Here is a 243,793-nt window from a genome sequence, read left to right as displayed (position 1 = left end):
CATAAAAGCTGTTCTGTTATTCAGTTTCTGGAGAGAGATAGAATGGAGAGACTCTGAAGTAACTGAATAATATGCATGATGAATGAATTTCTGTGGCCAAAGCAGTGCTAATCATGAAGCATATTATTTAGCTTGGTGCACTGTGGAATTCAGTTATGTTATTATTGTATCTATATAGAATCCAGCTTGAATTCTGGTGTTTTTGAGGACTGCATTTTTTCCTGAGGAAAAATCTTGAAGTTTTAAACAGCAAACACATAAATAAAGCCACATCAATATAAATGGAAAAGGAAAATTCATGTTTGTATAAAAATATTAACATTTGAGATAGATGGTAACATCTTATTAATATAAATGAAAAATTTTGAGTCAAGGCTACATACAAATTGGTATCATAGATGCTTTGGGTTTGAAACCAAATCACAGCATTTGATTTTAAATCAGCCTAAACGAGGAACTTTTAAAGAATTTCTATTAACTGGCAAGTTGCGTTATTCTTTCAGAGCTTAACTTCAAGCTTTTAAGGTCCATGATGTTGATGCTTTCCTCTATATGTGGATGTATATCATATAACTGAGAGATATTAATTGCTATAAAAATTTGTTGCATCTTTTATAATATATTGTGCTGTTTACTTAACACCAAGCTGGGCACATGGAGTTGCAGCAAAATATGACTTAAATTAGCATTGGCATTAGCATTGACATGATGCAAGAAAGCAAGTTTATATAGCATAAGCCGAAAAAAAACAAAAAAAAAAAAAAAAAAACTTTAATTTCACCCATCCACTCACTCCAAATGTTTGTCTAGTTCTACCTTGACAAACCTAGTTTCTACCTACATCTACTTGGTCCAAACAGTAATTTCTATCAATAGCTGTCAATAGAAGTGTTTTTCTTTGATTTCTCCCCTGAAAATTCCAAAAATTTCTGTTTGTTAGTTATCATGCAAACAGGACAAAAGGCAGCATCACGTTAAGCCTAATCAAGTTAATTATATACATACACTGGGTGGCATCTCTTGCCAATTTTTAAAACTGCATCTGCATCTAGAGTAAAAATTCTTCATGCAATCAGTTACTGGTTAACCATTGAGGTCACATGTTTTATTTCACAATGTGTAAAACATTTTGTAATAAAAACATGACTTCGATGAGTAAGTAAAATTAAATAAAAAAATTACCTATATAAAGCTAACTTTTTCTAAAAAAAGGATGCAGAGTAATGTCTCTAGATCTGGAATACAAAATTGTGAAAAACAATTTTATATTCCAGCCAAATTTACAATTTTGAAAGAGAAACACTGACTCTGAAGAAAAAAAAAAAACAAACAAATCTGAACTTGTGATAAAACAGGTAAAGAAAGAGGATGAACAACATATATTAGAAACTGTTGAACAATATAACTGAAAAATCTGCCATAACTCCTATAGTACAACTAAATTAACAGATCATATATTATCAGCATTGTGCTTGAAAAAAATCTAAACTTTAAATGTCATAAAAATCCCAGCACACAGCAAGGTTGGAGTTTTTGTAGCAGAATCTAAGATACCTCTTAGTATTAATATGTATGTATGCATGCATGCAGTTCTCTATGCATGCATGCATAGAGAACTATTTTTAAGTTGTACAGATTTCTATTATGGAAAAATAGTTTATTCTTCATAAAATGATAGTGGTTTCAACAAAACAGTGAAGTTAAATACAAGAAAGTAAACACTTTTTTTTTTTTTTTATAAGCACATAGATTAGAAAGTTCTAATCTATATGCTTATTTGTGCTAATTTGTATTAATCTATATGTTTAGAAGTACATAAAATTTAAGTATACAGGGTGTTTCAGTTAAACGTTTCAGAACTTCTAAGAGGGGTAGGGTACATCCTGACAACTCGAAATCATATAGCAATGTGGGGCCGGAAATGCTTTCCTGAAGCGGTGTTGTACACAGAAGCACCATAAAGAAAAGAGACCGAAAGTGAGAAATCGTTTTAATAATACATGAAAAGAAGCAAAAGGTACATGGATTAAAGTAAGTGTTCGAAGTTTCTTCCACGGGCTACAATGCACGCCTCACATCTCCGACGCATGGACATCCGAACATTCTGGAATACTCCAGGCAGCGTGTCCAGACACAGCAACCGGAGGATTATGCACCTCGTATTGCTTTTGCACAGTGGTACCTTGGAAAATGTGCTACAAATCCCCTTTTTCCTGCTGAAGTGTTGTTTTCCGATGAGGCATCCTTCACAAGGGAAGGAATTTTCAACACGCATAACGACCATATCTGGGCGGTCGAGAACCCGCATGCAATACGACGTCGTGCAGCACAGATTCGATTTTCGGTCAATGTATGGGCCGGTATTATGGGAGATCACCACATCGGACCTTACCTGTTACCGTGTCGTCTAACCGGACCTATCTACTTGATCTTTCTGCAGCAAGTATTGCCACAACTTTTGAGAGATGAACAGATTTCTGCATCGACGCAACAGACAATGTGGTTCCAACACGATGGAGCCCCTGCCCATTATAGCGGAGATGTTCGTAACTACCTGGATGTCACATTTGGTCAACAGTGGATCGGACGTGGTGGTCCCGTGCGTTGGCCTGCTCGGTCACCCGACCTATCATGTCTTGATTTTTATTTCTGGGGTCATATGAAATCGCTAGTTTATGACACCCCTGTTGACAATGCTGAGGAGCTGGTTGCAAGAATCGCAGTAGCTGCCGAAGAAATTCGAAATTCGCCTGGAGTATTCCAGAATGTTCGGATGTCCATGCGTCGGAGATGTGAGGCGTGCATTGTAGCCCGTGGAAAAAACTTCGAACACTTACTTTAATCCATGTACCTTTTGCTTCTTTTCATGTATTATTAAAACGATTTCTCACTTACGGTCTCTTTTCTTTATGGTGCTTCTGTGTACAACACCGCTTCAGGAAAGCATTTCTGACCCCACATTGCTATATGATTTCGAGTTGTCAGGATGTACCCTACCCCTCTTAGAAGTTCTGAAACGTTTAACTGAAACACCCTGTATAGTATATATAGTAAAACTTTGCTATGATGAACATTTGAGATTTTTTTCTCAGAGGAACATTTGAACTGATTTGTTATATACCAAAATTATGTTCTAATGCATATTATTCAAAACTTATTTTAAAAGAATCATTATTCAATTAAGCTCTAACAGAGAAGTAGTAATTTTCAGTTTATATTACTTAAGAAATTCACTTTAAAATCAGTAATAAATAACTGACACACACACACACACACATATATATATATATATATATATATATATATATATATCACAAACTTAAATATGTTTGTATACTAGAGATTATCATTTTGAAAGCATAATTTGTTCATAAGAAATATAGTAATGTAAAATTTTAATAAAACCATCCATCCAAAAAAATGGTATAGCAGATAAGTTATGAACCTATTAATTTTCATGTATTAATAAGCAAATTTTTGTTTTTAATGTTTAATGTTATTTTTTGCACATTAATACAAAAATTCCATTTTTGTGAAATCTACATGGATAATTTCAAATGCACTAATGTTGAATTAAATTACATATTCGAGCAATTCTTTTGAAACAAGCAGACCATTTTGGAGAGTGAATAACTTTAACATTCGCTACAACCTATATTTCAGAGAGTGTGTCCAATGTGCTGTAAGTTTTGGAATGTTGAAAAACATCAACATTCTGATATTCTCAGCATACTGAAAATTCATAAATAATGGTTTAAGAGTAAAAGTTTAGATTTTATAACTTAAAGCAAATACTTTACTGTAAATCATAAAAAAAAGAAAAACCCTTAAAATCACAATAAATCTTAAAATTTTATAAAAAGTTTATTCGTGTACATAAATTAACATTGACACAAGCAAAGAATAAAACTGTATGCCAAGTTTATATGCATTGCTACAAGTATTGAATGTACTAATATTGAGTAGTTGTTAATTTCATGCACCTTTACTTTTGCAATACTTTTTACTGATCACTTAAGAATGATTATTCATATAGGGCACACCACTTCCAGTGCTGTTTGACACATATGCATAAAGGCAGCAAATATGTTAAAATTATGACAATACGGGTTTTATCATAAACAGGCTTTCACTGTAGACCCATATCTGCTTTTCTTCAGTATAGTAAGATTTCACATAGATTTTCAAAGATGTACTTTGACAATAATTCAAGATACTGAATTTTTTTTGTGACAACTAATTTCACTCAAGTGAGATTTACAAAGTATTAATATTAAGAGAAATCACCTGTGACCTATAAGTATTTTTGTTGTAGTGAAATTCTGATTAATGGTATTCTCTGTAATGGGATTTTATTGCATATACTGTAATTTTTGTGCAACCAATGATTTGTTCTGAACACACACTCACAAAATTTCATTCAACAATGGCAAGCAAAATTTTGAAATGGGTGAGTAGAAACTGTCAGTGCTATTTTGCTAGAAAACAGAGATACATCTTAGCTCTAACAGTCATAGTCTGATAAACTAATGGACATAAGAAATCTCTCCCGGAAATAAAATTTTCACCTTAATGAAAGAAATTACAAAGACAGAATAGTAGGTTGAAAAAAAGTTATTAAAAACAATGGGAGGGAGAAAATTGGAATACAGAAATATTTAAATTCACAATATAACAATTTCCCTGGAAGGAATGGTTGAAAAAACTAGTTTTAAAACTCATTAACTTGTTTTTTATTTACATTTGGGAAGTTTTTTTTAAAAATCAGTATTTATTTTCTGATTATTACTATTTTGTAAATATGCAAAACACACCATATCCAAATTTCAGTTTTTTGTTTTTTTTTAATTTTTTTAATGAAGGTCACACAAGTGAATTATTATCGTGCAATGATATATGGTATTTTAACACTACACTCAATTAGAACAACTCTTTGTAAAAAAATTTTTCAAAAATCCTGAAAATGAATGACAAAGTTCAATGAGTTTTGTTTTGTCTCTAGATATTTAATTAACATTTTTAATATCTGGTAAGTCAAAATATAACTTTTGTAAGACTGGCATACATTAAAAAACGTCCTATAAAAAAAATAAAAAAGCTAAATAATTTTTTTCCCCCTATCAGTTTTGATACAGATTTGAAAAATATATATATATATATATATATATATATATATAGAATATTATTAGAAAAAGTAAATCAATCCAATAATAAGAATACCATCAAGGACTTAAGAAAACGCAAAAAAAAAAAAAAAAAAAAAAAAAAATTATTATCGCTTTTTACCGACAATCTAGATGACTTCAACTGGGGCCAACCACCCAGAATGAAGGCAAAAAATGACAAGAAGTTCTCTGTTTCTGTGATGATCAATATATGCTAAGTAATTTAAATTTAAACCAAATATAAACCAGTATAGGCCGAATATAAATAAATCGAATGAAGATAATTAATTAAGAAAAAATTTTGAAATATTAGAATCAAAGGTAAGAAATATAAGTAAAATATAAATGTAAGCATATATTAATCATCGTTGACCCGACAGAGAACGTAATTTAATGATTAAAATAAGAGTAAATATATAATACATACTACATTTGACCGTATCTAGGACATAATGTAATAGTCGTCAAAATAATATGTGGTGCCCCCTATGTGATGGATAGGGTAAAAATAAATAAATAATTAAATTAACGCAAAGAGAAACATGCAGATAGTAAGAAGAAAAACTAAAGGAGTAGGAAAAATAGAACCTGAACTCCACAAAGGCGAAAAATAGTGGTATAGATAAGAAATAGTTTCTCCTACGTCCTCGGATTGCCCTAATAATTTCGGAGAAATAAAAATAAAGAGTGTAGGACAGCTTAAAGGCATTACAAGATATAAGTTGTGGCTCGGGTATGCCCGGGATCGCAAACCCGTTCCTATAGTAGGACCCTGAGCTGAATTTGCATGTTATCTCAGCGTGAATTTAAATGAATTAAACTATATGTATTAAAAAAAAAAAAAAAAAAAAATGATACACTGTAATGACAGAGAACTTCTTGTCGTTTTTTGCCTTCATTCTGGGTGGTTGGCCCCAGTTGAAGTCATCTAGATTGTCGGTAAAAAGCGATAATAATTTTTTTTTTTTTTTTTTTTTTTTGCGTTTTCTTAAGTCCCTGATGGTATTCTTATTATTGGATTGATTTACTTTTTCTAATAATATTCTATAGACGTTATGGGTGTATTGCATGATTGCTTGCAACTGCATTAACCCATAAATATTAGTTATTGTCTTTTAACTTTCTTTCCTTTTATCACTAATAAAACTATTAATATATATATATATATGTATATATATATATAGTGGATATGGCAAATAGTTAACAGTTATAAACGTAAGATAATTAATTATAATGGTGATACAATCAGTGAAAACCTAAACAAAGAACCTGACAAGGGAGAGATTGGCTGTTTAATTCTATTACAATACCAGGTTCTCTTACTAGATGGGACGGGAAGTTACGCTCCCGGTATGTTCCGACGTAAATTTGCCTTACTACTATTCCTTCACTTTATCTATATGCTATCTTTTTCTACATTTCATACCTCAAGAACTATTAGAGCAATTCGAGGGGGATTGAGGTACTATTACTTTTCTATCACCTAATCTCCGTTCTCCTTATTTAGCAATAGCTGACTATCTTTTGTCATCCAATAACATGTTATATAGTATTATTGGTTCTTTACTATCACCATTATTTGCTTTTTACTTTGATTTCGTTGTCTGGGCTATCGGTCGGGCTAAAGTCATCTAGCTTGTTAACCACCTTAATTCGGTTACCTCCCTAACTAATTATCTTCTATCCACTACTATATTCTAGTTTAATCTTAACTTAACTTAGTTGTCACCTTACAGATATCCTTATGATATCTATTTACCATTCGTCAGGAATAACAGGCAGATGATGACAGAAACTGATAGCTCGCCAATTGTAGGAGGACACATTGTAAGGGTTAGCCCTCGATAAAGTCCTTTGCAATGTGTCCAACCTATCTTTACTACAATTGGCTTGACATAGTTATTTAGTAATTATCCTTATATATATATGTTTCATTTTTGCATATAACCATTATGTTTCCCTACCAGGTTATTACCATGGACCAGAGACAGCTATGACAGCTATCACAGCACTTAGTTACCACCTGCTCATTCACAATATGTTCATAGATATTAAGACTGATGTAATGTTTTATCTATACATTGATGGCATTAATCAGCTCTTCTCTCCCTTGTCAGGTTCTTTGTTTAGGTTTTCACTGATTGTATCACCATTATAATTAATTATCTTACGTTTATAACTGTTAACTATTTGCCATATCCACTATATATATATATATATATATATATATATAATATATATAATATCATATAATCAAATATATATATAGTCAATTTGTCAAAATATAACTTTTGTAAGACTGGCATACATTAAAAAATGTCCTATAAAAAAAATAAAAAAGCTAAATAATGTTTTTAATGAAGGTCACACAAGTGAATTATTATCATGAATTATTATTTAGAAACAGTAAAATGTAAAAAGAAAACATTCAAAAAATATAGGGCATTATTCTTAGCAAGAAAAAAGGGAAAGTTCCTTTTCCTGTGATCCTTGCAAAAATTTCCTTGGCACATCAAGATTTATATCAGTACAATGGAACAGATGGTAGCTATAAATTTATTATACCAGTTCAAATTTGGTGCAAGAATTTTCCAAGGTAAAAGGTTAAATATGAATAAATACCAAGTTTATAAGTGAAAAGGCCTAAGTGCTCTGGATTCATTATATATATATATATATATATATATATATATATATATATATTACTACATGGCACAGAGCAAAATGGAAAGAAAAGAAAATAACAAGCTGCAGATAAAATGTTATTTGCAACTTATTTTCTTTTCTTTCTGTTTTGCTCTTTGTCACGTAGTAATATATATATATATATATATATATATATATATATATATATTACCAATTTTAATTTTATGAATGACAGCAGCAACTGCCAGTAAAAAAAAAAAAAATGCCATAAAAAATTAAAAATAATAATAACAACAAGTGATGGAAGCAATATTTTGTGGATTCACTGAGAAATCAACAAACTTTCTGAGAAAGGTATTTTTGAGTATCTGGATGAATTATGAGTACCTGCAAATTTTTCCACTTCATGCTGTCTATTCCTGTACAGATGCTCAAAACATATGATAAGAATACAAGTTTACACAATCAATGTTTTGTATATAATTCTGAATATAAGAATTTGTGATATGTAAGCTTATTTTTAAGACAAATAAGCATTCAAATGAATAGGCATAAGGCATTTATGAAACAAACTTAGATATCACATAAACTACCAACTGACTTCAATCATTTTTCAATTATTAAAAAAATATTAACTACACAATGCAAATGTTCTTTATTTTACACTATATAATACTATATGTGAGGATGACAGACACCCAGCCATTTGCCACTAATTATAAGCTTTAAGAAACAGATTTTGGATATAAATACTGGTAGATAAAATAAATCAATGCACCACTATCAGTTCTTAGTGAGCCCCCTTCACATATCATACAATTGTATATCCTCATTTGTTTCTACAATTTTCATGCTTTCATTACTGCTAAATTAATACTATATAAATTTGCATGACATAATAATAACCTTGCTAAGCTGCCACCTAGTGGCTGATGATTAAAACAATTGATTGGCCAAAGACCCACTGTTAGGCATTTAATGTTATTACAATATGAAATTGTATCATGTGAATAAAATATAAAAGTGATACTGAAAGAACAAATTTTCCCCCAAAGTCATTAAAGGGCATAATTTTCATTTAAACTTAGTAAGTAAGTAAGATGTTACAACAATTCTAAACATATTTATCTATTTACAATTCATACAAATGAATGTAATTTAATTTCTTTCTCTCTTTTACTATTTCTCTTCCTTACCAAAAACCTTCAATTTTATCAAGTTTTGGTATTAAACTTATTTCATGGAAACTATGAATAATGGTTAACAAATAAAAAATTCTAAGAGTATAATAATTTTTCCAGGGTAAGTGCAATGAGAATTCTGTAAAGTAATACACACATTCCTGGATAACAATTCACATTATGGGCAGTGCTGAAAATCATCCTCAATGTGTACAGTTCTAAACTTAAAATCAATACTTTATATTATCACCTCTTATCTTTAATAATTATTAAAGATGAGAGGTGCTGGTATATGCCATTGTCCAAGGCACAAAAATATCTCAGGCTGGCAATGCATATTGTTGAAAAATAAAAAAAATATAATAATTATTATATTATTATTTTAAACAGTATCATTACTCTCCAGTGCTATTTCTGAACTAAATTTATGACTGTTTCAAACTGCACTATTATACAGCCATAATTAAAAATTTTATTTTTCTAAAAATCTTCACTACAACCAGAAAACATTAGTTGCATTGTTTAAGACATGGGAAAATGAAACATACAGATAAAAAAAAAATATATATATGGAAAAATTAAGTATCCAGATGAAGTGATTTACATTTGCTTTAATAAAAAATTAATCATATAAACATGAGGAACTATTTTAGAAGTTAAATATGCTCAAAGCTGGAAAAATATGATAAAACATTTTAATACTAGCTGCATTATGACTTTTTTTTTTGTATAAAATACAAAGTGAAAATAAATTTTCACTTAGTATTTTATATAAAGTGAAGTAGCTATTCACAACTAAATAAAATAGCTATTCACAACTGAATTGCATACACTAACTGTGGTCTCCTTCGCTATTTCTGCTATATTTATATTATGAAGTGGAACTTGATGAAGCAGTGACCTAGCTTATGAAAAGTCAGCCATGATTGGAATATTTACTTCAGCTTATGCAAAGTTCAGTTTGTCTTTGTTCGGGGAAATGTTTAATTTAATGTTTAATTATGATATGAAATCTACTATTCATATCATAATATAAATAAATAGTATCCAGATGCTAAACATTTAGGAGCAAGGCATCTGCAATTATATACAAGGGGCATTTGAGGTTTCTCGCTTTCCATATGCTTCATTATTTGAAAATAAAATAAAATATTTGAGTGAGCTCCCAGTTTAAGAACATCTGATTTTTGAACTTTCAATCTTTTGAACAAAAATTTTTGATACAAGACATTTGATTTATAAACTCATATCTCAACCTTACAAACTCTTCCATGATTTATAAACTCATATCTCAACCTTACAAACTCTTCCATTCCTTCATAAAGCATCACCTTTTGAAAGTAAAATGGACCAGAATGACATATTTTTTAACCTTCATATACTTCATTTAACAATTTAGCACATACTGTACATGCAGTATGTGCTAAATTGTTAAATAAAGTTTCCATTTTTATTTATTTATTGTACCAGGAATTCCCTGCCAAATTATGGCATCCCTGCTACATGCAGTTAAATACAGCACACTATTTAAAGTCAACTTTTGGTGAGGTGTATATTCTTTGCACTTTCAGCACATGCGATGAAAATACAAATTAAGAATAGCATCCCCTGCTAGGTAAAAGTGATTATTGTTTATAATAGTTTAGTTGGGTTCATTTCATGTTTTCCGTGATAATTCGGCAACTTTGTGATAATTTTATTGTAAGTGTATAAGGTGCAAAGAGTTTCCATTAGTAGAATCACACTGAAATATGATTTGTAGAGTGGGGGGGGACTGCGGATTAACTAATTTTAAGCATGAACTAAAAAAATTTTACTTCTGAAATTGTTGATTTCTATTTAAAATGCAAAGTAATAACCAATAACCATTCTCCATACGCAACTCCAGAGTCATTGTGCTAAACTGCAGTGCTACAGTGATTTTTTCTAATCAAAAATGTTATTGTGTAATCATATACTTCATCAAGGCCCTTTGGTACGGTGGTTCCCTAAATACAATCCACTTCTACTCTATAAAGCAAATAAAGTCTTATTGTTAAAATTTCAAACTTTTTTTAAAATTTATATTCTAAATTTTAAAAAAATATTTAAAGTTTTAAATTTTGCTGTTAGGACATATATCTTAGTTACCCCAGTCATCATGCATTTTATTTTATTTTATTTTTTGCAATATATCTTCTCATTATACCATTATAATGAGAGGAAAATTGCCCATAACTTACAAAATTTCACTTCAAAATTATTTTTTAGGATGCGTGGTGTTTGTTACTGTATTATTTTTATAAGTTTAAAAACCCATTGCCAATGAAATCAATAACTTCACAAAAGAAGAGAGTTGTAGAATAATGAAATATTTTTTAGGACTTCTGAGAATTATGATGAATTACACAATGATCATCATATAGTATTACTAAGAACAAGGTTGCTGAATTAGAGTCACAAAATCACCAATGATGAACCCAGGTCTGATTATCCATGGCTGTGTCAATCAGAGAAAAACAGTAATCATGTTCATGACTTGATTTTGAAATTGGATTGGGTTACAATACATAGCAAATTTTTGTATTAAGGTTACTGATGATGGGATCAACTGATGTTACTAACATTGAATTCTAAATGGGAAGCCTTTAGGGACTTAATTTTGGCGGCAACTAAGAAACACTGTTCAAGGTTTAGGCCTAAATGGATGCTAGATGAATTAATGAGGCTTGTGGCAGAGAAAAATAATGTATGGGATGCATATAAAGTAACAGGTGACACAGAAGCCTATGGCAGATATAAACTAGTCTGTAATCAAGTCACAAAGGAGGTTAGGCAGGCAAAGACAGATTATGAGAAATCGTTGGCAAAGGATGCAAAGAAAAACAGCAAAGAGTTCTTTACCTATGTAAACTCTAGAAGGAAGGGGATGAATCAGATTGGTCCACTGGATATCGATGGTTCAACTGTTGATGATCCTGCTCAGGTGGCTAACAAACTAAACGAGTATTTTGCTTCTACGTTCACACGTGAGGAGTTATTTAATGAGGGGGGGGGGGGAGTTTGACAGAAATTTATCAAACTAACAGGGAGTTAAGTGATTTTGTAACAACTGAGAGCAAAGTGGAGGAGAAATTGTTGAAATTAAACATAAAAAAGGCACCTGGGGTCGATGGGATCTATCCAGTTATATTAAAGGAGGCAGCAAAGGAAGTAAGCAAACCCTTAGCCATAATTATGCGAGCTTCCTTGGACTCTGGGAGATCCCCATGGACTGGAGGTGTGCAAATGTATCACCAATTCACAAAGGGGGTTCAAAAGGTGACACAAGTAACTATAGACCTGTTAGTTTAACTTGCGGGGGGAAAATAATGGAATCACTGGTTAAAGAAGCATTGCAGGATCATCTAGACAAGGCTGCAGTAATAGTTAAGACACAGAAGCATGGGTTTGTTAAAGGGAGGTCTTGTCTGACCAATTTGTTTGGATATTATGATATGGTCACAAAGGAACTGAATGCCAAAAATAAGTTTGATATCATATACTTGGATTTCAGGAAAGCTTTTGATATTGTTGCACATGGAAGACTGTTGTACAAATTGGAGAAGTATGGCATTAAGGGTAAGTTGCTATGATGGATAAAGGGATTGTTCAGTGGGAGATGACAGAGAGTGGTAATCAATGGACACTGCTCTTCATGGACAAATGTTATTAGTGGAGTTTCCCAGGGTTTGGTGTTGGGCCCATTGTTGTTTTGTATATTTATCAATGATACTGATGAAGGTATATCAGGTTTAATGTCAAAGTTTGCAGATGATACAAAGGTTGGCAGGGTTGTTAATGAAAGTAAAGACTATGCTACTACAAATGGATCTAGATAAGTTGGGCAAATAGGCTGAGAAGTGGCAACTGAAATTTAACACTGACAAATGCTAAGTACTGCATATGGGTAGCAATAACTGAAGAGAAACATACCAACTGTGTGGTACTACACTCAGGGAAGTGGAAAGTGAAAAACACCTATGGGTAATTGTGCAATAAAATATGAAGTTCCTGAGCAGTGCAGAAAGGCTGCCAGGGCAGGTCATGGAGTCTTGTCAATGATATATAGGAATTTTGCTAACAGGGACAGGAAAGTGATTATCCCGTTATACAAGGCAATGGTCAAGCCATTTAGAGTACTGTGTACCGTGTACAGGTCTGGAGGCCTCATTTTAGGAAGGATGTAGAGTTGCTAGAACGAGTACAACAAAGGGCAACAAGATTGGTGAGGGGAACAAATGGGTGCTCTTACCAAAAAAGGCTTAAGTTCTGCAAATTGCGGTGCCTGGAGAGTAGGCACCTCTGAGGTGTATAATGGGTTGAGCAAACTGAATGCTGATGGGATCCTTCCCCTTGCTCAGATTAAGAACCTGATGGGGCACAGTTTCAAATTGAAGAAAGACAGTTGTAGAATAGATGTTCAGAAATTTTCCTTTAGCCAGCAGGTAGTTGATTGGTGGAACAGACTTCCATCTTTTGTGGTGGAAGTTGAGAGCCTAAATAAATTTAAGGCTGAGCCGGACAGGCATTTGGAACGAATGGAGGGGTGAAATGGGAGGTTTTTTTTGGCTGATGCTGCATAAGCTTTCTTTCTTGCATCGTATGCCTCTACTAATGCTAATGCAAATGTTACAATACATAGCAAAGACAATAAACATATCTCATGAATGAGACCATCATGCTGTCTGCAAATAATCATGAAAAAAAATTCTATGAAATGGTTATCAAAAAATTTGAATACAGACCACAAAAGAGAGAGGATGAATTGTGCAAAAACAATTGTTGCAAGGTTTGCCCAAAATTCTAACTAGTTTGTCAGTCAATTAGTGACCATGAATGAAACTTGAATTCTATACTATAATCCAGAGAGCAAACAACAGTCCATAATGTGGCATCATGAAGAAAGTCACCTTTTTGAAGAGCACCATCACCTACAAAAGGCAATGGCATAAGTTTTCTGGGACAAGGGATTATATTTAATGATTACCTTTAAAAGAGTGAGTCCATTATGGACAAATATTATTCTTCCTTGCTATTGAATTTCATAGGCAGTTAAGGATAATGTTTTGTGTGAGAAACTCTCCAACATGATTGTGCTCCCAGTCACGTGACTTAGAAACCATGGAGATGATCAGAAATTCGGGTTATGAAATGTTGTTACACTCACCCTGTTTTTCAGATACTTCATTTTTTCACATATGTGGAAGGCCAGAAACCTTTCACACCCTTCCTGTAGTGGCAGGCAAACTGCAACACCTAACAAAACTTGAAAATGCTTATTTAGGTCTTTAAAAAAGAAACAGTTCTAATAAAATACATTTGGGTTATGAAAAAAATAATAATTCAATCTAATGCAGTGTTCCGCAACCGGTGTGCCACGAACTTTGCTGAAACTGTAATAACTCTGCTGTGCTGATATCTATAAATAATACTATATGTATTATGATTAGCAATTGACAACTAAGAATTTTTACCTATTATAAGAAATTAACTGTACATTATTTACTCCCAATTATAGTTTTTATATGTTTGTAATGCTACTCATTGTTATTTTTTAACAATACACCATTTTTACTGAACCACAATGTTGTATGCGTGAGACAGTAAATTATTTTATAAGACTATATTTTATAGCGATAGATGTGCTTTTCCCTCTGTTCGAAGAATATTGATCCCACATCTATTACTTTCAGTTTCCTCACAGCTGCGCTCTGAAATAGTCAGAAAACTGTGATCACGAGCCATAACATTGTTGATTTTCTTTTTTTAACAATGGACACGTTCCCGGTAAGGAGTATTCCACCCAAGAGTGCAAGTACTGAAAGTGTCGAGCCCGAAAAAAAGAAACAAAAATTAGTGTGCAGACAGTATAGAGATAATTATTTGTTTTTTGGATTTTTCAGGTGTGGTGATAAAACATGCCCAACCCCTGAGTGTCTCTTGCGTGGAGAAAAATTGAGTAATGCTGCTATGGTTCCCAGTAAACTGAAGTGGCTTTTCCCAAAAAAAATTCTTCTCTGGTGTGCAAAGATATCAATTATTTTTGACAGTTGTTGCAACAAAACAAAACAGGTAACTTTCATGACTTTGTCGGTACGTATTTCAGAAAAAGTACAGGAAGCTAGCTATAAAGCAGCCGAACATCGTAAAGGCCAAGAAGCCACAAACAATAGCCAAAAATTTGTTAATGCCGGCTTGTAAAGAGATGGTAAAAACAGTCCCGGAATTCAGAAGTTGCTAATGAAATTTTACTCTCAGCTGATACACAGAGTCAGTGATATGTCCAGTGACATTGAAGACATTACGGAGAATATCAACAGCAGTCAGAAGTTCTCACTTCAGATCAACAAGGCCACAGATGTTAGCAGTCATGCTCAACTTCTTGCAACATTCAGTTCATTGATGGAGATGTAATTGCAACAAATTTCTTTTTTTTGCAAAGTACAGTGGATTCCAGTTATTTGGGCCAAATAACTTTGGCCCAAAGTTAGTTTATTTGGGGCAAATCTTAAAAAACAGAAACCAATCGAGAAAATAGCCAGGGTTTACTTCACTTAATTGGGACAGCATGCGTTTAATCGGGGCAGAAGACCGCAGCACTGGAGATTACCTCACAATTGTCTCCGACGGTACCACGTGGTTTGGTCGAAATTCTAGAGGTCACAACCATAAAACAATAAAAACAATTAGCAGTCACCTGTTTATTGGGCTTTTCTGTTAGTGAAATCTATCATAAACGAATAGTAAACTCGATCTTACTGAATTTGCAATAATACCGACAGCTGGAATTCTGTGGGTTATTATGGTAAAATGTGTTTAGACTTCTATGGAATCTTCAATCATATAAAAAAATAATTTTTCAGATCTCTTCATTCGTATTTTTAAAGCTTTGTAACTCGTTACTCGGTTCTCACTTGCACGTATCGTGTTACTTGCAATTTGCGTGTGCCGTGTTCTTTGTTATTGATTGCTTATCTTTTTACTGTTTTAAATTTTAACCCCTACCCACAAATGTCAGTGAACAGAAATGTCAACTAGTTCGTATGTACTTATTACAGTACGTATTAATTATTCCGATTATCACATATCATTTAATTTTTTAATTGGTAAGGTAATAAAGGGTAAATTTGTGCTTAATATATCTTTGCTTTTATAGTCTGTGGATAATATTCCGCCTATTTTCACTAATTAGAATCGCTGTTTAATAGAATTAAAATTCAATTCACAAACGTGATCACAATGACCGGCGCTTACTGCACATCGTATAGTGAACGGTACTTTACTATGTTGAGTTCATCATAACGTGATTTGATTGTACAAAGTGTGAAGTGTTCATTGTCTAACGGCCCCAGGGGTTCCCACATCTCCGTGTTGCACACTCTGTTTGTGAAACACAGAACACTGTGAAGGCCAGAGATTTTAAAAACTGTAAGGTACATGTTTATGTTGTGTTGCTCCTCTGACCTTTTAGCCATTGGGCCCCTAGTGGGACCCCCCCCCCCAGTTGCCCACACTTAGCCCCGATGAGGCAGGTCAGGCATAGAGGGATCACATTAGAAGAACTCTGGCAGGCCCTGCCACCTAATTTCCTAAGATTTCAGTGGCAAGGGCCTAAAAAAATAAAAAATAATAAAATAAATAAATAAAAAAAATAGTAATAATTGAATTTGATTGTACAGTGAACTAATTGTGAAAAAAAAAAAAGGGGGGGTTACATTGTATTTTTTTAACAGGTCGAGTTAAAGGCTTTGCAGCTGAAGTGCACGAAGTGAATCTTGACATACGATGTGACCTTTATCTTATTCACCGTGAAGACATTGTTGCCAAGTCTTTGCCATCTGCTCTGAAAGTTGTGCTGGAAAAGTCGCTAACTTCATCAAATCGCGGCCCCTCAATTTGCAGCTTTTTTCCGTTTTGTGTCAGGAAATGGGATCTGAACACACCACACTCCTGCTACATACAGAAGTTTTTGTGGTTGTTGTTTGGTTTTTAGGAGCATTAGCAATTAAGGCCATATTGCTCCGGGGATATGCAGTGGTCATTCCCTGACCTTTCCGCATCCTCCGTATTTGGTAGTCATGGGCTCAAACACTGGTCTAATCAAGAAGCGTGTGCTACGCACTGCTGCTCCTGCCCACCTGGCTACGGAGGCACCACATACAGAAGTACAGTAATTGTCATGTAGTAAAGTGTTAACGTGCCTTTTTGAACTTAAGGAGGAGGTAAAGACATTTTTAACAGTTGAGGGGCATGAGCATGCAGAGTTGTTTGCAGATGATGAATGGGTGACTAAGTTGGCATATCTTTCGGATATTTTCGTTCACTTGAATGAGCTGAACCGAAAAATTCAAGGCCAGAACGAAAATCTTTTTATGAGTATGGATAAGAATAATAAGGCTTTCAGAATAAGCTGGATTTGTGGATAAAACGCATTGCAAATGGGTTGTTTGAGATGTTCCCAACTGTATGGCTGCTTGCTGTACGGTAATAAAGTGGTGATGGACTTCATTAAAGAACATTTAGACAACTTGCAGCAGAAGTTCAAGGATTATTTTGGAGAGAGAGCATTGAAGATTTCGACTGGATTCATGATCCATTTGTTAAAGATACAAAATCCCTTCTGATGAATGTACCAGAGAAACTAACAGAACATTGCTATTAAAACATCGTGAAGTGCAATTGGACACATTTTGGTTGTCAATAAAGAAAGAATACCCTACTAGCTCTGAGATGGCAATTAATATGTTATTACCATTTTCAACTACATATACGCGTGAATTGGGCTTTTCGACCTTGCCTGAAATTAAAACATCAAAGAGTTAGAAACTCTGATCCATTGATGAAGAAATGAGGCTTGCACTGTTAACAGTTCCACTACACATCAGCAGTCTGTGTTCAGCAAAGCAGGCACAATTATCACATTGAAGGTATGCATAGTTATTTGGCTTAATACTAATAGAATTATTATTTTTTTTTTTTGACGCTTTTGTACAGCGATTTAGGGTTCATATAATGTTAATATATGCAGGAGCCAATTTCCATTGGATTGTAGGAACAATAATAATTGATTCTATTGTGACTTATAGCATATTCATATTAACACTGCCATAAACTATGCTTTTGGGGGGGGGTTAAGATTTTGATGTGCCATGTAGTGTCATGGATAACTTAAGGTGTGCTGCAAAGAGAAAAAGGTTGTGGAACACTGATCTAGTGTACTAATCTGCATCTGAGCTTAGAATTTTTCAGTGTACAAATACCAATTATAACACATTGTTCTACAATAACAAATGAATAATATGTTTTGTGCAGTCATTTCTGCTGCTATAACAGTTGCATACTCTGCTGTCATCTGGATATTAAATCAAATATCACTGAGAGAGGGAGAAATGCAATACAAGTTGTCAAACACATGTAAATATTTCAAAAATTCTTCTGTCATAGCCCTAGTAATTTTTCTGCACAACCCATTTTCCCCAACTCATGCCTCATGCTTTTAATAGGCTTTCAACGAGAACTGTTAACAAGTCATTTTAAATCTCTAACATTATTCTGTGACAAATAATGTTTCGACCTAGACCAAATTTTATTTATACGATATCATTAGAAAATAACGGCAATGTCAGTTTTAAATGAATAAATTTTAAAAATTCTTAAATTCTTTCTTCACTAATATAATGTGGTCACCTTGAAATATGTATGTAGTCGTCTAGTTGATGAAACAGAACAGGCACAAACTGGCCAGAAGAGTTTACAGCTTCACTGCATCCACTTTTATGGCAGCTAATAAATCAATGTCAGCTTAAAATATGCTTTGCATTTTTTTTTTGTGGTGGCAGCACATAGATATAATCTTGCAACATGATATCAGTAATGACAGTGCATATTAGCCAGACTTCTATTATATAATTTTAGTAATTATATAATATCCCAAAACTTAGATATAAGTATCTGCATTCACTATGCAGATTCTTATATCTAATAAGAAAATAACACTGTCCTACAGATTGGTGATATATTCGCTGTCTCATTTTAACTGAGCACTTTTTTTTTAATAAAAAAGATTTTTTTTTTCTAAAGTCAGAGGCTTTCAGTGCTATTTCACACAATCTTCAAGCAAGCAATTCTAGTATTTTGAGAATATCTATACAAATAATGTTTCTGATTGGGAATGTAGGCTTATTTTCTTGCACATTATTCTTTCTCTAAAATTCATTTATTAACAGGAATTGTGGTGATTTCTATAATTCTGGAATGATCACTGTATTTTTGAGATAATTAGCCGTTGAGAATAATCCTTTATTAACAGAAATTACTACTTTTAATTGAAGATGTTTATCCCTAGCTAAAAGAAAACATAATAAGGCAGATTTACCAATTTTAACTGAAATATAAAATAAAGTTGGACAAAATTGCAGCCATTACTAAAGCTAGCATAAACCTGTGATACCGTTCAGATGATGCTATTATATATATACTGTATATTTTACATAATATTGTCTAGGATACTTGTTCATGATTATTTTTTATTTACACATTTTCAAAGTTTTGTTAGGCACTGTTCTTTCCCCCCCCAACCCAATGATATACTTTTAAAAGCAATAGCCCAAGACGGATATCTGATTTTCTCTCTGTATCTATCTCCCTAAGAATATTATGTGGCAAATGGGGTAATTATAAATGCTTGACCAACATGACAGAATTGCATTATATGATATGATATTAAGTACAGCTAACAAACATTTATTTACAGTTTCTATACACCTGTAATAAAAATAGTAGCTCCTTGTAGAAAAAATTGCATGAGGCTATTCAACGATATAGTAACATAAAGGTCAAACTATTCTTATGCTTATTAAATGAAGCTATTCTACATCCCCTCTTACCCACAATTTCCAAGCTGCAAATTTGAAACCAATTATGAGAAGCTTAAGCACAATTTGGCAATTTTTTTTGTGCAATCTGATTAAGAATCATTCCATTCATATATTACATTTTATGATAAAAATTAAAATCTTTACATGATTTAACGGTTCTTTATGAATAATGAATCACAAATCACAATTTCTTTGATTTAAGTTGCAGTTCATCCACTGAAAGGGAAATATGTCCATTTGCTGCAATATCTCCAGGATGGGGAGACTCCTTCTCTCTGGGACCACAGCATGTTTGTGTAGCACAATTATTAATAGTGGGACAATCAAGGACACAAATTTCTTTGTCATTATTCTGGAATATTAAGAGAAAAATTAATTTAGTATTACCTAATTGATGCAAGAAAGTCCAGACTTTTGCAGCACCAACCAAAAATACATAAATAAAAATAAAATAAATAAAATTAACTGTGTTTTCCTCCTCATGAGTGTACTTATCTAGCTGATCTCTGATTTTCTCTAAGCTGAGACCCCAACCATGGTTACAGGTGTAGTCCTCTCCAGGAGAACCAACACTGATCCTCTTCAGGAGAAGAGGATTGATGTGATTGGCATTGTTCTAGCAATGGATCAGCTCATACTGGCAGTTGTTAGTTTCACACGAGCAGATGTCTGTTTTAAATTTTTTTTTGCTTTGCACTTGCTCAACATCACCATTATTTCTTTCTTTTGTAGAGGTTGTTTATCATCTTTTTCTTTTCTTTAATATGGGGAGCAGCTTTCACACTGACAGAACTATTTTCAATAAAATTATAAAAAAACATTAATCACAGATATATTCAAATCTGTCTAAAATTCATTGTGATAATCTGGCCAACTCTGACATTTACTGCGTGCAAGGCCAGATTTAGACATGATGAGGCGCTAAGGTAAAGCATGTGAAGAGTCACTAAAATATGCAATTAAAAATGTTTATTCTCATAAAAGGAAACAGCTAAGCTTCCTTGGATAGCAAATCCCCCACTGGCTTATTTAGCTATGCCAAAATCTGGCACTGAAACCTTTTCACAACTGCTGTTAAGTAGACTTTTCTACTATTTTATTCTGTTAACTGTGCTAAGACTTACACCTGCAGCTGCCACAGCATGCCTTGAAGTCTGTTCAATCAGAATTTATAATTGCTTTTTCTAAACACTTCTTCACAAAATTAAATCAATTAAATTAATTGAATTGACAATTCGATAACTGTAGATTTCTTAAATTGTAGATTTGAATTGATTAACTAAAAGAGCTTGAGAATGATACTCAATGCTTGAAGAGGTTCAAAACATTTTTTATGAAGAAGTAGTAGTAGTAGAAGTTGTAAATGAGACTGTGGTTGGTCTGTACCTAGATCCAATATAGCTAGGGAAGGACGTTATGTGGTTGTTTCTCATTAAGGTTATTATTATATTAATACCACTCTTATACCACGTGAACTTAATAATATAGTTTATTAGGCTGTTCACCTACATTAAAGTGAATACCCATCAGCAGACCATGTCAATAGTATGGTCTGATGATGGGTATCGGTAAGATACCCGAAACGTAGTACTAAGTATACCTAAGTAACTAAGAGTGATATTAATATAATAATAACCTTAATGAAATGATTACAGCTTATGAAATACTGGAATAAAACATGCTTTAATGAATACCTAAGATTATAGGCAAGTGAAAGAAATGTACTTAAGTTAAATGCACTGAGTTCAATACAAGCAAAGAATTTCTTTGCTTGTATTGAACATCGGATACTGGGTTCAGAAAATTATTATTATCAAATTATTCAGTTAATATATCCCTGTAAACCAAAATTAATCCTAAGTTGAATTTAAATTCAAAGTAAAATTCATTTACACAATCATTACTATAAGTTTTGATTTAAGATCTCATTATAACTTTTCTTCCAAATTATTTTCTTTTAATTTTTTTTTATTTAACAGTTAAAACAAGAGTGGCAAGTACACATTATTTTGTTATATTCCTTTTAGACTTTTTCTCAAATCTCCACTGTTACCAAAACTAATGGTCTAGTCAAATTTCAGCTGCTGTATGGACTATTTGATTTGCTGAAAGACTCTGCCAAGACTGAACTTCTAAACTAGACTTCTCACAGTTTTTGTGGATTAAACTTTGCCAGAATGTTTAATTTGACCTTATTTTTACTGGACTTCTAGCTGGACTTACTTGGATCACTTTTGGAGTAACCTGAGTGTGGCTGTTTCTCCACTAGGAAGCAGATGTGTTCATGGTGCCAAACAACAGCTGCTCCACACCACCGACCCACAACTGGTAAAAAGATACATCGTATCAATCCTTTACCCGACAATACTGTATGCTTCAGAGATATGGGCCTCGGCCGCCGAATCCAACATTAAAAGAATATTCTCTGCCGAATTCTGGCTTCTAAAATGGGCCAACAGCAAACTCCACCTTCCCCCAGCTCTCAGATCAACGAAGTTAGCAGAAGCTCTTCAACTACGCAGGCTACGGTCCTACATCGTAGAAAGAAGGCTGCTGTTCACCATCAAGATGGCAACCGGTAAAATTACAGAGCCGAACTTCTGGGATCACTGCTCTTGGCGCATTCCTCCTCCCCCTTATCTCCGGTCTTCAGCACAGCTGCTAGCAAACCGTAACCGGCTAGTACTAACTGACAGATTCCTGCCAAAGCAAATGCTGCTCTCACTGCAAGCCATCGACGGGGACCTCCAAGAAGTGGTCAATAATAAAAAATGCAGGAAGGGTATCCTCGTCGAACTGAAAATGTAAAACTGTGCTTTGTTAATAATCTGATGTAACTTAAGTTTTTCTCATGTATCTTTTGTAAATATGTTTTGTAAACCCCTGGCACCACCATGCCGTGACGGGACTAATTGTATGTCTATCATTGCTGCAATTAAAGATTCTATTATTATTATTAAGTATACTCTATAGAGCAGTGGTCTCCAAACTTTTTTGGATGCATACCCTTATTTTATTTAAAAGGACTAGCGTGCACCCCGGAATAAAAATTAAAAAAATATATATTTTTATTTATAAATCATTCACATGGAAGGAATTATATTTAAAAATCACATATAATTTTAAAAGATCACAAATAAAAAAACACAAAACAAAATTAAATTGAAGTCCAAGCACAAAATAATATGAAATCATTAATGTAACACTATTTCTTTTATTTATAAATAATTAAATGGTATGCATTATATCTAGAATCACATATAATTTGAAAAGATCACAATCTAATTCAATACAAAACTACAAAACAAAATGAAGCTGAAATTAAAGTACAAAGTGGTATAAATCAAATCAACAACATTCTTTAGTGGGAACAATGTGCTGGAATATTTTTCATTATTGCTGTGTATCTTGGTTTCATATTTTGGAACACAGCAACCCGAAGATCTGGTCCAAATTTAAGTTTATTTCTAAATGTGATTTTAATAATAGTCATTGCAGAGAAAGTCACCTCATATAGGTACACTGATCCAAATGGAAGGATTGCATTGCTCGCTCTGCTTACCAAATCACCCCATGGATCATTTTGCACAACCCAGTTTGGAGACCACTGCTATAGAGTATACTTGGCATCATTCAAGAAAACATTGGGTTACTAACCCAATCTTTTCTTAATTGGATTATCAATATCGGGAATGGATTTTTCCCAAGAAAAATCTCGAAAAAAATCAGGCAGTTAAGTTAGTTAGCACAGGCATATGATGCAAGAAAGCAAGCTTATGCAGCATCAGCCAAAAAAAAAAAAAAAAAAAACAAACTTCCACTTCACCCCTCCGTTTGTTTGAAATACCTGTCCAGCTGAGCCTTAAATTTATTTAGGGCTTCCACGACAAGGGATGGAAGTCTCTTCCACTTCCACCAACCAACTACCCGCTGGCTAAAGGCAAATTTCCGCACGTCTATCCTACATCTGTCTTTCCTCAATTTGAATTTATGCCCTCTCAGGTGATTATTCTGAACAAGAGGAAGAATCCCATCAGCATTGAGCATGCTCAAACCATTCAAGGCTTTATACACCTCTATCAGATCACCTCGCAGGTGCTTAGTCTCCAGACACTGTAATTTGCAAAACTTAAGCCTTTCTTCGTAAGAGTACCCCTTTGTTCCATTCACTAATCTTGTTGCCCTTCTCTGTACTCATTCCAGCAGCTCTACATCCTTCTTGAAATGAGGCCTCCAGACCTGTATACAGTACTCTAGGTGTGGCCTGACCATTGCCTTATACAAGGGAATAATCACCTCCTTATCTCTGCTAGAAAAGTATATCATTGACAAGACACCATGAGCTACTCTTGCAGCCAGTCGGCACTGCTCAGAGAACTTCATATCTGCCTGCACAATTACCCCCAGGTCCTTTTCATTCTCTACCACTGTCAGTGTAGTACCACAGAGTTGATACATTGCTCTGGGGTTGCTGTTTCCCATATGTAGTACTTTACATTTGTCAATGTTAAACTTCATTTGCCACCTCTCAGCCCATCTGCTCAACCTTTCCAGATCCTGTTCCAGCCTCATAGTGTCAGTAGTGTCCTTGACAACCCTGCCAACCTTTGTACTGTCTGCAAACTTGGACATTAAGCTTGATATAACATCATCAATATCATTTATAAATACAGAAAACAATAATGGACAAGACACTGAACCCTGAGGGACTCCACTAATAACATTAGTCCACGATGAGCAGTGTCCATTGATTACCACTTTGTCTTCTCCCACTCAACTACCCATAGCAGCAATTTGCTTTATCCATAGCAGCAATACGCCTCCAATGCCACACTGCTCCAATTTGTGCAGTAACCTTCCATGTGCATATCAAAAGCCTTTCTAAGATCCAAGTATATAATATCAAAGTTATTCCCTGAATCCAGTTCTTTTGTGACTGCATCATAGTATCCAATCAAATTGGTCAGGCAAGACTTCCCCTTAACAAAACCATGCTGTATCCGAGTTATAACTGAAGTCTTGTCCAGATGATCCTGCAGTGCTTCTTTAACAAGTGCCTCCATTAATTTTCCTGGAACAGAAGTTAAACTCACAGGTCTATAATTATTTGTGTCTGCCTTTGATCCTCCTTTGTGAATTGGGGTCACATTTGCACATATCCAGTCTGTGGGTATGTCCCCTGAGTCCAAGGAAGCTCTCATAATTATGGCTAAGGGTTTGCTTACTTCCTTTGCTGCCTCCTGTAATATAACTGGATATATCCCATCCACCTGGAGTAGATGGGATCTATCCAGTTATATTAGGGTTTCTTGTGTTTATCTCCAACAATTTCTCCTTTACTTTACTCTCAGTTATTACAAGATTCTCTAGCTTACTGCCAGAGTTCAATACACCTCTGGCATTTCCCTTGCTGAATAACTCGTCGTGTGAATGTCGATGCAAAATATTCATTTAGTTTGTTAGCTACCTGAGCAGGATCATCAACAGTTGACCCATCGATATCAAGCAGACCAATCTGATTCATCCCCTTTCTTCTAGAGTTTACATAACTAAAGAACTCTTTGCTGTTTTTCTTTGCATCCCTCGCCAAAGATTTCTTGTAATCTGCCTTTGCCTGCCTAACCTCCTTTGTAACTTGGTTACAGATAAACTTGTATCTATCATAGGCTTCTGTGTCACGTGTTAATTTGTAAGTATCCCATGCATTTTTCTTCTCTGTCATGTGTCTCATTAGTTCATCTGACATCAATTTATGCCTAAACCTTGAACAATATTTCTTAGTTGGTATGTAAAGCCTAGTAACTTCCAAGATAAGTTCTTTGAATGCTTCCCATTTTGATTTTGCTGTTGGTAACATCTTCAGTTGGTTTCACTGTATAGAATTTAAATACTGTCTCAGACCATCGTAGTTGCCTCTACGAAAGCAATAACTCTTTCCTTTACCCCTGATGGTAGTTACCTCTTTAAGTAAATCCCACTTCAGCACACTGTGATCACTGCCACCTAGTGGTTCCTTTATCTGCAGATTCTTAATGCATGAAGAATCACTACTGATAATCAAATCAAGAGTATTATTCCCTCTAGTTGCCTTCCGAACATGCTGATATAGAAAACAATCATCCAATAAATCCACAAAAGCCTTGCTAGTGTGTGAGTGACTAACCCACAAATTCCATTCATTATCTGGGAAATTAAAATCCCCCATTATAAGACTCTCTGAAGTACTGGCCCACTCTATTTCTCTGTACAGTTTCTTATTATACTCATCAGAGTCATTAGGCCTATAGCACACTCCTACTCTCAATTTTGATCTCTCAATGCAGTGTCCAGCGATTTCGACTGGCTTCATTCACGTCCTTGGATTTTATGTGTTTCTTAACTAATAGCACAATCCCTCCTCCCTTCCTATCCTGTCTATCCTTTCTGTAGACGTTGTACTCCCCAAATTCCAGTTCTGCATTCCTTATATCTGTGTGACCCCACATCTCTGATATCCCAACAATATCCACCTTTGATGCTTTGAGCAATACCTCAAATTCATCAAATTTATTTACCAAACTCCTAGCATTGGTGTACACGCAAGTATACATGCACCTGTTTCTATTCTTAGCTACCCTAACACAACCCATGTGTTTACTTGTACCGCAATGACTCCCAGCAGTCTCTGAAATATCCTGCATCTTGTTTTTCAGGCTTCTGCTCATTGCAATTGAAGCAGTGCAAGAATCACTTTCACCTCTGCCAGTGGCTACTGTTAATCTATTAGTCTTTGTATCCCTCCAAGCTAGCAGTTTTCTGACCCACCTAAAACTGCCTTGATAGCATCAGCAAATATTCTTGCACCCTTTCTATTTAAGTGTATCCCATCCCTGTAGAAGCAGTCTCTCCTGTTAACAAGTACAGTCAAGGCTGAAAAAAATTCTACCCCTTGAGCCTTGCACAATCTTTCCAGGGCCTAATTGATGGACAAGGCTCTCACATCATATACTCCCTCCTATCGTGTCTGGGTAGAATTGCAGACACTTTCAAATTCAACCCTAATTCACGGCAGTTGCATTTGACTTACTCTTTCAGTACCTAATGGATGACCCCTCTCTCTCTCGTGGGATAGCCTTGCTATATCATCTACTTTCTCTCGTTATTTTCTTTCTTATAACTGTTTATTTTCCTATTTCCTTTTATTTGCTGATACTAGAGATTTTCTCATCACAGGAAAGAACAGCCCAATTATTGTGGAAAGAAAATGGGTTCAGTGTAAACAGGCCTGTAAATTTTATTACTTTAACTTTGCTGATTGTCTCTCTCTCTCTCTCTCTCTTTTTTTTTTTTTTTAAAGAAAATCCCAAACACAACAGGTATTAGAACCTATAGTACTTGGTACCATGCTTGTGTTGGAGGTTGAGAAGATGAAAGAAGATATTTGTTGACATTAGACCTGAACTTCTGTAGACTGTAATTTTCAGGAAATACGTACGAAGGAAGGTTGTTCCAGAAAACAGCAGCTGAATGAATAAACAAGGAAGATGAAAAGTTGGCTCTGTGAGTTTCAAGGTGGACAGTAAATGGATGCTGGCTGGTGGCAGCAATTTTTCGGACTGTATTGAAAGAGAGAGAGCGGGAACAATAGAAGCGAATTCAGAAAAACAGTGCCCATGGAAGATCTGTAGAAAAGGCATGCAGCAGAAACAGTATATCTATGAGACAGGGAGTGGAGAAACTCTGTTAGAGAGGAGTCAATAATTAACCTAACTGACCTCTTCTGAATAGAATATAGAAGCCTGAGAGAGGTTTTGGCAAATCCACTCTAGATGTGGGAACAATATTTCATGGTAGGGCAGATTTGCGATTTTTACAGAGTGAACAGCTGTTTGGAAGAAAAGTAACACCAAGATTGAAAGAGAAAACCAAGTTTTTTAGATGCAGAGGAAGCAATATTTGTAATTGTGTTTGTGCCAAGAGAGATTAGAAGTCAGGGTAATCCGCAAAAGACTTGCCTGGAAATTGGAGTGTCAGCAAAGATAAGCGTAGTGGCTAAAGAATATTTTTTGTGAGATATAAGACAAGACTGAGTTTTAGAAGAATTGAAATCAACTAAGTTGTCTTTGCCCCACTGGAGAATTACCTGGAGATCAGCATTTAAGGAACTGGTAGCAGATAATCGAGAAGTTGAAGCTGATTGAGCAGGGCAAGTTTTCTCAAAATGGACAGTGGAATGCAATGTGCTATCATCAGCAAAACTATGGATAGCATTTCCAGTCACTGTAAGAAGGTCATCAATATACAAGAGGAAAAGAGTGGAGGAAAGAACTGAACCTTGGGGGGGGGGGGAACCAGCATTAGTGGAGAAGTTAGAAGACAGAGAGCCATCTACCATCACCCTCAGTGAGCGATCAGAGAGAAAACTGGATAACCAATTACAAAAAACAGTTGGGAAACCATAAGACGGAAGCTTGTTTAGAAGATCTTTATGCCAAACACGATCAAAAGCCTTTGAGATGCCAAGAGCAACTGTTTGTGTTTCACCGAACTTTTCCATTGAATTAGTCCATAAATGGATAACATAAGCCAGAATATCACCAGTGGATTGACACTGACTGAATCCATACTGGCGATCGTTGATCAGATGGAAGGTTTCTAGGTAGTTTAAGAGTTGGCGGTTAATTGATTTCTCCATTACTTTAGAAAGAGTCGAAGTAATCACAATGGGATGATAACTGGATGGGAGGGATTTGTCACCTAGGAACTGGTTGGATATGAGCAAATTTCCAAGCAGAAGGAAAAACACCTTTGGAATAACAAAGTGAAAAGAGGTGTCAAAGAATAGGAGTAAGTTCAGGAGCACAGGTTTTGAGAACAAGTGGAGAAATACCATTGGGACCTGGAGCTTTCTTAGCATCAAGATTTGTCAAAATCCTTCTGACATCCTTTTGACGGAGGACCACAGGAGGCATTGAATGGAGTGTGTTGGGAATGGTGGGAAATGTTTTACCAAGATCATTAATTCATGAGTTGAAAGAAAAATGGGATGCTCTTCTTGGTTATCTCAGCTAACAGATCTCCAAATTGTAATTTCTTCAATTAGGGTGTCTTGCAATTGCTTCTATGCTTTTTTGAATAAAAAATGGATACAATTTGCCTAAAGCATGATTAGACAATGAATGCATCACAAGAAAGGCAAGTACGTTAGTCATGGAAGAGAAAATTCGACTCTTTTGGTTTGTGATCCTACCTGGTTGTCATTTTCTATTATCATGGAACCTATAATACCATAGTCAAAGGATTATTTGATTCCAGGGAAACTCCTTTGTGTCCTGGATGAGAACTTTTCATTAAGGACACAAAGGAGTAACTACTCCTTTATATAAATATATACAAAGGAGAGGTTACTCCTTTCTTCTCCAAAGTTTCTCTTGTAGTCTTATAAGAAAGATATGTTTAACAAAACGATTTTAATAAACTTCAAATTAAATTAGTACATTAATAAACTTGCTGAAGAAATGCAACAAAAAACACCCAGTCACCAATTTGAACCTGGACCCCAGGGGCTCACATCTGGTGAGTATGGGCTTGGCACACCCAGGGTCCTGAGCTGGATATCATCATTCTTTTTCTACCTTGGTGATTCCCTTTTTACTTCTCTCTCTCTCTCTCTCTCTCTCTCTCAGGTAGACTCAGAATTTTTTTTTTTTGGCTGGTGCAGCAAAAGCCTTATGTTTCCTTTCACCATATGGCCATTACTAATACTAATACTAAGTGTGGAACTTATTTGATACTGTAGACAGTTGGATATGCATAAATTGGATTAAATCATTCACACTCTTCTTCTATCAAGAAGGATGTTTATAGATAACAGGTTATAATGTGCATGCTGAATAAATGACAGGATCACAGTAGACATAATGCAGGAACTTTAACCTGTAATGTATAAAGTCATTACCTGGAAGCTATCATTAACAAGCCATTATCAGTTCTACCTTAATCTGTGAACTGCATCTAATGCTCAAAAGTTCACCAGCAAGATCTTGCAAGCTTCAACACAGTTTGATTTAAGTTGGTATATACTTATGGGCATCTTTTTGAAATGTGACATATTTCACAGATGATTGCATTCATTCAATATCTCATCAAAGTGCTATGCAACACAAAATAAACTATAAAATAAAATGGTGAAAATATCATGATAATCATGATGAATAATTAATTAAGGTAAACATAGATGTCTGTGTGCCTTTTACCTTGTTCCTCATATAACCATGAGATTGCACCACATGTACAATGGTTATTCAAAAAGTTATCTACCATGGAAATAACAAATCAACATAGCATAATTTTCTCTCTCTCAATATATATCTCCCCCCCCGAGTTCAATATATTCCTCCATATTGAGGGCACAGAGGAAATACATGAAAAACGTTTTTGTTCTTATCTCTAAAAAAAAAAAAAAAAAAAAAACCACATTTACAGCCTTCCTTGATATTGTTGAAAATAGCAATACAGGCACTTTCAGTGATTGTTTTCTCATGTGGCTTATAATCTATTAAAAGAATTCCTTCCACATCGCAAAAAATTTTGGTCATGATCTTCTTGGCAGAGGGCCGAATCCTCAATTTTTTGGGCAGTAACCCATGGAGTCCCATACAATGCAAACATTGTATGGGACTCCTGTTTTGTTTCCCGATTCCAGCAATGAATCCACGTTTCATCACCAGTTACAATTTTTGAAAGAAATCCTTGTAGACCAGCATCATGCATGTGTAAATGTTCCTCATAAACCTGAGCTGTTTCTGAAGAGATGTGGCATTCCTGAAACTTGCAAGAACTTATCTTTGACAAGGCCAAGTGTTCATGGAGGACAGTCAGGGCTAACCCCTGAGAAATATTACATTCTTTGGTATTCATAAATACTTTAATAATCTATCCAGAATTACTACATCTTCAATTTTCTAGCACATTTCTGGAGTTGTCACTTGTTGGGTTATCCCAAGCAGGGTTATCTTCTATGGATTCCTGACACATTAAAACTGATAAAATTTTTATCTGGTATTCAGAAAAGGCATCACCATATATTGCTTTCATGCATTTATTAATCCATTTTGATACATGCCCTTTTCTTGTCAAAAATTTGATGTTGGCCTGACACACTACTAACATTCACATTTTCCTTTGAGTTGACTATTTTAAATCTCTTTTTTTCTACTATACTTCATCGTATTGAGCTGGACTTGTGCAATAAGATAAAAGACATTTATGAGAGTATGATAAAACTACAGTATTACACACTAAGCATATTTATAGTCAATGCAAATAACTCACTGAATGCCCATTGTACATTATTATCACCATTGTACATCAATCATGGATGGCAGTATTATTGGAAACATTGCAAGATTAGAGTATGATTGGAAACATGGTCAGATACAGAGGTGCACAATGTGACCCAATTTCTGCATGTTAAGGGCATCAGACTAATGAAAATTCAGACAAACTGGTGGATACACATATAGAGAGTTTTGGTTTGGTGCAACGCTTTTGCTAATATCACATTGCCACCATTCCTGTGATTTATTACAGCATTATAACTGAGGCTCTAAACCACCAACCACTACACAGTTCTAATCTTAAACTAACTCATTTTCATCTCTTGAGACCCCCAAGGAAAGTCTCCTTGGCAACGGATTTGCAACTGAAAACTATATGCAGCATACTGCTATTTCTCAGCTACAGATGTTTGATGCTGATTTCTTCTCTCATGCTGGAATTCTGAAAAGTCTTCTGAGTCACACATGCATCTATAATAAAATCCTTCGCTTAAGTGTGCTTGTCACACATGCATCTATAATAAAATCCTTCGCTTAAGTGTGCTTGTCACACATGCATCGATAATAAAATCTTTCGCTTAAGTGTGCTTGTTACCTTATTTTTGTAAACATCTTCATACACAAGGTGTGATTAAAAAGTATAAGGAGTGAACTAATATTTGGGAAATGATGAAGCTTACCATCAAATTGAATGAATCTCCTTCAAAGTACAGCTGGCCCCCGTTATAACGCGGTTCGCTTTATGCTGATTCGCTATAACGCTGTTCATATATTATAACCCGTATCTGACTATAACGCTGTCACAGATCACTATAACGCTCTTTTACAGATTGCATTTTTGGCATATTTAACGAAATCGTTTCATTTGATGGAGTCAATAGCTTGAAAATGAATATAAAAAATACGGTTAAAACGTTTCCCACGCCGACTTGAGAAATATTCCCACGCTCAGTGAAATTCTCTCGCGCGCTAATTTAACTGCAGTACAGTGACATGTTACTTAGTTCTGAGATCAACATTTTAAAAAATGATCAAGTATATTGCTTATAATATTTGCGTTATATGCATTTATCTGAAGTCTAGTCATCACTCAGTACAGTATTAGACAACGTGCGTAAAGGACAGTTTACTCGAACATTGTATCGTAATTAATGCAACCAACGCAGTTCATTTTAAAAGAGAATGGCCGATAAGAATGAAAAAGCAACGTCTGAGCGCAGTACGAAGACTATACATGTGTTTTTTTTTTTTTTTTTTTTTTTTTAGTTAGTTGTTGGCGCATCGGCTTCTGGGGCCATAATGCATCTCCCAAGGTTTTTGCATTTTTACTCTGATCCAAGCCCAAGGCGGGATTCGAACCCACGACCTTTGGGTTGTTAAGCAGGCACTTTACCCACCTGGCTAGTCCGGTCAGCACTATAAATGTAAGAAATAGACTGAATTTGAAAATGAAATTAGACGTTTTGAAGCGAATCGATTTTGGTCAACAACAAGCGGATGTGTGCCATAATTTAGGACTTGCAAGTTTAACTGTAAGAACAATTATAAAAAAATAAAGAATTAATTTTAGCAGTGGGAAAGATAGCTGTTACACTGCAAGCAACTAGGACTGGGCCGGCTATTATTGAATTGAAGATAATTTTATTGAAGATAATATCCAATGCAGAATTCAGTTAAGTTTAAATATTATAAATAATAAAAAAAAAAAAAGAGAGAGAGATTAGCCTATATGACGATCAGAAGAAAACTCACCTAAAAAAAAAAAAAAAAAAAAAGGAACCATTTAAAACTATAAGGGCTGGTTGAATAGATTTAAAATCCAGGGATAAGTCGCAAGTGCAGATCAAGAAACCGAAACTTTCAAATAAGAACTTGTTAAAATTATTGAAGAGGGGTATTGTGTGTTATACTTCTCATCAAGTTTATAACATAGATGAAGCAGTACTTTTGTGGAAACGAATGCCTAAAAAGAAGTTTCATATTGAAAGAAGAAAAAAACATGCCAGGTTTTAAAGCAGCGAAGGATCGGTTGACTTTACTGTTGGGTGGTAATTAAACTGCGGGGGATTTAAAATTAATACCCCTTTTAGTTTATTTGGAAGAGGGTCAAAGTTCAACCCAAAATCGACACATTTTTCATAATTAAATTCGTCAATTAAATTAAATCAATTTAGATCAATTAAATTCATGATTTTAATTGGAATTTTAAGTTTAATTTTGATACGTAAGTAGTTACCACATAATTATATACGTATGTAATGCAGAATAAATATACAAATATTTGAATATTAAATATTTTGACCGACATTTGTGCATCTTTTCACTACCGTTTATTATTGATTAGGAAATATCCTATGGCACCGACCGCAACTCACAAATACATATGTTACCTTATGGGAATGAGGCGCTCGCTTAGCACGGATTCACTTAGCGCTCTGTCTTTCCAGAACGCTTTTTTATCAGCATTAAGCGGGGGGTCACCTGTAGTCTCTAGGTGCCTCCGTAGCCAGGTGGGAAGGAGCAACAGTGCGTAGCACACACTTCTTGATTAGACCGGGGTTCGAGCCCGTCACCACCAAATACGGAGGATGCGGAAAGGTCAGGGAATGACCACCGCATATCCCGGAGCAATATGGCCTTAGTTGCTAATGCTCCTAAAAAAAAAAACCAAAACCAAACCTGTAGTCTCTTTGACATTGTATATACCAATTCCAAAGCTTCTACAAATTTTGGAAGCATTTCTGATAGGCTTTGTTTGGAAATACTAATAGTACCTGTGTCTTGTGTTCTGAAAAATTTCCTCATTTGTTACAAATCTGACCTTTTTTGAGGGGCTTTAAGCTTGGAAACCAAAAAAAAAAAAAAAAAAATCATAGGGTGCTAAATCCAGTGAGTATGGTGGATGGGGGACCATAGTGATGGGGTGCTCACAAGAAATTTTTGAATAGAAAACACTGAGTGGGGTGAGGCATTGCCATGCAAGCATCCTGAGACCCACTTTTCCAGCTGTTTTCTCGAACAGCATTATGTAATCAACGTATAAATGTTTTGTAGTATTCCTGGTTCACTGTGGAGCAAAAATACAATAAGCATGATCTTTAAATTTCATTGAGATTGTTTTCTTTTTGGACCTTGGATAAGTCAAAAAAAAAGAGAAAAACTTACACCGAGAGGACTCAGCCATTGTTTCTAGGTCATGGCAATACACCCACGATTCATCAGCAATAAGGCTGGAAGAAACAAAGTGTGGGTCAGCAGTAGCACATTGATGAATATCCTCACATATGAGAACTCACCACTCTCCGTGATTGTCAGTGAAGATGCAAAGTACAACCTTGGCTGAAACACATCACATTTCTAAGTCTTGTGTTAAAATTGATTAACATGTCCCATAAGAAATATCAGTTTCACTAGCACCTTCATGGACCACTAAACATCAATCACTCCTGATCAGATCATGAATATGAATGATTCAATCACTGGTTTTTAAAGTCGAAGATTGGCCAGAGGGAGAATCATCTTTGAGAGAAGTGGTTCTCTTTAAACTCTGCAAACCACTGAAAAGCTTTTAACAACATATTCTTTTCCAAAAGATATTTTTAACACTTCATGAGTTTCCATTGCACTTTTCCATAATTTGAAATAAAATTTGATGCAATTCACTGTTCAGCAAAATCACTCATTTTAAAATGCAATGTGAAATACAAAACACTTTCTATTCAATGCACATTATTCAGACTGATTGCAGATTAATAGGTGATTCATGCATTGCTATGTCTAGATAAATTACTGAACACATTGCAGCAATTCACAACTCGCTACAACAGTGCAAAGCCAGTCCCTGACTGAACTTTTTGATCACACCTTGCACATGCATATTTATGTTGGAACAACTAATTTTAGTCTTTAAATTTACAAACATGTTTTTTTTTTTTAACTGGCTGAAAAAGTTACATTACTTTTAAAATCAAATGCCGAAAGTGAATCTAACTAGGTAAAATTTAATTGAAAGACTTAATTGAGATTTAACAGGTAAATTTAATTTACCTCAAGATCAACAAATTCAGGTTGTATTGTTGTAGAGTGTATTCCTTCATTATGGAAGAATTCTTTGACTTTTTCTGCAATCTGCATGTATTCATGCAAATTATGGCATCTGATGTGAGCAGATGCAATAATTCTGTCTCCAGCTAACTGCCACACGTGAAATTCATGAACTGCTAAGACACCTTCAACCTACACAAAAAATAATTAAAATAAAAAAAAATACATATAACACGCATATAAATAAACTATTTATATATTTGTGTGTAAACTATTGAGGTCTAAAGATAAAGCTATACTAGAATTATTTTTTGATTATAAACATGAAAATCATTATGAATTTACAGTCACACTCTTAAAAACATCATATAATATCTTTTGAAATTAAGGGTATAATTCTTTATGAATTTACAATCACACTGTTAAGACAATACACTCAGTAGGTGGTAGATGACTTTCATCAACCAGTGAAATACCACCACTTTGCTTATTGGAGGCTTGAAGTGGTGAAACCCATGTTTAGTCTCTAGAGCAAAGTTTCCGGCATCCCCCCCCCCATACTTCTCCTTCAACCCATGCATAGTACTCAGTACTATAGGTTTTGATACCTTTCGTGTTTGGGGTTTTCATAAAAAAAAAAAAAAATCATTAAGCACTGATGAGATGCAATAAGAGGGAACAGAGCTGATATGCGGACAAGGAAAATTTGGAAATTACTCCTTAATACCACACCTACTCGTGGCACGACAATTTCTGTATGTCCTTCCATAAGAGGGAACAGAGCTGATATGAGGACAAGGAAAATTTGGAAATTACTCCTTAATACCACACCTACTCATGGAACAACAATTTTTGTATGTCCTTCCAAACTCTCCATAAATGTCTTTCAATGTCCTCCTTATTAACCTGACCTTTTGGCATTTGATTATTTTTCCCCCAAAAACACTGAAGAATTCATTAAAAGGAAGACTTTTCCAGTAAAAGAGAAGTTATGGAAACTATGACAGTTTGCAAAAAGAACTTAACTTTTTGAAACCTTGCAAAAATGTGTAAATAGCCAGTCATTATTTTGAAAAATTCAGTGTATAATTATCTATTAATCTCATATTTGTTTAAATATAAGATTTACAGATAATTATACACTGAATTTTTCACTGGTCGATGACAGTCATTCAACCAGTGAATACCACCTAGTTAGATAACCATAAACTGGTGCAATACCACCACTTTGCTTATTGGAGGCTTGAAGTTGTGCAATCCATGTTTAGTCCCCAGAGTAAACCCTTCCCCATCTCTTCCATCACGCAATATGATTGATGTCTTGAGGTTATGATGAACATCAAGGCGAGATCCAACCTTCCTTACATTTCGAGGGTACAGCTCTAAAACGGTGTTCGCAGGCCGGCTGCTAGTTAGTACACCAGACTGAACTACTGGTAACTCTTTAGGAGGCTTCCGGATCACCCAGTGTATAATCTTGCTACTTCTACTCTGCCAGATAGTGAATGGAGAGAGACATAACGTGTATGCGGGATGCATTTTCGAGGCCATTATGTCAAGAATCTGGATATATTCTTACCAGGTGTATGCCATATCCAAAAATTTCATTACTTCATATAGCATGTTTCCTCCCCCCACCCAAACTTTTTCTTACTATTGAATATACCATGAATTGTCAAACTAATAGAGCAAACTTATCTGCAAAAAGATCAAATCTCCCAAACACTTCCTAGTTCATTTCACAAATATACGTGGTCTCAGTTCTAATCTAAATGATGTCCATTTCCACAGCCTGACAAACTCCATGTATTTTTCTGACAGAATCTCAGTTATCAGTTGATTCACTCACTGGTCATCTCAGTTGCCCAAATTATTCACTGTACGATTTCTTTCGCTCCGAAGGTGGTACTTGTCCATTCCAATATTCCCTGTCAGAGACTTGGTAATTTGGAATATTCTCTTTTCAATCTTCTCTGGCTTAAAATCTCCCTACTTCAATTCTGCAAAATTCATCTGTTGTTCCAACTCCACTAATCACTTGGAACTCTTTGACTTCCACTCTTTGCAATTTGACTTTCTCCAGTCCAACTTTCCTAACAGTGAGGTAATTTTCCTTGGTGATTTTAATATTCACAACTCCAGCTGGCTTCAGTTTTCTAGTGAAAACAGATCCAGCTGGTCATGATATTGAGGCTTTTGTAATTACTAATGACCTCGCACAGATTGTTAATTTACTTACCAGAATACCAAACAATCCTAACCATACAGCCAACATGCTTGATCTTTTTCTTCCAAACAACTATTGTAAGTACACAGTCGAAATGAGTGGTCCTTTAGGCACCTTAGATCACAATTTGATGATTGTCTCTTCTCCAATGGAGTCTTTATCTCATGGTTATTCCCGACCTCGTCTTGTTTGGCAGGCATTACAAGAATGCAAAATGGGATGATTTGCGAAATTTCTTTTCTTCTTTTCCTTGGTTGGATTACTGTTTCAAAACTTCTGATGTCAACATTTGCTTAGATTGTGTCAGTGAAATTATTCTTTTAGTAATGGAATCCTTCATTCCACACTCCACTTTAAAATCTCGTCCTTTATCTAAACCTTGGTTTTCTAATAAATATGATAAAGCTATTCAAGAGAAGAATGTTACATATCGTAATTGGCTTGTTTCCAATCCTTCAGTTTCATTTTCTGCCTACACCAAAGCATGCAACAATTGTAAAGCTGTTATTAATCAGTCCAAATTAGATTTTGAACAGTCTAAGAGTAGAAAACTTGCTCCTTGCCCTAATGGTACCAACCATTCTGGTCTCTTGCCAAAGGTATTGGCTGCAACATTTGCCCATTTCTGTTCCCGCCTCTGTCAAAACCAGATGATTCTATTGTCACTTCAGCCAAAGATAAAGCTGACCTGCTAGCATCCCATTTTTCTTTCAACTCATGTATCATTCCCAATATGCTCCATTCAATGCTTCCTGTGGTCTTCCGTCAAAAGGATGTCAGAAGGATTTTGTCAAATCTTGTTGCTAATAAACCCCCAGGACCTGATGGTATTTCTCCACTTGTTCTCAAAACCTGTGTCCTGAACTCACTCCTGTTCTTTGCCACCTTTTTTCATTTTCTTATGCCAAAGGTGTCTTTCCTTCTACTTGGAAATTTGCTCATATCCAGCCAGTTCCTAAAAAGGATGACAAATCACTCCCATTCAATTATTGTCCCACTGCAATTACTTCTACTCTTTCTAAAGTAATGGAAAATTCAATTAACCGCCAACTCTTAAACTACCTAGAAACCTTCCGTCTGATGAACGATTGCCAGTACAGATTCCATCACTGCCGATCCACCGGTGATATTCTGGCTTATGTTACTCATCTATGGACAAATTCAATGGAAAAGTTTGGTGAAACACAAGCGGTTGCTCTTGACATCTGAAAAGCTTCCGATTGTGTTTGGCATAAAGGTCTTCTAAACAAGCTTCCATCTTATGGTTTACCAAATGTCTTTTGTAATTGGTTATCCAGTTTTCTCTATGACCACTCACTGAGGGTGATGGTAAAGGGCTCTCTGTCTTTTAACTTCTCCACTAATGCTGGTGTCATGTCTTATATCTCACAAAAAGGATTCTTATGCTCCTATGCTTATATTTGGTGATACTCTGATTTCTAGGCAATATGATATCTCTTTTGGGATGACCCTGACTTCTAATCTCCCTCTTGGCACAAGCACATTACAAATATTGCTTTCTCTACATAAAAAAAAAAACTGTTTTCTCCCTCTCTGTCGGCATTACTTTTCTTCCAAACAGCTGTTCACTCTGTATTCTGAACTACCATGGAATATTGTTCCCACATGTGGGGCGGTGCCCCCAAAACCTCTCTCAGGCTTCTAGATTCCATTCAGAAGAGGGCAATTAGATTAATTAATGACTCATCTTTAACAGTATCTCTCCACTCTCTGTCTCATAGACTTACTGTTTCTGCTGCATGCCTTTTCTACAGATCCTTCCACGGGCACTGTTCTTCTATAATTCTAGCTCACTCTTTCAAAACAGTCCGAACAAGTGCCGCCACCAGCCAACATCCATTTACTGTCCAACTTCAAACTCACAGAACCAACTTTTCATCTTCCTCGTTTATTCATTCAACTGCAGTTTTCCGGAACAACCTTCCTTCATGTTTTTCCTGAAAATTAGAGTCTAGAGAAGTTCAAGTCTAATGTCAACAAATATCTTCTTCTGTCTTCTCAATTTCCAACTCGTGCACGGTACTACTAAGTACTATAGGTTCTAATACCTCTCGTGTTTGGGGTTTCCATAAAAAAAAATAAAATAATAATAAATAAATAAATTCGGAACTTTTTGATCCGCCTTTTTTTCTATCCATATTTACTCTATATCACACAATTTAGAAAACTCATTATTGCATACTACTGTAAGAGATCAAGAATGATGTGCTGAAAATTTATAAGCTGATAATTTTATCATATATTTTATCTTCCCAATATTAAAACTTTATATCAAATTGCTACACTAAATTCTATATACCAGTGCATTATCACAGCACTTAATTATCAATAAGGGAAATAAAGGAAATTAAGGAGTACCTTACCTCATTTAATAATTTTTTTTGAAGGGAATCTACTTCTATATGAGTTGGCACTGTCTGTAACAATATTAGTGCAGATTCTTTTACTATAAAAAAAAATTCTGTATAAATATATATACATTTATCTGATCAGAATATTTCACACAAAGGCATTTTGCTATTAAGATGGGAAAAAAGCTGAAAATTTTTATAAATATCACTTGCAAACTACTATAATGGAGAGATTTTAACCTTGATTAAAAGAAGAAAATAATAATAGGTAAAAAAAAAAGTAGTAATTAAACTGTCAATAATCGTTGTTCTGAGAAACGACAGAACTGAGAAAACAAGATACAGGTGACTCCCGCTTAACGCTGATAATTCGTTCCAGAAAAACAGAGCGCTAAGTGAATCTGCACTAAGTGAGAACTGCTTTCCCATAAGGTAACATATGTATTTGTGAGTTGCAGTTGGTGCCATAGGATATTTCCTAATCAATAATAAACGGTAGTGAAAAGATGCACAAATGTCGGTCAAAATATTTAATATTCAAATATTTGTACATATAAAATATTCTGCATTAAATACGTATATAATTATGTGGTAACCGCTTATGTATCAAAATTAAACCTAAAATTCCATTTAAAATCATGAATTTAATTGATCTAAATTAATTTAATTGAGGAATTTAATCATGAAAAATTTGTCGATTTTGGGCTGTACTTAGGCCCTCTTCCTGGTAAACTAAAAGGGGTTTTAATTTTAAATCCCACGAAGCGTTACCACCCAACAAAGTCAAACGATCCTTCACTGCTTTGAAACCTGGCATGTTTTTTTCTTCTTTCAATATGAAACTTCTTTTAGGCATTTGTTTCCAAAAGAGTCCTGCTTCATCTATGTTAAAAAACTTGTTGAGAAGTATAGCACATAATACGTCTCTTCAATAATTTTAACAAGTTCTTTTTTGAAAGTTTCTGCTCCTTGATCTCCACTTGAGGCTTCTCCCTGGATTTTAAGTCTATTAAAAGAGCTCTTACTAGTGTTATATTGTTCCACATTTTTTTTTAGGTGACTTTTCTTCAGATCATCATATAGGCTAATCTCACTCTCCCTCTCTCTTTTTTTTTTTTTTTTTTTTACAATATTTAACTTAACTGAATTCTGCATTGGATATTATCTTCAATTAAATTAGTTAGTCTCTCCATTTCAATCCTAATAGCCCGCCTAGCCCTAGTTGCTTGCAGTGGAACAGCTGTCTTTCCTGCTGCTAAAATTAATTCTTTATTTTTTATAATTGTTCTTACAGTTAAACTTGAAAATCCTAAATTATGGCACACATCCGCTTGTCGTTGAACGGAATATATTCGTCTAATAGATTCATCTATTAGACGAATTCGTCCATTATTCGTCTTCAAAACGTCTAATTTAATTTTCAAATTCAGTCTTTTTTTATATTTATAGTCTTCCACACGTTGCATTTTCATTCTTATCCACAATTATTAACTCTTTGAAACTGTAACTGCATTAATTTTTTTTTTATGTAAACCACAAACACGAGAGGTGCTAGAACCTATAGTACTTAGTACCGTGCTTGGGTTGGAGGTTGAGAAGACGAAAGAAGATATTTGTTCACATTGGACTTGAACTTCTGTAGATTAATTTTCAGGAAATACGTATGTAGAAAGATTGTTCCAGGAAACGGCAGTTGAATGAATAAACGAGGAAGATGAAAAGTTGGTTCTTTGAGTTTGAAGTTGGACAGTAAATGGATGTTGGCTGGTGGCGGCACATGTTCGGACTGTTTTGAAAGAGAGAGCAGGAATTATAGAAGCTAATTCAGAAGAACAGTGCCCATGGAAGTATCTGTAGAAGAGGCATGCAGCAGAAACAGTACGTCTATGAGACAACGAGTGCAGAGACTCTGTTAGAGATGAGTCATTAATTAACCTAACTGCGCTCTTCTGAATGGAATCAAGAAGACAGAGGTTTTGGGGGGCACCACCCCAAATGTGGGAACAATATTCCATGGCAAGGCGAATTTGCGATTTATACAGAGTGAGCAGCTGTTTGGAAGAAAAGTAACGCCGAGAGCGAAAGAGAAAACCAAGTTTTTTAGATGCAGAAGAAGCAATATTTGTAATGTGCTTGTGCCAAGAGAGATTAGAAGCCAGGGTAATCCCCAAAAGAGATATATCATTTTGCCTAGAAATCGGAGTGTCACTAAAGATAAGCATAGGAGGAGAAGAATCCTTTTTGCAAGATATAAGACAAGACTGAGTTTTAGAAGGGTTGAAATCAACTAAGTTGTCTTTGCCCCACTGGAGAATTACCTGAAGATCGGCATTTAAGGAATTGGTAGCAGATTTTCGAGAAGTTGAAGCTGATTGAGCAGGACAAGGTTTCTCAAAATGGAAAGTGGAATGCAATGTGCTATCATCGGCAAAACTATAGATAGGATTTCCAGTCAATAGAAGAAGGTCATTAATATACAAGAGGAAAAGAGTGGGGGAAAGAACTGAACCTTGAGGAGACACCGGCATTAGTGGAGAAGTCAGAAGACAGAGAGCCATCTACCATCACCCTCAGTGAGCGATCAGAGAAAACTGGATAACCAATTACTAAAAACAGTTGGCAAACCATAAGATGGAAGCTTGTTTAGAAGACCTTTATGCCAAAAACGATCTAAAGCCTTTGAGATGTCAAGAGGAACTACTTGCGTTTCACCGAAACTTTCCACTGAATTAGTCAATAAATGGGTAACATAAGCCAGAATATCAGTAGATCGACACTGACGGAATCTACTGGTGATCGTTGATCAGACGGAAGGTTTCTAGGTAGTTTAAAATTTGGCGGTTAATTGAAAGAGTAGAAGTAATTGCAATGGGACAATAATTGGATGGGAGGGATTTGTCACCCTTTTTAAGAACTGAGCAAATTTCCAAGCAGAAGGAAAAACACCTTTGGAATAAGAAAGTGAAAAAAGGCGGCAAAGAATAGGAGTAAGTTCAGGAGCACAGGTTTTGAGAACAAGTGGAGAAATACCGTTGGGACCTGGAGCTTTCTTAGCATCAAGATTTGTCAAAATCCTTCTGACATCCTTTTGATGGAAGACCACAGGAGGTATTGAATGGAGTGTGTTGGGAATAGTGGGAGGTGTTTTACCAAGATCGTTAATGCATGAGTTGAAAGAAAAATGGGATGCTAGTAGGTCAGCTTTATTCTTGGCTGAAGTGACAACAGAACCATCTGGTTTGGACAGAGGTGGGAGCAGAGATGGGCAAAAGTTGCAGCCAATAGCTTTGGCAAGAGACCAGAATGCTCGGCTACCATTAGGGCAAGAAGCAAGTTTTCTACTCTTAGCCTGTTCAAACGCTAGTTTGGACTGGTTAATAACTGCTTTACAATTGATGCAAGCTTTGGTGTAGGCAGAAAATGAAACTGAAGAATTAGAAACAAGCCAATTACGATATGCAACATTCTTCTCTTGAGCAGCCTTAGCACATTTATTGGAAAACCAAGGTTTAGATAAAGGATGAGATTTTAGAGTGGAGTGTGGGATAAAGGATTCCATTCCTGCAAGAATAATTTCACTGACACGATCTGAGCAAACGTTGACATCAGAACTTTTGAAACAGTGATACGACAAAGGAAAATAAGAAAAGTCTCGCAGGTCATCCCATTTTGCATTCTTGTAATGCCAAACAACATGAGATTAAAAATAGCCATGAGATAAAGGTTCTATTGGAGAAGAGACAATCACCAAGTTGTGATCTGAAGGGCCTAAAGGACCTCTCACTTCGACCATGTACTTAGAAGGGTTGTTAGTGAGAAAAAGATCAAGCATATTGGCTGTATGATTAGGATTGTCTGGTGTTCTTGTAGGTAAATGAACAATCTGTGCAAGATCATCAGTAATTCAAAAGTCTCAGCATCTCGACCTGCTGGGTCTGTGTGACTAGAAAATGGAAGCCAGCTGCAGTTGTGAACATTAAAATCACCAAGGAAAATTATCTCACTGTTAGGAAAGTTGGACTGGAGAAAGTCAAGTTGCAAAGAGAGAAAGTCAAAGAGCTCCAAGTGATTAGTGGAGTTGGGAGAATGGTCGAGACAACAGATGAATTTGGCACAATGAGGTAGAGAGATTTTAAGCCAGAGAAGATCAAAGAGAGGAGATTCCAAATTGCCAAGTCTCTGACAGGATCAGAACGGACATATGCACAAGTACCACCTTTGAGGTGAAAGGAATCATACAGCGAATAATTTGGGGATCTGAGATGAGCAGTAGTTGCATCAACCGATAACTAAAATTGTCAGAAAAAGTACATGGGGTTTGGCAGACTGCAAGTGGAAATGGACATCGTTGAGATTAGAATTGAGACCACGTATATTTGTGAAATGAATTAGGAAGTGTTTGGGAGGTTTAGATCTTTTCGCAGATAAGCTTGCTCTATTAGTTTGACAATTCATGGTGTATTCAATAGTAAGAAAAAGTGGGTGGGACATGCTGTATGAAGTAATGAAATTTTTGGATATGGCGTACACGTGGTAAGAATACACCCAGATCCTTGACATAACGTGGCCCCGACAATGCTCCCCACATACACACTTCTCGGACTCCCTCCAGTCACTATCTGGCAGAGTAGAGGTAGCAAGATTATACACTAGCTGATCCGGAAGCCTCCTAGAGAGTTACCAATAGGTTCGGTCCGGTGTACTAACTAGCAGCCGGCCTGCAAACACTGTTTTAGAGCTGTACCCTCGAAATGTAAGGAATATTGGATCTCGCTACGACGTTCATCATAACCTCAAAAGTCATCAATCATACTGCATGATGGAAGTGATGGATGGGGAAGGGGTGACCGGAACTTAGCTGTAGAGACTAAACATGGGTTCCACCACTTCAAGCCTCCAATAAGCAAAGTGGTGGAATTGCACCGGTTGATGAGAGTCACCTACCACCTAGTACTGCCTGGTAACATAGAGGGGCGGTGTTCCTCCATGTGGTGTGGGCGCCACACCTCAGACCTCTGCTTACGTTGGTTCACACCTGGATGGTCACCCACCATGTACTTGTGCATGGAGGTTATACCCAGGATTACTAACAGCCCCACCATCATGAAGGTGCAAGCAGAGGATTTGTCTGTCACAGATTGTCTGGACTTCGCCGAAATTGGGTTCACTTGACTTGAGTGTTACCCGAATATCAGTTCCATCAGCGTTTTAGACTCACAGGTAGCAAGTACAGCTTGTCTGGCATATCTGAGAGAATGCCTGTGACAACCTCAAGGACCAAATGATTCAATGACCAAATAATTATGATACAATGTTCGAGTAAACTGTCCGCTACACACGATGTCTAATACTGTACTGGGTGTTGAATAGACTTCGGATATATGCATATAACGCAAATATTACAAGCAATATACTTGATCATTTTTTAAAATGTAGATCTCGGAACTACGTAACTACAGTCACTCGTAGACCTCGGAATGTAGATCAAATGTAGATCTCGGAACTACAGTCACTGTACTGCAATTAAATTAGCGTGCGATAAAATTTCGCTGAGTGTGGGAAAATTTCTCAAGTCGGCATGGGAAATTTAATGCTGTTTTGCTATTCATTTTCAAGCTATCGACTCCATTAAATGAAACGATTTCGCTAAATAAGCCAAAAATGCAATCTGTAAAAGAGCGCTATAGTGATTTGTGACAGCATTATAGTCAGATATGGGTTATAATATAAGAACAGCATTATAGCGAATCAGAGTAAAGCGAACCGCGTTATACCGAGGGCCTGCTCTATCTCATTTCTTGCAGAAAGAATTTAAAGAAATCTACTAATTCCAATCTTAGCTTCAAAACTCAGATTTCCAAACAAAACCACATTAAAATAAGTATTATTGCATACTTTGTAATTGATTAAATAAACTAATTAAACTGATTAAATAAAACAAGTTTGTAATTAATCAAATATTCTATTTGTATTTAATCTATAAAAATTTTGCATATCGGACCCTTGGTGAGGAAAGTAATCCCTTATTATATCACTGTTTCTATGGAAAAATTGGTTTTGACTTGTGTCATTTTAACTTCTGGCATTATCATTAATGCCAGAACAAAACAGTTGTAAAGAAGTTCAATGTGCACAACTGTGTAATATACAAAATCAGTTTCAAAGATGCAGTATAGCTAAACTATCTGTTTTGTCCAAGTGTTGTCAACATATACTACCTCCCACCTGAGATACCATTTTTTTTTTTTATAAAAACCCCAAACACGAGAGGTATTAGAACCTATAGTACTTAGTATTGTGCTTGGGATGGAGGTTGAAAAGACAAAAGAAGATATTTGTTGACATTAGATTTGAACTTCTGGAGACTGTAATTTTCAGGAAATATGTATGAAGGAAGGTTGTTCCAGAAAGTAGCAGCTGAATGAACAAACGAGGAAGATGAAAAGTTGGTTCTGTGAGTTTGAAGTTGGACAGTAAACGGACATTGGCTGGTGGTGGCATGTGTTCAGACTGTTTTGAAAGAGAGAGAGAGCGGGAAATATAGAAGCCAATTCAGAAGAACAGTGCCTGTGTAAGAATCTGTAGAAAAAGGCATGCAGCAGAAACACATCTATGAGACAGCAAGTGGAGAGACTGTTAGAGATGAGTCATTAATTAACCCAACTGCCCTCTTCTGAATGGAATCTAGAAGCCTGAGGGAGGTTTTGGGGGCACCATCCCAGATGTGGGAACAATATTCCATGGTAGGACAGATTTGCGATTTGTACAGAGTGAACAGCTGTTTGGAAGAAAAGTAACGATGAGAACGAAAGAGTAAACCAAGTTTTTTTATTGCAGAGGAAGCAATATTTGTAATGTGCTTGTGCCAAGAGAGATTAGAAGTCAGGGTAATCCCCAAAAGAGATATATCATCTTGCCTAGAAATCGGAGTGTCACCAAAGATAAGCATAGTAGCTGAAGAATCCTTTTTTGTAAGATAAGACAAGACTGAGATTTAGAAGGATTGAAATCAACTAAGTTGTTTTTGCCCCAATGGAGAATTACCTAGAGATCGGCATTTTAGGAATTGGTAGTGGATATTTGAGCAATTGAAGCTGTTTGAGCAGGGCATGGTTTCTCAAACTGGAATGCAATGTGCTATCATCGGCAAAACTATGGATAGGATTTCCAGTCAAAGGGCAAAGGTCATTAATATACAAGAGGGAAAGAACTGAACTTGAGTGACACCAGCATTAGTGGAGAAGTCAGAAGAGAGAGAGCCATCTACCATCATCCTCAGTGTGCATTCAGAGAGAAAACTGGATAACCAATTACAAAAAACATTTGGCAAACCATAAGATGGAAGCTTGTTTAGAAGACCTTTATGGCAAAAACGATCGAAAGTCTTTAAGATGTCTGGAGCAACTTCTTTTGTTTCACCGAACTTTTCCATTGAATTTGTCCATAAATGGGTAATTTGCCAACTGTTTTTAGGAACTGGCTGGATATAAGCAAATTTCCAAGCAGAAGGAAAAACACCTTTGTAATAAGAAAGTGAAAAAGGGTGGCAAAGAACAGGAGGCACTGAATGGAATTTGTTAGAAATGGTGGAAGGTGTTTTACCAAAATCATTAATAGATGAGTTGGAAGAAAAATGGGATGCAACCAAGTCAGCTTTATCCTTGGCTGAAATGACAATTGAACCATCTGGTTTTGATAGTGGTTGGAGCAGAGATGGACAAAACTTGCTGCCGATAGCTTTGGCAAGAGACCAGAATGCTCAGCTACCATTAGGGCATGAAGCAAGTTTTCTACTCTTAGCCTGTTCAAAATCTAGTTTGGACTGATAACTGCTTTACAATTGTAGCGAGCTTTGGTGTAGGCAGAAAATGAAACAGAAGAATTGGAAACAAGCCAATTACGATATGCAACATTCTTCTCTTGAGCAGCCTTAGCACATTTATTGGAAAACCAAAGTTTAGATAAAGGATGAGATTTTAGAGTGGAGTGTGGAATTAAAGGATTCCATTGCAACAAGAATAATTTCACTGACAAGATCTGGGCAAATGTTGACATCAGAAGTTACAGGTCATCCCATTTTGCATCCTTGTAATGCCAAACAAGAGGTTGGGAATAGCCATGAGATAAAGGCTCCATTGGAGAAGAGACAATCACCAAGTTATGATCTGACGTGCCTAAAGGACCACTCGCTTTGACCGTTACTTAGAAGGGTTGTTTGTGAGAAAAAGATCAAGTGTGTTGGCTGTCTGGTTAGGACTGTCCGGTATTCTGGTAGGTAAATGAACAATCTGTGTGAAGTCATTAGTAATTGCAAAAGTCTCAGCATCTCAACCAGCTGGGTTGGGGTGACTAGAAAACAGAAGCCAGCTGGAGTTGTAAACATTAAAATCACCAAGGAAAATTACCTCACTGTGAGGAAAGTTGGACTGGAGAAAGTCAAATTGCAGAGAGAGGAAGCCAAAGAGCTCCAAGTGATTAGTGGAGTCGGGAGAATAGCAGAGACAACAGATGAATTTGACACAATAAGGAAGAGATTTTAAGCCAGAGAAGATCGAAGATTCCAAATTTCCAAGTCTCTGACAGGGAATATCGGAATGGACATATGCACAAGTTCCACCTTTGAGGCAAAAGGAATCATACAGCGAATAATTTGGGCAACTGAGATGAGCAGTAGTTGAATCAACCGATAACTGAGATTCTGTCAGAAAAAGTACATGGGGTTTGGCAGACTGCAAGTGTAAATGGACATCACTGAGACTACGTATATTTGTGAATTGAACTGTTCTTCTGGATTGGCTTGTATAATTTCCAATCTCTTTCAAAACAGTCTGAACACGTGCCACCTCTAGCCAACATCCATTTACTGTCTAACTTCAAACTCACAGAACCAACTTTTCATCTTCCTTGTTTATTCATTCAACTGCCGTTTTCTGGAACAACCTTCCTTCATACGTATATCCTGAAAATTACAGTCTACAGAAGTTCAAGTCTAATGTCAACAAATATCTTCTTTCGTCTTCTCAACCTCCAACTCAAGCACGGTACTATAGGCTCTAATACCTCTCGTGTTTGGGATTTTCATAAAAAATAAAAAAAAACCAGAGAGAGAGAGAGAGATTAGTCTATATGATGATCTGAAAACTCAGCTAAAAGAAAAAAATTGTGGAACCATTTAAAACTAGTAAGGGCTGGTTGAATAGATTTAAAATCCAGGGAGAATCCGCAAGTGCAGATGAAGGAGCCAAAACATTTAAAAAAGAAATTGTTAAAATTATTGAAGGGTGTGTTATACTTCTCAACAAGTTTTTAACATAGATGAAGCAGGACTTTTTTGGAAACAAATGCCTAAAAGAAGTTTCATATTGAAAGAAGGAAAAAACATGCCAGGTTTCAAAGCAGCAAAGGATCGTTTGGGTGGTAATGCTGTGGGGGATTTAAAATTAAAACCCCTTTTAGTTTACCAGGAAGAGGGCCAAAGTTCAACCCAAAATCGACACATTTTTCATGATTAAAACCATCAATTAAAATCAATTTAGATAAATTAAATTCATGATTTTAATTGGAATTTTTAGTTTAATTTTGATACGTAAGTAGTTACCACATAATTATATATGTATGTAATGCAGAATATTTTCTATGTACAAATATTTGAATATTAAATATTTTGACCGACATTTGTGCATCTTTTCACTACCGCTTATTACTGATTAGGAAATATCCTATGGCACCGACCACAACTCGCAAATACAGTGTTGTTAAAATTAAAGTATCCCTATGTAGAAATTTGGACAACAGGTGCAATAAAGAATGCGCTCACCACTTATTGGAAAAAAAAATCAGTTACAAAATTTGTCACTATGGCAATAGAAATCACCGACAACAGTTTCCATTCGAAGAACAGCATTTTCTACAGCAGAACGTAACATGTCAACTGGAATAGCCAGCACATTACATCGAATTCTGTCCATCAGATCTGCCAGAGTTTGCCATCCTTCCCGATAACCTGGTTCTTCAAAAAACTCCACAACCAGAATTCACATGGGGTGAAGTCCAGTGATTAGGGTGGCCAAGATGTCTGGAAACAACGGCTGTTGACCCATTTGTCAGTAAAGTGTTGCCTTACCTTAGCAATCTTTGGACACAATGGTGGATGTGGGGGTGGTGCATTATCTTGCATGAACATGGTATCCTGAAGGCACCCAAGTTGTTGCAGCTCTGGTATTGCAAAATTTGCCAACATTTCATAATATCGCTGTCCAGTGACGGAACAGGTGCGGGGTCCAGTCGGTGTTACCTGTTCAAAAAAATACGGCCCAATCATGAATGTGGCCGTAAATCCACACCACTGTCACTTTTGGAGAATGAGAAGGACCTCTAGGATAACTCAAGGGTTTTCTGTTGCCCAAATGCGACAGTTCTGCATATTCACTTGTCCATGTAAGCAGAAGTGGACTTCATCACTCCAAAGAAGGTTCCATGGCCAAGTGATATCCACTGTCATTAGTGCCAGAAACTGAAGTGCATATGTGAAACGAATATCAGCATCACCATGCGTTAGCTGCTGTATCATGAGCATCTTGTAATATCATTGACAAAACCCCATTACCTGCTCTTGCAGCCTGTCTGCATTGTTCAGAAAACTTCATATCTGACTGCACAATTACTCCCGGGTCTTTTTCATTTTCTATCATCCTAAGTGTATTACCACACAATTGGTATGTTCCTCTGGGGTTACTTTTTCCCATATGCAGTACTTTGCATTTGTCAATGTTAAACTTCAGTTGCCAATTCTCAGCCCATCTTCTCAAATTTTCTAGATCCTGTTGCAGTAGCATACTGCCATTACTGTCATTAACAACCCCACCAACCTTTGTATCATCTGCAAACTTCTACACTAAGCCTGATATACCTTCATCAATATTATTGATAAATATACAAAACAACAGTGGACACAACACTGGAATCTGTGGGACTCACTAATAACATTAGTCCATGAAGAGCAGCACCCATTGATTACCACCCTCTGTCTGCTCCTACTCAACCATCCTTTTATCCATTGTAGCAACTTACCCTTAATACCATTCTGCTGCAATTTGTACAGTAGTCTTCAATGTGCAACAGTGTCAAAAGTTTTCCTGAAATCCAAGTATATGATGTCAAAATTATTTTTTGCATCCAGTTCCTTTGTAACCACATCATAATATCCAATCAAATTTGTCAGACAAGACTTTCCCTTAACAAACCCATGCTGTGTCTGAATTATTGCTGCAGTCTTGCCTAGATAAACTTGCAATGCATCTTTAACCAGTTACTCCATTTTACCCAAAGCAGAAGTTAAACTAACTGGTCTGTAATTACCCGTGTCACTCTCCGATCCCTCTTTGTGAATAGGTCCACACCTTCTGATGCCAGAATTCTCTGATAGCCACAGCTGCATTGTTGCTGTTCTGACAGTACAGCTTCACTAATAGCACCTTTTCCTGCAAAGTTGTTGGCATTGCAGCTGTAGTGCAGGCAAACAGCTACTGTATGATTTTGAAGGGACTGGACTGCTTTGCTTTTATATAGTATAGCAGAGCTGAGTAGTGGCGCTGTGGCAATAAACTTACAATTATGCAAATAACTTACTTTATTTGCATAATCGTAACTAAGGTAGTTACGTGCCATAGAGTGACAAATTTTGTAACTAATTTTTTTCTCCAATAAATGGCGAGTGCATTCTTTATTGTACCTGTTGTCCAAATCTCTCTCTCTCTTCAGTATGAGCCTTAGAACTCGCTCAAGAGCCCTCTACATAGGGATACTTTAATTTTAACAACCCTGTACATATTTTACCTTATGGGAATGCGGCGCTCGCTTAGCGTGGATTCACTTAGCGCTCTGTTTTTCCGGAATGGATTATCAGCGTTAAGTGAGGGTCACCTGTATATATATACTGTGAACCCCTGCTCTACAATTGAATCGAAACCTGGGAACACCTCATGTATGACTGTCTGCAATACGAAGATCTCAGGTGCATCCTAATCACGAGTATAAGTTACCTCGCCAAAGGGCAAGAGTTTCACCTACTGGATTCAGAGGAGGAATACAGACCCCTAACCAACTTCATTCAAGAACTCTTCTCAAGAAGGTTGTTGTTGTTGTTGGTTGGTTTTTAGGAGCATTAGCAACTAAGGCCATATTGCTCCGGGAATATGCGGTGGTCATTCCCTGACCTTTCCGCATCCTCCGTATTTGGTGGTGGCGGGCTCGAATCCCGGTCTAATCAAGAAGCGTGCACTACGCACTGCTGCTCCTTCTCACCTGGCTACGGAGGTGCCTTCTCAAGAAGGAGAACGCTAAATGCAATACATCAGGAGTGAAAGAGGACCAGCCAGATAACATATAAAAACATCCTTTCGGACACACCCCGGAATGATAATCATGTGGAAGATACTAGCTGTTTTGCCTAGGAATAGTGACAGTGCACTTCCTACAATGATACGAACCAACACTGGAACCAAGTTGAACCAAAGACATTCAACTTGGATGGGACACTGTCCCATGAGAGACTACTACTGCACATGATCTTATATGACTACACTACAACAGCCTCGCTGCCATGTAGCCAAATGGCGAACTGTACCAGCTCCCTTTCCTGGTACCTTTTTTCCTCTCCCCGGCAGAGGGAGAAGGAGATGGCCTACCTGTCTCCTCCCTCCCCTGCCACCCCATATACTTTGCCTGGTGAGGCATGGGCATGCCTTACTGACCACCTGGGGTTGCCTTCCCTATCAACCCCATACTTCTGTCTTTCCTCCCAGTCTTCAGTCTCTCCCTCCTACTCTGACTAATATGCCAACATACACCCAATGCAACAAATCAAAATTAACAATTTCTAAATTAAAACCTGAACCACATTAAGCTCTCCTGGCTTTTTAAACTTAAGTGTCACCGTTTTTCTTTTTTTTTAGGTCCTAGCCACCAAAATCTCAGGAAATTAGGTGGAAGGACCTTCCAGATTATATACAGGGTGTTTCAGTTAAACGTTTCAGAACTTCTAAGAGGGGTAGGGTACATCCTGACAACTCGAAATCATATAGCAATGTGGGGTCGGAAATTCTTTCCTGAAGCGGTGTTGTACACAGAAGCACCATAAAGAAAAGAGACCGTAAGTGAGAAATCGTTTTAATAATACATCAAAAGAAGCAAAAGGTACATGGATTAAAGTAAGTGTTCGAAGTTTCTTCCACGGGCTACAATGCACGCCTCACATCTCCGACGCATGGACATCCGAACATTCTGGAATACTCCAGGCGAATTTCGAATTTCTTCGGCAGCTACTGCGAATCTTGCAACCAGCTCCTCAGCATTGTCAACAGGGGTGTCATAAACTAGCGATTTCATATGACCCCAGAAATAAAAATCAAGACATGATAGGTCGGGTGACCGAGCAGGCCAACGCACGGGACCACCACGTCCAATCCACTGTTGACCAAATGTGACATCCAGGTAGTTACGAACATCTCTGCTATAATGGGCAGGGGCTCCATTGTGTTGGAACCACATTGTCTGTTGCATCGATGCAGAAATCTGTTCATCTCTCAAAAGTTGTGGCAATACTTGCTGCAGAAAGATCAAGTAGATAGGTCCGGTTAGACGACACGGTAACAGGTAAGGTCCGATGAGGTGATCTCCCATAATACCGGCCCATACATTGACCGAAAATCGAATCTGTGCTGCACGACGACTTCTGTGTACAATACCGCTTCAGGAAAGCATTTCCGACCCCACATTGCTATATGATTTCGAGTTGTCAGGATGTACCCTACCCCTCTTAGAAGTTCTGAAACGTTTAACTGAAACACCCTGTATAAGCTACTGTGTTCCTGGTATGCCTCCACAGGGCATAAGTGGGGCAACATTTGGACGCAACAGGGGTCCAGCGGCTAAACGACCAGAAGAACAATGACCAACGACATTAAACAACTCAAGGGCCCACACACTTTTAAATCTAGAAACCCCTGACCCTAAACACACTTACACTCTACAATCTGAATCACCTGAATCACTGTATGATCAAATCACTTTAAGATGGACTCTCCATAATAAAATATCGTTCACTATATGATATGTACCCCGAGGGGCTCACATCCAATAAGTATGGACTTGGCACACCCTGGATCATGAGATGGATATCACCATTCTTCTCTGAATGGTGGATATCATTCTTCCGGATCTGTCTCTCTCTCTCTCTCTCTCTCTCTCTCGGTAACTTTTTTTTTTTTTAGCTGGTGCAGCATAAGCCTCAAGCTTCCTTGCAACATGTAGCTAATAATAATAATAATAATAATAATAGTAAGCACCGGCCATTGTGATCAAGTTTGCAAATTGAATTTTAATCCTATTAAATATAGATTCTAATAAGTGAAAATGGGAGGAATATTATCTGCAGTCTATAAAAGTAAAGATATAAAGCATAAATTTACACTTTTACACATACCAAATTAAAGGATATGTGAAAATTGGAAGAATATTTTCCACAAGTTAGCCAAATAAAAATAAATTTACACTTATGTACATAGCTTAATTAATACTGTATATACTAACTAATAAAGATATAAAAAAAAAAAAAACATTTTGGAATTCAAAAGTACATCACCAAGGGTGTTCAAGACTGCTACTCAGGATTTCTAAGAGGTATAAGCCAAAGGTTATAATGATTTATGCACCAACATCGAGCCATTATGATGAAGAGGTTGAAAAAATGTACAGCGAAACTGAGTCTTCTAGATGAACAGAAAACTCACTACACTATCATTATCGGGAACTAAAATGCTAAGGTTGGAAAGAGACAAAACAGCACAGAAAGGGGAACTACAGGAAAATTTGGAATTGGTGAAAGAAATGAAAGAGGTGAAAGACTTGTGGAATTTGCAGAATCTCGAGGAATGTCAGTAATGAACACTTTTTTCAAGAAAAGGGTGATCAAAAAGTAGACATGGAAGAGCCCAAATGGATTAACAAATAATGAAATCTACTTCATCCTCACTAACAGAAGATATATCGTGAATGATGTTACTGTCCTGAACAAGGTAAATGTTGGAAGCCATCACAAAATGGTAAGATGCACACTTGGGTTCTTCCATGTAGTGGTAGTGGCATGTGATGCAAGAAAGCAAATATATGCAGCTTAGGCAGCATCAGCCAAAAAAAAAAAAAAAAAAAATCACACCATTCCCTCCAAATGCCTGTCCAGTTCCTCAAATTTATTTAAACTACCAACTTGCACAATGACAGATGGAAGTTTGTTCCAGCAATTAACCACCCGCTAGCTAAAGGCAAATTTCCACACATCTATTCTACATCTGTCTTTTCTTAATTTGAATTTATGCCCCCTTAGGTTCGTAATCTGAACAAGTGGAAGGATCCCATTAGAATTTAGCGTGCTCAATCAAGGCCTTATACACCTCAATCAGATCACCACGCAGGTGCCTAGTCTCCAGCCACTGCAATTTGCAGCACTTAAGCCTCTCTTGGTAAGAGGATCCTTTCATTCCCTTCACCAATTTTGTTGCCCTTCTCTGTACACGCTCAAGCAAACCTACATCCTTCCTAAAATGAGGCCTCCTGACCTGTATGCAGTACTCAAGGCATAATCTGACCATTGCCTTATACAGAGGGACAATGACCTCCTTCTTCCTGCTAGCAAAATTCCTATATATCATTGACAAAACCCCATGACTACTAGCAAAATTCCTATATATCATTGACAAAACCCCATGACCTGGCCTAGCAGCCCGTCTGCATTGCTCAAAAAACTTCATATCTGACTGCACAATTACTCCCAGGTATTTTTCATTTTCTACCATCTTAGTGTAGTACCACACAGTTGGTATGTTTCCCTGGGGTTACTTCTACCCATATGCAGTACTTTGCATTGGTCAAAGTTAAACTTCAGTTGCCACTTCTTAGCCCATCTGCCCAAATTATCCAGATCCTGTTGCAGTAGCACTGCAACAGGATCATTAACTGTCATTAACAACCCTGCCAACTTTGTATCATCTGCAAACTTCGACACTAATCCTGATATACCTTGATCAATATCATTGATAAATATACAAAACAACAGTGGACCCAAAACCAAACCCTGTGGGGCGCCACTAATAACATTAATCCACGAAGAGCAGCACCCATTAATTACCACCCTCTGTCTTCTCCCACTCAACCATCCTTTTATCCATTGTAGCAACTTACCCTTAATACCATTCTGCTCCAATTTGTGCAATAGTCTTCCATGCGCCACAGTGTCTAAAGCTTTCCTGAAATCCAAATATATGATATCAAAATTAATTTTTCCATCCAGTTCCTTTGTAAGCACATCATAATATCCTATCAAATTTTGTCTAGATGATCCTGCAATGCATCTTTAACCAGTGACTCCATTACTTTACCCAGAACAGAAGTTAAACTAACTGGTCTGTAATTACTCATGTCACCCTTCGATCCCCCTTTGTGAATTGATACATTTGCACATCTCTAGACGAGAGCATCCTTGGACGCTCTCATAATTATGGTAAGGGTTTGCTTAGTTGCTATGCCACCTCGTTTAACATAACTGGATAGATCCCATAAATCAGATCACTGCGCAGGTGCCTAGTCTCAGCCACTGCAATTTGCAGAACGTAAGCCTCTCTTGTTAGAGGATCCCTTCATTCCCCTCGCCAATCTTGTTGCCCTTCTCTGTACACGCTCAAGCAAATCTACATCCTTTCTAAAATGAGGCCTCTAGACCTGTACGCAGTACTCAAGGCGTGGCCTGACCATTGCCTTATACAGAGGGACAATCACCTTTTCCCTGCTAGCAAAATTCCTATATATCATTGACAAATAATCCCCATGACCTGCCCTGGCAGCCTGTCTGCATTGCTCAGAAAACTTCATATCTGACTGCACAATTACTCCCAGGTCTTTTTCATTTTCTACCACTTTAAGTGTAGTACCACACAATTGGTACGTTTCTCTGGGGGTTACGTCTACCCATATGCAGTACTTTGAATTTGCCAAGGTTAAACTTCATTTGCCACTTCTTAGCCCATCTGCCCAAGTTATCTAGATCCTGTTGCAGTAACACACTGCCATTGCTGTCATTAACAACCCTGTAAACTTTGACATTAAGCCTGATATACCTTCATCAATATGTGGACATGGAAGAGCTCAACTAATGAAATCGACTTCATCCTCACTAACAGAAGATATATCGTGAATGATGTTAATGTCCTGAACAAGGTAAATGTTGGAAGCGATCACAAAATAGTAAGATGCACACTTGATATAGATGTAAGAAAAGAAAGGAAAAAAACTGACTCGAGTCAATAATACGAAGGTCTTTGAGATAACAGAAGAGGGGAAAAGGCAGTATGTATTAGTAATGGCCGCATGGTGCAAGAAAGCCTATGGCTTATGCTGCACAAGCAAAAAAAAAAAAAACCCCCAATAAAACAATGATAAAAAAAACCTAATAATTAATAAAAGAAAAGAAAATTAAAGCTATCATCCTATGCGTTTCCCTCGCCCAAAGGTACTATCCAGATGACATTTGAATTTCCCCAAGCTGTCAGCCTCTACTACCCATGTAGGCAACTTATTCCAGTAATTTATAACTCGCTGGCTAAAATAAAACTTCCTGCAGTCCAATCTAAACATCACCCCCCCCCATAACTTGAATTTATGTCCCCTAGTTCTAGCATCATTTATAATCTTGAAAATTTCATCCTCATTCATTTTACTGATGCCTCTCAGAGCCTTAAACACCTAATTCAAATCTCCTCTAAGGTGTCTAGTTTCCAAACTCTGCAACCCACATATTCGAAGTCTTTCTTCATAAGGACACCCTTTTGCCGATCTCACCAGGCAAGTTACCTGTCTTTGCACCCTTTGAAGAAGCCCGATGTCTTTCTTTAGGTGCGGTCTCCACACTTGAACAAAGTATTCCAAATGTGGTCTAACAAAAGCCTTATATAATGGGATTATCCCATCCCTATCTCTACTTGCAAAAGTTCAATAGGACAACATGAGCCTTCCTTGCAACCTGTTTACAATGCTCAGACAATTTCATGTCTGACCATATCGTAACACCCAAGTCCCTTTCCTCCAGTACTGGGTTTAGTTGAACTCCACCAAGTGAATAAGTTATTTTGGGGTTACTGTTTCCCAGGTGTAATACCTTAAACTTTGTTGGATTAAAGCATAGCTGCCATTTTTCTGACCATTCCTGAAGTCTATCTAGGTCTCTGAAGAAGCTCGGAGTTAATGAAGCTCAGTGAACATTAACTACTCTACCAATTTTAACATCATCTGCAAAATTAGACACCACGCCCTCGATCCTTTCATCAATGTCATTTATGAAAATTAAAAACATCAGTGGTCCTAATACTGATCCTTCGGGAACCCCACTTCTTACATCAACCCAATCTGAGGAATAACCATTTATCACAACCATCTACCTCCTGCCCTGAAGCCATCCTGATATCCATCTAAGGATTTTCCCAGATTCCAACCTGTTCCAGCTTATAAAGCAACCGCTCATGTGGGACTGAGTCAAAAGCTTTGCTGAAATCTAAATAAACAATGTCGAAATTATTCCCTAAATCCAGCTCATGAGACCCTTTCAAAATAGCGAACCAGATTTGTTAAACATGACTTTCCCTTTACAAAACCATGCTGAATATCCTTGAGAATTTCAATTCTATCCAAATGATCCTGAATTCCGCCCTTGATCATTGCCGCCATGATTTTCTCCACCACTGAAGTCAGACTGACAGGTCGACAATTTCCCGCTTCACTCTTAGAACCACCCTTATGTATGGGAGATACATTGGCACTTTTCCAATCCAACAGAATCTTCCCAGAGTCTAGTGATGCTCACATAATTAGCTTCAATGGTTCAATGCACTCACTTGCCGCCTCCCTTAAGATTGGTATATTCCATTAACTCCAGGAGCCTTACTGGCCTGTAGGCTCGAAAGTTTTTTCATTAAATAATCTTGCAAAATTTCAATATCATTAATTACATATTTTTCAACTTCGCTCCCACAATTTCCCTTTGCCACAAAAGGTTTTTCTTCTGTAAATATCAATGCAAAATAACTATTGAGTTCATCTGCAACGGCAGCTGGTGTATTTAATACTATCCCCTTTCCCTTATGTAAAGGTCCGATCTGGATTGTCCTTCTCTTCTTAGCATTTATATATGTGAAGAATTCCTTATCCCCCCCCCCTCTTTGCTCTGTTTGATAGCAATTTCTCGTAAACTGCCTTTGACTGTCGAACCTTTTCTGTGGCTCTATTACAGATCATCTTGTAGCTGCTATAGGCTTCAGTACTTTTTATTGCTCTGTAACTTTAGAGACCATATAGCACCTTAAGTAGGATGACCATATTTTTTTTAGAGAAACTAGGACATTTCCATTTTTAAAAAGAGAACAAAACTAGGCCATTTTAAACTTTTTTATTAACAAAAAATTATGAACGTTATATGATTTATTGATAAAATAGAAATTTCTTCTGATAAAATAAAACCAACATTGTTTTAAAAATACACTTAATATTTTTAAAAAAATTAATATTTTCTAAGATTTTTGGCTGTTTAGTTATTTGATCTTAAAATTCTTGGCATTTCTTTTTCATATTATGGGTAGTAAACAATAAGCCTTTATTTACTTCAAACTGTAATAGGTTTCTTCCCTTCTGTTCATTGAATGTTAATCAATGAAGACCGAATATAGAAGGAATAAATACTATAATTTTTAATAATTCAGAACTTAATTCTAAAGTTTGACAAAAAAACACATTCCTTATGCAGTTCATCAATTTCTCATTTTTTCCATGAATTTGATACCATGAAATTAATGAACAGCCTTGAAGAATGGATAGGGTGACTATATATTTTTTATGAAAACTAGGATAGCAGAGGAAGAAATTAATTTTAGGAAGAATACAAAAATAAGACTATAATTTTTTTTTATTGCAAAAGATAAACAGAAAATAGTGGCAAAATAAAATACATCTTGTTGACATAAAAATTAAATAGGTATTTTTTTAAAAAAAACATTTAATAATTCATTGAAATTAATATTTACTTGAAGATAAAATTTCTGCTAAAACTTTTGGTTCATTAATTATGTGGTTGTAAAATTCTTCACATGTCATTTGCATATTATATATAGTAAATAATATTCCTTTTACTGCTTCAATTTTTAATTGATTTCCTTCCTTTGTCCACTGACTATTTATCAATGAAAATACACGTTCAACATTTGCATTGTGGCCAAATACACAAAAGATGAATTGTAGAATTTTTAGTAACTCTGAAATTAATTCAGAAGTTTTACATTGTTTAAAAAAATCATCCATTTCTCATTTTCTTGTTGTGTTTCAAAAAATAACTTTAAATTATGCCATTGATCAAACAGTTTTACATCATCGACTGTGACTCTTTTCTCACAAAGATATTCTAAGCAGGAATGAACCTTGTCCCAAGAAGGAATTTCTGCCATATCGATCCATTATAAGATTTGAAACTCATCTAATGGTTTTAACCATGATTCAATATATTTTAAAGTATGGCCATACAAATTCTCGATTTGAACTCTAAACTGTGTGACTTCATTTTCCTTACTCTTCTCTGTTGCAATTTTAGTACTGAGCACACTTTTAATGGAAGAAATTTATTGGTTTTCCTCTCCTTGAGCAAATGAAAAACAAACAGTCTTAAGGATTTTCCACACTTCAATTATTGAAATACAGGCTCTTTCAATACATTTTATATTTTCTTGAAAAACTGACATGAATGAATGAATGAAAGGTATGCCTCATGCGTATCATCTTCAAAAAATGTTTGCAATATTGCTGTTGAATCTTCCAGTGACAGAAAATAGGATTTAAACCCTTTTTTTATGGCTGGAAAGAGAGATACCCATCGCGTTTTGGTACAGTATAAAGGTTGCTCTGTCTCTACAAAATTGCAAAAGTCCTTTAGTGATTCAACTCTCACAGTATAAATAGAGAAATGATTGTAGATTACCCTAACCAGCATTTCTATATTGACTGGTAGCCCATTAAAACTATAATGCACAGTATTATTTAAAACTGTGTGCTGGACAACCAATTCCAATTAATTTATCATTAAGTTTTTCTTTTAATTTAAAATACACATTATTTCTTCCAGCTCTTTTGACACCACCAAAGTTAGTATTACAGTTATCACCAGAAAAAGAGATACATTTAGTTATAATGTTCTTTTTGGTTAAAACATCAAAAATCATATTTGCAATTGTGTGTGATTGCTTATTAGGTTGATTAATTATATCTAATAATTTACATTTAGTTCCACAGATTTGATAGTCAAAGTATTGAATTAAAATTGGGAATATTTTCAGTGAACCACGATTGCTAGCATCTGTTGAAATGCTTATATATGGTATATAATCAAGTTTTCCTTTATTTGCAACAGAAATAACACTATTGCATATGATACAGAAAGGTAAAACTAAACATCATGTTTAGTTTTACCTTTCTTGATTGAAGGATGTTCTTGAAGCATTTCATTAGTTACTATGCACTTCCTTTTTCCCATGTTTTTGCAGAAATACTGCATGTCATACATTGCTTTCTTTTGAAAAACAGTAGCAACTACTTGCCAGGGACAAAAACACAAAACGATACCTTGATATTATCGATGTTTTTGCTGCGATAGTGTGTACTGTGGCACTTTTCTGTTATAGCCACCGTAACTTCTGCGCTATCTATTGGTGGCCACGTAAGCTATAATGCTCTCCATTGACGTAGATATGACAGCACGTGTGGTCTGTGATATTTAATGAAAACCTGACAATAGCGCAGTAGTCACGGTGGATATAACAGAAAAGTACCCATACTGTATGTACCATAATTTGTTTGGGTATCATTCACATTCTTATAAGTGATGCTTAAACAAATACAGAGAGTGTAAAAATTTAAAGTGAATGTAAATCTCAAGTTGTAAATAGAAAAACTAGGACAAACGAGGACAAATTTTAAAAACCCGCAAGGACGTCCGAGGACATGTCCTCGGAAACCCGGACATATGGTCACCCTAACCTTAAGGCATCGTAATTTCCTTTTCTGAAATTATAACCCATTCCTTTGCCTTTTACTACTGCTACCTCTCTCTTCATCATCCACCGTAGAACTCTGCGATCACTTCCTGCTACTGGTTCCTCTACTGTCAGCCCTGTTATGTCATCTGATTCATGGGTGATGATGAGGTCTAGGATATTCTTTTCTCTAGTACTTTCCCTGACATGTTGATACAAATAACAGTCGCCTAGTTGATTTAAAAATTTTGTTCCTCATGTCGAGTTTCCTTCCCATTTACTCCAATCAATTAGAGGCAAATTGAAATCACCCATAAGATATTGACGCTTACTTTGCCCATTCCATTTGCATGTAGAGGCTTTCGTCATAATCTTCACAATCACCTGGTCTGTAGATTACTCCTACTCGCATTATACCTTTGTTTCCAACTACCTCACACCATACAGATTCTATACTAGCACGTGAAACGTTTGAATCCGGGAAAGCTATCGTCGCACTCAGGCTGCTTCTGATAAGAAGCATTACCACACCACCCCTTCTATCTACCCTATCCTTCTTAAATACATTATACAAGCCATACTGAAACTTATCATCCCCTATTTCAGGTGGCACCACATTTCCGTAAGCCCTATTATGTCCACGTTACTTGTTTTAACCAGCAGTTCGAATTCGCTCATTTTATCGACTTAACCTTCTAACATTACTATATAAATAATTAAGACTTACTGTTCTTGTATAACCTTAACACAACCCTTGAAGTTTTTTAGGCTCTCTTCCCTGGCATTAGCTACCCGTTGATTACTGCTGCACTTGAGGAAGCTTTCAGAATATCAGAATGGTCCCAAAAAGGAGTCAATGTGAATGGAGAGTACCTAAACCATTTACGATTTGCAGATGACATTGTGGTCATAAGCCATGATCCGAAAGAATTAGAAAAAAATCTTAATCAGTTATGCAGAGTTAGTAAGGATTTTGGACTAAAGATGAATATGGCTAAAACAAAAGTAATAATGATCAAGTATGCCATGGAAAGGGATATAATGATTGAAGGAGCAGTAAAAGGTGGAGTCAGTTACTTATCTGGGACAAGTCATTAGCTGTAATAATGATAAATGGCTGGAAGTAAAGAGAAGAATAAATTTTGGATGGATAGCATTCAGGAAATATAGTCACATACTGAGGTGCAATATCCCAATTTGTCTGAAACGTAAAATAATGAACCAATGTATACTCCCCACCATGACTTATGGAAGTCAAACTTGGGCACTCACCAAAAGAATGGAAGAGAAACTGAGAACTACACAGCAAAGAATGGAACGAATTATATTGGGAATCAGACTGTTAGATAAGAAGAGAAACATGGATTAGACAGCAAACTCAAGTAAAGGACATTCTTATCAAAACTAAAGAACTAAAATGGTCTTGGGCAGGACACATAGCTCGAAGACATGATGACAGATGGACTAAGAAAATAACAGGATGGTATCCCAGAGGAGCTAGAAGAAAACCTTGAAGACAGTGATGGAGATGGACAGATGAAATTCACACGTTTGTGGGTAGTAAATGGATGGCCATTGCACAAAACAGAAGGAACTGGAAAGTTGCTGGAGAGGCCTTCATCCTGCAGTGGATTGAAAATGGCTGATGATGATACTAACTAATTATATTTCTGTTCACAGACTTTTTGGGGGGGGGGGGTTTGCAAAATTTAAAAAAGCAAAAAAGATAAGCAATCAATAACAAAGAACACAGCACGCACAACTGCAACCAACAAACAATACGCGCAAGTGAGATACGGAGTAACAAGTTTACGAAGCTTATAAAATAGGAATGAAGAGAAGATTCTGAAATTTTTTTTTTATATGATTGAAGATTTCATGGAAAGGAAAAACACGTTTCACCATAATAACGTAAAAACCCGCAGAATTACAGCTATCGGTATTATTGCAAATGCAATAATAATACTATCCTTTTATAAATTGGGTGCATTAACAGAAAATGCCCAATAACCCAGAAATTGCAAATTGTTTTTACTGTTTTATGGAAGTGATTTCAAGAAATGTGCTTCAGAAAAATATCACAAAGGCATTCAAAACTGATTTTTATAACTGAACATATGATAACAATGAAATTGTAGTGCATTTTAATTAATGATTTGAATTGGTTTTTTGAAATTTGATTTTATAAAAGGACTAATTCTACTAACCAGTGATCATGTTAACCAGCAATTGAACCAGAAAAGTGAACTTATTCCACTTTTCAACTGTCTCCAACCAGACCACGTGGTCCTTTCTTTCAGTCAATAGCAGTGTTTGTAAACATGTTGGCCACTTGTTTTATTTTTGAATTCTTTGGATGAAGTGATTTTTTTGAAGTGACATAAATTTACTGTATTGAATTGTACACACACAACATTGTATAAATTGATAATATGGCCCCTAAAGAGCGCAGTAAAAAGAAAATTTCAACTTCCAAGTTCTTGACACTAATTACAAAAAAAAAAAAACCATTATTGGGTTCACGTTGTGATATTTTCACGATATGATGACGTCTCTGGAATGGATTAAAATCATAAAGCAGGGGTCCACACTGTACTAATTTTGTTCAAAAATTATTACTTATGAACTTTTTCAACTTTCAAAACATAAGCGCACACACACACACACACACACACCAGTTTTATAATACATGTTTATATGTTCCACAGAATTCTGCAATCCATTAATTAAAAAAAGAAATTGTCTCTATTCATTTCATATAAGAAATAAAAATCTAAATAAATAAGCTATTAGAAAGCACAACAGATACTTACACAAAGTCCAGGTGGACTGTATAATAAGGCATACCATAAGAATACTGAAAAGAGATAAAAAAAAAACAAAATTATTTTATAGCAAAGATGTATTTAGGGCAATATTGTAAGATGCTGTTTGTTATGCGTCTTTTTCCAGAATCTATCCTCTATCCATATAGTCCCTTTAGCATTATTGTCTAGTACAAGTTTCAGCAACCTATTGCCAAAAGCAGCACCACAGACAATCCCAAATGGCATCACCAAACAATCACATATAACCTGGCAGTGATGGCCCTCTCCCCAGATTGTAACAAAAATGATGGGATCCTGTTGCTGGCACATCAAAAGTTTTTTTTTTAGTTTGTTTTGGTTGCTCCAGGTTTTAGAGAGACCGACCACATTTAACACGCTGAATGCCAACTACGAGTTAATTCGTACTTGGCGATCTCTACGAGTTAACTCCGACTGGTATGACTTGCCTTTCAAGTGCAGCTATGAGTATATTCGTAGCAAATATGTGCAATTGATGGACAGCTGGCTTCTGGGATAAGAATGAAAAATCAACCACGGCCTCAGAAAACAATTTATTCACAAAAAAAAAATATTTTCTTCATGCAAAGAGCTAGCTTCTCTTAGCACCCTGGACAGTAATAGCGTGTTCCGCAGCATTTTTTAATTTCTCGTACATACTCGACACGGCTTAGTCGGGCGTGGTTTTTTTTCAGTTGGTGGTATAGCCAACTGAAATTCTAAATAATGAATTTTACGTTCAGACCGTTACGTTCTTCTTGGAATGTTTGGAATTTTTTCTCCAATCAAAGATTCAATGTAACTTTTCTGTCAAGTTACGGGTTCCACCAAAAAATGTCCGAAATTCAGAGAAACCCATAACTTGACGGAAAAGGATGTATGTGTTATGCATATATCTTTCTATAATATGCAGTTTTTTCAGACATCTGATGGTTTTTCTTAGTGCTGAATAATACAAGAGTATTTGATCAGATCGATCTATGAACCAGAACTATACGACTCATCAAAAAAAAAAAAAAAAAAAACCTCTTCAAATTCTGAGTCATATTAGCATAGAGCTCAAGCTCGTCTTCAGTCAGTGGTCTCTTTTTATCCATGTTTTAGGTTTTTTTTTTACAAAAAAAAAACAAAAAAGAACGTAAGAAAGTACTAAACACAACATAAGCGACAAAGTCTGTGTCACTGCAGCAGATTTACGCACAGCACAGATTGATATAGAGACCTCTGCAAGTTACAACATGTCGAGTTATCTCTTAGTTGGCTGCCGCGAAGAATTTTCTATTACATACAGCAACTACGAGATAATTCCCGAGGCCTTTTTTTTTTTTTTTTACAACAATAAGCTTTTTTTTTTATGAGTTTTGGTGATGAATATATATTATAATTTGGGTTTTGAATAATTTAATATGCCTAACTCAAATTGGCGTCAGAGACCAGTTTACCCATATAAGCCTTGGCAGTCAACGTGTTAAGTATATTTTTAGTTCCCTGTCATTTATGATCACATGGACATTTGTGGTCAGTTCACTTTCAATAAGCAAATCATGGCAGAAAAGCACCCTCTGGGAATTCACAGTGGCAGGTGCCATCCAATGAAGTGGCCATTCTCCTCAAACTTTCTTTTGTTTAATATCATTTGTCTAATAGTGGGTGTCGGTATTTGCTAATGGGTTTGTGAATCGGTGTAGTAGTAGTTCAAACTGTAGGCCATTGTGCTTCTGTTACATTGGGTTTTATCTGAGCATCAGCATTATGCTGGGCTGGGCTTTAATATTCTGAATTACCCAAAATGCTTTGAATGCTGCCTAAATTACAGGAATGGTTTGGATGCTACAAAACCTTAATTAAAGCATGTCCCAGAAAAAATGGGCTTGGCAAACCCAGGGTCCTGAGCTGGATATCATCATTCTTCTCTTTCTTGGTGATGCCTTTCTACCTCTCTCTCTCTCTCTCTCTCTCTCTCTCACACACAGGGGGGTAACTCGGGAATTTTTTTTTTGGCTGGTGCAGCATAAGCCTCAGGCTTCCTTGTACCATATGGCTAATAATAATAATAATAATAATAATATTATAGTCAGAACTTGGAGTGCTGCAAATAAAATGTGCTATAGATAATGTGTAGCAAGAGAACAGGTAAGAGGCAAGGATGCTTAAACAAACATAATTTATTGTCATTACTACATCAGAAATATACATAAAATATACATGTGAGGATAGAACATCTCACACTAATATCACTAACATGAATAAGAAATATCTTATGTGTCTCTAGCTGGTGGTGTGGGTCTAGTGACATGTTTATGATCTTCATGTGGTCCTTTTATGGTATCTCACTCAACTCTGGTTTGCAATCCACATCTCACAGGAGTATACATGTATGTGTAGGCATTGTGCTAAAACCTTGAGTAACAATTGGGTATTGTGTAGTCACATTAATATTGATGTATCAACTGGACAAGATGGTAAATATACTAATGAGAAGGGATGCTTATAAAGAGGGCTAAAGTAAGTAAAACTTACCGGTATAATGAATGACTCAGACCAACTGTATCACTTTCGCCCTATTCAGTGCTACTGGAAACTTTGGCCAGGTGATCTTTGGGCAGAGAAGTTCCTAGGTAACGACAGTTTCATCTTCTTCAGTCTGGATGGGGTTTCTCTAGATTACTTGACAATTCTTCAAACAGTCTAGAACCTGGGCCAAAAGTGCCATAAGAGCGAGCAAAAGCTAGCAAGCCCAAAGCTTTCAAAACTGGCAAGAGGGACTCTAATCAAAAGCTCTGACAGCAAGAGTGTCCAAAAAAGTCTGTTCGAAAAAGAGAAGGCAATTCAACCACACCTCTCCTTTGTTATTATCTGAATATATATAGGTCCCTTCCCCCTTTTATACTTTTCATGCTCCCATTGGTCCGGAGCTCATTTTAGTGGGGAAACGAAATTTCCAGGGCTAATATATGGGAACAATGAACAGCAAAAAAAAAAAAGGAGTTACATCAATGTGAAAATGAAACTCATTTGTTTGGGGTGAGAGTTCCTTGTTCTCTGAACTTGGAAATCCAATTCCTGCAAAGGGAACTGCCTGACACAATCTACTCCGCAGTTATTAGATTCAGATTACCCCTTAAAGTCTTTACAATTGTCAACTTCTTTTTATCTGATAAAGATAATCAAGCACCTCTTTGTTATCTGCATTTTCCAACTACCATCATGGTCAGAAACTGATCAAGTAATGGCCTCCTGTTGTGCTGTGACCCCACAAATAAAGGTAGGATTGCATCACAATTACTGACCTTACTTAATGTGGTGCCAGCGAGGCATGCGCTCTAGCTGGGAAAAGAAGGAAAGGAGTCTAGGAAAATTGATCGCCAGCAATTGATCACTGCGTCAGTTTATCGCATAAACAATTTACCGCCGCGTCAGTTTATCGCGTTTTACCGTCTAGAAGCAATGAGATGTGTTTGGTCAAATCATAAAAAGTTATTTTTTATTTAAGTTTCTGCCTTAAGCTATGATTAGAATATTTTTGGAATTCTATGAACTGTGAGGGAATAGTACGGAAATAAAAAAAAAACACATGTATGGAAATACGTAATTTAATAGGTAGATTATATATTTTAATAGTTACATGTATCACAAAAATAGTCAAAAATTCCATTATTTGAACAATATAACAATTAGTTAATTTTAAACTAAACTAATTATAACATTAGGTATGTCATAGTACACTGCAAAAATTCAAAATGAATGTTTATGCAATCTTCAGAATCAGTTACGTTGGGATAATTAATTACTAAGAAACTGTAATATTTGCAACACAGTATGTAAATTATTAATAAGAAATATTATTGCGCTATACCTCTTAGATAATCAACAATATCACCCCGTTCATCATATGCACTAACAAGCCTTTTAATTTGTTCATCACAATCGCGATACTTCTTTTTTTTTTTGTTGTCCGTATCACTTCCACTTAAATATTGTTCAATGCGTATTTCGTTAATACTTTGTTCTTTTTTAAAGCCATCGATAAATTTGCAAATGTTGGGATGATAAGCAGCGACCTGTTCCTCAAATCCTCTATGCCACCCTTCAACAGAATTATTCATTCTTGGTAATCCTTCTAGAACAAGCTGGCGTACGTTCCACATTTCCTGGGAATATTTTGGTGGTCGACGAAGATGTCATCTGGTTGGGCATCCAATTCATGTATCCTCAAAATAATCAACAACTTCTTGCAATTCTGGAGGAAAAACACAATTTTCACACAATTGTTCAAAAACGACCATCACAATTGGAGTGGGCACAAATGCAATTGCTGCCAAAATTCGCATATTTAAAGCAAAATTAGCATCAGTTTCATAACATTGTTTCAATCCATTATTCTGAATGGAACGAAAAATACATTGTGAAAAGTGGAAAAAACAACCCCATTGTGAAACGTCAGGAAAAATCTTCTGCAAGCATTCATCATCGCCGTCTCAAAATCTATAGTTATTGATTGCGGGGACATAGACGGTTCCAATACTTTCAGCTGCTGTAGTAGAGATACATACGTTTCCTCAGACTTGTTAGGCAATAATGCATAAACTAATGGAAGCGATATTTTGTCCTTGAATCCATGTATCGTATACAGCTGATAAAAAAGTAAGGAAACAGTTTCGAAACTCCCATTGGCATACCAGTGTTCACTTTGCACTAACAACTGCAAATTTCTTTTCGTACTGAAAATTAACATACAATTGTCCTCAGGTCCAGAATCAAATTGTAGAAACAATTCTCCATTGCATGATGTTTTATATTCTTCTGTAAAAACTATGTCTCTACGATGCGTTGGAAGAACTGGGCCATCAAAATTTCGATTTCTTATATTTCGGATCGTTCGTTTCATTATATCTACACTTGGAAGCTTAGGGGCTGCTGCTTGGCTACAGATTCTCGAAACATTTGAAATAATACTATAAGGCATATTATTTGTTGTTTCTGCATAAGTTCGAATGGTATCAAGAAGTTGTGTTGCCTCAACTCCTGCTGCGTCTCCACAATGATTGTGCTCCGTCCATGTTTTAACGATGGTGTTATCTACCGTAGTAACTCGAGCGGCACATTTGGTTTTTCAGTAATTTTGACACTTCCAATGAATTTTTGTTTCATTTTGCCTGTCTTTATAAAACCCATGTCCACTAAAGCACAATTTCGGTTTTCCTTTTTCTGATTTCAAAAATTCCACCGACATGATGCGTTCACAAACTCAAAAGGATGAAAAATAAACTCAAAATAAGAAAATGTTGTGATTGTAAGAGATTATAAACATATAAGTACCTCGCTAATCAGCACGCCCTACCCCCACTCCCCTAAATCATGCTACTGAAGTTAAAGGGATTAAGTAGGTACCTACTTAATTCCAATTTTGGAACAGGCAATTAAATTAAAGCACCTGCAATGGTATATATTTCTAGGAAATGTATACCTAGCATATAACTTCCATTTTTAATTGCACTTAATTCTTAAATAACACCTATAGAAAAGCCTTATTTTCAATTTAAAATGACCAATAAATTAATATAAATTATATGTACTGCCTGGCGATAAATATGCTAGCCATCATTTTTAGGCTATAAATTGTTTATAAACTTAAATTTTCTTAAACTTTCAGCAATAAACTTTCCTAGACTTAGTCTAGCTCTTCTTGGCATTTGCTGTGCATGAGTGTTCACTGATCATCTCCCGTTGTACGGGAGATGATCAGCTGGAAACTGTAAAGGGAAGGGAACTGTAAGGGAAGTAAAAATATAAAATAATGAAAACAGTTATTAAGCAATGTTTAATCAAATTAAACACTATTATACCATGTGCAGAAACTGCTGTGATTGTAACAAGTTAAGCTTATGAGAAGCTGCTGCTTCCTCTATCTATGCAATTAATTTTCCGGACCCCAAAGGAAAGGTACACTGCTAAGAGCGGTGTACAAACTGTACGATTTGCAAACTGAATGAGTATTTTGCATCTACATTCACACATGAGGAATTATTAAGGTTTGAAAATGGCAGAAGGTTATCAAATTGTAGCAGGATACTTAATGATTTTGTAATAACTGAAAGCAAAGTGGAGGAGAAATTGTTGAAGTTAAACATAAGAAAAGCATCTGGGGTGGATGGGTTCTATCCAGTTATATTAAAGGAGGTGGCAAAGCAACTAAGCAAACCCTTAGCCATAATTATGAGAGCGTCCTTGGACTCAGGGGAGGTTCCCACGGACTGGAGATGTGCAAATGTATCCCCAATTCACAAAGGGGGATCGAAGGGTGACACGAGTAATTACAGACCAGTTAGTTTAACTTCTGTTCCGGGTAAAATAATGGAGTCACTGGTTAAAGATGCATTGCAGGATCATCTAGACAAGACTGCAGCAATAATTCAGACACAGCATGGGTTTGTTAAGGGAAAGTCTTGTCTGACAAATTTGATAGGATATTATGATGTGGTTACACATCATAATATGGATGCAAAAAATAATTTTGATATCATATATTTGGATTTCAGGAAAGCTTTTGACACTGTTGCACATGGAAGACTATTGTACAAATTGGAGCAGAAGGGTATTAAGGGTAAGTTGCTACAATGGATAAAAGGATGGTTAAATGGGAGAAGACAGAGGGTGGTAATCAATGGGTGCTGCTCTTCTTGGACTAATGTTATTAGTGGAGTCCCACAGGGTTCGGTGTTAGGTCCACTGTTCTGTATATTTATCAATGATATTGATAAAGGTATATCACACTTAGTGTCAAAGTTTGCAGATGATACAAAGGTTGGCAGGGTTGTTAATGGCAGTGTGCTACTGCAACAGGATCTAGATGATTTGGGCAGATGGGCTAAGAAGTGGCAACTGAAGTTTAACCTTGACAAATGCAAAGTACTGCATATAGGTAGAAGTAACCCCAGAGAAACCTCCAATTGTGTGGTACTACACATTAGGTGGTAGAAAATGAAAAAGACCTGGGAGTAATTGTGCAGATAGATATGAAGTTTTCTGAGCAATGCAGACAGGCTGCCAGGGCAGGTCATGGGGTTTTGTCAATGATATATAGGAATTTTGCTAGCAGGGAGAAGGTGATTTTCCCTCTGTATAAGGCAATGGTCAGGCCACTCCTTGAGTACTGCGTACAGGTCTGGAGGCCTCATTTTAGGAAGGATGTAGATTTGCTTGAGCGTGTACAGAGAAGGGCAACAAGATTGGTGAGGGGAATGAAGGGATCCTCTTACCAATAGAGGCTTAAGTTCTGCAAATTGCAGTGGCTGGAGACTAGGCACCTGCGCGGTGATCTGATTGAGGTATATAAGGCCTTGAATGGGTTGAGCACGCTGAATTCTGATGGGATCTTGTTCAGATTACAAACCCAAGGGGGCATAAATTCAAATTAAGAAAAGACAGATGTAGATTAGATGTGTGGAAATTTGCCTTTAGCCAGCGGGTGGTTAATTGCTGGAACAAACTTCCATCTGTCGTTGTGGAAGTTGATAGGTTGAATAAATTTAAAGAGGAACCGGACAGGCATTTGGAGGGAATGGTGTGATTTTTTTTTTTTTTTTGGCTGATGCTGCATAAGCTGATACACTTGCTTTCTTGCATCAAATGCTACTACTACTACTACATCATATGGCTAATTGCGCAAGATATATGGAAAAGTTTTATATAGCAGAAAAAGAGTTGCTTTCAACATCTTTGTCATGAACTTTGCCAAAAATTGATACTTTTGCTAATACACATTAATATCATTAATTATAAAACCCGTGTTGGCCACTTCTGGCATATGTTTTTATTTGTTATAATGAACATTGAGTGCCACTTCTCAAGGAATGATGTGCATTTTAGCAATGATAACTTGCTGTGTAGAACTGGTTTTGCACATTCTTCAGCAATTAGGCACAGTATTCATTGTTGTAATGTTTCTAAATTAATTTGCTAAGTTAGTGTGGTATTATTCTGAGTTCATCCTGTGTAAACTTTTGAAATAAAGGCAAGATTTCCTCCAGAGAGCTAAAATCATGAGGAAACCTTACCTCTGCAGGCCACCTGAAGAAGAAAGGCACTATAGTGTGATATTCAAAAATCATTTGGATGTAGTTAATATTAAATCTAAACTCATGTCTTTAGCATAAGGAATAAACGAGGGCATAGAGACTGTTTTTCTTTTTCTTGTTCAAAACTTATCTATCATGTGTTAAGTAAGTTCTGGTCTGTCAGTCTTCCACCATTTTCCTATTCCTTCTGGATTATCAGCCTCCCATTTACCATCTTCCTTTGTGCTTTCCTATTTCCTGTTAGATCTAACCCTCCTTCTAATATTTGTTTTACACCATCAGTCAGCTTCTGGGCCTATTACCATTCATTTTTCACTTCAAACTTCAGTTTAACTAATGTCCAATGTCCCATCCTTTCTGCTTACCTATTCCATCTTATGTATGTTCACTTACCTTTGACTGGATATTTGTTATTCCAAGACGTTTTCTGATTTCCTCATAATATGATCTTGCCATCGCTTCAAACTCTCAGAACTACAGATTAAAAATTATGAACAGCTAATTTTGTCTAATTTTTATTTCGGCTAATTTCTCTTTTGCTCCAAATGCTCAACTGGCATTCTACATTTCCTGATTTACTTATTCTATTGTTTATTCACATGACTTATTCTAATTTATTCCACATTAAATATATTATTTTTTTCACTGTTAGGCAACACAAGCCATCTTTGATTCTCTCAAGATAAAAGAACACTGTCATCATTTAAGAGTTTTTCCCATGTACTTTACTACTGTATTCTGCTTTACTTCATTCCAATTTGCATCCCAGTTTTAAACAGCACATTTTATGTTATAATTTTTAATACTGGCCACTGTATTTTCAGAATTGTCAAAAAAAAAAAAAAAAAACTCCCAATAGTTTGAGATTTTTCATTGAGAGCTGTGGTACTGGGAGGTAAGAAAAGGCACTTGATATTGCATTGTCCATAAAATATTATTGGAACTATGTGAAGGGGCATTATTTGACAATATAAAGTTTGCAGTGCAGACAGTCTGCAAGAGTAGCTCATGGTGTCTTGTCAATGATATACAGGAATTTTTCTAGTAGGGATAAGGAGGTGATTATCCCCTTGTATAAGGCAATGGTCAGGCCACACCTTGAGTACTGTATACAGGTCTGGAGGCCTCATTTTAAGAAGGATGTAGAGCTGTTGGAACGAGTTCAGAGAAGGGCAACAAGATTAGTGAACAGAACAAAGGGTTGCTCTTACGAAGAAAGACTTAAGTTTTGCAAATCCTAGTCTCCAGACACTGTAATTTATACAGTATCTGGAGCTTTATACACCTCAATCAGCCTTGAATGGTTTGAGCATGCTCAATGCTGATGGGATTCTTCCTCTTTGCTCAGAATAATTGCCTGAGAGGGTATAAATTCAAATTGAGGAAAGACGTTGTAGGATAGATGTGCGGAAGTTTGCCTTTAACCAGCGGGTGGTTGATTGGTGGAACAAACTTCCATCTGTCATTGTAGAAGTTGATAGCTTAAATAGATTCAAGGCAGAATTTGACAAACAATTTGGAGTGAGTGGATGGGTGAAATAAGAGTTTTTTTTTCATTTTCTTTTCTTTTTTTTTTTTGACTGATGCTATATAAGCTTGCTTTCTTGCATCATGTGCCTTTGCTAATGCTAATGTTTTTATTTGCAATTAATTTTTCCTTTTGAATAATTTTATATGGTTTACAAAATGATTCTGAAACCATAAGAAGCTTAGAACTGCATTATTAAATTCTTGTTTATGGAAAATACTGGGTAGTCAGTCCAAATTATAGAGGCAATGGTCTTGTCAATGATATACAGGAATTTTCAATGATATACAGGAAAAAGAATTTATTGTACTACTTCTAAAATAAATACCTCTCACTCTCTTCTGTTTTGACTTCACCATTGTCATTTTTGATTACTTTATGATTTTTCTTCCTGTTGTCCTGCTTTTTATATTTTTAACTAAACATCAGAATCTAGATAGGTTTTCTTAAGTCCAGAACCTTGCCAAGATTCTTCTTTAGCTTCTTTCACACATAGCCCTCTTGCATTTTTCTTTATATTCCAATAAGGACTTCCAGCTTTGGCTGGAAATCCAAAAAGTTGGGATGTTAAAAACCCTCTTTTTAACATCCCAACACTTTATAATGTCCTATGTGGTTGGTCCCAGCCAATTTCACATTAACCTAATGCTATTTTACATTCATTATAGCGATATTAAAAATAAAAGGATTTCTCTATAACAACCATAAACTTTTACCTCTTAATCTGAATTTTTACTTTTTTATTACAATATTTGCATTGAAAAATGACAGAATGCTTAAAATATATTGAAGTAATTGATGAGTTTGCAGCCTGACCACAAGATATCATTTGTTAAAATTTCCCATGCTCTTTTCTCGTAGTGCAGTAATGAAATGAACGCTAGTTACAAAAATTATTTCATTAGTTAGAGTGCATGCTTATTGGTATGGATCCAAGAAAGCAGATAGCTTTGCCAATCATAGATAAAATTTGGATTTTGCAAGCTATGTCAATAATGATCTGCGTTTTAAGACTGACATCATCAAACAGTTCAAGCATTCATAAGAGTACTCTGTTCACTATTCTGAAAGATTGCAAAAAAACTGAAAGTTTAGAGAAATCTGCTGCACCGGGTAGGATTCAATTTCATGAAGTAATCAAATTTTGAAAAGGTACTTTTGGAATGGCTAATGATGATGCATGCAAAGAAACATTCCCATAGATAATCTTTTAAAATCTAAGGCTGAATTGTTTGCACATTCAATGGATATTGACAAATTTAAAAGTTCAGATGGATGGTCGCAGAAATTTAAAAGTTCAGATGGATGGTCCCAGAAATTTAAGACTGTCATTCAAAAAAGTGGCCTTTAATTCAAAAAAGTGTGGTGAAAGTGCAGCCGTGGACATTGACACTACATAGGAATGGAAGGAAAATTTCTTAAAAATGTTTTTCTGACATATGACCATAATGACATCTTCAATGCTGATAAAAACTGGAGTTTTTTTAAATAATTACTACCAGATAAAACACTTACATTTAAAGGAGAAAAATGTAGTAGCAGAAAAAAAGGCCATACAACGAATTACTGTTCTCCTAGTTGCAAACATGTCTGGCACAGAGAAGCTTCCTCTTTTAATCATTGGGAAAGCCCAGAAGCATCAATGATTTAAATGTTTGAAGACATTAGCAACTATATATCGAGCAAACCAAAAGGCATGGATGACATCACAAATCTACAATGAATGGATAAGATCACAGGATGAGTGAGAAGAACAGAAAAATTTTGCTGTTTGTAGATAACTGCAACCCTCATTGTCAAGTATTATGTGTTAAGTACCTACGTGCAGTCACTGTCAGGTACAAAAGAAAAAAAAAAAAAAGATAAAAAAAGTAAACGGCAGCCATTATCAATCCAATGCAGGATGGAAGCCTCCTCAACGATTCATGTTAAGCAAAATGGACCATAACCTGCCACGCCGGTCTAGTGTGGGTTGGGAGTTTCAGTTTAATTTTGATTTTATTGGCGCAAAAACGGCTAAAGCGGGTTGGGAGTTCAGCTGTATTTAGCAGTCAGGGGCTTAAACCCCAGTCTACTCAAAGAGCGTGCGCTACTGCACTCCTGCTCTTGACCACTCGGCTACAGAGGCATTTGTCGAGTACCTACCACCATATATGACATCAGCTCTTCAGTCACTTAATCAAGGTGTAATCCAGTATTTTAAAAAAATACTACCGAAGAATGCTATTAAATAAAATTGTGCTGTCTTGAAAGTTCAATGTTTTTAAAATTCAATGCAAAGTTTACATCCTGCAGGCAGTGTATTTATGTTTTGCAGCATGGGACGAAGTTGATGAAAAAGTGATCACCAACTGCTTCAAACAAGCTGGATTTACCACCTTGAATGATGCAATGTGTGAAGTTTTGCATGCTGCTGCTTCTATTAATTGCGAAGAGCCGTCCAATAATAGGGAAGAAATATCTGAGTCATCATGTGCATCATCACCTAAACTTATAGGAAAACTTAAGCTTCAGAGATAACACAAAAGATTACACAAATGCATGAATGAAGAGGAACTCACTGCAGACATAATGGAATCTTCTGAAATTTGTAGATGAAAATGAGGAACCTACTGTGGTTGAACAAGAAGTTTCAGTGAAAGATGCTCATCAAGGAATAGAACTTTTACATCGAATTTTTCAAGTGCAGCCTAACTGCAAAAGTAAAATAACTGCTATCGTGCACCTTCATAATTCTCTTTTAAAACATGCTCTACCAGTGAAACAGCGTGTTTTATTTTAAAATATGAAACAATTCTCTTTGTAAAATTGTAAATTAAATTATAAATTTAATTTACAATTAAATATCACACATTACTACACTCTACGATGAATGCAAATTTACAATCATAATTTTCTTGTTTAATACTGTAGTATAAATTAGAAATAAGATTACACGAATACTTTGCATAGCGCCGTTAATTCGTGCCAAAAAAATTCCGCGCTATGTGAAACCGCGCTGATCGATTAGTATATATTTTAATGTAATGCGTTCCGACAATTTGATTATATGGGTCAAGTTGCAAAAATATATAGGTGTTTGTTTACTATAAGTTGATGCACACGAAGTTCTTGCAAAAAAAGAAATTAAAATGATAAAAATTCTAAATACTAGTAAGTACAGTAAAAAAGATTTTTATTGCAGTATGTACATACCAAAAGAATAATAAGTGAAGTATGTACTGTATTTTTATTTTGAAACAAAAAACTGATCAGCTTAGTTTGCACAGTTCTTTTCTTTTTATCTGCATACATCTCTCTATAACATCAAATGTCATTTTGCAACACCTGCCTTACTCTCATATCTCGTTTGATGTTTGGATCTAGAAGAATACTCAGTGCCATTACATTTCTTCTTTCCACTCATATTTGCATATAAAGGTGTAATGTTTTTAAAAAATAATCTTTAATAAAAATACACAGCGAAAAATATTTGTACAGCTTATCCACAGTGAACGACCTCAGAGCTCCGAATCTAGACTGTTTACTAATGTATGAATGCTAGCAGAGTACGTATATAATGGGAATTGCGACAACAGTCAGCGTGACCTTAAATCCATAACGCATTGGCCTACGTGCTGGCATTATAATACGTACATACATATCAAATGTATTGGTACGTAATGCAGTTAATTTTTTTTTCAATTTGTAAACCGCGCTATAGCGAAACCCGCACTGTTCAAAACCGCACTATGCGAAGTATTCCTGTATACTTTATTGTATTAGTAGCATTACATTAAAATTTCAAGCTTTCCTCATTCTCTTATGGGGTCATTATATAGAACTTTGACTATTAGTCTTATTTGCTAAAAAGTTTTAGAATATATTTTTTTTCTAACTGCACCTTTAATTTCTGGGGTCTAATACAGTGTTCTTAATTTTCTGACTATTTCCTTGCATACTCTTGCAGTATATGAGGAAACCTTTTTTGCCTTCCTTCATCTCAAGTTAATCATTTTAATCTATTTAACTTTTGAGTAAAAAGGTTTCAATTTTAATGGTCGCTTTTCAATCCGCAAATCTGCTTTTCAATTTTTCTTTGTTTTAACATTCCTTTTAAATCTCTTGTTTTTGGCATTAATTATCATATTTAATTTACTCAACAAAATTATGGTCACTTCCAATGTTAAATCATTTATATATTCTTTTATCTTCTAGTTGTTTAAGGTTCTTTTCCTATGATGATATAGTCACTTTATGCCTGTTTTGCTTCTGTCATGATCCCTCCACATAAACTTAATTGTCTTTATTCTGAAATACTGCATCTGAATCTTGAGGAAAATTCTAGTGGCATTTTTCATTACTTAAGTCTATCTTTCTCTGGAAATTTTCCTAAAACAATCTGTGGATGTAATTGCCATTTCCTACCCTCCTATTTAAATTTCCAACCATGCACTATTATTAGATATTTTTTCTGCTCAATCTAAGATATTAAAGAACTCATCTATTTCATTATTATTAATTTTTTTAATCTATATATTACATATTTTGAACTGGACAAACCTGATTTCTAAACTTTCCACTATAAATTCTGACCACTAACTCTACTTTTCACTGAATTTTCTTCCAAATTACCTCTGAAAGCAATTTCTGTATCTTACATTTTATTAATTATTTTTTCTTAAAAATCTTCTAAAAGTAATAAAACACTGGCCACCAGGAAAAAAAAAAAAAAAAAATCATATCTCTGGAGCAAAAGTGTAATTCTAAAGGAAATTGATCCACTGATTCCAAAAATATGTCTCTATCACACCTCCACTGAAAGATATACTGAAATTTTATCAACTTAATGAATGACCAAGTTGAAATATCGTTAGTTAGTTAGTTGAGTTTTATTGGCGCATCAGCAACTTAGGCTATAATGCGCCAAAACTTTGTCAGCAAAATTAGTAAAACATTCAGTGACCTAATGAATTAGGTCACTAAGTCAGAGTATAAAAACAAGTATAAACTGTAAAAGACAAATATCTGTAAACGAGTAACAATAGTAAACCTTAGAATAATAAGATTTTTTTTTTTTTTTAAATACGAGTAAAAAGGTTTACTGTTTTTAGGAAACTAAAAATAGCAGACACATGGTCATTGTCGGATAAAATCTGACTGAGTGTATACGGCTCAGTCAGATGGTTAAAAGCGGTATAACGAGCATTTCTAAAATTGGTACAGTCACATAAAATATGTTTGATGGATAAAATGGTGTCGCACTGCTCGCACATAGGAGGGTCATCAGCCCTCAGCAAAAAGGCGTGTGTTAGATGACAGTGTCCTATGCGGAGCCGAGCAAGAACAACTTCCTCTTTGCGATCCCTGCGTAAGCTGGACCGCCATGGATGGATCATAGGCTTAATTCGACATAGTTTGTTTGTAGTAATCAGTCGATGCCACGAATCTTGCCACTGAGATTGTAGGTTACTACGGATCACTTGCCTGTAGTCTGTATAGGGGACTAACAGGTCAAGATTATCCGTCAGGGCTGCCGATTTGGCTGCAGTGTCAGCCAAATCATTTCCTCTAATCCCGATGTGACTGGGAATCCAGCAGAATCGGATATCGAATCCACTTACAAAGAGGCTGTATATTATCTGCTGGATTCGGGACAGGGTTGGATGATTAGTGTGTGACATCGCTGATAAAGCCTGTAGTGCACTCATTGAGTCGGCATATATAATACTCCGTTGGTAACGGTGTTTTCTTATGTGATCTAGAGCTAACTCTATGGCATGCAGCTCTGCAGTGTAAATACTGCAGTCAAGGGGTATCTGCTCTGATACGGTATTATTTGGAAAGACAGCAGCAGATCCCACATACGATTCTGACTTCGAGCCGTCTGTGTAAACTGGCAAGAAGTCAGAATGTTCTGCACGGTGTTGTGAATAGAGCTGAAGGTAGACAGAGGCTGGAGTATTAGACTTCGTCGCAAGTTTGAGCGAGAAGTCACATGCTGGTGTTTGTGCATGCCAGGGTGGAAGGGGCTCCTTTGGTGATCGAGCGACCTTGTCTACCGAGATGTTAAGCTCATTGAGTAGCTCTTGAACACGAATGCCGAATGGGCGATTGGTGGTCCGCCGTGTGTTATAAAGATTTTCCCATCGTGGCTCGAAAACGGATGTCCACGTGGGATGGTCCGGCAGGGACTTCAGCTTGAAGGCATATTGTAGAGACAACTGCATTCGTCGAAGCGACAACGATGGTTCATTTGCTTCGACATACAGACTTTGGACAGGTGATGTTCGGAATGCACCAGTAGCGATTCGAATGGCTTGGTGATGGATGGGGTCAAGCCAACGAACGGCGCTATTTCTGGCAGATGCATACACCTGAGACCCATAATCTAATTTTGAGCGTACAAGTGCACGGTACAGACGTAGTAGAGTGCATCGGTCTGCACCCCAAGAGGTAGAAGAGAGAGAGCGGAGGATGTTAAGCCCTCTCGTACACTTCGTACGTAGCTGACGAATGTGTTGAACAAATGTCAACTTTTTGTCAAAAATGAGTCCCAGGAATTTGGCCTCTGATACGACTGGGATGGTGCTTTGTCCAAGTCGTAATTCAGGCTCAGGGTGGAGGTTACGTTTGCGACAAAAATGGACGCAAACGGTCTTCTCCGGTGAGAACCTGAAACCACTGGCCGTGGCCCAGATGTTAACACGGTCAATAGCTTGTTGCAGTTGTCTCTCAATAACCCTCATATTGCATGATTGAGAGAATATGCTGAAGTCATCGACATAGAGTGCACTGTTTACAGTTGGAGGAAGTTGTTCTGAAATAGAATTTATTTTAATGGCAAAAAGCGTAACACTTAAGACAGATCCTTGTGGTACCCCCTCCTCTTGGCAAAAAGGCCGCGAAAGGGAGGATCCTACACGAACTTGGAAATAACGGCAGGATAAAAAATTTTTAATAAAAATGGGAAGGTGGCCTCTCAGACCGAGATTGTATAGGTCTCTTAAAATACCAAATCTCCAAGTTGTGTCGTACGCTTTTTCCATGTCAAAGAACACCGACACCAAATGTTCTCTTTTTAGGAAAGCATCTCGGATAGATGTTTCCAGTCTAACTAAGTGGTCCAATGTGGACCTATTTCTTCGGAAGCCGCACTGAAAGCGGGAGAGAAGGTCATTCGACTCTAAATACCATAGGAGCCGAGCATTGACCATTCTCTCCAATATTTTGCACAGACAGCTGGTCAGAGCAATAGGACGATAGTTTTTTGGATATTTAGGATCCTTTCCTGGCTTAGCAAAAGCAAGAATAGTTGCCTTGCGCCAGGTTTCCGGAAAGTGCTCCTCGAGGAAGATTCTGTTGTACAGGAGGAGCAGACGGTCCATGGATTCTGGTGAAAGATGTTTGATCATTTCATAATGGATGTTATCTGGTCCAACAGCGGTAGCCTTGGTACGGGCGAGTGCTGTTTTCAGCTCATGGATATTAAATGGCCCATTGTATGGGTGGGATCCCTTCGATGTGAATTTAAGGGCCTGCTGTTCAGCGTTGCGCTTTAGGACCAGAAACTCTGGGGAGTAAGATGATGTTGCGGAGATTTTAGAAAAAGTTTCCCCAAGAGCATTCGCTATTGCAGTAAAGTCTGCAATAGTACATCCATTATATTCAAGGACCGATGAGGGGTGCGCTGTGTATTTTCCCTTCATTTTCCGGATTTTATCCCAGACTACCTTAGAGTTGGTAGACTGGTTAATAGATGATGTAAAACGGATCCACGATTCCTTTTGACTCTGACGACGGATGTAGCGTGCTTTGGCTCGTGCACGTTTAAAGGCTATAAGGTTGGTCGTGGTAGGATATCGGCGGAATATCCCCCACGCTTTGTTTTGAGCCTTTTTTGCTGCTGTGCATTGTGAATTCCACCAGGGTTTGGGAAATGGTGGAAACCGGGCAGATGTTTTTGGAACAGTATTCGCAGCTGCTTGGACAATATTTTCTGTGATGTACTTAACTGCATCATTGATAGGCTCTTGACTGACTGTACTAAGATCACAATTTGCCTGATGTTGGAAGGCAGTCCAGTCAGCCTGATCAAACTTCCACCGTGGTAACCCGAAGGGAAGACATGGTCTCCCACTGTGTAACAAGGTTATCACAGGGAAGTGATCACTTCCGTATGGGTTCTCCTCCACTTCCCAAGTGAGTGAAGGGAGCAGAGAAGGGGAGCAGATAGAGAGATCAATGGCAGAAAAGGTACGGGTAGGCATGTGGAAAAAGGTGTTTGTTCCAGTATTTAGAAGGGAAAGGTCATTGTCATTGAGCATGCGCTCTATGACTCGTCCCCTTCCGTTGATGTTAGCACTACCCCACAGGGTGTTATGTCCATTCATATCCCCGAGAAGTAAGAAAGGGGGAAGCAACTGCGTTAGAAGATCATCAAGGTCTGCCTGGGAGATGTCAATCCCAGGTGGCAAATAAATAGAGCATACAGTTAATAAGAATCCCACTGAAAGGCGAATTGCAACAGCCTCTATGCTGGTTGTAATTAGCAAGGGCTGCACTGGGGTATGGTTACCCACAAGGATAGCCACTCCCCCATGTACAGAGCCGTCCGCAATTCTATCCTTCCGAAAAACTGTGATGTTGCGCATGGTGGGATCATCATTTGCCTTTAGGTATGTCTCCTGCAAGCAGAAGCAAACTGGCTCGTGCTTTTGCAGGAGGGCCTTGATGTCATCTATATTTCGCCGGAATCCACGACAATTCCATTGTAGGAATTTAGCCATTATTTTGGCTTGGTGGGTCCATCAGGCGGCTTCCGAGGTGCTGAGGGCTTACTTTTATCAGTCTTGGATTTATCCTTTTTGGGGAAGAATGGACGCTGTCCCGTGTCCATTTCCTCCTCCGCAAAGAGTTCCAAGACTGACTCTTCGGGTACCTCCTTCTGCTCGACATCCATCTTTTCTTGGGTACTAGGTGGGACGTCCCCTTTCTTATTCTTTTCTTTCATAACTACTTTTGTAATTTGTGGAGCATTAGGAGGTACCGATATAGGAGTGGCAGCTGATTGGTCCTTTTGTGCAGGTTTTTGATAACTTAATAGATACCGCGCGATGGGAGTGAAAGACTCCTTTGGAGGAATGGTCATGTCCGTCTGAGTTCCGACGGAACATCTCCCTGCTACCTTCTGGGCGTAGGTAGGTTTGTTGATATTCAGGGGTTTGACCGATTTCCTTGCCTCCTGGTATGATATGTTAAGCTCTGCCTTCAGCCGTTGAATCTCTTTTTCTTCCTTCCACCTCTGGCATGCTCGTGAGTAGGCCGGATGTTCGCCCTCACAGTTAATACAGGTGGGTTTTGCGGCTGAACATGCTGTTGTTTCGTGGTCCTTTGCACCGCATCGAGCGCATGCAAGGACTCCACGGCAGGCCATTTGAGAATGTCCATACTTCTGGCACTTAAAGCACCGTAAAGGGTTCGGAACGTATGGACGCACTGAACAGTTGATGTATCCAGCTTTAATCTCATCAGGAGGTTTAGGAGTGTTAAAAGTCAGGATAACGCTCCTGGTTTTAACAATTTTACCATCCCTTCGCGCAGTGATTCTCTTGACGGCAATGACTCCCTGTGGTTTTAATTCGGAGCAGATTTCCTCCTCGTATACGTCGAGAAGGTCCCACTCCGAAATGACACCTCTAGATGAATTGAGTGTTCTGTGTGGTGTCACTGTTATAGGAATACCTCCGATTGATGTTGTTCGGAGTAGATGTTCGGATTGCCTGTCATTTTTAGTTTCAATTAAGAGGTCTCCAGAACGGAGCCTCTTAACTGATTTGGGAGAACCTGCTAACCCGTCTAACCCTTTCTGTATGAAGAAGGGCGACATTTTACCAATCGGTTTTTCACCGGTTGAGTGCATGATTAGGAACCTTGGGACTGGCCCTGATGGTAGTTCGGTTCGCTGCCTCTTATTAGCAATAATGCTATCTGGATCTTTGTCAATGGTTTCAGATAGGGACCGGGTTGGGGCCCCTGAAGAAGGTAGTTTATCAGGATTCATAGAGTTTTTTATATGGTTCAGTGCCCGGGCTCCCCACCCACCACGGAGCCCAAAGGGACGCCCACTACCCGGCATGCAATAAATGCGCTCGGGAGTGGGACGCCAGGGCTACCCAGACACTATACCCACACCGCCGCCAGCCTGAATCCTGTCCCTCGGACCATGAGGGTAGGGGCGTGGCATTGTCACGGTTGACCCTCGCAGGCGAGCCTACTAGCCGATTGATCCTAGCCGGGCCTTCCAGGACCACCCGTCTTGTCGAAGCAGGGGCCAAAGTGGTGTATTGAAGCTGGGCCCCTCAACCACCAGGATCCCCCTTTCCGAATTTCCACGGGTCGCAGCGCACGGCAAACACGCCGGATTCCATTGATGTAAGCCTGGAACCTGGGCTGTGGGCGTTGGATCCCAGTGATGCTAGTCTGGAAGTCCAGTAGCGTCACTGGGAGGTCCCCTCACCACGTACAGGTGCCCACGTCGAGGGGGTTGAAATATCAAATAATAACATAAGCTATCTTAAAAATTAATGTTACTCATTTTAAAATCAAACATATATTGTGCAATGTACATTCCATTTCCTTGGAAATGTTTGCTACTCAGTTTTTTTATACAGACCATTTTGTTTTCCCCCTGTAAGAAACCAAAAGTAATCTCCCAACTGCTTTAAGTGACTGCCAAACTACAAGTTTTGCAGCTTTGTTTCAACAAATTTTTTTTTTCAGTTTTACGTCTGTTAAATTTGGAAACTTCCCTTAGGTAGCATAGATGGAATAACATTTTGGTTCAACAAGTGAAACATATTTTGTATTATTTCTCCCTGGTAAAAATTTCTCTCTTTTCCCACCACTTCACAATATGCTTTTCTGTTGCATGAATATCCCACAAACATAGAATGCAACCTCTTTGTAGACCATAGAGTAATCCACATATCTTAAGATTACTACAGACATTCTAAGATTGTTTATTAATTAATTTTTCTTAAAAATCTTCTAAAAGTAATAAAACACTGGCCACCAGAAAAAAAAAAAAAAAAAAAAAACCATACTTGATTGCACTCAGAATTTTGGACATAATTTCATATGTTTCTTTCACGCCAACAGTACGAAGTAAAGCAACTGATGGGAATGCATTTCTATTGTGCAACAAAACTGCTTTTAAACTTCATTTTGAGGCATCAATAATTAACACCATTCAACAGGATTATGTTCAATGCTCAGTTCATTCAACTAATATCTTTACAGAAACACATACTATCTTCCATAATGAAATATTTTGAAAGCACTTTATGATGTTTTCGATATACTGTCATTTTAGCTACTGCTTCAAGTAGCTTCCACTGTTTTACTAGAACCAAAGAGCTCCTGCTTGCTCTTGATAAATTTAAATCACAAAACGAAGTCATTCAACTCTTCTTGCTTAATTAAGTGCAGCCATATCCATTGAAGTGAATGGTTCGGCCGCCTGGTAACAAAATAATCCTCAGTAACGAATGGGCCTGGAGTACTGGGGTCCATAGTTTATAATATACGTAAGTTAGTTATAATCCAGTTTAATACAAATATATACTAACAAAATCAGTAGCTTACTGATTTTGTTAGTATATGTTAGTATATATTTATATACTAACAAAATCAGTAGCTTACTGATTTTGTTAGTATATATTTGTATTAAACTGGATTATAACTAACTTACGTATATTATAAACTATGGACCCCAGTACTCCAGGCCCATTCGTTACTATTCAATCCCTTTATGGCCATAATACTTGCAACGATTGTGTGCAGTTACAAAAGTCCTTCCTTTCAATAGCCCGCAACAGGCAACATCTGCGCTTTGCACACAGATGCAAAAGCAATCGAATCATACCTAAAGGGTTCCGCTACAAAGCCCCATTCCACAACTCTTCCATGGATCGTGCCTGTTTTAACTTCAGTCTACGCATATTAAAATTGTGGATAACTCATCTCCACCGTGAAATCAAGAGCGCTGACTAAAACAAGTCCAGACTGTTACAACATCTACAAGGTAAGGTCTCGCCTATCGTATTTACGAACCTTATACATACCACCTGTCATCGGGCTAATCGGATCTCTGATACCTACCGTTTACACCAACAGCACAAATTCATAAACTTAAACATACTCCTTAAAGGCGAGCACACGTTCAAGTGATACAACTTCCTTCGTCTTGAATCTAAGCAGCAAACAACTATCCATCGAACAGCTGAATATTTTATCCAACGGCATGAAATTCGCCGTCATACCATCCAAACCTCCATTCACACAGCTAGCTATGGGTATAGAAGCCAGTATTACCAACCTTCCCGAAGAAACTGCCAACGAGATCCGTTTCAGGACTGCCGCAATCATCCGCAGCACTCGAAAAACTTACTCAAACCTTAACCATCGTCAACATGCCGCCCTATTATCTATAAGAAAAGACAACTCCATCGTCGTACTTCCTGCGGATAAAGGGCGCCGGACTGTTGTGTTGAACCGATCAACCTACCGAGAGAAAGCCCTGACCCTACTACTAGACCCAAATGTATATGCACCTCTATCTGATCCACCCATTAAGGTCTTGAAATGTCTAGAGACACATGTCAATAAACTCGTTCACACATGATTTAAAGATAAGAAGATCTCGACCACAACTCAGCGTCTTCTACGTGCTACTGGCTGCCAACTACCGCAATTCTATGGATTACCAAAGATCCACAAACCGGGTATTCCCCTCAGACCAATAGTGTCGTACTGCAGTGCCCCAACGTATGAACTGTCCAAACATATCGCGCGCCTCCTCTCACCTCTTATAGGTAATACCTCGCACACTGTTAAAAATAGCAGAGAATTCATCCACCTCATTAAGGACCTTTCAATCCCTGACAACACTGTCATGGCATCATTTGATGTGGTTTCTTTATTCACTTCAATTCCCGTCCAACAGGCCGTGCACTGTGCCAGAAGGCTCCTCGAGAACGACTTAAGCCTCCAATCCAGAACATCACTATCCACTGATGACATCTGTACCGCCCTCAACCTATGCTTATTAAGCAGCATCTTCACTTTTGAGGATTCACTCTACCAGCAGGTACATGGCATTGCTATGGGTGCCCCTGTCAGTTCCGTAGTAGCCAACATAGCCATGGAAGATCTGGAGGAGCAGATACACCAGAACCCACCTACACCTATTACAACATGGTGTAGATACGTTGACGATATTTTTACTGTAATACCACGTGGTTCTGAAACTGCACTGCTGGAATACCTCAACTCCCTATCTAATTTCATCAAGTTTACCATAGAATCAGAGGTGAACGGTACACTCCTGTTCCTGGACGTCCTAGTGCATCGCATAGGCCCACATCTAGAGACCTCAGTATACCGCAAGCCTATGTGGTGCGGTCAATTCACTAACTACAGATCTGGCCATGCACCAAGCCATCTCAATAGCACTGCCCGTACCCTATTCTCCAGGGCTTGGAGCCATTCCAGCACCGACACAATTAGGTGTAACGAGATCTCCCGTGTGAAAGCGGACCTAACCAAATGTGGTTATCCATCCCATGTACTAAGCAGATGCCTATTACAGGCAGAACTCACATCCAACCCAAGACCACCGAACCAAGTCGGTATATCGTCTGCCTACATTCCCTATTATCCAGGCGTGTCAGGATGGATCTCGAAGGTCCTTAGAAGTTACAACATCAAATGTGTGCAATTACCCTGCAGGAACCTACGTTCACTTGTCTCCAGCGTGAAGACCCCTGTCACACCCGTCTTACGCAGCAATGTGGTATATCGCATCACCTGCAGAGACTGTAACAGTTGCTACATAGGAGAAACATCAAGGCGTCTCCAGGATCGCCTCACAGAACACGACAGAGCAATCCGGCTTGCCGAAACTGACCAGTCCGCGGAACATTTTTGGGCCACCAACCATGATCTTGACCCCAAACGCAACTTTGAAATAGTAGACCACTCACGACACTTTCGCCACCGCCTATGGCTAGAGTCACTCAACATAGTAAACAATCCAAAGGCATTAAATCGCCAGAAAGGCATACGTCTACATCTCATCCTAGAGACAACCGTTTTATTGCTGGATGATCAGTGGTGTAGAAAGCAGCGCACGTCCGTGCAACAACAATGACGCATGATTAATGTGCCTCACTCAGCTCGTTGTATTTTGTATTTAATTTGTCAGTTGACAAAGCTACTGATTTTGTTAGTATATATTTGTATTAAACTGGATTATAACTAACTTAAGTATATTATAAAATAATCCTCACTATATTCATCATTGCTTCCTTTGCCCTTTATCCAATGACTTTGGGGGTTTGGTATTCATTATGTCTTCATTATATGGAACAGGCCTTATTGCAGATGATTATGGTAAAATATCTGATGTGCTTGATTTTTCTGGACATCTCTCATATTTTTGTCATTCAGAAATATCAATTGCCAATGTGGTTGTGCAGTTCTCATTACACCAGAACAACAGCACAAGGCAAATTTAAATTTTTATGAATAGTCACATCCTCAGATGAGTGGTATGTAATATAGCAATATGTGCAGTCCAAGTTTTGTCCTGATCATCAATCTTGCAAACCAAAGTACAAAGAATATGCACATTTTGCAATACTGTAGATTTACTTCCTCTGAAATTTCGTTGTAAACTATTCACATACATATAGCAGAAATAGTCAATGTGATTCAGACACATCCTTTGCTTCTACTTAAACATTAACAATACAATGCTAAGCAAAATACAGAAGAAACAAACAATATACAATAGATATGCAAATAAGAAGGATGCAGAGTTGGAATGAGTACAACAAGACTGGTGAGGGGAACAAGAAAGGGGTGCTCTTACCAAGAAAGGCTTAAGTTCTGTAAATTGCAGCATCTAGAGAGTAGGCACCTGCGAGGTTGTTGTTGTTGTTTGGTTTTTTTTTAAGGAGCATTAGCAACTAAGGCCATGTTGCTCCGGGTTATGTGGTGGTCATTCCCTGACCTTTCCGCATCCTCCGTATTTGGTGGTGATGGGCTCGAACCCCGGTTTAATCAAGAAGCGTGTGCTATGCACTGCTGCTCCTTCCCACCTGGCTACAGAGGCGCTCACCTGCGAGGTGATCTGACTGAGGTGTATAAAGCCTTGAATGGTTTCAGCATGCTCGATGCTGATGGGATTCTTTCTCTTGCTCAGAATAATCACCTGAGAGGGCATAAATTCAAATTGAGGAAAGACAGTTGTAGGATAGATGTGTGGAAGTTTGCCTTTAGCCAGCGGGTAGTTGATTGGTGGAACAGAATTCCATCTTTTGTTGTGGAAGTTGACAGCCTAAATAAATTTAAGGCTGAGCTGGACAGGTATGTGGAACAAACGGAGGGGTGAAATGGGAGCGGGTTTTTTTTTTTTTTTTTTTTTGGCTGATGCTGCATAAGCTTGCTTTCTTGCATCATATGCCAATGCTAATGCTAATAAACTGAACACACACTCTCACCACAACTGTCTTTCCATCACTGGAAAAGAGAGAGGTGGGAAGCAGACAGATAAGAATATGAAAACATTTGCCAACATCACTACCATCTACAGCCACATGTAAACATTATTATTTACAGGTAATACAACAGATCAGTATCATATCTACTTCCATAAACTGTTGCAAGATAAACATCTTGTAGTACAGGTGACCCCCCCGCTTAACGCTGATCATGCGTTCCGGAAAAACAGAGCACTAAGTGAATCCGCGCTAAGCGAGCGCCGAATTCCCAAGGTAATATATGTATTTGTGAGTTGCGGTCGGTGCCATAGGATATTTCCTAATCAACAATAAGCGGTAGTGAAAAGATACACAAATGTCGGTCAAAATATTTAATATTCAAATATTTGTACTTATAAAACATTCTACATTACCTATGTATATAATTATATGGTAACTACTTATGTATCAAAATTAAACTTAAAATTCCAATTAAAATCATGAATTTAATTGATCTAAATTGATTTAATTTAATTATGAAAAATGTGTCGATTTTGGGTTGAACTTGGGCCCTCTTCCAAATAAACTAAAAGGGGTATTAATTTTAAATCTCTCGCAGCGTTACCACCAACAATAAAGTCAATCGATCCTTCGCCGCTTTGAAACCTGGCATGTTTTATCTTCTTTCAATATGAAACTTCTTGTAGGCAATCGTTTCCCAAAAGTCCTGCTTCATCTATGTTAAAAACTTGTTGAGAAGTATAACACATAATACCCCTCTTCAATAATTTTAACAAGTTCTTTTTTGAAACTTTTGGCTCCTTGATCTGCAGTTGTGGCTTCTCCCTGGATTTTAAATCTATTCAACCAGCCCTTACTAGTTTTAAATGGTTCCACTTTTTTTTTTTTTTTTTTTTTTAGGTGAGTTTTCTTCAGATCATCATATAGGCTAATCTCTCTCTCTCTCTCTTTTATTATTTATAATATTTAACTTAACTGAATTCTGCATTGGATATTATCTTCAATAAAATTAGTTAAAGTCTTTCCATTTCAATCATAATAGCCGGCCTAGCCCTTGTTGCTTGCAGTGGAACAGCTATCTTTCCCACTGCTAAAATTAATTCTTTATTTTTTTTCCCAATTGTTCTTACAGTTAAACTTGCAAATCCTAAATTATGGCACACATCCGCTTGTCTTTGACTGGAATCGATTCGCTTCAAAACGTCTAATTTAATTTTCAAATTCAGTAGTATTTTTCTTACGTTTATAGTCTTCGTACTGCGCCCAGACGTTGCTTTTTTATTCTTATTGGCCATTATTAACTCTTTGAAAATGTAACTGCGTTGGTTGCATTAATTATGATACAATGTTCAAGTAAACTGTCCATTATGCACAATGTCTAATACTGTACTGAGTGATGACTAGACCTCGGATAAATGCATATAACGCAAATATTACAAGCAATATACTTGATCATTTTTTAAAATGTTGATCTCGAAACTACGTAACAAGTCACTGTACTGCAATTAAATTAGCGCTCGATAGAATTTCACTGAGCGTGGGAATATTTCTCAAGTTTGTGTGGGAAACGTTTTAACCGTATTTTTTATATTCATTTTCAAGCTATTGACTCCATCAAATGAAACGATTTCGTTAAATATGCCAAAAATGCAATCTGTAAAAGAGCGGTATAGTGATCTGTGACAGCATTATAGTCAGATAGTTATTATAATATAAGAACAGCGTTATAGCGAATCAGCGTAAAGCGAACCGCATTATAACGGGGGCCTGCTGTATATAGAAAACCTGTATATGTAGAAATTGTGATGTGATGTGAAATTTTAAGCATTATTTTTTAAATCTATGCATGCATTAAAATTGACTGCAAACAGCTAACATATTATTGAGTGTAAAAATAATGTTGGCCAGTGTAATTATTATTTAGCTGTAGTTTTCCTATATTTATTCTCTGCAATACACACTGTCTCCTTACTTAATATAATATCATATCAAACTGGCTCTTCTCTGCCATTCAACCTTCTAACACTTATCCATGAAGGAGTGTCAGAATACTCTTCATCATTATAGTGTAGAACAGTGGTTTTCAACCAGGGTGCTGCAACAACATTCTTGGGGTGCTATGTAATTTTGGCTTAAGTTACTTAAAGTTATTTTTATGAAATTTATACATTTATTTCATTATAAAAAGGTCTACGGTATCCATTGTACCGCATATTTTTAATTTGTGGTGATCTATAATTGATCTTTATTTAGTACCTATATATAAAGAATAAAAATTATTATATAGGTATATATTAAAAGGTCGAAAACCACTGTGTTAAGTATTTCTTTTGGCCTAGGGGCTGTCATGAAAAAATTACTGGGATACTAAGGAATGCCGTGAACCAAGAAAGTTAGGGAACCTCTGGTGTAGAGTGTAAATAGTTATTAGCATTAGCATTAGTAGAGGCATATGATGCAAGAAAGCAAGCTTATTCAGCATCAGCCAAAAAAAAAAAACAAAAAAACACACCACTCCCATTTCACCCCTCCGTTCGTTCGAAATACCTGTCCAGTTGAGTCTTAAATTTGTTTAGGCTATCAACTTCAACAACAAATGATGGAAGTCTGTTCCACCAACCAACCACCCGCTGGCCAAAGGCAAATTTCCGCACATCTACCAACATCCGTCCTTCCTCAATTTGAATTTATGCCCTCTGAGGTGATTATTCTGAGCAAGAGGAAGAATCCCATTGGCATTGAGCATGCTCAAACCATTCAAAGCCTTATACACCTCTATCAGATCACCTTGCCGGTGCCTAGTCTCCAGACTCTGTAATTTGCAAAACGTACGCCTTTCTTCGTAAGAGCAACCCTTTGTTCCATTCACTAATCTTGTTGCCCTTCTCTGTACCCGTTCCAGCAGCTCTATATCCTTCTTGAAATGAGGCTTCCAGACCTGTATACAGTACTCAAGATGTGGCCTAACCATTGCCTTATACAAGGGAATAATCACCTCCTTATCCCTGCTAGAAAAATTCCTGTATATCATTGACAAGACACCGTGAGCTACTCTTGCAGCTCGTCTGCACTGCTCAGAGAACTTCATATCTGCCTGCACAATTACCCCCAGGTCCTTTCCATTCTCCACCACTGTCAGTGTAGTACCGCAGAGTTGATACGTTGCTCTGGGGTTACTGTTTCCCATATGTAGTACTTTACATTTGTCAATGTTAAACTTCATTTGCCACCTCTCAGCCCATCTGTTCAACCTTTCCAGATCCTGTTGCAGCAGCATAGCGTCAGTAGTGTCCTTAACAACCCTGCCTACCTTTGTATCATCTGCAAACTTGGACATTAAACTTGATATACCATCATCAATATCATTCATAAACACCGAAAACAACAACGGACCCAACACCGAACCCTGAGGAACTCCACTAATAACATTAGTCCACGTTGAGCAGTGTCCATTGATTACCACTCTGTCTTCTGCCACTCAACCATCCCCTTATCCATAGCAGCAATTTGCCTCCAATGCCACACTGCTCCAATTTGTGCAGCAGTCTTCCATGTGCAACAGTATCAAAAGCCTTTCTAAGATCCAAATATATAATATCAAAGTTATTCCCTGCATCCAGTTCTTTTGTGACTACATCATAGTATCCAATCAAATTGGTCAGGCAAGACCTGCCCTTAACAAAACCATGCTGCGTCTGAGCTATAACTGAATTCTTGTCTAGATGATCCTGCAGTGCTTCTTTAACCAGTGCCCCCATTAATTTTCCTGGAACAGAAGTTAAACTAACAGGTCTATACTTGTGTAAGCCTTTGATCCTCCTTTGTGAATTGGGGTTACATTTGCACATCTCCAGTCTATGGGTATCTCCCCTGAGTACAAGGAAGCTCTCATAATTATGGCTAAGGGTTTGCTTACTTCCTTTGCTGCCTCCTTTAATATAACTGGATAGATCCCATCCACCCCAGGTTCCTTTTTTATGTTTATCCTCAACAATCTCTCCTCCACTTTCCTCTCAGTTATTACAAAATCATCTAGCTCACTGCCAATGTCTACTTTACCTACGTCATTCTCCTTCCTGAATAACTCCTCATGCATGAATGTAGATGCAAAATACTCGTTTAGATTGTTAGCCACCTGAGCAGGATTCTCAACTGTTGAACCATCAATATCCAGTGGACCAATCTGATTCATCCCTTTCCTTCTTGAGTTTAAATAGGTAAAGAACTCTTTTCTGTTTTTCTTTGCATCCTTTGCCAAAGATTTTTCGTAGTCTGCCTTTGCCTGCCTAATCTCCTTTGTGACTTGGTTACAGACCAACTTATATCTATCATAGGCTTCCATGTCGCCCATTAATTTGTATGTATTCCATGCATTTTTCTTCTCTGCCACATGTCTCATTAGTTCATCTGACAACCATTTAGGCCTAAACCTTGAACAATATTTCTTAGTTGGTATGTAAAGCCTGGTAGCTTCCAAGATTAGTTCCTTGAATGCTTCCCATTTTGAGTTTGCTGTTGGTAACATCATCAGTTGGTCCCACTGTATAGAATTTAAATACTGTCTCAGACCATCATAGTCGCCTTTACGAAAACAAAAACCCTTCCCTTTACCTCTGATGGTAGTTACCTCCTTGAGCAAATCCCACTTCAACACACTGTGATCACTGCCACCTAGTGGTTCATTTATCTGCAGATTCTTAATGCATGAAGAATCACTACTGATAATCAGATCAAGAGTATTGCTCCCTCTTGTTGCCTCACGAACATGCTGATGTAGAAAACAATCATCCAAGAAATCCACAAAAGCCTGGCTAGTGTGGGAGTGACCAACCCACAAATTCCAGTCAATATCTGTAAAATTAAAATCCCCCATTATAAGACTCTCTGATTTACTGGCCCACTCCATTTCCCTGTACAATATCTTATTATACTCATCCAAGTCATTAGGCCTATAGCACACTCCTACTCTCAATTTTGATTTCCCTATGCTTATGTCACAGCAAACTGACTCGACACTGCCCTGTCCATCGATGTCGACTGGCTTCACTTCCTTGGATTTTATGTGTTTCTTAACTAACAGCATAACCCCTCCTCCCCTGTCTATCCTTTCTATACACATTGTATTCCCCAAATTCCAGTTCCGCATTCCTTATATCTGTGTGACACCACGTCTCTGATATCCCAACAATATCTGCCTTTGATATTTTGATGAATTTGAGCAATACCTCAAATTCATCAAATTTATTTACCAAACTCCTAGCATTGGTGTACACGCAAGTATGCATGCACCTGTTTCTATTCTTAGCTACCCTAACACAACCCATGTGTTTACTTGTACCGCAATGACTACAAGCAGTCTCTGAAATATCCTGCATCTTGTTTTTCAGGCTTCTGCTCATTTCATTCAATAGAAGCAGTGCAAGAATCACTTCCACCTCTGCCAGTGGCTACTGTTAATCTATTAGTCCTTGTATCCACCCCAACTAACAGTTTTCCGACCCACCTAACACTGCCTCGACAGCATCAGCAAAAATTCTTGCACCCTTTCTATTTAAGTGTATCCCATCCCTGTAGAAGCAGTCTCTCCTGTTAACAAGTACAGACCAGGCTGAAAAAAATTCTACCCCTTGAGCCTTGCACAATCCCTCCAGGGCCGAATTGATCGACAAGGCTCTCATCATATACTCCCTGTCCACCCTGTCCTATCATGTTTGGGCAGTATTGCAGACACTTTCAAATTCAACCCTAATTCAAGGCTTTTTTTCAACAGTGACCTGTACTTGCTAAGTAATTCCGCCAGTCTCCTACTCTTAATATCATTAGTGCCAACGTGTACAACTATATCACCTTTTGTGCCCTTAAAAGATGATATCCGCTCTACAATGTCATCAACCTTTGCCCCTGGCAGACATACCCTGGTCCTATTCCACCTATCCTTTTTACAAAGCATGTTCCCCATTTCCCTGACAATAGAGTCACCAACAACTACTAGTTCCTGTGGGACCAGCGCATTCTGCCTAGGGGGCTGCCTCTATGTTGAATGATGACCAAGTGCAAGCTCTGGCGTTGTTGTGGGCAGCTGAGAGCTTGATGGGCCCCTCAATTTATTTCCTTCGAGGGCATCCACCCTGTCCTTCAAGCTCTCATAAAGGCCCATAACAACGCTGAGTTTTCGCCTGATTTCCTTGCACTCCTTACATCGTGCACACACACACAAAGACATCCCCCTTGGCAGTATCATGTCCCGTACCCGACTGCTCCGCAAACATCAAGCAAACAGTGCATTTTAAAAGACTGTGATTCAGAGGGCAACTGCCCCCCCCCCCTCAGTTCTCCCCTGAGCCACAGCACTCCCATTAGCTTGAGCCTTTTGCTTTGCTGCTCTGGTCTGAGTCATGATTCCGATTTAATTCAATAAAATTTCAATTTCAAAACAAAATTACATCCTTAAGTTATATCCCAAACAGTTATAACGCTATATTTATTTTTTCGGTATCGAGTGTTTTCTACGAGTTCCCTTTATACAACTTCCGTATCACGTGTACCACTATAGTTATGTATTAATTATTTGTTACGGTTAAGTCGTTATATATATATATATATAGAGTTAAAAGTACAATTTAATTGACAATAAAGTTTATCAAGATTTACTGATTAATTGACAATATTATATTATGCACTATGCTACACTAAGCTTATGCTATCATGTAAAAATGGCGGGAATTCACGAATGGTACTTCTACGGACTCGTAAGTATTGATTAGCTTCCAAATCTCGCTATCTCAATTTAGAATAAACTAAGGATCCTGACTAGGTCTATAATCTACTTATGTTTATTTACCCTGCACAGAGAGTTCTTGTCGTAGCTATGAATTCTCAGTGTTTGAGTTTCACTTCAACTTTGTTACATATTTAATCTAATCTATTAGCATATTCTGAAATATTAATATACCCTTCTAAAATGTAATGTTAAACAAATATTATTTATTTTAATTTATCTGGATTGGAATGGCCATATAATATTCAAAAATTTAAATAAGTGAATTCAGAAGGTTCAACTTTTGGTCTATTTCATCCATTCTTAGTTTTATCCAACATTTATCCCATTGAAAATAACTTCTCCTTGGACTTTTATTGGAAATATAAGTCCAAGAAGATGCAACCACTGTTTAAACATGAATGAATAAAAATAATAACTATTCAAGTTTCCTGCAGTTGGCTTTTGATATAGATATTTTGTTTAACCTATATCTAGTTAACTGTCTTATTCTATATCTTACTTTTATATAATGAAATCTTCACAATCATTTGGACTAAAATTATTTCAATTTTCATTTGTTTTAAATGGGGTGGAGGAAAACAAATTATTTAGAGCAGTACATAAACTATAGTATGTTTTCAGTCACGAAACTTACTCTTCTTGACATGCATTTCAAAAGCTGAACATTACACAAATAAATTACATAAAAAGATGAAACTAGAGGCAGGGTGATTAAAATTTAACTGATTTAAATTTTCAATTAATCAAATTTAGACCTCTGGTAATATAATGAATACATAAAATAAAAACTATAAATCTTCAAGGGAACTCACCTAAGTGCAGGATCAACATAGAAGCGATACTTCCATTTAGTTAGCCAAATAATCAGAGCACTAATAATAACAATAACTGATCCTAAGGCATCTGCTAGTACATGAAGAAATACTCCACGCATATTTAGCTGACTACTAGTAACTTAAAGAAAAAAAAAAAAAAAAAAATCCGGTTAGAAATAGAGTTAATTATGTTCAAAATTTCTTCTTATTATTATTATAATAATCAGAAATGATTATAAATTAATGAGAACAGATATGGTGTTGGAAACATTCGTGATCGTATTATAACATATTCATGAGCCATATAAAATTTTAAAAAAGCCACGTGTACTCTGTACGCACGAAAGATGTTTTATGTGAAAACGTCTTTGAAGAAAATCAGAACCATTATAAAATCGAACAGCTAGAACTGAAGTCATGAATGATGTAACATTTTATGTTCATGCCCACTACTTACTCTATATACTATAATCACCCAGTTGATTTTAGCCATTTGTTGAATAGTATAATTGCAACAATACAAGTATTTGTATTGTTGCAATCCACATTTGTTACATTCCATTGTTAGGTGCCGCTATAGATGTTTTCACATCAATAATTTTCTGAGCAGTGAAAGGGACTGAATGCAACACTGCTATAGCCGCTGTGTCCAATGATGCCGCAGTCAAATGCAGAGTGTTGTTGAGAGTACCAAGCAAGCCAACCTAACAAAATAAAGATGGATGTAGCAATGAGTGTTTTAGAATGACAAAGGCTATAGAGATTGTGTAAAAGACATACAGAAAATCAAGCATAGGATTTAACAGTGCCACTCCATCTAACAATAATGTACTCGAAGTGACTATTAATTATGTACAATGAAATATTCTCCAAATGCGGAGCAGTTGAGTTTAAAACCGAAGAAATAATTCTCGAACTGCAACATCAGAAGTGTCAATATTTACAATTCTTACTACAAATGCTATCTGTTCAGGGTGACTGGCATCTAGCGTGCAGTCGAGCATTACCTAAAAATATTTTGCTTTCTTTACAAATTCCTTGATTTTTGATTTTACGCCACTTGCTAAAACAGATATGATTTCATTTTGAAAAGCATGGCCTAAGTAATGAGGTATATATGACTTTTAGCAGGTTGAGATTTAGCAGGTTTATCACATGACATGCTGTGAGATAATGGGATCAAATTTTGCCAACGTTTATGTAGTCTTTAAAAAAATTCCATTATTTGTTTCATAAAATTTACCATTTTTACCTATGAAAGATAAACACTGTCCTGCTAAAAACTGTACAATTGCAATGATTCTTTCAATAATGGATCACCATCGTTTTTTCTCAGATTCAATGTTGTTCTTTGTCAATTGTACAATTGTTGTCAATGCATGTTTTCAATTCACACCACTTTTTACAATTTTGCATATGTTCTACGCTCGTTTCGTGCCTTGATAAATGAGTGGCTAAATGTGTCGCCAATCTGAAAACTCCTGACTATCTGTTACTTTGTTTTGCTTTAAAACAAACAACCTGCAACAAAAGCAAAACACACTACATGTATTCGATTTTGTAGAATAGATTAACCAATTTCTTTGAAAATTTTCACCATTAGGTAAAAATCTCATTTATTATGACGTAGAAAGTGATCTTCCATTGTAATCTTTAGGAAATTTCATATTTTGAGGCATTACAGGTCCCTTCCGAATTATGAGTTCTAATAACCGATTATTAATAATTGGTGGCCAGCTAAAAGGATCCCCTATATCATATTCGGCCATCAACTCAACACTATTATTTTCTAATTATCCTCACCACAGCTTGATTCAGGCACTGATATTTCTTGGCACAATTTCAAACGAACTTCAAACTTGTCATTTGATTTTTCACCTTCCATTAGCATTAGTAGAGGCATTTGATGCAAGCTCATGCAGCATCAGCCAAAAAAATAAAATAAATAAATAAATTTAGGCTGTCAACTTCGGCGACAAGGGATGGAAGTCTGTTCCACCAACCAACCACCCGCTGGCTAAAGGAAAATTTCCGCACGTCTATCCTACATCTGTCTTTCCTCAATTTGAATTTATGCCCTCTCAGGTGATTATTCTGAGCAAGAGGAAGAATCCCATCAGCATTGAGCATGCTCAAACCATTCAAGGCTTTATACACCTCTATCAGATGACCTCACTGGTGCCTAGTCTCCAGACTGTAATTTGCAAAACTTAAGCCTTTCTTCATAAAAGCACCTGTTTGTTCCATTCACTAATCTTGTTGCCCTTCTTTGTACTCGTTCCAGCAGCTTACATCCTACTTGAAATGAGGCCTCCAGGCCTGTATACAGTACTCTAGGTGTGGCCTGACCATTGCCTTATACAAGGGAATAATCACCTCCTTATCCCTGCTAGAAAAATTCCTCTTTATCATTGACAATACACCATGAGCTACTCTTGCAGCCCATCTGCACTGCTCAGAGAACTTCATATCTGCCTGCACAACCACCCCCAGGTCCCTTTTTTTCTCTACCACTGTCAGTGTAGTACCACAGAGTTCATACGTTGCTCTGGGGTTGCTGATTCCCATATGTAGTACTTTACATTTGTCAATGTTAAACTTCATTTGCCACCTCTCAGCCCATCTGCTCAACTTTTCAAGATCCTGTTGCAGAAGCATAGTGTCAGTAGTGTCCTTGACAACCCTGCCAACCTTCGTATAGTCTGCAAACTTGGACATTAAGCTTGATATACCATCATCAATATAAATACAGAAAATAATAATGGACCCAATACTGAACCCTGAGGGGCTCCACTAATAACATTAGTCCACGATGAGCAGTGTCCATTGATTACCACTCTATGTCTTCTCCCCCTCAACCACCCCTTTATCCATAGCAGCAATTTGCCTCCAATGCCACACGGCTCCAATTTGTGCAGCAGTCTTCGATGTGCAACAGTATCAAAAGCCTTTCTAAGATCCAAGTATATAGTATCAAAGTTATTCCCTGCATTCAGTTCTTTTGTGACTGCATCATAGTATCCAATTAAATTGGTCAGGCAAGACTTCCTCTTAACAAAACCATGCTGTGTCTGAGCTATAACTGAAGTCTTGTCTAGATGATCCTGCAGGGCTTCTTTAACCAGTGCCTCCATTAATTTTCCGGGAACAGAAGTTAAACTCACAGGTCTATAATTACTTGTGTCAGCCTTTGATCCTCCTTTGTGAATTGGGGTCACATTTGCACATCTCCAGTCCATGGGTACCTCCCCTGAATCCAAGGAAGCTCTCATAATTATGGTTAAGGGTTTGCTTACTTCCTTTGCTGCCTCCTTTAATAAAACTGGATAGATCCCATCCTCCCCAGTGCCTTTCTTGTGTTTATCTTCAACAATTTCTCCTCCACTTTACTCTCAGTTATTACAAGATTCTCTAGCTTACTACCAGACATACCTCTGGCATTCCCCTCACTGAATAACTCCTCATGTGTGAATGTCGATGCAAAATATTCATTTAGTTTGTTAGCTACCTGAGCAGGATCATCAACAGTTGACCCATCGATATCAAGTGGACCAATCTGATTCATCCCCTTCCTTCCTTCTGGAGTTTACATAAGTAAAGAACTCTTTACTGTTTTTCTTTGCATCCCTTTCCAAAGATTTCTCGTAATCTGCCTTCGCCTGCCTAACCTCCTTTGTAACTTGGTTACAGATCAATTTGTATCTATCATAGGCTTCTGTGTCACGTGTGTTAATTTGTATGTATCCCATGCATTTTTCTTCTCTGCCATATGTCTCATTAGTTCATCTGACATCCATTTAGGCCTAAACCTTGAACAATATTTCTTAGTTGGTATGTAAAGCCTAGTAGCTTCCAAGATAAGTTCTTTGAATGCTTCCCATTTTGAATTTGCTGTTGTTAACATCATCAGTCCCACTGCATAGAATTTAAATACTGTCTCAGTCCATCGTAGTCGCCTTTACGAAAGCAATAACCCTTCCCTTTACTCCTAATGGTAGTTACCTCTTTGAGTAAATCCCACTTCAGCACACTGTGATCACTGCCACCTAGTGGCTCATTTATCTGCAGATTCTTCATGCATGAAGAATCACTACTGATAATCAAATCAAGTAATCAAATGTAAATGCAAAATACTCATTTAGTTTGTTAGCCACCTGAGCAGGATCATCAACAGTTGAACCATCAATATCCAGTGGACCAATCTGATTCATCTCTTTCCTTCTAGAGTTTACATAGGTATAGAACTGTTTGCTGTTTTTCTTTGCATCCTTTGCCAAAGATTTCTCATAATCTGCCTTTGCCTGCTTAATCTCCTTTGTGACTTAGTTACAGATCACCCATTAATTTACATGTCTCATTAGTTCATCTGACATCCATTTAGGCCTAAACTTTGAGCAATATTTCTTAGTTGGTATGTAAAGTATAGTAGCTTCCAAAGTAAATTGCTTGAATGCTTCTCATTTTGAATTTGCTGTTGGTAACATCATCAGTAGGTCCCAACGAATTTAAATACTGTCTCAGACCACCATAGTCGCCTTTACGAAAACAAAAACCCTTCCCTTTAACGATGATAGTTACCTCTTCGAGCAAATCCCACTTCAGCACACTGTGATCACTGCCACCTAGTGGTTCCTTTATCTGCAGATTCTTGATGCATGAGGAATTACTACTGATAATCAGATGAAGGGTATTACTCCCTCTAGTTGCCTCCCAAACATGCTGATATAGAAAACAATCATCCAATAAATCCACAAAAGCCTTGCCAGTGTGTGAGTGACCAATCCACAAATTCCAGTCAATATCTGGGAAATTAAAATTTGCCCCATTATAAGACTCTCTGATTTAGTGGCCCACTCTATTTTCCTGTACAGTTCTTTATTATACTCATCGGAGTCATTAGGCATTATAACACACTCCTACTCGCAATTTTTATCTCCCAATGCTTATGTCACACCAAACTGACTCGACACTGCACTGTCCAGCAATGTCAACTGGCTTCACTTCCTTGGATTTTATGTGTTTCTTAACTAATAGCCTAACCCCCTCTTCCCTTCCTATCCTGTCTGTCCTTCCTGTACACGTTGTACTCCTCAAATTCCAGTTCTGCATACCTTATATCTGTGTGACACCACGTCTCTGATATCCCAACAATATCTGCATTTGATGTTTTGAGCAATACCCCAAATTCATCAAATTTATTTACCAAACTCCTAGCATTGGTGTATATTTGCATATAACTCTTAGCTACCCTAACACAATCCATGTGTTTACTTGTACTGCAATGACTCCCAGCAGTCTCTGAAATACCCTGCATCTTGTTTTCCAGGCTGCTGCTCATTCCAATTGAAGCAGTGCAAGAATCACTTTCACCTCTGGCAGTGTCTACTGTTAATCTATTAATCCTTGTATCCCTCCCCAAGCTAGCAGTTTTCTGACCCACCTAACACTGCGTCGATAGCATCAGCAATTATTCTTGCAATATTTAAGTAATTCCCATCTTTAAATAATTCCCATTCCTTCTGGTTGCGTCTCAAACATGCAGCTGTAGAAAGCAATCATCCAATAAATCCAAAAAAGTCTTGCCAGTGTGCGAAATACCAACCAACAAGTTCCAGTCAATATCTGAAAAGTTAAAATCCCCATTATAAGACATTCTGATTTACTGGCCCACACTATTTGTCTGCACAATTGCTCATTATGGATATCTAAAAAAAATTTTGTTTAATTAATAAGAAATATTAAGTTTAGTAGTATTTACAAAGAACTGTAGCCTATACACTGGAATATGCCAGCGAACATTATTGGATAGTATTCGAATAACATAACATTCAGATCTCCTAGCAAGGTTAATAGCACTACATAGAATCAAGCATTGAAACTGACAATTTAAGGACTTACTTTGCTTCCAAAACTTATTTCTTGGAACGTCACTCATAGCATGTGTATACAGTATACTATGCATACAAACTTATTAATACTGTATTTATTTATTTTATTTGCAAGAATGACTCACCGTTTAGCAGCAGACGAGGACACGAACATACACTTATAACATGGCAACAGTTACAAGCACGAACGACTGATTAGATCATGACCACTTCTCTCTTATGCATTCCTGTCCCGGTTCCCGGAAATGTTAACCTTAACCTTCGACTCAGTGAGTCAGCGTTTCCTGCACTTGCTTTTGACGACGTCAGTGGATTCTTTCGAGATGTTAAGTTTCGATTGTTAAGCTTTAATTCTTGCAGGAGAATTATAATACTTTTCTCCTGTTTTCTTGAGAAATGCCGGGAAGGAATTCCCGTATGGAAACACCCATACAGAGCATATCTTTGAAAGTAACTGTAACTGCTATGAGGTATACAGACAAAATCCTTGAACCCTATATAACACTTTAGGGATGGAGCAGTCTACCAATTCTTTTTCAACTAGGAGAATTAACTTTTCAACTAGTTAAAATTTTCTTTTGGTGTGGGGGTATTTCCTAAATGGAGCAGTCCTAGTGGTCCCCCTGACCTAAATCAAACTGAGGATAGATAGATAGGCAACTACACAACACGGTACATTATATATAACACAGTTTTGCTCTAACACGGTTTGAGAATTGCAGTAAATCTCGCATATCACAATTTTTTGAGCTTATTTGCTGGGGAAAACCCTGCTATTATGTTAGATGTAATTTTCAACGTTTCCCTGCAGTTGATTCTCTAGTTGTTATCACCTTCGTGATATAGTAGTACTGGCATGTGATGCAAGAAAGCAAGTGTATGAGCTTATGCAGCATCAGTCAAAAAAAAAAAAAAAAAAATCACACCATTCCCTCCAAATGCCTGTCCAGTTCCTCCTTAAATTTATTTAATCTCTCAACTTCCACAACGACAGATGGAAGTTTGTTCCAGCAATTAACCACCCGCTGGCTAAAGGCAAATTTCTGCACATCTATTCTACATCTGTCTTTTCTTAATTTGAATTTATGCCCCCTTAGGTTCATAATCTTGAACAAGTGGAAGGATCCCATCAGAATTCAGCGTGCTCAATCCATTCAAGGCCTTATAGGCCTCAATCATATCACCGTGCAGGTGCCTAGTCTTCAGCCCCTGCAATTTGCAGAACTTAAGGTTCTCTTGGTAAGAGGATCTCCCTTCATTCTCCTCACCAATCTTGTTGCCCTTCTCTGTACACGCTCAAGCAAATCTACATCCTTCCTAAAATGAGGCCTCTAGTCCCGGTACGCAGTACTCAAGGCATGGCCTGACCATGCCTTATACAGAGGGACAATCACCTCCTTTTCCCTGCTAGCAAAATTCCTATATATCATTGACAAAACCCCATGCCCTGCCCTGGCAGCCTGTCTTCATTGCTCAGAAAACTTCATATCTGACTGCCCAATTACTCCCAGGTCTTTTTCATTTTCTACCATCTTAAAGGTAGTAACCACACAGTTGGTACGTTTCTCTGGGGTTACTTCTACCCACATGCAGTACTTTGCATTTGTCAAGGTTAAACTACAGTTGCCACTTCTTAGCCCATCTGCCCAAATTATCTAGATCCTGTTGCAGTAACACACTGCCATTAACAACCCTGCCAACCTTTGTATCATCTGCAAACTTTGACACTAAGTCTGATATACCTTCATCAATATCATTGATAAATATACAAAACAACAGAGGACCCAACACCGAACCCTGTGGGACTCCACTAATAACATGAGTCCACAAAGAGCAGCACCCATTAATTACCACCCTCTGTCTTCTCCCACTCAACCATCCTTTTATCCACTGTAGCAACTTACCCTTAATACAATTCTGCTCCAATTTGTACAATAATCTTCCATGCACAACAGTGTCAAAAGCTTTCCTGAAATCCGAATATATGATATCAAAATTATTTTTTGCATCCAGTTCCTTTGTAACCACATAATAATATCCTATCAAATTTGTCAGACAAGACTTTCCCTTAACAAACCCATGCTGTGTCTGAATTATTACTGCAGTCTTGTCTAGATGATCCTGCAATGCATCTTTAACCAGTGACTCCATTATTTTACAGAGAACAGAAGTTAAACTAACTGGTTATATATTATTATTATTTGGTTTTTAGCAGCATTGGCAACTAAGGCCATATTGTTCCGGGAATATGTGGTGGTCATTCCCTGCCCTTTCCGCATCCTCCGTATTTGGTGGTGACGGGCTCAAACAACAGTCTAATCAAGAAGTGTGTGCTATGCACTGCAGCCCTTCCCACCTGGCTATGGAGGCGCCTAAACTAACTGGTCTGTAATTACTCGTGTCACCCTTCGATTACCCTTTGTGAATTGGGGATACATTTGCACATCTCCAGTCTGTGCGGACGTCCCCTGAGTCCAAGGATGCTCTCATAATTATGGCTAAGGGTTTGCTTAGTTGCTTTGCCACCTCCTTTAATGTAACTGGATAGATCCCATCCATCCCAGGTGCCTTTCTTAAGTTTAACTTCAACAATTTCTCCTCCACTTTGCTCTCAGTTATTACAAAATCATTAAGCACCCTGCTACAAGTTGATAACCTTCTGCCATTTTCAAACCTTAATAACTCCTCATGTGTGAATGTAGATGCAAAATACTCATTCAGTTTGTTTGCTATCTGAGCAGGATCATCAACAGCCGAACCATCGATATGCAGTGGACCAATCAGATTCATCCCCTTCCTTTTAGAGTTTATATAAGTAAAGAAATTCTTGCTGTTTTTCTTAGCATCTTTTGGTAAAGATTTCTCGGAATCTGCCTTCGCCTGCCTAACCTCCTTTGTGACCTGATTACAGACTAGCTTATATCTGCCATAGGCTTCTGAGTCGCTTGATAATTTATATGCATCCCATGCATTTTTCTTCTGTCACGAGACTCATTAGTTCGTTTGATAACCATTTAGGCCTAAACTTTGAACAATATTTCTTAATAGGTATGAAACTTTTAATAGCATCCACGATTAATTCCTTGAATGCTTCCCACTTAGAATTTACTGTTGGTAACATCGTCAGTTGATCCCACTGAACAGAATTTAAAACTGTCTGAGACCACTGTACTCACCTTTACGGAAGCAAAAATCCTTTCCTTTACCCCTGATGGTAATTAAATCTTTAAGTAAATCCCACATCAGTACACTGTGATCACTGCCACCTAGTGGTTCCTTTATCTGCAAATTCTTAATACACAAATGATCACTGCTGATAACCAGATCAAGAGTATTACTTTCTCTGGTTGCCTCTCGAACATGCTGCTGCAGAAAATAATCATCCAATAAATCCACAAAAGTCTTACTAGTGTGTGAGTGACCAACCCACGAGTTCCAGTTAATATCTGGGAAGTTAAAATCCCCCATTATAAGACATTCTGATTTACTAGCCCACTCTATTTCTCTGTACAATTGTTCATTGTACTCATTCGAGTCATTAGGCCTATAACACACTCCTACTTTTATTTTTGCTTTCGCAGTGCTTATGTCACACCAAACTGACTCAACAGCGCACTGTTGATCTATATCAACTGGATGCACTTCTTTTGATTTTGTTTTTCTTAATTAACAGCATAAAACCTCCTCCCTTCCTATCCTGTCTATCCTTTCTGTACACATTGTACTCCCCAAATTCCAGTTCTGCATTCCTTATATCTGTGTGACACCACGTCTCTGCTATCCCAACAATATCCGCCTTTGATGTCTTGACCAACACTTCAAATTTATACTTTTCCAAAGCACATTTCTGGAAGTCACTACTATAAAACAATAAAAACAAATTTGCAGTTTCTGGTTTATTGAGCTTTTCTGTTAGTAGTCAATTATAAACGGATAGTAAACTCGATCTTCTTGCATTTGGTATAGTTCTGATTGCTGGAATTCTGTGGGTTTTCACGTTATTATGGTGAAATGTGTTTCCCTTTCCATGAAATATTCAATCATAAAAAACATAAATAAATTTTCAGAAACTCATTACTCCATATCTCACTTGTGCATGTCACAAGTTCTTTGTTATTAATTGCTTATCATTTTTACTGTTTTAAATTAAACAGCACATTAATTAAGCTTTGTACGTAAGCATAAATTTATTTTTATTTTGCTAATTGGAAAATATTGTTCCAATTTTCACGTATCATTTAATTAATTAACTTAGTTAATTAGTAAGGTAATAAAGTTAAATTTGTGCTTTATAACTTTAACTTTAAAGCAATGGCTTAGAGGGGAACAGGCATTCTGTGTGTTATCAGACACTCAGTCTAAAACACTGATGGATCCACTATCTTTCTATTTCAGAAGAAGTCCGGTTGGCCTGTCTCCCTAAAATCCACTCATGCACACCTACTCGATGGTAAACTCTGTTACATCACTTAGGTGGCAACGAATGTGTAGAGTGGTTCTCTTCAAGACACCTGGTCAGCATGAAGAGGAAAAGAGCAAACCCTCGAGCACGACAATAAGACGAAACAAATGGCCCCAGTCCCCAGCAGCTTTCACTCCCCCTCTTATAGCAGTGAGAGGATCAGAGTGGAAGCAGAGGGTGCTAAGAATCTCTGGGTATGACCAGGCTGCCATGCACAGAAACTGAACTTGGCCTGTTACAACGGAAGATCGTTCATCAGTGAACACAGGATATTAGAGCTGGAAAAGAAATTAGAAAATGTGAATTGGAATATCATCGGTTCAGGTGAAACAAGAAGAAGAAATGAATCACTTATAAGTTTATCAAGTGGAAATCTGGTGAACACCAATGGAAACAATGAAAGGAGTGAAGTGGAGTTGGCTTTCTGGTTCATAAAGATATAAAAAACAACATTTTAGAATTCAAAAGTACATCACCAAGGGTGTCAAGACTACTACTCAGGATTTCTAAGAGGTATAAGCTGAAGGTTATAATGATTTATGCACCAACATCGAGCCATGAAGATGAAGAGGTTGAAGAAATGTACACCAAAATTGAGTCTTCTGGATGAATAGAAAACTCACTACACTATCATTATGGGGGACTTCAATGCTAAGGTTGGAAAGAGACAAAACAGCGTAGAAAGGTGAACTATAGGAAATTTTGAAATTGGTAAAAGAAATGAAAGAGGTGAAACACTTGTGGAATTTGCAGAATCTCGAGAGGCGCCTCCGTAGCCAGGTGGGAAGGAGCAGCAGCGCGTAACACACGCTTCTTGATTAGACCGGGGTTCGAGCCCGTCACCACCAAATATGGAGGATGCGGAAAGGTCAGGGAATGACCACCACATATCCCGGAGCAATATGGCCTTAGTTGCTAATGCTCCTAAAAACCAAATAACAAACAAACAAAGAATCTCGAGGAATGTTAAGTAATGAACACTTTTTTTCAAGAAAAGGGTGAACAGAAAGTGGACATGGAAGAGCCCAAATGGAATAACAACTAATGAAATAGACTTCATCCTCACTAGAGAGATATATCATGAATGATGTTACTGTCCTGAACAAGGTAAATGTTGGAAGTGATCACAGAATGGTAAGATGCACACTTGATATGGATGTTAGAAAAGAAAGGAAAAAACTGACTAGAGTAAATAATACAAAGGTCTTTGAGATAACAGAAGAGTAGAAAAAGCAGTATGTACTGGAACTTAAGAACAAGTTTGAGCTTCTACAGATGGCTCAGGACCAAAATATCAACGAGGAATATTACAACACTCTGAAAGTGATAAAGCCCAAGAAACCTATAGGTAAAAAGAAATCCAAAGAAGAAAAAATCATTCAAGAAAGACTTATCACAATGAACAGAAGACGACAAGTGAAGAGTAAGAAAAACACTGACAGGGAGAAAATTTAGTATACTGAGTTATGCAAAGCCATTAGAAAGAGACTCAGAGAAGACATAAGAAAATTTAACACAAGAAAAGTAGAACAAGCATTAAGGGAAAACAAAGGATTTGTTTTCCCTTAATGCTTGTTTCTGTATTACTGCTTAATGCTTGTTTCTGTGACTGCTAAATCAGCAGTCATGAGAAGTAATACAGGAAGACAAATGATACTGAAACTGAAGAATAGCGATGGTGTACTTATAAATAACAGAGAAGGCATAATTCAAGTAGCAGAAGACTACTATAAAGAGTTATATAAGGAGCAAGGGTTGGTTGGTGGTTGGTTTGGTTTGGTTTTAATGGCGCATTGGCAGCTAAGGCCATAATGCGTCAAGACAAATTTAAAATGTCATTAAACATTTTGGTAGCAAAGGCTACCACGTCAAACAATTAATTATTATGTTAAAAAGGTATAAAAGTAAAAGCATAAAACTTAGATCTTTGTATAAACATTAATAAATTGTAAAAAGTTAAAAACGTCAGACATTAGCATTAGTAGAGGCATTTGATGCAAGAAAGCAAGCTTATGCAGCATCAGCCAAAAAAAAAAAAAAAAAACACTTCCACTTCACCCCTCTGTTCGTTCAAAATACCTGTCCAGCTGAGCCTTAAACTTATTTAGGCTATCAACCTCCACCACAAGGGATGGAAGTCTGTTCCACCAACCAACCACCCGCTGGCTAAAGGCAAATTTCCGCACGTCTATCCTACATCTGTCTTTCCTCAATTTGAATTTATGCTCTCTCAGGTGATTTTTCTGAGCTAGAGGAAGAATCCCATCAGCATTGAGCATGCTTAAACCATTCAAGGATTTATACACCTCTATCAGATCACCTCGCTGGTGCCTAGTCTCCAGACACTGTAATTTGCAAAACTTAAGCCTTTCTTCGTAAGAGCACCCCTTTGTTCCATTCACTAATCTTGTTGCCCTTCTCTGTACTCGTTCCAGCAGCTCTACATCCTTCTTGAAATGAGGCCTCCAGACCTGTATGTGTGGCCTGACCATCGCCTTATACAATGGAATAATCACCTCCTTATCCCTGCTGGAAAAATTCCTGTATATCATTGACAATACTCCATGAGCTACTCTTGCAGCCCGTCTGCACTGCTCAGAGAACTTCATATCTGCCTGCACAACCACCCCCAAGTCCCTTTCATTCTCTACCACTGTCAGTGTAGTACCACAGAGTTGATACGTTGCTCTGGGGTTGCTGTTTCCCATGTGTAGTACTTTACATTTGTCAATGTTAAACTTCATTTGCCACCTCTCAGCCCATCTGCTCAACCTTTCCAGATCCTGTTGCAGCAGCATAGTGTCAGTAGTGTCCTTGACAACCCTGCCAACCTTTGTATCGTCTGCAAACTTGGACATTAAGCCCGATATACCATCATCAATATCATTTATAAATAAATTATTATTTATAAATATATATTTATAGAGACATATTGTCTCTGTCACATATTATATGACTGAGTGTAAATGGCTCAGTCAAATGATTAAAATCAGTAAAACACAAGCGTTGTGCTTCAATAAAAACAGGACATTCTACAAAAAGGTGACTGACGGTTAAAATAACATTACACATCTCGCACATAGGTGGGTCATCCGCCCTCAGCAAATAGGAATGTGTTAGATGACTATGACCTATGCGGAGCCGAGCAAGAACAACTTCCTCTCTTCGGACCCTGCGTAGACTGGACTGCCATTGCGCAATTACAGGCTTAATGCGATGTAATTTATTTGTGGCCTGTCCGTGCCAAGAATCTTGCCATTGGGAGAGTAATTTAGAACGTATTATTTGCCTGTAGTCTGTATAGGGGACTGACAGACAATGATTATCCAGGGAAATGGCTGATTTAGCAGCGGGATCAGCCGATTCATTTCCCCGGATCCCAATGTGGCTTGGGATCCAGCAAAAGCGAATATCATATTCCAATTCAATGAGAGAAAAAAAGAATCTGCCGGATCCTGGACAGGATCGGATGAGGGTTAAAACTCACCGATACCAGAGCCTGTAACACGCTCGATGAATCGCAATAAATCATATACCTCTGGTAATCGCGATTTTTAATGTGATCTAGGGCTGATTGTATTGCATGCAACTCTGCAGTATAAATGCTAGTTTCTTGTGGGATCTTATAGGATAATGTTTTGTGAGGGAACACAACAGCAGATCCCACATGACATTCTAACTTTGAGCCATCTGTATAGATTGGCAGAAAGTCAGAATACTGCTGTCTATGTGATGCAAAGAGTTGCTGGTAGACAGATGGCGGTGTAGTAACCTTCTCCCAGATCTTAAGGGAGAAGTCGCAAGTTGGAAAATGAGCATGCCAGGGTAGAAAGAATTGCCTTGTTGACTGGGCAACGTTGTCTACCGTCAAGTTCAGCTCATTCAGCAGCCCTTGAATGCGAATACCAAAAGGTTTGTTGGCAGTCCGACGGGTGTTGTAGAGGTTTTCCCAGCGCGGCTCAAAAACGGATGGCCACGTGGGATGATCGGGCAGGGATTTTAATTTGAAGGCGTACTGTAAGGACAACTGCTTACGTCGAAGAGACAGAGATGGTTCATTTGCTTCAACGTAAAGGCTTTGGACAGGAGATGTGCGAAATGCTCCAGTGGCTGTCCGGATGGCTTGATGGTAGATTGGATCTAACAACCGAAGTGCACTATCTCTAGCAGAACCATAGACCCATAGTCAAGTTTGGAACGGACAAGTGCCCGGTAGAGACGAAGAAGGGTAGCACGATCTGCGCCCCATGAGGTTGACGAAAGGGCACGAAGGATGTTAAGCCCTTTGACACATCTTGTCCTCAGCTGATGAATATGTTGTAAGAATGTCAGCTTTTTGTCGAAAATAAGTCCAAGGAATTTGAATTCTGCTACAACTGGGATGTTATTTTGCCCAAGCCTTAATTCTGGGTCAGGATGAAGATTACGTTTGCGACAGAAGTGTACACAAACAGCCTTCTGTGATGAAAATCTGAACCCATTAGCCAAAGACCAAGCTGTAAGATGGTCAATGGTTTTCTGCAGTTGCCTTTCAATGACCCTCATATTGCATGAATGACAAAATATAGCAAAGTCGTCAACATAGAGGGCATTGTTTACAGTGGGTGGAAGTTGTTCTGCAATAGAGTTTATTTTGATTGCGAAAAGCGTGACACTTAGAACGGATCCTTGTGGGACTCCCTCTTCCTGAGAGAAAACTCGAGAGAGGGTGGATCCTAAACGGACTTGAAATTGGCGATTCGAAAGAAAGTTTTTAATAAAAACAGGAAGGTTACCTCTAAGACCAAAGTTATAGAGGTCTTTTAAAATCCCAAATCGCCAGGCTGTGTCGTACGCTTTTTCAATATCAAAGAAAACTGCTCCCAAATGCTCGGATTTAATAAAAGCATCACGAATGGACGTTTCCAATCGGATTAAATGATCCAGAGTGGATCGATTTCTTCGGAAGCCGCACTGTGTCCTGGAAAGCAAACCATTTGTTTCTAAATACCATACGAGGCGTGCATTAACCATTCTTTCCAGGACTTTGCACAAACAGTTTGTCAGAGCAATAGGACGATAGTTACTTGGATTGCTAGGGTCTTTTCCTGGCTTTGGGAAAGCAAGGACGATAGCCCTTTGCCAGGAATCCGGAAATTGTTTGCGAATAAAAATTCTGTTAAACAGAATTAAAAGGTGATCCTTAGATTGTGGTGAGAGGTGTTTAAGCATTTCGTAGTGGATGTCATCAGGCCCCACGGCACTTGCATGTGTGAGAGAGAGTGCTGTATTTAACTCTTCCTGTAAAAAGGGCTTGTTATATGATTCAAGCCCTTTTGAAGAGAAGTTCGGTGGGTTTTTCTCACTTTTCTTTTTCAGGGCCAAAAACTCTGCGGGAAAAGATGTTATTGCAAATGTTTCACCTAAAGTATTTGCAACTGCAGTTCGATCTGCAATTGGACATCCGTTGTGCTTGAGGATCACTGAAGGGCATGGTGAATATTTTCCCTTCATTTTCCGGATCTTATCCCAGACTACTTTTGAGCTAGCAGCCTGAGTTATGGAAGATGTAAAACGAATCCAAGATTTCCTTTGGCTCTGACGTCGTACATAACGCGCTTTCGCACATGCACGTTTGAATGATATTAAATTTTCAGTTGTGGGATATCGGCGGAATATCCCCCACGCTTTGTTTTGTGCTTTTTTTGCTGCCGTGCATTCTGAATTCCACCAAGGTTTGGGAAATAGTGGGAACCGGCTGGATGATTTTGGGATTGCAATTGCAGCTGCTTGGACAATCGTTTCTGTGACATACATGATTGCTTCATTGATTGGCTCCTGACTGACTGTAGTGATGTCAAAGTTTGCCAGATATTGAAAGGCATTCCAGTCAGCCTGATCAATCTTCCACCGCGGTAAACTAAATGGCAGACAGGGTTCTACCACTAGTTAAGGTTGTTATCACGGGGAAGTGATCGCTTCCATATGGATTTTCTTCTACCTCCCAAGTAAGTGAAGGAAGGAGAGAAGGGGAGCAGATAGAAAGATCAATGGCAGAGAATGTACGGGTAGGCATGTGGAAGAAGGTGTTTGTTCCCACATTTAAGAGGGAGAGGTCATTGTCAGTGAGCATATGCTCTATGACTCGTCCCCTTCCATTGGTGTTAGTACTACCCCACAGAGTGTTATGTCCATTGAAATCCCCAAGAATTAAACATGGGGAAGGCAATTGCTTGATAACATCATTAAGGTCTGTCTGCGGGATGTCTCTCCCAGGTGGCAAATAACAGTTAATAAGAACCCCACTGAAAGGCGAATTGCTACAGCCTCAATGCTAGTTTTAAGCTGCAAAGGCTGAAATGGGATCTGGTTGCTGATGAGGATTGCGACTCCTCCGTGAGCAGGACCATCCACATTTCTATCCTTATTCTATCCTTACGAATGATGGTAATGTTATGCATAGTGGGGTCATCATTTGTCTTTAAATAAGTCTCCTGTATGCAAAAGCAAGCTGGTTTGTGCTTTTTGCAGGAGTGCCTTGATGTCATCAGTATTTTGCCGGAATCCACGACAGTTCCACTGTAGGAATTTAGCCATTGTTTTGGCTTGGTGGGTCCATCAGGCGGCTTCCGAGGTGCTGAGGGCTTACCTTTTTCAGTTCTGGCTTTCTCCTTCCTGGGGAAGTATGGACACTGTCCAGTGTCCATTTCCTCCTCAGCAAAGAGCTCCAAAACTGAGTCTTCTTGTACCTCCTTCTGCTCGACATCCATGTTTTCTTGGGTACTAGGTGGTATTTCACCTTTCTTATTCTTTTCTTTTCCTTTTGTTATTTGTGGAGCATTAGGAGGTACCGATATAGGAGTGGCAGCTGATTGGTCCTTCTGTGCAGGTTTTTGGGAGCTTAAAAGATAACGTGCGATGGGAGTAAATGATTCTTTTGGAGGGACGGACATGTCTGTCTGAGTCCAAATCGAACATCTCCCTGCTACCTTCTGGGCGTAGGTAGGTTTTTTGATGTTGAGAGGTTTCACTGCTTTCCTTGCCTCCTGGTACGATATGTTTAGCTCTGCCTTCAGCCGTTGAATTTCTTTTTCTTCTTTCCACCTCTGGCATGCTCGTGAGTAGGCCGGGTGTTCGCCTTCACAGTTAATGCAGGTGGGTTTCGTTGCTGAACATGCTGTTGTTTCGTGGTCCTTTGCACCACATCGAGCGCATGCAAGGACTCCATGGCAGGCCATTTGAGAATGTCCATATTTCTGGCATTTAAAACACCGTAAAGGGTTTGGAACATATGGACGCACTGGACAGTTGATGTAGCCAGCTTTAATCTCATCAGGAGGTTTGGGAGAGTTAAAAGTCAGGATAACACTCCTGGTTTTAACAATTTTTCCATCCCTTCGCGAAGTGATTCTCTTGACGGCAGTAACTCCCTGTAGTTTTAATTCGGAGCAGATTTCCTCCTCAGTGACGTCGAGAAGGTCCCACTCCGAAATGACACCTCTGTGTACCTGCTAATCCATCCAACCCTTTTTGTATAAAAAAAGGGTGACATTTTACCAATCGGTGTTTCGTTGGTGGAATGCATTATTAAGAACCTTGGGACAGGCCCTGATGGTAGTTTGGTTCGCTGCCTCTTTGTAGCAATAATGCTATCTGCCTCTCCGTCAATATTTTCAGATAGGGACCGGGTTGGGGACCCTGAAGGAATATGTTTATCAGGATTCATGAAGTTTTTTAAATTGTTCAGTGCCCGGGCTCCCCACCCACCACGGAGCCCAAAGGGACGCCCACTACCCGGCATGCAATAAATGCGCTCGGGAGAGGAACGCCAGGGCTACCCAGACACTATACCCGCACAGCCGCCAGCCTGAATCCTGTCCCTCGGACCATGAGGGTAGGGGCGTGGCATTGACACGGTTGACCCTCGCAGGCGAGCCTACTAGCCGGGCCTTCCAGGACCACCCATCTTGTCGAAGCAGGGGCCAAAGTGGTGTATTGAAGCTGGGCCCCTCAACCACCAGGATCCCCCTTTCCGAATTTCCACGGGTCGCAGCGCACGGCAAACACGCCGGATTCCATTGATGTAAGCCTGGAACCTGGGCTGTGGGCGTTGGATCCCAGTGATGCTAGTCTGGAAGTCCAGCAGCATCACTGGGAGGTCCCCTCACCACGTACAGGTGCCCACGTCGAGGGGAAGGAGCAAGGGAATGATGCCAGCAGTGGGGAAGATGGATCGCAAATTAGTAACACAAACAACATACCTGATATCCTTCCTGATGAGGCAGAACATGCGTTGAAGAAAATGAAGAATCAGAAAGCCCCGGGGGAAGATGAAGTTACTGTAGAGTTGTTAAAATTGGGAGGAAGAGACATGACACAAAAACTGGCAAGACTCTTCACAAAATGCATTAGAAAAGGTGTGACGCCTAAGCAGTGGAATAATGCAATCATAGTTTTGCTGCATAAGAAAGGAGATAAATCAGAAGTTGGAAATTATAGACCAATTAGCTTGTTATCCGACATCTACAAGTTGTTCACAAGGGTCATTACTAACAGATTAGAAAGAATATTTGATGAGAATCAACCGAAAGAGCAAGCTGGCTTTAGGGCAGGATTCTCAACTATGGATCACCTTCATGTAATATCACAGCTAATGGAGAAAGCAAATTAATATAAAACACCATTATGCCTGGCATTTGTGGATTATGAAAAGGCATTGAACTCCATACAGTATAAGGCAATGTTTCGGGCACTAGAAAGACAAGGAATAAATACCCCATATATTATGATTTTGAAGAAAATATATGAGAATGCTACCTTCTTTATTAGACTAGACAAAGAGAGTAGTAAATTTAAAATTGAGAAAGGAGTTCAACAAGGAGACACAATATCTCCGAAGTTCTTTACTGCTGCCCTTGAGGAAGCTTTCAGAAGATTAGACTGGTTGCAGAAAGGAGTCAATGTGAATGGAGAGTACCTAATCAATTTACGATTTGCAGATGACATTGTGGTCATAAGCCACGATCCCAAAGAATTAGAGGAAAATCTGAATCAGGATTTTGGACTAAATATGAATATGGCTAAAACAAAAGTAATGATGAACAAGTATGCCACAGAAAGGAATATAATGATTGAAGGAGCAGTAATTGAAAAGGTGGAGTCATATACTTATCTGGGACAAATTTATTACACATAATGTCCAGTAGATTGCTTCTGTCTTTTAAGAGTGAGCAAACCATAATATTTACACAAAACCATGTATGCTCTGTCATCATAATTAAGAAAATTTTGAAAGTGAGAAACCTTATAAATGATTTTTATATTTTTTCAAGAATTTTAATGTGACTCTTACAGATAGTCTTGAGTATGAATAAAGTAAAAATACACATAAGAAATATAACGCTTACCTATTTTAGATTTCTGTTTATCAGGAGATGAAGGAGACCTTTCTGATGTGCTATTTTCCCCAACATCACCATCACATATCACTTCTACATTAGCAAGGGTCTGTTGACTATCATGTCCCTGAGCACCATGACTGTGACCATGACCTGAGAGAAAATATAACTATTGTTTTTCAATATATCATGAAAATTGAAGAGTAAACTTGAATAATTAATTCTGAAATTTTAAATCAACGATAATTTAATTTAGTTAATTAATTAGTTAAATTTCTGTTTATACTCCCGCGTGACAACCAAGTCAGTAGAATTTACAATAAATCTTAAATACAAATATTTATTGTATTTAGTAGTCACGGGCTTGAACCCCAGTCCGCTCAAGGAACACGTGCTATGCACTCTTGCTCCTGACCACTGGGCTACGTTTACTTCTCACATAAATAAATTTACAGCATCCTACAGAGAAGGACAGCAAGAAATATCATTCAGTAGTTAATTTATTTAATCCATAAATTTAAGCATTCTCATTTATAGCTATTGTTCATATCAATAGAGTTTTTTTTTGTTACAAGAATCAAAAAATAGGAAGTGTATGAGGAGCAGTACGAAGGTAATACATCCTATTTTTCCTCAGAAAATTTAATTACAACTATGCCTTTTACATCAATTAATCCTCAATCATCAATACGTATACTTATTTTTCTACAAAGTCACTATCATTTTCTATGCACTTCCACCATCTGAGTCAGACACTATTCTAATCCTGTAAAAGCCCTTACTCTTACTCTGGAGGGCTTTGCAAACACTATGCTTGAGCTGGTCATCATCTACAAAATGGGTTCCATAGAGTGCATCCTTCAGCGGATCAAAGAGGCAATAGTCAGAAGGTGCAAGATCTGGGCTATGAGAGGGGGTGAGGAAGAACAGTGCACTTCAGTTTTGCAATGGCCTTCATTGTGCGCAGACTGGTGCTGGGTTGTGCATTGTCATGGAGAAGAACTTCATTAAGGTTTTTGTCCAGTCAAACTCTACATGTGATGATGTGAGATTAGGGCTTTCAACTTTTTCAATGTTTGCACATATCAATCTGAGTTGATTGTGGTGCCATGCTCCAAGAAGTCCACGAGCAAGACCCCATCTTTGTCCCAAAACACTGTCACCATGACTTTACCGACAGAAGGCAGTCTTTTAAGCTTCTTCTTGCATGGTGAATTTTGATGGTGCCATTCCATCAACTGTCTCTTTGTTTCAGGGTCTTAATGGTGGACCCAGGTTTCATCACCTGTGATTGTGCATGAAATAAAAAAAAAAAAAAAAAAATATCTCTCTCCTTCACTCTGGTAGTGCTGAAAAAGTTACATATAGATGACTTTCCAGGCTTTGTGCTCATGTGTCAGCATTTTTGGAACCCACCAGGAACAAACTTTGTTATACCCTAGTTCCTTTATGAAAGTTATCACAGCAGGTTTCCCTGTACCTACCGCATCGCACAATTTGTGTGTTGTGATGCAGTGGTCCTCTTTGATCAGTACATCAATCCAGCTCTTGTTGTCTACTGTCACTGACGTTACTGGCTGGTCAACAACGTCACTTTCCTCACTCTTACCCAACACCTAACTGTACTCACATCTACAGTTTTGTCACCATAAACATTTTTGAGACATGTATGGATTTCGATAGGTGAGACACCTTTTCTTCCTTGGAAAGAAGTTCAATCACCACTCTTTGCTTGATACATATATCTGTAACATCCACCATTTTGAACTATCAGTGTGCTGCACTCAAAAGACCGATCACAGAGCACTCGGTATGGTGAAACTAAAGACCTCTAGGGACCACTCTGACACGTGAAATGATCTACAGTGCCACATTTGAAAGCAAAAAATTAGGAGGCATTACTTTCGTACCAGTCCTCATATTATCAATTGTACTGTCCGCCATGCGACACCATGCTGCCCATTGCTAAACTGTCTATAATACCCTTATTGAGATCTACCATGCCACAACAGTACTTGGGGACAAAAAAAGATTAATCAATTATACAATTTCATAATTAAACTTAATTAGTATTAGAATAGACAAATGATGCTAGGAAGCACATTTCTTAAACTGCTTCTGAAATAATTTACAATCACTCCTACTTTTCTAATTACCAAAATGTGACATCAAATTTCACCTTGAACTTAACCAACTTTCCATTTCACTCATTTTGTAAAGTAATTTTTTTCCCAGTGATCTACAACATTTTGTCCAAATATAAATTTCATGAGAATGGACTATATTACTGCCTAAGGTTTTATATCTGTGTCTCTCAACAATCAGAGAGAGAGAGAATCTCCCTCAAATATTTTTCTCATACCTTCTGGGTCTTAATGACCTCAATCAGTCCTCCCCTATAGTGTCTAGTTATCAAACTTTACAGTCCACAAATCCTCTAAGCTAGTGGTGACCAACCACTTCAGCCAAATTTCAGAAAATATAATGTAAAAAATTGTACAACTCATTTGAAAAACTAGAAATGTTTTTGAAAAGTCAGTTGTTGTTGTTGTTATTTGGTTTTTAGGAGCATTAGCAACTAAGGCCATATTGCTCCGGGATATGCGGTGGTCATTCCCTGAAGGACCTTTCCGCATCCTCCGTATTTGGTGGTGACGGGCTCGAACCCCGGTCTAATCAAGAAGCGTGTGCTATGCACTGCTGCTCCTTCCCACCTGGCTACGGAGGCGCCGAAAAGTCAGTAACATGAAGCTTAACTCTCTTGTGTGTATACACTCATTATACATGTATCATGTGGGGGGGGGGGGGTATGCATATACATACACAATTTTCATGTGGACTCCCTGCAGTACATACATACAATGTGCTACCCAAATGTTCCCGAAATTTAAATGTTGCACAGGAACTACGTCTAGTACAGACTTATGGTGCTAGGTAACACTGCATGCATCCTTTGTGAATCAGTGTGCCACATGCCGTCGGGCTGGATAGTCATTGAATATTTATGTGCAGTTCTTTGGCAGTGTGTTTCGCATAGTTTGCAATTGTTGCGATGGCTGACGTGAGACGGCAAAGTGCTTGCATCAAGTTTGTTTCCTTCTTAATGATACAGCAGCAGAAACCCATAAAAAAATTGAAACAAGCTTTTGGTGACAATGTTTTAGGCCAAACGCAGACCTACTACTGGTTTAATTGTTTTAAAAATGGTCGAATGTCAGTTGATGACTACGATTGCTGTGGGCGTCCATCATTGAGCACCACCCAGGAATGTTGCAAAGTGCGGGTGGCGATCCATGAAGACCGCAAGCAGACCATCCACGACATTTGTGGCACTGTATTGTACAGCACGTGTCAGCAAATTTTGTCAGACGAGTTGAACTTGAGGACTGCAGACAAGTTCGTGTCATGGTTACTGGGTGAAAACCAAAGGCAGCATCACATGGAAGCAGACATATTCAATAATGGGCGAGGAGTGATCAAAACTTCCTTTCTATGGTCGTCACTGGTGGCGAGAGTTGGGTATATGGGTATGACCCAGAAACCAAGCAATAATCATCCCAGTGGAAGAGCCCAAATTTGCCCCAACCGAAGGGAGCCCGACAAGTGAAGAGCAATGTGAAGTCTATGCTGATCTGTTTTTTGGATATTGACAGGATTATACATAAAGAATTTGTCCCTCCTAGCCAGACCGTCAATGCAAATTTTTACTGTGATGTCTTGAGGCAGTTAAGGGAAGCCATCAGGAGGAAACGTCCAGCACACAAAGAATTGCACTACATTGAACAAATTAAATGTCTGAAACAGATTCAATTCTTCATTAAGGACAATTACTACATAAATGGAGGAATATATCAGAATGGACAATCAGTACCTGAGTAAGCCTATATGTTATTTTTATATTAAATTTCTTTTATAAAAATTATTTTTTTTATCATTCAAAATCTTATTTTAGTTATCTACTTAACTAACAAAAATATTATGCATTGCGTGGATTACTAATTTGAAAGTGAGTAAGCTGCAGAGCAAGACCTGTTTTTTTTTTTCCCCCTCTTTTCATCCAAATTATTCAATAATTCTCTTGAGTGGAAGTAATATAGCGCTGACACAATGTGAGAGAGCAGATAAATTTTTCAAAAACAAATTCATTTAACAAGCAATTTATCAAAAGACAACATTTTCAAATGAATTCATTGAACAAGCAATTGATTGAAAGATAATATATTGCTCACCCGTTGAATCAACTCCTGTGGCATTCATCTGCTCCCTAATATCCTGTCTATAAATTTTCCTGGAATTATTCATTAGAACAGGCAAGGATGGTCTCATAAGGACTCTATGCAGTTCGTAACAGTTTAAAATAAGTCTTGAGAAAGGAAGGGTAACGGCATTAAATTTCATGAAGAGTGAAAAATAAACTCCGTTTAAAGGGCATTTGTACTACAAAGAGATGTGTCTGAGGAAGAATTTACTGGAAGTGTGAGGGGTATTACAGGTTCAAGTGCAACAGTCCGTTGATAACTGAGAGAGAAAAATTAGTAAATGAGAAGAACCAACAATCAAGTAGGAGATGCAGTAAAAGTAAAGCAGAAGAAAAACTTGGGGCTATTCGTATCCAAGTGGTGAATACTTAAGAAATTCACCTCATCTGTGTCCAGATGAGGTGAATTTCACATCATCTATGTCCTTAAGGGTTTGCAAAAGTAGCACAATGCATAACCTAGAATGAATTTTAAGGTATACACGATCAAAAGAAATTGGAGGACCCACTGTTCCTTTTTCGACTGTATTTAGAGAGGAATACAGGAAAACAAGGGAGAAAAGTTTTTGCTTTTTGATTCCAGGCCCGAGGAAAACAAGTTAGTGATCTTTTCTACATAGAGAAGTTTAAATTCCTTGGTCATTCAGAGCATTCGTATGCTGGTGGAACTTTCAAAACAGTTATACACGATACACGAATTTTAGAGAAATATCGCTCCTTCCAGATAAAAATACAAACATGGACACAACACCAGACTTTTAAAAGACAAGTGAAGGAGTTGGAGTATGCATTCCAAAATCATTTCTCACAGATTTTAAAACACCAATGATTAAATCGATCATAGCTGAGTTTCCTTTAATAAAGCTTTTTTGCAGTTACGTTTTCATTTTTGCCAATCAACTTAATAAAGAATCCACACATATGGTTTAAAAGATCATTACAAAAAAAATCACACCAACTTTGTTCTGAATCTATGTTTGCTTCCCGCTATAGCATTTGTACTGAATGCCACGCAGAAGAGACAATCCACACAAATGGCTTAAAAGATCATTACAAAAAAAAAAAAAAAAAAAAAAAATCACACCAACTTTGTTCTAAATCTATGTTTGCTTCCCGTTATAGCATTTGTGCTGAAGTTGTAGCCACACAAAAGAGACATTTTCTCTGACAAAGTACAACCTGTATTTTGAAGACGTGGATAGGGTGACCAGATTGTAGAGGCCGCCATCTCCAACTTTTCGAACACAAAATGTTGAATTGTTTTGAAAGTGTTATTGGATCTCTCCAAAACCAATAACAATATTGAAGAATGGCACCGAAGGTTCCAGAACCAAATTTTTGTGATGCATCCCAGTATATGGAAATTCATTATGGGTATTCAAAGAGAGCAGATCGTAAATGAGTTGTGCAGTATATAAGTGGTGAAGATACATCAAAGAAAAGGAAAAAGTATTGTGATAATGAAGAAAAGTCAAAATGGATTGTTACTGGTGGGCACAAAAACAGATATATAATTAGCATAAAAGTATATCTGTGCTTGTCACAGTGTTGAAGATTTTTGGAATTAAAATTAATATCACAATAAATATATCTTTTGCATTCTCTTTCTCCTTCTATCCCATTCATGAAGTGATATTTCTTAAAGTATAAAATTAGACAATGACCAACTGCTGAGTTTTTTTTTTTTTTTTTTTTTTTTTTAATAAAACCCAATTTCATTTTAGATTTTTTGACAAAATCACAGCTGGTAGGTGACTCTCATCAACCGGTGCAATACCACCACTTTGCTTATTGGTGGCTTGAAGTGGTGAAACCCATGTTTAGTCTCTAGAGCAAAGTTTCCGGCTCCCCCCCCCCCATACTTCTCTTTCAACCCATGCACGGTACTAAGCACTATAGGTTTTTTTGATACCGTTCGTGTTTGGGGTTTTCATAAAAAAAAAAAAAAAAATACAAATCCAATTTAACCCCTTCATGGATTATCCAGAGATATCAATTTTTAGTTTTAAAAGTTATTTGGAACTACACAAGATATCGCAGGATAAAAGCAAACAATAATACCTCCAAATTTAGGACTGAAAGGTCTTGAAAAACAGCATAACCCCGCCTCCCTTTCTGTCCTGTCTATCCTTTCTGTACACATTGTACTCCCCAAATTCCAGTTCTGCACTGATTACGTCTGTGTGACACTATGTCTCTGATATCCCAACAATATCTGCCTTTGCTGCCTTGACTAGCAGTTCAAGCTCATCAAATTTATTAACTATACTCCTAGCATTGGTGTACATGCAAGTATACATGCACCTGCTTCTACTCTTAGTTACCCTAACACAACCCATGCATTTATTTGTTCCACTATGACTCCCAGCAGTCCTGGAAATCGCCATTGCCTCGCTTTCCAGGCTGTTGCTCAATTACATTTCAATAAAAGTAGTGCAAGAATCACTTTTACCTCTGCTAGCGGCTAATGTTAATCTATTAATCCGTGTATCCCCCCAAGCTAGCAGTTTTCCGACCCACCTAACTCTGCCTTGATAGCATCAGCAAATATTCTTGCACCCTTTCTATTTAAGTGTATCCCATCCCTGTAGAAGCAGTCTCTCCTGTTAACAAGCACAAACCAGGCTGACAAAAATTCTATCCCTTGAGCCTTGCACAATCTCCCCAGGGCCGAATTGATCGACAAGGCTCTCATTGTATACTCGCTCCTATAGTGTCTGGGCAGAATTGCATACACTTTCAAATTCAACTCTTAACTCATGGCTTTTTATCAGCATTAACTTGTACTTATTAAGTAATTCTGCTGGTCTCCTACTCTTAATATCATTAGTGCCAACGTGTACAACTATATCACTTTTTGTGCCCTTAAAATTAAAAATGATATCTGCTCTACAACGTCATCAACCTTTGCCCCTGGCAGACATGCCATGGTCCTGTTCCACCTATCCTTTTTACATACCATGTTCCCCGTTTCCATGACAATAGAGTAGTCGACAACTACTAGTTCCTGTGGAACCAGTGCATTCTGCCTTGGGGTTTGCTGCTGGGTTGCTTGATGTTCAAGTGCTAGCTTGGGGGGAATACAAGGATTAATAGATTAACAGTAGCCACTGCCAGAGGTGAAAGTGATTCTTGCACTGCTTCTATTGGAATGAGCAGTAGCCTGGAAAACAAGTTGCAGAGTATTTCACAGCCTGCTGGGAGTCATTGTGGTACAAGTAAACACATGGGTTGTGTTAGGGTAGCTAAGAATAGGAGCAGCTGAATGTATACTTGCATATACACCAATGCTATGAGTTTGGTAAATAAATTTGATGAATTTGAGGTATTGTTTAGAACACCAAAGGCAGATATTGTTGGGATGCCAGAGACGTGGTGTCACACATATATAAGGAATGCAGAACTGGAATTTGGGGAATACAATGTGCAGCTCCTCTACACATTGATAGAGAAGATAGGAAGGAAGGAGGGGTTATAGTTTTAGTTAAGAAACACATAAAATCCAAGGAAGTGAAGCCAGCCGACAACTCTGGACAGTGCAGTGTCAAGTCAGTTTGGTGTGACATAAGCATTGGGAGATCAAAATCGAGAATAGGAGTGTGTTATAGGCCTAATGACTCTGATGAGTATAATAAGGAACCGTGCAGGGAAATAGTGGGCCAGCAAAGCAGAGAGTCTTATAATAGGGATTTTAATTTCCCAGATATTGACTGCAATTTGTGGGTTGGTCACTCACACACTAGCAAGACTTTTGTGGATTTATTGGATGATTGTTTTCTACATCAGTATGTTCAGGAGGAAACTAGAGGTAGTAATACTCTTGATCTGATTATCAGTTGTGATTCTTCATGCTTTAAAAATTTGCAGATAAAGGAATCACTAAGTGGTAGTGATCACAGTGAGTTGAAGTGGGATTTACTCAAAGAGGTAACTACCATCACGGGTAAACGGAAGAGTTTTTGCTTTCGTAAAGGTGACTACAGTGGTCTGAGACAGTATTTAAATTCTATACGGTGGGACCAACTGATGATGTTACTAACAGCAAATTCAAAATGGGAAGTATTCAAAGAATTTATATTGGAATGCTACTAGGCTAGTATACCATACCCTAGTGGTCAGGCGCATGGGTGCATAAGTACACGTGCCTTCAGTGACCGGGGTTCAAGCCCATGACTGCTGAATACGGTGCTGTTTCTTGTATTCTGTCTATCTTGTGAACTCCTCTGACCGTTTGGTCGTCCCGGAGTATAAACAGAAAATTTATTTATTTATTTATACCAACTAAGAAATATTTTTCAAGGTTTAGGCCTAAATGGATGACAGATGAACTAATGAGACATGTGACAGAGAATAAAAATGCTTGGGATACATATAATCTGGTCTGTAACCAAGTCACAAAGCAGATTAGGCAGGCAAAGGCAGATTATGAGAAATCGTTGGCAAAGGATGCAAAGAAAAACAACAGAGTTCTTTACCTATGTAAACTCTAGAAGGAAAGGGATGAATCAGATTGGTCCACTGGATATTGATGGTTCAACTGTTGATGATCCTGCTCAGGTGGCTAACAATCTAAATGAGTATTTTGCATCTACATTCAGCCATGAGGAGTTATTCAGGGAGGGGAATGCCAGAGGTGAATTAAATTCTGGCAGTGAGCTGGATGATTTTGTAATAACTGAGAGGAAAGGGGAGGAGAAATTGTTGAAGATAAATATAAAAAAAGGCACCCGGGGTGGACAGGATCTATCCAGTTATATTAAAGGAGGCAGCAAAGGAAGATAGCAAACCCTTAGCGATAATTACGATAGCTTCTTTGGACTCAGGGAAGGTATCTATGGATTGCAGATGTGCAAATGTGACCCCAATTCACAAAGGAAGATCAAAGGGCAACACAAGTAATTATAGACCTGTTAGTTTAACTTCTGTTCCAGGAAAATTAATGGAGGCACTAGTTAAGGAAGCACTGCAGGATCATCTAGATAAGATTTCAGTTATAGCTTGGACACAGCATGGTTTTGTTAAGGGGAAAGTCTTGCCTGACCAATTTGATTGGATACTATGATGTGGTCACAAAGGAACTGGATGCAGGGAATAACTTGTATATCATATATTTGGATCTTACAAAGGCTTTTGATACTGTTGCACATGGAAGACTGCAGCACAAATTGGAGCAGTGTGGCACTGGTGGAAAATTGCTGCTATGGATAAAGGGATTGTTGAGTGGGAGAAGACAGAGTGGTAATATGGACACTGTTCATCATGGACTAATGTTATTAATGGAGTCCCTCAGGGTTCAATGTTGGGTCCATTGCTGTTTTCTGTATTTATAAATGATACTGATGATGGTATATCAAGCTTAATGTCCAAGTTTGTAGACGATACGAAGGTTGGCAGGTTGTTAAGGACACTAATTACAGTACGCTGCTGCAACGAGATATAGAAAAGTTGAGCAGATGGCAAATGAAGTTTAACATTCACAAACGTAAAGTACTACATATGGGAAGCAGCAACCCCAGAGTGACGTATCAACTCTGTGGTACTACACGGACAGTGACAGAGAACGAAAAGGTCCTGGTGGGTAATTGTGCAGGCAGATATGAAGTTTTCTGAGCAGTGTAGACTGTCTGCAAGAGTAGCTCATAGTGTCTTGTCAATGATATACAGGAATTTTTCTAGCAGGGATAAAAGGTGATTATCCCCTTATATAAGGCAATGGTTAGGGCACACCTTGAGTACTGTATACAGGTCTGGAGGCCTCATTTTAAGAAGGATGTAGAGCTGTTGGAACGAGTACAGAGATGGGCAACAAGATTAGTGAATGGAACAAAGGGTTGCTCTTACGAAGAAAGGCTTAAATTTTGCAAATTAGTGTCTGGATACTAGGCACCTGCGAGGTGATCTGATTGTGGTGTATAAAGCCTTGAATGGTTTGAGCATGCTCAATGCTGATGGAATTCTTCCTCTTGCTCAGAATAATCATTTGAGAGGGCATAAATTCCAAATTGAGGAAAGATAGATGTAGGATAGATGTGTGGAAGTTTGCTTTTAGCCAACGGGTGGTTGGTTGGTGGAACAGACTTCCATCCTTTGTTGTGGAAGTTGATAGCTTAAATAAATTTAAGGCTGAGCTGGACAGGCACTTGGAACGAATGGATGGTGAAATGGGAGAGTGTTTTTTTTTTTTTTTGGCTGAGGCTGCATAAGCTTGCTTTCTTGCATCATATGCCTCTACTAATGCTAATGTGCAAGCTCTGGCATTGATGTAGGCAGCTGAGAGCTTGATGAGCCCCTCAATTTAAATTATTCGAGGGTATCCACCCTGTCCTTCAAGCTCTTATATAAGCCCATAACAATGCTGAGTTGGCGCCTGATTTCCTCGCACTCCTTAACATCGCACACACACAAAATCATTCTCCTTGGCAATACATGTCCCGTTCCTGACTGCTCAACAGACATCAAAGCAGTGCATTTCAATAGACTGTGATTCAGTGGACAACTGCCCCCCTCCCCTCAGTTCTCCCCTGAGCCGCAGTACTTCCATTAGTTTGAGCCTTTTGCTTTGCTGCTCTGGTCTGAGTCATGATTTCTATTCAAGTTCAATAAAATTTGAATACAAAATATAACCTTAAATTATATCCCAATGCAGTTATAACACTATATATATATATATATATTCGATATCGAATGTTATCTCCGAGTTACGTTATATGACTTTCTTATCCCCTGTCAACTTATATGTATTAATTTATGATGTTACGTTTGTAAAAACTAAGTCGCTATATTTATTTAGTTAAAGTACAGTTCAATTTACAATGAAATTTAATAAGATTATAAATTTTATTCATTAATTGAGACTACTATACTCGCTATCTAGTTTTCCGTTAAACCTTATGCTATGTAGTTCGGTGCACACTTTGTATCGTATAACAATGGTGGCAAGTTACGAACGGTTAATCTACAGACATGAGGTATTATTTACTTTCCAAATCACGCTATCTAAATTCAAAATAAACAATGGAGCTTGACTAGGTCTATAAGTTACTTATAGAAAATTATTTAATCTAACAATTAAGTCAAAAGTAGCCAAGTATAATAAAAAACTGTGTTCGTAGGAGCTGCAAAACCTGTTCAACACAAATTCATGTGTACCAATACTAAGTAATAATCTACAAAACCTCTATCTAAATACAAATTAAACTAAAGTATTGTTACTAGGCATATAAAGCAACTCTAAAAAATAAATTAATATGCCAATTTAAGTCAATAAAAAAGCAAAACTTTTGCTGCAGCTCGTAAAAACTTCACCTGTTCACTTGTACTCTCCAATACCTATCAAATGATGATGTTACCAACAGTAAATTCAAAATGGAAAGACTGAAAGAACTAATCTTGGAAGCTACTACATACCAACTAAGAAATATTGTTCAAGGTTTAGGCCTAAATGGATGTCAGATGAACTAATGAGACATGTGGCGGAGAAGAAAAATGCATGGGATACATATAAATTAATGGGTGACATAGAGGCCTACAATAGATATAAGCTGATCTGTAACCAAGTCACAAAGGAAGTTAGGCAAGCAAAGGAAGGTTATGAGAAATGTTTGGCAAAGGATGCAAAGAAAAACAGAAAAGAGTTCTTTACCTATGTAAACTCTAGAAGTAAGGGGATGAATCAGATTGGTCCACTGGATATCGATGGTTCAACTGTTGATGATCCTGCTCAGGTGGCTAACAAACTAAATGAGTATTTTGCATTTACATTCACACGTGAGGAGTTATTCAAGGAGGAGAATGCCAGGTGAATTAAACCATGGCAGTGAGCTAGATGATTTTGTAATAACTGCGAGAAAAGTGGAGGCGAAAATGTTGAAGATAAACATAAAAAAGGCACCCGGGGTGGATGGGATCTATCCAGTTATATTAAAGGCGGCAGCAAAGGAAGTAAGCAAACCCTTACCCATAATTATGAGAGCTTCTTTGGACTCAGGGGAGGTACCCGTGGACTGGAGATGTGCAAATGTGACCCCAATTCACAAAGGAGGATCAAAGGGCAACACAAGTAATTATAGACCTGTTAGTTTAACTTCTGTTCCAGGGAAATTAATGGAGGTACTAGTTAAAGAAGCACTGCAGGATCATCTAGACAAGACTACAGTTATAGCTTGGACACAGCATAGGTTTGTTAAGAGGAAGTCTTGCCTGACTAATTTGATTGGATACTATGATGTGGCCACAAAGGAACTGGATGCAGGGAATAACTTTGATATCATATATCTGAATCTTAGAAAGGTTTTTGATACTGTTGCACATGGAAGACTGCTGCACAAATTGGAGCAGTGCGGCATTGGAGGCAAATTGCTGCTATGGATAAAGGGATGGCTGAGTGGGAGAAGACAGAGTGGTAATTAATGGACACTGCTCTTCGTGCAGTCCCTCAGGGTTCCGTGTTGGGTCCATTGTTGTTTTCTGTATTTATAAATGATATTGATGATGGTATATCAGGCTTAATGTCCAAGTTTGCAGACGATACGAAGGTTGGCAGAGTTGTTAATGACACTAATGACAGTGTGCTACTGCAACAGGATCTAGAAAAGTTGAGCAGATGGGCTGAGAGGTGGCAAATAAGAGGTGGTACTTTATATTGACAAATGTAAAGAACTACATATGGGAAGAAGTAACCCCAGAGTAACATACCAACTCTGTGGTACCACCCTGACCGCGGTAGAGAATGAAAAGGACTGGGGAGTAATTGTGCAGGCATATATGAAGTTTTCTGAGCAGTGCAGACGGTCAGCAAGAGTAGCTCACAGTGTCTTGTCAATGATATACAGGAATTTTTCTAGCAGGGATAAGGAGGTGATTATCCCCTTGTATAAGGCGATGGTCAGGCCACACCTTCAGTACTATATACAGGTCTCGGGGCCTCATTTTAAGAAGGACGTAGAGCTGTTGGAATGAGTACAGAGAAGGGCAACAAGATTAGTGAATGGAACTAAGGGTTTCTCTTAAGAAAGGCTTAAGTTTTGCAGATAACAGTGTTTGGAGACTAGGCACCTGAAAGGTGATCTGATTGAGGTGTATAAAGCCTTGAATGGTTTAGCATGCTCAATTCTGATGGATTCTTCCTCTTGCTCAGAATAATCACCTGAGAGGGCATAAATTCAAATTGAGGAAAGACAGTTGTAGGATAGATGTGCAGAAGTTTGCCTCTAGCTAGTGGGTAGTTGATTGGTGGAACAGACTTCCATCTTTTGTTGTGGAAGTTGATAGCCTAAATAAATTTAAGGCTGAGCTGGACAGGTATCTGGAACGAATGGAGGGGTGAAATCGGAAGTTGTTTTTTTTTTGGCTGATGCTGCATAAGCTTGCTTTCTTGCATCGTGTGTCTCTACTAATGCTAAGTCGTTTGGCCTGCAGCCCTTCCCTTGTTTCACTTTTCACTTAAAAAACTAATATAACCTAACCTAGCCTAATCTGTTCACAGTGCCTTCCAAAATTATTAAAACTCTATAATGAATTGCATAAAAATTACCTTACCCTCAAATTGAAAATTCTTGGATTTATAGCAAGTAGCTTGTATATTCTGACATATTTGTAGCTTGTATATTCTGAGAAAAGTGCTGTGAGTCTACCCACAGAAACAATGAGGTACGAGGAGTTTAATATTCTTGATGAAGAGTCTGATATCAAACTTTTTATGCATATGAATACCAAGAGCAATTTAATCATCTGCAATTGCACATGATTAAATTGAAAGAAGAAATTAACACCTTCATCATGATTGTGGCATCTGGACAGAAATTTTTCTCTTACGAAATCATTTGTATTTTTACACAATACAAATTTTTTTTGAACACAAAACAGATTAGAATCACATTTCACATCTGAAATTTGTTCACCAAATATTTCTCAACAAAAGATGGTCCAGACTTCTCAACTACTGAAAGGTAAAAATTACTTTCAAGCTATTAAAAATATTTTTAAAATGTAGGTCACTGCAGTACATGCTAGTTAAACTGCCATAAGAGTTTTGTTTGTTTGTTATTTGGTTTTTAGGAGCATTAGCAACTAAGGCCATATTGCTCCGGGATATGCGGTGGTCATTCCCTGACCTTTCCGCATCCTCCGTATTTGGTGGTGACGGGCTCGAACCCCGGTCTAATCAAGAAGCGTGTGCTATGCACTGCTGCTCCTTCCCACCTGGCTATGGAGGTGCCGCCATAAGAGTAACTACTAAAAATCACTAATGACATAAATGCAGATCGACATAAGTCAAGGACTGCCTATACCTTGTATATATTTTGCAAAATCATCAGTGGGATAAATCTTACGTTTTTAGGATTTTTCAGAGCACTAAGTAAATATATGTACACACATCTATTATTCTACAAAATAAACAAACAAAAATATATTAAAACTAATATTTAAAAAAAAAAACTGGAAGTGCAATAAAGCATAAGTAAGCTTACCATGAAAGAGACAGAGGCCAATAAGATTAACAAATAATCCAATGCTTCCTACGTAAAGGATAAGAAATGGATCATAAATTTCTTCAGGCTCATAAAATCTTTTCAATGCTTCTACAAAAATTGAAAAGCACAGTGCAACTAAAAATACAGCATTTATCAATGCTCCAAGAACTTCAGCCCTTGCCCATCCAAAAGTATTCTTAGACCATTTTTTAGGAGACATCTAAAGAGAAAAAAAATAAAATTAAATTAAAATGCTATTTTTATTATAAAAAAGGTAAATTTAATACTACACAATAAAATGACATAAACAACGGTACAAGCACAATCAAATCATACATTAAAACATTCAAAATGTGAAAGAGTTTCTTTCACATTTTGAAAGAAATCAAAACTCTTTAGTTCTGATTAGTTACTAATCCAATATTTTTAAGTATTTATACTTTAAAATATTAAAACAGGTCAGTTATATTATATACCAACAGACTACACAATGCAATGTTTTCAGCACCCACACAGAGGAATGCCTGACACTTAGAAACACTAGGTAATAGACACTTAATAACACTAGGTAATCTCATCATTTTGGAGTGTCACTATTTCACTTAAGTGGAATCACTTAAAATACATCATGCAGAGATGTACTCATCAAATGGAAATGGCCATCAGTGAGATTAGAAATGAGACTATGGATATTTTTGAAATAGGATTTTAGGAGGTTTAGTGGTGTTTCTTTTTTTTTTTTTTTTTTTTTTTTGAAAATAAGCTTACTTTGTTCAATTGATTTGATTATTGTAACTATTGACTTACTCACTATTATTTCTCATTCTTTACTTCGTTTTAATTTCAAACAATACTGCTTGATTATCAAGTGATATTTCACAGTTTAGGACATGGCTAGTATCTTCAGTGGCTGGAAATTTTTTTTATTATTTAATTGGCAAAATTTAAATCCTTGGTCATACTGGGCCTATTATTTTACATTTTAATTTTCTCACCTTGTTTGACCTTGGTTTTTTTTTGCATAATATTGTAGCATGATTATACCATTGAACATTCCAATAATATTTCACATATTTTTATAAGGGCTATTGCTTTAAAGCCATTAAAACTGATCCTTATTTGGCATTATAGTAATTTTGGGTTATTTATTTTTATAAATTTTATATGCCACATGTTTCACTTTATTCTATTTCATTTTGTCAACTGCATAGTGGTAGTAGTAGTACTGTTCTTATTCCTTGCCTTTCATTTGACATCCCCATTTTATGAGAATATTTTAACAATACTATCTCTGCTGTTTTGCACAAGCTACAGGTACATGCTAGTGTCTGCTTAGTATTACATTTCACTATAGTTTCCTAATTTCCGTAATTTTATATATTCCATTACATGTTTAATTTGTGTATATATATTTATATTTTAACAAACAGTACTGTTAGTAAAAAAGTACTCTGACACATTCCCACAGTCTCTGACTAAAGGAATCACCTACCTGAAGGCTAAGGACAACGAAACCACAAACCCAACAATCATCTGTCTCCCAACAATGGAAGATCTACAAAGACAACCCAATACCAAAGACAAATGAAAAATCCAAGGACTGCATCAAGCACATTCAGTCAAATGAAACTACCAGCTAAAGACCAGTGAAGATACTGAAGCCATTACAGAGGGAGAGGCCTACAAATATCCGGGGATGACGCAGGGCCGCCAGTTAGAATAAGGAGATCAAGGCCCACCTCATTGAGAACTACCATTAGAGAATGAGAAGTCTGGAAAAATCAAAGCCGAATGGAGAGAATGTGGTCACAGCCATAAACACTTATTCAGTCCCCGTACTAACGTATTCCTTCGGGATGATAGATTGGACCAACTGGAGAAGATTATGATTTTTCCATAATACCAGAATAACCAAGAGCCGCCAGCAACACCCAAAGTCAGCCATTGAGAGACTGACCATAGCCCGTAAAGAAGGGGACTGACTAACCTCATTGAATGGGGTCCCATCAAGCATTAGCATTAGTAGAGGCATTTGATGCAAGAAAGCAAGCTTATGCAGCATCAGCCATAAAAAAAAAACCCACCTCCACTTCACCCCTCTGTTCGTTCAAAATACCTGTCCAGCTGAGCCTTAAACTTATTTAGGCTATCAACCTCCACTACAAGGGATGGAAGTCTGTTCCACCAACCAACCACCCGCTGGCTAAAGGCAAATTTCCGCACGTCTATCTTACATCTGTCTTTCCTCAATTTGAATTTATGCCCTCTCAGGTGATTATTCTGAGCTAGAGGAAGAATCCCATCAGCATTGAGCATGCTCAAACCATTCAAGGCTTTATACACCTCTATCAGATCACCTCGCTGGTGCCTAGTCTCCAGACACTGTAATTTGCAAAACTTAAGCCTTTCTTCGTAAGAGCACCCCTTTGTTCCATTCACTAATCTTGTTGCCCTTCTCTGTACTCGTTCCAGCAGCTCTACATCCTTCTTGAAATGAGGCCTCCAGACCTGTATACAGTACTCTAGGTGTGGCCTGACCATTGCCTTATACAAGGGAATAATCACCTCCTTGTCCCTGCTGGAAAAATTCCTGTATATCATTGACAATACTCCATGAGCTACTCTTGCAGCCCGTCTGCACTGCTCAGAGAACTTCATATCTGCCTGCACAACCACCCCCAAGTCCCTTTCATTCTCTACCACTGTCAGTGTAGTACCACAGAGTTGATACGTTGCTCTGGGGTTGCTGTTTCCCATGTGTAGTACTTTACATTTGTCAATGTTAAACTTCATTTGCCACCTCTCAGCCCATCTGCTCAACCTTTCCAGATCCTGTTGCAGCAGCATAGTGTCAGTAGTGTCCTTGACAACCCTGCCAACCTTTGCATCGTCTGCAAACTTGGACATTAAGCTTGATATACCATCATCAATATCATTTATAAATACAGAAAACAATAATGGACCCAACACTGAGCCCTGAGGGATTCCACTAATAACATTAGTCCACGATGAGCAGTGTCCATTGATTATCGCTCTCTGCCTTCTCCCCCTCAACCACCCCTTTATCCATAGCAGCAATTTGCCTCCAAAGCTCTCAGCTGACCAACTCAATGCCAGAACTCACTCATGTGTAACAGGCAACACAGCAGCAATCTTCAAGGCAGAATGCACTGGTCCCACAGGAGCTAGTTACTTGGTGACAATTGTCAGGGAAATGGGAAATATATTGTGCAAAAAGGATAGGTGAAATAGGACTCGAGTATGTTCGCTAGGTGCAAAATTTGATGATGTAGAGCAAATATCTTTTAAGGGCACAAAAGGTGATATTGTAGTACTTACTTAAAAAGTGCAGGTCAATGTTGAAAAAAAAAAAAAAAAAAAAGTGAGTTAGGGTTAAAATTGAAAGTGTCTGCAATCCTGCCCAGATACAATGGGGTAGAACTTTTCTCAGCATAGTCTGATTGCTAACAATAGAGACTACTTCAACAGGGTTGGAATACACTTAAATACACAGTACTGCCATAAATACTGTCACATGTATTACTGCATGTAGCCACAAAATAAAAAGACACAGGAAAACTCTTTGGGTTTATTCTTGAACACCCAACAGATGAAGCAACACAACACTAATTAAATTCTTCCCACTTGTTTTTTTTGCACAAGACCTCAAACGTTCTGGCCATTCATCAATAAGAGTATGCACAACATCCAGCAGGAAATTGGAAACAGCATGCTCCAGTGATCTCTTCAGGCTCTCCAATGTGGCATGCCTTTTACCCTTCCAAAAAGCCCACAAACAGTAATCAAGTAGATTAAGATCTGGACTGGCAGGAAGCCATTCGTCATGCTTGATGAACTCAGGCACATTCTCTGTCAGCCATGTTTGGGTGATCTTTGCCATGTGGGCAGGTGCTGAGTCCTGTTGGAAGATCCAGTGCTGACCACTGAAGAGTCTGATTGAGGGGTCTCACATGTGGCTTCAGAATATCATTCAGGTACACCCATGCACTGGTTTTCACCCCCGAACACAAAAATGCATCTTTGTTAACCTCCTTCATAGAAGACTCCCCACCAAATCATCACTGATGGTTTGGTGGGGAGTTCAATCCTTTCAACGGCCTGACATGCCTCTGCAAAGCTATGGGCATACACCTTGTCATTTTGATGGTTGAAACTCTCCTCAATAGTAAAATTCTTTTCATCTGTAAAGAGTATCTGTTGATGCTGCAGTGCCTCTGATCTTTTTTGCCTTCGTTCCACCGGAGCTGGAGTTAGGAACTGTCCTGTTCTCCTGCGGTAGGCACTCATCCCTAGATCACTTTTGATTATGCATGACATCAATCTTGGTGATATTCTCATTTCTCTGGACATGATTTTCTGTTTTTGTAGTAGATTCCTACAAATTCTGTTCTCCACTGTCTTGATAGCTGAAGAGGTCCTCACAGTTCTTGAGCAGCCGGACCGGGGCCAGTCATCAATTCTCTGTTGTTCATTGTACCTATCAATTGTCCTGTAGACAAATCTTCGACTTATTTCAAGTGGTTGCAGAAGTTTGAGAATTGTAGGTGCATATGTCCTGCCTTAAAGACCTATGGCAGTAGTCCTCTTTTCTTTATCTCCCCATTCCATTTTCACTGGCTTCCTTTACTAGTTGATGATACCTGTTAAAGAAAACCATACTTTAGTACTACACATGATGCAAAACCCACAGCTCTGTGATATCATTTTCTATTTTTACTGGAGTCTTACTTTTGTGACAGTATTTATGGCAGAACTGTGTAGAAGGGGATGCAAGAATATTTGATGATGTTATCAAGGCAGTGTTAGGTGGGTCGGAAAATTGCTAGCTTTGGGGGAGGGGGGTTACACAGACTTACAGATTAACAGTAGCCACAGGTAGAGAAGAAAGCGATTCTTGCATAGCTTCTATCGAAATGAGCAGCAAACTAGGAAACTAAGTGCTAGGGATTTCAAGGACTGCTGGGAGTCCTTGAAACTAAGAGTAAGAACATGTGCATGTATACTTGCAGGAGCTGGTCAAGACATTAAATGTGGACATTTGGATAACAGAGACATGGTGTTACCCAGATCAAAGGAATGCAGAATTTGAATAAGGGGAGTACAATGTGTACAGAAAGGATAAAAAGGGTAGGGGGGAATTACACTCTTAGTTAAGAAGTACATCAAATCTAAGGCAGTGTATCCAGTTGATATGGATGGCCAGTGCAATGGTGAGTCAGTTAGCAAAGAATGAGAAAAGAAAAGAAAAGAAAGGAGAAAGCAAAAAATGACAGCAGGACTGTGTTAAAGTCCTAATGACTAATGAATACAACAAGAAGCTGTATAGAGAACAGAGTGGGCCAGTAAATCAAAATGTCTTATAACAGGAGATTTTAACTTTCCAGATACAGTGGATTCCAGTTATTTGGGCCACCAGTTAATCGGGGAAGCCGTTTATTTGGGGCAAATCTTAAAAAAAAGAAGCCAATCGAGAAAATAGCCAGGGTTTACTTCGCTTAATTGGGACAACATGCCATTTAATCGGGGCAGGAGACCGCAGCACTGGAGATTACCCTACTATTGTCTCCGACCTGACCACGTGGTTCGGTCGGATTTCTGGAGGTCACAACCATAAAACAATTAGCAGTCACCTGTTTATTGGGCTTTTCTGTTAGTAATATATCATAAATGGTAGTAAACTTGATCTTATTGAATTTGCGTTAATACCGACAGCTGGAATTCTGTGGGTTATTATGGTGAAATGTGTTTACACTTCCATGGAATCTTCAATCATATAAAAAAATTTATTTTCAGAATCTTCTCTTCATTCCTATTTTTAAAGCTTCGTAATTTGTTACTCCATTCTCACTTGCGCATAACACGTTACTTGCAATTTGTGTGTGCCGTGTTCTTTGTTATTGATTGCTTATCTTTTTACTGTTTTAAATTTTAACCCCCCACCCACAAATGTCAGTGAACAGAAATGTCAACTAGTCAGTATGTATTAATTATTATGATTTTCAGGTATCATTTAATTTTTTAATTGGTAAGGTAATAAAGGGTAAATTTGTGCTTAATACATCTTTACTTTTATAGCCTCTGGATAATATTCCTCCAATTTTTGCTAATTAGAATCGCTGTTTAATAGTTCACAAACATGATCACAATGACCGGCACTTACTACACATCGTACAGTGAAAGGTACTTTACCATGGTGACTCCATTGCAACATGATTTGATTGTACAGTGAACCAATTGTATAGCGGGGGTCCATTGAATTTTTAACTTTTTTTACGTGAAATTTGGCCCGATTAAGTGGCCAGCCACTTAATCGGGCCAAAATGCACTAGTCCCAATGTAGTAGTAGTGGTGGTGGCATGTGATGCAAGAAAGCAAGTGTATGAGCTTATGCAGCATCAGCCAAAAAAAAAAAAAATCACATCATTCCCTCCAAATGCCTGTCCATCATCATCATCAGCCATTTTCAATCCACTGCAGGATGAAGGCCTCTCCAGCAACTTTCCAGTTCCTTCTGTTTGGAGCACTGGCCATCAATTTACTACCAAAAAACTCATGAATTTCATCTATCCATCTCTGCCTTTGTCTTGTAGGTTTTCTTCTAGCTTCTCTTGGGTACCATTCTGTTATTTTCTTAGTCCATCTGTCATCATGTCTTCGAGCTATGTGTCCTGTCCAAGACCATTTTAGTTCTTTAGTTTTGATAAGAATGTCCTTTACTTGAGTTTGCTGCCTAATCCATGTGTTTCTCTTCTTATCTAACAGTCTGGTTCCCAATATAATTCGTTCCATTCTTTGCTGTGTAGTTCTCAGCTTCTCTTCCATTCTTTTGGTGAGTGCCCAAGTTTCACTTCCATAAGTCGCGGTGGAGAGTAATACATTGGTTCATTATTCTCCATTTCAGACAAACTGGGATATTGCTCTTCAGTATGTGACTATATCTCCTGAATGCTATCCATCCAAAATTTATTCTTCTCTTGACTTCCAGCCATTTATCATTATTACAGCTAATAACTTGTCCCAGTTAAGTATATGACTCCACCTTTTCAACTACTGTTCCTTCAATCATTATTTCCCTTTTTGTGGCATACTTGTTCATCATTACTTTTGTTTTAGCCATATTCATCTTTAGTCCAAAATCCTTACTAACTGTGCATAACTGATTAAGATTTTCCTTTAATTCTTTGGGATTGCGGCTTATGACCACAATGTCATCGCAAATTGTTTAGATACTCTCCTTTCACATTGACTCTCCATTCACATTCACTATTTTCTGCGACCAGTCTAATCTCCTGAAAGCTTCCTCAAGGGCAGCAGTAAACAGCTTCGGAGATATGTCTCCTTGTTGAACTCCTTTCTCGATTTTAAATTTCCTACTGTCTTTGTCTAGTCTAATAAAGGAGGTAGCACTCTCATATATTTTCTTCAAAATCATAATATATGGGGTATCTATGCCTTGTCTTTCCAGTGCCCGAAACATTGCCTTATGCTGTAGAGTCAAATGCCTTTTCATAATCCACAAATGCCAGGCATAATGGTGTTTTATATTCATTTGCTTTCTCCATTAGCTGTGATATTACGTGAAGGTGATCCATAGTTGAGAATCCTGTCCTAAAGCCAGCTTGCTCTTTCGGTCGATTCTCATCAAGTATTCTTTCTAATCTGTTAGTAATGACCCTTGTGAACAACTTGTAGATGTGGGATAACATGCTAATTCGTCTATAATTTCCAATTTCTAATTTATCTCCTTTCTTATGCAGCAAAACTATGATTCCACTGCTTAGGCGTCACACCTTTTCTAATGCACTTTGTGAAGAGTCTTGCCAGTTTTTGTGTTGTGTCTCTTCCTCTCAATTTTAACACCTCTACAGTAACTTCATCTTCCCCCGGGTATTTCTGATTGTTCATTTTCTTCAATGCATGTTCTACCTCATCAGGAAGAATATCGGGTATGTCGTATGTGTTGCTACTTTGCAATCCATCTTCTCCACTGCTAGCATCTTTCCCTCGCTCCTTGTATAATTCTCTATAGTAGTCCTCTGCTATTTGAATTATGCCTTTTCTGCTGTTTATAAGTACACCATCGCTATTCTTCAGTTTCAGTATCATTAGTCTTTCTGTATTACTGCTCATGGCTGCTGATTTAAATCCTTTGTTTTCCCTTAATGTTTGTTCTACTTTTCTTGTGTTAAATCTTCTTATGTCCTCTATGAGTCTCTTTCTAATGGCTTTTCATAACTCAGTATACTCAATTTTCTCCCTGTCAGTGTTTTTCTTGCTCTTCATTTGTCGTCTTCGGTTCATCATGACAAATGTTTCTTGACTAATTTTTTCTTCTTTGGATTTCTTTTTCCCTATAGGTTTCTTGGGCTTTATCACTTTCAGAAAGTTGTAGTATTCCTCATCGATATCTTGGTCCTGAGCAGTCTGCTGAAGCTCAAACTTGTTCTTAAGTTCCAGTACATACCGCTTTTTCTCCTCCTCTGTTATCTCAAAGACCTTTGTATTATTTACTCAAGTCAGTTTTTTCCTTTCCTACATCTATATCAAGTGTACATCTTACAATTCTGTGATCACTTCCAACATTTACCTTATTCAGGACGGTAACATCATTCACAATATATCTTCTGTTAGTGAAGATGAATCGATTCCATGTCAACCTTTTCTTGAAAAAAAGTGTTCATTACTGACAGTCCTTGAGATTCTGCAAATTCCACAAGTCTTTCTCCTCTTATTTCTTTCACCAATCCCAAAATTTCTTATAGTTCCTCTTTCTGCACTGTTTTGCCTTTTTCCAACCTTAGCATTGAAGTCCCCCATAATAATAGTGTAGTGGGTTTTCTGCTCATCTAGAAGACTCAATTTCGGTGTACATTTCTTCAACCTCTTCATCATCATGGCTCTATGTTGGTGCATAAATCATTATAATCTTTAGCTTGTACCTCTTAGAAATCTTGAGTATTAGTCTTGACACCCTTGGTGATGTACTTTTGAATTCCAAAATGTTGTTTTTAAAATCTTTATGGACCAGAAACCCAACTCCACCTTCCCTCCTTTCACTGTTTCCATTGGTGTACAGATTTCCACTTGATAAACTTATAAGTGATTCATTTTTTCTTCTTGTTTCAGCCAAACTGATGATATTCCAATTCACATTTTCTAATTCCTTTTCCAGATCTAATATCCTGTCTTCACCAATGAGTGATCTTACGTTATAACAGGCCAAGTTCAGTTTCCGTGCATGGCAGCCTGGTCGTACCCAGAGATTCTTAGCACCCTCTGCTTCCACTCTGATCCTCTCGCTGCCGTAAGAGGGAGAGTGAAAGCTGCTGGGGACTGAGGGCCATTTCTTTTGTTGTGCTGTCATATGCTGGAAGGTTTGGTCTTTTCCTCTTCACGCTGACCAGGCGTCTTGAAGAGAACCACTCTACACGTTCGTTGCCACCTAAGTGACGTAACAGGGCTTACCATCGAGGTGTGCATTAGTGGATTTCAGGGAGGCAGGCCAACCGGACTTCTCTTAAATCTTCTGTAATAGAGAGATATTGGATCCATCAGTGTTTTATGCTGAGTGTCTGACAACACACAGGATACCTGTTCCCCTCTAATGCCTGTCCAGTTCCTCCTTAAATTATTCAACCTATCAACTTCCCGACAGATGGAAGTTTGTTCTAGCAATTAACCATCCGTTGGCTAAAGGCAAATTTCCGCACATCTATTCTACATCTGTCCTTTCTTAATTTCAATTTATTCGCCCTTAGGTTCATAATCTGAACAAGTGGAAGGATCCCATCAGAATTCAGCATGCTCAACCCATTCAACGCCTTATACACCTCAATCAGGCCACCGCACAGGTGCCTAGTCTCCAGCCATTGCAATTTGCAGAACTTAAGGTTCTCTTGATAAGAGGATCCCTTCATTCCCCTCGCCAATCTTGTTGCCTTTCTCTGTACACGCTCAAGCAAATCTTCATCCTTCCTAAAATGAGGCCTCTAGACCTGTACGCAGTACTCAAGGCGTGGCCTGACAATTGCCTTATACAGAGGGATAATCACCTCCTTCTCCCTGCTAGCAAAATTCCTATATATCATTGACAAAACCCCATTACCTGCCCTGGCACACTGTCTGCATTGCTCAGAAAACTTCATATCTGACTGCACAATTACTTCCAGGTCTCTTTTTCATTTTCTACCACCTTAAGTATAGTACCACACAGTTGGTACGTTTCTCTGGGGTTACTTCTACCCATATGCAGTACTTTGCATTTGTCAAGGTTAAACTTCAGTTGCCACTTCTTAGCCCATCTGTCCATATTATCTAGATCCTGTTGCAGTAGCACATTGCCACTGCTGTCATTAACAACCCTGCCAACCTTTGTATCATCTGCAATTTCGATATTAAGCCTGATATACCTTCATCAATATCATTGATAAATATACAAAACAACAGTGGACCCAACACCGAACCCTGTGGGACTCCACTAATAACATTAGTCAACGATGAGCAGCACCCATTGATTACCACCCTCTGTCTTCTCCCACTTAACCATCCTTTTATCCATTGTAGCAACTTACTCTTAATACCATTCTGCTCCAATTTGTACAATAGTCTGCCATGCGCAAGTGTCAAAAGCTTTACTGAAATCCAAATATATGTTATCAAAATTATTTTTTGCATCCAGTTCCTTTGTAACCACATCATAATATCCTATAAAATTTGACAGACAAGACTTTCCCTTAACAAACCTAAGCTGTGTCTGAATTATTGCTGCAGTCTTGTCTAGATGATCCTGCAATGAATCTTTAACCAGTGACTCCATTATTTTACCCGGAACAGAAGTTAAACTAACTGGTCTGTAATTACTCGTGTCATCTTTCGATCCCCCTTTGTGAATTGGGGATACATTTGCACATCTCCAGTCCGTGGGAACCTCCCCTGAGTCCAAGGATGCTCTCATAATTATGGCCAAGGGTTTGCTTAGTTGCTTTTCCGCCTCCTTTAATATAAATGGACAGATCCCATCCATCCCAGGTGCTTTTCTTATGTTTAACTTCAACGATTTCTCCTCCACTTTCTGCTCTCAGTTATTAGCATTAGCATTAGTAGAGGCATATGATGCAAGAAAGCAAGCTTATTCAGCATAAGCCAAAAAAAAAAAAAAAAAACACACACACCACTCCCATTTCACCCCTCCGTTCGTTCGAAATACCTGTCCAGTTGAGCTTTAAATTTGTTTAGGCTATCAACTTCAACAACAAGTGATGGAAGTCTGTTCCAACAACCAACCACCTGCTGGCCAAAGGCAAATTTCCGCACATCTATCCGACATCCATCCTTCCTCAATTTGAATTTATGCCCTCTGAGCTGATTATTCTGAGCAAGATGAAGAATCCCATTGGCATTGAGCATGCTCAAACCATTCAAAGCCTTATACACCTCTATCAGATCACCTCGCCGGAGCCTAGTCTCCAGACTCTGTAATTTGCAAAACTTAAGCCTTTCTTCGTAAGAGCAACCCTTTGTTCCATTCACTCATCTTGTTGCCCTTCTCTGTACCCGTTCCAGCAGCTCTACATCCTTCTTGAAATGAGGCCTCCAGACCTGTATACAGTACTCAAGATGTGGCCTAACCATTGCCTTATACAAGGGAATAATCACCTCCTAATCCCTGCTGGAAAAATTCCTGTATATCATTGACAAGACACCATGAGCTACTCTTGCAGCTCGTCTGCACTGCTCAGAGAACTTCATATCTGCCTGCACAATTACCCCCAGGTCCTTTTCATTCTCCACCACTATCAGTGTAGTACTGCAGAGTTGATATGTTGCTCTGGGGTTACTGTTTCCCATATGTAGTACTTTACATTTGTCAATGTTAAACTTCATTTGCCACCTCTCAGCCCATCTGTTCAACCTTTACAGATCTTGTTGCAGCAGCATAGCGTCAGTAGTGTCCTTAACAACCCTGCCAACCTTTGTATCATCTGCAAACTTGGACATTAAACTTGATATCCCATCATCAATATCACTCATAAACACCGAAAACAACAACGGACCAAACACTGAACCCTGAGGAACTCCACTAATAACATTAGTCCACGTTGAGCAGTATCCATTGATTACCACTCTCTGTCTTCTGCCACTCAACCATCCCCTTATCCGTAGCAGCAATTTGCCTCCAATGCCACACTGCTCCAATTTGTGCAGCAGTCTTCCATGTGAAACAGTATCAAAAGCCTTTCTAAGATCCAGATATATAATATCAAAGTTATTCCCTGCATCCAGTTCTTTTGTGACTACATCATAGTATCCAATCAAATTGGTCAGGCAAGACCTGCCCTTAACAAAACCATGCTTTGTCTGAGCTATAACTGAATTCTTGTCTAGATGATCCTGCAGTGCTTCTTTAACCAGTGCCTCCATTAATTTACCTGGAACAGAAGTTAAACTAACAGGTCTATAATTACTTGTGTCAGCCTTTGATCCTCCTTTGTGAATTGGGGTTACATTTGCACATCTCCAGTCTATGGGTACCTCCCCTGAGTCCAAAGAAGCTCTCATAATTATGGCTAGGGGTTTGCTTTCTTCCTTTGCTGCCTCCTTTAATATAACTGGATAGGATCCCATCCACCCCAGGTGCCTTTTTTATGTTTATCCTCAACAATCTCTCCTCCACTTTCCTCTCAGTTATTACAAAATCATCCAGCTCACTGCCAATGTTTACTTTACCTACATCATTCTCCTTCCTGAATAACTCCTCATGCGTGAATGTAGAAGCAAAATACTCGTTTAGATTGTTAGCCACCTGTGCAGGATCCTCAACTGTTGAACCATCAATATCCAGTGGACCAATCTAATTCATCCCTTTCCTTCTTGAGTTTAAATAGGTAAAGAACTCTTTTCTGTTTTTCTTTGCATCCTTTGCCAAGGATTTTTCGTAGTCTGCCTTTGCCTGCCTAATCTCCTTTGTGACTTGGTTACAGACCAACTTATATCTATCATAGGCTTCCATGTTACCCATTAATTTGTATGTATCCCATGCATTTTTCTTCTCTGCCACATGTTTCATTAGTTCATCTGACAACCATTTAGGCCTAAACCTTGAACAATATTTCTTAGTTGGTATGTAAAGCCTGGTAGCCTCCAAGATTAGTTCCTTGAATGCTTCCCATTTTGATTTTGCTGTTGGTAACATCATCAGTTGGTCCCACTGTATAGAATTTAAATACTGTCTCAGACCATCATAGTCGCCTTTACGAAAACAAAAACCCTTCCCTTTACCTCTGATGGTAGTTACCTCCTTGAGTAAATCCCACTTCAACACACTGTGATCACTGCCACCTAGTGGTTCATTTATCTGCAGATTCTTAATGCATGAAGAATCACTACTGATAATCAGATCAAGAGTATTGCTCCCTCTTGTTGCCTCACGAACATGCTGATGTAGAAAACAATCATCCAATAAATCCACAAAAGCCTTGCTAGTGTGCGAGTGACCAACCCACAAATTCCAGTCAATATCTGGGAAATTAAAATCCCCCATTATAAGACTCTCTGATTTACTGGCCCACTCTATTTCCCTGTACAATATCTTATAATACTCATCAGAGTCATTAGGCCTATAGCACACTCCTACTCTCAATTTTGATTTCCCTATGCTTATGTCACACCAAACTGACTCGACACTGCCCTGTCCATCAATGTCGACTGGCTTCACTTCCTTGGACTTCATGTGTTTCTTAACTAATAGCATAACCCCTCCTCCCCTCCTGTCCTGTCTATCCTTTCTATACACATTGTATTCCCCAAATTCCAGTTCCGCATTACTTATATCTGTGTGACACCATGTCTCTGATATCCCAACAATATCTGCCTTTGATGTTTTGAGCAATACCTCAAATTCATCAAATTTATTTACCAAACTCCTAGCATTGGTGTACACGCAGGTATACATGCACCTGTTTCTATTCTTAGCTACCCTAACACAACCCACGTGTTTACTTGTACCGCAATGACTCCCAGCAGTCTCTGAAATATCCTGCATCTTGTTTTTCAGGCTTCTGCTCATTTCAATAGAAGCAGTGCAAGAATCACTTCCACCTCTGCCAGTGGCTACTATTAGTCCTTGTATCCCCCCACTAGCAGTTTTCCGACCCACCTAACACTGCCTCGACAGCATCAGCAAAAATTCTTGCACCCTTTCTATTTAAGTGCATCCCATCCCTGTAGAAGCAATCTCTCCTGTTAACAAGTACAGTCCAGGCTGAAAAAAATTCTACCCCTTGAGCCTTGCACAATCCCTCCAGGGCCGAATTGATCGACAAGGCTCTCATCATATACTCCCTCCTATCGCTGGGGAGAATTGCAGACACTTTCAAATTCAACCCTAATTCACGGCTTTTTTTTCAACAGTGACCTGTACTTGCTAAGTAATTCCGCCGGTCTCCTACTCTTAATATCATTAGTGCCAACGTGTACAACTATATCACCTTTTGTGCCCTTAAAAGATGATATCCGCTCTACAACGTCATCAACCTTTGCCCCTGGCAGACATACCCTGGTCCTATTCCACCTATCACAAAATTACCACTTATCACAAAATCCTTAAATATTCTGCTACAATTTGATAACCTTCTGCCATTTTCAAACCTTAATAATTCCTCATGTGTCCCAAATAACCGGAATATACTGTACTGATTGGAATTTGTGGGTTGGTCACTCACACAAAAGACTTGTAGATTTATTCGATGACTGTTTTCTGCAGCAGCATGTTAAAGAGGCAACATGAGAGAGAGAGAGAGAGAGAGAGAGAGAGAGAGAGAGCGCGCACACGCAATACTCCTGATCTGATTATCAGCAGTGCTTTTTCACATATTAAGATCCTGCAGATAAAAGAACTACTAGGTTGATCACAGTGTACTAATGTGGGATTTACTTAAAGATGTAACTACCATCAAGGGTAAAGGGAAGGGTTTTTGCTTTTGTAAAGATGACAACAGTGATCTCAGACAGTTTCTAAATTCTATACAGTGAGACCAACTGATTATGTTACCATCAACAAAATCTCAATGGGAAGCATTCAAAGAATTAATCATAGAAGCTACTAAGCATTTCAAACAAACCAAGAAATACTCTTCAAGGATGTAATGCCTAATGGATGTAGACCAATGAGACTTGTGGCAGAGAAGAAAAATACATGGGATGCATATAAATTATAACACAGAAGCCTATGGTAGATATAAACTAGTGTGTAATCAAGCCATAAAGGACATTAGTTAAGCAAAAGCAGATTATAAGAAATCATTGGCAAAGATGCAAAGAAAGACAGCAAACACTTCTTTACTTATGTAAACACTAGAAGGAAGGAGATGAATCACATTGGTCCCCTTGATATCGATGGTTCAACTAATGACTCTGCTCAGTTTTCTGACAAACTAAATGAGTATTTTGCATCTATATTCGCAAATGAAAAAAACTCTTCAGAGAAGTGGGGCAAAATGATTTTGCAATGACTTAGAGGATAGTGCAGGAGAAATTATTGAAGTTAAACATAAGAAAGACACCCGGAGTGGAGCAGTAGGGAAGGAAGTAAGGGGAAGTAAGGAGGCAGCAAAGAAGGTAAGCAAACCCTTAGCCATAATTATGAGGCATCCTTGGATTTAGTGAAAGTCCCTGCAGACTGGGGATGTGGAAATGTATCCCCAATTCACAAATGGGGATCAAACAGTGGCATGAGTAATTACAGATCTGTTAAGTTTAACTTATTTTACAGGGAAAATAATCTCCTGCTTGGATAAAAGCATGGTTCAGTGGGAGAAGACAGAGAATGGTTAGCAATGGACACTGCTCTTTGTGGACTAATCCTATTAGTGGAGCTCCCACCAGGGTTCAGTGCAGGGGCCATTGTTGTTTTCTATATCTATCAATGATATTGATGGAGGTATATCAGGCTTAATGTCCAAGGTTGCTGGTTAGCAGGTAATAACAGTATGCTAACTGGCAATAATGACTGTTTAACTATGATAAACAAGTAGCTAGAAGGTTATAAACACTTGCTGAGCATGTATCTTTTTTATGTTTAGCTAAGGATGTAACTAATTTAACATTGTGATCATTATAGTATAGCATAACATACATCTCAAACTTGATAAAGTATGGTGTAACGTAAAACCAGATGATGTAATATGTATCACTACATTCAGGAATCAATTAGCTTAGTGTAGTATTGTCAATTAATCAATTAAATTTATTAATCTTATTTAGTTTCATTGTTAATTAATTTGTATTTAAATGGAAATTATGTTTGTTTGTTTGTTTATTTGGAGCATTAGCAACTAAGGCCATATTGCTCTGGGGATATGAAGTGGTCATTCCCTGACCTTTCTGCATCCTCCGTATTTGGTGGTCACGAATAGAAATTATGACCCAGACTAGAGCAGCAAAGCAATGGGCACAAAGTAGCAGGAGTGCTATGGTTTGAGGGAGAATTGAAGGAACAATTCTCCAACATATCACAGCCTAAAAAAATGAGAACCTTGTGAAATGATTGCAAACTCTTTTGGAATAGAACACGATCTAGCCAAATAGGATGTCATTGTGGGTACTTTTTTTTTTTTTTTTTTTTTGTTAGCACATCAGCTTCTGTGGCCATATTGCACCTTCCAAGGTTTTTGCATTTTTCTACTCTGATCCAAGACTGAGGCAGGATTAAAACCAGCAACCTTTGAGTTGCCAGGTTTGTGGGTGCTAGGTGCAGACAGTGTGAAGAAATTAGGTAACAATTCAATGTTCTGATGGCATCTATGAAAGTTTGAAGATTATAGCAGATGCACTCAAAGGAATTAAAATTAGCACCCCATCAAGCTCTCAGCTGCCCGATGCAATGCCACAGCTCACTCTCGTGCATCAGGCAACACTGTGGCAATTTTCAAAGCTCTAGTTCCACAGGAGCTAGTTATTGTCGGTGACTCTACTGTGAGGGAAATGGGAAATATATTGTGCAAATATGATAAGTGGAATTAATTAGATAGTATGAATCAGAGCTGTAATACTCAATATGTTCTACGTTGATAATGATATTAGTAAATTAATAAGAGGAGTTTACCTCAATATAGTACGTGGAACACTTCCGTATGATACCCTCCAGAAATTAAAACGGAAAAAACGAAAAAATCGACAACTTACCGGTACATTAAAGTAAAATATAAATAATTAAAGTAAATTATAAATAATTAAATAATCAATTTAACACAATTCAAAATCAATTAAAAACAATTAAAATTCAAATTAACGCAATTAAAAGAAGCTAACGAAAATATTCAAAACGATTTTCCTTCCTGAAGCTGACAATGCTTTTCGACCGACTGTCGTGATCACAGGAATGAAAATTATCGAATCAGGCTAAACCTGCAACTTAAATAGTGATTATGTGTCTTCGCGCATGCGCGTAAAGGTCCACGCATCGGAGATCAAATATGGCCGCCGAACATTAACAGAATTCTCGTGTAATTTAATTTCAACGGTTTCTGCAATTAATAGTCGCGTATAATTACGTTGAACGTTAAGTATTTTGGCCTCGTTAAATAAAAAAGTATGTTTTTCGTTAATGGCATGAAAGGCTAATTCTGACGCTGCTGAACGAGAAGCACGAACAGAGGCTTCGTGTTGATTTACACGGATATTAAGAGAAAACCGCGTGGAACCCTGATAAGACGAGTCGCAATCACCGCAAGAAATGTTGTATACTAGATCATTAATTTGTGTTGCGAACGCCGAAAGAACCGAGCGATTGTTCAGTATAGTGTGTAACTTCCGTATAGGCCTAGCTATAATTTTAAATTCGGTATCTTTAAAGAATCTGTTAAGCTGTTTGTGCCACTGTTCAACATATGGGACAGAAATAAAGTATTTTTTGATATTACTATTGTTGATTGGTGCAGTATTTTGTATCCTATCCTTAGCTTGTGCCCTAATTCGATTTATTGTGTTAATGGGATAACCCCTGTTCAAGAATCTGCTAGTTAATATTTGTATTTCTGAGTCTAAAGCAGAATCCGTCGTTGAATATTTATAGGCATTTAGAAATTGATTAAAGATAATCGATCTTTTGTAGGTGAACGGGTGGTAGCTATTATAATGTAGAAGCATACCGGTGTTTGTGAATAACATAAAAGAATAACATAAAAGAAACACGACTTCCTAAATTGAATACACATGACAGTTCAGCTTTACGAGAACTTCGAGAAAATAAGGACATTATTATACAGAGGGCAGATAAAGGAGATACAGTGGTAATACTAGATAAACATGATTATATTAATAAGTTAGATTCAGTTGTATCTGATAGCTCCACTTATTGTGAAGTGGACCCGACACTGTTTACCAATTTGGTAAATCAATACAATAAAACGTTAACCACATATCGTAAAAACGACTACATTACTATGGTTCAGTTGAAGGAATTGAAGTCCAGAACATACAATATTCCTGCACTTTTTGGTCAGGTAAAATTACACAAGCCTGGATTTCCGATTCGACCTATTGTTTCCTACAGGAACTCGGCATTTTCAGCCTTAGCCACACATGTATATAACATTATAAAACCTTTTAGACAGGTTATACAATTTGGGATTAAGAATTACGATACATTATTTAATAATCTTAAAGACTGCAGACTCGGCGACAATGACAATTTATTCTCATTAGATGTTACATCATTATATACGAATGTAAACGTTGAATACACATTAGATATTATTTGGGATATGTTAAATAAAAACTCGACACCGATTAATTATACGAAGCTGCCTATAAAGGAGATTTTTCACTTAATTAAACTATTAGTTGAGGCTAACTACATCACCTTTCGAGACAAGGTGTACAAACAAATTTTTGGATTACCGATGGGTTTGAGTCTGAGTGGCTTAATGTCAGAGATCTATCTCTCAACGATTGAGCAGATACATTTGACACCTTTTCGTCCCCGTATCACATACTATGGGAGGTATTTAGACGATGTTCTAGTTATTACCGATAGTAGTACTATCCAAGATATTTTACATTCGTTTAACAATATTCATTCTAGACTCAAATTTACATTGGAAAGGGAAGATACGGATACTAAGTCATTAAACTTTCTAAATTTCACGCTTACCCGGGACTCGAACAAAATACAATTTAGCATCTATCGAAAACCCACAAACACCGGTATGCTTCTACATTATAATAGCTACCACCCGTTCACCTACAAAAGATCGATTATCTTTAATCAATTTCTAAATGCCTATAAATATTCAACGACGGATTCTGCTTTAGACTCAGAAATACAAATATTAACTAGCAGATTCTTGAACAGGGGTTATCCCATTAACACAATAAATCGAATTAGGGCACAAGCTAAGGATAGGATACAAAATACTGCACCAATCAACAATAGTAATATCAAAAAATACTTTATTTCTGTCCCATATGTTGAACAGTGGCACAAACAGCTTAACAGATTCTTTAAAGATACCGAATTTAAAATTATAGCTAGGCCTATACGGAAGTTACACACTATACTGAACAATCGCTCGGTTCTTTCGGCGTTCGCAACACAAATTAATGATCTAGTATACAACATTTCTTGCGGTGATTGCGACTCGTCTTATCAGGGTTCCACGCGGTTTTCTCTTAATATCCGTGTAAATCAACACGAAGCCTCTGTTCGTGCTTCTCGTTCAGCAGCGTCAGAATTAGCCTTTCATGCCATTAACGAAAAACATACTTTTTTATTTAACGAGGCCAAAATACTTAACGTTCAACGTAATTATACGCGACTATTAATTGCAGAAACCGTTGAAATTAAATTACAAGAGAATTCTGTTAATGTTCGGCGGCCATATTTGATCTCCGATGCGTGGACCTTTACGCGCATGCGCGAAGACACATAATCACTATTTAAGTTGCAGGTTTAGCCTGATTCGATAATTTTCATTCCTGTGATCACGACAGTCGGTCGAAAAGCATTGTCAGCTTCAGGAAGGAAAATCGTTTTGAATATTTTCGTTAGCTTCTTTTAATTGCGTTAATTTGAATTTTAATTGTTTTGAATTGATTTTGAATTGTGTTAAATTGATTATTTAATTATTTATAATTTACTTTAATTATTTATATTTTACTTTAATGTACCGGTAAGTTGTCGATTTTTTCGTTTTTTCCGTTTTAATTTCTGGAGGGTATCATACGGAAGTGTTCCACGTACTATATTGAGGTAAACTCCTCTTATTAATTTACTGATAAGTGGAATAGAACCAGAGTATCTGCCAGGCGCAAAAGTTGATACCATTCTAGAGTAGATATCTTTTAAGGGGACAAAAGGTGATATTGTTGTAGGCACTAATGATATTAAGAGTAAGAGATCTGTGGACTTACTTAACAAGTACAGATCAATATTGGAAAAAAAAAACAAAACTGCAAGTTAGTGTTAAATGTGAAAGTGTGTGCAATTCTGCCTACACACGATAGGATGGAGACTATGATGAGAGCCTTGTCGATAAATTTGCCACTGGACAGATTATGCAAGGCTCGTGGGGTAGAATTTTTCTCACCATGGTCTGTGTTTGTTAACAGGACAGACTGTATCTACATGGATGGTATACTTAAATAGAAAGGGTGCAAGAGTACCTGATGATATCAAGGCAGTGTAAGGCAGGTCAGAAAACTGCTAGCCTCAAGGGGAATTCACAGACTAACAGTAGCCGCAGCCTGGAAAGCAAGTTGCTGAGAACTGTATCTACATGGATGGTATACTTAAATAGAAAGGGTGCAAGAATATCTACTGATGATATCAAGGCAGTGTAAGGCATGTCGGAAAACTGCTGGCCTCAAGGGGAATTCACAGACTAATAGACTAACAGTAGCTGCAGACTGGAAAGCAAGTTGCTGGGGATTTCAAGAACTGTTGGGAGTTATCATGGAACAAATACATGGGCTGTGTTAGGGTAACTAAGAATAGAGAACAGGTCCATGTACACCAATGCTAGAAGTACAGTTAATAAATTTAATGAGTTTGAAGTGCTGGTCAAGACATCAAAGGTGTTGGGATATCAGAGACATGATGTCACACAGATATATGGAATGCAAAGTAATCTGAACATGGTGAGTACAATGTGTACAGAAGGATATGACACGGGTGGTCAGTGCAGCGTTGAGTCAGTTTGGTGTGACCTAAGCACTAGGAAAGCAAAAATGATTGTAGAAGTGTGTTATATACCTAATGACTCTGATGAGAAATACAGCAGTCTAGTGAATCAGAATGTCTTGTCTTATCATTTTATAAGACATTTTAACTTACCAGATTTGGGATTTTAACTTCCCAGATATTGATTCAAACTTGAGTCAATATCTGAGAAGTTGACTGTTTTCTACAGCAGCATGTTCGAGAGGCAACCGTAAGGAGTCACACTCTTGATCTGATTTTCATCGGTGATTATTCATGCATCAAGGATTTGCAGATAAAGGAACCACTTGGTGGCAGTGATCACAATATACTGCTGTGGGATTTACTTAAAGATGTAACTATCATCAGGGATAAAGGGAAGAGTTTTTGCTTTCATAAAGGTGACTACAGTGGTCTCAGGCAGTTTTTAAATTCTATACAGTGTGAAACTAAGAAATACTGTTCAAGATTTAGGCCTAAATGGAGGTCAGATAAACTAATAAGGCAGAGAAGGAAAATGGCTGGGATGCATTTTTATTCTCAAATTATCAGACAACACAGAAGCCTATGGTATATACAAGCTAGTCTGTAATCAAATCACAAAAAAAATTAAACAAGCGAAGGCAGATTACAAGAAACTTTGGCAAAAAAGATGCAAAGATTCTTTACTTATATAAACTATAGAAGGAAGAGGATGAATTAGATTGGTCCACTTATATCAATGGTTCGACTATTGATGATCCTGCTCAGGTAGCAGACAAACAGTGAGCATTTTGCATCTATATTCACAAGTCAGGAATTCTGTAGGGAAGTGGAAGCCAGAGTTTATCAAACTGTAACAGGGAGCTAAACGATTTTGTGATAACTGAGAGCAAAGTGGAGGAGAAACTGAAGTTAAACATAAGAAAGGCATCAGGGGCAGATGGAATCTATAAAGTTATATTAAAATGAGGCAGCAAAAGAGGTATTAGCATTAGCAGAGGCATTTGATGCAAGAAAGCAAGCTTATGCAGCATCAGCCAAAAAAAAAAAAATAAAATAAAATAAATAAATAAAAAATAACCACTTCCACTTCACCCCTCTGTTCATTCGAAATACCTGTCCAGCTGAGCCTTAAACTTATTTAGGCTATCAACTTCCACGACAAGGGATGGAAGTCTATTCCAGCAATCAACTACCCACTAGCTAGAGGCAAACTTCTGCACATCTATCCTACAACTGTCTTTCCTCAATTTGAATTTATGCCCTCTCAGGTGATTATTCTGAGCAAGAGGAAGAATCCATCAGAATTGAGCATGCTAAACCATTCAAGGCCTTATACACCTCAATCAGATCACCTTGCAGGTGCCTAGTCTCCAAACACTGTTATCTGCAAAACTTAAGCCTTTCTTAAGAGAAACCCTTTGTTCCATTCACTAATCTCGTTGCCCTTCTCTGTACTCGTTCCAGCATCTCTACATCCTTCTTGAAATGAGGCCTCCAGACCTGTATACAGTACTCTAGGTGCGGTCTGACCATGGCCTTATACAAGGGAATAATCACCTCCTTATCCCTGCTAGAAAAATTCCTATATATCATCGACAATACACCATGAGCTACTCTTGCAGCCCGTTTGCACTGCTCAGAAAACTTCATATCTGCCTGCACAACTACCCCCAGGTCCCTTTCATTCTCTACTATTGTCAGTGTAGTACCACAGAGTTGATACGTTGCTAAGTAAGCAAACTCTTAGGCATAATTATGAGAGCATCCTTATTATGAGGAGGTCCACACTGACTGGAATGTGCAAATGTATCCCAATTCACAAAGGGGGATCAAAGGGTAACACAAGTAATTACAGATCTGTTAGTTTAAGAAGCATTGCAGGATCATCTAGACAAGACTAAAGTTATAGTTCAGACCCAGCATGGGTTTGTTAAGGGGAAGATTTGTCTGACCAATTTGATTGGATGCTACAATGTAGTCACAAAGGAACTGGATATAAAAAATAATTTTGATATCATATACTTTGATTTCAGAAGCTTTTCATACTGCTGCACGTGGAAGGCTGCTGTACAAACAGTAGTAGTATGGCATTAAGAGCAAGTTGTTGTTATGGATAAAGTGCAGGTTGAGCATCAGAAACCAGAGAGTGGTAATCAAGGGACACTGCCCTTCATGGACTAACATTATTAGTGGAGTCCCCCAGGGTTTGATGTTGGGCCGAGTGTTGTTTTCTATATTTGTCGATGATATTGATGAAGGTTTATCAGGCTTAATGTCAAAGTTTGCAGACGATACTAAGGTTGGCAGGGTTGTTAATGACAGTATGCTACTGCAACATGATCTAGAAAATTTAGGCAAATGGGCTGAGAAGTAGCAACTGAAGTTTAACATTGACAAATGCTGGTCCTTGAGGTTGTCACAGACATTCTCTCAGATATGCCAGACAAGCTGTACTTGCTACCTGGGAGTCTAAAACGCTGATGGAACTGATATTCGGGTGACACTCAAGTCAATTGGACCCAATTTCTGCTTTAATCCAACAAAGTGTAAGGTATTACAAACCTGGGAAACAGTAATCCCAAAATAACTTATTCACTTGGTGGAGTTCAACTAAACCCAGTACTGGAGGAAAGGGACTTGGGTGTTATGATACGGTCAGACATGAAATTCTCTGAGCATTGTAAACAGGTTGCAAGGAAGGCCCATGGTGTCCTATCGATGATCTATCAAACTTTTGCAAGTAGAGATAGGGATGCGATAATCCCATTATATAAGGCTTATGTTAGACCACACTTGGAATACTGTGTTCAAGTATGGAGACCACACGTAAAGAAAGACATCGAGCTTCTTGAAAGGGTGCAAAGAAGGGTAACTCGCCTGGTGAGATCGGCAAAAGGGCGTCCTTATGAAGAAAGACTTCGAATATGTGGGTTGCAGAGTTTGGAAACTAGACACCTTAGAGGAGATTTGATTGAGGTGTTTAAGGCTCTGAGAGGCATCAGTAAAATGAATGAGGACAAAATTTTCAAGATTATAAATGATGCTAGAACTAGGGGACATAAATTCAAGTTACGGGGGGAAATGTTTAGATTGGACTGCAGGAAGTTTTATTTTAGCCAGCGAGTTATAAATTACTGGAATAAGTTGCCTTCATGGGTGGTAGAGGCCGACAGTTTGGGGAAATTCAAAGGTCATCTGGTTAGTACTTTTGGGTAAGGGTAGCGCATAGGATGACAGGTTTAATTTCCTTTTTATTGTTTATTTTATTTTTTTTTTATTTATTAATTATTAAGTTATTTATTTTATTTATTTTTTGTTTTTATCATTGTTTTGTTCGGATTTTTTTTTTTTTTTTTTGGCTGGTGCAGCATAAACCATAGGCTTTCTTGCACCACGCGGCCGTTACTAATCCTAATACTAATTTCGGCGAAGTCCGGACAGTCTGTGACAACCAATTCCTCTGCTTGCACTTTCACGATGGTGGGACTGTTAGTAATCCTGGGTATAACCTCCATGCACAAGTACATGGTGGGTGACCACCCAGGTGTGAACCAACATAAGCAGGAGTCGAGGAGTGGCGCCCACACCACATGGAGGAACGCCGCCCCTCTATGTTACCAGGCAGTACTAGGTGGTAGATGACTCTCATCAACCAGTGAAATACCACCACATTGCTTATTGGAGGCTTGAAGTGGTGGAACCCATGTTTAGTCTCTAGAGCTAAGTTACGGTCAACCCTTCCCTATCTCTTCCATCATGAAGTATGATTGATGACTTTTGAGGTTATGATGAACGTCGTGGTGAGATCCAATATTCCTTACATTTCGATGGTACAGCTCTAAAACGGTGCTCGCAGGCCGGCCACTAGTTAGTACACTGGACTGAACCTATTGGTAACTCTCTAGGAAGCTTCCGGATCAGCTAGTGTATAATCTTGCTACCTCTACTCTGCCAGATCGTGACTGGAGGGAGTCCGAGTAGTGTGTATGCGGGGAGCATTGTCGAGGCCACGTTATGTCAAGGATCCGGGTATATTCTTACGACATGTACGCCATATCCAAAAATTTCATTACTTCATACAGCATGTCCCACCTAATTTTTCTTATTATTGAATACACCATGAATTGTCAAACTAATAGAGCAAGCTTATCTGCGAAAAGATCTAAACCTCCCAAGGACTTCCTAATTCATTTCACAAATATACATGGTCTCAATTCTAATCTCAACGATGTCCATTTCCACTTGCAGTCTGCCAAACCCCATGTACTTTTTCTGACAGAATCTCAGTTATCGATTGATTCATCTACTGCTCGTCTCAGATGCCCAAATTATTCGCTGTATGATTCCTTTCACCTCAAAGGTGGTACTTGTGCATATGTCCGTTCTGATATTCCCTGTCAGAGACTTGGCAATTTGGAATCTCCTCTCTTTGATCTTCTCTGGCTTAAAATTTCTCTACCTCATTGTGTCAAGTTCATCTGTTGTCTCTACTGTTCTCCCAACTCCAGTAATCACTTGGAGCTCTTTGACTTCCTCTCTTTGCAACTTGACTTTCTCCAGTCCAAGTTTCCTAACAGTGAAGTAATTATCCTTGGTGATTTTAATGTTCACAACTCTAGCTGGCTTCCGTTTTCTAGTCACACCAACCCAGCAGGTCGAGATGCCGAGGCTTTTGCAATTACTAATGACCTAGCACAGATTGTTCATTTACCTACAAGAATACCGGACAATCCTAATCATACAGCCAATACGCTTGATCTTTTTCTCACAAACAACCCTTCTAAGTACACGGTCGAAGTGAGAGGTCCTTTATGCACTTCAGATCACAACTTGGTGATTGTCTCTTCTCCAATGGAACCTTTATCTCATGGCTATTCCCAACCACGTGTTGTTTGGCATTACAAGAATGCAAAATGGAATGACCTGCGAGACTTCTTTTCTTCTTTTCCTTGGTCGGATTACTGTATCAAAACTTCTAATGTCAACGTTTGCTCAGATCGTTTCAGTGAAGTTATTCTTGTAGGAATGGAATCCCTTATCCAAACACTCCACTTTAAAATCTCGTCCTTCATCTAAACCTTAGTTTTCCAATAAATGTGCTAAGGCTGTCCAAGAGAAGAATGCTGCATATCGTAATTGGCTTGTTTCTAATTCTTCAGTTTCATTTTCTTCCTACAGCAAAGCTCGCAACAGTTGTAAAGCGGTTATTAATCAGTCCAAACTAGAGTTTGAACAGGCTAAGAGTAGAAAACTTGCCTCTTGCCCTGATCGTAGCCGAGCATTCTGGTCTCTTGCCAAAGCTATGGGCCGCAACATTTGCCCATCTTTGCTCCCACCTCTGTCCAAACAAGATGGTTCTGTTGCCACTTCAGCCAAGGATAAAGCTGACCTGCTAGCATCGCATTTTTCTTCCAGCTCATGTATTAATGATCTTGGTAAAACACCTCCCACCATTCCCAACACATTCCATTCAATGCCTCCTGTGGTCTTCCGTCAAAAGGATATCAGAAGGATTTTGATGAATCTTGATGCTAAGAAAGCTGCAGGTCCTGATGGTATTTCTCCACTTGTTCTCAAAACCTGTGCTCCTGAACTTACTCCTATTCTTTGCCGCCTTTTTTCACTTTCTTATTCCAAAGGTGTTTTTCCTTCTTCTTGGAAATTTGCTCATATCCAGCCAGTTCCTAAAAAGGGTGACAAATTCCTCCCATCCAATTATCGTCCCATTGCAATTACTTCTACTCTTTCTAAAGTAATGGAGAAATCAATTAACCGCCAACTCTTAAACTACCTAGAAACCTTCCGCCTGATCAACAATCACCAGTATGGATTCCGTCAGTGTCGATCCACTGGAGATATTCTGGCTTATGTTACCCATTTTGGACTAATTCAATGGAAAGGTTCAGTGAAACACAAGTAGTTGCTCTTGACATCTCAAAGGCTTTTGATCGTGTTTGGCATAAAGGTCTTCTAAACAAGCTTCCATCCTATGGTTTGCCAACTGTTTTTAGTAATTGGTTATCCAGTTTTCTCTCTGATTGCTCACTGAGGGTGATGGTAGATGGCTCTCTGTCTTCTAACTTCTCCACTAATGCCGGAGTCCCCCAAGATTCAGTTCTTTCCCCCACTTTTTTCCTGTTGTATATCAATGACCTTCTTCCATTGACTGGAAATCCTATCCATAGTTTTGCCGATGATAGCACATTGCATTCAACTTTCCATTTTGAGAAACCTTGTCCTGCTCAATCAGCTTCAACTTCTCGAAAATCTGGTACCAATTCCTTAAATGCCGATCTTCAGGTAATTCTCCAGTGGGGCAAAGACAACTTAGTTGATTTCAGCCTTTCCAAAACTCAGTCTTGTCTTATATCTCGCAAAAAGGATTCTTCTGCTCCTATGCTTATCTTTAGTGACACTCCGATTTCTAGGCAAAATGATCTCTTTTGGGGATTACCCTGACTTCTAATCTCTCTTGGCACAAGCACATTACAAATATTGCTTCTTCTGCATCTAAAAAACTTGGTTTTCTCTTTCGCTCTCGGCATTACTTTTCTTCCAAACAGCTGCTCAACTCTGTATAAATCGCAAATCCGCCCTGCCATGGAATATTGTTCCCACATCTGGGGTGGTGCCCCCAAAACCTCTGTCAGGCTTCTTGATTCCATTCAGAAGAGCGCAGTTAGGTTAATTAATGACTCATCTCTAACAGAGTCCCTCCACTCGCTTTCTCATAGACGTACTGTTTCTGCTGCATGCCTCTTCTACAGATAATTCCATGGGCACTGTTCTTCTGAATTGGCTTCTATAATTCCTGTCCTCTCTTTCAAAACAGTTCGAACAAGTGCCGCCACTAGCCAACATCCATTTACTGTCCAACTTCAAACCCACAGAACCAACTTTTCATCTTCCTGATTTATTCATTCAACTGCCGTTTTCTGGAACAACCTTCCTTCATACATATTTCCTGAAAATTACAATCTACAGAAGTTCAAGTCCAATGTCAACAAATATCTTCTTTTGTCTTCTTAACCTCAAACCCAAGCATGGTACTAAGTACTATAGGTTCTAATACCTCTCGTGTTTGGGGTTCACATAAAAAAAAAAAAATATGGGTAACAGTTACCCAAGAGTAACTTACCAACTGTGTGGTACTACACTCAGGATAGTGGAGAATGAGAAAATATACTTATAGAATAGATGTGTGGAATGCTTCCTTTAACCAGTGGGTGGTTGACTGCTGGAACAAATTTCCATCTGTTGTTTTGGAAGTTGATAGCTTAAATCAGAGGTTCTGAAAGTGTGGTCCATGGACCCCTGGGGGTCCCTGAGACCCTTTTAGGGAGTCCATTCCATAATAATACTAATTCATTATATTAAGGCTAAGACTTTGGAGTCCTCAATTTTAAGAGTGTAAAGGGGTCCTGAGACTAAAAAGATTGAGAATCACTGGCTTAAATAAATTTAAGGAAGGAGTGGACAAACGTTTGGAGGGAATAGATGGTTGAAAGGAAGGGGTTTTTTTTTTTTTTTTTGCTGATTCTGAATAAGCTCTTCTTGCATCATATGTCTCTGCTAATGCTACTGTTGGAAGATCCAGAAAACTTAGCAATTGGAATGAGAAATGTTCTTGTTTATACTCCGGAACGACCACCAGATCAATAGAGTTTACAATAAAAATACAAACATCAATCATATTTTGCAGTCACAGGCTGGACCACTCAAAGAGTGCATGCTACTGCATTCTCACTCCTGACCACTCAGCTACATCAGGCCTAAGAGAATACAAGAAGTAGCACTGTATTTAGCAGTCACAGGCTTGAATCCCGGACACTCAAAGCAATACTTATGCACCCTCACACCTGACCAGTCAGCTACAAATGGCAATTGAAGTGTAATATTGAGAAATACAAAGTACAGCACAGGGGTAGCAATAACCCCAGAGTAACATACTAACTTCAACCAGGTTAGAGGAAAATAAAAAAGGCCTGGAGGTAATTATGCAGTCAGATATAAAGTTCTTTAAGCAGTGCAAGCAGGCTGCTAGGGCAGCTCAACATGGGGTTTTGTCAATGATATACAAGAATATTTCTAGCAGGGATAAGGAGGTGATTATCCCCTTGTATAAAGCAATGGTCAGACCAAACCTTGAGTACTGTATACAGGTCCTCATTTTAAGAAGAAAGTAGAGCTGTTGGAACGAGTACAGAAAAGGGCAACAAGTTTAGTGAATGGAACAAAGGGTTGCTCTTACGAAGAAAGGCTTAAGTTTTGAAAATTAGTGTCTGGAGACTAGGCACCTGCGAGGTGATCTGATTGAGGTGTATAAAGCCTTGAATGGTTTGAGCATGCTCAATGCTGATGGGATTCTTTCTCTTGCTCAGAATAATCGCCTGAGAGGACACAAATTCAAATTGAGGAAAGACGGTTGTAAGATAGATGTGCGAAGTTTGCCTTTAACCAGCTGGTGGTTGATTGTTGGAACAAACTTCCATCTGTCTTTGTAGAAGTTGATAACTTAAATAGATTCAAGGTGGAACTTGACAAACATTTGGAGCGAGTGGATGGGTTAAATAAGGTGTTTTTTTTTCTTTTTTTTGGCTGATGCTATATAAGCTTGCTTTCTTGCATCATGTGCCTTTGCTAATGCTAACAGAACATAATGTTTCAGTGATTTACACATTCGCAGACCTGCAGCATAAAATTAACATTGTATAGTGAATAAGATTATGCAACCTAGTGACTAGGTGGATGCACCAGATCATAAAATCATACATTAAAGTGAGTGGCTGATATGGCAAGTTGGATCAATCAGTATGTAGTGGCAAAAAAGGCTGACAATAGTTTAATAAGTAATAGTAAGCCTAGGTCCAAAACTATTAAAAACAAATACGGAATTTTAATTAAAACTGTTTCAGAATGTGTCTGCACAAGCAAGGTTTTAAGAAACCTTGCTTGGCAGACATGTTTATTCTTTTTAATGAATAATATGTTAATCATCAATGCAAATGAGAGTTTTTGGGCTATTTGTATAGGTCAGTGGTTCCTATTTGGTGGTTCGTGACAATGATACACTGGTTTGCACTAAAAATTCTATGATGTCTTCAATTTTTATAAAATAATTTTTATTGAAAAAAAAAAGTATACTCCAACATAAATCCAGATGACCAATTAGTCAGTGTTATTAAAGACAATAACATAATGCATGTTGATGGTGAATTTTGAATTGGACGTATCTCAAAATTTACATAAACTTTAATATATATATATATATATATATATATATATATATATATATTATTCTTTAGTAATATGATAATTTATGTTGTATTTAACTTTTAATATACTTTTATAGTGGTTTTCCTTAAATTATTTCTAGATTTTTCTGTTGTCCCAGTAGCTGTTTTAGCAATGCCCGGGTACGAACAGAGTACATATTATTATTTTATCTTTCTATTGTGGTTTATTGTGTTTATTTTCTTAATTACGGGTGTTTTCTACTCATAGGTATTATGGTTAATACATTACTGGTCTTTAAGCTAGCCTAAACTCGGTTATCTTAAATGCCCAGGGCCTATTCATTTATTATTTTTCAACTTGTTACGTATTGCTAAAGAAATTGTCATATTAATTATAGATGAAAAACTGTAGCAATACTACTTTATGACAAAATGATAAAATATTAAACATTTTTATACATTTATTGTATTACATCTTTATACATATTTGTATTACATCACATGGTCGTCAATCCCCTACTTCATCGGGGGCTTTGAGCGGATTGACGGTCCATTCGATGTAATGCATTACTTACTTACCCGTTTCTGTTTGTATCTATCACAGCTTTGCTATTTTATCCGATACTGAATTCTAAGTTTCTTTTAAATTCCCATTTTTGTCCCTTTCCCATTGCTATTAGTTAAATAGGTATTATTTATTATAAATTTATTATGAACCGAATTAATATCCCATAATTTCTACAGCAACTGTGATAGAATACACAAAGCCCAACGGGTGAGTTTTTTAAAAAATTACAATAACTTTACTTACTTGATGTGTATAAGTGGAGGTCGTAGTGTCGAATTAGGAAAGTTTCCCTTCCTACTTGATGTGTTTCGGTGGAGGTCGTCGAGTCGAAAAAGGAATGTTTCGCACCCTTAACTTGTTTTATAGATGGCTATTTTTATGGCTTTGTCGCTTTAGCGTTTCCCTGTGTTCCGATGGTGTTTTGGCGGAAGTCCCCGAACTTCAGGCCAAGGTCTATTATGGTGGTTTTGTGGCAGGTTAAATGAATTTATTTAGTTGTGTATTTACAATATTTTTACATTTATTTTATGTCTCACCTCGGACAGTGCCGGTACCACTTTTCCAAGGCGTAACAGCACTTGTTTGTCCAGAGGCAAAACTATATACATATATACAGCCTCTTACTATGGGAGAGGGGGGGGGTTAATTTTGGCAATAGGTTGTAGTGCAGTCAGGCGACGAGCCTCGCCTGAGTGCAATAAACCTAGTAAATAAGGGGATACTCTTCTGAGTAATTACTATTATATTTTTAGTTGGCTTTTGATAAAAGTATATGGGTCTACATTGGGATGGTGTTTTCTAATATTTGCGTATATGGCAGTTCTTACGTGATATCTACTGTATTGTTTGGGAATTTTGTTTCTATCCAGCGTTATAATGAGTTTTTTAATGGCTATATTTCCACTATTTATATTGTTGCATATTTGTAATAGTCTGTTTGTCTGATTTCTTATGGTATTACCATGTATATGCTTTGCTATGTTACTTTCCCAGTGTGTGAGTTTTATTGTTTCGAAATTAAAATGATCTCTTTTATCATGGTGATGTGTATATATTTTGTCTGGGTGGATGGTAATTTCGCTGTCTAAGTAGACAGCTTTTAAGTTGTTATCCGGATTTGTACATTCTATTTTAAGGTCTGCTGGGTAATAATTCTTTGCAATATTTATAAAGTTGTCATGGTTGAATACTATTACGTCATCAATGTATCTGTAGAATTTTAAACTGTCCGTAATGTTACTTTCATAATGGTGTAAGTAGAGGCCATAGCCATTGCCAAAACTTAGAATTCAGTATCGGATAAAATAGCAAAGCTGTGATAGATACAAACAGAAACGGGTAAGTAAGTAATGCATTACATCGAATGGACCGTCAATCCGCTCAAAGCCCCCGATGAAGTAGGGGATTGACGACCATGTGATGTAATACAAATATGTATAAAGATGTAATACAATAAATGTATAAAAATGTTTAATATTTTATCATTTTGTCATAAAGTAGTATTGCTACAGTTTTTCATCTATAATTAATATGACAATTTCTTTAGCAATACGTAACAAGTTGAAAAATAATAAATGAATAGGCCCTGGGCATTTAAGATAACCGAGTTTAGGCTAGCTTAAAGACCAGTAATGTATTAACCATAATACCTATGAGTAGAAAACACCCGTAATTAAGAAAATAAACACAATAAACCACAATAGAAAGATAAAATAATATATATATATATATATATATATATATATAATATCGGTGTTTTGATACACCATAGACACTTAAAAAAACTACAAAGTAGTTGTTGTGGGCATCATTTGCTCTTTCTCATATTGTGCTCTGCCTTCACGACGAGTTGCCATGATACTGCACTACCTCAAATAAGTAACGCTTCACTAATAGAGAAGGCTATTGTTACTTATTCTCAGTGAGTACTCTTAAAGTATTATGCCATGTGCATTTAATTATTTTAAATATTATCTTATACACCTTTTGGCATCTCTCATATTGTGCGATTAACTTCACAACTGGGTCGTCATGTCTGCAATACTAGGGTACCTGCCCACCCACTGATGATAGGCCAATAGCCTTGAAACATGTCTGGGTGGTGGTACTCACTGAGAATAAGTAACAATAGCCTTCTCAATTAGTGAAGCATTACTTATTTGAGGTAGTGCAGTATCATGGCAACTCGTCGTGAAGGCAGAGCACAATATGAGAAAGAGTAAATGATGCCCACAACAACTACTTTGTAGTTTTTTTAAGAGTGTCTATGGTGCAACAAAACACCGATATTATATAGATACTAAACTCTTAAAGTATTATGCCATGTGCATTTAATTATTTTAAATATATATATATATATATATATATATATATATGGCACTGGGGGCAGAAACTCTACTTACATAACCCTGCAAAATTTTATAATGCTTACTTTATTGATAATTTGGGTTTTCCCCACTTTTTTAACTGACAGAAATGTTAATAGTAAAATGTTTAGTAAGGAATCAGATATAAGTCAAACTTCAGCAAAATATAAAATAAATAAATACATAATAATTTTATAAAAGTAAATTTTATATAATATAAATATTTTTAAATTACAACAGCCATAACGGATCATTGGTTGAAGACTGGAAACAAAGAAGAGCAATGTTGAAAAACATGTTAATGAGATGAAACAAAATCTTCTCACAAATTCAACTCATGGTGACCAAGAAATCAGTAAAATGCATTCAACTGATTAAATTCTCATGTCCATGTCCATGGCCACAATATGCCATTTATGGACAATTGCTCACAATAGCAGCTTAAAACTTACTCTTTTTGCCTTGACATTTACAGTCAAAATGTGAAAAACTATGTTGATTAATAAGTCTACTGATTTTTTAAAACGGAAACTGCAAGAATTAAAAACACATAATATTGATTCATATATTTTTTCATTATATATAGATTACAATTTATTTGTAATATTATAAATTTACAAAATAAATATATTTTTCCCCTGTAATATATTTATTTTGTTTTAATTCTTAAAAACAGATTCATTGTTATGTATTGGTAATTATTATTTTATTATTAGATATTCATTTTCTAAATTTTGGAAATGAAACGGAAACAATTTTTCAGAAAGAAACAGTAGTTATTTTAAGTGTTAAATCTAAAACTACTTGAGAGAACATTAATTTGCCTAGAGTGTTAATGATATAAATTTTGTGTTCAAAAAAAATCAGTTTGGGAACCACCGGCATAAGTTATATTCTTGAATGCATCCCCACAAGATAAAAATCCAAAAGCTGTCCAGAAGAATTATTCCTGGAAAAAAAAAACAAAAAAAAACAGCAAAACCAGTCAATAAAAACAGCAAAAAGTCACTGTGCCCCTCCTCAACAGCTGCTTTATGAAACAGTAGATAAATAGTGTCTGACTGTCTGAGCGTGTGCTCAATCGAAACCACAACAAATGTGCATCACTCTTGTGACCTGATGCACTCCCATATGGCAATCCATGCTACTGTCAAAGCTTCAATGGAGATTTTTCAAGTGATTTCAAGTGCTTCAACTTCCTGCAGTTTAACTTCCTTCTGTTAAAACCAATGACTTACGTTTAAAGGTGTTCCCACTCTGTTAGGTGAATACACTATACAACGAATGGTTATCTTATTTGGTACAGGCCAGTTCATATATTTATTACTGTCTCTTTATACATGGCAAAAAGAATTTGGATGCAAGGTGACATTCTAAAATAGACAGGCATTATTTTCAGGGAAAATCTTGACTTGTCCCAGATAAGTATATGACTCCACCTTTTCAATTACTGCTATTTCAATCATTATATTCCTTTCTGTGGCATACTTGTTCATCATTACTTTTGTTTTAGCATTATTCATCTTTAGTCCAAAATCCTTACTAACTCTGCATAACTGATTAAGATTTTCCTCTAATTCTTTGGGATCGTGGCTTATGACCACAATGTCAACTGCAAATTGTAAATGGTTTAGGTACTCTCTATTCATATTGACTCCTTTCTGCGACCAGTCTAATCTTCTGAAAGCTTCCTCAAGAGCAGCAGTAAACAGCTTCGGAGATATTGTGTCTCCTTGTCGAACTCCTTTCTCATTTTTAAAATTTCCTACCGTCTCTGTCTAGGCTAATAAAGGAGGTAGCATTCTCATATATTTTCTTCGAAATCATAATATATGGGATATCTATGCCTTGTCTTTCCAGTGCCCGAAACATTGCCTTATGCTGTATGGAGTCAAATGCTGTTTCATAATCCACAAATGCCAAGCATAATGGTTTTATATTCATTTTTCAAAAACCTTGCCAGTTTTTGTGTCATGTCTCTTCCTCCCAATTTTAACAACTCCACAGTAACTTCATCTTCCCCCGGAGCTTTCTGATTCTTCATTTTCTTCAATGCGTGTTCTACCTCATCAGGAAGGATATCAGGTATGTTGTAGGTGTTACTAATTTGTGATCCATCTTCCCCACTGCTGGCATCATTCCCTCGTTCCTTGTATAACTCTTTATAGTAGTCTTCTGCTATCTGAATTATGCCTTCTCTGCTATTCATAAGTACACCATCGCTATTCTTCAGTTTCAGTATAATTTGTCTTTCTGTATTACTGCTGATTTAAATCCTTTATTTTCTCTTAATGCTTGTTCTACTTTTCTTGTGTTAAATTTTCTTATGTCCTCTCTGAGTCTCTTTCTAATGGCTTTGCATAACTCAGTATACTCAATTTTCTCCCTGTCAGTGTTTTTCTTGCTCTTCATTTGTCGTCTTCGGTTCATCACGACAAGTGTTTCTTGATTGTATGATACTACTTATTAAATACAATTTTACAAACAAAAAATTATACTATAGCTAATAAATTTATGAAAAAAGTTAAAACGTTATTTTTAGTGCTTTTACATTTGCAAAATCATTAATAAAATCCATTTTACTCGCATATTTATGATCAATAGCCAACACTGCACAGTCTACTTTGACCAATAGCATTTCTTTTATAATCTTTTATTATTCGTAATTTACTAAATTATCTTCTTTTGACCTGAGACAGCTGGCAGGGTAAAAAATAACACAAGAAAGTAAAAATTTCTAAAAAGTCAAATAAAAACTGCTGATAAATCTTGTTGATTAAATTACAATATTGAATCGGCAGGTTGGGGGGAGAGAGTACAGAAAATTTTTTTAATGAGATTGTCACACTCACTTAATATATCAGCATTTGATGTAATATTGTTTTCAGTTCTAGTATTGCAAAATAATTTTTTACTAACTTCATACTTCCAAAACGATTTTTAATTTGTATTATAATTTTGTCTAAAACACTAAAAAAAAACACTGATTTAAAAAAAAAAAAAAGTAATCTCTATTATCAAACAAAAAATCTGAAACTAATTCATCATACTGTCTTTTGGTTCTACATTGTCGTTTGTCTTCAGATTTGGGATCTACCCCGAACTCCTTGGCAATTTGCTCAGATTTGTATTTAATTTGTTCATATGAATTTCAAATGTTCTGTAAATTTTTACTGACTCAATCCAATACAGAAGTACACTCATTAAGGTCTATATCATGCTTTTGTACAGTTTTTAAAAGCATAATTAATTTCACACATCACATTATTCAAAAATATAAAAATGAAAATAAAATCAAATGTCATCATTTGCTTCATTATTCTACAGACTTCATCTCGGTCTGCTTTTTTAGTTGATTTAAGATTCATTTCTGTCAAAGCTTTTATAATATCTGCAAAATGAACTTTCACAGCTGTTATAGACTGTAATCTAGCAGACCAGTGAGTAGGGTTGAGTTTTTTTTAATGTAACTTCAGATTCCCCAGTAAATTTAGAAAGAGGATCCCATCTTTTTGTACTATTTCCAAAAGAATTATACAAATTTTGAAGAATGTCGAAACGTTATTACAACAATTTACGCTGTCATTAATAACTAAATTTAAATTGTGACTTGCACAACAAATGTACTCTGCAATTGATTGGATCCTTTTAATGTGCGACTACACATCATTATAAACACCACTCATGGCATAAGCCTCATCATATTCCTGACCATAACATTTTTCAATGGGAATATTTAGTTTGTGTAATATTTTCATTATATTATCCGTCATCATTTCAGCCAAATGATTATTCATGTCATAAATCCTAAAAATGTTTCACAAATTTCAAAATCTTTGGATTTTTCATTTTTGTTGCAAATTATGTGAACATGTCATACAATGACAATTTTTTTGTGAGATCTTGAGTAGTATCCAAAATTAGTGAAAAGAATGGTGCTGAATTAATTTTGAATGTAACACTTTTCTTTTGTTAATTTGATACCTAAACTTTCTTTTTTTTTTCTTTTTTTTTTTTTATGAAAACCCCAAACACGAGAGGTATTAGAACCTATAGTACTTAGTACCGTCATTGGGTTAGAGGTTGAGAAGATGAAAGAAGATATTTGTTGACATTAGACTGCACACCTGTAGACTGTAATTTTCAGGAAATACGTATAAAGGAAGGTTGTTCCAGAAAACAACAGTTGAATGAATAAACGAGGGAGATGAAAAGTTGGTTCTGTGAGTTTGAAGTGGGACAGTAAATGGATGTTGGCTGGTGGTGGCATGTGTTCGGACTGTTTTGAAAGAGAGAGAGAGAGAGCGGGAATTATAGAAGCCAATTCAGAAGAACAGTGCCCATGGAAGTATCTGAAGAAAAGGCATGCAGCAGAAACAGTACGTCTATGAGACAGAGTGGAGAGACTCTGTTAAACAGGTGTCATTAATTAACTTAACAGCCCTCTTCTGAATGAAATCTAGAAGCCTGAAAGAGGTTTTGGGGGCACCGCCCCAGATGTGGGAACAATATTCCATGCTAGAGTAGATTTGCAATTTGTACAGAGTGAACAGCTGTTCGGAAAAAAAGTAACACAGAGAACGAAAGAGAAAACCAAGTTTTTTAGATGCAGAGGGCATGATATTTGTAATGTGCTTGTGCCAAGGGAGATTAGAAGTCAGGGTAATCCCCAAAAGAGATATATCATTTTGCCTAGAAATCTGGAAATCACCAAAGATAAGCATAGGAGCAGAAGGATCCTTTTTTTGAGATATAAGACAAGACTGAGTTTTAGAGGGATTGAAATCAACTAAGTTGTCTTTGCCCCACTAGAGAATTACCTGAAGATCTGCATTTAAGGAATTGGTAGCAGATTTTTGAAAAGTTGAAGTTGATTGAGCAGGGTAAGGTTTTTCAAATATGGAAAGTGGAATGCAATGTACTATCGTCAGCAAAACTATGGATAGGATTTCAGTCAATGGAAGAAGGTCATTAATATACAAGAGGAAAAGAGTGGGGGAAAGAACTGAACTTGGGGGACACCAGCATTAGTGGAGAAGTCGGAAGACAGAGCCATCTACCATCACCCTCAGTGAGTGATCAGAGAGAAAACTGGATAACAAATTACAAAAAACAGTTGGCAAACCATAAGATAGAAGCTTGTTTAGAAGATCTTTATGTCAAACACGATCGAAAGCCTTTGAGATGTCAAGAGCAACTGCTTGTGTTTCACCAAACTTTTCCATTGAATGTGTCCATAAATGGATTATGTAAGCCAAAATATCACCAGTGGATCGACACTGACGGAATTCACACTGGCGATTGTTGATCAGACGGAAGGTTTCTAGGTAGTTTAAGAGTAGGCATTTAATTGATTTCTCCATTACTTTAGAAAGAGTAGAAGTAACTGCAATGGGACGATAATTGGATGGGAGGGACTTGTCACCCGTTTTAGGAACTGGCTGGATATTAGCATTAGCATTAGTAGAGGCATTTGATGCAAGAAAGCAAGCTTATGCAGCATCAGCCAAAAAAAAAAAAAAAAAAAAGTAACATAAATAAATAAAAATAACCACTTCCACTTCACCCCTCTGTTCGTTCGAAATACCTGTCCAGCTGAGCCTTAAACTTATTTAGGCTATCAACTTCCACGACAAGGGATGGAAGTCTGTTCCACCCACCAACCACCCGCTGGCTAAAGGCAAATTTCCGCACATCTATCCTACATCTGTCTTTCCTCAATTTGAATTTATGCCCTCTCAGGTGATTATTCTGAGCAAGAGGAAGAATCCCATCAGCATTGAGCATGCTCAAACCATTCAAGGCTTTGTACACCTCTATCAGATCACCTCGCTGGTGCCTAGTTTCCAGACACTGTAATTCGCAAAACTTAAGCCTTTCTTCATAAGAGCACCCCTTTGTCCCATTCACCAATCTAGTTGCCAGCAGTTCCAGCAGCTCTACATCCTTCTTGAAATGAGGCCTCCAGGCCTGTATACAGTACTCTAGGTGTGGCCTGACCATTGGCTTATACAAGGGAATAATCACCTCCTTATCCCTGCTAGAAAAATTAATATATATCATTGACAATACACCATGAGCTACTCTTGCAGCCCGTCTGCACTGCTCAGAGAACTTCATATCAGCCTGCACAACCACTCCCAGGTCCCTTTCATTCTCTACCACTGTCAGTGTAGTACCACAGAGTTGATACGTTGCTCTGGGGTTGCTGTTTCCCATATGTAGTACTTTACATTTGTCAATGTTAAACTTCATTTGCCACCTCGAAGCCCATCTGCTCAACCTTTCCAAATCCTGTTGCAGCAGCATAGTGTCAGTATTGTCCTTGACAACCCCCAACCTTCGTATCGTCTGCAAACTTGGACATTAAGCCTGATATACCATCATCAATATCATTTATAAATACAGAAAACAATAAAGGACCCAATACTGAACCCTGAGGGACTCCACTAATAACATTAGTCCACGATGAGCAGTGTCCATTGATTACCACTCTCTGTCTTCTCCCCCTCAACCACCCCTTTATCCATAGCAGCAATTTGCCTCCAATGCCACACTGCTCCAATTTGTGCAGCAGTCTTCCATGTGCAACAGTATCAAAAGCCTTTCTAAGATCCAAGTATATAATATCAAAGTTATTCCCTGCATCCAGTTCTTTTGTGACTGCATCATAGTATCCAATCAAATTGGTCAGGCAAGACTTACCCTTAACAAAACCATGCTGTGTCCTAGCTATAACTGAAGTCTTGTCTAGATGATCCTGCAGTGCTTCTTTCACCAGTGCCTCCATTAATTTTCCGGGAACAGAAGTTAAACTCACAGGTCTATAATTACTTGTGTCAGCCTTTGATCCCCCTTTGTGAATTGGGGTCACATTTGCACATCTCCAGTCCATGGGTACCTCCCCTGAGTCCAAGGAAGCTCTCATAATTATGGCTAAGGGTTTGCTTACCTCCTTTGCTGCCTCCTTTAATATAACTGGATAGATCCCATCCACCCCAGGTGCCTTTCTTGTGTTTATCTTCAACAATTTCTCCTCCACTTTGCTCTCAGTTATTACAAGATTCTCTAGCTTACTGCTAGAGTTGAATACACCTCTGGCATTCCCCTCGCTGAATAACTCCTCATGTGTGAATGTCGATGCAAAATATTCATTTAGTTTGTTAGCTACCTGAGCAGGGTCATCAACAGTTGACCCATCGATCTCAAGTGGACCAATCTGATTCATCCCCTTCCTTCTAGAGTTTACATAAGTAAAGAACTCTTTGCTGTTTTTCTTCGCATCCCTTGCCAAGGATCTCTCGTAATCTGCCTTCGCCTGCCTAACCTCCTTTGTAACTTGGTTACAGATCAACTTGTATCTATCATAGGCGTCTGTGTCACGTGTTAATTTGTATGTATCCCATGCATTTTTCTTCTCTGCCATATGCCTCATTAGTTCATCTGACAACCATTTAGGCCTAAACCTTGAACAATATTTCTTAGTTGGTATGTAAAGCCTAGTAGCTTCCACGATAAGTTCTTTGAATGCTTCCCATTTTGAATTTGCTGTTGGCAATATCATCAGTTGATCCCACTGTATAGAATTTAAATACTGTCTCAGTCCATTGTAGTCGCCTTTACGAAAGCAATACCCCTTCCCTTTACCCCTAATGGTAGTTACCTCTTTGAGTAACTCCCACTTCAGCACACTGTGATCACTGCCACCAAGTGGTTCATTTATCTGCAGATTCTTAATGCATGAAGAATCACTACTGATAATCAAATCAAGAGTATTACTCCCTCTAGTTGCCTCCCGAACATGCTGATGTAGAAAACAATCATCCAATAAATCCACAAAAGCCTTGCTACTGTGTGAGTGACCAGCCCCCAAATTCCAGTCAATATCTGGGAAATTAAAATCCCCCATTATAAGACTCTCTGATTTACTGGCCCACTCTATTTCTCCGAACAGTTTCTTATCATACTCATCAGAGTCATTAGGCCTATAGCACACTCCTACTCTCAATTTTAATCTCCCAATTCTTATGTCACACCAAACTGAGTCAACACTGCACTGTCCAGCGATGTCGACTGGCTTCACTTCCTTGGATTTTATGTGTTTTTTAACTAATAGCATAACCCCTCCTCCCTTCCTATCCTGTCTATCCTTTCTGTAGACATTGTACTCCCCAAATTCCAGTTCTGCATTCCTTAATCTGTGTGACACCACGTCTCTGAAATCCCCACAATATCTGCCTTTGATGTTTTGAGCAATACCTCAAATTCATCAAATTTATTTACTAAACTCCTAGCATTGGTGTACACACAAGTATACATGCACTTGTTCTTTTTCTTAGCTACCCTAACACAACCCATGTGTTTACTTGTACCCCAATGATTCCCAGCAGTCTCTGAAATATCCTGCATCTTATTTTCCAGGCTGCGGCTCATTCCAATAGAAGCAGTGCAAGAATCACTTTCACCTCTGCCAGTGGCTACTGTTAATCTATTAGTCCTTGTATCCCCCCAATCTAGCAGTTTTCCGACCCACCTAACATTGCCTCGATAGCATCAGCAAACATTCTTGCACCCTTTCTATTTAAGTGTATCCCATCCCTGTAGAAGCAGTCTCTCCTGTTAACAAGTACAGACCAGGCTGAAAAAAATTCTACCCCTTGAGCCCTGCACAATCTTTCCAGGGCCGAATTGATTGACAGGGCTCTCATCATATACTCCCTCCTATCGTGTCTGGGCAGAATTGCAGACACTTTCAATTTCAACCCTAATTCACGGCTTTTTTTCATCAGTGACCTGTACTTGTCAAGTAATTCCGCCGGTCTCCTACTCTTAATGTCATTAGTGCCAACGTGTACAACTATATCACCTTTTGTGCCCTTAAAAGATGATATCCGCTCTACTACGTCATCAACTTTTGCCACTGGCAGACATATCCTGGTCCTGTTCCACCTATCCTTTTTACAAAGCATGTTTCCCGTTTCCCTGACAATAGAGTCACCAACAACTACTAGTTCCTTTGGGACCAGCACATTCTGCCTTGGGGGTTGCCGCTGTGTTGCGCGATGACCAAGTGCAAGCTCTGGCATTGGTGTGGGCAGCTGAGAGTTTGATGGGCCCCTCACTTGTAATCCTTCGAGGGCATCCACCCTGTCCTTCAAGCTCTCATATAGGCCCATAACAACGCTGAGTTGTCGCCTTATCTCCTTACACTCCTTGCATCGCACACACACAAAGACATCCCCCATGGCAGTATCGTGTCCCATACTTGACTGCTCCGCAAACATCAAGCAAATAGTGCATCTTACAAGGTTGTGATTCAGAGGACAACTGCCCCCCTCAGTTCTCCCCTGGGCCACAGCATTCCCATTAGCTTGAGCCCTTTGCTTTGCTGCTCTGGTTTGAGTCATGATTTACATTTACTTTCAATAAAATTTCAATTTCTGTACAAAATTAAATCCTAAACTTGTATCCAAACACAGTTATAACGCTATATTTATGTTTCAGTAACGAGTGTTATCTACGGAATATTTACGTTTCAGTAACGAGTGTTATCTACGAAATATTTACGTTTAAGTAACGAGTGTTATCTACGTAATATTTACGTTTCAGTAACGAGTGTTATCTACGTAATATTTACATTTCAGTAACGAGTGTTATCTACGAAATATTTACGTTTCAGTAACGAGTGTTATCTACGAAATATTTACGTTTCAGTAACGAGTGTTATCTACGAAATCCCTTTATATAACTTTCGTATCAAGTTATGTATTAATTATTTGTTTTTACTAATTATTTATGTTACGTAACCTAAGTGGTTATATGTATAGTTAATAGTACAATTTAATTGCCAATGAAGTTCGACAAGATTAATAGATTTTACTGATTAATTTTCCCGTAACAATGGCGGATATTACGAACGGTAAACACGTGTATTTGATACCCTTTCCGATACTAAGTAATACCTACAAAATCTCTATCTAAGTTACTTTAAACTTAAGTACCGTAATAGGAATATAAAGCTACTCTAGAAGATAAGTTAATATGTCAATTTGAACTAATAAAGCAGAAAATAAATCAGAAAAAACTTCTCTGTTCGAAGAGCAGCAGAAAGGCACGTCCGCACCAGCAACCTCGTTCCTCGAGTTTCGAGGAACAAATTTCCAAGTAGAAGGAAAAACACCTTTGGAATAAGAAAGTGAAAAAAGGCAGCAAAGAACAGGAGTAAGTTGACAAGCACAGGTTTTGAGAACAAGTGGAGAAATACCATCAGGACCTGGAGCTTTCGTATCATCGAGATTCGTCAAAATCCTTTTCACATCCTTTTGACAGAGGACCACAGAAGGCATTGAAAGGAGCGAGTTGGGATTGATGAGAGGTGTTTTACCAAGATCATTAATACATGAGTTGGAAGAAAAATGGGATGCTAGCAGGTCAGTTTATCCTTGGCTGAAGTGACAATAGAACCATCTGGTTTTGACAGAGGTGAGAGCAGAGATGGGCAAACGTTGCGGCCAATAGCTTTGGCAAGAGACCAGAATGCTCAGCTACCATTAGGGCAAGAAGCAAGTTTTCTACTCTTAGCCTGTTCCAAATCTAGTTTGGACTGATTAATGACTGCTTTACATTTGTTGCGAGCTTTGTTGTAGGCAGAAAATGAAACTGAAGAATTGGAAACAAGCCAATTACGATATGCAACATTCTTCTCTTGAACAGCCTTAGCACATTTATTGGAAAACGAAGGTTTAGATAAAGGACGAGACTTTAGAGCGGAGTGCGGAATAAAGGATTCCATTCCACAAGTATAATTTCACTGACACGATCTGAGCAAACGTTCACATCAGAAGTTTTGAAACAGTAGTCCAACCAAGGAAAAGAAGAAAAGAAATCTCGCAGGTCATCCCATTTTGCATTCTTATAATGTCAAACAATACAAGGTTGGGAATAGCCATGAGATAAAGACTCCATTGGAGAAGAGACAATCACCAAGTTGCGATCTGAGGTACCTAAAGGACCACTCACTTCGACCATGTAATTAGAAGAGTTGTTTGTGAGAAAAAGATCAAGCATGTTGGCTGTATAGTGAGGATTGTCCGGTATTCTTGTAGGTAAAAGAACAATCTGTACAAGGTCATTAGAAATTGCAAAAGCCTCAGCATCTCGACCAGTGGGTCAAGATGCTGATGTGACTAGAAAATGGAAGCCAGCTGGAGTTGTGAACATTAAAATCACTAAGGAAAATTGCCTCACTGTTAGGAAGGTTGGACCGCAGAAAGTAAAGTTGCAAAGAGGGGAAGTCAAAGAGCTCCAAGTGATTAGTGGAGTTGGGAGAACGGTAGAGACAACAGATGAATTTGACACAGTGAAGTATAGAGATTTCAAGCCAGAGAAGATCGCAGATAGGAGATTCAAATTACCAAGGCTCTGGCAGGGAATATCAGAACAGACATATGCACAAGTACCATCTTTGAGGGAAAAAGAATCATACAGTAAATAGTTTGGGCAACTGATATGAGCAGTAGTTGAATCAACTGATAACTGAAATTCTGTCAGAAAAAGTACATGAGGTCTACCAAACCTCATGGAAATGCAAGTGAAATCTCAACAATGACCATTTCCACTGCAAGTGGAAATGGTCATTGTTGAATGTTTAGATCTTTTCGCAGATAAGCTTACCCTATTAGTTTGACAATTCATGGTGTATTCAATAGTAAGAAAAAGTGGGGGGAGGCACATGCTGCACAAAGTAATGAAATTTTTGGATATGGCGTACACATGGTAAGAATATACCCAGATCTTTGTCATTACGCAGCCTCAATAATGCCCCCCCCCCCGCATACACACTACTCGGACTCCTCCAGTCACTATCTGGCAGAGTAGAGGTAGCAAAATTATATACTAGCTGATCCGGAAGCCTCCTAAAGAGTTGCCAATTGGTTCGGTCCGGTGTACTAACTAGTGGCCAGCCTGCGAACACCGTTTTAGAGCTGTACCCTCGAAATCTAAGGAAGTTTGGATCTCACCATGATGTTCATCATAACCTCAAAAGTCATCAGTCATACTGCATGATGGAATAGATGGGGAGGGGTTGACCGGAACTTAACTCTGGAGACTAAACATGAGTTCCACCACTTCAAGCCTCCTATTAACTCATTTTGGATAGCGGGGCTTAAATAAGTTACTGAACCTGATGTCTTATTAATAATTTCTCTCATTAAGTAGTCCATTTACATAGGAAAGTAAACGGACTTTCGATAAAAAATTGCCATTGTAATCTTCCGAAAATCCTTCCAGATGACTGCGAAATGCTAAAGAATTTTTAGCCAACATAAAGAGTTATCTGAAATAACTGTTCTAGTACCATTTTTCAAAATGAATATCTGTATCTTACTCATTCCTCAAGATCTTTATCAATCATTGCATTCTTTGCCACATTTCAAGTATAGCACATGCCTAGATATGATGTTGAGAAACAGTTTTTATCCGAAAAGATAGATTTTCCAATCTCGCAGTCCAGAGTTTGTTTGTTTGTTTGTTATTTGGTTTTTAGGAGCATTAGCAACTAAGGCCACGTTGCTCCGGGAATATGCGGTGGTCATTCCCTGACCTTTCCGCATCCTCCATATTTGGTGGTGACGGGCTCGAACCCCAGTCTAATCAAGAAGCGTGTGCTACGCACTGCTGCTCCTTCTCACCTGGCTACAGTCGAGAGTAGCACAGCCACAAATGAGGAACTGGACCATATGTTGAAGTAGGATAGTAGTATGTGTCACTAAAACTTCTATTTTGTTGTTCAGGATCCCTTGGAAATGGTCCTTTAGGTCTCTGAAATGACAAACTCATAATGTTTCTTTTTGTTTCATCGGAAATGTTGATATCCACATATTCTCCAAGATCGCTTGAGGGAATAAATGGTGCATTGCGTTCAACACTAATTTCCGACGAAGGCATATCTATCATTGTGGAACTGTTTTCTTTTGATGACCCTGCTTGATTTAAATGATCTGCAGATATATTTACAATAGCAACATTCTTTTTTGATTCAATACTGGTCTTTTCTTTACCTTCTTCTCGACATAATTCATTACTGTGTTTTGTAAAGAAGTGATCTAATTTAGGTAATTTGTTGACTGCTTGTTCTTTTGCTTTCTTCATTGTTCTTTTTTGGGCTCCACTTTTTCCCTTTTTTTTGTTTTCATCCATTTTTAACTAAAAATTTTATTAATTTAATTTTAAACTTTATATTTTAAATACAAATAACAATAATAAACAAATATTTTTGTATGTCAATTATTGTTTTGATAATGACTTGAACAAACTTGAATTGAAATTAATCAACTAACAACTTTTGATCACCTATATGGCTAAATGTTCGTATACGGTGGGCCTATCCCTCCCCCCCGTCCTGTCAAGTTTTGGAATCCCAAACACCATACAATATGATGCATACAGATACAGTAACCGATCGGGTGTCTGATCACTATACAAAGTTGCATTTGTGAAAGCAAAATAAAGACTGCCGCCACCTGGGTTTATGTTTTGGCGATAAGATATAAGAATTCCTTCCTTATTCTAGATGTATAACATTGTTGAGGAGCTCTGTGAGAAAAATATTTTCATTATATGTTGCATCTGTCTATAGGATTTAGCGTAGTAGGGGCATAGTACACCCCCCCCCGGTCCTATATGACATAACGAATGAAATAAAATTATAGGTTGAATTGGATAGTCAATTTTTTTTTTTTTTCGGTAGTTGTTGGTGCATAGGCTTCTGTGGCCATAATGCACCTCCCAAGGTTTTTGCAATACTTTGATCCAAGCCAGAGGCTGGAATCGAGCCTGCGACCTTTGGGTTGCCAGGCAGGCACTTTACCCACCTGGCTAGGATAGCCAATTAGAGAGAAGAGAACTGTAAAGCAAAAATGATTAGTTTAATATATGAAGTAACAGCAAGAATCAGATAAGGGTGGGATAATTTGGTTAAAGTTCTAAAAAAAAAAAAAAGGGGGGGGGACTCCAAAATTTTAAATCTGATGTAAGCTAAAAATAAATATTGATAAATAATCAGGTATTTTCATCAGGGTACTACACCTGATTAAGTACCAAAAACTGTGTTTATATACTTATCCATATTTGTGGAATAAAAGGAAATTTAAAAATAAGTGAGAGTAAATATGAGGATAAAGCAGCGAAACTTCCACAAAAATATGGACAAGGTAGTCTCAACACCGCATTAGTTGTAAAACATAAATAATTAAAGTAAAATAGTAATAAAATTAAAATAAGCGCTTACAGTGTAACTTAGAAGCAATAATAGGCGGCTTTAAGTGAGAATAAGCAAATTATGCGATTTAGAAAAATTTGGGAGAATTTGTATAAGAATGTAATATTAGAAAATAATGAAAGCAAATGGTATAAGGCAGGGGTGGCCAACTTAATTTGATACGATCTACTTTTTTCTTCAAAATGTGCTGCGATCTACCATCTCAAGAATTTCACTGCACATGGTTAAAAAAGTTAATCAACACATATCGAAAAATGTTGTTTATAAATTTTAAAATTAAATAAAATTCCGGATTCTTATTTAAAAATTCATATATATTTAAATTTTTAATTTATGTGAAATTTGTGTCTTCATGCCATCTGCCAAGCTTTCAAAATCGGGGATATGCTGTGAGGCCAACAGTAAAAGAATCTTCTGTATGCAAGTCCATAAGAGCAGACCGTTTCTAGGTCTTTGTTTGTTTCAAATACTAAAAGGGCGATTCACATAGATATGCGAAACCAAAACAGGAATTTAAAATTTCACTTCATTTTTTTTTAAATTTGTATACTTTTCTCAGCCAACATATTTCCAAAAGTCTGATGACCTTTGATGGCTTTTAGGACGATATTGTTTCGCAATGTAATAATTTCATTTTCAAGGAATATTTTCTCCATGTGAAAAATCTCAGCGATTTTTTTCTGCAATTTGTTTCATAAGTCAACATTAAATGGATAAGAAATTTTTTGAACTATGTCTTCAATTGTTTTAAAATCACTGAGGGAACAGGTATCCTGTGTGTTATCAGACACTCAGCCTAAAACACTGAAGGATCCAATATCTCTCTATTACAGAAGATTTAGGAGAAGTCCGGTTGGCCTGCCTCCCTAAAATCCACTCATGCACACCTTCTCGATGGTAAGCCCTGTTACGTCACTTAGGTGGCAACGAACGTGTAGAGTGGTTCTCTTCAAGACGCCTGGTCAGCTTGAAGAGGAAAAGACCAAACCCTCCAGCAATGAGAGCACAACAATACAAATGGCCCTCAGTCCCCAGCAGCTTTCACTCTCCCTCTTACGGCAGCGAGAGGATCAGAGTGGAAGCAGAGGGTGCTAAGAATCTCTGGGTACGACCAGGCTGCCATGCACGGAAATTGAACTTGGCCTGTTATAACGTACGATCACTCATCGGTGAAGACAAGATATTAGAGCTGGAAAAGGAATTAGAAAATGTGAATTGGAATATCATCGGTTTGGCTGAAACAAGAAGTACTGAATCACTTATAAGTTTATCAAGTGGAAATCTGCTGTACACCAATGGAAACAGTGAAAGGAGTGAAGGTGGAGTTGGGTTTCTGGTCAATAAAGATTTTAAAAACAACATTTTGGAATTCAAAAGTACATCACCAAGGGTGTCAAGACTAATACTCAAGATTTCTAAGAGGTACAAGCTAAAGATTATAATGATTTATGCACCAACATCGAGCCATGATGATGAAGAGGTTGAAGAAATGTACACTGAAATTGAGTCTTCTAGATGAGCAGAAAACCCACTACAATATTATTATGGGGGACTTCGATGCTAAGGTTGGAAAAAGGCAAAACAGTGCAGAAAGAGGAACTATAGGAAATTTTGGAATTGGTGAAAGAAATAAAAGAGGTGAAAGACTTGTGGAATTTGCAGAATCTCAAGGAATGTCAGTAATGAACACTTTTTTCAAGAAAAGGGTGAACAGAAAGTGGACATGGAAGAGTCCAAATGGATTAACAACTAATGAAATCGACTTCATTCTCACTAACAGAAGATATATTGTGAATGATGTTACCGTCCTGAATAAGGTAAATGTTGGAAGTGATCACAGAATGGTAAGATGTATACTTGATATAGATGTAGGAAAGGAAAGGAAAAAAACTGACTCGAGTAAATAATACAAAGGTCATTGAAATAACAGAGGAGGAGAAAAGGCAGTATGAACTGGAACTTAAGAACAAGTTTGAGCTTCTGCAGACTGCTCAGGACCAAGATATCGACGAGGAATATTACAACTTTCTGAAAGCGATAAAGCCCAAGAAACCTATAGGGAAACAGAAATCCAAAGAAGAAAAAATTAGTCAAGAAACACTTGTCATGATGAACCAAAGACGACAAATGAAGAGCAAGAAAAACACTGACAGGGAGAAAATTGAGTATACTGAGTTATGCAAAGCCATTAGAAAGAGACTCAGAGAGGACATAAGAAGATTTAACACAAGAAACGTAGAACAAGCATTAAGGGAAAACAAAGGATTTAAATCAGCAGCCATGAGCAGTAATATAGAAAGACAAATGATACTGAAACTGAAGAATAGCGATGGTGTACTTATAAACAGCAGAGAAGGCATAATTCAAATAGCAGAAGACTACTATAGAGAATTATACAAGGAGCGAAGGAATGATACCAGCAGTGGGGAAGATGGATTGCAAAGTAGCAACACATACGACATACCCGATATTCTTCCTGATGAGGTAGAACATGCATTGAAGAAAATGAAAAATCGGAAAGCCCCGGGGGAAGATGAAGTTACTGTACAGTTGTTAAAATTGGGAGGAAGAGACATAACACAAAAACTGGCAAGGCTCTTCACAAAGTGCATTGGAAAAGGTGTGATGCCTAAGCAGTGGAATATGCAATCATAGTTTTGCTGCATAAGAAAGGAGATAAATCAGAAATTGGAAATTATAGACCAATTAGCTTGTTATCCCAAATCTACAAGTTGTTCACAAGGGTCATTACTAACAGATTAGAAAGAATACTTGATGAGAATCAACCGAAAGAGCAAGCTGGCTTTAGGACAGGATTCTCAACTATGGATCACCTTCACGTAATATCACAGCTAATGGAGAAAGCAAATGAATATAAAACACCATTATGCCTGGCATTTGTGGATTATGAAAAGGCATTTGACTCTACAGCATAAGGCAATGTTTCGGGCACTGGAAAGACAAGGCATAGATACCCCATATATTATGATTTTGAAGAAAATATATGAGAGTGCTACATCCTTTATTAGACTAGACAAAGACAGTAGCAAATTTAAAATCGAGAAAGGAGTTCGACAAGGAGACACAATATCTCCGAAGCTGTTTACTGCTGCCCTTGAGGAAGCTTTCAGAAGATTAGACTGGTCGCAGAAAGGAGTCAATGTGAATGGAGAGTACCTAAACCATTTACGATTTGCAGATGACATTGTGGTCATAAGCCACGATCCCAAAGAATTAGAGGAAAATCTTAATCAGTTATGCACAGTTAGTAAGGATTTTGGACTAAAGATGAATATGGCTAAAACAAAAGTAATGATGAACAAGTATGCCACAGAAAGGGAAATAATGATTGAAGGAGCAGTAATTGAACAGGTGGAGTCATATACTTATCTGGGACAAGTTATTAGCTGTAATAATGATAAATGGCTGGAAGTCAAGAGAAGAATAAATTTTGGATGGATAGCATTCAGGAAATATAGTCACGTACTGAAGAGCAATATCCCAGTTTGTCTGAAACGTAAAATAATGAATCAATGTATACTCCCCACCATGACTTATGGAAGTGAAACTTGGGCACTCGCCAAAAGAATGGAAGAGAAGCTAAGAACTACACAGCGAAGAATGGAACGAATTATATTGGGAATCAGACTGTTAGATAAGAAGAGAAACACATGGATTAGGCAGCAAACTCAAGTAAAGGACATTCTTATCAAAACTAAAGAACTAAAATGGTCTTGGGCAGGACACATAGCTCGAAGACATGATGACAGATGGACTAAGAAAATAACAGAATGGTACCCAAGAGGAGCTAGAAGAAAACCTGGAAGACAAAGGCGGAGATGGATAGATGAAATTCATGAGTTTTTGAGTAGTAAATGGATGGCCAGTGCTCAAAACAGAAGGAACTGGAAAGTTGCTGGAGAGGCCTTCATCCTGCAGTGGATTGAAAATGGCTGATGATGATGATGAATCTGGTTTCAAAATCATCCACAACTTTCTCAATTTCAGAAACACATTTCTCACTATTAAATTCAAAACAGGATATTTTTGCAAATTATCTTGCATATTTGCAAAATGATTTTTTCTTTTCTTTGAGATCCTTAGCCATTGACAAAAATTGATATTTATATGCAGAAATATTACTAATCATGTCGCCCATATTTTTATTTTTTTTCTTGTAATTCCGAATTCAGATTACTTAATTTACAGTTAAAATCTGCCAAAAAAGTGAGATCGCACAACCACTCAGTTATCTTATAGCTGCTGATAATCATCTCTGCTTTGATCAACAAATTTTTTAATTTCATTCAGCAAATTTTGAAATCTCTGTAGAAACTTACTCCGACTCAGCCACCTCACATCTGTGTGTAATAACAGATCTGGTTAATTGTCATCGAGTTGCATTTTGAAAAGTCTCCTTTGAATAGATTGTCCTTTGATGGAATTCATAATTTTGAAATCTATGTCCATAACACTTTTAGTATTTAATCTTTTACAGGCTAACATATGTTGACCAGCAAAATATGATACAGTGGTAACTCAAAAAATCTGGAATTCATCATCCTTTTGGCACAATGCGATGAGTCCATTAAGATGCCCCATCATTGCTTTAGCTCCACCTGTTGTTATTAATATGAGCTTAAATAGTGGTAATTTAATTTTTTAATAACATTTTTGAATATGTTAAATATATCAGGATCTCTAGTGTTTTTCTTTTAATGAAACCATACCCTTCTCTAGTAGCAGAATCATCGAAATCCAGACAAATAAAAACGAGCAATTGAGCTGTATCACTGAAGTCTGTAGGTTCATTCAGTTGTAAAGAAAAGGACACCCAAATAGCAATATGAGCATGCAAATGTTCGCTCACATTTTTACTCATTTTTTCGATGAGTCGCATCACAGTACGTTGAGATAATTGCAGATCTTGAAGAGCACCTTTAATTTCATTTTTGTTCTTAAAATTTTCAAAAAGAGAATCTGTTATTTCTAAAAATAAGTCTCTCTTTGATTAATTGACCATCAGAAAATGGTTTGCATTTTTTGCAAACCATTTTCTGATGGTCAATAAAGTGAATCATCTTGCATTTTTTGCAAGATGATTCACTTTAAACAATGCTACAGTTACTGCTTTAGATTGTAAATTAGGTGTCATGAAGAAATTTTGTTGTGCGAATAATATGGATTTAAGTTCTTTTAATTTATTTATTATATATATACACACAGTAAACCCCCGCTATTCGCAGTATCTGTATTTGCGTATTCGCAATCGCCGATTTAATATAAAATGAAACCTAAAAATATGTGAATTTTAAAGCACTGTGAATATTTTCCGCCATAAAAAACATGGGCGTGATTAAAATTATCTTTCTCGGTCAAAACAGCGCTCAGTGGGTGGGGGGAAGAGGGGTGACAAAAAATCGGGAGAGTGGATGTTTCTCGCTAATCCTTGTTCAGTATGTGTTAGTCATGGAAGGTTTCGTCGTTTGCTTTTAATTTATATGTTTATAAATTGAATAAATTTATCAATTTATAAATTGATATACTTACAAAACAAAAATGATTACAAAAAAAAATACTTACAAAAATGATAAATCTACCTTTTTGCAGTGTAAAACAGACTTTTTTTCCGAGTGTGTTAACGGAAGAAAGTGACTTTATTGTGGACAAGTTCTTTCTAACCCCTACAAAAATATGGCTACGAATAAAAAGAGAAATGTGAAAATATCAAAGAAAGTGATGACATTAGCGAATAAAATTCGAGTTATTAGACAAAATTTCTAATGGTGAAAGTGTCTCCTCAGTGGCAAAACATTATAAAATCAATGAGTCAACAGTACGATCAATCAAGAAATCGGAAGAAAAAATTGCCATAGTGTCCGTGAAAACGCGGTAATTGTTTCAAAAATTTGCTCTGTAACTCGTGATGTTAAATTAGAAAAAATGGAAAAAGCTTTAAATCTGTGGATAGAAGACCGAACTCTAAATAAAATTCCATTAAGTTCACTCATCATTCGCGAAAAGGCAAAACTCCTTATCAACACTTTAGCGAAACTGGTGATAGCACTGGCGGGATGTTTTTTTTGCTAGCAAAGGCACTGGTTTGAAAGATTTGTTTGAAATTTCTAATAAATATTACATTTAATATTAAATTGTTTCTTATTTTCATATCGATGCCATATGCTTGCATTTCACTATGTACTGTCTATGTACATAGTCATATTATGAAGGTACATATAATACATACATAGACAAAATTTTAGACTAGTTTTTCTTATATATTTCATACTTTGGAACAGAACCCCTTTATTACTATGGGAGCCATAACTCAGTATTCGCGTTTTCGGTATTCGCGACATTTCTCAGGAACGTAACCCCCGCGAATAGCGGAGGTTTACTGTATATATACACACAGTGTGTCTCAAAAATATCGGTATGAACATTTCGGGGAGGTAGGTAACATCTAAAGGAATGTGAATCGCATGGGAACCCATAACCAGAAACGTCACCATAAGTCGGTAGACGGCGCTGTTCATCAGTTCGTGGGAGAGAAAATTTCTGGTTTACTCATTCAAGCAGTAGTCGCCGCATGAAGAGCATGCATCGATATACAAACCGTAAGCTGGCAGACATGCACCTAGTGTATGGATTAGCAGAGGACAATGGACGAGCTGCTCAGCAAATTTATGGAGAACGCTTCCCAGACAGACATGTACCGGACCACCGTTTGTTTGCACGTGTGCATCAAAATTTGTGCGAGTATGGGTCATTTAGAGGTAACAGGAGTAGTGCGGGCAAACCACGTTTGACGCGAACTCCCGCCATGGAAGAAAGTGTGTTGAATGCCGTCCAGAATAATCCTACTACCAGCACACATGCCGCTGCCTCAGGAGTGTCTCGTTGCAGTATACAGCAACGAGACACTCCATTGTGCATGGCGATTCCTTACATCCCTTTCATCTCCAAAGGGTTCAGTTACTGCTCCCCCAAGATCATCATCCTGCACGTGTGGCTTTTGCGCAATGGTTTCTCCAAGAAAGTGTTCAAGACTTGAATTTTCCAGCCTATGTTTTGTTAACGGATGAGGCTTATTTCACTCGGAAAGGATTATCAATCAGCACAATGCTCATGTATGGGCACACAACAACCCACACGGTGTGCGCCCCCATGTGGCACAACATCGCTTCGCAACAAATGTGTGGGCAGGCATGGTCGGTGACTGCTTAGTCGGCCCATACCTGTTACCATCCCGCATGAACTCTGCTAAATATCGGATCTTTCTTGAACAACCAGGATTTCTTGTTCTACCAGGATTACTTGACGATGTTCCAGAAAATATATGAGCCGCAACATTTGGGTTCAACATAACGTTGCATCTGCCCATTATGGAAGGTGTGTTCGTGACCATTTGAACAGGCATTTTGGGCGTCGATGGATTGGCTGTGGTGGACCCATTGCCTGGCCCCACGCTCACCTGATTTATCGAGCCTTGATTTCTTTCTGCGGGGGGCCCTCAAATCTATCGTGTATGAATCGCCTGTGGAGACAGAAATGGATCTCGTGGCAAGACTCATCTGCGCTGCTGCTACTGTCAAAGAAACTCCAGGTGTGGTCAACCGTGTCCGCCAATCCATGCTGCGTCGGTGTCACGCATGCATCGCGTCTCATGGTGGAATTTTCAAGCATCTCTTGTAACATCATGAAATGCATCCATCTCGTACTCCATTGTTAATATAATGTCAAATAAATGTTTCCCACTAATTACTGTCTTGTGTCATTTCTGCTTCTTGTGCCCCTGCTACTACTTTCCTGTGACGTTTCCAGTTATGGGTTCCTATGTGATTCGCATTTCTTTAGATGTTACCTACTCCCCTAAACATTTGTACCAATATTTTTGAGACACCCTGTATGTGTATATATATATAATAACAGTGTAAAAACACCATTGACAACTCTTAAAGAAAAAACTACAATAGTAGTGTAAAGGGCATCATTTCAACTGTATCTCATATTGTGCTCATCCTTCAAAACGAGTTACCATGTATTGCACAACCTCAATAAGTAACGCTTCACTAATAGAGAAGACTATTGTTACTTATTCTCGGTGGGCACCGTTTTTATATAGATAATTATAACTCTTAAAAATATTATGCCCAGTTTCATTTAGTCTTACTTAAATGTTATCACGGTTGTCATTATGTTTGTAATACCAGGGTGCCTGTCCACCCACCGATGAAAGGCCAACAAGGCTTGAAACGGTGCCGTCTGGATTGTGCCATCTATTAGTGAAGCGTTACTTATTCGAGGTTGTGCAATACATGGTAATTCATTGGGAAGGATGAGCACAATATGAGATACAGTTGAAATGATGCCCTTTACACTACTATCGTAGTTTTTTCCCTTTAACAGTTGTCTATGGTGTTTTAAACTATTATTAAACAGATAAATAACAGATAATTATTATACAGATAAATAACTCTTAAAAATATTATTCCCAGTTGCATTTAGTCTTACTTAAGCAAATGTAACTATGCATTGTATTGATTATTTCTGTTTTCTAATATTTATAATTAATTTATTAAAATGTTTATTTTAACTGTTATATTACATGGAGCAGAATGACTCTGCTCCATATCATAAAGCCAAATCTGTAAGTTCTTCATAAAATTAGCAAAATTTTTAAATTGATGAAACATCGCACTCTTGCTTAATTTATTTAGGTGTCTTTACTGTCCACAGGTACAAAAATGGTTGAAGGATAAATTAATTCACACAATAACATGGCTTGAGAATAGTCCCGACCTCTATCCAATTCAAAATTGTTGGAACAAAATGGGTGTTTCAGTAACGGAAAAGAAAACAAAAACCCTTACAGAGCTGAAGAAGATATTAATCCATGTTTGGTACAATGAGATTTCTCAGGAATATTCAGAACATTATCCAGTCGATGCCACAATGATGTGCAGCTGTCAAAGCAAAGAGTAGGTCAACAAAATATTAAGTGTGCATTTTGTTGTGTTTTTTTTGGTTATACAGCTGCCTGTTGTCCTAGTATGAGCCAAGTAATGAAAAAAAAAAAAAATATATATATATATATATATCACTGCTTTCATAGAATTTTTGTTATTATATGAACCATAAAAAGCACACTGTTATTTTAGGAAAAGTACTTATTTCATTGTATATTTACCCATAAGGCATAAAAGTAAGTTTTCTGAAATTAAGTTTCATATGTGTATTTCATACACATATGAAACTTACCTTACGTTTTTTTCAGCTATTTGTTAAAGCTTAGCTGCCAGCATAAAGACAAACAACCTAAAAAATAGGGTGATGCAATTATTTTGAGCACTACTGTAACTCGTCAATCTAAGTTTACCTAATTTATCCAATGGCTAAAAAGATCCTGGAGAGTTAGAAAGGCAAGAAAAGTTAGGGATCATTATTACATTTATATAAATCTACAAGCACAGAAAAACAAGTACCAAAATATGACACTTACTTTAACTGACATAAAGGCAATGACGAGTGCTATCACATCTGATAACATATGAAAAGAATCAGCTACAAGTGCCATAGAATTTGTCATATAACCAACTATAATCTCCACCAGAAAGAAAGAGGTAGTAAGCACTAACATGCTTAACAGACGACATTTCTTACCAGAATATCGTCCCATTTTCTTTTATCATATATGATGAATAAAAATACTGAAATTTGGAATCAATTTCAGTGCTTCATAATGATATAAGAAAAGTAAATCTCATATATATGATCCAAACTCCAGTAGACAAAATACAGATGGAAGATGGACTTTTCATATGTATCAGATTATATTCCATCAATCATATTCCTCTTAAAATCTGAACTTAAGATGTCTAGCACTGCTGGAAATCTGAAAATAAAAGAATTTATAAATCACATTTTGGTAATAACCATATTCACAATAATAATAAAAAAAAGTGATATTTTTATAATGAAAGCTATTAAAAGTACTAGAGAAAAACAATTTTCGATGACTTAACCCTGCAGCCATGGTGTTTACACCCGTGAGGCCTATTATGAAAATAATGAGCTTGTGTTAATTATATCCATACCTTCCTAAATAGAGGTAACACTACTCTGCATTTTGAAAAAATTCACTGATATTTTCTCAGAAAAGGGTGTTTATGAATCATTTTCTAATGCTGATTTCAGAAAGTATTTTCACTTGTTTCCATCACATCAGGTTTCTTCAAAAATCATAAAAGAAAATTTAATTTTTCACAAATTTTTATTAATTTTGACAGAATTCGTGCACTGAAATTATAACAAAATGCTACTTTTACCATACTTTTATATTTAAATACACGTTGAAAACACTACAAAAAGGCTAGGCCAGTAAAAAGTCCACTAAACATCCATCTCTCATTTTAAAAACTGATCCCCTATACGTCAAATTGTTATTTCTTTGATTTTATTGCAAATCCTTCTACTTTACAGTCCCCCCACCCCTGGTGAAACCTCTCACCCTGTTCTTAATAGATTTTCTGGAAAGTAGTCAATGTGGGAGTGTAAAAAATGTACCTTGACACTCATGTTGCAGCCCAGCTTCTTGAAGTTTGCCAACATATTTTCAACTATATTCTTGTAGTCTGAATCTGAAGTTAATCTATACCTGTTTTTCTCTTTTATTCATAGTTCCCTCAAAATCTCAGTCCCTCATCAGTTTGCAAATTTGAGGTCCAACAAAAATACCTTGTTTTAGCTTCTCTTGGGTGATCAATGGGAATTTAGTACAAAGATAGTTGAAGCAGGGCCCTTCCTCAGGTAAGGTTTCACAAACTGTATCATCAAACCCAGTTTGATGAGAAGGATGGAAGGAGAACAGTTTTGGGGTCTACCAACAGTCTATGAACCAGGCAAACAAACTGCCCCTCTTTGACCAGACCTTAACATCCCAGTCTTACTCCTTGCCTGCATGTCCCACTCACACAAAAACCAAGGCATTGTTGTGTAGTCAGATTGCTGTCCAAGTAACATTCCTGTCACTTTAAAGTCCGTACAGACCAACCATCATGTTCTTTATACTTAATATCTGTCAATAACTTCTTCAAGTTTCATGTTTCTTTTAAATGTACAGAGTGAGACTATTGGAATTGATCCATATTTATTTCTATTGTGGAGCAACACACCTTTGAGACTCCTCTTTGATGAGTCGATAAAAAGTCTCCACTGTTTAGGATTTCTAAATTGTTCATTTCAGTCATATTGCTGCAAAAAAAAAACTATAGAATCATCCTCAGAAAAGTAGGGGACTTCTCATTCTATGTGTCTGTACCACGAGATTTTTTTACTTAAGTCTAAAACCAAAGAAAACTCTGGTTTTAGACTTAACTTTTGCAGATTGCACTGGTAAATTTACATCTCTTACCAGATCACTGAGTTCATGATGTGAAAACAGTTGAGGGCTTGACTCAATGACAGACAGACAAGTAGACTTCAGTTTCACATTCAGAAGCTTCACTTTCAGCACTCTGCTGCTACATTCTCCAATATAAAGCAAGGCATGGAATCATCATAAGGTTATTTCCAAGTGGAACTAGTCTAATGGTAGATGGAATATTAGGATACATAATGCCCTTCTTATTCTTTGCATTGTATCCCTCTACACTAATTTATAATCCCCCTTTATAATATAACTTTCCATTTTGCACCATGTCGGATGTTTTAACTTGTTTCAGTTTCCCATTTGCTTCAGTCATTTCTATTCAGACAGCTAGTTATTTTTCTAATTTAAGTTAGATATTGTGTTTTCTTCTCACCTTAATTATTATTTATATAATTCACAAAATGGTGCATTACTTTTTTAGATGACCTCTTGGTTCAAAGAGTATGAGTGTATATATAAATATATAAAGAATTACAGCCTTTTAGGCTGTAATTCTTTATGTATACAAATCATCCATTTATCCACATAAAAATCATAAATTAATATATAGGAGATTAACCTTTCAGCAAGGCTATTCATTTGAAAGCAGTGCAATATGAAACTCATTGTGTAGAAAAAGTTTATTTCTGCTATGAAAATAGAGAACAGTAGAATACACTGTCTATAGTAAAGAAATGTCTCAGGTGTTCTACAAACATACAGTCTTACATGAGGCGTTTTTGAAAGAGTCAAATTTTTTCTGTTATCATTTCAGATAATAAGACGAAATAATCAATGGCATATTCACCTGGGAGTTAGCAGCATTCAAATTTTGTGTGGTTCACTGCTTGCCAAATTTGAAATAAATATTTAAAAAAAAAATTGAAAACTGGAAAATGGAAGTAAATAATAGTTTCAAAAACAATTTATATACATAATATAAAGAAATACATGCACAAACTTAAAGTTTTGTGTCTATAATGATTTTAAAACTGGAAAATGAAACAAACAGTTTCATCTTTATATTTTATGTGTAACTATTTTTTTTAAAATTTAACAGAATAATTTTTCTTAAAAAACAGGGTTTTTTTAATGTTTATTTTTTAATTAAAAAACTATAAAAGATGATAACTAGATATTACAATCCATTAAGGAAAGTTGAAATATTGGTAAACTCCAAGCAGAGTTTATAAAAAAAAACAACCATAAGCTTTTTCCAGAAATTAAAAAGAAAGTTTACACCTGTCAGGTGTAATGCCACCATTTTTGTAACAATTAGGGGTGCCACAACTACAAGGTTAAAATTACTGCACAGTTCACTTTTTAAAATTGTAGACTACATGTTTAAATTAACTCATCAATGCTTTATTGAATATATTTTATTCTGTTTGTGATTTAATTCAGTCAAAAGTAAATATTGTTTCAGGTATAAAAGGGAAACAGCATGTCTCAGGACATCATGACTATTGGAACAATTGTCACTGGCAATTTATCTGCTAGCCATGGCCTTTTTTGCTTGTGCTTACTGTTTCAAGTATGAAGAATTTTCTCTAGTTGATTGTTTTCTGTGTGATGGATGTAAAGAGTGTGATGACCTGAAATTAAAGCTCTGTGTACTGTTAAACAAGACTGAGTTTGAGGAAATGAGCTGATGTCCTAAATGTGGTCGGCAACCTTTTGGCAGTAGCAGGCTATATTTGATTTTTACCTTCATAACACAGAATGCACAACTAACAGATTAAAATCATGGAACGATTTTAGCTTATCAGTCAAACATTCTGCTGCAAGATGCATAGGGCCTACTAGTCACTAGACAGCTCCTACCCTAGAGCATAGCCAAAGGGAGAAATCAACAAAATCAAGTCTAAGGCTAAACAGGGAGACATTCTCCCAAGTCTAGCTCCCAGAGAATGCTCTAATTCTGCAGGAGATAGCTTTATTGAATATCCAAATGTAAAAGAAGAAATATATTCTGTAATAAGGACAGATAGAACAGAATCAGTTTTGTTCTACCTGTCCTTACTACAGAATACAATTTCCAAATGCAAAAAATTGATGATATAACAAACAAGCTATCCTTTGTTAAGGACACTAAATAGTGTACGAGATGGGGCAAAATGATCCTCCAATAATCATATTATGATTACAGAAGAGTTTATATGATGCATTGCAGATTAACTGTAGAAGGCTCCTACATGGCTTAAGGAGGAAATTATTACTAAATTTAATACCACTCATAAACCATGTGAAATTAATAATACTGTTTATTAAGCTATTCGCCTAAACTACTATACATTAAAGTGACATTTCATGCATCTTACCGATACCCATCATTCATCAGACCATGCTGTTGGGGGAACAGAAAATAAAGAGGGTTACCAATTTGGATATATTAAAATATTACAATTACTGATATTACAATTTACAATTAATGTAATTAATTGTAATTGTAATCCGTGCTGTGACTGCAGTATCAGTTGTTCCTGCCTATCTAGAATGGTCCTGCATTACTTCTTTAACCAATGACTCCATTACTTTCCCTGGAACAGAAGTCAAGTTAACAGGTGTGTAATTACTCATGTCACCCTTAGATCTTTTATAATTTGGGGATACATTCATACCTCTAGTCCACAGGTACCAACCCCTGAATCCAAGGATGATTTTGCAATGATAGCTAAAGGTTTGCTTACCTGCTTTGCTACCTCCCTTAATATATCCCATGCACCCAAGATGGCTTTTTATGTTTAGTATCAACAATTTTTCCTCCACTTCTCTCAATTATCACAAAATCATGCAGCTCCCTGTTATAATTTGTCATATTTCTGGCATCCCCATCCCTAAAAATTTCGTCCATCCAAATGTAGATGGAAAATACTTATTCAATTTGTCAGCAACTTCGGCAAGATCATCAACAGCTAAAGAATTCATATGTATTGGACCAATGTGATTCATCCCTTTGATACTCATGTTTACATAAGTTAAGAAATCTTTTATGCTTTATTATTTATTTATTTTTGCATTCTTTGCCAGAGACTCTTCATAATCTACCTTAACTTGCCTCTCCTGTTTTTTGACTTGATTTTAGACTAATTTATATTAGGCTTTTGTATTGCATAATTTATATGCATTTCTTCTCTCTGTCACAAGTCTCATCAGTTCCATTTATGACATCCATTTATGTCTAAGAATAGTATCTATTAGTTTATATAATAAGTTTTTAGCCCTCTATGTATTCCTGAATACTATCCATTTAGAATTTGCAGATTGTAACTTCATTAATTGGTTCCATTGCATAGAAGTTAAAAACTGCCTGAAATCGTTGTAGTCACCTTTATGAAAGCAAAAGTCCTTCCCCTTAACAGTACTTACATATTTAAGTAAGTTCCACATCAATACTCTGCGATCACTGCCACCTAGTGGGTCTTTTAACGTGCAGATTCTTAATGCATGATGGGTTGCTGTTGGTAACACTGAACAACAAATTTTGGATCGCTAAATATGGAAATAGTGCTTAAACTGGCAGATTGGCACTTGTTTTCGAAAAAAAGTAGTTCTTTATACGTGTATTTATAAAAGGTATTTTTTATTTATATGGCAGTAAGATGTAGCTACAAACATACCTGTATCAAACATGGAACCTTTTCACCTTTCGCTTGTATTCAAGCTTCGGAGCACCTCTTTTCACCATCCAACAATAATAATTGGCTGACATGGTGGCCATTTGCTTTTGTATCTTTGTTCCGTCACTGTGATGTCTTGATAGAAGCGCTCACCATGTTCGTCGCTGATGGCACCACAGTTTGGCAGGAAGAAATCCAGGTATAAGTGCAAGAAATCGTTCTTCAATGACATGTTGCATCTCAGTTCTTCATAAGAAGTAATAAGGTTTTCCACAAGCTGCCTGTAGTTGCTGGCTTTAAAATTTCCTAGAAAACCAGTCGAAACATTTCAAAAGGCTTTCCACACTAATTTCTCCCTATCACTAAGGACACATTTGAACTGTTCGGTCTTTGAAAAGTTGCCTTATTTGTGGACCAATAAAAATAAATACCTTAATCTTCTCTGTACTATGTCTTGGAAATTTCTTTTGCAAGTATATGAATGCAGAACCATTCATTATCACAGCCTTTGTGAAATTTTTAATGAGCTCCAGTTTTATGTGGAGTGATAGAAGCAAAACTTTATTTGGATCTACCAGAGGTGCAAATGCTGTGTTCTTCATTCCAGATGTCAATTATTTTTGTTGAGGCCAACTCCCCTTCTCGTAGTGCATATTCTTGGCATGACTATCCCACTTGCAAAGAAGGCAACAATACTTAGTGTAACCCTTTTGTAGTCTGTATTCACGCGATGGCAGTCCAATCTATGCAGGATCCGAAAAGAGGTAATTGTTCTTGCTTGGCTCTGCATAGGTCATAGTCATCTAACACATTCCTTTTTTGCTGAGGCGGACCCACCTATGTGTGAGGTGTGTAACAATATTTTAACTATTCATCATGTTTTTACAGAATGTCTTGTTTTTAGAGAAGCATGATGCTTATTTTTTTTAGGACTTAATAATAAATTGTATGAGGAAAGAAATGGAAATTTTCTAAAATTAATAGAAACATTTGCACAGTTTGATAGCATTATGGCAGAACATTTAACACGCATTCAAAATGACAGTAAAAAAATGCCTCATTATCTAGGGGATAAAACTCAGAATGATATAATATCTTTTATTGGGCAGAACGTGAAAAATACTATTTTAGATATGTTAAAACAAAGTGAATATTATTTGATTATATTAGATTATATGCCAGATGCTAATCATGAAGAACAAATAACGATAATTGTAATATTTTATTAACTTAAATAATGAAGCAAAAAAAAATTGAAGTAAAAGAACATTTATTAAGCTTTTGTTCAATTTCAGATACAACAGGTGAGGGTCTTACTAATTTTATACTTAATTTTTTAAAGCACGAAAACATTAATGTTAATGACATGCATGGCCAATCCTACGACAACGGTGCTAACACGAAGGGTAAAAATAGTGGTCTTCAGAAATGAATTTTAAATACCATCCCGAGAGCATTTTATGTGCCATGCACAGCGCAAGTTTAAATTTAGTAATAAATGATGCCGTAAAAGCTTCTCTAGAAATTGAAAATTTTTTTGGCATTGTTCAGGAGATATACGTATTCTTTTCGGCATCTACATATCGGTGGAAAATTTTAACGGAAGAGTGCCCCACATTAACTGTTAAACCGTTGTGTGAGACGTAGGTGGGAAAGCAGGGTTGATGCAATTAAAGCACTGAAGTACAATTTGGATGCAATATATGATGCATTATTTACTTTGTATAATGATCAATCTCAGGACAGTAATACTCTAAATTCTGCCAAATATTTACTAACAAAAATCAAGTCATACAAATTTATATGTTCTGTTGTAGTTTGGTACAACATTTTATCAAAAATTAATATTTTTAGTAATGTAATGCAAAAGTCTGATCAAGTCATACCGACAATAATAGAAATGTTAAAACAAGTAAATGACTTCAGTGATTTCAAAGAAGAACTGATGATGGATTCAAAAACATGTTAGAGGAAGCTAAGAAAATTGCTAAAGAAATAGACTGTGAGACTTTCCAGATGTTGAAATAATTCGATCGCGTAAGAAAAGGATTGTTTTTGAATGAAAATGTGGAAGATGAAAGTATTTTATCGCCGGAATGTCTTTATAAACTCAATTTTTATTTTACTATTTTGGAAATAGCAATTTCCAGAATTAAGGAAAGATTCGAACTTATGCACATGCATAATGAAAGTTTTCAGTTTTTAGATGACATTTTTTCATTAAAATCGCTTGAAAGAGGTACAAAATTTAAATATTGTATGGATTTACAAATTAAATTATCAGACAGTGCACAACAGGAATCCGACATAAATGCTTTGGAATTGTGCGATGAAATAGATATTCTTTTAACTTATATTAAATCTAAAATGAATGCCTTGGAAATTTTAGAATACATTTTTTCAAATGACATGGTCAGTTTATTGCCAAACCTTACTGTAGCTTTAAGAATATTCTTAATGATGCCAGTTACAGTTGCATCAGGGGAGAGAGCGATCTTTTTCAATACTAAAGATTATTAAAAATCATTTACGATCAACTATGAAACCAAGACAGGCTTTTGAAATTAAGTACAGGAATACCTCGCACAGTGCGGTTAATTCGTGCCAAAAAAATACCGTGCTATGCGAAACCGCACTGATCGAGGTATTATTAGTATGTATTTTAATGTAATGCATTCCGACAATTTGATTATATGGGTCGAGTTGCAAAAATATACAGATGTTCGTTTACTATAAATTGATGCACATGAAGTTCTCGCAAAAAAAGAAACTAAAATAATAATGATAAAAATGAAAAATACTAGTAAGTACAGTACAAAAGATTTTTGTACGTACATACCAAAAGAATATAAGTGAAGTATTATAAGTGAATATGTACTGTATTTTTATTTCGAAAAATAACTGATCAGCTTAGTTTGCACAGTTTTTCTTCTTTTTATCTGCATACATCTCTTTATAACATCGAATGTCATTTTGCAATGCCTACCTTACTTTCATACCTCATTCGATGTTTGGATCTGCTGTCATTATCAATTCACAAACTTCATCTACTTAAGAAATCAACATTGACAATTCATCAATTGTGAATTCTTCCACGGATGTAACATTTTCTTCTTCTTCATATAAGCGTTGTTGCTCCATTTCCACAAGTGTTTCATCAGCGAGGTCATCGGAATGAGAGTCAATGCATTGATGCACACGGTCGCAATCCAAGATTTCAAATCCAAGATAATCTTTCCCAAGCTGTACAATGTTTTCAGAAACTGTTTCCATTTGAGATTCGAAACTGGTATAATTAATATTGGCGCAATTCGGTAAAAGATTTTTCCAAACAGCTCTCGTGTTGTTCACAGTTACTTCAAGCCATGATTCACATGTTTTCAATGGCATTTCGGATATTATAACATTTCCAAAATTCACATAAAGATATCCCAATTTCTCCCATTGTTACATTAATGGCTTGTCCAAAGGTACGACTCAAATAAAAAGCCTTAAATGTGGCAATGACACCCTGATCCATTGGTTGTAACAAAGAAGTTGTATTCAGTGGCAGAAAAATAACATTGACATTTCTGTTCAGGTCCATAAGATAAGTAGGATGACCTGGCGCATTGTCTAATAGTAACAGAATTTTAAAGTCCATATTATTGTCTTTGCAACAGTGTTTGTAAATTAAAAATAATTTACAAACCAATCTTCAAAGAGCTGTTTTTGTTACCCATATTTTCCTATTTGATTGCCATATAACAGGAAGAGTATTTTTTGAAAAGGTTTTAGAGCCCTTGGATTTTCTGATTTATATACCAGCATAGGCTGTAATTTAAAGTCACCAGATGCATTTCCACCTAGTAAAAGGGTTAATCGATCTTTAGCAGCTTAAATCCTGGTTGGGTTGATTCTTTTTCTGCCAAATAAGTGCTTGACGGCACCTCTTCCAAAATAATCCTGTTTTGTTCACATTGAAAATTTGTTCATCCTTGTAACCAGTATCTTCAATCGGTTTTTTTAGATCAACACGAAATCTTGCAGCTGCTTCACTGTCAGCACTGGCACTTTCACCACTAAGTCGAACATTGTGGAGCCCCATACGTTTTTTAAACCAACCATGGCTTATACAAAAACTTTCCTCTTTCTTGCCATTTTCTTTTGTTAGTAGTGAATAGATACTGCTTTCTTTAGCTTGAATCGTCATCTGACTTAATGGAATTCTTTTCTGGTTACAGACGTTCCATATTATCAGACGTTCCACATTAACAGACGTTCCATATTATCCATTTCAGAGCTACGATTTTTAGCAATCATTTTTGACATATAAGATGGTGTTGCCATTCCATGTTCTTTTATCTTTATTATTATTGGCCACGGGGTGCAAGGAAGCCTGAGGCGTATGCTGCACCAAACAAAAAAAAAAAAAAAAAATTCTGAATTACCCTGAGAGAGAGAGAGAGAGAGAGAGACAGAAGTAGAAAGGAATCACCAAGAAAGAGAAGAATGATGATATCCAGCTCAGGACCCCAGGTGTGCCAAGCCCATACCCACCAGATGTGAGCCCCTGGGGATTTAGAAGTGTTTGTAAACACTTCTAAATTGGCAGGGTTGTCAAGGACACTACTGACACTATGCTGCTGCAACAGGATCTGGAAAGGTTGAGCAGATGGGCTGAGAGGTGGCAAATGAAGTTTAATGTTGACAAATATAAAGTACTACATATGGGAAACAGCAACCCTAGAGCAACATATCAACTCTGTGGTACTACACTGACAGTGGTAAAGAATGAAAAGGACCTGAAGGTAATTGTGCATGCAGATATCAAGTTCTCTGAGCAGTGCAGACGAGCTGCAAGAGTAGCTCATGGTTTTTTGTCAGTAATATACAGGACTTTTTCTAGCAGGGATAAGGAGGTGATTATTCCCTTGTATAGGGCAGTGGTCAGGCCACACCTTGAGTACTGTATACAGGTCTGGAGGCCTCATTTCAAGAAGGATGTAGAACTGCTGAACAAGTACAGAGAAGGGCAACAGGATTAGTGAATGGAACAAAGGGGTACTCTTACGAAGAAAGGCTTAAGTTTTGCAAATTAGTGTCGGGAGACTAGGCACCAGCGAGGTGATCTGATAGAGGTGTATAAAGCCTTGAATGGTTTGAGCATGCTCAATGCTGATGGGATTCTTCCTCTTGCTTAGAATAATCACCTGAGAGGGCATAAATTCAAATTGAGGAAAGACAGATGTAGGATAGACGTGAGGAAATTTGCCTTTAGCCAGCGGGTGGTTGGTTGGTGGAACAGACTTCCATCCCTTGTCGTGGAAGTTGATAGACTAAATAAGTTTAAGGCTCAGCTGGACAGGTATTTCGAACGAACAGAGGGGTGAAGTGGAAGTGGTTATTTTTTATTTATTTATTTATTTATTTTATTATTATTTTTTTTGGCTGATGCTGCATAAGCTTGCTTTCTTGCATTAAATGCCTCTACTAATGCTAATGCACGTTTAGAAGAACACTCGGACCATTATATTTCTTCTTTCCACTCATATTTGCATATAAATGTGTAACGTTTTTAAAAATAATCTTTAATAAAAATACACAGCGAAAAATATTTGTACAGCTTATGCACAGTCAACGACCTCACCACTCAGAATCTAGTGTTTACTAATGTATGAATGAATGCTAGCAGAGTCTGTATATAATGGGAGTTGTGACAACAGTCAGCGTGGCCTTGAATCCATAACGCATTGGCCTACGTGCTGGCATTATAATACATACATATCAAATGTATTGGTGCGTAACACAGTTAATTTTTTTCAATTTGTAAACCACGCTATAACAAAACCCACGCTGTTCGAAACCGCACTATGCGAGGTATTCCTGTATTATTAGTATTGAAAACAATTTTTTCCAAATTAGATATATCTGACATCATTAACAAGTTTGCAACAAAAAAAAGCAAGGAAAATAGATTTTACCTAATGACATATAGGTAATGCAATTGTTATTGTTAATATAGTTTACTATGGGTATATATTTTTCTTTGTTGCGATAAACATTGCATTTCGTTTATTTTTTTATGTTGATATTTCTGTAAAAAGTTGTTTTCTGCACTTAATGCAAGTTACTTTTTTATATCTGTCTGGAATTTTTATTTTTGTTATTCTTTTTTGGTCTCATATTTCTGATAAACATGGAAAGAAAAAGCATATGTTTTATGTTATGCAATTATTTTCTTTCTGTAACTTTCATTAAAATATAATTATAAAACTTTAAATGGAGTGTTTATTATTTTTAATATTCCCTTTATATTTGCAATGCTGTTAGAATCTTATTTTTTATAGATTAATTTTAAAAGTGGTAAAGAATATCTACTAGTTGCATTTTTATTGCTCCATAAAAAAAATTTTAACCTATACAGGCAGCAAATAAATAAATTTGACTCTGACAGCTGAAAAGGCATTTGACATTTTCTTGACGGTCATCATATGATGGTTAAGACAATGCACCAGTATCGGACTGGCATCTTTGCCAGACTAATGTAAAGACATAGGTCCATAAGACATACTATATAATATTAGTGTAAATACACCATAGTTTACCCATAAGTTTAACTACATGTAGTAGTGTAAAGGCATTGTTTGATTTTATCTCATATTATGGCTACCTTCACACAACGAGATACCACGTATTGCACTACTTTGAATAAACAACGCTTCTCTAATAGAGAAGACACCCACCAACAAGCTCCGAAACGCGTCTGGGTAGTGGTGCCCACTGAGAATAAATAATGGTAGTCTCCTCAATTAGAGAAGCATTGTTTATTCGAAGTAGTGCAATACCTGGTATCTCATTGTGAAGGTAGCCACAATATGAGATAAAATCAAACAATGCCTTTACACTACTACATGGTAGTTAAACTTATGGGTAAACTATGATGTTTTTACACTAATATTATATAGTTAATTTCAACCCATAACATATTATGACTTGTGCATTTAGTCTTCAAGATAAGTCATGTATGTACGAATTGAACTCTTCTTCATTAACTTTTCAGTGACTGGCAAAAAAACAGTTGATGTAAAAGGCCTAAAGGGCAGAAAATTATTTCTTGCACCTAGGTTGCAAACACCCTTGGAGCACCCCTGCTGCCAACCTTTGTATCATCTGCAAACTTAGACATTACTGCATTATATTATCCAATCAAATTGGTGAGACAAGATTTCCCCTTAACGAACTCATGCTGTGACTGAAGTATAGTAACCCCATTATTTTCCCAGAAAACAGAGGTTAAGCTAACAGGTCTGTAATTGCCGATGTCATCCTTTATCACCCATTGTGAATTAGGGACATATTCTCACATCTCTAGTCCAGAGGAACCTTGATTGAATCCACAGATGCCCTCCGGTTAAGAGTGTGATTACTTCATTTGTTGCCTCCCTTAATATAATTAGATAGATCCATCCACCCAAGGAGCTTTTTTTAAATTTAGCTTCAACAATTTCTCTTGCGCTTTCCTCTGTTATTACAAAATCATTTAGCTCCCTATTAGAGTCTGATAAACTTCTGGCACCAATCTCCCTAAAGAATTCTTGCACTGCTTCCACTGGAATGTGCAGCAGCCTGGAAAGTAAGGTGCCAGGTATTTCAAGGACTGCTGGGAGTCATCGTGGAACAAGAAAATACATGGGCTGTGTTAGGGTAACTCAGATTAAGAAAGATGCATGTACACCAAAGCTAGGAGCATAATAAATAAATTTGATGAATACAAAGTGCTGGTCAAGACATCAAAATGCGAACGTTGTTGGAATATCAGAGACCTGATGTCACACTGATACAAGGAATGCAGAATAATTCGAATATCGAAAGTATAATGTGAACAGAAGGAGAGACAGGATAGCAAAGGAGGATGGATTATGCTGCTAGTTAAGAAACACACAAAATCTAAGGTATTGCACACAGTCGACAATGTTGTTGTTGTTGTTGTGGTGATGGTGGTTTAGGGGCATCAGCGACTAAGGCCATTTTGCTTTATGTATATTGTGTTTGTTCTGAGGTTGATTTTCTGTTTGCTGGATGAAAAACCTTTATATCCTCTCCTGACACCAACTAACTCAGCTACATTGTGAAAAAGGCCCATAAAAATTCCTCCCATCATCAATGGGACTTGAATTCAGGTCTTTTACCATCCAGTATGGGGATAGACTGATTCTTCCAACTGCACTACCCGCAAGGGCAGTTGACAATGGTGGCCAGTGCAATTTGATGTGACACTGGGAAAACAAAAATGAGAGTAGGAGTGTGTTATAGGCCTAATGACTCCAATGAGTATACGAAACAACTGTAATGTATAACTATAATGCAAGTGAGAGTTGGTCACTCGCACACTAGACTTTTGTGGATTTATTGGATGACTTTTCTACAGCAGCATGTTCGAGAGGCCACTAGAGGGAGCAATACTCTTGATCCAATTATCAGCAGTGATTATTCATGCATTAAGAATCTGCAGGTCAATGAACCACAAGGTGGCAATGGGCACAGTGTATTGATGTGGGATTTACTTAAACATACAACTACAACCAGAGGTAAAAGGAAAGCATTTTTGCTTTTGTAAAGGTGACTACAGTTGTATCAGACTGTTTTTAAATTCTTTACAGTGGGACCAATTGATGATGTTACCAACAGCAAATTCTCAATGGGAAGCATTCAAGGATTTAATCATGGAAGCTACTAAACATACCAACTAAGAAATACTGTTCAAAGCTTAGGCCTAAAAGGATGTCAGATGAATTAATGAGACAAAGAATAAAATTCATGGAATGCATATAAATTATCAGGTGACACAGAAGCCTATGGTTGATACAAGTTAGTCTGTAATCAAGTCACAAAGGAGGTTAGTGAAGCAAATGCAGATTATGAGAAATCTTTGTCAAAGGATGCAAAGAAAAACAGCACTTCTTTACTTACGTAAACTCTAGAAGGAACGGGATGAAACAGATTGGTCAACTTGATAACAATGGTTCGACTATTGATGATCTTGCTCAGGTAGCTGACAAACAATGATATTTTGCATCTACGTTCACATGAGGAATTCTGTAGGGAAGTGGAGGCTAGAAGTTTATCAAACTAACAGGGAGCTAAATGATTTTGCAATAACTGAGAGGGAAGTGGAAGAAAAATTGTTGAAGTTAAACATAAGAAAGGCACCTAGGGTGGATGGGCTCTGTTTGTTTGTTTGTTTGTTATTTGGTTTTTAGGAGCATTAGAAACTAAGGCCATATTGCTCCAGGGATATGCGGTGGTCATTCCCTGACCTTTCCGCATCCTCCGTATTTGGTGGTCACAGGCTCAAACCCTGGTCTAATCAAGAAGCATGTGCTACGCACTGCTGCTCCTGCCCACCTGGATATGGAAGCGCCTGGATGGGTTCTATCCAATAAGGAAGGCAGCAAAGGAAGTAATCAAACCCTTAGCCATAATTATGAGAGCATCCTTGAATTCACAGGAGGTCTCCCACGGAGTGGAGATGTATGAATGTATCCCCAATTCACAAAGGGGGTGATCAAAGGGCGAGTAACTACAGACGTGTAATTACTGTTAGTTTAACTTCTGTTCCAGGGAAAATGGAGTCACTGGTTATAGAAGTAATGCAAGATCAGCTAGACAAGAATGCAGTTATAGTTCAGAGATGGCATGCATTTGTTAAGGTTAAATATTGTCTGATCAATTTGATTGTATACTATGATGTGGTCACAAAGGAACTGGATGCAAAAAATAATTTTGATATCATATACTTGGATTTCAGAAAAGCTTTTGATACTGTTGCACATGGAAAACTGCTGTACAATTTGATACCGTTGCACATGGGACTGCTGTATGGCATTAAGGGCAACTTGCTGCTATGGATAAAGGGATGGCTGAGTGGGAAAAGACAGTGTGGTAATCAATGCTATTAGCAGTAACTCTAGTGTAACGTATCATGTGGTACTGCACTCAGGATAGTGGAGAATAAAAAAACAGAATGGGGGTAATGAGGTCAGATATGAAATTCTGAGTACAGCAGAGCACACAGGCTGCCAGGACAACTCAAGGGGTTTTGTTAATAATATACAGGAATTTTGCTATCAGGTATAAGGAAGTGATTATCCCTTTGTACAAGGCAATGTGTTATTCCTTTGTACAAGGCAATGTGTTATCCCTTTGTACAAGGCAATGTGTTATCCCTTTGTACAAGGCAATGGCCAGGACATGCCTTGAGTACTGCATACAGGACTAGAGTTCTCAATTTAGGGAGGATGTAGAGCTGCTGGAATGAGTACAGAGATGGACAACGAAATTGGTGGGGTGGGGGGACAAAGGTGTGTTCTTACAAAGAAAGGTTTCAGTTCTGTAAATTGCCAAGTCTAGAGACTAGGCACCCCTGCAAGGTGATCTCATTGAGGTAGTTGAAGCTTTGAATGGTTTGAGCAAGCTTAATGCTGATGGGATTCTTCCTCTTGAGGAGGCATAAAATCAAATCAAGCAAGGACAGTTGCAGAATGGATGTGTGCAAATTTGCCTTTAACCAGTGAGTGGTTGATATGCTGGAGCAAAATTCCATGTTTCTTTATGAAAGTTGATAGTTTAAATAAATTCAAGAACTAGATAAACTTTTGGAGGGAATGGATAGGTGAAGTGGGAAGTGTTTTTTTTTTTTTTTTTTTGACTGATGCTGTATAAGCTTGTCTTTCATCACATGCTATTACTAATGCTAATTCTCCATGTGTGAATGTAGATGCAAAATATCTATCCAAGTCCAGTAACCTGAGCAGGATCATCAACAGTTAAACCATCATTATCAAGTGGACCAATGTGATTCATCCACTTCCTTCTAGTGTTTACATAAGTAAAGAAGTCTGTGATGTTTTCCCATGCATCCTTTGCAAATGAGTTCTCATAATCCACATTGGCTTACCTAACCTCCTCTGTAACTTGATTGTAGACTAGTTTATATCCACCACAGGCTTCTGTAACACCTGATAAGTAATATGCATCCCATGCATTTTTTTTTTAAATTAAAACTCCAAGTATGAGAAGTATTAAAACTTATGGTACTTAGTACTTATGGTACGCATGGCTTAAAGGTTGAGAAAATGAAAGAAAATACTTATTGACATTAGACTTCAATTTCTGTAGACTGTAATTTTCAGTAAATACGTATGAAGGGAGGTTGTTCCAGAAACAGAAGTTGATGAAATAAATTAGGAAGAAAAAAAAAAGTTGGTTTTGTGAGTCTGAACTTGGATAGTAAAAGGATGCTGACTGGTTGTGGCACGTGACTAGTCTGGTTTGAAAAAAAGAGAGGGGAGTGGAATTATAGAAGCGGATTCAGAAGAACAGTGCCCATTGGAAGTATCTATAGAAAAGGAATATGGAAGAAACAGAACATCTATATATGAGAGTTTGGATTTGTACAGAGTGAATAACTCTTTGGAAAAAAAAGTAACTTTGAGAGCAAAAGAGAAAACCCATTTTTTTTTAAATGCAGAGGAAGCAATATTTGTAATTTGCTTATGCCAAGAGAGATTAGAAGTCAATGTAATCCTTAACAGAGATATGTGACCTTGTCCAGAAATCTGAGTGTTATCAAAGATAAGCATAGGAATCCTTTCGGCAAGATATAAGAAAAGACTAAGTTTTAGAAGGACTGAAAGCAACTAAGTTATCTTTGCCCCACTGGAGAATTACCTGGAGATCAGCAACTAGATGATTGGTAGTAGATATTTTAGAAACTGAAACTGTTTTTGCAGGCCAAGGCTTCTCAAACTGGAAGGTTGAATGCAATATGCTATCATCAGCAAAACTATCGATATAATTTCCAGTCAATGGAAGGTCATTAATATATAAGGAAAAGAGTGGGAGAAAGAACTGAACCTTGAGAACACCTGCAATAGTGGAGAATTTAGAATACAGAGAGCCATTTACTATCACCTGCAGTGGGCAGTCACTGCTGATTACTCAATTACAAAAAACAGTTGGCATACCATCCATAAGACAGAAGCTTATTTAGAAGATCAAAAGCCTTTAAAATGTCAAGAGCAACTGCTTGAGCTTCACCAAACCATTCCACTGATTTTGTCGGTAGATGAGTAACCTAGCGTCTGGAGACTGTGCTTGCGAGGTGATCTGATTGAGGTGTATAAGGCCTTGAATGATTTGAGCAAGCTCAATGCTGATGGGATTTTTCCTCTTGCTTAGATTACTCACCTGGGGGGACATAATTTCAAATTGAAGAAAGACAGTCGTAGAATAGATGTGCAGAAATTTGTCTTTAGCCATCAGGTTGTCGATTGTTGGAACAAACTTCCATCTGTTGTAGTGGAGGTTGACAACTTAAACAAGTTTAAGGCAGAACTAGACAAACATTTGAAATGTGCCATGTGTCTCATTAGTTCATCTGATACCCATTTATGTCTAAGCCTTAAACAGTATTTCTTCCTTTTGAAGTGAATGGATGGGTGAAATGGGAAGGGCTTTTTTTTTGTTGATGCTATATAAGCTTGCTTTCTTGCATCATATGCCTCTATTAATGCTAATGTGCCCGTATATCACAACCAGGAGATCGACAGTGACGCTATCCATACTGGCAATCATTGATCAGATGGAAAGTTTCTAGATAGTTTAAGAGTTGCTGGTTAATATATTTCTCTGTTACTTAGAGAGAGAGTAGAAGTAAGTGCTATGGGAGGACAACATTGGATGAGAGAGAGATTTGTCACCCTTTTTAGCAACTGGCTGAATATGAGCAAATTTCCAAGAAGAGGGGAATAACAAAAAAAAAAAAAAAAAATGGCAACCCAGGACAGGTTTTGAGATCAAGTAGAAAAATACCATCAGGACCTGATGCTTTCTTGGCATTAAGACTGTTTGAAATTCTACTGACATCCTTTTGACAGAAGACCACAGGGAGCAGTGAATGGAGTGTACTGGGAATGGTAGGAGGATTTTTCTTCTCTGCCACGTGTCTCATTAGTTCATCTGATACCCATTTAGGTCTAAACCTTAAACAATATTTCTTCCTTGATATGAAAGGCCTTTTCTTTGATATTTTAAGATTACTTTAAGACTACTAAGATTTGAGGCTTCTTTGATTACTTCCCATTTGGAATTTGTTGTTGGTAACATTAGTTGGTCCCACTGTATAGAATTTAAAAACTGTCTAAGACCACTGTAGTCTACTTTACAAAAGCAGCAATTCTATACTTTACCTTTCATGGTTGTTACATCTTTAAGTAAATTCCACATCAATACACTGTGATCACTGCCACCTAATGGTTCAGAGAAGAGAACTTTATATCTGACTGCACAAATACCCCCAGATCATTTTCATTCTCCATTGCCCAGTGCCAAGCCCATGCCCTGAGTGTGGTACCACACAGCCAGTATGTTAATCTGGGATTACTGCTCTCCACAGGAAAAATTTCTCAATATTAAGCTTCAATTGCCAATTCTCAGCCCATTTGTCTTGTTCTTCTTGCAGTAGCATACTCTGATTACTGTGATTAACTACCCTGCCAACATTTGTATCATCTGCAAACTTAGACGTCAAGATATGCCTTCATCAATATCATTAATAAATACAGAAAACAACAATGGTCCCTACACTGAACCCTGGGGGACTCTGCTAATAACATCAGTCCAAGAAGAGCAGTGCCCATTGATCACCACTGTGTCTTCTTGCACTCAGCCACCCTTCCACCATAGCAGCAACTTTCTTATATCTGGAAAGGTTGAGCAGATGGGCTGAGAGGTGGCAAATGAAGTTTAACATTGACAAATGTAAAGTACTACATATGAGAAACAACAACCCCAGAGCAATGTATCAACTCTGTGGTACTACTCTGACAGTGGTAGAGAATAAAAGGCACCTGGGGTGGTTGTGCAGGCAGATTTGAAGTTCTCTGAGCAGTGCAGATGGGCTGCAAGAGTAGCTCATGGTGTATTGTCAATGATATATAGGAATTTTTCTAGCAGGGATAAGGAGGTGATTATTCCCTTGTATAAAGCAATGGTCAGGCCACACCTTGAGTACTGTATACAGGTCTGGAGGCCTCATTTTAAGAAGGATGTAGAGCTGCTGGAATGAGTACAGAGAAGGGCAACAAGATTAGTGAATAGAACAAAGGGTTGCTCTTACGAAGAAAGGCTTAAGTTTTGCAAATTACAGTGTCTGGAGACTAGGCACCAGCGAGGTGATCTGATAGAGGTGTATAAAGCCTTGAATAGTTTGAGCATGCTCAATGCTGATGGGATTCTTCCTCTTGCTCAGAATAATCACCTGAGAGGGCATAAATTCAAATTGAGGAAAGACAGATGTAGGATAGACATATGGAAATTTGCCTTTAGCCAGAGGGTGGTTGGTTGGTGGAATAGACTTCCATCCCTTGTCGTGGAAGTTGATAGCCTAAATAAGTTGAAGGCTCAGCTGGACAGGTATTTCGAACGAACAGAGGGGGTGAAGTGGAAGTGTTTTTTTTTTGGCTGATGCTGCATAAGCTTGCTTTCTTGCATCAAATGCCTCTACTATTAGTTAATATTCTTTCTAGTGTTAATATTAGCTAATGCTAATATTAACACTAGAAAGAAAAGGATGAATCACATTAGTCTACTACATGTGAATGGCGTAACTGTTGATGATCCTGTTCAATTGCTGAGAAACTAAACATTTCGCATCTACATTCATCCACAAAGAATGTTTTAAAGATGGGAACACCAGAAGTTAACTTAAGCTATAACTGTGAGCTAAATGATTTTGGGATAACTAAGAAGAAAGCAAAAGAGAAATTGTTGTAGCTAAAAGTAAACAATGCACCTGGAGATGATAGGATCTATCCAATTATATTAAAAGAAGTAGCAAAAAGAGTTAAGCAGGCCTTTGGCTATAATTATGAGAGCATCCTTGAAGGTCCCTATAGATTGGAGATGTGCAATGTCTCTTCTATTCAGAAAGGGAAATCAAAGGACAAAATGAGTAATTACAGAGTTGTAAGCTTGACTCCTGTTCCAGGGAAAAATACTGGGGTCAGTAGTTAAGAAGAAATACAAGACCAAGTTAAAAGAATGCAGTTATATGGATCAAAGCACAGATTTTGAGGGACAGTCTTTTTTTTAAGAAATCTGATTAGCCACTATGATGCAGTAACAAAGGAACTAGATTACATAACAAGCAGTGCAAAGTAATAGAAGAATTTCAGTTGTCATAAGTAAGTAGCTCAAAGATTCTAATCACTTGGATCTAAGGAATTTTCACTTTTTAGCAAGGATATAACTAATTTAATATTGTAATCATATGATATAGCATAAGGTACAAAGTAAAATTGTATAAAATTGTAGATAGTGTAACATGTATCACTGCATTTAGGAATTAGCTTAGTGTAATATTGTCAATTAATCAATTAAAATTTATTAATCTTATTAATTTTCATTGTTAATCAATTAAATTGAATTTAAACAGAAATCATGCCCAGACTAGAGCAGCAAAGCAACAGACACAAAGTAGTGGGAGTACTGTGGCGTATGGGAGAACCGAAGGAGACAATTCTCCAATCCATAACAGCCTAAAAAAAATGTGCAACTTGTGAAATGTTTTCAGACCTTTCTAGAACAGAATCTGGCCAAGGAGGATTTCTGTGTGTATGCTAACGAAAAAGTGTGAAGAAATTAGGCACCAACTCAGCATTCTGATGGGCATTTATAAGAGTCTGAAGAGTAGAGAAAATGCCTTCGAAGGAATTAAAATGGGGGACCATCAAGCTCTCAGCTGCCCAACTCAATGTCAGAGCTCAGTCTTGTGCATTAGACAGTGCAATCTTCAAGGCAGAATATGCTGGTCCCACAGGAACTCGTTATTGTTGGTGACTCTATTGTCAGGAACACACGTTGTTCAAGAAGAATAGGTGGAATACAACCAGGCTATGTCTGCTGGGGGCAAAAGAAGATGACGTTGAAGAGCATATCTTTTAAGGACACAAAAGATGATATTGTTGTACATATTGGCACTAATGATATTAAGAGTAGGAGACCTGAAGACTTACTTTTTCAAATACAGGGCAATGTTGGCAAAAAGTTGCAAATTAGAATTGAATTTGAAAGTGTCTGCAATTCTGCCCAGACACAATAGGAGGGAGTATATGATGAGAGCCTTGTCAATCAATTCAGCCCTGGAGAGAATGTGCAAGGCTTATGGGGTAGAATTTTTTTTCCAGTGTGGTCTGTGTTTATTAACAGGAGAGACTGTTTCAATAGGGATGGCATACATTTGAATAGAAAGGGGGGCAAGAATATTTCTTGATGCTATCGAGGCAGTGATAGGTCAGGCGGAAAACTGCTAGCCTGTGGGGATACACAGAGTAATAGTTTAAATAGAGCTGCAGGCAGAGGCGAAAGTGATTCTTGCAGAGATACTATAGGTACACGCAACTCACAACTCTAAAGAAAAATTTAATCTTCTGAAGATTTTGCACATAAAGCCACCAGATGTAGACAACTCATCAGTGCTTCAATTCCAGAAACTACTCCTATTTGAGCTCTACTTTCAGCCCAGGCCATCACCTCCATTTCATAATACCACCATCTTTAAGTCAAAGTACCATCTTTACCACTGCCTTCCACTTGGAGAGTTCCTAATCTTACTTGTACAATTTTTATTATTATTATTAGCCATATGGTGCAAGGAAGCCTGGGGGTTATGCTGCACCAGTCAAAAAAAATTCCCCGAGTTACCCTGAGAGAGAGAAGTAGAAAGGAATCACCAAGAAAGAGAAAAATGATGATATCCAGCTCAGGCCCCTGGGTGTGCCAAGCCCATACTCACCAGATGTGAGCCCTTGAGGTGATGCTGAATGATTACTGTTTTCTTGTCTTCTATCTCCTGTTGGCCTTAGGCTGGATAATCTACTGACACAGTAGATTATCCTGTTATCCTATGTGGAATCTTTATCTCTTCCCTATCTCCCCTTTTAATTCATGTCTTTTCCTTTTGTCCATCTATCAAGTGGTTACTTTTTTAATTTTTATTCTTCCTTTTATCTTTTACTGATATTCTTTTCTCTATTGTGTTTCTCACTGCTGGCACCAGCCTTGCACTGTGCCAGCAGTTTTTATTTTATTTTTTTCCCTAATTTTTTTTGTAGTTTGTTATCAATTCCTTATTTTTATTTTTTTCCTAATTTCATTTATTTTTCTTATCTCTTTAATTCCTTTTATTTTTAACATTTTTCTTATTTTATTCTCTCATATATTGAATGGTTTAGACATTCAGTAGGTGATACTCAAGGTTTGCTGCAGTTGGCACACAGTTGTGGCCTGCCTCCTTGTGGCATAGATGGGTATCAGGACGTACCTCCCTGGTGCCTGTTGATTTATGTTGTTTAGTTGTTTCTGGTCAAAGTGACCAGAAACAACTAAACAACATAATATATGCACAGCACAAACATAGTATTACACACATTTCTGGCCTTTCTTACAGAGTTTCTGTATCATCAGAGTGTACTACAGCAGAATAGAATTAGTGTTTGGGAGCTGCCTTACATAAGATACTATACATGTCTACTACGCAGAAGCATGGAAAGCAAGGTGTAGGGGATTTCAGGGCCTGCTGTGAGTCCTCATGGAACAAATGAATACATGGGCTGTGTTAGGGTAAGAACATGTGCATGCACACTAATGCTAGGAGCACTGGAAATCAAATTCATCAAATTTAAGTACTGATTAAGTCATCAAATACAGACACTGTAGGAACAGCGGGGACATAGTGTCACTCAGACATAAGTGATGCTGAATTTGAATATGGGAAGTACAACGTATACAGGAAGGACAGACAGGACAGGAGAGGTAATGCTCCTAGTAAAGAAGCATTTAATATGCTTTGTAATTAAGAGCATAAGGCCTTAGATTAAGGCAGGAATGCCTTAGATTGATGATCTAAGGCATTCCTGCCTTAGAACATCAACATCAAGTTGATGATCTAAGGCAGGAATGGGCAACCTCCAACCCATGGTCATTTCCAAAATATATACAATTAACGGCCAGCCATTTATTATATATATTTTTGAATCATTGGAATTTCTGACCTAAATTTAGAAAATATTCTGCACACTGCTATGAGAAATATTGATCCAGATACTGATAATAATAACTAGTACCAAATCTCTCATTAAATATTATAAAAATAAAATATTGCAATTTTTGTTACTAGAATTGTATTTGTATTTTGTTGCTATAATTGTATTTTTATCTTGAATTTGTATTTAGTTTTTCTTATTAATAAAATTAATTATATGTACGTATATGTATAAATAATAAAATAAATAACATAAAATGTATATGACAATTTTTCATTATACACCATTTTAATAATCCTAAAAATTGTGGAAAACTGAAAAAAAAAAAAAAAAAAATTTGGCCAGCATGAACCACACAGACATTTTATTTGGCCTGCCATTTATAAAGGTTGCCCACCCTTGATCTAAGGCATTGATTACAAGTTGACATGGGTAACAAGCACAATATTGAATCAGTTTGATGTGATATAAAGACTGGGAAAACAAAACTGAGAGGAGGAGTGTGTTATAGACCTAATGACTGCGATAACTATACAAAACAGCTGTACAAAGAAACAGAGTGGGCCAGCAAATCAGAATGTCTCAAACGGGGGATTTTATTTTCTAGATGTTGACTGGAAATTGTGGGTTGGCCACTAACACACTGGCAAGACGTTTCTGGATTTCTTGGGTGACTTTTCTACAGCAACATGTTAAAGTGGCAACAAGAGGAAGCAATATTCTTGATCTGGTTATCAGCAGTGATTCTTCATGCATTAAAAATCTGCAAGTAAAAGACCCAATGGGTGGCAGCAATCACAGTGTACTAATGTGGAATTTAATTTAAGACATAACTACTGTCAAGGGTAAAGAAAAAGGCTTCTGCAAGGTTGACTACAGTGGTCTCAGACAGTTTTTAAATTCTATACAGTGGAATCACCTGATGTTACCAACAGCAACTTCCCATGTATAAGTTGCTGTTACCAACAGCAACTTATACATGGGAAGATTCAAGGAATTAATCATGGGACCTGCTAGGCTTTTTATACCAACTAAGAAATACTGTTCAAGGTTTAGGCCTTGTTAGTGACAGAGAAGAAAATGAGACCGTGACAGAGAAGAAAAATGCATGAGATGCATATAAATTATCAGGTGATACAGAAGCCTATGGCAGATATAAGCTAGTCTATAATCAAGCCACAAAGTAGGTGAGATAAGTGAAGGCAGATTACAAGCAATCTTTAGTAAAGAATGCAAAGGAAAACAGCAAAGACTTCTTTACTTATGTAAACTCTAGAAGGAAGGGGATGAATCAGATTGGTCCACTCGATATCAATATTGCTCGATATTGCTCAGGTAGCTAACAAATTGAATAGGTATTTTGCACCTACATTCACACATGAGGAATTCTTCAGGGAAGGCTGTAGCAGAAGTAACTCTAACAAGGAGCAAAATGACAATGTGATAACTGAAAAGAAAGTGGAAGAGAAACTATTGAGGATTGACATAAAAAAAAGCACACCTGGGACAGATAGAATCTATCCAATTATATTAAGAGAGGCAGCAAAGGAAGTAAGCAAACCAGTAGCCACAATTATCTTTGTGACCCTATGGACTGAAGATGTGTGAACATATTCCCAGTATATAAAGGGAAAATGAAAAGGTGACATGAGTAATTACAGACCTGTTAACTTAACATCTGTTCCAGGAAAAATAATGGAATCACTGGTTAAAAAAGTACTGCAGAACCATCTGAACAGGCATGAAATTATACTGCAATCACAGCATGGATTTGTCAAAGGGCAGTCTTGTCTAACCAATCTGATGGTCTATGATTCAGTGACCAAGGAACTGGATGCAAAAAATAATTCTACATCATATACTTGGATTTCAGGAAGGCTTTTGATACTGTTGCACATAAAAGACTGATGTACTGGAGCAATGTGCTATTAAGAGAAAGTTACTGCTGTGGATAAAGGGAGAGTGAAGTGGGAGAAGACAGAGTGGTTATCAATAGGCACTGCTCTTCATGGACTGATGTTATTAGTGGAGTTCCCCAGGGTTCAGTGCTGGGTCCGTTGTTGTTTTCAATATTTATCAATGATATTAATGAAAGTATATCATGCTTAATGTTTAAGTTTGCAGATGATACAAGGATTGGCTGGGTGGGTAACGACAGTCATCAGGGTGAGCTACTGCAACAAGATCTAGGAAAATTGGATCAATAGGCTGAGAAATGGCAGTTGAAGTTTAACATTGACAAATGCAGTAATTGCACATGGGTGGCAGAGTAACTTATCAACTATGTGGTACTACACTCAGAGTAGTGGATAATGAAAAAGACCTGGGAGTAATTGTGCAGTCAGACATGCTGCCAAGAGAGCTCATGGGATTTGTCAATGATTAGCATTAGTAGAGGCACATGATGCAAAAAAAAACAAGCTTATACAACATCAACAACAGATATACAGAAACTTTGCTAGTAGGGACAAGGTGATTATCCCTTTGTATAAGGCAATGGTTAGGCTAAATCTTGAGTACTGTCTGGATGCCTCACTTTAGGAAGTGATGTAGATCTGCAGGAATGGGTGCAGAGGAAAGCAACCAGATTGGTGAAGGGTGCTTCACCTAGAAAGGCTTCAGTTCTGCAAACTGCAGCATGAGACTAGGCACCTGTGGGGAGATCTGTTTGAGCTGTTTAAAGCCTTGGATGGATTGAGGAAGCTAAAATGTTAATGGTATTCTTCGACTTGATGAGACCACACACATGAATGGGCATAAATTGAAGTTGAGGAAGGATTGTTGCACAACAGATGTGTGGAAGTTTGCCTTTAGCCAATGGGTGGGTGAAACAGCCTTCCATCTGTTGTTGTGGAAGTGGATAGGTTGAATAAATTTAAAGGAGAACTACACAAATTCTTGGATAGAACAGATAGGCAAACTTTTTTTTTTTTTCTTGCATCATGTACCATTACTACTACTAGATGTAAAAAATATTTTTTTATCATACTTAGATTTCAGTAAAGCTTTTCATACAGTGTCAAATGAAAGACTGCTATACAAATTGAGGTAATGTGGCATTAGGGCATTTTAATTTTGCCAGAGGCCAGAAGACAGTGTGTGTTATAAAAGTTTGCTACTCTTCTTGGAATAATGTTATTAGTGGAGTCCCTCAGGACTCTGTGCTGGGCCCCATACTACTTTCAATATTTATTAACAATATTAATGAAGGCATATCAAGGTTTGTAAATGATACAAAAGTTGGCACAGTAGTTAAATAACAAAAATAAAGACATACTACTACGACAAGACAAAAAAATTTCAGCAGGTGGTTGCATTAGGTGGCACCACATTCAAGGTGGTTGAGAACAAAAGAAATCTAAAGGTAACTGTACAATCTGAAATGAAGTTTTCTGAGCAGTGCAGACAGCCTACTAGACAGCTCATGAGGTTTTGTGAATGATATTTCAGTGTTCTCCCCCAGGACCTCTCGAATGGGCATGCTGTCTGGTGAATTTAACTGACTGACTGACTGCCTGGCTAAAATTTAAGCGATTCTCATGGTACCATATAGTACCAAATGGTACTACAGTAAACCCCCGCTATTCACGGGGGTTACGTTCCTAAGAAATGTCGCGAATACCGAAAACACGAATACTGAGTTATGGCTCCCATAGTAATAAAGGGGTTCCGTTCCAAAGGATGAAATATATAAGAAAAACTAGTGTAAAATTTTGTCTATGTATGTATTATATGTATCTTCATAATATGACTATGTACATAGACAGTACATAGTGAAATGCAAGCATAAGATATCGAAATGAAAATAAGAAACAATTTAATATTAAATGTAATGTTTATTAGAAATTTCAAACAAATCTTTCAAACCAGCGCCTTTGTTAGCAAAAAAACTTATCCCGCCAGTGCTATCACCAGTTTCACTAAAGTTTTCGCTAAAGTTGATAAAGGAGTTTTGCCTTTTCACGAATGATGAGTGAACTTAACGGAATTTTATTTTGAGTTCGGTCTTCAATCCACAGATTTAAAGCTTTTACCATTTTTTTCTAATTTAACATCACGAGTTACAGAGCAAATTTTTGAAGCAATTAGCGCGTTTTCACGGATACTACGGCGGATTTTTCCTTCCGATTTTTTGATTGATCGTACCGTTGACTCGTTGATTTTAAAATGTTTTGCCACTGAGAAGACACTTTCACCATTAGAAATTTTGTCTAATAACTCAATTTTATTCGCTAATGTCATCACCTTCTTTGATCTTTTCACATTTCTGTTGTTATTCGTAGCCATATTTTTGTGCAGGTTAGAAAGAACTTGTCCACAATAAAGTCACTTTCTTCCGTTAACACACTCGAAAAAGTCTGTTTTACACTGCAAAACGGTAGATTTATCACTTCTGTAAGCATATCAATTTATAAATTGATAAACTTATTCAATTTCTAAGCATATAAATTAAAAGCAAACGACCAAACCTTCCATGACAAGTGCATAACACATACTGAACAAGGATTAGAAAGAAACATCCACGCTCGCGATTTTGTCACCCCTCTCCCCTCACCCACCGAACGCTGTTTTGATCGGGAAAGATAATTTTAGCCACGCCCATGTTTTTTTATGGCGGAAAATATTCACGGCGCTTTAAAATTCACATTTTTTAAAGTTTCATTTTATATTAAATCAGCGATCGCGAATATGCGAAACCGCAAATACAGATACCGCGAATAGCGGGGGTTTACTGTATATGGTACCAAATTCATTGCATAATGTAAAATTATGCAATTAATTTTTGCTCTGGATCACTTAAGTCACAATTTATAAATAACAGAATTTTATAATATTATAATATAATATCATATTATAAAACTACTTCATAATGCCACCCGGCTGGCAAAATTTTCTGGGGAGAACACTGATATTCAGTAAGTTTTCCTGGCAGGGGCAAGGAGGTGATTAAGCCATTATATGAGGCAATGCTTAAGCTGCATCTTAAGTGGTGCAAAGGGGTCTGGAAACTTTATTCTAAGAAGTGTGCCTCTTGGAACATGTGCAGATAAGAGCAACCAGATTAGTCAACGACACAAAAGGGTATTCTTAACATTAAGAGTACCCTTTTTCTCGGTTTGCAAAGTGCACCACTTGGACACTAAACACGGACCTATTAGAAGACCTCAAAGTGTTTAAGGGTTTACTGATGACATCCTTACTGTAGTTGGACAGCACACGTAAGGGGACATAAATTGAAAAACGATGGCTGCAGGATAGATATGTGAAAATTTGCTTTTAGCCAGAGAGAAACTGATCGTTGGAACAAACTACTATCTTGACATTACACTTGAACTTCTGTAGACTATAATTTTCAGGATATATGTGCGAAGGAAGGTTGTTCCAGAAAACAGCAGTTCAATGAATAAACGGGGAAGATGAAAAGTTGGTTCTATGCGTTTGAAGTTGGACAGTAAATGGATGCTGGCTGGTGTCAGCACGTGTTTGGACTGTTTTAAAAGAGAGAGAGAGTGGGAATAATAGAAGCCAATTCATAAGAACAGTGGCCATGGAAGTATCTATAGAAAATGCATACAGAAGAAACAGTAAGTCTATGAGAAAGCGAGTGGAGAGACTCTGTAAGAGAGGAGTTATTAATTAACCTAACTGCCCTCTTCTGAATGGAATCTAGATGCCTGAGAGAGGTTTTGGGAGCACCGCCCCAAATGTGGAAACAATATTCCATGGTAGGGTGGATTTGCGATTTGTACAGAGTGAACGGCTGTTTGAAAGAAAAGTAATGCCGAGAGCAAAAGAAAAAACCAAGTTTTTTAGATGCAGAGGAAGCGATATTTGTAATGTGCTTGTACTAAGAAAGATTAGAAGTCAGGGTAATCCCAAAGGGGATGTATCATTTTGCATAGAAATCGGAGTGTCACCAAAGGTAAGCATAGTGGCTGAAGAATCCTTTTTGTGAGATATAAGATAAGACTGAGTTTTAGAAGGAATGAAATCAAATGAGTTGGCTTTGCCCTACTGGAGATCATCATTTAAGGAATGGTGGAATATATTCGAGAAGTTAAAGATGATTGAGCAGGGCAAGGTTTCTCAAAATGGAAAGTGGAATGCAATGTGCTATCATCGGCAAAACTATGGACAGGATTTCCAGTCAATGTAAGATGGTCATTAATATACAAGAGGAAAAGAGTGGGGGAAAGAACTGAACCTTGGGGGGACACCAGCATTAGTGGAGAAGTTAGAAGACAGAGAGCCATCTACCATCACCCTCAGTGAGCGATCTGAGAGAAAACTGGATAACCAATTAAAAAAAACAGTTGGCAAACCATAAGATGTCATGAGCAACTTCTTGTGTTTCACCAAACTTTTCAATTGAATTTGTCTATAAATGGGTAACATAAGCTAGAATATCACCATTGGATCAGCACTGACGAACTCCATACTGGCGATTGTTGATCAGACGGAAGGTTTCTAGGTAGTTTATGAGTCTACAGTTAATTGATTTCTCCATTACTTTAGAAAGAATTGCAATGGGACGATAATTGGATTGGAGGGATTTGTCACCTTTTTTAGGAGCTGGATATGAGCAAATTTCCAAGCAGAAGGAAAAACACCTTTGGAATAAGAAAGTGAAAAATTGCAGCAAAGAACAGGTGTAAGTTCAGGAGCACAGGTTTTGAGAACAAGTGGAGAAATACCATCAGCACCTGGAGTTTTCTGAGTATCAAATTTCATCAAAATCCTTCTAACATCCTTTTGATGGAAGACCACAGGAGGCATTGAATGGAACTTGTTAGAAATGGTGGAAGGTCATTAAACAAGAGTTGGAAGAAAAATGGGATGCTAGCAGGTCAGCTTTATCCTTGGCTGAAGTGACAACAGAACCATCTGGTTTTGACAGAGGTGGAAGCAAAGATGGGCAAACGTTGCAGCCAATAGCTTTTGCAAGAGACCAGAATGCTCGGCTACCATTAGGGCAAGAATAAAAATGTTATCTACTCTTAGCCTGTTCAAAATCTATTTTGGACTGTTTAATAACTGCTTTACAATTGTTTCAAGCTTTGGTGTAGGCAGAAAATGAAACTGAAGAAGTGGAAACAAGCCAATTACGATATGCAACGTTCTTCTCTTGGACAGCCTTAGCATATTTATTGGAAAACCAAGGTTTAGATAAAGGATTAGATTTTAAAGTGGAGTGGGGAATAAAAGGATTCCATTCCTACAAGAATAATTTCACTGACACGATCTGAGCAAATGTTGACAGCAGAAGTTTTGAAACGGTAATCAAACCAAGGAAAAGAAGAAAATAAATCTCGCAGGTCATCCCATTTTGCATTCTTGTAATGCCAAACAGCATGAGGTTTGGAATAGCTGTTGTTGTTATTTGGTGTTTTAGGAGCATTAGCAACTAAGGCCATATTGCTCTGGGATATGCAGTGGTCATTCTCTGACCTTTCCGTATCTTCCGTATTTGGTGGTGACGGGCTCGAACCCCGGTCTAATCAAGAAGCGTGTGCTACGCACTGCTGCTCCTTCCCACCAGGCTACGGAGGCACCTTTGGAATTGCCATGAGATAAAGGCTCCATTGGAGAAGAGAATCACCAAGTTGTAATCTGAGGTGCCTAAAGGACCACTAACTTCGACCATGTACTTAGAAGGGTTGTTTGTGAGAAAAAGATCAAGTGTGTTGGCTGTATGGTTAGGACTGTCTGGTACTCTTGTAGGTAAATGAACAATCTGTGCTAGGTCATTAGTAATTGCAAAAGCCTCAGCATCTCGACCAGCTGGAATTGTGAACATTAAAATCACCAAGGAAAATTACCTCACTGTTAGGAAAGTCGGACTGGAGAAAGTCAAATTGCAAAGAGAGAAAGTCAAAGGACACCAAGTAATTAGTGGAGTTGGGAGAATGGTAAAGACAACAGATGAATTTGACACAATAAGGAAGAGATTTTAAGCCAGAGAAGATCGAAGATTCCAAATTACCAAGTCTCTGACAGGGAATATCGGAATGGACGTATGCACAAATTCCACCTTTGAGGCAAAAGGAATCATACAGCGAATAATTTGGGCAACTGCGATGAGCAGTAGTTGAATCAACCAATAACTGAGATTCTGTCAGAAAAAGTGCATGTGATTTGGCAGACTGCAAGTGGAAATGGACATCGTTGAGATTAGAATTGAGACCACGTATATTTGTGAAATGAACTAGAAACTGTTTGGGAGGTTTAGATCTTTTCGCAGATAAGCTTACTCTATTAGTTTGACAATTCGTGGTGTATTCAATAGTACGAATAAGTGTGGGGGGATATGAAAAAGTAGTAAGAAAAAGTGTGGGTGGTATTTTTGGATATGGCGTACACATGGTAAGAATATACCCGGATCCTTGACATAACGTGGCCACGACAATGCCCCCAGTATACACACTACTTGGACTCCCTCTAGTCACTATCTGGCAGAGTAGAGGCAGCAAAATTATACACTAGCTGATCTGGAAGCCTCCTAAAGAGTTAACAATAGGTTCGGTCCAGTGTGCTATCTAACAGCTGGCCTGGGAACACCATTTTAGACCTGTACCCTTGAAATGTAAGAAAGATTGGATCTCCCCATGATGTTCATTATAACCTCAAAAGTCATCAGTGAAAGAGATGGGGAAGGGTTGACCAGAACTTAGCTCTGGAGACTAAACATGGATTCCACCACTTCAAGCCTGCAATAAGCAAAATTTTGGTATTGCACCGGTTGATGAGAGTCATCTACCACCTAGTATTGCCTGGGTGCTACACCTCCACCCCGGCTGACATTGGGTCACACCTGGGTGGTCACCCACAGTGCTTGTGGATGGAGGTTATACCCAGGATTACTAACAGTCCCACCATCGTGAATATGCAAGCAGAGGATTTGGCTGTCACAGACTGTCCGGACTTTGCCGAAATTGGGCCCGCTTGACTTGAATGTCACCCAAATATCAGTTCCATCAGCGTTTTTGAGACTCCCAGGTAGCAAGTACAGCTTGTCTGGCATATCTGAGAGAATGTCTGTGACAACCTCAAGGACCTTACATCATTTGCCACTGCTAATACCAAAAAGAGAAAACTAAATAAACAGGTAATCAGAAGAAAACATCTAATATATGAATAAAAAATTTATGAATTCAGCTATGAAGAATGGATTATTTTAATCATAATGTTACATTCTTAATCAAATATGTCATTCTCGACTATATAAAATAAGACAACCTGACTTTTCTTTACTGATCAGAGTATGATAAAACTGACAAAAGACAGAAATTAACAGGAAATTTCTCTTATGAAGAAGTGCTAAAAATAATAAGAAAATATTTTTTTACAATTCAGATAGCTACTCTCAAAAATAATATAAAATAAATAAAGGGGGTAGCAAAAAATTTTTCTTGTGAGTTATTTTGGTAGCAATGGTGAAATTTTAAAAGAATCTCAATGCAGGAAACCTGACTGATAAATTAACATTAAATGCATATAGTAATACACTTTATTCTGACTTATCTTATTGGAAGGCCCACAAGAAGTACATTTTTTTTCATGTAAAATTAAACTGAGAAATAAAAAATTTCCATCAGATTTGGTTTAACACATTATATCAACACAATGCATTTAAATGTAGTACAGTTAATTTAAATACTACTTGAATAAACTTCAAATGAAAGAATATTACATATATATGGGCATATATAAGATATAAATTTATCAAGAAATTGTCAAAAACAAATTTAAAAAAAAATTGCAAATATATTATGAATCACATACCTGAACAGAAAAGGAAGTTACCAATATTATACAACCAACACACACACACACACTATTAGTCATAAAAAAATTCCGCTTTCTCCATATTCAAAGATATTGCATTTCTTTATTTTTTTTTTTATATATAATAATTTTGTTTTTCACTCTGCTCACCAGATACATTTATGTTTACCACTGGTGAGTTGTTCACTTGGTCAGAAATGTGACAACTAGGATTCAACTGCCAAGTAAATGCAAGGTTCTGCATTTGTGATATATCAATTCTGGGTAAATTATTATCTAGGCCAGTGTTTCTTAAGGCATAGTGATGATTCTATTTTGTTTTTGTAATAGAAGACTAGATTTATTTTTTTTAATAACAAACATCAGTTCTGCAATTTAGTGAACCTGGTAATTCGTCATCTGAAAGGTGACTTGATTAAGGTTGTTAAGGGCACATACATAAGCTGGGGATGTTTTCTCTCCCTGCAGTAAAAATGGGCACAATCTTAAACTTAACAAGAGTAATTGTAGATTGGGCACAGGAAATTTGCTTTCAGCCAGAAGATGATAATTAGCTATTAGAATAATCTGCTGTTTATTGAGATAGATAAAAAATTTGTGTAAATTCAAAGAACTAGAAGATGCCTGATGAAATTATAGGGAATCAATTCTTCCCTTCCCTTTGGATGATGCTGTAATAGAAGCATTTCTTCCTGGTACAAAAAGAGTAGATGACTAAACATTTTTAAAGATGAAACTCTGCTTTTCTTTTCAAAAACAGGACACCATCCATTGTGTTACGCAAGTATCCGTATATTTAATTTTTTTCAGTTAGGTGACTAGACATTTTTAAAGATGAAACTTGTCCTTTCTTTTGAAAAACATGACATCATCCATTTAATTACGCAAGTATCACGTATATTTAATTTTTTTCAGTTAGGTGACTAGACATTTTTAAAGATGAAACTTGTCCTTTCTTTTGAAAAACATGACATCATTGTGTTACATAAGTATCACGTATATTTAATTTTTTTCAGTTAGCAAAAGTAATTTTTGATATTTATACTATATTTATTATAATGAACTCTGCTTGTACATTGTATAAGTATAATCACATGTACAGTCACTACTGATTCCAACAAAAAAGATGTTCTAGCAAACTTTAAATTAAGCATAATATATTACCAACTGTTATTTATAGTTTTATTCATACACAAGTTCAAACTAATACTAAGTTTATAATAAGTTCAAACTAAATAGAATGACAGTGTATAAATACATTCAGAAGTATGTCATATATCATTACAACAGACATACACTAACTTATCTGATAATAAATAAAGGCATATCATGAAAGTTATAAATTACAAATATGTTTCCCAGGTTAATGTACTAATTTTCCACTACCCTTAGTGAGGTACCACACTCAGGGTAGTGGAAAATGAAAAAGACATGGGGATAATTGTGCCATCAGATATGAAGTTCTGTGGGCAGTGCAGACATGCTGCATAGACAGCTCATGGGGTTTTGCCAATGATATACAGGAATTTTAGCATTAGCATTAGTAGAGGCATATGATGCAAGAAAGCAAGCTTATTCAGCATCAGCCAAAAAAAAAAACAAAAAAAAAAAAAAACACACACCACTCCCATTTCACCCCTCCGTTCGTTCGAAATACCTGTCCAGTTGAGCTTTAAATTTGTTCAGGCTATCAACTTCAACAACAAGTGATGGAAGTCGGTTCCACCAACCAACCACCCACTGGCCAAAGGCAAATTTCCGCACATCTATCCGACATCCGTCCTTCCTCAATTTGAATTTATGCCCTCTGAGGTGATTATTCTGAGCAAGATGAAGAATCCCATTGGCATTGAGCATGCTCAAACCATTCAAAGTCTTATACACCTCTATCAGATCACCTCGCCGGTGCCTAGTCTCCAGACTCTGTAATTTGCAAAACTTAAGCCTTTCTTCGTAAGAGCAACCCTTTGTTCCATTCACTAATCTTGTTGCCCTTCTCTGTACCCATTCCAGCAGCTCTACATCCTTCTTGAAATGAGGCCTCCAGACCTGTATACAGTACTCAAGATGTGGCCTAACCATTGCCTTATACAAGGGAATAATCACCTCCTTATCCCTGCTAGAAAAATTCCTGTATATCATTGACAAGACACCATGAGCTACTCTTGCAGCTCATCTGCACTGCTAGCAGGAACAAGGTGATTATACCATTGTACAAGGGAATGATTTAGCTGCATCTTGAGTACATTGTACAGGGTCTGGAGGCCTCATTTTAGGAAGGATGTGGATCTGTTGGAATGAGTGCAGAGAAAGGTAATGAGATTGGTGAAGGGAACAAAAGGCTGGTCTTACCAAGAAGAGCTTCAGTTCTGCAAACTGCAAAATCTGGAGAGAAGGCACACACAAGGTGACATGCTTGAGTATTTAAGGCTTTAAAAAGGTTTAGCAAGCCCAATGAGATGGCATTCTTCCTCAGACCACATATGAGAGGGCATAATTCAAATTGAGGAAGAATGGTTACAGGATAGATGCACAGAAGTTTACCTTCAGCCAGTTTACCTTCTTTATTGTTGGATCAAACTTCCATCTGTTGTTATTGTTGTGAAAGGGGGCAACTTGAATAAATTCAAGGAAAAAGTAAACAAAATATTGGCAGGGATGAAATAATTTTTTTCTTTTTCTTTTTTTTTTTTTTTTAACCGCCTGATGCTAGCTTCCTTTCTTGCATCACTGCCTACTGCTAATACTATATTGAACAGACTTCCATCTTTTGTTGTGGAAGTTGATAACCTAAATAAATTTAAGGCTGAGAGGGATCTGGAACGAATGGAGGGGTGAAATGGAAGGGGGGGGGGGGTTTGGCTGATGCTGCATAAGCTTGCTTTCTTGCATCGTATGCTTATGCTAATGCTAAATTATCAAAACCTATTTAACTGGCTACTATTTCAGCATGCAGAAACAGTCAAAGTGTGTTATAAATGTAAATACAATAATTCTTTAGTGTTTGCACAAATGTGTTCTTGTATATGCAAGCAAGCCTATGCAACAATAAAAAAGCAATATGATAATGGTAAAATATCACTTTATAAATGTGAAATAGAAAAGTATAAACAATTACTGTCACAAAATCAATTCAACACAAAATCAAAGGCTTCAATTCTGAAAATTGCAGCATCTTGAGACTAGGCATCTGCAAGGTGATCTTATTGCAGTTTTTAGGCCTTTGAATGGATTGAGTAAGCTCAGTGCCAATACCATTCTTCCTTTTGCTCAGACTACACACATGACAGGGTATAAATTCAAACTGAGAAATTTAATTTATACCCCATCATGTGTGTAGTAGTCAGCCACCAGGTAGTTGACTGTTGGAACAAACTTCCATCCAGTTTTGTGAAAGTGGGTAGTTGGAATAAATTCAAGTCAGAACTAGAAAAACTATTGGGGGGATTGGACAAGGACAAGGTTTTTGTTTATTTGGCTGATGCTTTATAAGCTTGCTTCCTTGCATCATATACCAATAATAATAATAATAATAATAATAATAATAATAATAATAATAATAATGTCAATTACAGCATCACTACTGGAGATCTGCAAATTCCAGCTAACAGCCCAAAAAAAAAAAAAAATAAGTCATATTTGTAATCTGTATTGAAAATTCAAGAAACTTGATTGTTCAAGGTCTTTTGTAAACTGTTGTTCATCCTTGCTAATGTGTGACTGAAAATTAATAAAAATATAATAATAATAATGCTGAAGTAGCTGGGAAAAGGAAAGGTAGGAGGAAGTGTTATAACAAACTATCACTGGAACAAAGCCAATTGCATAATATGATGATAGTCCTGTTCCAATGCCATGACAAACCAAAAAAAGATTGGCTATATCACATTCTGCATATGCAAATTATGATGCTTGTGCCTGAATTTCCAATTTAAATTTTATTAATAATTTAAATTATAAATAAGTTTTGATAATTTAATGTCTGTTGCATCTCCAGTCTCCATCTGTATAATATACAGTTTCCATTAAGAGTCCATTATGTTAAAACTATGCTGTTTTTAGTATCATTTTCGATATAATACACAAAAACAATTTTAAAAATTATTTGTGACAACAGAGAAAACATTACAAACAGAAATGAAACTATTGATACAATTGGGAGGTGTAACTGCAATAAGAAATTGGTAAGAATTTTATGCGCGAGAAAACCAAGACTGTCTTTTCCCAGTTCTGATTTACTCCTGGTTTGAAAAAAATATATATATTGTCTCCTCTAAAAGGAGGAGACAGAATATATATATATATATTTTTTTTTTTTCTTTTTTGCTATTCATAAATGCTGTGGGGCCAGAGATGGAAAAGAAACTTACCTTTTACCAAAACCCTTTTCTCTACAGAAGATGCCTTTGAAAGGCAACACATGGAATGAAATCTGAGGCATAATTAAATTTCCCATGTTTATAAGAATCCAGACCGTGAAAGCAGTTTCTAAAAATGTCAATCGGCACATGCTTTTATCTCTGGCCACAATCATTTGATCAATGTTCATATAGGTATTCTGCATATTCAAAATACAGAATTTTACTCTATATTTGGAGAAAAAATAAACTGGTGCAGTATACTGGTGTAATAAATTGCTGTTAAGCATTAGGGCAGTACATTGCCTTTCATTCTATCCCCAACCTTAGCTCATCTCAAGCGAGAGTGACCACGTCGATTTACGTCACGTTAATACCACTTGTTACCATTTCTCTCTCCGGTTTTAAATCCGATTATCAAAACCCCATAGTGTATTGGTAACTGCATCCAAAATATATTCCATTTTCTGGTTTAATAAAGTGAGAAACATACCTTTTTTTTTTTTCTTTTCTTTTCTTTTTTTTTATGCAAGCATCGCTTTTAGGATCCGTAAATCATTGCCGGCAGTGTACATACTGGACAATAGTAAAGACATGCTTCGGTGAATTGAATAAACTGGCCACAATGCACTGTTTATCACTACCTGATGCCACAATTGGAGAGCAAGCGTGCTCTGCTGAACCAAGTACAATAATGATACATTATCTAAAAATGTTGGTTTTTAAACGATATGCTGGAACTTCTACAATACATTCCCTTCTTTGAAACGGCGTTTTGCACTCATCACACTGCTTGCGCACAGCACAGTACCACATGTTTGGTATTAACAATCGGATTTGATATTTTGCACTCGTGCGCTGAAAAGTGCTTAGCGCAATTTTGTATTTTTATGATCTTGTGGAAGCAGAGCTGGTGTGGATGAACTATGCGAGGTACGAAAGTCTTTCGAGAGTGTTACGGATAGCGTTCTACGTGAAATAATATACCGCACACTTATGTAATGCAATTTCTCTGGTGATAAGAATATTACAACCAGGGAGGTAGATTTAGATGATGATAATAAATTACTAGACTTTCTTTAATTTATTTTTTGTGGAGGTTTTATACATTATGTGAAGAATTAACCTATTTTCGCATGATTTTAGTTTAGTTCTTTTTACACACGTTTCTGCTTAAATATCTTCCATGATACTTTCTGAAAAACCGCTGATATTTGGTTTTCGAATACAGTTCGAAAACAAAATTACCAATACACTAAGTTCATAGCTTGCTTTCGAAAAGTAAAAGGACTTGTAAATAACAGCTAAAACATAGCCAGGTTGACGAGACGTCTCAATTTCGTTAAAATTAAGAAACTGCGGTTTCTTTTCTTCAAAATATTGAGAATTTGATTTGATTTAAACAATGTACTGGAATAATATGCTGGTTCGCAATAATTATTCAAGGTATTTCATTGCGAAATATCAAATCTTGTGATCTGTTTTCATGAGCGTTAAATTTTTTCACAGTTTGAGAAAAGATATCTTTTTTTTTTTTTTGTACATTCATTTAATGAGTTAGTATAGACTTATCCACTCAAAATGAAAAGATTATAGTCTCATAAGAGTAATTTTCTGTCGATTGAAAACCACGCTTGCCGAACTCTTCCCGTTGTATTATTTTTCCTGACTACAAGATTATCTCAAAGCGACCAGATTTCTGAAGTCCAAGTGAAACTCAATCAAAACAATGTGATATACCATGATCCAGGTGGATCATGGTACATCACAGATTAGTAAGTATTAATTTGTGGTGTAAACCCTATTCGACCATTATATGTCACTCAAGTCCCTTTCTTTTGCTTTTTAAAATTACTACCATTTTATATCTTATTTTGCGAATCCTTGCTTACAGTTCTGCTACCCAAATTTCTGCAGTCTTCTCTCCACTCTTGAAAATCAGTGCTTATTGGGGGGGGGGGGGCAGTTTGTTCACATGGAAAGAATTTCAGCTCTTCCTCGGTTAAAATAGTCTCGATTTTTTTAAAAAACTAATTATTAAGGGGCTTTCACGAGCTCCCCCAATCCCCTCCGACACATCCCTGCTTCAGCACTGAATTTCAAAAGTGCAAAGAGAACTGCGGTATTTTAAGATGGCACAAGTTTCTAAAGGGAATGCTGTGAGATCAATAAGTCTGTAGAAATGAGAATTCCAGCATAAATAATCCCAGAATGGGTGGGACTTTTTATGGGTTTTTGTTATGTCCTGGCCGTGTTCGTCGCTCTAAAGCTAGGGGTGTATTGTTTTACCGTACGATCGTAGGCTTAGCTGAAGCGTACTAAATTCAAAAGAATTCCCCCCTCCCAACACTCCAAAACAAACAAAAAAAAAAAAAAAAAAGTCGGGTTTCAGCCAAGTATGGATAACATTGTTTGAATTCGCCCGCATACTTAGGTCAGGTCGGGCCGGACAAAACCATCGTCGAACCGGGTAGAGTAAAATGCGAGAAATTTGTCCATTGCAAATCTACATCTCGATACCTGAGCTTTTCGCCGAAGATATTATTTGGAGTAGAAGAGCCAGATATGTTTAAACAGAAGCCATAATTAACTTTTAATAATAATTTTTTTAAAAATGTGGAAACAGTCGGCTCACCTAGGCACTTTTCATGTTTGAAGGGCTTTTTCTCCCAGCATCAGTTGTGCAAGCCAAATTTTTTTTTTTTTTTTTTTTGATGAGTAGGCATATGTATCACATTGGTAACGAGTGTCAACACGTAACTCTACAATTATACAATATAAAACAAAGTTTACATGGGGGATTTATTCCCCTAAGCCCCAAATTACCTAGGCACTTTTCTCCCCTATTGGTGTGCCTACTCCCAGCTAATAAACCTTATATATAAAAAAAAATAATTAAAAAAACGGACCATTGGGGTACTTTTTTTTTTCTTTTTTAATGGAGTGTCCATCAAAGGACAGCCTTTCATCTTTAGTCCTGTTACAACCACTGACGAAGAATGAATTAAAACTCTTCGTTTTATTTTCCAGGTTTACTAATAAGGTGAAAAGGGGTACAGGAATCCCTTCCCAATCGCGTATTAGAGATAAAGTTGTTTATATATTTGTACCAAATTAACTTTTTTTTTTTTTTTTTTTTGCTTATACGCAGTTCAATAAACAAAAGAACACGACAATAATTCTAAATATATTTCTTGACGAAATGTTAAAGTGTATGAAAAAGAGTGTTTAAGCATGGGTGAATTCACAATATGAGAAATAATAAATGATGCATGCATACTACCTGGGTAGTAGAATTGATGGAGATGCATTACCCATGCTTACACAGCCTTTTTCACGCCAACTATTGTTTGCTCTCGCCTCCCTAAATTATGAGGAGGAGGTTGTGGTCTAGCACAATGCTTCTCAGACTAACTGTAGTGAACGACCAGTTTCTTTTATTTCCATTCGTCCCGGACTGGTACTTTTGTAAAATACAAATCTCGTGGACCGGTAACCGACGAATCGTCGGGGACCATTAACGTCCGCGACCATTTTCCAGTTTGTCGCGGACCAGCACCGATCCGCGGACCACACATTAAGTAGCACTGGTCTAGCATATAGTGTAGGAGGAAGGAATTTGATTACGTTATTTACAGTATTTTACTGATGACATCAGCAAAATAAAGTACAGACTACTCTACATATAGCGTCGCGCGTGAACTTGTCGCTGCCTCTCTGTAGATTTTCGTTTGTTTGAGTAACATTTATTATTTTTCCCGGAAGTATTTTACTCTTGAGAAACATACATCGGAAAAAATTTATTATAACGTATAACATACATTTTATATTTATTTAAATATATTATATTTATAATTTATGGATTTTTTAATTTGCAGTTTTTTAAATATTTTTTATTATTTATAATAATTTTATATCTATTTATTTAAATGTGTTAAATTTAATAAATAATTTTATATTTTTTTCAATGTTATATTTATTATTATTTTAATAAATACGTTATATTTAACCCCAGGGGCTCACATCTTGTGAGTATGGGCTTGTGACACCCAGGGTGTGCCAAGTGTGATCGCGCGCGCGCTCGCTCGCTCTCTCTCTGCCGCCTCCGTAGCCAGGTGGGCAGGCGCAGCAGTGCATAGCACACCCTTCTTGATTAGATCGGAGTTCGAGCCCGTGACCACCAAATACGGAGGATGCGGAAAGGTCAGGGAATGACCACCGCATATCCCGGAGCAATATGGCCTTAGTTGCTAATGCTCCTAAAAACCAAATAACAAACAAACAAACAAACAAACAAACCAAACACGGTGGATGCGGAAAGGTCAGGAAAGGACCACCGTCTATCCCCAAAGCAATATGGCCTTAGTTGCTAATGCTCCTAAAAAAAAAAAAAAACCAAACCAAAAAAATCTGTCTCTCACACACACAATGGTAATTCAGAATTTTTTTTTTTTTTTTTTTTGCTAGTGCAGCATAAGCCTCAGGCTTCCTTGCACCATATGGCTAATAATAATAATATACTTACATTTTTATTATGACATATTTTACTCATGTGTAAAAATACTTCCTAACGCTATAAACATTACCGTGTTTGTTATAAACTAAAATTTATTTTAGTTTTTATTATGGCCTCGAAACGTTCAATATGTGCTGAAAGTGAATGTATGAAAAATAGCACGGAAAATAATGATATTGGAACAGAAGACAAAATTACTTGATTGTGACTTCATTCGTTTTATGTTGTGTAACTCGAAAATAGTAGTAGTAATAATGGAGTCATGTGAGGCAAGAAAGCAAGCGTATCAGTTTATGTAGCATCAGAAACCGCATGAAATTCGGAACAAGCTCTTACAACAATGTTACCGCATCCGGGGTAGCCGATGCGCCAGCACTGGGGACCCAGGGTACTGGTGTGAAGTGGACCACTGGCCACAGAACAAGCTGTTATAACAATGTTACCGCATCCGGGGTAGCCGATGCGCCAGCACTGGAGACCCAGGGTGCTGGTGTGAAGTGGATCACTGGCCACAGCAATAAGCTTACTACGCCGAAAAGGACAATTAACATTGGCGAATGGAATGTTCGAACGGGGCACCACGTTGGACAAAAGGAAATCATTGCCCAAGAACTACTTAGGTGCAAGATATCAATCGCGGCATTATCCGAATTAAGGCTCACCGGGTCTGGAACGATGATCATCCAACCACCTGCACCTAATGAAGCGGTTATGCTATTCTACTCTGGTGGTGAGAAACGAGAAGCAGGAGTGGGCTTTATGGTCGATGCTCAGGCCACCAGTAGTGTGATCGCTTTCCAACCAATATCGGACCGCCTGGCAGTCCTTACTGTCAAGGGCACCATCAAGACCCATATTATCTCCGCCTATGCGCCAACTGAGACTAGCCTGGACCCGACCAAGAATGACTTCTACAACCAGCTCCAACATACGCTGGATTCAATTCCGCAGACAGAAGTGATCATGCTCGCAGGGGACTTTAATGCCCATATTGGTGTGGACAGAGCTGGTTGGGAAACAACAATGGGCAAGTTTAGCCATGGGAAGATCAATGACAACGGCTTACGTTTGTTGTCCTTTGCCGCATCTAACAACCTGATCATTGGAAACAGCCATTTCCAGCACCCTCAAAAACATCAACTTACATGGCGAAATCCATCTGGCAAGGACTCAGCAATCCTGGACTACATTTTGATCAATGCCAGATTTCGCTCATCACTCATGGACGTTCGTGCCATGAGGGGACCTGATTGCGGATCTGATCACTACCTCATCCGGGCTAAGGTGCAGCTCAAATTATGGCATGCAAAAAGATCATCTCGGTCAGCCAAGCTGGACTGGAGGCAGCTAATGAATGCTGCCAACAAACAGGCATATCAGATCGCCCTATCCAACCGCTTCGAGATGCTGGCCGTGCCCGAGGATATAAATGAAGAAGAAAAGCAGATCTCTGATGCCATCCTGGAATGTGCCAAGCCCCTATGTCCACCTGCCCGACGTCGAACGCAACCATGGATATCAGACGAGTGCCTCGACCTCGTGGACAAACGGAAACAGGCAAAGTTGGTCGACTTTGAACGGTACCGGCAGCTAAACCGAGAAGTCCGACAAAGAATGACAGCAGAAAGAGAAGCATACTGGAACCAAGTGGCAGACGATCTTGAAGTGGCGGCATCCAAAAACGAGTACCGCACTCTCTACCGCACCCTCAGATGTCTGAGTGGAAAGACCAAATTGACTAGTGAGAACATCAAAAATGCTGATGGGACCTTCGTGCGATCACCATCCGAACGCCTGCAACGGTGGAGTGAATTCTTCAAAGCTTTGTATAATCACGACCCACCTCAGGGACCGCCAGCAACAGCACTCTCGATCGACCCTCCTGAGGTCTCCATGGTCGATGTTGAGCATACAGTAGAAGAAGTGAAAGCAGCCATACAATCCCTGAAGAATGGCAGGGCACCAGGAGTGGACCAAGTCACCACAGAAGCGATCAAAGCCGGGGGAGATGTACTGCTTCGCCGACTACACTCACTCCTCAAAACCATCTGGTGCACTGAACAAATTCCGTTAACATGGAGGAAAGCCATTATCGTACCAATCCACAAGAAAGGTGATAACCGGGACTGCAAGAACTACCGTGGCATCAGCCTCCTTTCCATCATCGGAAAGGTCTTTATGAAGATCATCCAGTCAAGACTGCAAAAACATCGCGAGCAAACCAGTCGAGAAGAACAGGCAGGATTTAGACCCGGGCGAGGATGCTGTGATCAAATCTTTGCCATTCGTCAGCTGATGGAGGAGAGGATCCGGTGTGGACAGCGAACCGTCATTGTTTTCATTGACTTTAAGTCTGCTTTCGACTGTGTCCACCGGCCTGCCTTATGGAAACTACTAGAGGTTGAACATGTACCTCGAAAAGTCATCACACTCCTCCAAACTGCATACAACGGTTTAACCAGCCAGGTGCGCATCCAGAACGATTTATCTGAGGAATTTACCATCCAAACTGGAGTCCGCCAAGGGGATGTAGCCTCCCCGTTGCTTTTCAACATCGTGGTCGACGCCATTATGAGGCAAGCATTCAGAAGCAGACAGGGCATACAATATGACAAGGATCACTATGTGACTGACCTGAATTTTGCTGATGATAGTGCTATCCTTGCCGGTAACGACGCTGAAGCCACGGACATCCTCTACGACATTGCCCGCATTGCCCGGCCATACGGTTTGAAGATCAATGCTTGTAAGACAAAGGCCCTGACAACAGATGGGTCGCAAGCCACCATCTATCTCGAAGGCGTCCAGATCGAGCAAGTGCAGGACTTTAAATACCTTGGGTCGCTGGTCCAGGAGAAGAAAGTTGCATCCACCATGGAAATCCACAGCAGAATTGGACAGGCGGCCACTGCATTCGCCTCGCTCAAATGGTGTCTGTGGAAGAGGACCAACATTTCCACAAAGACTAAAATCCGACTCTTCCGGACTTTGATCCTGCCCATTCTTCTTTACGGATCGGAAACATGGATTTGTCTCAAGTTAGATTTGAACAAACTTGAGGTATTCCAAATGCGATGCCTGCGGCAGATCTTGGGCATCTCTCTTCGCGACCGCATCACTAATGATACCATCCGCGCCAGATGCCAACAGCAAGCAACCATTGCCAACCAAATCCAGAAGCGAAGGCTCAGATGGTTTGGCCACGTATGTAGAATTGGGCACGAACAGAATACCATCCACACTCCTTTGGAGACAACGACCCACCCAATGGAGCATCCAACGGACCACGCCTAGGAAAACGTGGGCCAAGCAAGTGGAAGATGACTTGAAGAGCCGACGTCTCGACCCTAACCAGGCCACGACTGAAGCCATGGATCGTAAGTTATGGAAGAACATCACAGAGCAAGTCCGAAACCCTGCGGCACCTACAGCAGCATACTGGTTGCGTGGCCAACCGCCTCCCCCAGCTGCCAGCTAAGGACCAAAGAAGAAGAAGAAGCATCAGCCAAAAAAAAAAAAAAAAACCAATTTCACACATCCTGAAAGTTTGCAAAATTCCTCCTCGAATTTATTTACGCTATCAACTTCCACAAGACAGATGGAAGTTTGTACCAGCAATTCACCACCCACTGACTAATCCTCGCATCTATTCTACAACTGCCTCTCCTCAATTTTAATTTATGCCCCCTGAGGTTAGTAATCTAAGCAAGCGGAAGAATCCCATCAGAATTCAGCTTGCTCAACCCATTAAATGATCACTCAACCCATCAGATCACTTTGCAGGCACCTAGTCTCCAGCCGCTGCAATTTGCAGAACTTAAGCCTTTCTTTATAAGGGACGCCTTCATTCCCTTCACCGATTTTATGGCTCTTCTCTGTACACACTCAAGCAACTGCACATCCTAAACTGAGGCCAACAGACCTGTACACAGTACTCAAGGTGTAATCTGACCATTGCCTTATACAAAGGGATAATCACCTCCTTTTCCCTACTAGCAAAATTTCTGTATTTTGAATATCCCATGACCTGCTCTGGCAGCCTGTCTACATTGCTTAGAAAACTTCTATCTGACTAAACAGTTAATCCCAGATCTCTTTCATTTTCTACTGTCCTAAGTGTAGTACCACAGAGTTATACGTTTCTCTGGGGTTATTTCTACCCATATGCAGTACTTTGTATTTGTCAATGTTAAACTTCAGTTGCCACTTCTCAGCTCATCGTCCCCAAAATTTTCTAGATCCTGTTGAAGTAACACACTGTCATTAACAACCCTGCCAACCTTTGTATCATCTGCAAACTTCGACAATAAGCCTGATATAGCTTCTTCAATATTATTGATAAATATGCAAAACAAGAGTGGGCCCAAGACTGAACAATGGGGGACTCCACTAATAACATTAGTCCACGAAGAGCAGCGTCCATCGATTGATAAATTTTATCCTTAATACCATACTGCTCCAATTTGTAAAGTAGTCTTCCATGCGCAACATTATCGAAAGCTTTTCTGAAATCCAGGTATATGATATAAAAATTATTTTTTGTATCCAGTTCCGTTGTAGCCACATCATAGTATCCAATAAAATTTGTCAGACAAGACTTTCCCTTGACAAACCCATGCTGTGTCTGATTTATTACTGCAGTCTTGCCTAGGTTTTCCTGCAATGCATCTTTAACCACTGACTCCATTATTTTCTCCGGAACGGAAGTTAAATTAATGGGTCTGTAATTACTTGTGCCACCCTTAGATCCCATTTGTGAATTGGGGATACATTTGCACATCTCCAATCTGTGGGGACTTCCCTGAATCCAGGGATGCTGTCATAATTATAGCTAAGGGTTTTCTTATTTCCTTTGCCGCCTCCTTTAATGTAACTGGATAGATCCCATCCACCCCAGGTGCGTTTCTAACGTTTAACTTCAACAATTTCTCCTGCACTTTGCTCTCAGTTATTACAAAATCATTAAGCACCCTGTGACAGTTTGATAAACGTCTGGTATTTTCCTCCTTTAATAACTCCTCGTGCAATGTAAAAGCAAAATACTCATTCAGATTATCAGCTGTCTGAACAGGATCATCAACGGTCAAACCTTCGATATCAAGTGGACCAATCTGATTCATCCACTGCCTTCTAGAGTTTACATAAGTAAAGAACTCCTTGCTATTTTTCTTAGCATCCTTTGCAGAAGACTTCTCTTAATTTACCTTCGCTTGCCTGATCTCCTTTGTGACTTGATTACAGAATAACTTATAACTACCATAGGTTTCTGTGTGGCCTGATAATTTATATGCATCCCATGCATTTTTCTTCTCTGCCATGAGCCTCATTACTTCATATGACATCTATTTAGGCCAAAACTTTGAACAATATTTCGTAGTTGGTATGAAAAGCCTAGCAGCTTCCACGATTATTTCCTTGAATGCTTCCGACTTAGAATTTGCTGTTGGTAACATCATTAGTTGGTCCCACTGTACAGAAATTAAAAACTATCTGAGACCACTGTAGTCATCTTTATAGAAGCAAAAATTGTTCCCTTTACCCCTGTGGTAGTTATATCTTTGAGTAAATCCCACATTAGTACACTGCTGCCACCTAGTGGTTTCTTTATTTTCAAGTTCTTAAGGACAAATAATCATTGCTGATAACCAGATCAAGAGTATTACACTCTCCGGTTGCCTCTTGAACACGCTGCTGCAGAAAACAATCATCTAATAAATCCACAAAAGTTTTGCTAGTGTTTGAGTGACTAACCCACAAGTTCCAGTCAATATCTGGGAAGTTGAAATCACTCATTATGACACAATCTGATTTACTGCCCCATTCTATTTCTCTGTACAATTGTTCATTGTACTCATTAGCGTCATTAGGCCCAAAACATCTGGTGAATATGGGTTGGCAAACCAAGGGTCTTAAGATGGATATTGTAAAAATGTAAACATTTTTACATCGTAAAATATTCTCATAAATAGCCATACATTACTTTTGCCAGTCACTATATGTGTGGAGTAATAAGGCCGTGTTGAAAGTTGTTTTGTACGATTCTATTCTTAGTAAGCAGTAATCGAATTTCCATCTCACTCACATAGTTTCAGTCAATCCACTGCATGAGGCCGACATTCGATAGGATCAGCTAAGTAGTGCCACGTTAGTATAACTCAGGTATACAGTGGCAAAATCTGTGGGGGCTAGTGAGTAAATCGGAGTCAGGAAGGTATTCCTGAAAGAAATTCGAACTGATTACTGCGAATTGACTCTTGTCGGAAAATGGACAGAGGTAAATAGACTTTGTATGAAAAGAATACCTTGGTATAACCTGGAAGTATCATCGTATATCAATTAATAATTTACTCCTTTCTCACGGTAGATTTCTCAAATTAAACGTGTCTAATTACTAGGACAGGTGATCCTAGATTTGCTTTTCCCCACAGAAATAGGCTCCTAACCAATCAAAAACGGGGCCAACCAAAGGGAAAAGGAGTGTATATATTGGGACTATGGGAAAAACGAGGCGTTCTGGATGAAGATGGAAAAAGGGACGAAAACTTCCATGATGAGAGATAGCAAAGAAGAAGTAGTACCTAGCAAGTCGCTGGGGAAGTATTTGGGTAAGTTCGTCTTTAGTTTAGCGACCGGTTATCTGGAATTACTGAACGACCACAGCTACTATTATATTCCCCACCTAATATCGCATACTAACCTCTCTCTTCCGAGCTAAATACACAGATGTATTTTCTATATTAAGGCCTGAATGTGCCATCAATTGTTCCAACTACTGGATACTGCGTTTCCAGTAACGATAAACATAACTATATGTCAATCTTACACATTTGCCCATAAATTCGAATAGCTGGATGCTCTGCTATTTATTGTATATTAACAACGATTGTTTACTGAAACTACATGAAGGATGTAGACAGAATGGCAGAAAGATGCCATGTTACCACTATCCATTAACTAGTAAATGTAAAGCTATTCTGAGTAAACCTAACACACAACATAATATAATCCTAATTCCCTGTTTTACTTATTAATTCTTTTACTGTAAATAAATACACAAGTCCATATATGTATAATAAACTACACTTTGTTTGTTGATCTATCTTTCTTCAGGACTATTCCTAAATATACACTTTTGATTGGATACACATAAATATTTAAATAGACCATCATTAAAGGCGGGCTCAAAGGCCAATACACAAAAGGCCTCAGAGTTTAATCATCACAACGCAATTCTCGTTGCTGCATTCTTGCCCAACGTCCATCTGGGTGAGTTTTAGAGCACAGGATTTTGTCCTAATTTAACGCTAGACGCTCATATAAAGTCCTAGTCTTTCTGGTTTCTCATTTTAGTGCTGGAAACCTGCCTGGGAATCTTGATATTCGTATTAAACACTGCCCAGCAGGCGCCCTACATTATTACGGAAACGACTTCGGAACAATATCATCATTCTTCTCTCTCTCTCTCTCTCTCTCTCTCTCTCTCTCAGGGTAACTCAGGAAATTTTTTTTGGCCGGTGCAGCATAAACTGCATGCTTCATTGAACCATATGACTAATAATAATAATAAAACATTCCTACTCTCATTTTGCTTTCCCAGTGCTTATGTCACACCAAACAGACTCAACATCGCATTGTCCACTAGAATCAATTGGATGCATTTCCTTAGATCTTATGTGTTTCTTAACTAACAGCATAATCCCTCCTCCCTTCCTCTCCTATCTATCCTTTCTGTATGCATTGTACTCCCCAAATTCCAATTCTGCACTGCTTATATCTGTGTGACATCGTGTCTGATATCCCAACAATATCTGCCTTTGATGTCTTGACCAGCACTTCAAATTCATCAAATTTCTTTACTATAAGTAGTAATGGAAGCAGGTATGAACGAAATTTGCACGGACGGTACCCAGTAGAGGAGGCGGGTCACGATAATATGAACCGATTTGGCAGGAATAGAGGCAGGTCCCAGTTTTGCGGGAAGATGGTATTTAGATATAAAAAGGTTTGTTTTTCTCTCGGTAGATGGCGTAAGTTGTAATTTCAGAATTTAATTTTCAATTTATTTTTTGGCCCAGGCCGCTATCTGGGGTTGTCGTGCTCAGCGGGCGGTGATCTTTTCTCATGACTATGCGGGTCCCCCATTAGATTCATGTTAGTCATAGCCTTTGAATGTATCAGTTGTGACATCAAAGTAAATTTTTGTGAATAAGTTTAGCATTAATTATGTGGCAATGTATTGTGGGTCTTAATTGGGAAGCTCTATTTTGGAGTCGTTATGCTGTCAGCTGCCGCGTTGGCACCTTGTTTGTTTGGTTGCTGTATCAAAAATCTTGCGGGATGAAAAACTTTTTTTACGAAGTTCGGTGGTACCTGAAAGATAAAAATTCTTTACTGTTGAGACTTTAAAATAAAATTATCTGTATTGTTAAAGTTTTTTTCTTCCAAGGGTCCACCTGTTCTTGAAATGCTTAAAAATTAAAACTGTGTTTGTTTGGAGTCTTATCAAGTTTACCTGCAATGACTGTTATTTTCTCAAACACTATATATACTTGATTTGTAAAATCTATTCCAAAGTAAGGAAGTTTAAGATTTAGAATTAAGCATTTGTTTAACACTTAAAAGGTTATTTTTCTCTAAAATACTAAAGAATAACACAGACAGATAATATTTCCAAAAAAGAATAATTTTTATTGGGTGAAAACAAAAATTGTGTACAGAGTGAAAGATCGAGCCGGTGAAACAATTGAAGGCACATTCTACGAGCAGCAATTACAGAGAGTTAATCTCAAAGACGAGCTACCTACCGACGTTTTCCTCACTCATTGATAAGATACTTAAGGATAAAAAAAAAAAGATCCAGTCAGTGTCAATTACTGGTTAAGTGGCTCAGATGTCCTGCCCCTATAACTCCTGGGTTAGTGCCAAAGATGTTCTTATCCATGCCAAGTAACTCTTGTATGGACCTATATCCAGAGAACACCCAGTCAAATTTTATGGTTGTTTTGCCAAATGCAGTGACACAGGCAAGTGGGAAGTGGCACTAGCAGAAATCCACATTCCTAATTCTTGGAAAAATATATTTCCAAAGGCTGAGCAGAGTTTACAGTTTTCTAGAAAAATGTATCGTCCGGACGAACAGAATCTTACATTTTGGAATCAGAATACGAAAATTCTACCAAGCTGGTCGAACATATGTGTAGTCTTAACAACAGCATAGAGTTGAAAGTTGTTCAGACCGAGTTAAGAGAGAGATTTACACTCAATGTCTAGAACGGAAGTGAGCTGGTGATTCCATGCTGAAGGGGCAAAGTAATGGGCTTAGGTCAGAAAATAAAACCGATGAACGAGATCGATACCAAGCATAGAACTTTCAAAAGTTTACACATTGGGAAATGGATATCTAAAGACAGTGTTTTTTTGTGACGGTACGCAACAGTACTGCGTACTCACCTTTATTAACAGCGATGTATGACATTTGTTTATTCAGAGGTTTATTGTTTATTCAGTTAATAAATGTCATACATTTATTAACATCACTGTTAATAAATGTATGGCATTTATTAACAGTGATGTATAACATTTGTTAAACAGAGGTCTGACCGAATTACTCAGTCAGACCTCTGTTTAATTATTTTGAAATCCCCTTGGAAGTTACATCTAAAATAGTTTCCGTTGAGCGAGAAAATTTTCATATAGTGAACGGATTAGGAGAGAATGAACTCGGTACGCCCTGTTCGCTTTTCTGGCCTTCAGACAATTTAGGCAATTAGTGTTGCTGCGCAAATTAAGAGAGCTGAAGAGATTACCATTCTACAACTTAGTGGTACCTGGTAAAAACTATCTGACCACCCGTCCCACATACGGAGAAGTCGCGCTGGTCTGCAGTGAGCAGATCATGATGTATTAGTGGTGTATGATAAGTCTACCTTCTACTGCAGTGGTGTCCAAACATTTCCCATACAGGGGCCATATTCAAAAAAATTCAAAGTTCTTCAGTGTGTTAGTGGTGTATCTTGTTAGTGGTCCATATCTTGTTGCTTCTAAAAGTAAAATTGAAAATATTCGAAAATTTAACACAATTACGTTTACTGAACAAAACATTTATGAGATTTTTTTTTGATAATTAACAAAATTTAAAATGCTGTTTTATTCACTTTCAGGGCGGTTCGTAGGTTGGACACCGCTGTGAAACAACTGTAAGCGCCCCGTTCGAGAATTAGGGAAGCGTGATTTACTTTTACCCCGACAATTAATCATCTGTTGTTTCGCAGAAGTGCGTTATCCACATTTTTCCATACATTTTCCCTATTTCTGTTTAGATGGTCACAGTACCTGAATATCCGAATCACACCGACATTTTGGACAGTTTCAAAAGGGGGAAAAAATTTAAATTTAAGAACTAGTGACAATACCGATGACGAGAGAAGGAAAACTAGGACTATGAAGGTATTAATCCTTCTAAAAATGAATTGTTGGCATTTGGTGAAAGTGAAGTTAGAAAATTGTCAATTAGGTTACAGTTAAATGCAATTCATGGATTTTTGGGGGGGGGTACCCACTTGAAAAGATGGTTTCGGAAGAATTGAAGAAATTGATGAACGCTCTGAGTATGATACCAATTTCGAGTGAAGGTGAATGAGGATTTTCACAAATGAATCTGATTGTCAGCCCAACCAGAGCTTCGTTGATGACAAAAATAGTTTCTTCACTACTGTTTCTTAAAATTGTAGGCCCACCGCTGACCCGCTTCGATCCAGCAAAATATGTCGATTCGTGGCTGCTTCAGAAACGTCATTCAGCAACTGACACACAAAGAGGAAGAAAAGAAGTCAGCATACGGTGTCAGATGAAAACTTAATAAAAATTTGGAATATTCTACAAAAACTGTATTATAAAATTATTTTTACTCATTATTTTTAGGAGCCATAGTCTAACGAAGGTCCCTTAAAATGTCACTTGGTTGTCTGCCTGTCCGTCCATCCATCTGTCACAGCATTGTATCTCTGGAACCACTCAACCTATTGACTAGAAATTTTGCATGGGTTTGCACATCAAGTGGGCCAACATAACGCCATATTGATCAGGGTTGACAAAAATTTTGTCTGAGAAATGGAGGGGGTTTAAAATGTTGGGGGTTTAAAATGTTGGGGGATAAAAATATTGTCGACAACTTATAGCTACACCGTTGAAAAGAGCTCAACGAGTATGTTTAAAATATAATTTTAAAATATTTTTTAAAATTAAAAATGGCTGTGCCAGACAGGAAAATGTGAGTAATTTTCGTGTCCCCCTCTATTTCCGTCTCTAACGGAGCTAAAAATTTAAAAATCACATTAGCTCTGCGTTATTCGATGCTTATCAATCTGTTCCGATAGAAATCTATCATTTATTGTTGTGGTAAAATTAAAAAACCAATTTTTTATTGCACTTCGATAGCGCGCCTCTTTGCACTAAGTAACTCTCCTTTTGTGACAAAAAAAGTTGCTAAATAGTTAGTTAATAATTCTATAAAGGTCATTTATAAATTTTGCAACCAGAAGTATTTTTAACATTTTCAAAGCTGGAGTTGTCCCGGCAAGGAGATACTCAGAGAGCAAGTGTTGAGGCAGTGGTGGTGGAGAGGCGCCTGCGCAGAGTTTTGCACGGCTCTCGCCTGCAAGTCGCTTCTCCCCCAAGACTTTAACCGCCTCTCCAGGAAGATGTCAGAGTCGCTTCTCCCATCCTTGGCATTCACAACGAGGTGCCTGCATAGCCAGGTGGGAAGGAGCAGCAGTGCGTAGCACATGCTTCTTGATTAGACCGGGGTTCGAGCCCGTCACCACCATTACGGAGGATGCGGAAAGGTCAGGGAATGACCACCGCATATCCCGGAGCAATATGGCCTTAGTTGCTAATGCTCCTAAAAACCAAATAACATAACTAACAAGCATTCACAAAAACTGGAAAGACTCAAACAGACAACGTTTTCGTTATTTCCTAAGTTTTAGGTCAAGCCAGGGTACTAGAAACTTTTTTTTTCAGTTACCATAAAGCTCTCTATTTGAGATACTACACTAACGACCATTCATGTCCATTAGTGACCATTCGCTAAGCACTCAGTAGTTGACCAACTTATTTACTTATTTTATTCACATTTTACTTATTTTTCTATATATAATTGAATAATTAATTTATACTTAATAAACTGTTTTAATATACTAAATTTGTTGTTCTTATTCCAAAAACATTACTATGAAAGAAACAATATCAGGAAAAAAAATTTTTAGAGTACTTTTCATATCCTTTTAATTTTCAATTTTTCCTGATAGCAAAGAATGAGTACCGGCACCTATTTTTTTACACAAAAATCACTGCCTAAAGATAAAATTA

General features: G+C 37.5%; 1 protein-coding gene across 1 annotated transcript; it reads right to left on the bottom strand.

Annotated features, from left to right (window-relative positions):
• Positions 1-19,976: 19,976 nt before the first annotated feature.
• Positions 19,977-189,335, bottom strand: LOC150077353 (proton-coupled zinc antiporter SLC30A1-like). The gene is made up of 8 exons (XM_090386856.1): positions 189,151-189,335; positions 131,993-132,215; positions 117,275-117,418; positions 97,536-97,677; positions 64,780-64,823; positions 39,864-39,946; positions 35,256-35,444; positions 19,977-20,242 (listed from the first exon to the last, which is right to left on the bottom strand). Exons 1-8 carry the CDS (start codon positions 189,325-189,327, stop codon positions 20,072-20,074), a joined length of 1,173 nt encoding a protein of 390 aa, XP_090242982.1. The 5' UTR covers positions 189,328-189,335; the 3' UTR covers positions 19,977-20,071.
• Positions 189,336-243,793: the final 54,458 nt, after the last annotated feature.

This window comes from Mastigoproctus giganteus, chromosome 12, assembly GCF_048544385.1.
Source record: "Mastigoproctus giganteus isolate SK-2022 chromosome 12, ASM4854438v1, whole genome shotgun sequence".
Classification (NCBI taxonomy): domain Eukaryota; kingdom Metazoa; phylum Arthropoda; class Arachnida; order Uropygi; family Thelyphonidae; genus Mastigoproctus; species Mastigoproctus giganteus.
Note: the sequence above shows the minus strand (reverse complement) of the source record. Positions and strands in the feature narration are given on the sequence as shown.

Excerpts from the sequence above, each read along its gene's own strand:
- LOC150077353 (XM_090386856.1), bottom strand. The coding sequence starts at position 189,327 with ATGGGACGATATTCTGGTAAGAAATGTCGTCTGTTAAGCATGTTAGTG. Across the intron at positions 97,678-117,274 it reads TAAACAGAAATCTAAAATAG|TTACTAGTAGTCAGCTAAAT; the intron begins GTAAGCGTTATA and ends TTTTTCTTTAAG. Across the intron at positions 64,824-97,535 it reads TATGTTGATCCTGCACTTAG|TATTCTTATGGTATGCCTTA; the intron begins GTGAGTTCCCTT and ends ATCTCTTTTCAG.